We start from the raw sequence: 288,358 nt of genomic DNA on the forward strand, positions 1-288,358 counted from the left end.
CTAAAGTCTACAATCAATTCCACTGTCTTAAGAGCATTGAGCTCCAGGTTGTTGCTACGGCACCAGGACGCCAGCTGTGACACTTCCTGTCTGTAGGCAGATTCCTCCCCATCCTGGATCAGTCCAATCAGGTTGTGTCATCCGCAAACTTGAGAAGCTTGACAGAGGAGTCAGTGGAGGTGCAGTCGTTGGTGTAGAGAGAGTAGAGGAGAGGAGAGAGTACGCTGCCTTGCGGTGCTCCTATGCTGAGTGTTTGCGGGTCCGAGATGTGCTTTCCCAGCCTCACATGCTGCTTCTTGCCTGTCAGTTGATAGTTATGCAATTACTTTCCGAGGTCAGCATTCCTTTGAAAGTATAACAATGTATTTGGGTAGGATGCCTATGAAGGTATTCACAGCAATAATGTATTCATGGGCAGAACATAAATATTTAGTCTGGCTTTTCATCTCAGTGCACCATGGATAATTAAAGTGGGCACGTAGCACTGAATTGTTTTCCACAAATTGGCCCAAGAATGCTCTCCTCCACAATTGGCGAGTAGGTTAATTGGCCTCTGTAACCTTCCCCTGGTGTAGATGGGTGATAGGAGGGAATTTCTTGGGCATGTCAGAGAGAGATGGATGCAGGGAGACATATGAGATGCTGAGATTGTTCTGCGTGGTCGCTTTCTATGGTGTAAGGAAATATGAAGGATGGCATACAAACCAACCACTCCTCAATAGCAGGAACCTGCCATCAGTTAATTGACTGTTCAGTTTTTAATCTGATGTTCAGTTTTATGTCGACATAGTTATTCTACCATTGAGAATGTAGGGTAAGATCGATGGGGTTGGAGGGATGGTCAGAATAGCAGAAGGTATCTGGCAAGTAGGACATATTTGTATGTCGTAAAATAATAAAATGGAGACACAAGAGACTGCAGATGTTGAAATCCAATGAATGGAAGCACTAAATCTTCTCTGGATATAGAATTGACTACTAATTAGTTGGGTCACTTGGATAATCCATGGAAAAAAGGTGTAATTTCAACAACAGAATTAGGTGATGAAATTTGTCTTTTAGTCTTAGGTGATGAAATTTGATGAAATTTGTCATTACTCTCCCATGTGAGTGCATTTCTAGATTGAGCCTCTGGGCCTTTGAAGTTTAAACACCAACCTGAAATATAGGCAGAAAAAATAAGAAAATTATCAACTGTGTTTGCTAACATCATAGCAAATCAATCACTTTGCAAGCCTTTAACAGGAAGATCATTGCAGCATTGATTGACAAAGATATTATTTTTCATGAGCCTTTTGTTTAAATTATTCAGAGGGCGAAGGATGTATATTGGCATATAGTGCGTCTCAAACTATAATCCAGATATAATAAACATGGATATTTATTTAACTTAAAAGCATTTAAAAAAATTAGGAATTTAATCCTATTTTTAGTGAAAAATCTGGAAGTATATTCACGGGCCACAAATGCAAAATCCCTTTGTGACAGAGCCAAGGTGTCATAGGCTTCCGCATATAATTTTATGTTTAAGGATACTACATATATTTAACTCCACACAATAATTTGTGTAAAAATAATAACTACAGAAATAAAATCATGGCAGCACGGTGGCACAGCAGCATTGCTGAGTTGCAGAGACCCAGGTTCGATCCTGACTACAGGTGCTGTCTGTATGGAGCTTGTACATTCTCCCTGTGACCGTGTGGGTTTTCTCAGGGTGCTCCGGTTTTCTCTCACTCTCCAAAGACGTACTGGTTTGTGGATTAATTGGCTTCAGTAAAAATTATAAAATTGTCCCTAGTGTGTAGGGTAGTGTTAGTGTGCGGGTGATCACTGGTCAGCACGGATTCAGTGGACGAAGGGCCTCTTTCCACACTGTCTATCTAATGTCTAAAGAGTACAAATCAGCAGAGAGAATCCTACATGTTGAAGTTGTGCTTTATTTAGACAACTTGCTATTTATTTTATTGCTTGGACGTTCTTCCTGTGACTCATTCCAGCTGTTTATTCTGCAGTTGCATGATCGTAACTAATGATAAACCATAAGAAGGATTAACAGTAAACAAGGAGGAGCAGCAGAGAACAAATACAGTTGAATGAAAATGTTATTTTGGCCTGATACAGATGGTAGTCCTGGAAAGAAGATCAGAATCTAGATATACGAGAATTAGAAACAGGGAATTGCAGATGCTCAGAGTCTTTTACCCAGAGAAGAGGAATCAAGGACCCGTGGACATAGGTTCAAGGTGAGGGAAAAATATTTCATAGGAATCCGAGAGGTAACTTTTTCACACAGAGGGTGGTGGGTGTATGGAACAAACTGCCATCCCATCAACTATCCCATCGTTGAAGAAACAGTTGGACAGGTACACGGATAGGACAGGTTTGGAGGGTTATAGACAAAGTGGGACTAGGGTAGCTGGGACATTGTTGGCCGGTGTGGGTGAGTTGGGCCTGTTTCCACACTCCCTTATTCCTTTATTTAAGAAGGGAAGTAGAGAAATACAGTGAGCCTCACATCAGTAGTAGGGAAGCTATGGAGAGGATTCTTTAGAATATACACCCATTTTGAAGAGAATGGATTAATTAGGGATGGTCAACATGGCTTTGTACATGACAGGTCATGTCTTAATAACTTGATTGAGTTTTTTGAGCAAGTGATGAAGATGATCCATGAGGGAAGGACAGTGGATGTTGCCAAGCACGGAAATCACAGTCAAAACATGGGGGGGGGGACAATTTCTTGACGGCCATGCGCGCGCATGCGCACACACGCGAGGTGTTGGCCGTGGGCCCTGTGGCCGGTAACATCAGCAACTGACCTGGTTGGTGACCGACTCCGAACTCCAGCAACAGTAGCTTTGTCCGCCTCGAATCGTGGGGCTTAAATTGGCCCGTTCACGGGGCCTTTCATCGCCCGGCGGGGCTTCAACATCGGGAGCCTTGATCGCCTCGACGCAGCAATATGACCACGGGGCGGTGGAAGATCCCGTGGCCGATTTTAAGTTGTGTTGGGCCAGGTGATTCAAATTCCGCTCCGATCTTTGTTCCACCAGGACGTCTCCCTCCTCCAATTATCGCGCTCTATCCTCATGCCCGCCCCACTACCTCCGCCTCTGACCCTACCTCCCTCCTCCAATCATCGCGCTGAATCATCATGGTCGCCCCCCCTACTGCCTGCTTACCGACGTCTCTCTCGTCCAATCGGTCATCAGTCCCACCCCCACCCCAACTGTCTCGCGGAAAGCGGAGATTTTTAACATGGAAACGTAGAAACATAGAAAATAGGTGCAGGAGTAGGCCATTCGGCCCTTCGAACCTGCACCGCCATTCAATATGATCATGGGTGATCATCCAACTCAGTATCCTGTACCTGCCTTCTCTCCATACCCCCTAATCCCTTTAGCCACAAGGGCCACATCTAACTCCCTCTTAAATATAGCTAATGAACTGGCCTCAACTACATTCTGTGGCAGAGAATTCCAGAGATCCACCACTCTCTGTGTGAAAAATGTTTTTGTCATCTCGGTCCTAAAGGATTTCCCCTTTATCCTTAAACTGTGGCCCCTTGTCCTGGACTTCCCCAACATCGGGAACAATCTTCCTGCATTTAGCCTGTCCAACCCCTTAAGAATTTTGTAAGTTTCTATAAGATCCCCCCTCAATCTTCTAAATTCTAGCGAGTACATGCCGAGTCTATCCAGTCTATCTTAACATGAAAGTCCTGCCATCCCAGGAATCAGTCTGGTGAACCTTCTCTGTAGTCCTTCTATGGCAAGAATGTCTTTCCTCAGATTTGGAGACCAAACCTGTACACAATACTCCAGGTGTGGTCTTATCAATACCCTGTACAACTGCAGTAAAACCTCCCTGCTCCTATACTCAAATCCTTATGCTATGAATGCTAACATATCATTCGCTTTCTTGACTGCATGCTGCACCTGCATGCCTACTTTCAATGACTGGTGTACCATGACACCCAGGTCTCGTTGCATCTCCCCTTTTGCTAATCGGCCACCATTTAGATAATAGTCTACTTTCCTGTTTTTGCCACCAAAGTGGATAACCTCACATATATCCACATTATACTGCATCTGCCATGCATTTGCCCACTCACCCAGCCTATCCAAGTCACCTTGCATCCTCCTAGCATCCTCCTCACAGCTAACACTGCCCCCCAGCTTCGTGTCATCCACAAACTTGGAGATGTTGCATTCAATTCCCTCGTCCAAATCATTAATATATATTGTAAATAGCTGGGGTCCCAGCACTGAGCCTTGCGGTACCCCACTAGTCACTCCCTGTCATTGTGAAAAGGATCCGTTTACTCCTACTCTTTGCTTCCTGTTTGCTAGCCAGTTTTCTATCCACATCAATACTGAACCCCCAATACCGTGTGCTTTAAGTTTGTATACTAATCTCTTATGTGGGACCTTGTCGAAAGCCTTCTGAAAGTCCAGATATAACACATCCACTGGTTCTCCCTTATCCACTCTACTAGTTACATCCTCGAAAAATTTTATAAGATTCGTCAGACATGATTTACCTTTCGTAAATCCATGCTGACTTTGTCCAATGATTTCACCACTTTCCAAATGTGCTGCTATCCCATCTTTAATAACTGACTCTTGCAGTTTCCTCACTACCGACGTTAGACTAACTGGTCTGTAATTCCCCGTTTTCTCTCTCCCTCCCTATTTAAAAAGTGGGGTTACATTAGCTACCCTCCAATCCTCAGGAACTACTCCAGAATCTAAAGAGTTTTGAAAAATTATCACTAATGCATCAACTATTTCTGGGGCTACTTCCTTAAGTACTCTGGGATGCAGACTATCCGGCCCTGGAGATTTATCGGCCTTTAATCCATTCAATTTACCTAACACCACTTCCCCGCTAACCTGGATTTCACTCAGTTCCTCCATCTCATTTGACCCGCGGTCCTCTGCTATTTCCGGCAGATTATTTATGTCTTCCTTAGTGAAGACGGAACCAAATTAGTTATTCAATTGGTCTGCCATGTCCTTGTTCCCCCTGATCAATTCACCTGTTTCTGACTGCAAGGGACCTACATTTGTTTTAACTAATCTCTTTCTGTTCACATATCTATAAAAACATTTGCAGTCAGTTTTTATGTTCCCTGCCAGTTTTATTTCATAATCTATTTTCCCTTTCCTAATTAAGCCCTTTGCCCTGCTCTGCTGGTCTCTGAATGTCTCCCAGTCCTCTGGTAGGCTGTTGCGAGATTGCAAGATTGTTACCTTTGCGGTCCTTCTCCTTAACTCTCCTCCTAACTCCCTAAATTCTCCTTTCAGGACCTCTTCTCTTTTTCTACCTACGTCATTGGTACCTATATGTACCACGACCTCGGGCTCCTCTCCCTCCCATTTCAGAATATCTTGGACACGTTCAGACACATCCCAGACCCTGGCACCAGGGAGGCAAACTACCATCCGGGTCTCCTGTCTGCATCCACAGAATCGTCTGTCTGACCCCCTAACTATAGAGTCCCCTATTACTACTGCCCTCCACTTCTTTTCCTTACCCTTCTGAGCAACAGGACCGGTCTCTGTACCGGAGGCCCGGCCGCTGTTGCTACCCCCAGGTAGGCTGTCCCCCCCAACAGTACTCAAACAGGAATACTTATTGTTAAGGTGTACAGCCACCGGGGTACACTCTAGTCCCTGCCTGTGCCCCTTGCCCCTCCTAACCGTGACCCACTTGCCTGCCTCCTGTGGTCTTGGAGTGACCACCTCTCTGTAACTCCTCTCAATGACTTCCTCGCTCTCCCTGACCAAACGGAGGTAATCGAGCTGCTGCTCCAGGTTCCTAATACGGTCCCTTAGGAGCCCCATCTCGACGCACCTGGCGCAGATGTGGACGTCTGGAAGGCTATCAGATTCCTTGACCTCCCACATCTGACATCCAGAACAGTAAACTGCTCTGGCACTCATACTCCCCTCTAACCTAGGATACAATAGAAAGTACAATACAAAGTACAATACAGTACAGTACAATTTGCTACAATACAATACAATCAGCAGGGATCTGACTCACAATCAGCTGCTCCCTCTTGTCTGCTTCCACCAATCAGCGGCTTCCTCAAGCCCACTTGTTTTGAAATGCGAATGGAACGTTGGAACGTTACAGCGTTGGGTACTCCTCCCTCTGCGACCGCTCCAACGGCTCTTGGACCTCTGTAAAAAACAAGCCCCGCGCTCGAGTTTTAACCCTACCGCTCGGGTGTTGCTCCTCCCTCTGCGACCGCTCCAACGGCTCTTGGGCCTCTGTAAAAAACAAGCCCCGCGCTCGAGTTTTAACCCTACCGCTCGGGTGTTGCTCCTCCCTCTGCGACCGCTCCAACGGCTCTGGGGCCTCTGTACCAAACAGCTTTTTTTCTCACGAGTTTTAAAATCCGGATTACAAAAAATGGGGGGGATCGATCGTCCCCCACCTCTCAAAACAGGGGTGGGATGTGTCCGCCCCTGGATGTTTCCTACATGCATCTGGGAGAAATTCCTCTTCATCTCTGTCTAGAATAAGTAGCCTCTTACTTAAATATAAGATCATAAGAAACAGGAGCAGAATTAGGCCATTAAGTCAATTGAGTCTGCTCTGCCATTTGATCATGGCTGATCCATTTATTCCTCTCAACCCCATTCTCCTGCCTTCTCTCCATAACCTTTGATGCTCTAACTAATCAAGAACCTATCAATCTCTGCCTTAAAAATATTCAATAGCTTGGCCGTAGTAATTTTGGGACCAGATCCCAAAGAGAGAAAATATTCTTTCATTTCTTACATGTCAAGCCCCCCTCAGAATCGTTGTCATTCAAATCCTTAACAGAGTGGACAACAGTGGGCGGACCTTGCGCAGATTCCTGTGGCACACAACTGGTCATAGGTCTCCACACTGAACAGTAATCAGGTCCTACCATGCTCTGACACCTTCATCCGAGACATTTTTGTGTCTTGTGGATGATGCTCCGCTTGGTCCGCATTAACCAACCTAACCTCCCGGTGGCTCAGCACTTCAACTCCCCCTCCCATGCCGTATCCGACCTCTCTGTCCTGGGTCTCCTCCATGGCCAGAGCGAGCCCCACCAGAAATTGGAGGAACAGCACCTCATATTCCGCTTGGGGAGTCTGCATCCTGGTGGCATGAATATTGAATTCTCACAATTTTGTTAGCCCTTGCTGTCTCCTCCCCTTCCTATCTCTCCCTCAGCCCTTGGGCTCCTCCTCCTCCTTTTTCCTTTCTTCTCCCCCCCCCCCCCCCACACACACACATTTTTGTATTCAGTTGTCTCACTCATCCTGGATCCTATGTGATATAACCATCAAGATTAAGCTACCACATGGGACCTTATCAAAGGCCTTGCTAAAGTCCATGTAGTCATGTGACAGTCCTGCTCTAGTCAGTCCTCTTAGTCACCTCTTCAAACATTTTAATCAAATTTGTTTGGCATGATTTTCCATGCACAGTGCTTTCCTGACTATGACTAAGAAATGCGGGTAGATCCTGCCTTCTGAATTCCCTCCTGTAAATTTCCCATCACTGATGCTAGACACTGGACTCGCTAGCTTGTCTTTGCAGAGCTTCTTAAATTAAGGCACATGAAGGTCAATGAGGTATTCATTCCAACAAGCAGGTACTTTATAAGTGATTTTGCAATAATGTCCTATCAGGATCGGTATTAATAGAATTACTGTCATTTTAAGACCGTCGTCAACTTACATTAAGGCTTCCTTTCAAGATACGATTAGGATTATGAATGAAACTGGATCGGTCTGGATAACCTTGGGTTTAGCCCACTGCCTGCACTCACACCCAGGGTGACCAACCGTTTTGTTACCAAAGATTGACACAAAAAACTGGAGTAGCTCAGCAGGTCAGACAGCATCTCTGGAGAAAAGGAACAGGTGATATTTCGAGGATTTACTTCTCTCTTAGATGAGGGGCTAAACAAAGTGGCTCTCCATAAAAAAGAGGGGTCCCACCAGGAATGCCCAGGTGGCATTCGAGAGTGCTACACCATCAAAGGCTTTTAAACTATTTTTAAATATCTCTGATGGTCAGAGAAATTCTAAATAATTAAAACAGTAAAATCATTAAAAATATTTCCAAGAATGAAAATAAATACATTTAAATAGGCATACCATTAAAACCGACAATCACTCAAAACATTAAAACAAATAAAATAAAATAAAGCCAATTAACTCCTTTGTACTGATTTTTTTAATAAGTTGGCATCTGGATGCTTGACATTTCCTATGTAAAGAAGTTGGATAATTCAATGATAATTCAATAATTCAAGGATAATTCCTTTTCCTCAACCTATTTCTACTCTACTATGTACTCAATGGTGATTCCAGTGGTGGAGCAGAAGGTGAAAATAGCAGCACCTGACATTGAGATTATCTCAGACTTTTGTGTTTCGCTGAGAATGTGTGGGAGAACAAGGCAAGCTTAGTCATAACATACTGAGAGCCAGTGTTTCCAGGGGGAGTCTGTTTAAGGATCAACGTGCCCTTATTGATTGTCTGCATGGAAAAGCCTGCAGTTTTATGAGATTAAATTATGTTTGAATGAAGCTTTGCAAACTATTTTTTTGTTTTAGAAAAGCGAAACAAATTAAATAAATAAATCATATGGCAGATATTTTTCTGTGAATAATATATAAACATGGACTTTTGTATAAACAGATCTTAATGAGAAAATAATAATGCATGTGATCATTATAAATAGGTACAGAGATAGAGATATTTCACTTAATGGGACCATAGTTAATTTGATCTTGACCTTGGTTTCCCTTCGTTGTATTTTTCCCTTTATCTCTCTATTCCCCAAAGACCAGAATTCAGTCTATTCTGTTGTTGTATGTATTCAATGACTTAGCCATTTTTGGATAGAGAATTACAAAGCTTGTTGAACTTCTGGGAGAAATGTCTCCTCATCCCTCTTGCATAAGTGACCCCTTATTTAGATATCAGATGACCATGACATAGGAGCAGATTAGGCTATTCAGCCCAATGTCTGATCTGCCATTTGATCATGGCTGATCTATTTTACCCTCTCAACCCCATTCTCATGCCACAGTCCTGTATATTAGAGAAGCTGTTTAATTTGATATGAAATAAATATATACAACCCATATATACAACCAAGTCATTACAACGTCTTTTGCTTGTAATCATTATTTATAAATACCAGCTGTTGGTGATCTACCTACGCAATGATAGTGGCATATTTCTGAGTATTAGGTCATAAGGTCTTAACGGTAAATCTAAATCACATATGTAATGAACAGAGCGAGCAACTCTATTGCAAAATGTAGCTTAATTCAGGACTGAAGAATGAATGATTCCAAGCGGGTTGACTTTTAATACTGATGGGTCAAATGTAAAAGAATGAGAGGCAGACTTGCTAATAAAGGACATGGTTAACGTAGAAGTGAAGAAACATAGAAACATAGAAAATAGGTGCAGGAGTAGGCCATTCGGCCCTTCGAGCCTGCACCGCCATTCAATATGATCATGGCTGATCATCCAACTCAGTATCCTGTACCTGCCTTCTCTCCATACCCCCTGATCCCTTTAGCCACAAAGGCCACATCTAACTCCCTCTTAAATATAGCCAATGAACTGGCCTCAACTACCTTCTGTGGCAGAGAATTCCAGAGATTCACCACTCTCTGTGTGAAAAATGTTTTTCTCATCTCGGTCGTAAAAGATTTCCCCCTTATCCTTAAACTGTGACCCCTTGTTCTAGACTTCCCCAACATCGGGAATAGTCTTCCTGCATCTAGCCTGTCCAACCCCTTAAGAATTTTGTAAGTATCTATAAGATCCCCCCTCAATCTTCTAAATTCTAGCGAAAGACCTTGCCCATGAAATTCAGGAAGTAGAATCCATTTGGATAGAGCAAGAAAAGAGCATGTCAGGAAAACCCTAGTGGGAAGTTGTCGCTAGGCAGTAGTCGATAGAGTAGGGGCAATGCAGGATATAGTATCAATCAGGTAATGAGTGGTGCATGTAACAAGTATAATATTCTAATCATAGAGGACATTAACATGCATCTGACTGGTAAACTAAATTAACAATAATAGAGGATGAATTCTTGGAACATTTATAAGGTTTTATAAATTAGTATATTAAGGAACCAGCCTATGAATTATGCAATGAAAAAGCGCTAATTAGCAATCTTGTAGTTAACGCACCATTAGGAATAGGTGATCAAAAAGTGATATATTTTTAAAGAATTAAAATAAATTGTTTGAAACTGAAATCAGGCATTTGCATCCAAAACAAGCAAACAGCATAATTATGCAATATAGTAGATTGGGAAACTACATGAAAAGGAATGACAGTAAACAAGCAATGGCTGACATTTAATTTTTTTTTCACAAGTCACAATAAACAGCTGTCCTTTTAGACACTAAAATCCAACAGTAAAAGTCATCCAATTGGCTAACAAGGGACGTTAACAATAGTATTATATCAAAGGACAAGTTTGGAATGTTGCCAAAAAGGACAATAAGTCTGAGAAATATAAAAATAGTAGAATTTAACACAAGAATACAAGATTGAACTCAGGATTAGATGAAAAGTTATACTTTATAATTTACGAACCTATCTCCAATGATGTATTATTAGTAAATCATTCCATTCTTTTTTTATCTTGACATTTGGGGTTTTTTCTCTTTCTTTCTTTCTTTCTTACTCTCTATTAAAAAAAAACTAGAAGCAGAATCAATCTACAATTGACAATATCAATAATGTACGACTGATATACATGAAATGGTTTTACCATAATATGTTTGCTTCTAATAAAAAAAATTAAAAAAGAAAAGAAAAAAGAATGCAACATTGAAATGGAAAGGGAATAATGAGGACATATAACCAGAAATATAGAAGTACAGTAGATATTCTTCACATATGCAATAAAGATACAATATTGCTTCCTTAAGGAATGACACTGGATAAAATATTTTGGGGCGTAATGAAGAAGCAGAGAACTTGAGCAAATATTTGATGTCTCTCTGTAAGGAAAAAGATGCAAAAAATACCTGGAGAGCATGGAAAACACATCTGGAGAGAACGAGTGCCAGAAATAAATTAGCATTCATAAAAAATGTCTAGGAAAAAAAACTGACTGAAAGCCAATAACAAAATGGAACAGAGTCAATGTGGATTTGTGAAAGGGAAATGAAGTTTGTCAAATCTGATAGTGATTTTTGAGATTGGAACTCGCAGAAGAAGCTAGAGCTAACTGTTGGACGTGTTGCATTTGGACTATCAATAAGCTTTTGTTAAGATGGTGCAAATGGGGGTTATTAAATAGAGTAAACGCATTGCGAATGAGTAAATACATTGTCATGAATTGACAAATATACAGAGCAGGAATAAACAGACCGTTATCAGATTGGGATTGGGACTGCAGAAATCAGTGGCCTGGTTCACAATTTATAATCTCGTGATTTTGATGAGGAGATGTCTCCAAATGTGCTGACACTAAAAGTTGGGTGGCAGTGGATGTTGCAAATTGAATGGAAAGAGGAATCAGAGGGCTATGGATAAGCCAAGTGAATTGGCAAGGGCATATTAGATGGCCTACAACTTTGACAAATATTAAATCTTTCACTTCAGCAGAAAAAATAGAAAAACAGAATATATTTTAACTGTGAATGCTTGAATACTGTTAGTAACAAACAATCTATTGAAGGAACTCAGAGGATTAACCAGCATCTGTGGGTGGAAAGGAATTTCCACTCACTCATGTTGCTGAAGTCGTTGAGTTCCTCCATCAAATTGTTTGCTGCTCCAGATCTCAGCATCTGCAGTCGCTTGTGTCAGTTTATCTGGACATGTGTGCCCTTGAGCACTAATCGTTATAAGGTAATATGTATGCACAGTTTTCAATTTGGAAAGCAAATGGTATAGAGGCATAAAGTCTTACAATGTGGAAACAGGCCCTTTGGTACAGCTTGCCCACACTGGCCAACATGTCACATCTACACTAGTGCCATCTGCCTGCTATTCCTATTAAATCTTTTGCCCCTTACCTTAAACCTATGTCCTCTGATTCCCCTACTCTGGGCAAGAGACTCTGTGCACCAACCTGATCTATTCCTCTCATGATTTTATACACCTCTATAAGATCACCCCTCATCCTGCTCCACCTCTCACATTAGCTCAGGCCCTCGAATCCTGGCAACATCCTTGTAAATCCTCTCTGTACCCTTTCCAACTTGACAACATCTTTCCAATAACATGGTGCCCAAAATTGGACACAATACTCTAAATGCGGCCTCACCCAATGTCTTATACAACTGCAACATAACCTCCCAACTTCTATACTTAATGCTCTGACTGATGAAGGCCAATGTGCCAAAAGCCTTTTTGACCACCCTATCTACCTGTGATGCCACTTTCAACAAACTATGTACCTGTACTCCTAGATGCCTCTCATAAGATCATGTGATAGGAGCAGAATTAGGCCATTCATCCCATCAAGTCTACGCAATTCAATCATGGCTGATCTATCTCTCCCTCCCTCCAAACCCCATTCTCCTGCCTTCTCCCCATAACCTTTGACACCTGTACTAATCAAGAGTCTATCTATCTCTGCTGACCTCCACGGCCTTCTTTGGCAATGAATTCCACAGATTCACCACCCTCTGACTAAAGAAATTTATCTTCATCTTCCTAAAAGAATGTCCTTTAATTCTGAGCCTCTGCTTTCCAATACTGTTCAGAGCCCTACCTTTCATTGTGTAGGTTCTGCCCATGTTAGTGCTTCAGAAATGCAACATTTCTCCATTAAATTCCATCAACCATTCCTCAGCCCACATGCCCAATCGATCAAGATCCTGCTGCAATTTTTGACAACCATCTTCACTATCTACAACACCCACTTTTCAGTATTTGCTGGATGAACCAACCTAGGCATGGGAACTATAGCAAAACAACATACTGTGTCAGGACAACAACCTCTCCCTCTGGCAGCAAGATGACGGAGCTAGTTATCAACTTCACTAGGAGTATATGCCCTGATCAGTATCAATAGTGCTGGTGGAAGTGGTTGAGATCTAAGTGGGATAAGTATTACCAGTGATCTTAGTTTAGTTTAGAGATACAGCGTGGAAACAGGCTCTAGAATGTGGGTGGAAAGGAGAGCACCCGGAGAAAGCCCATGCAATCACAGGGAGAACATACACAATCCATACAGACAGCGGCCATAGTCAGGATCAAACCCTGACTGTACTGTAATGACCCTGTCCCACTTAGGAAACCTGAACGGAAACCTCTGGAGACTTTGCGGCTCACCCAAGGTTTCCGTGCGGTTCCCGGAGGTTGCAGGTGGTTGCCGGAGGTTGCAGGTAGTGGAAGCAGGTAGGGAGACTGACAAAAACCTCCGGGAACCGCACGGAAACCTTGTGTGGGGCGCAAAGTCTCCAGAGGTTTCCGTTCAGGTTTCCTAAGTGGGACAGGGGCATTAGGCAGCATCTCTATCGCTGCACCACTGTGCTGCCCTCTGCCCAGCGCCAACCACCTTGAAGAGGCAGCCAAAAAAGTATACCAACGCCGCCACTTCCTCAGAAGAGTGAAGAAGTGGAGCAGCTCTCCCAAATCTACAAGAAATTGCAGAGAGTTGTGGGTATAACTCAGTCCATCACACACACCGACGAGGGCCCAGCGTGGGGGAGAACAATGGACAATTGGGGAGGGGGGAGAGAACAAAAAGAGGAGCCGGCGTGCTTTGTAACTTTGTCAGCGCCATAGGTGGCTGCTATTTGTATATATTGGGTATGCAAGCGAAGAATTTCACTGTGCCTAGTCACATGTGACAATAAAGTATTCCATTCCATACCAGACTCCCCACCACTGACTCCATCTACATTTCACTCAGCGTCAGGAAAGCAGCCAACATTATCAAGGACTTTTCACACTTTTCCCAATCATTCCTTCTTCTCTCCCATCTGGCAAAAGATACAGAAGCTTGAAAACTGGTACAACCAGACTCAGGAACAGCTTCTTACCCTCTGTTGTCAGATTTCTGAACTGTCCTTCCATAAACTAGGGAACAGTCCAGACTCTCCAACCCACCTCATTGCGGTCAATGGACTTTTTTCTCAAGAACTGTTGCAGTGCATTCAGAAAGTATTCAGACCCCTTCGCTTTTTCCACATTTTGTTACATTACAGCCTTATTTTAAAATGGATTCAATTATTATTTTTTTTATCATCAATCTACACACAATACCCCAGAATGAAGAAGCGAAAATATATTAAAAATATATTTAATCTGAGGAATGGGGGTGCCAGGTAGCGAGAGAGCAGGGTGTAACAGCGAGAGAGAGGGGGGGCAGATGCGAGTGGGAGACAGAGGGAGAGACTGGACTGGCGGAGAGACATTCTGGGCAGCTGAGCTGCTGCGGGCACACAGACCCGCACTTCATCTGCAGCCAGGATCGAACCTGGGTCCCCGGCGCCGCAAGCGCTGCCGAACCGCCACTGGACTGTCCGCCCCCCCCCCCCCCCCAGAGTGTCCCATCCCCGGGACACCCAGGAGGGACGGGGCCAACCCAGTAGCAACTCAACAGCGCCCGCAGCGCCGGAGACCCGGGCCCGACCCCGACCATGGATGAAACGCAGGCCTGTACACATGCAGCAGCACAGCTGCCGAGAATGTTTATCGCGCGCGCCCTATGATCTGGGCATGCGCAGTCGGAATACCGAACTTGCTTATTGGTGATGTGACAACGACTGTCTAAATTTCTCAACAGCTCATTCTCACTCTAATCTACCACCCTTGGTACTTGCTGTACTCTGTTCACTAAAGACCAACCCAAGCATATTTATCAAACATGATGAGAAAGGTGGACTGCTCCCTGCCTCACAGAAACTTTATTTTAGCTCTGAGATGCCTCCTCTTCCCTCCAAAAAGCTTTTCACGGTATCTCGATACACGTAACAATAATAAACTAAGCTACTCTAAACTATACTAAACTAAACTAAAGAAGAGTAACGAGGCGAGACAGGCAGCATCTCTGGAGAGGAATGGGTGACGTTTCGGGTCGAGACCCTTCTTCAGACTAGTTAGGGAACAGGGAAATTAGAGATATGGACGATGATGTAGAGAGATAAAGAACAATGAATGAAAGATATGTAAAAAAGTAAAAATGATAAAGGAAACAGGCCAATGTTAGCTTTTTGTTGGGTGAAAACAAGAAGCTGGTGCAACTTGAGTGGGGGAGGGATGGAGAGAGAGGGATTGCCGGGGTTAATTGAAGTGAGAGAAATCAATATTCATACCACTGGGCTGTCAGCTGCCCAAGCGAAATATGAGATGCTGTTCTTCCAATTTGCATTTAGCCTCACTCTGACAATGGAGGAGACCTAGGACAGAAAGGTCAGTGTCAGAATGGGAAGGAGAATTAATGTGTTTAGCAAATGGGAGCAGGTAGGTTCAGGCAGACTGAGCGAAGAAGGGTCTGAAGAAGGTCTCGACCCAACATCACCCATTCGTTCTCTCCAAAGATGCTGCTTGTCCCGCTGAGTTACTCCAGCATTTTGTGTCTATCTTCGGTGTAAATCAGCATCAGCAGTTCCCTCCAAAACTAAACACTGGTCTATGACCCCACCACTGAGTATCTTGCCAGCAGTGACAGACCGCAAACCAACATTGGCAAGGTGACAAAAATGCTGTCAATGCCACCTGATCACAAATAATCTGTTCTCAGCAGTAATGCCCACCCCATACGTCCCACATTGATTTCTCCCTCCATGGATGCTATATCACACAAAGGGTGGTGGGTGTATGGAACAAGCTGCCAGAGGAGGTAGTTGAGACAGGGACTATCCCAACATTTAAGAAACAGTTAGACAGGTACGTGGATAGGACAGGTTTGGAGGGATATGGACCAAACACGGGTAGATGGGACTAGTGTAGCTGGGATATATTGGCCAGTGTGGGCAAGTTGGGCTGTAGGGCCTGTTTCCACACTGTATCACTCTATGACTCTATTATCTTTCTGCTTTAATTTGCTTTATTTTTTTTTTCTGTTTTCTTTGAGTTCTGTATAAGAGTTTAGCCTTTAGTTATCTGTGGAGCTGACGAAGGTATTCTAGCGTAGTCAGATACATTTATAACTGTAAAGGCACAATTTCCTGCTCTCATACAGTACTCAAAAGTTTAAATCATTTTTCTGCCAATTTCCATCCTGTTCTCACTTTCACATGATCCATACCTGACTTTTCTCATCCCCTTCGGACTCTATCTCCATCCCAGGGTACTTAAAGAAGTGGCTCTAGAAATTGTGGACACATTGGTGATCATTTTCCAATGTTCTATAGATTCAGGATCTGTTCCTTTGGATTGGAGGGTAGCTAATGTTATCCCAATTTTTAAGATAGGCAGGAGAGAGAAAACAGAGAATTATAGACCAGTTAGCCTGACATCGGTGGTGGGGAAGATGCTGGAGTCCATAAAAGATGAAATAGCAGGACATTTGGGTAGCAGTAACAGGATCGGTCCGAGTCAGCATGGATTTACGAAGGGGAAAGCATGCTTGACTAATCTTCTGGAATTTTTTGAGGATGTAACTAGGAAAATGGACAAGGGAGAGCCAGTGGATGTAGTGTACCTGGACTTTCAGAAAGCATTTGGTAAGGTCCCACATAGGAAATTAGTGAGCAAAATTAGGGCACATGGTATTGGGGGTAGAGTGCTGACATGGATAGAAAATTGGTTGGCAGACAGGAAACAAAGAGTAGGGATTAACAAGTTCAATGTGAGGTTGTCCACTTTGGTAGCAAAAACGGGAAGGCAGATTATTATCAAAATGGTGACAAGTTGGGAAAAGGGGAAGTACAATGGGATCTGGAGGTCCTTGTTCATCAGTCAATGAAAGTAAGCATGCAGGTACAACAGGCAGTGAAGAAAGCGAATGGCATGTTGGTCTTCATTACAAGAGGAGTTGAGTATAGGAGCAAAGAGGTCCTTTTGTAGTTGTACAGGGCCCTAGTGAGACCACACCTGGAGTATGGTGTGCAGTTTTGGTCCCCTAATTTGAGGAAGGACATTCTTGCTATTGAGGGAATGCAGAATAGGTTTACAAGGTTAATTCCCGGGATGGCGGGACTGACATATTATGAAAGAATGGAGCAGCTGGGCTTGTACACTCTGGAGTTTAGAAGGATGAAACATTTAAGATTATTAAGGGTTTGGACACGCTAGAGGCAGGAAACATGTTCCCAATGTTGGGGGAGTCCAGAACCAGGGGCCACACTTTAAGAATAAGGGGTAAACCATTTAGAGCGGAGATGAGGAAACACTTTTGCACACAGAGGGTTGTGAGTCTATGGAATTCTCTGCCTCAGAGGACGGTGGAGGCTGGTTCTTTGGATACTTTCAAGAGAGAGCTAGATAGGGCTCTTAAAGATAGCGGAATCAGGGGATATGGAGAGAAGGCAGGAAAGGGGGTACTGATTGTGGATGATCAGCCATGATCACATTGAATGGCGGTGCTGGCTCGAAGGGCTGAATGGCCTAATCCTATACCTATTGTCTATTGTCTATCTCAGCAGATAGGTGGTGACCTATATCCATTACAAGCAGACTCCCACATCTGAAGAAAGGTCTGACCCGAAACGTCACCTATTCTTTTCTCCAGAGTTGCTGCCTAACCTGTTGAGTTACTCCAGCATTTATCTTGACCACATGAAGGATTCTTTTCATAGAAACATAGAAACATAGAAATTAGGTGCAGGAGTAGGCCATTCGGCCCTTCGAGCCTGCACCGCCATTCAATATGATCATGGCTGATCATCCAACTCAGTATCCCGTACCTGCCTTCTCTCCATACCCTCTGATCCCCTTAGCCACAAGGGCCACATCTAACTCCCTCTTAAATATAGCCAATGAACTGGCCTCGACTACCCTCTGTGGCAGGGAGTTCCAGAGATTCACCACTCTCTGTGTGAAAACAGTTCTTCTCATCTCGGTTTTAAAGGATTTCCCCCTTATCCTTAAGCTGTGACCCCTTGTCCTGGACTTCCCCAACATCGGGAGCAATCTTCCTGCATCTAGCCTGTCCAACCCCTTAAGAATTTTGTAAGTTTCTATAAGATCCCCTCTCAATCTCCTAAATTCTAGAGAGTATAAACCAAGTCTATCCAGTCTTTCTTCATAAGACAGTCCTGACATCCCAGGAATCAGTCTGGTGAACCTTCTCTGCACTCCCTCTATGGCAATAATGTCCTTCCTCAGATTTGGAGACCAAAACTGTACGCAATACTCCAGGTGTGGTCTCACCAAGACCCTGTACAACTGCAGTAGAACCTCCCTGCTCCTATACTCAAATCCTTTTGCTATGAAAGCTAACATACCATTCGCTTTCTTCACTGCCTGCTGCACCTGCATGCCCACTTTCAATGACTGGTGTACCATGACACCCAGGTCTCGCTGCATCTCCCCTTTTCCTAGTCGGCCACCATTTAGATAATAGTCTGCTTTCCTGTTTTTGCCACCAAAATGGATAACCTCACATTTATCCACATTATACTGCATCTGCCAAACATTTGCCCACTCACCCAGCCTATCCAAGTCACCTTGCAGTCTCCTAGCATCCTCCTCACTGCTAACACTGCCCCCCAGCTTAGTGTCATCCGCAAACTTGGAGATATTGCCTTCAATTCCCTCATCCAGATCATTAATATATATTGTAAATAGCTGGGGTCCCAGCACTGAGCCTTGCGGTACCCCACTAGTCACTGCCTGCCATTGTGAAAAGGACCCGTTTACTCCTACTCTTTGCTTCCTGTTTGCCAGCCAGTTCTCTATCCACATCAATACTGAACCCCCAATGCCGTGTGCTTTAAGTTTGTAAACTAATCTCTTATGTGGGACCTTGTCGAAAGCCTTCTGGAAGTCCAGATACACCACATCCACTGGTTCTCCCCTATCCACGCTACTAGTTACATCCTCGAAAAATTCTATAAGATTCGTCAGACATGATTTACCTTTTGTAAATCCATGCTGACTTTGTCCAATGATTTCACCACTTTCCAAATGTGCTGCTATCCCATCTTTAATAACTGACTCTAGCAGTTTCCCCACTACCGATGTTAGACTAACTGGTCTGTAATTCCCCGTTTTCTCTCTCCCTCCCTTCTTAAAAAGTGGGGTTACTTTTGCTACCCGCCAATCCTCAGGAACTACTCCAGAATGTAAAGAGTTTTGAAAGATTATTACTAATGCATCCACTATTTCTGGAGCTACTTCCTTAAGTACTCTGGGATGCAGCCTATCTGGCCCTGGGGATTTATCGGCCTTTAATCCATTTAATTTACCCAACACCACTTCCCGGCTAACCTGGATTTCACTCAATTCCTCCAACTCCTTTGACCCGCGGTCCCCTTCTATTTCCGGCAGATTATTTATGTCTTCCTTAGTGAAGACGGAACCAAAGTAGTTATTCAATTGGACCGCCATATCCTTGTTCCCCATGATCAACTCACCCGTTTCTGACTGTAAGGGACCTACATTTGTTTTAACTAATCTCTTTCTTTTCACATATCTACACCTTCTGGTGTACCATGACACCCAGGTCTCGCTGCATCTCCCCTTTTCAGATGGTACACCTTCTGATTGCATCCTGAGATCTACTTTTAATGCAATTCTTTGACACATGCACACTCTTGACCTCTCTCTGCTACAACACAAACTTACTCAATTTCAAATTTGTCATGGGCTGCACTTCCATTTCATTTGCCACTTCATTTGGTACTGCTCCTGCCAACTTTCCCTTTCCCATACAGCATTAAAATTCACAAACTTTTACAGCTCTTGGCTTCCAATATTCTTCTTGATTACATAGTCCTGCCTTTCGTCTAGGACTGGTTAACCTTCCCTCCCCCACAACACTATTTCCTGTCACGTTTTCACCATCCCTTCTGATCCATTCTGATAAAGGATCCTGGACATGAAGCATTTTTCTGTTTTTCTTTCCATAGATGTGACTGACCTAACGAGTGTTTTTCTCAAGCACATCTGTTTGTTTCCTCCTATTCTGCTCATGCGCCCCTCTGCACCTAGCTAGAACAAGGTTTTGTTCCCAAATCTCACATTTTAACCCGCCAGACCCAACTTTCAATGGATCATCATGATTGAATGGATCATATAGCGGGGCATATTGGTGCAGCTGGTAGTGCTGCTGCCTCACAGTGCCAGTGCCAGGTTTCATCCTGACCTCAGGTGTGTTTGGGAAGAGTTTCCACATTCTCCCTGTAAGTGCAATAATTTCCTATGGCTTAAGCTAAGGCTTTATAAGGCACTGGTCAGATCACATTTGCAGTATTATGAGCAATTTTGGGCCCCATTTCTGAGGAAGGAGTTTAAGAAGGAACTGCAGATGCTGGAAAATCGAAGGTACACAAAAAAAAAGCTGGAGAAACTCAGCGGGTGCAGCAGCATCTATGGAGTGAAGGAAAAAGGCAACGTTTCGGGCCGAAACCCTTCTTCAGACCGAGGAAGGATGTGCTTTCACTGGAGAGGGTCCAGTTTACGAGAATGATCCCAGGAGTGAGTGGGTTAACATATGAGGTGCATTTGACAGTGCTCAGCTTCTACTCGCTGGAGTTTAGAAGGATGAGGAGACACCTCATTGAAACTTAAAAGGGCCCAACCTGAAACACTCTTCATTCCTTCCACATATGTTGCCTGGTCCACTGAATGGCCCTGGCACTTTTTTTGCTCAATTTAGCAGATTGGGCACTTAACATGTTCAGATATGGAATATAATTGAGAAACTTCAAATCAATCAGAGACAGTAATGATCTATATCGTTTCATTGATAGGACATGTAAATGGCAGATGTCATGCTAAAATTGTACAGTATCCGTATTGGAATGTGGCTTAAATAAAGTTCTGTCACTTTCTCAGCCAATTGGGAAACACTCAAGTTCTGATAAGAAGCTCTCAGGTATCAGAAGATTCTTCCCTGAGGAGTGACGTTTTGCTGCCTTTTCATTCTTCACATGAAGCAAGAGAATCATAAAATGTGTACAATATAATTGCTAAATACTCTCTGAATCCATATATTTGAAATAATATAAATTGGAGCATGAGATCAATGTAATTCATTTTATTCTTGGTATTTTGTTGCAATCTGAGCATTGTTGGCCAAGCCAGCATTTGTTATCCATTCCTAAATGACACAGAGAAAGTGATGGTGAGCTCTTTCTTTGAGTTATTTCAGTCTTTCTAGTGAAGGTGTTCACACAGTGCTGTCGGAGAGGAAGGTCTTATATTTAGACACAGCTACAATGAAGGACCAACAACATATTTCCAACTCAGGATGATAACTCAAAGGATAGACATCCCATAGAAAGATGAAATAGGTGTAGGAGTAGGCCATTCGGCCCTTCGAGCCATTCAATATGATCATGGCTGATCATCCTAAATTAGTACCCCGTTCCTGCTTTCTCCCCATATCCCTTGTTTCCGTTAGCCCTTTGAGCTGCATCTAACTCTCTCTGGAATACATCCAGTGAATTGGCCTCCACTGCCTTCTGTGGCAGAGAATTCCACAGATTCGCAACTCTCTGGGTGAAAAAGTTTTTCCTCATCTCAGCCCTAAATGGCCTACCCCTTATTCTTAAACTGTGACCTCTAGTTCTGGACTCCCCCAACATCGGGAACATTTCTCCTGCATCTAGCCTGTCCAATCCTTTAAGAATTTTATTTGTTTCTATAACACCCCCTTTCATGCTTCTAAATTCCAGTGAACACAAGCCCAGTCGATCCATTCTTTCATAATATGTCAGTCCTGCCATCCCGGGAATTAGCCTGGTGAACCTACGTTGCACTCCCTTTCCCTTGTATTCTTGGTACTGAATATGATGAGTTTGGTTAGGGGTTCTCTCAGGATTTGTTGAATCTTGGTACTGCCTAGGTGACTAACAGCAGAACAATTTGTAGATTGGTGGAGAGAACAATGGAGGTGAAATAAAAAAGCTTTTCTTCGCGATAGGAATGATTGAGGTATGGATGGCTTTGAAGACAATTAATAAAGGTAAAAATCAAGGGGTCACAATTTAAGGATAAGGGGGAAATCTTTTAGGACCGAGATGATGAAACCATTTTTCACACAGAGAGTGGTGAATCTCTAGAATTCTCTGCCACAGAAGGTAGTTGAGGCCAGTTCATTGGCTATATTTAAGAGGGAGTTAGATGTGGTCCTTGTGGCTAAAGGGATCAGGGGGTATGGAGAGAAGGCAGGTACAGGATACTGAGTTGGATGATCAGCCATGATCATATTGAATGGCGGTGCAGGCTCGAAGGGCCGAATGGCCTACTCCTGCACCTATTTTCTATGTTTCTATCTTGTAATTTTATGGGAATGTTGGATATTGGGAGGAAAGAAATTCCGCTGATGTCAGCTGTGACTTTCAAATTTAGAAGAGTTGAGAGAGGCTCAGTAATTCCTCTTCACTTTCTTTGCCACATTTCCATTCATCACTAGTTGTAAGATTGGCTACGTTCTTGAGTATGATTTGTCAAATTGCCAAATTGTGTATATTGTCGCCACTTTTTTTTTAACTGGATGTTTAAAATGTAAAACGACAGTATTTTTCTATGCTGTTGTTTGACTTTTTGAATTGAACAGTTAACTGTGGGTCAAGTCCAAAGATTATAGAGGAACTCTATAATCTTTGGTCAAGTCTATTGACACAATATCTTTCACCATCTTTATCCCATATTAGCATATATTAAAACGTAATGGTTTAAATGTAATTATTATATTCATTTAATAATTTGAAATGTGGTTTAATTGTGTTTGTAGATACAAACAATGAACAGATTCGTGATTAAATCTGAAGATGTGCAGTTTCTTGGCGTGTTTTTACGTTTTTCCGATTTCCGTTGCATTGGTCGATTTCCTGGAGTCCGTCCTGTCAGCCACATCTCTTTCCATTGTATTTCGTGCCGCTCACATGGTGGATTTTCCTTCCGTTTCTGATTCCCAATTTTCCACAGAGCACAAGAAACGGATATGGACACAAATCACAATTCTCGTCTCTCCCGAGCTGGCTTCGGTTCAACAATATTTTTGTAACAGTCGGTTTCACTAAGAAAGACTCCGGCGGTCGAACGCGAAGACGAAAATGATATAATGGCAGATAATCTCGTCTACAGACTTTGGTCAATTTTGGAAGAAAATCAGTTTCAATCTTGGTAGGTTGCTGAAAACGATAGGCGTGGTCTGAGAAACTGCTGCATTGGGTTAAGTTGGTGGCGGGGCACTAAGTCTTTTTTTAATAGTCCTAAATAATGTTTATCAAAAAATGATCCGTAAATATGTATGGTATGTTTTGTTATTTTTTTCTTTCTCTAGTTGTACCTTGAACTCTTAAATTTTCGACTGAATAGACTTCTAAACAGCTATCGACGTCTAAATTGTTTTTTGAAAGTATTTGCTGGAACTTGAAACTTTATAATGTAAATGATTTCGACCAACCTATAAATCTTTAGCGGCTTGCTTACTTTATCATCCAACATAGGCATTCGATTTTATAGCGTTGTGGGCAGAGCATTTGTTTCCATAGATTTTAAGAACTCTAACCAAAAGACAAACTTTGTTTATGTGGCTGTTATATCTGGATTGCGTTGTTCCCGTTTCTCCCAATCGTTTTAACCCCATAAAAAATGGGCAACGAGCCCCTGTGTGATAAAAGTAAGCTGCAGTTTACATCTTCACTTCGATATTGCAGAAGCCAACATTGCCGCTTCCATTCACGTAGGTGATATTCGTTGTGAAACAAACCATGAGGTCTTCAACTTCCAGATTATCAACGTTCTCCTCCAGGGATTCCTTATGGAACCGGTAAGCTAAGGGTTAATCACACAAGGGCCGTCTTTCCCGACAACAAGCGTGTGTTATCATTGTTTATCCGTGAACGTTTTCGAAAAGTTGTCCTTGAGTTTTTTTTAACCCCCCTTTGGGCCAATCCCTGTTAGGCAGGACCCAGTGAATATCCGTCTGAAGGATGAGAGAAAGGGACTCAATGGGTGCTTGAGGAAATTGCCTACCGATGGGCAAAGTGACACGAAAGTTGCCGGGAAGTTGACATTTTCTTGACGTTCCTGAAGCTAGTTGACCAAAGACATCCAAATCACAAATGTTTTAATTTGAGCACTGGCCGTGGCTGCGACACCTCTGGTAGCAATAACAAACACCATGCATAAAATATAATAATGCTATGATTCTGATTCCTTCACTACCTTTTTTTTTAAAGTTAATTTGATCTGTTGTTTCTCTGATTGAATTTTTGAAAAGATATCATGGATTGTCTGGATTTTTGCTAATCTCCCCCGAACTCAAAACATACACACACACACATATCTTCTGAATTTCTGAAAAATTATGAGCTGCTGGAAGAAAAGATCGCGCGAAAAAGCACTGCTTTAAGTGCGTTTGAAAAATCTAAGCCAGATAAATCATGCAGCGAGGTTGAAAGCGCGCAAGAAAACTCCAACCTCCCACGGTGCCCTTATCGTATGCAAGCTGGTGAAATGTTTATGTTCAAATGTTATTCTGGGTCAATTTGTCTCAGTCAGCTATTTAATTTGTGTGCTTGGTGTTATTCTTCCCTAGAGTGCACTTGAGAGGTCACATTCCATAGAGCTCTGAATTTAAAAGCAGACTTTCATTTACCATTTTTTGCACAGCAGATTTCACCCCTCTGTTAAACAATGCTAAAATAACCGTGCAGTTTTTTTCGAGTGGAGCAGTTCGAACGATTTCTACAAATGCCTAAGTGTACGGGAATTAAAAACTGAAAGATTGGCGTTGACTACACTTTTAATTCGTGGAAAGGTTTTCTCTTTAGAACAAAATGATGATGTGGCACTATAAGCATATATATTCACCCTTGAATTGCGTACATCCTTAGTTGATTGCTATTGTTCCTGGTTTTACATCCGGAAGGTGGCGCAATAGCCGCAACTAAATTGTGTGTTTGTGTGTGTGTGTGAGAGAGGGGGAGATACACAGAGAATGGGAGTTTGCACGTTGCCTTTACTTGCATGCACCAGTTAAAATAAAAATTAAAATGGTATTTTGCAGTTGTCAGGTAAAGAACGCTTGTAAATAGCCACAGAATTTCAGATATTTTTTTGCACTGCGATTCCTCCCACGCAATTACCATAGACATAGAAAATAGGTGCAGGAGGAGGCCATTCGGCCCTTCGAGCCAGCACCGCCATTCATTGTGATCATGGCTGATTGTCCCCTATCAATAACCCGTGCCCGCCTTCTCCCCATATCCCTTGACTCCACTAGCCCCTAGAGCTCTATCTAACTCTCTCTTAAGTCCATCCAGTGACCTGGCCTCCACTGCCCTCTGTGGCAGGGAATTCCATAAATTCACAACTCTCTGGGTGAAAAAGGTTAACCGACCTCTCGTACATTGACCCGAAACGCCGCCTATTCCTTCGCTCCATAGATGCTGCCTCGTCCGCTGAGTTTCTCCAGCATTCCCGTGTGAATATGGCCTTTTTGTCACAAAAACAGTCTCCCTCACCAATCAGGTTGGAGAATTCTTAGCATTGCAGAGTCCGAACCAGGAAGTGTCAGGTAGAATATTTAATGCAATTTCAAATTAGATGTAGAAAGGGATGGAGAATATGATTGGATTGAAATAGGTAAATTAAGTAGAAAGTTAAAAAAACATTTAAAAAAAAAACAATACTTAAAATGCAAAGGAGTGAGATAAATTGTTAGTGTTGCAAAAATTATTTGGATGTAAATGTACAAGTCATGATTAGTAAGTTAGTAGGTGACATTGTAGTAGGTGGTTTGGCAGACAGTGAAAGAAATCGAAGGTAGACACAAAATGCTGGAGTAACTCAGAAGTCAAACCAGGGCAGGATCTACACAGTGAATGGCGGGGGCCTGGGGAGGATTATAGAGCAGAGAATTCTGTGAGTACCCTGAAAGTCACTTCATCGGTAGATTGGTGGTAAATAAAGTTTTTGCTACAGTGGCCTTCATCAGTCAGGGTATTGAGCGTAGAAGTTGGGAAGTTGGTAAAGCACACGGCTACAAACTTAAAGCACACGGCATTGGGGGTTCAGTATTGATGTGGATAGAGAACTGGCTGGCAAACAGGAAGCAAAGAGTAGGAGTAAACGGGTCCTTTTCACAATGGCGGGCAGTGACTAGTGGGGTACCGCAAGGCTCAGTGCTGGGACCCCAGCTATTTACAATATATATTAATGATCTGGATGAGGGAATTGAAGGCAATATCTCCAAGTTTGCGGATGACACTAAGCTGGGGGGGCAGTGTTAGCTGTGAGGAGGATGCTAGGAGACTGCAAGGTGACTTGGATAGGCTGGGTGAGTGGGCAAATGTTTGGCAGATGCAGTATAATGTGGATAAATGTGAGGTTATCCATTTTGGTGGCAAAAACAGGAAAGCAGACTATTATCTAAATGGTGGCCGATTAGGAAAAGGGGAGATGCAGCGAGACCTGGGTGTCATGGTACACCAGTCATTGAAAGTAGGCATGCAGGTGCAGCAGGCAGTGAAGAAAGCGAATGGTATGTTAGCTTTCATAGCAAAAGGATTTGAGTATAGGAACAGGGAGGTTCTACTGCAGTTGTACAGGGTCTTGGTGAGACCACACCTGGAGTATTGCGTACAGTTTTAGTCTCCAAATCTGAGGAAGGACATTATTGCCATAGAGGGAGTGCAGAGAAGGTTCACCAGACTGATTCCTGGGATGTTAGGACTGTCTTATGAAGAAAGACTGGATAGACTTGGTTTATACTCTCTAGAATTTAGGAGATTGAGAGGGGATCTTATAGAAACTTACAAAATTCTTAAGGGGTTGGACAGGCTAGATGCAGGAAGATTGTTCCCGATGTTGGGGAAGTCCAGGACAAGGGGCCACAGCTTAAGGATAAGGGGGAAATCCTTTAAAACCGAGATGAGAAAAACATTTTTCACACAGAGAGTGGTGAATCTCTGGAACTCTCTTTCACAGAGGGTAATTGAGGCCAGTTCATTGGCTATATTTAAGAGGGAGTTAGATGTGGCCCTTGTGGCTAAGGGGATCAGAGGGTATGGAGAGAAGGCAGGTACGGGATACTGAGGGATGATCAGCCATGATCATATTGAATGGCGGTGCAGGCTCGAAGGGCCGAATGGCCTACTCCTGCACCTAATTTCTATATTTTCTATGTTTCTATGGAAGACATGTTACAGTTGGACAATACATTGGTGAGGTAGAATTTGGAGTTTAGTGTTGCTCACCCTACTATAGGAGTGATGCCATTAAACTTGAAAGAGTGCAGTGAAGATTTACGAGGATGTTGCCAGTATCGAGGGCCTGTGCTGAAAGGAGAGGTTTGTCAGGCTGGGACTTTATTCCTTGAAGTGCAGGAGGCTGAAGGATGATCTTACAAAGGTGTATAAAATCATGAAGGGGATAGATCAGGTGAATGCACAGTCTTTTTATCCAGATTAGGTGAACCAGGAAGCAGAGAATAAAGGTTTAAGGTGAGAGGGGAAAGGTTTAATGGGAACTTGAGGGGGGGCTATTTTCAGAGGGTAATGGGCATATGGACCGAGCTGCCGGTGGAGTTAGTTGAGGCACTTACTATAACATTTAAAATACATTAGGACACATACAAGGATAGAAAAGGCTTAGAGGTATATGGGCCAAATGTGGGAAAATGGGGGTGGTGTAGATGAGACATTATGTTCGCCACGGTCAAGTTGGGCTGAAGGCCTGTTTCTGTGCTTTATAACTCTGACTCGAAGTAGGCACTCACGTGACAGCAATGCATCACTCCCAGATGAGCTCAATGCTTTCTCAGCTTGCTTCAAAAGGGAGAACATTGATATACTGTACCTTCTTGGGCCCCACAGCCTCCGGTGACACTGTAATCTCAGTGATCTAAGATAATGTCAGAAGATCCTTCACGAGGGTGAATCCTCGGAAAGTGTCTGACTCCCATGGGTATAACTGGTGCCGGGTTCGGCGGGGCCCACGGCTGGGGCCTGGGCCGTAGCCACGGAGGAGTGCGGAGAGAACCCGGCGGCAATAGTGGAGAGGTCGGTGTGGCGGTCGATGATGGCGCCGGATGAGGACGGACATGTGGAAGTGAGGACGCCGCTGGCGCGGGAAGGAACAAAGGAGTACCCAGCGTGGTAGGACCGCCAGAAGGAAGGGGGAAGAACAATGAACAATGGAGGACCCAGCGTGGGGGGACTGCCGTGGGGAGGGGGAGGGGGACCTGTGTAACTTTATAAGTGCCTTTTATGGGTGCCTATTTGCATACCTAGGGTATGCAAGCAAAGAACTTCACTGTTCACAATAAAGTATTCAATTCAATTCACATTCTTAAAAACTGTGAGGACCAACCGGCTGGAGATTTTGTAGATGTTTTCAATCTTTCACTACTATGGTCTGAGGTCCAATGTCCCCACCTGTTTTAAAAGGACATCCATAAATATAGCATGTAATCCAAGAAAAGTAAGGTGACATGCCTCAATGACTGCTGACTGGTGGCATTGATATTCGCATTTCAACTCCTGCCGTAGTAAGGAACTGGAGGCATTACCATTTGCCATCACAACAGATCACCAGGGGATGTGATCTCGCTGGCTCTCCACTCTGCACTGGACCACTTGGACAATAGGAACATGTATGGCAGGCATGACCACAGACCATCATTCAACAACATGATGCAGATTGTTGATTTCAGGAAATGAAAGCCGAGGATCCATGAATCGGTCTTTATCGACCGGACAATTTCAAGTCCCTGGGCGTAAAAATCTGTCCTGTGCTCAGCTCATAAATGCATTCACAAATAAAGTTCATCAGTGTCTCTATTTAGAAGATTGAGGTGATTTGGTATGCCACCGAATACTTGGTGATCGTGGTGAAGAAACAGTTAGACAGGTACATGGATATGTTTAGCGGGATATGGACCAAACGCAGGCAGGAGGGACTAGTGTAGATGGGGCAATAGTGTAGATTGGTCGGCATGGGCAAGTTGCGCTGAATGGCCTGTTTCCATGCTGTATGACTCCATGACTATACTCTATTGAACCTTTACAAGTGTAAAGTGGAGATTATACTGACAGTTTGTATCACGGTCTGGTTCCATACTCATATGCCCAGGAATGAAGGAGGCTGGAGAAGGAGGATGCTTTTGCCTGGTCCATCATGGATACTGATCTCTCTGCCATCAAAGGGATCTACAGGAGGCGCTGCCTCAAAAGGCAGCTAATATCAACAACCCACACCACCCTGGCCATACTGTCATCTCACAACTACTATTGATAAAAAGGTACAGGAGCCTGAAAACCATGACCTCCAGGGTAAAGAACAATTTCCTCCCACCAACCATGAATACTGCACAGCACTTACTTATTTCAGAAATAATAATCTATTATGAACTTTGGTTTGGTTGCACTATGATCTTTGGCTTTGCACTATTATGATCTAATATTACCGGTTATTAATTTATTATATGTGACTAATTACCTAATATTACCAGTTATTAATTTATTATATAAGTGACTATTATTTGTGTGTCGACAAAAAAGCTGTAGAAACTCAGCGGGTGAAGCAGTATCTTTGGAGCGAAGGAAATAGGCGACGTTTCGGGTCGAGACCCTTCTTCAGACTGATGTGAGAGTGTGGGGGGGGGGGGGGGGGGGAGGAAGAAGAAAGGAAGAGGCGGAGACAGTGGGCTGTGGGAGAGCTGGGAAGGGGAGGGGGAAGAAGGAGAAAGCAGGGACTACCTGAAATTGGAGAAGTCAATGTTCATACCGCTGGTGTGTAAACTATCCAAGCAAAATATGAGGTGCTGCTCCTCCAATTTACGGTGGGCCTCACTCTGGGCCATGGAGGAGGCCCAGGACAGAAAAGCTACAACAAGTAAGAATTACATATAATTATTTTTACAACAAATGTTGGTCTATCTTTATTTTAATTTGTTTAATTGTTCAGATTTAAATACAACTAGACTAAGTGGGACCTGTTGTGTCCCAGCTTCACACGGGAGGGCTGGTCCCCCAACGCAATATTCCACCTCTCCACCAATTCCAATATACACACACACACTCACACTCACACACACACACACTCACACACACCCTCCACCTCAAACACACTCACTCACACACACTCACTCACTCACACACACACACACTCAAACACACACATATACACTCACACTCTCACATACACATACACTCACACACACACAGAATCACTCACACACAATATATATTACAGTAAACTTTCTTGAATCTACTCACACGGCTGAGCGCAGCCTCTCCACTATGGGGCTTCCGCAGTCAGTGGCACTTCCACAATCAGCATGACCTTTGCACTTACCGGAAATTACGCAATCAGCGTGACCTCTGCACTCACCGGAAATTACGCAATCAGCGCAACCTGTCCACTAAGTCACGAAATGAGCCGGACTTTTGGACTAAACACATGCGGACCTAATAAAGCATTTATTCCTTCCAAACACAGTCGGACCTAATAAAGCATTTATTCCTTCCAAACACAGTCGGACCTAATAAAGCAGTGCAGTTTCAAGCACAGGCAGGGCAGCAGGGCAAACAACTCATGGCATTGTCATTTCATTTCATTTCCAATTAAGCATTGCACTTTAAAGCACAGGCAGGGCAGCAGGCCAAACAACTCATGGCATTGTCATTAAGGGCTAACAAATCATTTATTGCAAATACATTGCAGACTCACAGTTCAGTTGATTCACAGCTTAGAATGACAGTCGTGGCCTCTCCCTCGCGATCTTGCAGAGTGACTGACTCACGTCCAGGCACCCGGGGTTTTACAGTCCTCCCCCCCCCCCCCCCCCCGGAAGGAGAGTTACCTCCATTGCGGTGATTGACAGGCAAGAGGACCAACCATCTGATCTCAAAGTTTTTTAAACACTTATAACTTATTTATTTTTCATCGATGGGAAAAATCCTCGGGGCTGGAGGAGGACTGTGAGTAAGATGGCCAAAAATCACAGTGATACAGGGTAGCGTTTTTTCTAAAATCAATATACAGCACAGACAGGAAGTGGTCAAGGTGAGACTTTTAATTATATAGATAAAGCAGAATAGAACTGTAAAAAAACTCCTTTTTTGCAAACTAAGTACAGGTTATCTCAGAAACTATAATCTATTATGAACTTTGCTTTGGTTGCACTATAATCTTTGGCTTTGCACTATTATGATCTGGTTACCTAGTATTACTGGTTATTAATTTATGATATGTGACTATTATTTGTGTGTTGACAAAAATGCTGGAGAAACTTGGCACACCTACATATGACAATTAAACACTCTTTTGTGGTCGAATGGGCAACATAAAATTATTATGTAGCATTTGAATGAGAAGGTTCACCAGACTGATTCCTGGGATGTCAGGACTTTCATATGAAGAAAGACTGGATAGACTCGGCTTGTTCTCGCTGGAATTTAGAAGGTTGAGGGGGGATCTTATAGAAACGTACAAAACTCTTAAGGAGTTGGACAGGCTAGATGCAGGAAGATTGTTCCCGATGTTGGGGAAGTCCAGAACAAGGGGTCACAGTTTAAGGATAAGGGTGAAGTCTTTTAGGACCGAGATGAGAAAAACATTTTTCACACAGAGAGTGGTGAATCTGTGGAATTCTCTGCCACAGAAGGTAGTTGAGGCCAGTTCATTGGCTATATTTAAGAGGGAGTTAGATGTGGCCCTTGTGGCTAAAGGGATCAGGGGGTATGGAGAGAAGGCAGGTACAGGATACTGAGTTGGATGATCAGCCATGATCATATTGAATGGCGGTGCAGGCTCGAAGGGCCGAATGGCCTACTTCTATGTTTCTATAAGGGAATCTTCATTTATAACCTTTTTATATATTAACCAAGCATGTGAAGATTGCGGAAGTTATGGCCCCTGATAGTTCATTAATTAATTTTTCTCAACAGAATAAGGTTCAACAGAGTATGAGAGAAAAAGAGAGAAATTGTATGCGGGAGGAAAATTGATTTTTTTGCAGTTCTATTCTGCTTCATCGTATTTAAATCAGAATAATGAAACTAATTAGAGTAAAGATAGACCAACATATGTTGTAAAGTGAGACTAGTAATTATAATTATCATGATTTGTGCACAAATATAGTTTAGTTTAGAGGTACAGTGCAGAAACAGGCCCTTCAGCGCACTGACCAGCGATCCCTGTACAACTAACACTATCCTACACACACAAGGGACAATGTACAATTTTACCAGGCCAATCAACCTACAAACCTGTACGTCTTTGTAGCGTGGGAGGAATCCGCAGCTTCCAGAGACAACCCACGGAGGCCAAAAGGAGATCGTACATACTCAGTATAGACTGCCCGGAGTCAGGATCAAACCCAGTCTCTGTCACTGTAAGGCAGTAACTCTACCCATGCGCCACCATGTCACCCCCTGGGCCACTGTGCCTTTGTATACAGTGCGTTCAAAAAGTATTCAGACCCCTTCACTTTTTTCCACATTTGGCAGTGATTACAGTCTCAAGTCTTCTTGGGTACAAGCTTGGCACACCTGTATTTGGGTAATTTATCCCATTCTTCTCTCAAGCTCTGTCAGGTTGGATGTGGAGCGTTGATGCACAGCTATTTTCGGGTCCCTCCAGAGATATTCAATCGGGTTCAAGTCCGGGCTCTGGCTGGGCCACTCAAGGACATTCACAGACTTGTCACGAAGCCACTCCTGTGTTGTCTTGGCTGTGTGCTTAGGGTCGTTGTCCTGTTGGAAGGTGAACCTCCGCTCCAGTCTGAGGTCCAGAATGCTCTGGAGCAGGTTTTCATCAAGGATATCTCTGTACTCCGTTCATCTTTCCTCGAACCTGACAAGTCCCTAGTTCCTGCCGCTGAAGAACATCCCCATAGCATGATCTGCCACCACCACCGTAGGTATGGTATTGGCCAGGTGATGAGCGGTGTCTGGTTTCCTCCAGACGTGACGCTTGGCATTCAGGCCAAAGAGTTCAATCTTGGTTTCATCAGACCAGAGAATCTTGTTTCTCATGGTCTGAGATTCCTTTGGGTGCTTTTTGGCAAACCCCAAGCGGGCTGTCATGTGCCTATTACTAAGGAGTGGCTTCCGTCTGACCACTCTACCATAAAGGCCTGATTGGTGGAGTGCTGCAAATATAGTTGTCCTTCTGGAAAGTTCTCCCATCTCCGCAGAGGAAGTCCAGAGCTCTGTTAGAGTGACCATCGGGTTCTTGGTGACCTCCCTGATCAAGGCCCTTCTCCCCTGATTGCTCAGTTTGGCCGGATGAGTCCTGGTGGTTTTAAAGTTCTTCCATTTAAGAATGACGAGGCCACTGTGCTCTTCAGGACCTGCAATGCTGCAGAAAGTGTTTTATACCCTTCCCCAGATCTGTGCCTCGCCACAATCCTGGTACGGAAGTGTACGGACAATTCCTTTGACTTCATGGCTTGGTATTTGCTCTGACATGCAATGTGAACTGTGGGACCTTATATAGACAGGTGTGTGTCTTTCCAAATCATGTCCGATCAATTTAATTTACCACTGGTGGACTCCAATCAAGTTGTAGAAACATCTCAAGGATAATCAATGGAACCAGGATGAACCCAAGCTCAATTTTGAGTGTCACAGCAAAGGGTCTGAATACTTATGCAAATGTGATATTTCAGTTATTTCTTTTTAATTACTTTGCAAAAATTTCTAAACACATGTTTTTGTTTTTTTATTACAGGGTATTGTATGTAGATTGATGATTAAAAAATTGAATTTAATCCATTCTAGAATAAGGCTGTAACATAACAATATATGGAACAAAAAGTGAAGGGGTCTGAATACTTTCTGAATGTACTGTACTTTGGCAATTTTGGCTTTGGACAGATATAGATATCTGAAGGCTGCTGTTTTAGTTAGCTTAGTGAAAATGACACTGATTCATTATTAAAATATATTGAATAATGTGAATTTGCGAGTTTTGTGGAATAGATATAGATACAAACTAAATAATAATAATAATAATATATCTTTTATTGTCATTGCACGTCAGTGCAACGAGATTTAGTGTGCAGCTCCACTGATGTACAAGAAAGGTAAATAAATACACTACATAAATAAGCAAGCTGAATTGATTGGCGTGACCATCTGAGGGTGACTGTCCAAAGGGAGTGGGTGGGGGGGCACTCATTAGGGCCGGTTCAGAGCCGCTATAGCTCTTGGGATAAAATCTGTTCCTGAGTCTAGAGGTTCGGGCGTAGAAGGCCTTGTAACGTCTGCCGGAGGGAAGTAGTTGAAACAGACCGTGGCAGGGGTGTGATGAGTCCTTATGGATGCTGAGGGCCTTCCTAAGGCACCGCGTGTGGTAGATGCCCTCCAAGGCTGGTAGCTCTGTCCCGATAATCCGCTGCGCTCTGTTGACGACGCGCTGAAGAGCTCTCCTCTCCGCCTCCGTGCAGCTGAGATACCACACAGAGATGCCATACGTTAGTATGCTCTCTGTGGTGCAGCGGTAGAACGTTGTCAGCAGCTGTTGGGGCAGACCAGTCTTTTTTAATGTCCTCAGGAAGAACAGTCGTTGCTGTGCCTTCTTGACCAGCGCGGCGGTGTTTGTGGACCATGTGAGGTCTTCTGAAATGTGAGTGCCCAGAAACTTAAAGCTGGACACTCTCTCCACACTTTCCCCGTAAATGGCGATTGGGGCGTATTCTCCAGAATGGGACCTCCTGAAGTCAATAATCAGCTCCTTGGTCTTGGAGGTGTTTAGTGACAAGTTGTTATTGGCGCACCAGTCCGCCAGGTTCTGCACCTCCGCTCTGTAGTTTGTTTCATCACCGTTGGTGATCAGCCCAATCACTGTTGTGTCGTCTGCAAACTTCTGCAAAATGCCACAGAATGATAGATTTTGTCAGTTCAAATACCTTTAAAAAAAATATGATCAGAATAAATGGTTGTGAATTGACCTCACTGGCACTGAAAATTAATCATTGGCCAGTAACAATGGTGAAGTGGAACGACATCATTAAATGCAAGGTACTACAATTTGCTAGACAACATACACAATACTGCTAATAGCTTTGTGAAAATGACATCTCACACCATACTTCCCTGTGTTTCTCATGGGAAGGTTGCAGTATTTGTAACACCACAGACTTGAAATGATCCGTTTAAGTGTCTTTCACATGATGGTTGTTAATGACTGGAATCACGTTTGTAGCCCAGATAATGAACAAATAACACAGTGGAGCCTTAATCCGTTGGGTTTTTGTTGAGGATTTTAACAGTCTGATTTTTTTTCCTTACTAGCTTTCTTGCTCATTGTTAATTAAAATGATTACATTCTCTCTTTATCTATACAACATTTTCGCAACAAATTCTTCCACATTAATTTACAGTTGCTTCTCAACCCACGCGCAGTTAATTTCACAATTCTTCAATTTAATTGCTTGAGGAAATGCAGTGGAGTGTCAGAGTAGGCTCTGCCAGCAATGAATTTATTTCACCTGAAGACTGAAATAATAGTTGATTTGTGACCCGAATTCTTGTGCATGCCTTTTGGTGAATATTGCAATAATAGCTTTAGTTTCAATTGTAGATTTATGATCAGTTGGCATCCCAAAAGAGAATTCCAAACTTCCATCAGCTTTTATATGTTGAAGAGTTTCTTGACTTCATCCCTGAAACCTCCTCCTTTAATTTTTAGACCAAGCCTCTTGACCTGAACATACAAATAATGGAAATTACTTTTCTTCTACGTACTATTATTTCCCCTTAATGGCTTGAACACTACCAAAATCACTCAGCCATTACATATCCAGGGAATATAATATAATTTATGTAATCTTGTCAAGCATCTAATCCTTTTGAGTCCAGATATGATTTCAGTAAATCTGTACTGTTCCCCCTTCAAGAACACTTCCTTCCAATGATATGATGCCCAGAATTGTTCAAAGCACTCTTGGTATGATCTAATCATACCAAGTTGGAGTGCATACTGTCGTGTCCTTGGGCAAGACACTTCACCCACCTTTGCCTGTGTGTGAATGTGTCTGATTGTGTGTGAGTGATTGGTGGTGGTCGGAGGGGCCGTAGGCGCAGATTGGCAGCCACGCTTCCGTCAGTCTGCCCCAGGGCAGCTGTGGCTACAGAAGTAGCTTACCACCACCGAGTGTGACTGAGGAGTGAATGAATAATGCGATGTAAAGCGCCTTGAGTATTAGAAAGGCGCTATATAAATCCCATCCATTATTATTATTATTATTATTAATCAGGACTTTAGTAATATATTTTCTACCTTGTTTGGTTCTTGACCTAATTTTTTCCCTTTGTTTTACATGAATGTGTTTGACCACAAAGCTTTAAATGAAGATCTAAGTCTCCTTAGTTACTATTACCCACTAACATCCCCACCAATGACCACCATCCTGCTGTTTACAACTTTTTAACATTTAGCGATTTCACTTTGGCTCCAAATTGGATGACTTCATCATTGCATCATACGCGGAATCTATTTGCTGCAGTTTGCCCCATTAGCTGAGGCTATTAACTTATTTCCACTAATAGTGGCACCTACATTTTAGTCATCAGCATCCTTGGATGTATGTCCTTGTATTTCATCATCTAAGTCATTAATAAATACAGTAAATAGATGAAGACCCAGCACCGATTACTGCCAAAGAACTTTCTGCTACAGCCGAAGAACTTTCAAAGCCAATATTGCTCATAAGCCACGTGAGAGTCCATAAAAACAACAGAACGTAGACCATCATCCTCGACCCCGAGGGATAGCCACAACGACTGCAGTTAATTAATCAGTCTTGTTATCTATATTACTAAAAGTCTGATCTTGACCACTTTTGGCTCACTGTGCTGCGATTTCCGAGAGAACGCCGCTACCTACGGCCGTCATTTTTGGCCACCTCGCTCAGAGCCCCCCTCCGCCTTCCGGGACCGGAGGATTTTTCCTATCGATGAAAAATCAGAGAGATATTAATGTTTTTTTTTGTATTTGCCATTTTCTCTGCTGCCCCTGCTGGAGGGAGGGGGAGGGACTATAAAACCAGGAAGTGGTGTGCCTCATTCAGTCTCTGCAAGATGGAGGAAGCCAGAGGGTCACGTCTCTCTGAGCTCTGAATAACACTGAACACATGTCTACTCAACTGTGAGTGCCCTTAATGTGGTTTGAAAATGAAAATATGGTTGGTTTGAAGTAAAAATGCACTGCAAATGGTTGTTTGGGTTGAGGTAATTGGTGGGGAGGTGGAATTGGTGGAGAGGTGGAATATTGCGTCGGGGGATCAGCCCTCCCGTGTGAACATGGGACCCAACGGGTCCCACTTAGTCTAGTATCTTTATAAATTCCTGCAAATTCACTCGGCTCAGGTGAAAATTTTTAGTATTCAGTCCTCAATTATAAACTTAGGTTATTTGCTGACAACAGGTTCTATGATAAATAATAGTTGCTTATTCATTTATGCACCAGGTGTTTTAGTCTTCCTCACTTTGCTGTTAACAATTTATCTTTAAAGTACTTAGAAATCTGTTTTTGCAAGGGCAACTCTAACCAACAGCAGATGGTATTATATGCTTATTATAGAAAATTACAGCCCAATGCTTTGTTTAATGATTTAATACATGTTAAATAATTATAATACAAATCATAGGTAAAAAAGTTATTTAGCAATTTTTAAAGATGCCTTTAAAATATTTCCACTTGATGAATTATATTTCATAGAAACATAGAAAATAGGTGCAGGAGTAGGCCATTCGGCCCTTCGAGCCTGCACCGCCATTCAATATGATCATGGCTGATCATCCAACTCAGTATCCTATACTTGCCTTCTCTCCATACCTCCTGATCCCTTTAGCCACAAGGGCCACATCTAACTTAAATATAGTCAATAAACTGGCCTCAACTACCTTTTGTGGCAGAGAATTCCAGAGATTCACCACTCTCTGTGTAAAAAATGATTTCCTCATCTCGGTCCTAAAAGACTTCATCTCGGTCCTAAAAGGTCCTAATAATATTCTTAATGGTTAATTAAATACATAAATATAAATACATGGGTCCATCTGCATGCAAACATCTACATTATAGTGTTGCTTGATTATTTAGTAGTGGAAAGAGAACCATGAACGCCTGATGACTTATCCCTACCCAAAATCAGGAACAAAATGCAAGACTGTACAGTTATTCCAGCTGCGATCGGTTAACAGGTCAAACAAGCAACAATATTATTGTGTCTTGAAAGCTCAATTTCACCCCATTTAGGCACTTATCAATGGCATTTCCAGGGAAGGGGTTTTTTTTTTGAAGATTCATAACAATTCCTTAAATATTTGAGTGCATTTCCATGAGTTGGCTACCTCGTTTGATTTAATGGTAGTATGACTACCATTTCACTTCATCCAATTAACTTTCAATATACAGAATTAAATCACCTTAACTAGTGAATATTTAGATTGACTAAAATCATGCCAACCATTTGAGAATGTCTCAAGAGTCAAGAGTCTTTAATTGTCATATGTTCCGGATTGGACAATGAAATTCTTACTTGCTGCAGCACAACAGAATATGTGAATATGTAAACATAGTACATATCAGGGGAAGAGAAAAAAAAAGAAAATGTTCAACAAATAACAAATATAGTGCAATAATAAAATAGTATTTTGCAGTTCAGAGCTTAGAGCTTATTCGTTGTTGCGTTTAATAGCCTGATGGCTGCAGGGAAGAAGCTGTTCCTAAACCTGAACGTTGCAAATTGCCAGTGAAATTGCATCCTCTGTTGACCTGTTGTGGCGGTATGCAAACTGTAGTGACACCATAACCAACCTATCAAAGCACTTCATCACCACAGACGTTAGTGCCACTGGTCCAAAGTCATTGAGGCACGTCACCTAACTCTTCCTGGGCACCGGTATTATTGATGCCCTCTTAAAGCAGGTGGGAACCTCAGACGTGAGAGGTTGAAAATGTCCACAGAAACTCCCGCCAGTTCGTCTGCGCAGGTCTTAAAAAACTCGATCGGGTATACCATCAGGTTCAGGCCCTTTCCGAGGGTTCACCCCCCTAAAGGATCTTCTGACGTCGTCCTCTGTGACTGTAATACCTTTAGGGCGAATGGGGGCTCGGGAAGCTACATTAGTGTTCTCCCTATCGAACCGTGCGTAGAACGCATTGACCTCGCCAGAGAGTGATGCTGCACTGTTGTTTGAGCTGATTTGGCCTTGTAGGAGGTGATGGCATTCAAGCCCTGACACAGTTGCCGATCATCCGCCTCATCCTCCAGCTTAGAGCAGGTGTCCCTTTTGGCCCTTTTGATGGCCTTACCAAGGTCCGATCTGGACTTCTTATAGACCTCTGCATCGCCAGACCTGAATGCCCGGGATCTGGTCTTCAGAAGAATGCGGATCTCTCATGGTTCATCCAAGGCTTCTGGTTAGGAAACACTCTGAATGTTTTTGTTGGAACACAGTCCTCCTCCTTCCTTAGAAAGTCTGTAACCACTATGTTTGGATTCTTCAAGTATATTGTAAGATGTTTCGCCTGGATTCCTCTTTCTGGTGACATGCATGGTTTCACATTTGGAAAGGTTGAACTGCATGCCCCATTGTTGTGACCACTCAACCATTGTATCGAGATCCTTTTGGAGAGCATCTTATCATCAGCTGACTTAATTGGATGGTACAGCAAACAATCATCAGCGAATAGTCTGGTCATGCTTGCGACTTTTTCATGGATGTCATTTATATAAAGCAAAAACAGATGTGGACCAAGTACTGTGCCCTGAGGTATACCACTCAAGTCCTTGAACATTGAACATTGAGTCCTTGAACATTGCGCAGTCTACAGCTTCCAAGCAGTCCTGGAGTTGTTCCTCTGCCTCCCCCGACCAGCTCTGTACAATCCTCACCTCTGGGGGTGCTTTCTTCAGTTGCTGCCTGTATGCAGGAAGAAGCAGCACCGCTGAATGGTTGGATTTTTCGAAGTGAGGGCAAGGGATAGAGCGATAGGCGTCTTTGATGGTCGTGTAGCAGTGGTCAATGATCCTCTGGTGCTGCAGGAGACATGTTGGTGGAAGTTAGGGAGCGATTTCTTCAGGTTGGCTTTGTTGAAGTCCCCGGCTATGGTGGTAAATGCCTTGGGGTAAGCCGTCTGGTTCTTGTTGACCACGGCGTGCAGCTCCTCCAGTGCCAGACGGACGTCTACCTGGGGTGGGATGTAGACCGCGGTCAGGATGATGGAGGTGAATTCCTTTGCTAGGTAGAAGGGGCGGCACTTCACCGTCAGGTGCTCCAGGTGTGGAGAGCAGGAATTACTGCCACATCTGAGCACCACGAAGAGTTGACCATGAGACAGATGCCCCCTCCTCCCCCTTTCCCAGATGCCTGCGTACGGTCCATACCGTGGATGGAGAAACCTTCAGGCTGAACTGCTGAGTGTGGGGAGCTGGGGGTGAGCCATGTCTCTGTGAAACAGAACACAGAGCATTCCATCCGCTCCTTTTGGTAAAGCAGCCTCCATCAGCTCCTTTGGTAAAGCAGCCTTGACCTTAAGTCCTCCACTTTGTTTTCTAGTGATTGTACGTTGGCTTTCCAACCATATGACAATGTCTCACTGAAAGCCTAGGGAAATAAGTACCTCCTTATAACATGTATTGTGCCCTATATCCAAAACCATAAACATCAAACATATTAGATTATGGTAACATTACACTAATGCCATTGAATGAGACATTATTCAATAAACCTCACACTGTGCATTTGCTTTTGATTAAAATTCTAATATGCTGTTTCAACATAAATATTTAATACTCCACAATTAAGTATATTCAAATGATGTGAAAATCTAATGGTAAAATATCATGATGATTTCAATAAAATATTAGAATTTAAATGCTGATTTATGTAACTAAATTCAGGAGGACATTATAAGTAAGTATCTATTTAACTATTAAAAGTCTGATCTTGTATGTCGATGTATTTGTGTGTGTTTGTTTGTGTGTAATCACATCTACGCGAACAAAAACGACGTGGTAACAGTAACATTTTTACATATTCCGGTAGACATTTATCCCGTGGAGTCCAAAATCGCATTACCTGAAAATTTCATGCTTTATTTCTCCAGTTATTACTGAAAATGTTCAAAAATCTGACAAAACTTTGAATTTAAAAACGACTGTCTTTCGCTGATGATGTCACAATGGGTCTGCTCCGCGTGCCATCTTCTATTCGCTGTGAATGACGTCACCTCTCCCCCACCCCTCCCTCCTCCCCCCCGTTATTCAAAAGACGCTGCCGGAGATGAAATCGGGCCCTGGACTGAAGACCAAAGATCATAGCTGAAGACTGCTGCGGCCCAACTCACGGTCCTTTGGTCGATGCTCGCTCGCCGTCTCGCCCCCTCGCTGCCGCACTCGGGATCCTCGTGTCAGCGCTTGGTGGGAAGGTTGTTGCCACTCTCTGCCTCTGTCGCTGCCATCTGTCTCTGCCCTCTGTCATTGCCCTCTGCCCACTGCCTCTCCCTGCTGCCCTCTGCCCTTGCCCTGTCTCTGCCCTCTGCCTCTGCCCTCTCTCTCTCTCTACCCCCCTCCATCTCCCTCTCTAGCCATGCCCGCGAGTTGGGGGCTATGCGTGAGTGGATAGGGCGGGGAATGGTGTAAAAGGAGCGAATTAATAATATTAATGTAATATCGAGGGGGGTGGTTAGTGTGTGTGGGAAGCCGCAGCCCCCCCCCCCCCCCCGCAAACGCGCGTTGGGACGGGACCCAACGGGTCCCACTTAGTCTAGTAAAATATAAAACTGAACTCCAAATTATAAAGTGAATATTCATAGAAATAACCTATCCTTGATTCTCTTGAAGAAATTACCCTAAGACAAAGAAAACATTAAGAAGTAAATTAGTACTAAACAGGTTATTACTGGCAGAAAATACAGATCCAATATTAAATACTTACATTAAAATTTCTTTCATCAATTAAAACACTTGAAAATATTTTGTAGAATGTGCATGTTCTTCAATTCAAGATAATTTCTTTGTTCAGTGCTTCTTTATATGAGATGAGTATTACTCATATGACCTAGTATTTTCAATTGAACAGTTTCTGCTTAATTGCATCAGTAAATTAAGCACACTGGGACTTCATGGAAGCTTTCAGTCCAGTGTGAATGGAGTGTAGACTCAGAATCAATAAATTATAAGCCTTTAATCCAGTATCTCACTATCTTCTCTGACTGTGTTTCAGCTACAAACTTTGGAAATACATGAGGAAAGGAAATAAGGTGATAATATGATGTACATGCATGTGTAAGGGAAACAATAAGCACTGAAGAAGGAAAAGACCGACACAAAATATTTTTTGGGGGTTAAGCAGAGATAAGAGAAAGAAGGTGCACAGATGATTTATTTTTCTTCGTATTAATTGATTAACACCTGACTATAATTTTAGTTTTATTTTTCCCAGTACTTCCTTTTGTTATAATTATTCAATGTTTGAATAATTTAAAATTAATTCCAAAGATATGAGACATTTTTCATTTATTATTTTAAAGAATAGTGATGGTGTGAATTTTGGAACACCATTTGCTGATGTTTGGCTTAACTATTCAAATATCAAGCGGGGTCTGTTGGTAGCACTCAGTTGACAGAGGGTTCAAGCCCTTCTCTTGAGACTTAATCATAAGGTGTTGGCTTTACACTGTGGAAGGAGCACTGCTTGAGGTGCTAATTAGATGTTTCAGTTTCTAAATTGGATACAAAAGAAGTTGCAGAACTATTTGGTGTAAGAGAGTTACCACCGAAGATCTTATAGCAGATAGGATCTTTGGTTACCACAATGTCCAGGTCAATATTTATCGCTCATTTAATATCACAGATATGGATTAACTGGTCATTATTGCTGACTATCTTTGGGAACAACAGATTTGCTGTTATTTCTTACAGAATATCTATGGTGCTTGCAAGGAAAATAAAAGGCAATTATATTTAGAAGTTTCCAGGAAAGTGCTTTTGTGAGCTTTACACAGTAATGGGGATAAACAGTATAAATATTTATTTTTGAACATGAAAGCTCATTTTTTTTCAATTTCATAAAATGTTGTCTACCTTCCCTCAATATTTTCATTCAAGATCTTTATCTTCAGGCAATGCATTCATTTGAAACAATGAGGCACTCAGTTAAATATTTGTTGGCTACTATTAGAGATCCATCATAGTCAACTAATTGTTTCTGCTGTTGTAAATGGTTGTAAATCAACTGCTGAAATAGTGTGAAGAGAAAGTAATGATGATCATTGTATACACACATATCTTGAAATATTCAATGAATTTTGGTGATTCATTTTTTTTGTAGACTATGATACATAGAAACATAGAAAATAGGTGCAGGAGTAGGCCATTCGGCCCTTCGAGCCTGCACTGCCATTCACTATGATCATGGCTGATCATCCAACTCAGTATCCTGTACCTGCCTTCTCTCCATACCCCCTGATCCCTTTAGCCACAAGGGCCACATCTAACTCCCTCTTAAATATAGCAAATGAACTGGCCTCAACTACCCTCTGTGGCAGAGAAGGCATAAGAAGGAGAAGGCATTCAGTGGCATAAGATGTGAGAAATAAAATAGAATATACAAGTCAGCTGCACATAATGCTGGTGCTTTTTAGGTCAGATATTTCCCCTAGGGATAGTATGGTAGATCTGAAATTCTATGTCCTTTAAATTATTTATCATAATGCCATAAAGGAAATAAAGAGACTGTCATATTTCTTTTAACCTTTATTAGATATTTCCCAGTGTGCATAAATCATCTGCCTGCAACCTGGTACAGCTTTGTTATAAACCTAGGGCACAGAAGCAAACATGCACTTAATTCATCAAGACAAAGGGTTGTTTTGTTTTGCTATCATTTATCAAACTTACAGATTTTTGGCCTTTTATTGAGAGTAGGTTTGCAGATAGCATTCATAACCAAGTCCTTTTTTATACTTTTGGTTTTTAAGAGAGTTCCTTAGTTTTCCTGACAGGAAAATTAAGACCATCTGCAAATCATTGCGCTTTACATTTTTCAGGTACAAATTGTGGGGAGAAATTTAAAAGTCTGAAAGTATTCACCAGAAAGATATAGGCATATTATTCGGGTATTCTGATTTTCAGTTCTGGTACAGAATTTCTTGGAAAAGGAGTTCTGCAAATTATGTGATTATCCTCCTTCACTCACCTGCACAAAGCATCACATCAATGAGTTTGAGTTTAATGTCATGTGTACCGAGGTACAGTGAGAGTACAATGAAAAAGCATTTTAAGCATGTGCATGTAGCAGTGGCTTGCACATGTAACCTTCTTTTGAAATATATTGTGCTGAAAAATATCATTGTCATACTTGCAAGGAAGGCAACAAATCAGTTAAATAAATGGGACAATTTAATCATCATTCTTTCCCGTGAGATCATAGAATTAAGCAGTTTAGCAAGGTAAAACCTTAGATATAAAAATATTGGAAAAGATTGAAAAGATGGAAGCAAAATGTAGTGACAACGTAGCTGAAAGTACTGTAATAAATTCCAAACATTCCGAAGCTAAGAAACCAAAATAAAAATTGAAAACGCTAGAAATACTCCTTGGGTCAGCAAGAAGCTTTGAAAAAGATATAGCGCCATATAATATGGAGTGCTACAGTATTGAACAGGCCCTTTGACCTACCAGGTCCATGCTGATGTTTGCACCCATCTACCCAAGTCTCGTTTGCCTGCATTAAAGTTACAGATTTAGGACTGTGACCTTCCACCAAAACTACTCTATGAAAGGTCCAACTACAAATATTCCCAAGCTTCTCTCTGTACAGATGCTGCCTATTCTGTTGAATATTTATAGCATGTGGCGGTTCCTGGTGGTTAGCCACGTGTGGTGCGAACCCTCGGCTCGAGGGTTCGCAACAAAAAAAAGGTCAACAAAATAGAGAGTACAGAGGAGATTTACTAGAATGTTGCCTGGGTTTCAGCAATTAAGTTACAGAGAAAGGTTGAACAAGATAGGTCTTTAATCTTTAGAGCGCAGAAGGTTAAGGGAGGACTTGATAGAGGTCTTTAAAATGATGAGAGGGATAGACAGAGTTGACGTGGATAAGCTTTTCCCATTGAGAGTAGGGAAGATTCAAACAAGAGGACATGGCTTGAGAATTAAGGGACAGAAGTTTAGGGGTAACATGAGGGGGAACTTCTTTACTCAGAGAGTGGTAGCTGTGTCGAATGAGCTTCCTGTGATGGTGGTTGAGGCAGGTTCGATTTTATCATTTAAAAATAAATTGGATAATTATATGGACGGGAAAGGAATGGAGGGTTATGGTCTGAGTGCAGGTAGATGGGACTAGGGGAGAATAAGTGTTCGGCACGGACTAGAAGGGCCGAGATGGCCTGTTTCCGTGCTGTAATTGTTATATGGTTATATGGTTATATGAGATTCAGATTCAGATTCAGATTCAATTTTAATTGCCATTGTCAGTGTACAGTACAGAGACAACGAAATGCAGTTAGCATCTCCCTGGAAGAGCGACATAGCAAATGATTTGAATAAATAATAATAAATGTCCGGGGGGGGGGGGGGTGATTGGCAGTCACCGAGGTACGTTGTTGAGTAGAGTGACAGCCGCCGGGAAGAAGCTGTTCCTGGACCTGCTGGTTCGGCAACAGAGAGACCTGTAGCGCCTCCCGGATGGTAGGAGGGTAAACAGTGCATGGTTGGGGTGAGAGCAGTCCTTGGCGATGCTGAGCGCCCTCCGCAGACAACGCTTGCTTTGGACAGACTCAATGGAGGGGAGCGAGGAACCGGTGATGCGTTGGGCAATTTTCACCACCCTCTGCAATGCCTTCCGGTCGGAGACAGAGCAGTTGCCATACCATACTGTGATGCAGTTGGTAAGGATGCTCTCGATGGTGCAGCGGTAGAGGTTCACCAGGATCTGAGGAGACAGATGGACCTTCTTCAGTCTCCTCAGGAAGAAGAGACGCTGGTGAGCCTTCTTGATCAGAGTTGAGGTATTGTGGGTCCAAGAGAGGCCACGGAGATGTTGACTCCCAGGAACCTGAAGCTAGAAACACGTTCCACCTCCGTCCCGTTAATGTGGATGGGGGTGTGCGTGCTGCCCCTGGACTTCCTGAAGTCTACAATGAGGGCAGCAAATGGAAGAATATGGACCAAGTGCAGATAGATGGAATTAGTTTAAATTGTATCGTGGGTCTGTTTCTGTTATAAGGGTTTAAAGACGTGTCTCGACCCAAAACATCACCTATTCCTTTTCTCCAGAGATGCTGCCTGACCCGCTGAGTTATGTTCCTATTTTTTTGTGTCGGCATTTTGTGTCTATGATCCTGGTCTATTCTCTCACATATGCATCAACCTCACCCTGACCCTCCCTCAGCTACTTTCACTAGGGACAATTTACTGTGGCCAATTACTCTAACAACCATTATATCAATGGGATGTGGAAGGAAACCATAATGCCAAGATCATGGGAGACCCCTCCCTCCTCAGCAACAGACTGTTCCAGCTGCTACAGTCAGGCAAACGCCTCCGTTGTCATGCTGTGAAAACTGAGAGGATGAGAAGGAGTTTCTTCCCAGAGGCCATTAGGACTGTAAACTCCTATCTCACCAGGGACTAACATTATTGTACCAATTTACTGTTGTGTGGTGTCTTTTTTAAATTGCTGTTTTTTCTTATTTTTTCCTTCCACAAATATGTAATATGTGAATATGTGATTCTGTTCCATTCTGTTTTGTAGTTTGTTTTTTTTTTTGCACAATCCGCAAGCATTGCCACTTTTCATTTCACTGCACATCTCGTATGTGTATGTGACGAATAAACTTGACTTGACTTGACATGCAAATACACAGCCCCCGAGATCAGAATCAAATCAGGTCACTGGAACTATCTGCAATTGTGCACTGATACCTGCACTATCTACAATGCAATTGTGTTGCTATCATGATGAAGGTTTGTCACATATTTTGAACCACCCAAAATTTCCAGAGTGTGCTGGTAGTCTGTCAATTTATGAAAGGAATCATGGTTTAAGGGAGTTGGTAATTAATCTCATGTTGTTACAGGTGGAAATATCCATAGCCCCAGAGTTGTGCAAACTGCGATTGCACCTGTGCTCAGCTGGAGCCAGCTGTCTGAAGTATGTTTTCTCCAGGGCACTTTTTGAACAGGCAATTGGAGTGGGGAAAGAAAGCCAGAAAGAATAACAGTTCCACTAGTAGAAGAGTGGTATTCTCACTGCATGGCTTCTGATGATAATCATGTTATTTATTAAACGTTTCAGCCAAGTATTTCAAGACAAGTGCAGTGGTTTGAAACCATGGCCAAAGAATAAAAAAGACCAGAAGGTCCATGTCACTTTGAAGGCTAACTTATGCTGTCATTTTGGTGATATTGCGTACATAAAATGCAATTTGCGGCAGCTTCCCAGGTTGTGTCCCATATAATGGATCCAACATGATATGAGTGTTTTCAAGGTGCCAATGGCCAATATTAACATTGCAAAGCATATTAGCAGCAGTGGATGGATGGAGTGAATGTGTTTGAATAGCTCTATATAAATAATGAGTTAACATCTGAATGAGCTTATAGTCATTGAAATTGAATACATCATGCAGTATCTGAATTATTATGATTTTTCAAAGTATCCATAACTTGGGATATAAAGGGTAATGGGACATTGGTCTCAAACAAATTTTAGAAAGGATGAATTATTTTAAATCCTAAAACTTTGAACGTTTTGAGAAATAAGGACTTAATTTGCTAGTTGTTGAAAAAAAAAGGAAAACAACATCTCAATATAAAGGTACACAAAATTGCTGGGGAAACTCAGCGGGTGCAGCAGCATCTATGGAGCGAAGGAAATAGGCGACGTTTCGGGCCGAAACCCTTCTCAATATAAAGGGTTTTGAACAATTAAATAGAACTTGATGTCGATCTTGCCTCATACTTAAACTCACAATTTGGGGTAATAGGAAATTACTATGGTTTCTGAAGCTAATCCAGAGGGTTTTTGAGAATTTTAACATGACAAGGTATTGCAATATGTCACAAGTTCTGTTTGTACATATGTTCTTCCACTGTTTGTGATTGGTTCACTGAAGGGAGAACAGCAGTGGTGGAACAATGTAGAATGTGCTGCTGTTGTGATGGTAGAGTTGGGATAGGTCATTGGTTTGTCTTCCTCTGACATAGTTGCCTACTGCTGCCTTCAGCAGTGTAAGCATGACCTTCCATGCAGTTTTGTGTGTATTTTAGACTCAAAGGGGAAAGTAGAACTGGTTGCAAGCTAGATGTGTTGTAGCAATTAACATACTATCTAGCCAGCAAGCAGAATGCTCTTCTCTTCACCCTTTCCTTTCAGGTACAGTTGCTCAAGAGCCACTACAGTTCCAGTATTTCAACTGACAGCTGTTTGTTTAACCAAGAGAGAAATGATTAAAGAATGATGGGGAAATAAGAGGAAGTGAGGGCAATGGAAAGTGGTGGTGGGGGGAAAGAGAGGCAAAGGGAATGATTGAGGGAGGAGGAAAGAGGAAGGGCAGGGAGCAGGGAGGTAATTTTTTGACCCACTCACAACCTTTACCCCTTTCCAGATGTGTTATGATCTTCTTACTTTCCCACCTATTTATATTAATACAATACACACAGTATTGACTCTCTCTAAATTATTAATGTAAATTGTAAATAGCTGATGCCTTAGCGATTCATTGAATCTTGTGGTTCTCCACCAATTATAATTGGTGGCCTGAAACAGACAGGTTATTCCTACCATGTATTTCCTGTCAGTTAACTAATCCTTTATTTGAACTGTATAACCTTCAAACAGCTACTTTTTTTAAACATATTTTCAAATGCCTTTTAGAAATCCAAATACACTATACTGGTGGTTCTCAATTGTATATCCCAAAAAGATTCTACTAAATTTGTCAAACACTATTTCTATCTTATGGAACCACCTTGACTCTGCCTAATCATATTATATTTTTCTATGTATCTTGTTACCACTTCCTCAGTAATGGATCCCAGCATTTACCTAATGACAGATGTTAGTCTTACTCGCCTGCAGTTCCCTATTTTCACTCCCTCCTTCTTAAATGGCAATGTTACATTTGTGGCTTTCTGATTCACTGAGCCCTTTCCAGACACAAGAGATCTTTGAAAGGTTATAAGTAATGTATCCTTAAGATCCTTGCAGCCACTTCCTTTGGAACCCAGTATTCAGGCCTTGTCCAGGCTTTAGTTGTCAGCCTGCAGTTCCATTAATTAACCCAGCACCTTCTCTACAGAATGTTTTAACTATTGTAAGTTTCTCTCTCCTGTTCTGATTTGCAATTAGTTTTGTTATATCATTGTGTCTTCTATTGATAAGCCATAATTTTCTTAACATTGCCTTTATTTCATTATGCACATTATCAATTTCCCTGTCTCAGCTTCTGCAGCATCTCTGGAGAAAAAGGATGAGGGACATTTTGAGTTGGGACACTTCGTCAGACAGAAAGTGGGGGGTGGAGTAGAGCTGGTGAGAAGAGACCAGGAAAAATCAGGGATGGCAACAAATGGCTTCAGACAGGGCGGTGTTCTGGTAGGCCCATTCTTGACAGGCCTGCAGGATTCCCTGGTTGCTAATTATTTGAACTCCCCTTCCCCATACCAACCTTTCTGTCCTGGGCCTCTTCTCTTGCCAAAGTGAGGCCACATGCAAAATGGTGCAACAGCACCTCATATTCCACTTGGGTAGCTTACAACCTAAAAGTATGAACATTGAATTCTCCAATATTAGGAACCTATCCACAAATAGCCCCCTTTTTTTCTCTTCCCACCTGACCTCGCGCCCATATCCCCTCTCCCCCCTCCTCTTCCACCTACATTAGAGACATGGAGTCATTCAGCATGGAAACAGGTCCCCTCAGCCCAACTTACCCATGCCAACCAACATAGACCATTTATACTAGACCCACCTGCCCACACTTGACCCCTATCCCTCTAAACCTTTCCTATCCATGTATTTTCAATGTTGTTATAGTAACTGCCTCAACTACCTTCTCCGGCAACTCATTCCATCTACCCACCACCGTCTGTGTGAAAATGGTGCCCCTCAGGTTCCCATTAAATCTTTCCCCTCTCACCTTAAACCTATGTCCTCTGGTTCTTGATTCCTGTACTTTGGGTAAAAGACTCTGTGCATTCACCCTATCTATTCCTCGTGATCTTACACACCTCTCATGACATCACCCCCACCACCCCCCTGGGCTGCTTGCACTCTAAGGAATGAAGTCTTAGCCTGCCTACTTCTCCCAAAAGGCTCCAGTCCTTGCTCTGGCTTCACAATGCACAACCCTTCCATCCTAATCTCACACATTTAGATTTTCATCACTGGCCTTTTCCAACCATCTACCTATCAGGAATCCTCCTCACCTGTATCCACCTATCACTTGCCAGACATTGTATACACATATTGTCCTTCCCCTCCTCTCTTCCAGATTTCTCCACCACCTCCCCCCTCTCCCTCCCCATAAACACACCACAATCAGTCTGATGAATGGTCCCAAGTTTTTCAGAAAATGTTTTTGTAAAAACTTGGATTGTTTTCTTTGGAGCATCAGAGGTTGAGGTAAGACTTGATAGAAGTATATAAAATTGCGAAAAGTCAGAACCTTTTTCCACAGTGTAGATATCAAAGGCTAAAGGGGACTAGTTTTTAAATAAGAGGTGGAAAGTTTAAAGGAGATGTGCAGGGCATGTTTTTCCACACAGAGTGGTGGGACACGCTTTCAGATAGGCACATGCAATCTGCAGTGATAGAGCACGAAAAAGCAGCAGAGATTAGTTTAATTTGGCATCATGTTCAGCAGACATTATGGGAATGAAGGACCTTTTCCTGGGCTGATCTACAACATGTCACCCCCCATTTGAAAATGGTCTCTAGTTCTGGATAATACCACCTTCCAGCATCATCTTTATCAACACCCCCCATAATCTTATGTTTCAATAAGCTCACCTTCTGTGCATCCAGATAGACCCTTTAACTTTGCCTTTTAATCATTAATCCTCATTGCGTTCTTATTGTATGCACTGTCCATTCCTCTCACATTATCAGTTATCTTCTCCTATATGGTTATTATGCAATACCATGCCATTTAGAACTTCGAACTATGTAGCACAGGAACAGGCTCTCTGGCCAACCATGATGCCAATTAAAACTGCACATCTAACTGAACATATTTTATATCCTCTATTTCTAGCCTGTGCGCATGCCTGTCTCAAAGACTCTTCAAATTTCTGTTGTATGTGATTCTATCAATTCCGCTAGCAGTGTTCCAAGCGTCTACCATGCTGTGTAAAACACACTTGCCTCGTAAATCTCATTTAAATTTCCCCTTTTCACCTTAAAGTTATCCCCTTATTTTAACGTACATTTTCACTCCACCTGAATCCTACCAACTATTACTTGTATTACAGCTCTTAAATTTACCAGGATGCTGGTCCCAGACAATTCAAATTGTCACTCCAGTCACTCTACACCTCCATCCCTCACCAGGTGGGTCTCAAAGCCCTCCGTTTCTTCCTCGACCGAAGAAGCAACCAATCCCCGTCTACTGATACTCTCTTCCACCTACCTTCCATCTGGCACTCAAATACACCTGGACCATTTCCAACATTTCCCTACCATTTCTTGACCTCACTATCTCCATCGCAGAGGATAGACTCCTGACTGACACCCACTATAAACCCACTGACTCCCATGGCTATCTGGACTACACTTCTTCCCACCCTGCTTCCTGTAAGGACTGCATCCCCTACTCCCAATTCCTCCGTCTATACTGCATCTGCACCCAGGATGAGGTGTTCCACACCAGGGCATCGGAGTTGTCCTCATTCTTCAGGGAACGGGGGTTCCCCTCCTCTACAATAGATGTGGCTCTCATCAGGGTCTCTTCTATAACCCGTGACTCTACTCTCACTCCCCATCCCCCCACTCGTAGCAAGGGCAGTCCCCCTTGTTGTCACCTTCCACCCTACCAGCCATCATGTACAACAAATAATCCTTCGTCATTTTTGCCACCGCCAACGTGACCCCACCACTTGCCACATCTCATCCCCCGTCTGCTTTTCGCAGAGACCGCTCCCTCCGTAACTCCTTGGTCAATTCGTCCCTTCCCACCAGAACCACCCCCTCTCTGGGCACTTTCTCTTGCAACCGCAAGAAATGCTACACTTGTCGCTTTACCTCCCCCCAATTGAAAGGACCCAAGCAGTCTTTCCAGGTGCGGCAGAGGTTCACCTGCACCTCCTCCAACCTCATCTATTGCATCCGCTGCTCTAGATGTCAGCTGCTCTACATCGGTGAGACCAAGCGTAGGCTTGGCGATCGCTTCGCCGAACACCTCTGCTTGGTTCGCATTAACCTACCTGATCTCCCGGTGACTCAGCACTTCAACCCCCCCTCCCATTCCGAATCCGACCTTTCTGTCCTCGGCCTCCTCCATGGCCAGAGTGAGGACCACCGTAAATTGCAGGAGCAGCACATCATACTTCACCTGGGCAGTTTGCAACCCAGCGGTATGAACATTGACTTCTCTAGTTTCAGATAGTTCTTACTTTCTCCTCCCCTTCTCAACTCTCCCTCCGCCCACTGGCTCCACCTCTTCCTTTCTTCTTTACATCCCCACGCTCACATAAGTTTGAAGAAGGGTTTCGGCCCGAAACGTTGCCTATTTCCTTCGCTCCATAGATGCTGCCTCACCCGCTGAGTTTCTCCAGCACTTTTGTCTAATTTTGTGGAATTCTCTGCCTCAGAGGGCGGTGGAGGCAGGTTCTCTGGATGCTTTCAAGAGAGAGCTAGATAGGGCTCTTAAACATAGCGGTCGGGGGATATGGGGAGAAGGCAGGAACGGGGTACTGATTGGGGATGATCAGCCATGATCACATTGAATGGCGGTGCTGGCTCGAAGGGCCAAATGGCCTACTCCTGCACCTATTGTCTATTGTCTAATTCAAATTCAGAACCGGTCCGAAACGTCGCTGGTCCATATTCTCCAGAGATGCTGCCTGACCCACTCAGTTACTCCAGAACTTTGTGTCTTTTTTTTTTTTCGAATAACTTCCTCGTTAGGGTTAGAGTTAGTGATGGCGGTGACCCCCCAAAAAACAACCCTTTCTCTCACATCATCCTTTAAGCCGCACATTCAATTCTGTCATCTATTTGATCCTCTGCCATTATGCATATGGTACAGGTAGCAATGCAGACATTATATCTTTAGTGATTCTGACCTTATTGCATCGCAGGGAATGGGGTCATTTGCGGACAATTTGTTTTACCTTGGCCTTCCAGGGATGATGGAGACCCTCAACTAACAAAGAAAGGTTGGAGGGAGGGAGTGGGCATTGATGGTGCTGCATTCGACGCGTGCGCACTGCACTGCCTTGTGGTTTTTTTCGCCTCTTTTGGCACGTGACCGGCTACCTCGAGCCGGACGGCGAGTGGAAGCGAACGCGTGCGGCGCGACGTGACGTGACGTGACCTGGCGCGCGCGCGGGCAACCGCCGGCCTGAGCGCGATGCGCGCGCGCGCACGAGCGGCCGACTGCGGGGTTGGGGGAGGAGACGTCGGGCGCGCGTGCGCGAGGTAGCGCAGCAAACTCGGTGGCTGTGGCTGTGGCGGCGGCGGCTGCAACGAGGGGAGCTTGTGATTAATCTGCTCTCGTTATTGTTTCTCTTTTCATGTTCACCCTCCCCTTCCCTCCCACACCACCACCATCACCTGGACCCTTGGCTTTTCCTTGCCGCTCTTCCTCCTTCCATCCCCCATCTCCCGCCACTGTGAAGGATGCCCGATCAAATATCCGTATCGGAGTTCATCGCCGAAACGACGGAAGATTACAACTCGCCGACCACCTCCAGCTTCACCACCAAGCTACTCAACTGTAGGAACACGGCGTCCCTGCTCGAGGAGGTAAGGTCGTGTGGCGCAGTCGAGCTCTTCGGGGTGTTGGGCTAGAGAGAGAGAGAGAGCAAGAGCAATTGGGAAGGAAGGAGGGACAAGCAAAACAAGGGGGCTGGGAGAAAGGCAGCCATCTGTCTTGCTGTGTTGCAGATGCCGCTGGCTCTACTGCAGGCACGCTGCCGTGTGTGCTTCGTTCCTCCCTGCTTTTTCTCTTGGAAGTCTGCGCATTTCATGGTTGCATAATTCAAGGTGCTGGGGGGCGAGCTTTGACCGTCGGTGATGGGGCTGGTTACATCTCTAGTAGCTGTCCAACCTTATTCCGCATCCCCTTTTAATTCCAACCACATTTCCTATTAAAACATTTTTTTTTTTGCTCTTGCGGGATATTCCATGATCCCGCTCAGTTTCTGAAGGACGTGCGCGCAGAGGAATTTATTACATGTGCCCTTTCTCCAATATTGTGTTCTTTTTTGTGTGCATGTGTCAGCAAAAGATAGACAGCACCTTTCTTCCTGTAACCCTCCCCATGTTTGGCAGAGCTTGTGAAAGACAGATTTGTAGCACTGCGTTTGTGGTGTTGTAATATTCTGGCGAAAGACTAATTTTATTATTCCAGTGTTCTGGGTATCGTCAGTCTTTCCAGACTGCCCATGTAATTTTTTTCATATTAAACTTTAAAGAGCCAATTGGATTTTCTGTCACCGAGCAATCTAAATTGTATTTTCCTTCTTTATAGTTCTTCCCATCCCTTTTTAAAAGATTTAAAGCTTTTTTAAATGGTGGTACGTGGCTGGCCTTGCGTCTTGATTGATGAAGGCTATAAAGTCTTAATTATTGCATTTCCATGATGGATTTTTCATCGCCTCTGACAACGTTTCAGGGTTGCTATTGGTGTAGAATTGGGGTGGCAACTGGGCCTAAGGCTGTACCTTTACTCAATTCATTTCTTGGTTCGCTCAGAAAATTTTAGTATCTGCAATTTATTTTGCGTTTCTTTATTTTTAAGATGTTAATTTCTTAAAATATCAAATTGCCCTTGTATCTCTAGAATCTATCATTGAGGAAGATGGGAACTAGGCTGTCAGAGGCGCTTGTGAAATGTTTTAACTGAGCGTTGACTGGATGGCATACTAGAACCCAGCACAGAACAGGCCCTTCAGCCCTCAATATCTGTCCTGAACATGCTGCTAAGGCATAATTTGAATGCTTCTGTGATTATCTTATTGGGAGATGGCATGTTATCGCCATCCTTCACTTAATTAGGCTAGGACTAAAACCGCTTGCATGGAATATAATGCCAAGAAAATAACATAATGCTATTATATGTGGATTGTGGAGCAAGATAGTTGTTGCCCTGACAATATTGTTAATATTAAACTTTGTTTTAAGTGCTTTGTTCAAATGGCCATTTTCTAGTTATGTTATTTACCTAAACAGTGAACTACACAGTGAATGGTAGGGCTCTGGGAGTGTTGTAGAGCAGAGGGATCTAGGAGTGCAGGTACATAATAAGAAGGGTCTCGACCCAAAACGTCACCCATTCCTTCTCTCCAGAGATGCTGCCTGTTCTGCTGAGTTACTCCAGCATTTTGTGTCTATCTTTGATTTCAACCAGCATCTGCAGTTCCTTCCTATACATAATTTCTTGAAGCTGGCGTCACAGGAAGATAGGGTGGTCAAACCAGTTTTTGGCCCATTGTCCTTCATCGTTATAGGAAAGATGTCAAATTGGAAAGGGTACAGAGAAGATTTACAGGAATGTTGCCAGGACTTGAGGGTCTGAGCTATAGGGAGAAGTTCTTCTTCTTCTTATCGAGTCCACACACAAGATTAGAAGTTGTTCAGCCAGAGCTGAACACATTTCTCGGCATCTGCACAATGATGTCTGTCCTGTCGCTTCTTGTGCGTGGTAGCGGATAGATTGGTGGAAACAGGGCCGCGACGTGAATGCTCTTTCCTTGACCCCTAGGGAGAAATTGAGCTGGCTGGGACTCTATTCCTTGAGCGCAGGAGGATGAATGAGGGTTGATCTTTTAGAGGTGCATAAAATCAAGAGAGGAATAGATCGGGTAGACATAAAGAGTCTCATCCTCGGAGTGTGGGGAATAGTGAACCAGAGGACAGTTTAAGGTGAAGGATGATACATTTAATAGGAACCCGAGGGGTAACTTTTTCACACAAAGGGTGGTGGGTATATGGGACAAGCTGTCAGCGGAGATAGTTGAGGCAGGGACTATTGCAATGTTTAAGAAACAGTTAGACAAGTACAGGGATAGGACAGGTTTAGAGGGATTTGGACCAAATGGAGCAGCTGGTACGTGTAGATGGGACATATTGGTCGGTGTGGGCAAGTTGGCCTGTTTCCATGCTGTATGACTATTTGCATAATGTATTGAGAAATTTGAATGCTTACATTTCATCTCATAATTCTTTATAGATGCTGAAATATATTTTGGTTGAACTTGTTAGTGCAAAAATCATTCTTGATAATACGAAGTAATTGGAAAAGTCAATGAGGACAATGCTTGATGTAATTAATATAGTTTTTGACAAGGTGACTCTTGGCAGACTGGACAAATGTCAAAAGTCTTTGGGATCTAGGAGACAGCGACAAATTTACTTAGCACCAGGAATCAAAAGTGAATTGTTTTGGTGTTATGCCGGGAAGACTGCTACCAGCGGGGTGTCAAAAAGACACGGTAGTCAAACCCTTGCTTTTTGTGGTGTTTATTAATTTACAGAAGGTACAAAAATTGACATTGGTTTACAACAAGTAAGTGAGAGTGCAAGAAAATTGCAGATGCTCAGGTCAGTTGGGCAGAAAGATGACAAATGAAATTGACTCCAGAGTTGTAATGCATTTTGGGAGATGCAACAAGGCGATGTTAATGCTGAGAATTGTGGAGAAACATGAGTATCTTGGACTGTGTATTTGTTGATGTTGAAAGGATGCAGGATTCATTGGGGTGCTTTATTACATGAGACAGAATATTATGGGCAAGGCTTTTACGATAGAATTGTGCACAACACTAGTTAGACTGCAGGTTTAAGTATTGCATCAAATTCTGATCATCACGTTGTTAGAAAATAAATTTTTGCACTGAAGAGAATGCAATGGATATTCAAGACTAAAATCTTAGCAGTGGAAAAAGTTAGATCAGCTTGGTGTTTTCTTAGAAACAGAGGAAACATAGAAAATATGTGCAGGAGTAGGCCATTTGGCCCTTCGAGCCTGCACCGCCATTCAATATGATCATGGCTGATATCCAACTCTTGTATCCCATCCCTGCCTTCTCTCCATACCCCCTGATCCTTTTAGCCACAAGGGCCACATCTAACTCCCTCTTAAATATAGCCAATGAACTGGCCTCAACTACCTTCTGTGGCAGAGAAACTGAGTAAAATTATAATACTGTAGTGTTCCATAAAATTAATACAGAATAAAAAGCAAGGGCTTATTTCCCTTAGCAGAGAGCCCATGGAGGTCAATGATAAACCCTCTTCATACAGAGGTTTATAGGGATCTAGAACTCACTATCTGAAAGGCTGGTATATAGAAAAAAGCTGGAGTAACTCAGCAGGACAGGCAGCATCTCCAGAGATGCTGCCTGTCCCGCTGAGTTACTCCAGTTTTTTGTGTCTACGGTTTAAACCAGCATCTGCAGTTCCTTCTTACACAGGCTGATATATACACATGCTTTTCATATTTAGGAAGGACTTTGATTTTTTTTGATTGATTAAAAGATAGAGCATTGAAACAGGGCCTTCAGCCTATTGAGTCTATGCTGACCATCAGTAACCAGTTCATATAAGTTCAATGTTACCCCACTTTCACATCCACTCTCTACACACTAGAGGCAATCTACGGAGGACGATTTGTCCTTGGGACATGGCAGCACCCTGACAAAACTAAATCTAGGATACTCGCTGTAAACCTATGTTTGAGGAAGGGTTTCGGCCCGAAAACGTTGCCTATTTCCTTAGCTCCATAGATGCTGCCTCACCCGCTGAGTTTCTCCAGCATTTTTGTCTACCTTTAATTTTCCGGCATCTGCAGTTCCTTCTTAAACATGAAACCTATGTCCTCTGGTTTTTGACTCCCTTACTATGGGTAAAAGTGTGTATTTACCCTATTAATTCCTCTCATGTTATATTATACATCTATAAGATCACCCCTCATCCTCTTGTGCTCCAAGGGATAAAGTCCTAGGCTACTCAATTTCTCCCTATAATTCAGGCCCTCGAGTCCTGGTAAATCTTCTCTGCGCTCCTTCCAGCTTAACAACATCTTTCCTGTAACAGGGTGACCAAAATGGAACACAATACCCTAAATGTGGCCTAACTAATGTAGTGTACAACTGTCACATGATCTCCCCACTTCTATACTCAATACTTTGACTGATGAAGGTCAATGTGCTGAAAGCCTTCTGGACCATCCTATCTACTTGTGACACCACTTTTAAGGAACTATGTACCTGCACTGGTAGATCCTCTGCTCTACCACATTCCCCAGAATCCTGTGTAAGTCCTGCTTCCCAAATTAGACTTCCCAAATTGCAACACCTCGCACTTCTCTGTATTAAATGTCATCAACCATTCCTCAGCCCAACTGAACAAGATCCTGCTGCAAATTTTGATAATGATCCCCACTATCTACATTACCACCCACTTTAGTGTCATCTGCAAACTTAATGAGGAATTTTAAATTTAGTTTAGCTATTATTGTCACATACTGAGGTACAGTGAAAGCTTTTAGTTGCTTGCTATCCAGTAAATGAAAAGACTACATGATTACCACAGAGTAGTTCACAATGTACAGATACAGGATAAATGGCTTAACATTTAGTGCAAAATAAAGTCCCTTAAAGATAGTTTACCTCCAATGAGGTCGATTGTCGGTCAGGACCGCATTCTAACTGGTGAGAGGATGGTTCAGTTGCCTGATAACATCTGGAATTATGCATTTTCAAACTTCTGTACCTCTTGCCTGATGGGAGAGGAGAAAAGAGGAAGTGTCCAGTCCATAAATGTGCTGGTGACCTTGCCGAAGCAGCATGAAGTGTAGATGAAGTCCATGGAAGGGAGGTTAGTTTGTGAGATGGTCTGGGTTACAGCCACAACTCTGCATATTCTTGCGGTCTTGGAAGGAGCAGTTATCCAACCATGCTGTGATACATACTGATGTGTTTTTTGTGTGATATATAAAATGCTTTCTGTGGCACATCTGTAGAAGTTGATGAGGGTTGTTGACGACAAACACAAAGTGCTGGAGTAACTCAGCTGGACAGGCAGCATCTCTGGAGAGAAGGAATGGAGAGAGTTGTTGAAGATGTCGAACGTCCAAAGTCTTCCAAGGAAATAGAAGCATTGATGAGCTTTTTTGACCATTGCTTCAATGTGGCTGGTCTAAGATAAATTGTCAGTGATATTTATTCCTAAGAACTTGAAACTTTCAACTGTCTCTATTTCGACATTATCAATGTATATCTGTACCAGGGTGTGTGTACTGCTTCGCTTCCTGAAGTCAATTAGTACTGAGTATAATTAGTAGCAATGAATGTTGAAATATTTAATTTCTGTATTAATGTTTTAACATGATAATCCATTAGTTTTCACCAGTGGTAGTGGGTGTACATATTGTCAGAAGGCACCATTTAGCTTTTTTAAAAATCCAGAGTATAGTAAATCTTTGCAATTCTCTATTTAAGATGGTGGTGAGGGCTCAGTTTGTTGTGTATTCAAGAATGGGGTTGATTTTTAGATATCAAATGACACGGTTAGTGCAGGAGGGTGACACAGAAGTAAAAATAAAATCAGTTGTGATCTTATTGGCTGGCAGGAGGGGAAGAATGGCATATTATTCTCTTGTGTTTGAAGAGAATATGAGAAATTAATGTTACATTTGATTGAGAAGCATCAATAGCTTTATTGCATACAGATACAAACTTCTCAAAATTCATCACTGTGTAATGTGTACATCAAATTTAAATTGGTCAAGTGTTTTGATCAACGAATTGTGATTTTCATATATCAGCCAATTTTCTGCACAATGCATTGTATACCTGGGCATAACCAATATTCTGTGTTTGGAGGAATATATGGGCAATAAGACAATGTTGGCTTGGATTATTTTGAGGTGAGACATCAGATGCGTAAAATTTAGTGTAATTAGTATGCAGCGAATGCTGAAAATTTTAATTTCTGTATCAATGTTTTGATGTGCTAAGCCATTAGGTTTGACCAGTGGTTGTGGGTGTATATACAGGGCTCTCACTTAACTTTTTTTCTCTGTTTCCATCCGGGCAACCTAGGTAGCGTTTTAGGTTGCCAAACGACAGTTTAGGTGGTCATTTAACACGGCTTGCATGAGGCGTGCGATAATGTGCTCGGACGAAGTGCGTAGTTACCAGTCGTAATTATGCTCAATGAAGCATTCGCATATTATTTCTGCTTCAAATAAAGTCACAGACTAAACATATTCACCAATCAAGACATGATGCATGCCACAATGACATGCAGCAAAATTATAATACAGTATCTAAACTCTTTTTACACGTCGCAATGAATGCAATTTCTTCCACTTCCAAACAAAAATGTGGTTGGATAATTCAGCGTATGATCAACCTCGGTGAGACCAAACGCAGCTTGGCGATCGCTTCGCACAACACCTCCACTCAGTTCGCAATAACCAACCTGATCTCCCGGTGGCTCAGCACTTCAACCCCCTCTCCCATTCCGAATCCGACCTTTCTGTCCTGGGCCTCCTCCATGGCCAGAGTGAGGCCCACCGCAAATTGGAGGAACAGCACCTCCTATTTCGCTTGGGTAGTTTACACCCCAGCGGTATGAATTCTCTATGAATTGGCTTCTCCAATTTCAGGTTTGTCCTTGCTTTGTCCTTCCTTCCCCTCCCATTCCTAGCTCTCCCACAGCCTGCTGTCTCCGCCTCTTCCTTTCTTTTTTCTGCCCCTTCCCCCGACATCAGTCTGAAGAAGGGTCTCGACCCGAAACGTCGCCTATTCCTTTGCTCCATAGATGCTGCCTCACCCGCTAATTTTCTCCAGCTTTTTTGTCTACCACCCATTCACACAAGTTCTGTTATCCCACATTCCTCACTCACTCCCTACACATTAGGGGCAATTTAAGACAAGTTAATCTACAAAGCCAATACGTCATTGGGATGTGGGAGGAACCCCACAAGCTTGCAGGGAGAATGTGCAAATTCAACACACTGCCCGAGGCCAGGATTGAACACAGATCTCTGGCGTGTTGTGCCACTATATTTTGTTTTCCAACGCACAAAATTATACATTGGTAACTTTGGTTACTAAAAAAAGAAACTATCCATTTTAAGTTTTAAATCTCCAAGTGACGCTTTGTCCCCCTTTACAGCTACTGTATGTTTTATTTCAGTTCAGGACTATGGGGCAGTACATTAGCCATAAAGTTGCCTAAAAGTGCCAGAGACCTGGAATTGATCCTGAATATGGGTCCTGTCTGTATGGAATTTGCTTCTTTTCCCATTAATCGCATGGGTTTTCTCCGGGTGATCTTGTTTCCTTCTACATTCCATAGGTGTGCAGGAACCTTTTTCAGACCCAACCCAAAACGTAATATTTTCCTTTTGTCCAGAGATTCTGTCTGCCCTTTTGAGTTACGCCAGCTTTTTGTGTCTATCTTCGGTTTAAATCAGCATCTGCAGTTTCTACCTACATACACAATACTATACGATAGAACTTTATTAATCCCAGGAGGGAAATTGTGTGTGCGTGTGTGGGAATATATATATCACACACACACACACACACACACACACACACACACACACACACACACACACACACACACACACACACACAAATATACACTGTTTTCTCATTTATAACATTGTTTACAGAGTACTATGTTTACATATTCTGTTGTGCTGCTGCAAGTAAGGTTTTCATTGTTCTAACTGGGACGTGAGAGAATAAAACACTCTTGACTTACATCGCTAATGTGTGGGATAGAACTAGTGTATGGGTGATCGGTGGTTGGCCTGGACTCGGTGGGCTGAAGGGCCTGTTTCCACGCTGTATTTTTAAATTAAACTAAAAACACTAAAACCAGAGGGAGTCTAAAGAAGGTTCTCTACCTGAAACGTCACCCAATTTCTTCTATCCAGAGATGCTGGCTGTTCCAGGGAGTTCCCCCGCACAATTAAAGCATGGAATAGTCTTCACCCTACCATAGTTATCCAACCAGACATAACTAAATTTAAGATAGCTCTTTTTTTCCCAAGAACCCTTTTTTACTTAAGTCCACGTCAAGAGTCAGGAGAATTTTAATGTCATATGTCCCACATGGGACAATTAAATCCTTGCTTTCTGCAGCACAACAGAATATGTAACATAATACAGAACAGGAGATAAATGTTCAGTGTGTCTATATACCATAGACCATATATATACACAATAAATAAACAGATAAAGTGCAATAGGCTGTTATTGACCAGGACCAGGAAGCCAAGAAGCAAGAGTTACTCCAGGGAGCTACTCCAGCTCCAGGGAGTGATTCTGCGTTGATTTGGTGACCGGACAGCAATGGTGGCCAGATCTCCCACAATGCAAAGGGAGGGAGAAAGTGCCCAGCGCCGTCCAGTTACCGTGGCAGTCGCATGTGCAAGGCGGCCAAAGATGTGCTGACCGTGGTTGTGCGCATGTGCAGGGGGAGGATGTGCAGGTCGTGGCAGTGCAAGGCGGCTGGCCGTGCCGGCGGATGAGGAGCGGACGGACAGCGGAGACCCGGACACGGATGGTGGGCGGAGACGCAGTGTGACAGAGAGAGTGATAGAGAGGGGGGCCCGCTCAGAGTTGAACGGCAGGTGTCCCGGGTGCTTGCCAAGCTGGGCAAAATAGCACGTCTTTTAGGTTGCGGGACTTTAGGTGGCCATTGGCAACCGGGCAACCGTTAATTTCGAGCCCCGCTCTACGACAATACCCAGAGGCCTACCATTTACTGTGTAGGTCCTACCCTTATTCGATGTCCCAAAATGCACACCTCACACTTCTCTATTAAATTCCATCAACCATTCCTCTGCCCACCTGGCCAATCGATCCAGATCCTGCTGCAATCTTTCTCAACCATCTTCATTATCTGCAAAACCATCATCAGCAAACTTGCTAATCTTGCCCTGTATGTTCTCATGCAAATCATTGATGTAAATGACAAGCCATAATGGGCCTAGCACTGAACCCTGTGGCACACCACTAGTCACAGGCCTCCAGTCCAAGAAGCAACCTTCCACCATCACCCTCTGCTTCCTTCCATGGAGCCACTTTGCTATCCATTCAGCTATCTGTCCTTGGATCCCATGCGTCCTAACCTTCCAGAGCAGCCTACCATGCGGAACCTTGTCGAATGCCTTACTGAAATCCATGTGCACAACATCTACAGCTCTGCCCTTATCGACTTTTTTGGTCACGTCTTCAAAAAACTCAATCAGATTTGTGAGGCACGTACAAAACCATGCTGACTATGCCTAATCAGCTCTTTCCCATCCAAATGCCTATATAACCTATCCATCAGAATACTCTAGTAACTTTCCAACTACAGATGTCGTGTACAACTGTAGACAAAAGTGGGGGGGGGGGGGAAGAAGGAAGGAGAAAGGAAGAGGAGGAGCCAGAGGGTTGAGGGAGAGCTGAGAAGGGGACAGCAAGGGCTACCGGAAATTGGAGAAGTCAATGTTCATGCCGCTAGGGTGGCATATGAGGTGCTGCTCCTCCAGTTTCCGGTGGTGCTCACGCTGGCCATGGAAGAGGCCCAGGACAGAAAGGTCTGATTCAGAATGGGAGGGGGAGTTGAAGTGCTGAGCCACAGGGAGATCAGGTTTGTTAATGCGGGCCGAGTGGAGGTGTTTGGCAAAATGATCGCCAAGCCTACGCTTGGTCTAACCGATGTAGATCAGCTGACATCTAGAGCAGCGGATGCAATAGGTGATGGAGGAGGTGCAGGTGAACCTCTGTCACACCTGGAACGGCTGCTTGGGTCCTTGAATGGAGTCGAGGGGGGAGGTAAAGGGACAAGTGTAGCATCTCTTGCAAGGGAAAGTTCCCAGGGAGGGGGTGGTGCGGGAGGGAAGAATTGACAAGGGAGTTACGGAGGGAGCGATCTTTGCGGAGAGCAGACGAGGGAGATGGGAAGATGTGGCGGGTGGTGGGGTCATGTTGGAGGTGGCGAAAATGACGGAGGACTATTTGTTGTATGTGACAGCTAGTGGGGTGAAAGGTGAGGACTAGGGTGACACTGCCCTTGTTGCGAGTGGGGGGGATGGGGAGAAGGTAAAATCGGGCCGTGTGGGCCTGGGGAACGATGAGGTTGGAGGCTTGGGAGGACAGGGAGCCGGAGTTGATGAGGTCAGTGATGGTTCTAGAGATAGTTGCCTGGTGCTCGTATGTGGGATCATGGTCCAGGGGCAAGTAGGAGGAGGTGTCCGAGAGATGGCACGAGGCCTCAGCTTTGTAGAGATCAACGCGCCAGACTACCATGGCACCTCCCAGTCTGGGTTGTTGCGGAGTGAGTCGATGGCTGTACGTTCGGGGGGGGCGAGAAGTTGGAGTGAGTCGGGAGTGGAGAGGTTGAGGCGGTTGATGTCCGGCCGGCAGTTTTGAATAAAAAGGTCTAAAGCCAGAAGATGGCCATGAGGGGGGGGGGGTCCAAGAGAAGGGGGTCCCTTGGAAACGGGGGAAGGGATCAGCAATGGAGGGGGGGGGGGGCGAGGACTCCTTCCCATGGAAGTACGCTGTGAGGCGGAGGCGATGGTAAAAAAGCTCGTGGTGAATGCGGAACTCATTGAGGTGGGGACGGAGGGGGACAAAGGTAAGGCCTCTGTTGAGGACAGACCGTTCGGTGTCAGAGAGGGGGAGGTAAGGGGAGATGGTGAACACACGGCAGGGATGGGGGTTGGGGCCGGAGGACAACAGGTGAGTGGACTGAGGCCGAGGCAATGTCTGGTGGGGAGGTTGGTGGGTGGTCAGGGAGGAGGGGGGTATGAAAACTGTAGTGTGGGTGGGGAAGAGCTGGGGTCACATGGTTTGAGGTTGCCATGGTTAGGGGGACTAGCACTAGGACACAGCGCAGTCAAACCCGGGGGAGTGGGAATCTGCAGCGTGGAAGGTTCAGGCCCGATGCTGAGTCCAGGCTGCAGGTAAGGCGATGGCTGCTGGAGGGCGGGGGAGTGGCGAGGGTCAGTGGAATCGATGGTGGGAGTACGTGGGGAGTAGAGTCCGGGTCAGCGGACGGAGCGTGGGAGGTCCCGGTGGGCTGATGGTCGGTGGGGCGGCGTGGTTCGGCCAACCCGGTGAGTAGGCCACGGTGCGGCGGCCATGTTCGGTGAGCCCCGGTGCGGTGGCCATGTTCGGTAGGTCTGGTGCAGCGACGATGTTCGATGGGCTGGGTGCGGTGGCAATGTTCGATGGGCTCGGTGCGGCGGCCATGTTCGGTAGGTCTGGTGCAGCGACGATGTTCTATGTGGCAATGTTCGATGGGACCGGTGCGGCGGCTGTACAACTGTAATAGAATGTCCCAGTTTCTATAATCAATACCCTGACTGATGGGGGTTACTGCACAGAAATCGGCCTTTACCACCCTGCTGATATGTGATGCTATTTTCAAGGAATTGTGCACCTGTACTCCTAGGTCCCTCAGCTCTGCAACACTCCCCAGGGCCATACTCTTCAATGTGAAGTTGCTACCCCAGCCTGACCCCAGCAACAGCATTTGTTATTTTGAAATCTAGTTTTTCTAAATGCAAGATATTTCAAAACTTGGAATTTGTCATTGCAATTAAAGTTTAAATGTGGCTCTTGTAATTGGCGAAGTAATTATCGTTAAAGTAGTATCCCACGCATATCTTGAAGATTAGAAATTCTGGAATGCACATAAATTTGTAGTTTCTCAAATTAAGAATCAGAGTATATCTATGGTCGTAATATTTATGTTTACGGTAACTGAATTCTGTGCATTTCTGTATGGTTATTAGATGGAGATGAGTATGCTACGATTATTTTGGGTCTAATGAGTTAATTAATTGCAGAGTGTTTGTCTGTAAGTGATATTGTATTGAGTTAGCCTGCTGCGTTGGCTGATCTTCGCATGACCACATTTGGGGAACTATAGAACGCGACAACTAGAGCATGTTGGAAATGCAGGAATGGAGAAGACCAAAGTCATTATATTCCCTCTCTGGAATAACTTACCTCAAGGCATTTTGTAAAAAGGATATTTTTAGGTTGAAATAACAAGCAATTATTGAATCCTGCTGGCAAAAATGCAGGCAATCTTGTGGCGAAATGCTGGCATTTACATCTGAATTCAAATAAGCATGTGCTTCCAAATGTGGAAATCTTGAACTTATTGACATATTCCAGCTTGTGAATTTGTCAGTGTTATCTTCTGGATTCTGCAACAGCTCATTGACATGGTCCTGCACAGGATTCGTGACCATTTTTTAATTTAGACTTTGCAGCTGCCAAGGGAGAAAAGTTAAAATAAGATATCACTTTTTTTTATTATGTTACAATGTAATTATCTGAATCCTTTTGTTTTGCTTTTACTTTCAAGCATTTGTTAACGGTTTTTAAATTACTTTGAATAATTTTTGAATGATTCAAATAGGGAAGTTCAGAAATATTTCAAAAGCTTGACACTAAAGTTAAGGACTTGGCTTGCCATCTTTCCTGTTCATATAATCTGATTACCTTGTTGGGCTGGGTCCATGGCTTTCTTCCCAAGCGGTTCCAAGTCAGGGTAAAATGTGTGACACTGGTGACCCACTCAGCAAAATCCAATCCATTAGCTACTTTTTGGGCATTAAATTGAATTACCTGGTGTAAATTCACTATTCAATAATCGGGAATTACATGCAGAGCTTTCTTTGTACTCATTGGTTTCATTGGTTTGTTTGGGGAAGTCCAGAACAAGGGGTCACAGTTTAAGGATAAGGGGGAAATCTTTTAGGACCGAGATGAGAAACATTTTTCACACAGAGAGTGGTGAATCTCTGGAATTCTCTGCCACAGAAGGTAGTTGAGGCCAGTTCATTGGCTATATTTAAGAGGGAGTTAGATGTGGCCCTTGTGGCTAAAGGGATCAGGGGGTATGGAGAGAAGGCAGGTACAGGATATTGAGTTGGATGATCAGCCATGATCATATTGAATGGCGGTGCAGGCTCGAAGGGCCGAATGGCCTACTCCTGCACCTATTTTCTATGTTTCTATGTTTCCATCTCTTGCTATTTATTAGTTTTAAAAGTTAGGGTGAATATTTTAAATCATCTTCAATTGTGATTATAGCAAATTTTGTGCTGGGTTGGGATTTCTCTGTATAGTCTATTGATGCATAATTACATTTTGTCTATTGCAAAAGCTGTTATGATTGAACTTGAAATTGGAGTTAATCAGTGATAGAAACAGAATTCAGTTGAGATGCTGCAGTTGTCCAAGGGCAAGTGTAGACTTGCTACTCATTGTATTGAGCTAAATCAGAATTATCTAATTATGTACTTTGCGATTGTTGTGACAGCATTGTGAACAATATCTGCAAAAATTAGTGCTTGGTGTAAATAAGATGCAGTACAATGGAATTAAATTACAAACATTTTTTTACTGGATTACTAGTGATGGTATAAAACAATATTGCCTTTTCTGGTTAGAGTGGAACAGAATTTGCAAGTGAGCTGTTTCCGTCTAAAGCATTTTGTTAATCTTTCTTTTGTTGAAGCTTTGTTTGAAACTGTTATAATATGGTTTAATGAATTCCAAAGTATGATCTTTATCATTTACACTTATACATATGCAATATGTATATACACATATACATTGCACTTAGGCAATTATAAATATATTTGCACATATGTTCTACGTTTAAAACCAACGTGTTTATCATTATAGCAAACACATTTAGCTGAGAAAAGTATTTCCATGAGTATGGGCAGAAGTGATGATCAAAGTTGGGTTAATGCAGACCAATTATAATTACCTTTGCCTTTCAAAGGGGATAGGGTGGTTCTAGTACTTTAAGGGAGTAAATTTGGATTAGGGAGTCGAGTAAATTGAATTTTTGATATAAACATCAGTGTCTGAGCCAGTATTTGCTTGTATATCCAATTGGCTTTGTTCTAAACATTCTAAATTAAATTGTTCACTTAAAAAATACACCCCTTAACGATTTTTTTGACTTGCTATTTGTGCAGGTACTTCCAATTTTGTTTTCATTCAGCTGACCCATTGCATGTAAGAGGACATGGGCATGCTGCTTCACTTAATTATTAGAGGTTGCTAATTTTTTTATCAGATTGTTCTCTTGATACAAGATTTAACAATACAGTGCCCTCCTTAATGTTTGGGACAGACCCATCATTTATTTAGATGCCTCTGTACTCCATAATTTGAAATTTGTAATAGAAAAAAAAATCACATGTGGTTAAAGTGCACGTTGTCAGATTTTAATAAGGGCCATTTTTATATATTTTGGTTTCACCATGTAGAAATTACATCAGTGTTAAAACATAGTCGTCGTCCCCCAAGAAGTACTTAAAAGAGCAACCACAGTTCTGGAAAAGTGTCTTGTGGACAGATTGAATTGAATTGAATACATTTTATCAGCCAAGTATGTATACATACAAGGAATTTGTCTTGGTGCTTTGCTCGCAAGTAACAACATGACATTCAGAATCAGATTTTATTCGGCAAGTATGTTTTGCAACATACGAGATAGTAGACCTATCTATCTATTTATCTATTTTTAAAACTCTGTGTGGGTGGGTGGGCGTGTATCATTTTGCCTGTGAAACGTATCTCCTCAAAAACCAGACGCCGAAACGATTTGGTACATTATTACATATTTGGTACATTATTTTCCCGACTTTTTAATTAAAATTGTTGACCAATCTGACTGCTGCCCAGCTGCTGACGTTACAATTACAGTGACATTTTTACATCTTCTTGTAGAAATTTTCCTTATGATTTCAAAAATCCCAAATTCTATAAAATTGGTCCATTATTTCCGAGATATTTACTAAAATTTATCACCAAACTGACATTTAAAAAAAATAATAAGGTTTCCCAGCTGCTGACCTCACAATGCCCTTCCTCGTGCCCCCCCCCCCCCGCCCGCTCTGGATTAATGCAGCTGCTGTCAAAGTTCATGAGCGGTTTTCCACGAGGTACGTTAGCCCACCCATCCTCAGTTCTTCAAAAGGCGCAGAAAGATCGAAAATGTTCTGCAGCAAAGATCCTACAGCTCCGCTCCTCTATAGGATCGTTGTTCTGCTCAATCGCGAGGTTAGAGGCGCTCACGCGCTGAAGCTCCTCCGTGCTGCCCTTGCAGCTTGTGAAGCCCCGCTCCTCCCATCCCCCGCACGCCCGCCCGCTCACTCAGCTGCCGGTTTCCAGAGAGACAAGCCAGTTCTCTCTCCGTTGTTCGCAGCCCATTCACTCGCCCGGCTGCCGCCTAATAAACCATGAGCTTTCTGCTGGGTTTGAGATCAAGTGTTTTTTCTCAGATGCCCAAATACTAGGCTGGTGCACCGAAGATCATGGTGAATTTTTTCATTTTTGGTGAAGTTAATAATTAACTTTGTTTTAAGCTTTTAATTAGTTGTTAGTTGTCATCTTTACTCAGCTGATGACACGAGTTGACTTCTAAGTCAAATTCAGTTCCATTAACGTTTATCTTTCTGAAGTTCTAATCTCTGATTCTCTTACAATGGGATGGTTGATAAAAAGCCATCTTATAAATCCATATCCAGTCAGTTCATTGCCGTTCTCATTTTTAATATGTAATCTTTTCAAACTTCTCATACACATATTTTATACATGTAAACATTTAGAAGTAAACATTTGGGGTTATTTATGTCCTTATTCCATGAGTCTGAAGATTATGATCACACAGCCCTCCAAGATTTGAATGTTTAGCAAGGATGTTTAAATGCAGTGCTGAGGGTTTGCTGATAATGGGGATTAAACTAAGGTTTTGTCAGGTGGATGTAAGGTTGTATGCAGGAGTATATTTGGCCTGCCTGGTGATATGAAATATTTATTCCATCTTTCTCATTGTTGTAATATATACAGTCAGTAAGATCCCATATAAATTAGTCAATAATTTGATTAATCCGATTGACTCTCCATGCTGTTTTACTATGTGGTTTTATGCAGATAGTTTAACTTTTTGCTTTGATCAATAAGCTGCAGTGCTTCGTTGTTTAATGATCAGTTAGTTATCTCGCTCGCTTTCCCAGCCTTGCTCTGAAGCCATTGTTTACATTAATTAGATTAATTATTTTTGATAAATGTATTAGTTTTTTTTAATGTCTTGTATTTTGGCCCTTTATTCATCACAATATTTTGCAACTTTTGGTTTTCAACCACTTCATTTCCTGCACATTTTGTTGTTAATGGATGGCCTGCACACTCTTTGAACTCCTTAAAATTCAAATTTCCATTTGTTCAAGCTGAAAGAGCACAGACTTGTGTGTAGACACAAAATGCTGGACTAACTCAGCGGGACAGGCAGCATCTCTGGAGAGACGGAATATATGACGTTTCGGGTCCAGAGATGTTGCCTGTCCCGCTGAGTTACTCCAGCATTTTATGCGTACCTTCGATTTAAATCAGCATCTACAGTTCTTTCCTACAGACTTATGTGTATATGGCAACTGAAGGGTGAATGCATGTTGGTTGTGAGGAATTCAGGTTTGGTTGCTTGCTTTGGCCACAAGACTACGAAGGCTACTGAATGGGAAACATACCATGAGAATAGGTGGGATAGGCTACATGAAAGGAGTGCAACTATGTTTATTGATGGCATGGTGAGTTGAAAAACAGCATAACATTTGTAAAGATTAAATGTAGACAGCATTGAGCAGATTGATTATGTTATAAAATGTGATTGCGAAGATAAATTGAAAAACTTAAACTATATATCTAGTGTTTGTTGGTTACAGTAGGAAAAGCCAATGGTGTATTGCATTTATTACATGAAAAAGGAAGCATATGTCAGGTTTAAGAAGGTGGGGATTATGAGGAATATAAAGTGAGTAGCAAATAACTCAAGCAGGCGATTAATAGGGCCAGAAGGGGCCACGAAATGTCATTGGCTAGTCGGATTAAGGAAAATCCCAAGGCTTTTTCTGTACGATTAAAAATAAGAAGGTGACTAGGGAGAAGGTAGAACCGCTGAAAGATAGAGGGCATCTATGCTTGGAGTAGGAGGATATATTTGAGGTGCTATACAAGTACTTTGCATCTGTATTCACTAAGGAGGACTTGGAGGACAGCGGGGTCAGTATGGAGAATAAAAAAATGCTACGGCAGTTTGAGATCGAGAAGATGATGGTGCTGAGGCTCTTGAAGAACATTAAGGTGGATAAGTCCCCAGGGCCTACTGCGATTTATCTCATGTTATTGAGGGAGGCAAGAGATTGCCATGTCCTTGATGAGGATCTTTGTTTCATCTCAAGTCACAGGCGACATCCTAAAGGAGTGGAGAGTGGCTATTGTTGTTCCTTTGTTTAAGAAAGGAATTAGAGATAATCTAGGGAAACTAGGCCGGTAAGACTCACAGTGGTAGGGAAACTATGAGAGAGAATTATTCAACATGGGATTTACTTTTATTTGGAAGAGAATGCGCTAATTAGGGATAGTTAGACCGGCTTTGTACGTGGTAGATTGTGTCTCACTAACTTGGTTGAGGTTTTTGAGGTGACAAAGGAGATTGAAGGTAGGATGGTGGATGTTGTATAGATGGATTTTAGTAAGGCTTTTGGTAAGGTCCTTCATGGTAGTCTGATCCAGAAGGTTAAGAAGTACGGGATTCTCAAATACTTGGTCACATTGATTCGGAATTGGCTTAGTCATAGAAGACTGAGGGTTGTGGTGGAAGGTGGATATTTTGGCTGGAGGTCAGTGACCAATGGAGTACCGCAGGGGTCTGTGCTGGGATTTCTGAGGTTTCTGATATATATGTAGATGGGCTGGTGAGTACGTTTGCTGCAACACTAAAATTGGAGGAGTTGCAGACCGCGAGGAAGGCTGTCATAAGATAGTCAGGGATATAGATCAGCTGCAGAAATGGACGGATAATGGCAGATGGAGTATAACCTTAGTAAAGTGAGGTTGAATGTAAGGAGAGGTTGTACAGTTAATGGCAAGACCCTTAACTGTATTGATGTGCAGAAGGATCTTGGAGTCCAAGTGCATAGCTTACTAAAGATGGCAAAAAAAGTAGATAGGATGGCAAAGAAGGCATATGTTCTGCCTGCTTTCATTGCTAGGGGCATGTGGATGAGAGTCAGGAAGTCATAAGGCAGCTCTATCGGACTGGTTAGGCCGCATTTAGAATATTGCGTGCAGTTCTAGTCGCTTCATTACAGGAAAGATGTGAAGCTTTGCAGAGGAAGTTGACCAGAACGCTGTTTAAATGCGAGGGTTTAACCTTCAGGGAGAGATTGGATATTGATTGTTTTTTCTGGAATATTATAGCCCTGTCCCACGGTACAAGTTCATTCCAAGAGCTCTCCCGAGTTTTTAAAAAATCACTCGTCGTAAGCACGGCAAATAAACGTAGCGGGTACGTCGGAGCTCGGGGACGTCTCTTAGCGGCTCGTAATGCTAACGGCAGGTACTCGGGAAGACTCGCTAATGGCAGGTAAGCTCGGGAAGACTCGTGAAGATTTTTCAACAAGTTGAAAAATGTCCACGAGAGCCCCGAGTACCGACGAGTGGCCATTACCGTAAATCTCCGAGTTCGAATCGGGGCAAACTCGGGAGAGCTCTTGGAATGAACTCGTACCGTGGGACAGGGCTTAGAGGTTGAGGGGAGTCTTGATTGAAGTGTGTACATTTATGAGAGGCATGGGATAGACGGTCAGAATCTTTATCCCAGGGTGGAAATGTCTAACACTAGAGGGCCTAGCTACAAGGTCAGAGGGGGAAAGTTGAATGGAGATGTGTGGGGCAAGTTTGTTTTTTACACAGGATGGTGTGGGCTTAGAATGCATTGTAAGGGGTGGTGATGGAGGCAGATACGATAGTGGTGTTTAAGAGGCTTTTGGATAGCCACATGGAAATGCAGGGAATGGAGGAATATGGATCTTGTGAAGGTAGATGAGGTTCGTTCAGCTAGGCATGTTCAGCACAAACATTGTGGGCTGAAGGGCCCATTCCTGTGCTGTACTGTTCTATGTTCTGTGTAACAAGAGTAATGTGCGCCTTTGCAACAGTTGCCTGGGATATCCCTCATTCTGCAATTCCTGTCAAGACATGCACACAAATCTGCTTCAATGCAGAAGAAGAAAAACTAACTAGTGCCTAACTAACTAACTAACTAACTAACTAACTAACTAACTAACTAATACCAACTTAGTGCATCTATAACACAGAACTACCTAAAAGGAGCCATGCAATCTTGCAACCAGAGGGTCAAGTTCAAAATTCTGTTGTCCTGCCACATCTACTCTTAAATGATAGTTGCTAATTGAATGGTCAATTATAGGAGGTTCCGTGCGCATGTTTATCTGGAAGGACCAGCTTGTGAGTGCCAAAGACAAAACTGGAACATTCACAAAAATATTCATCAAGAAATGTTCAAAAGAATATCCCATGCCACGATTACAGTGGAGTATATTTCTGCTGCTGCTCCACATTACTTCATGTGCTTTTGGTGCTATTTCAAAGTTGTTCAGCATGATATGCACTGATCCGTGAACTGAGGGAGGAGATAGTCGGCGGCGATTTCCCTTGCACACTTATCTTAAGTATACTCGATCTCCAGCAAAATTATGGAAGGTGATTTTGACCCATATAGTGCAGCGGCATTTACTTGGTAAACTGTTCAGTAATGAGTTTTACCTGGGCCTCTTGCTACCAGACCTCATTACAGCCTTGTTTCAAATACAGATCAAAGAGCTGAATTCCAGAAGTGATGGTAACTACTCTCAATATCATGCTCTGCTAATATTAAAGTTAGTAGACATCGGGGGAAAAATAAACCACAATGAATTGAGTCATACAAATGAAAATAGTTGTGGTTGTTGGAGACGACTTATCCCAGATCAAGGGCATCACTGCTTTAGGCCTTCAACATATACTTAATTGGTTGTCTATCTTGCAAAACATCAGAAGCCCGAAACGTTGCCTATTTCCTTCGCTCCATAGATGCTGCTGCACCCGCTGAGTTTCTCCAGCATTTTTGTCTACCTTTGATTTTCCAGCATTTGCAGTTCCTTCTTAAACAATCTGCAGGTGTTGCACTTCGACAGCTACATTTCTGAAAATGTGCAGAAATTTGCTTTGGATATCAGAATTGGTCAATACCATCATGAGAGAATAAAAGTGTGTCGTAGAAACCTTGGGTATTGAGATCATTCGTGAACATCAGAAGACAATGAACCAACCTGAAGTCATAAGTTAACACCACACTCATGATGGCACCATAAGAGTCATTATTATGAAATGGTGACCATGCAACTGATTTTTCTGACCTCAATTGCTACACAACCCTGCCCAATAAGCGAGTTCCGACTGCACTGTGCCTCATCCTGGCTGCGGATGAGGAGCGGGTCTATGTGCGTGCAGCTGCCGAGAATGTCTCTCTGCCGGTCCAGTCTCTTCCCCCCCCCCCCCCCATCTCCCACTCGCATCTGCTCCCTCTATCTCACTGTTACAACTCCCTCTTCTGCTACCTGGCACCCCCGTACCCCAGATTAAATATTTTTACACATAAATCATGAATAAAGATAAGAATTTATATACAGTTTATACAGTCAGCGCTTCGTTTGCTTTTTCTTTTGTAGTGAGTGACCTTTGACAAATCCCATGATTCCTTGAGTTTTTAGGAATACCGAATTCACTTAATTGTAAACTTGATATTGCGGTATACTACAAAACCTATCTTTTCTGGTTGGGTTTGGGATGGGGCAGGGGGACCACCTTTTTATTAACTTGCTTCCAGCAAAGACAAAGTGCTTTTTGAAGAAGGGTTCCAAACCAAAACATCTGCATTCATGTTCTTCAGACCTGCCTGACCCGTTGAGTTACCCCAGTACTTTGTGTCTTTCATAGTAAACCTGCAACTGCAGGTCTTTGTGTCTACGCCTTGCTTCCAATACTTGTTTTTCTTTGATTTTTTTTTTTGAGAACTTGCTATCAGCTTCCTTTTCTTCCTTTGGATTATTCTTATTGTTTCCATTGTACCAGTCATTTTGAGATAGAATAGAATAGAATGCCTTTTATGGTCATTCAAACAGCTTGGTTTGAACGCAATTGCATTTTCTAGTCTTAACAATTAAAAAAAAACCCAAGACCCACACTGTACACAAACATCCATCACAGTGAATCAATAATTTTAAAAGTAACTTGGCAGAACAAAAACAAAATTCACCACTTTAGCTTTTCATCACTTCACTTCAGAATTCAGCATTGACAAATTCTACAACCTGAAGTCCCAGAAATGTTATCTTTTAGTTTCTAAAATGTTAAAACCCCTGTCTCACGGTGCGAGTCCACCCACGAGTGATCCCGAGTTTAAAACAAATCAAACTCGTGGTAATCACGTAGAATTAACGTAGCGGGAATGTCGGAACTCGTGGACGTAACTTAGCGACTCGTAATGCTAACGGCAGGTACTTGGGAAACTCGTGAAATTCTTTCAACATGATGAAAGATTTCCACGAGTCAAATTTACTCTTGAGGTAAAAATTTTAAACTCTTAAACTCGTTGTAAGAACGTAGTAGCCCGTGAGTTTACCGTAGTGACTCGTGAGTCTACCGTGGGCACTCTTTTAACTCAGCGGTACAGGCAGCATCTCTGGAGAGAAGGGATGGGTGATGGGATGACGTTTCCAAAATTCTGCTGCGTCTTTGCTTTACTCCAGCACTGTGTGTTCACTTTTTGTCAACCAGCATCTGCCCTTTCTTGTGTATGACATTATTTGTATCCGTAGCAGGTTGATTATCGCTCCCTTCAGTTTCCCAGGGGGTCGGGACGGGACTGGAGTTGGGAGGGAAAGGTGCGGGGAGGGGGGAGGGTAGTGGGGGGAGGGGTAGTTGGGGTGACTTAGTACGGGAGACAAGTGTAGGAGAGGTGTACTGACTGTGGGCAGACACTTTGGTAGTCTTTGGTAGACGCGTGAAAAGTGACCATACTGAGGGAATTCCCACGTATATGAAGCGTGCGTTCTACACGGCTCTGCCCGACTTTTGAGAATGGATTTGGTGGTTTGTACCCACTCCCCCTCCCTGCCCACCCACTCACCAAGCCAGCCAGCCGGACCCCTCCTCGTTACAGCAGTGGAAGCGACATTTCCAAGAGAATGGGGCAGAGTGCTGGGGTAGGGCTGGGATGGGAGCAGGGCAGATGAGGCGCACCAAAGGAACAAACAAGTTGATGGCTGCAAGGGGCAGGCGGCAGAGGTCTTGTGCCCCAGCGAGGTAGACCGCTCTTCCCCCTGTTAATGCATACACAGAAAGAGAGAGATGAGAGCAGAGAATGATCCCAGCCTAACCCAAGAACCTTGTCACCCCAGACAGATTAATGACGCCTGCAGCCCAGATGTGTAACTTTTCATCCTATACCATATTTTGTAGCATAGTAAGCCACTGATTAAAATTGTAATAAGCTAAACGTGTTAAGGAAAAATGGTGGTCTTGCCAGTAACCCCCCAAATCCGTGGATGAAGAAACAAACAACATTGTTCAACAATCAGTTTCCTTGTATTTAGCTTTGAGTATCGATAAAAAAAAATCACGACCATTTGGCATTTATGTAATACCAATTAATTAATATAACTGAAAGGATACTAAATCTAAAAAGTATTAATTTTCTTGCCAATGTTATTAATTCTGAAGTACAATATTTTCACCGACGTGGGTAAATATTTTTGCATGCATTTAAGAAGGCTGATGTGAATATGTAAACCACAGGTCTATTTGAAGTTATATATTCTCCTTCAGTGGTATTGTTTTTTCACAGCAGAACTCATTTAGTTTTGGGTTTGTAAAGAATGCATTCTGGTTTGGTTTATAACTTGTTAAACCACATTCTAAACTGTCGAATTTATGAAATTAGGTTATTTACATTTTCTTGCTAGTATCTGGAGATACGGCAAGTTTTCACATGACTGCCATAGGCATTGTCAACTTTTTTAGCTGAACTAAATCAAGAATAATGAGCTGGTTTTTGCACTCAGCAAAGAAATTAAGGAACTTGTCACTTCTACTTCTTCTTCTTGCGTATGGCGTGCACAGCCTAAAGTTGTCGGACAACTTGTTCTATTTGATCTTATTTGATTGTGCACGCCCGGTTGATTGCATTTGTCGAAACAGGGCTTACCACGTGAAGGTTGCAATCTCCCACCCCGAACTTGTCACTGATGATGATAAAAAGCATACAGTGGAGATCACACTGGCTAGCTGACACACTGACTCAGGAACGAAAGAAGCTTGTTGTTGTTGAAGAAGCTGGAGGACTTTGCTCAGTCCATCATTGGTACTAACCTCCCCACCATTGAAGGGACTACAGCAAGTGCTGCATCAAGAAGGCAGCTAATATCAGAACAGCATCGGCCTAGCTACACACTTCTCGCTGCTACCCATCGAGAAGAAGGTGCGGGAACCTGAGAACGGTTGCCTCTAGGTTGAAGACCAACCTCTTCCTGTCAACCATCAGGTTCTTGAACCACCCTGCAAAAACCTAACCGCCACCCTTAACCATCTCAACCGTACAGAATTGCAATGGACACTACTGATATTCTATGCACTTTGGGCTTTGTCTAGTTTAAGTAGAATAATACCATTTATTGTTGTTGCATCTAATGTAAACATTTAATTGTCTCGCTTCATATCCAGTGTTCATAACAAATAAATACTCTTGACTTGAGAGCTTGTATTTTGTTTGCTGCTATCTGGTGTTAATTCGAGGGAGTTTTTTAAAACATAAAATGTCTTACAAAGTGAAAAGAAGAGTGGGAGACTTGCAAGTTGAAGTATTATAACAAACCTGGACTTGAACACAATTGTAAATGGGTTGATTAGTGACTTTGCAGATGATTGCTCGAGCTACGGACTGTAAGGAAGGGTATACCTTAACTACAGAAATGGGCAGAGTAATGGCAGATGTAGTTTATTCCGAGTCGGTGTGATGTGTTGCACTTTGGGAGGTCGAATGTAAAGGAGAAAGTATACGGTTAATAGCAAAACACGTAACATGATTAGTATAGAGAATGTTGCATGCATTAGAGGGTATTAGCTGAAAGGCGAGGTTGGACAAATGTGGATTGTTTTCTCCTGAGCTTCGGAGGCTGAAGGGAGAGCTGATAAAATTATGTAAAATTGAATCATGGATAGGATACAGTCAGAACCTTTTTCCCCAGGGTGGAAATGTCAAGAATAGCAGACATAGTTATACGGTGAAAGGGGCAAAGTTTAAAGGACATGTTACACAGAGGGTGGTGGGTGCCGGAAATGTGCTGCTTGGGGTGGTGGTGGAGCTAGATACGATAGTGATGTTTAATAGGCTTTTAGATAAGTATGGGTGAGCAGGGAATGGATGGAGGGTTATGGATCATGTGCACGCTGATGAGATTAGTGTGGCTTGCATCATGTTTGACACAAACATTATGGGTAGAAGGACCTGTTCCTGTGCTGTACTTTTCTGTTTTTGTTTAACCATTTTAAGTTTTTTATATTTTAATTGTTCTTAATTGTGTTTAATGTTTTTTTGTGATTTTAGTTAAATAAATATGACGTGGTTTTCAAATGTTGAGCTTTTGTCAGACATTTGGAATCTTTCAATTGCAATAACAACTTTCAAGGCTGATGGTGTAACCTTGAAGATAGACACAAAATGCTGGAGTAACTCAGTGGGAGAAGGAATGGGTTACGTTTCGGGTTTGAGATTGTTCTTCATTCATTCCTTCTCTCCAGAGATGCTGCTTGTCCCGCTTAGTTACTCCAGCATGTTGTGTATCTTTGCTGTAAACCAACAGCTGCAGTACCTTATTACACATCTGCAGTTCCTTCCCACACGGGGGTATAACCTCACTGGCTGTCAACACTATCCAGATATGAAATGTGCTAATTATTATCAGAGAGCCTGTGTAGAACTCTGAATGTTGCCAGCACATTGGGAACCTGCTTTCCTGAAGAAGACTGCCTGAGACCCTATTCAAAGAAACAGACATGCAACTGCCGAGCTCAAGTGACTCATTGGTCAGAGCAGATCTGGTTTGTAACTTTTCTCTGTCATATTTATAAGATCCAAGCTCAGTGGACTGCTTAAATTGCCATGGAATGTCCAATGTTGCTTTGTAAAATTTGGATAGAACTTGTTTTAGACAAATCTAAGAACCTGAAAAATTATTGGATGTATGAAAGAGTTCAATTACAGGTTGAACCGATTTTCTGGCACCCCCGGTTCCAGAGCCTTTCTGGATTATCTGTTTTTCAGGACCAACAGATGTCATGTGTTAGTGAGCGGGCAAAATCATCTCTGGCCCCTCTCACCCTGGCCACAAACTCTTTGAATCACTTCCCTCTGGAAGGCGACTCTGGACTATCAAAGCTGCCGCAGCCAGACATAAAAACAGTTTTTATCCACGAGTCGTTGCTCTACTCAACAGCCAAAAATCTGTAGCCTCCCTTTGATCTGGTATTTTGTTGGTTAACATGCTTGATCAATGGTGTTTTATCATGAATGTTTTATTATTATTTATGTTTAGTGTTTTCTGAGTCATTCATAACTGTTTCTGTATGTCATGTTGTTACTTGTGGGCAGAGCACCAAGGCAAATTCCTTGTATGTGAATACTTGGCCAATAAACGTACTTACTTACTTAAACAACGATACATCCCTGGCCCATGAATGGCACCCCTCCCGTGACGCTAAAGCACCATGGAGTGCCAGAAATTTTAACACAAATATAAAATATAAACTGAATGACCCATCCCCCAGATCCTACTATTTCTCCGGCAATTTAGAGCTCCAGGTTTCGCCACCACCTCCCCCTACTATGGAAGCGTCAGCTTATGAGAAGGGAGGGGGCTCCACGGTGAGCGAGTGCCTCTTGTCTTTTGCAGCGGCTTGAAGAAAGCACTGTCCCAGGGGCGACATCATGAGTCGCAACAACAGCCAGTGAAGAAGGACTTGCTGGTGCAGACCAGTGGCATCGGTGCCTAGTTTTAAAGTGACATGAAGTGCTGGCGTAACTCAGCCAACTGAATCTGTCTGAGGAAGGGTCCGGATGTCACCTATCCATGTTCTCCAGAGATCCTGAATTACTCCAACATTTTGTATCCTTTCATTGTGTGCTGGTGCACCTCGGGAGTGGGGTCGGAAGTCGGGGCTCCAAATGGCCAGGAGACAATGCGAGCCGAGGATCTGCCTGCTACATTCAACATCTATTATAAGGGGGTGGTTAAAACTAGGTATTACTGTATAGTCTTTGCGAAACTGTTGGAGAGAAGATTGAGAGCATAGTTGACTCTTTCAAGACGGGGACATGACCGGAAAGAACTCTCGCTACTCACAATGCCATCTGTGGCTGTTCAGGAAATTTCAACCGAGCTATTGTAATTTTGTCGGAATTTTTGGAGTGGGCAGACCATCAGTTGCTGGAAAATTGATGTTGAACCTGTAGTCGCTCCTGTATTGCTGCTTTGCATATTGAGTCTAGGTCCTATGATTAATATTTTTGAAATCTTGAGTCCATGTCAATTAACTCCTTTGTTTAAAATTCCTCTCTAATTATATTTGTGTGGGAGCATTGAAATTGCAAAAATCAAAACTTCATCTTGTGTGGCAATGAATGTCGTGAATTGTCTAACTTCATCCTGGACAAGCCTTCTGAAGTTTGTATGTTCGATGACAGCACACTTTCTAATCTGATTAGTTCACCAGTCAGTAACCTCTGAAGGTTGGCTACCATACTTCTTAAGATTGCACATTTCTCTATAAAGTGTGAAGTCCCCAATAGTGTAGAATAGAAATTGAGTTGGAGCACAGAGAGGGATTTAAATGACTTGACTGATCAGCTTTTGCCATCTTGTGATTAATTGTGGAAGAATTTAAATGTAGTTTCAGGCATGTATATTATAGGCTTCCACTTCAGAAATACTTTTGTTGTAATTGTGTTCATAGTCATTATATAATGATGGTACAGGAAAATGACTCATTGCATCCATTCCTAGGTAAAGTAATATTACTTGACGCGCTGTGACTTTGCAAACTTGCCGAGAAATTTAGTTGCATAAATCTTTGCTTTTCAGCGTTGTGCAGTTGAGATTTCCTCCACACCCCCACCAACAAATTGTGTTGCATTACTTGGTACATTTGATAGAGTACATCCGGGATCATGACAGCCATGTGTTACTGATACATATTTTGCATCAAGGCCATATAACAGAACAACATTCCAAGTCCAATGCTTTTTTGTCTTAATCGTAGTAAAACTCCATAAAGGTTGATTCTTTCCATTAGCTCAAGCCTATATAGTTGTTGCCATCTTGATGCCACTATCTTGTCCTGGCACCTGTTTTGGAACAGTTACGGGGTGGAGTATTTTGCCTAAGTGTGTTAACACTTTTGCAGAAGACTGTTAACAAAAAGAAATGATAGGGATTAACGGGTCACTTTCAGAATGACAGGCAGTGACTAGTGGGGCACTGCAAGGCTCGATGCTGGGACGGCAGCTATTTACAATATACATTAATGATTTAGATGAAGGGATTAAAAGTAACATGAGTGGGCAGATGTCACAAAGCTGTGTGGAAGGGTGAACTGTGAGAAGGATGCTATGAAGACGCAGGGTGACTTGGACAGGTTGGGTGAGTGGGCAGATGCATGGCAGATGCAGTTTAATGTGGATAAATGTGAAGTTATCCACTTTGGTGGCAAAATCAGGAAGGCAGATTATTACCTGAATGGTGGCAAGTTGGGGAAAATAGGAAGTACAACGAGATCTGGGGGTCCTTGTTCATCATTCACTGAAATTAAGCAGGCAGGTACAGCAGGCAGTGAAAAAAGTGAATGGCATGTTGGCCTTCATAATACGAGGAGTTGAGTATAGGAGGAAAGAGGCCCTTCTGCAGTTGTACAGGGCCCGAGTGAGACCACACCTGGAGTATTGTGCGCAGTTTTGGTCTCCAAATTTGAGGAAGGACATTCTTGCTATTGAAGGAGTGCAGAGTTGGTTAACAATGTTAATTCCAGGGATGGCATAACTGTCATATGTTGATAGAATGGAGCGGCTGGGCTTGTATACTCTGGAATTTAGAAGGACGAGAGGGGATTTTATTAAAACATTTAAGATAATTAAAGGTTTGGACATGCTAGAGGCAGGAAACATGTTCCCGATGTTGGGAGAGTCCAGAACCTGGGGCACAGTTTTAGAATAAGGGGTAAGCCATTTAGAACCGAGATGAGGAAAAACCTTTTCACACAGAGTTGTGAATCTGTGGAATTCTCTGTGTCAGAAGGCAGTGGAGGGCAATTCTCTGGAGGCTTTCAAGAGAGAGTTAGATAGAGCTCTTAAAGATAGCGGAGCCAAGGGATATAGGGAGAAGGCAGGAACGGGATATTGATTGTGGATGATCAGCCATGATCACGGTGAATGGTGGTGCTGGCTCGAATGGCCAAATAGCCTACTCCTGCGTCTATTGTCTATTGTCCATTGTCTATATCCTGATGAAATGTCCACCTGGTGCATTCTTTTGGATACATCAGAATTTCAAGACCAAGTTATCGATACTCTTTATGGTTGGACAAGAAAATGGGGTGAAATGGATTTATTCTAAATCTAAATTTTATTAGTTATTTAAGTATGACATCGGATGGAAGCTGCAAACCCAAATCTCGTTGCACTTATGTGCAATGACAATAAAAGATATTATTATTATTATTATTATTATATTATTAAGAAGGGTGGAGCAGTGGTAGAGTTGCTGCCTTACAGTGCTGGGTTTGATGCCGACTACGGGTGCTGCCTGTAGGGAGCTTTTACGTTCTCCCTGACCTGGTGTGTTTTCTCCAGGTGCTTAGGTTAGCTCCCACATTCCAAAGACTTGCAGGTTTATATCAATTAGCTTCTGAAAACTATCCCTCGTGTGTAGGAAAGAACTAGTGTATGGGTGATCGTTGGTACGCTGGAGGGCCTGTTTCCATGCTGTATCTAAACTAAAAAAAGCCAGTATAATTAAACTGAATTACTCACTCTCTGCTTTGTTTTCTTTGTGTACACAGCAAATCCCCGTTATATCAGACCATGCGGGAGGGGAATGGTGTCCATTATTACCGATTGCCCGCTATAACTGAGTAAGGGGTAAATATTAGTTTAACCCAAGGGCGGTTGGGAAGAAATGCACCCCCATGGGGGGGGGGGGGTGAACCAGGTAATTCATTGGCCAGGGAGTCTGGCGCAAACGTGGGTGCGGTGCAATGGGAGACTTGCGCTGCTATGTGGTGACTGAGGCTTGTGTTGCCACTGCGGCGTAGGAGCATTAGCACATGCTGCATCTGCATACAACACCCCAGAATCTTGATTTGCCCGCTGCAAGCCCATGCCCAATGCAATGCTGTTCCAAGTGTTTTACTGCTCGCTCTCTCCCTGCGGCTGTTGTTTCGCTGGCTTTCGTTGGCTCCACTGTCACCCGGCACCGCAAACGTACGTCTCGGTCCGCTATAACCGAAATCCGTGTTCAGAGGTCATAATAACGGGTTGACTGTGTCTAAGCATTCTATCTTCATTTTTACTATCCACCATGGGAAACACAGTTCTTTTTAATCAAAGTTTGTTGAAGGGTGATGTAGTGGAGTGTGGGCCTCTGGATGCTTTCAAGAGAGAGTTAGATAGAGCTCTTAGGGATAGCGGAGTTAAGGGATATGGGGAGAAGGCAGGAACGGGGTACTGATTGTGGATGATCAGCCATGATCATTGAATGGCGGTGCTGGCTTGAAGGGCCGAATGGCCTACTCCTGCACCTATTGTCTATATTGGAACAAATGTACATGAATGGGGTAGTGGAGTAGATAGATAAGTGATCAAGGTGGAGAGAAGGTTACAAGAAGGGATGGTGTTGACCAGGAAAAAGCAAGGAAAGGCTATGGAAAAACAAATGCAGTCACTGAGGTATAGGGAGGAATGTGGATTGGATGTGTTAAGTAAAATTCTTGACCAGTGACTGGAGAGTGGCTAAGATAATTTTTTTTGTTAAAAATGATTTGTATTTGTTGACCAGAACCTTCCAATGGATTGATAGGTATCCTCGGGTATTTTCTGTACATTTTGAGCAATTATTGGGGATTAATCATTTGTCTCACAATTTCATGTTTACAGGGTACACAAAAATCCTGGAGAAACTCAGCGGGTGCAGCAGCATCTATGGAGCGAAGGAAATAGGCGACGTTTCGGGCCGAAACCCTTCTTCAGACTGATGGGGGTGGGGGGAGAAGGAAGGAAAAAGGGAGGAGGAGGAGCCTGAGGGCGGGGGGATGGGAGGAGACAGCTCGAGGGTTAAGGAAGGGGAGGAGACAGCAAGGGTTAGCAAAACTGGGAGAATTCAATGTTCATGCCATCCGGACGCAAGCAACCCAGGCGGAATATGAGGTGCTGTTCCTCCAATTTCCGGTGTTGCTCACTCTGGCAATGGAGGAGACCCAGGACAGAGAGGTCGGATTGGGAATGGGAGGGGGAGTTGAAGTGCTGAGCAACCGGGAGTTCAGGTAGGTTATTGCAGACTGAGCGGAGGTGTTCGGCGAAACGATCGCCCAACCTCCGCTTAGTCCTCGCTGACATCTAGAGCAGCGGATGCAGTAGCTGAGGTTGGAGGAGATACAGGTGAACCTTTGTCGCACCTGGAACGACTGCTTGGGTCCTTGAATGGAGTAGAGGGGGGAGGTGAACGGACAGGTGTTGCATTTCTTGCGGTTGCAACGGAAAGTGCCCGGGGAGGGGGTGGTACGGGAGGGAAGGGAAGAATTGACAAGGGAGTTACAGAGGGAGCGGTCTTTGCAGAAGGCAGACATAGGGGGAGATGGGAAGATGTGGCGAGTGGTGGGGTCACGTTGGAAGTGGCGGAAATGGCGGAGGATTATTTGTTGTATTTGCCGGCTGGTGGGGTGAAAGGTGAGGACTAGGGGGACTCTGCCCTTGTTGCGAGTGCGGGGATGGGGAGAGAGAGCAGTGTTGCGGGGTATGGATGAGACCCTGGTGCGAGCCTCATCTATGGTGGCGGAGGGGAATCCCCGTTCCCTGAAGAACGGGGACATTTCCGATGCCCTGGTGTGGAACGTCTCATCCTGGGAGCAGATGCGGCGTAGGCGGAGGAATTGGGAGTAGGGGATGGAGTCTTTACAGGGGGCAGGGTGGGAAGACGTGTAGTCCAGATAGCCATGTGAGTCAGTTGGTTTGTAGTGTATATCGGTCAGAAGTCTGTTCCCTGCGATGGAGATGGTGAGGTCAAGGAATGGTAGGGAAGTGTCGGAAATGGTCCAGGTGTATTGGAGTGCCGGATGGAAGTTGGTGGTGAAGTGGATGAAGTCAGTCAGTTGTGTGTGTGTGTGCAGGAGGTGGCCCCAAAGCAGTCGTGTCAATGTAACGGAGGTAGAGGTCGGGGATGGGGCCCTGGTACGTATTGAACAAGGATTGTTCAACGTACCCGACAAAGAGGCAGGCGTAGCTGGGTATTGTTGTGTTTCTTTACAGCATTTTTCCATATCTACAGTATTAGGCTAGGAACCTAATACAGACAAATAATAATTTTTGTTGATGTGTACAATGACCAATGTGGGTGCGGTGAATCGAGGGGCCTATTTCTGAGCTGTATGACTGTGCAATGCTTGTTACAATCCTCTAACCAATCATTGTATAATTTGAATCATTACAGAACTATTGAAACATTGACTATGAGACAGACATTTATCCAACTGTGCCTGTTGTTTTTTGTTGTTAAAAACACCAGTCATGCTCCGTCTCGACAGAAACCATTCCTTGGCTTTTGCCCATCCGTCCAAGTTCCTTATCCCATATAACTTATTTTCCAAATTATTTGTGGGCACTCCTTCCAATGCCATTTACTAGATTCTGACAAATGAGCAGGAAACAATTCCCCTCTCTTTGGTGCATCTTTTGCCGATGATATTACTGTTTATCAATTCCAAACGTTACTAATGAGTGGACAAGTTATCATCATAGTTTTAAATACTTAAATACTTATTTTATCCAGTTTCCTGAATGTGGTTATTGTGGCAAACAATATGGCTTGTGATTCTTCATAATGGGGTCTTGTATAAACTGGCCAAATTTTGGGTTGAAACCGTGCTCTTCGATGTAACAGTTACATGGTACCTTCTAAACATTTTTCTTAGATGTATAGTTCTTAAATTCCACTTTATTTACTTGGAAGCTGCTGGATAGATTGGGTTCATAAATCCATGCAACTTTGAGATTCTTTTAATGTCTACTTTGATTAAATTGTCTTAGGCGATGTCAATCTATGCATGTCAGGAAAGTCATCATCCCAGCAAATACAGTCGAGATGGAGAGCTTGGGAGAATGGAGTAAAATCTCTACAGGAGTTAAGATGGAGCATATGACCCTCTTTTTGTTTACTTTTCACCTCGAGCCTTTGTCACCTACTCCACCTGTCTGCCAATCATTCTCCCCTTCCCCCTATATTCCTCCCCCATCTCACCTGTATCCATGTATCCATCTATCATTTGTCAGGCTTTGCCCCACCCACCTTTTCCAGTTTTCCCCCCTTGTATTCTGGTCTGAAGAAGAGCCCTGACCTGAAACGTCATCTGTTCATTCCCTCCACAGGTGCTGCCTAACCCAGTCAGTTCCTCCAGCACTTTTTTTGCACTAGATTCCAACATCAGCTGTCTGTTGTGTCTTCAAAACATTAATTTTACTGTATAATTATTGTACCTAAGTGGACTTGTACAGATGAGGTTTGAGGTCAAATGTGTAATCTAGTTCAATGTTTTATTAAGATTATATAGCCTACTGTCTGACCACAGTTCAATCAAGCTCTGACAATCTGCTAACCAGTTGTGCAGAAGTCCCAATGATTTGGCATTTGGCTCAGCAGAACCTTCCCTTTCCCTTTTTAAACTCGCCAGGCCCTTCCCTTTTTTAAACTCACCAGGCCCTCGGTTTCCATAATAAAAATCACGCAAAGTGCTGGAGTTGCACAGCGAGTCAGGCAACATCCTTGTAGAGTGTGGATAGGTGACCTTTCAGGTGAGTACCCTTCGTCAGACTCTCATGATGGGCCTGGCACTTGAGCTGTGGGCATAAGGGTACAAAGGTAAAGCTGCTGTTGAGGACTAACTATACTGCATCAGAAAGAGGGAGGTCAGAAGGGTGAAAATAATAAATGGTGGAAATGGGTTCCATACTCTCCAACTTCACTGGATTTGTGGAAAGATTGTTATACTACCATGTAACATTTTTTTAAAGTTCATTAAATTTATGTTGGGTTATAAATAGAAGAAGATACAATAGTCTAGAAAACCTGTGTGTCCCGCCTTACTAAAATTCCAAGTTTTTACTGGGGTTTTACTGAGTAAACATGCATTGTGTTCCAAATTAGATTGAAACAAGCTTGCACTTTATGGAAAATAATTGAGGTAGGGTTAATAGCTACGCAAAGTTCAATTCCATTTGCTCCTCTGCAGATAAAAAACAACTCCTACCGTGTGTTGAGATCTAAACTAGAGCTAATTAAAAAGTAAAACATATTTGTGCCATTCTTACCTGGCAGTTGCCACCATGTACTGATTATTCCATTTAGACCGTGGGCCGAGGTGCTTTTTCATTTTGTGACCCAAATCACGTATCTACCTGTATTTATAACATATTGTGTAAAAATATTTTAGAAATCATACCTGAAACTCGTCAAGACCAAAACCTGCACATATTTTTTAAATATGAGGAAAAACCTCCAATTTTCCGAGTAGTAATTGTCCAATCATTGCACGTTTGACATTGAGTCGGATGGCAATTGACCAATCACTCGCTTTGTTTCATGGTAGCTAGACAGCAAGCACTCTGGGATCATGGCTGCCTCCTAATTACATCAAAACAATTGCATGGTTTTGAAGGAATAAAGGTAATGCTGATAATTTTGTTTTACAATTGATTTATAGTTGTACAGTTATGATGTGAACTGTTAAATAAAAATGCAACATAAAAATGTAGAGCTAGGATTGGGATTCTGGTCAGGGTCAGTGTCAGTCAGTCGGTCAGGCTGTCGGTAGGCTGGTGGATGCTGCGAGGGGTTGGTCGGGTTGACGGCCAGCCGGTGAGTGCTGCGAGTGGGCGGACTGACGGAGCTGGCGCTATGGGGGTGCTGAAGGTGGCCCGGGCGGCGTGCAGAGCAGTGCTGCTCACCACCATCATCACCATGATGATCCAGAAGGGCATGCTGGCCGAGGTGGACGCGCTGAGTGGCCACACTTACGTAGCCCGCAGCCGGTCCCAGCCGTGGGCAGCTCTGGAAGGGTTCCTGTTCCTCACTGGCTGATTGTATTCAAGACATTCTTCATGTTCTGGTATCATGCTAAACTGCAAATATAGCCAATCAACATGGCCATTAGTAAATGCCTTGCATCATATTTCAAGCGACCTTCATTTAAATTTTAATGGTTGGCCAGGCTGTCAGTTTTTCTAAAACTGTTAAACTTGTTTTTACTCTGGATTACAGTTCCATTGGAATCTGTGAAACTATCTTTTGAAAGGTCTTAAATTAATCTTGAATGTACTTGTGGGTTAGTTGTCATGGTTGTATTATTGCTTGTGTACTCGCATGTAATTGATATGACTGTCATAACACTGAGTCTTTCTCTATTATATTACCTTTCAAGCAAATAAAATTTCAGCCAGCTCAATGTGTAAACGGAATAGGAAAAATTATTTTCTAAGAATGTTTTTGAAACATTTAAATTTTAATAGTAATCCATAGTAGTTTAGAGCGTGAGCCAGTGCTATGTGTGTGCTTCTATTTCTGAAGGGAAATTACTTGTGAAGGAGGTTTGGAAACAAGGATTATGCACCTTAATTCATTACAATTTGAGAACGATAACTGAAACTCTAACTTTTAATAAATGTGTTGGTATATCAATTGCTGAGTAGCCTACGTCGTGTTGACTGATGAAGGGACCGAATGTATCGCAGCCAGATTTGCTGCTGATGCAAAGATAGATGAGTTAACTTGAGATTTAACACTATTTTCTGACTGGGCACTAGGCAGCCTTGCAGAATCATATTATTTTTTTTTTGTGTTAGAGCTGGTCATTTTGTTTTTGCTGTAACTCATTCTCCTATTTTTCCCTATTAATTAGCAAAGCCAGACCTAGTTGGCCATGTCCCATTGCCCCTTATTTTGCAACTTTTACATTCATTTGTTTATGTTCTCACTCTATGAATGTCCATATTGCAACAGCAGTTAATTTTATTTTTCTGTAGTTACTTCCATTTGCATGAGGTCAGATGTCCTTATGTCCCATCCTATCAGTGATGCTCCCATTATCCAATCCAGCCTCTCTGTATTTTGAAATAAGTTTGTTTTCTCTCTCATAGCCAAAGTAATTCAGCAGGTCAGGCAGCATCTCTGGAAGACATGGATATGTGACTTTTTGGTTCAGGGCCTTCTTCAGACCTGCTGAGTTACTCCAGCGCTTTGTGTTCTGCGCAAGATTCCAGCATTTGCAATTCCTTTTGTTGACATCTTGTTTTCTTTCTCACCCAGTTCGGAGAGAGGTTCTTTGACCTGATGTATTAACCCTATATCTCTTTACACAAATGCTGTTGACCTGAGTGTTTCCAGCATTTCTGTTCTTATTTTGGCCAGGTTAGCAAATTTTGAGGAGGACACAGTAACGCAGCTAATAGAGCTTCACAACTCCATCGACCTGGAGATCATTAATTTAAAGGTAGTTTAGTTTACTACCTTTTAAATTTGGTACTTTCAATATTGCCCTTTTCAAGTTTACTTTTGAAAATACTTAAAGGCAAATTATGGAAATAATTAATTGAAAAGCTTTCATAGTATTTGTCATCTTTTTAATAAATTAGTGTTTCATTTTCAGGTAGTTTGGGTTCACCTCGCTTATTAACTTGTTATTTCATTTTGCTGCTGTGCCAGTACATATCTACTGAGTATCTTAGTCATATTTCCCTGCAATCTTTACTTTTGAGATGACCCCATTTCTGATCATGTGATTTGTTCTTCAAACTATTTATTGCATTTGGAGCTTACCTTTGTTCTTTTTAATACATCACAGTAGATCAGTGACAAAACAAATACAACATTTTGGCATTTTGTATGGATGTTTTTAAATGTTGCGCTGTTATAAATCTTATTTGATTACCATTTGAATCCCCTTTATTACAAATCCCCTTCAGAATAATAGTTGATAAGTAGCTTTCAATGTTGAATGAAAGTCAGGGTGGAAAATGACATTCTGCAATTTTTTATTATTATTAGGTGGGTATTTCATTATGTCATAGAAAAGGTGTTGAGATAAGAAACTTACTGTTTCTTCTCCATTGTTTCCTTTTATAGGCGTTAGATTTGGACAAAAATGCACTACAAAAAGTAAAGAAATCAGCAAAATCAATAAACACTTCAGGTCAAGGTACGTTTCAGTATTTATTCATTAATAAGCAAATATATATATATAAGAAATGTAATTTACATCTGTTACAGCATCTAATTATATTCATTAATCAAAGAATATTGTTAAACTGTTGGATGATCAGTATTCCCACGGTTAAATGCAGTTCACTGTAATTCACAAGGTGCTTGTTGTAAATGTTTAAAGATGATAGGAATAGTAAAAAAATGAGATTAGACCTTTTAGCATAGAGGTTCTTTGGTGTTTGTGGCCTTTGAATTCTATTTCTCATAAACCGATGTAAACATCAAAATATTGTTTTTCAATGTAGTTTTGCTGCAATATCATGGACAACTGGTCTAAGAAATTCTAGCCCATTTTTGATATGGAATTGGTGCAGTCTGTATGTTCGGGCGCAGGATGTTCCAATCAGCTATTAATGCTGCAATTTTTGGGGAGTTTAAAAAAATATACCAATTACTTTCTAACACCATCCCTCTCTTCCACGTCTCTAGTTGAAGACGTTGGCTGCCAATGTGTCCTGAAATGTACTGACTCAGCCATTGTGAGCAATGCAATATACCCCTTCAATTAATTATGGGTTCCCTAGAGTAGATTTATTGGGGGCTCATATCTCATACATTGAGAAATGCATTACAATCGGAAAAGCAGTGAATTGGCATGAACTGCAGCAGCAAATGTGTTTCTCACATGCTGCACTTGGGATGGATCGGTCTATTGTCTATTGAAACAGTTGAATGGTTCTGAAATTTAATGTCCTAGTCATTCCATAATTGACTGACACTTTAAATCCACGTGACTTCATCCAGACATGAGGAGAAGGATTCATCACTTGTAGTGTTCAGCAATCCCCCCCCCACCCCCCATTTTTTTGTTTGAGTGGAGACCTTGGTGAATGCTCATTCTAAGATTAATTGCAATCTTGTTAAGTATCTTTATTTATTCTGCAACATTTTCTTTATCTGGGAGCCCATACATATCTACCAGTCATGGGATGGAAGCTTGAATGAATTGCTGACAGTTCCTTTCCAAACTGCCAGAATTTTTCCTCGGCACTAAGTGTGGTTCAAGATTCCTGTGGGAATGCAGAAGTGCTCAACTTGTTGGCTGATCTCCAATGGCAATTTCTTGACTAGGCTTTGATTTTATACTCCACGTGGAGCCCAGCAGCAGAGCATGATTGCATTGCCATTTATCAGTAGTTGTGCTTGCAAAACTGCACTTGTGCCAGTTCTAATCTGGCCAAGCACAAAGGTAGACACTCATTTGACTGGAGGGGAATAGCTATAAAAAGAAGATATACATGATGTACATTTAAGTGAACGTTTTAATGTTTTCAGTTATGTCAATGTTTTTTAAGTGATTTTACTTGTAGTAATTGTTTGAAAGTCTCATTCTATATTTAATTTTTTTTAAACATCCAGGAGAGCTATAATCAGCAGACAAAATGTAGGAGCAAAACTTAGACAACTATCTTGTGATGAGGGTCGGGGAAGGTGGCAACAGTGTTCCAGGTTGCCCAGATAAAGGCATGACGTTGCTTGCAGGCTTGTTGTCATAATGGGGCGAGTATAAAACAGAACAGAGAATCTAGAAATACTCATAACGGGTCAGGCATCACCTGTGGAGAGAGTATCAGGATGATGATCTTTTGTCAGAACTGGGAAAATTTAATGGAGGAGTGGGGAGAAGAAGAATGCCTGTCTACGGTGGTAACCAAGAGAAAATGGATGGCACGGATAGGTGGTTAAAAAAGGACTGTTAATGGCTGTCTTGAACAGACATAAAGAAGAGATAAACAACCATTCTGGAACTGCTAGGTACATAACAGCAGTGGCTGGAAATCTGAAACAAAGGAAAAAGCTTTGGAAACCCCACAAATGAGGCACCATATGTGGAGAGAGAAAAACTGAGTTGCATTAGAACTGGTCAGAGATTGAAAAAACTGTAGCTGTTGGAAATCCAGACCAAAAGCAAAATGCCAACAGCATTTGGCATCCCTGGAGAGAGAAACAGAACTAATGCCTCACCACCTGCCCCTCACCCCAGGACCATCACTTGATCTACAGACCTCCCACCCTAGTATTTTGTTTTTACATCTGAATTGACCTGGTCTGACAAAAAACAGAAAGCCATAGCATGCCTTCAGGTAAAATGTGATATTGTTTCTTCATCTTATGCTGGACCTTGTTGGAAAAGCATGGCAGCCAAAGACAGAAGTCAGAGTGGGGTTGGATGAAGAATTAAAGTGAGTGGGAACTGGAAGTTCAGATCACTTGAATCTGAACTGTGTGCGAAGTAGTCGTTAAATCTCCATTTGATTTCTCCAGTATATAAAAGATGGCTGGCGTTCTAAGCACTGACTGCTGTATGATAAATTGGAAGAAGTACAAAGAATTACTGTTTCACCTGGGAGTGTTTTGGTCCCTTGATGAGCGTATCTTTCCGTGTCTTACTGAAGGTGAAGCAGAACTAGAGATTACCTGGTGAACATGGAAGTTGGCTGAGTGGGAAGTCAAAGCAAACAAACCCTATTCTTGCTTTGGGTGGGAAGAAAATGGAACAAATCAAGTTTGTTCCATTTTCTTCACATCTGTTCACAATTCCTCTCTTCCCACCTATTCTTGCTATAGGTGATTGTGAATTGTGAACAGATGTGCAGAAAATGGAACAAACTTGATTTGTTCCATTTTCTTTCCACCCATGGCAAGAATAGGTTTTCATTGCTTTTACTTTCCACTCGGCCAACCTACATGTTCAATATGTCATCTCTAGTTTTGCTCCATTGCTCAACATAACTGCTCCTCTCTCCTAATCTTTCAGCTTTTAAAAAAAAAAGGTAATTAATTCTTCCATCTCTTACATAGGCACTCTGCATCTTGTGTCACCTTGCGGTTGCAACTTACAATACAACAACAATACAATTTATTGTCATTTGAGCCCCAGTGAGACTCAAACGAAATTTTGTTTCCACAGCCATACAAACAAAAACAATGTCCTACAGACATACACACAATTAAGTTCACACAAACATCCATCACAGTGAACCCACTGTGATGGAAGGCAAAAAAAGTTGCAACTTAGTCCTTAGACTGTACACTTTCCCCAACAACAAGCCCTGGGTCACCAGTGACAAAGGTCCTTCTCAACCAGAAGAAGAGGGCCTTCAGGAATGGTGACAGGGAGGAGGTGAAACGGGTGCAGAAAGACTAAGACAGGGCAAGAACAACTACAGGAGGAAGCTGGAGAGGAAACTTCAGCAGAACAACATGAGGGATGAGGAGCGGGGTGAAGAGCATTACAGGCTACAAGAAGACCAGTGGTCTGCAGAGGGAAAGCAATCAGGACTGGGCCAATGCGCTAAACCTATTTTCATTTTAATAGATTTTATGTGGGGGGGGGGGGGGGCACTGCCCACCCTCCCTCCTGCTCCCCGACAGTCTCTCCCCCTCAATCCCCCTGGTCCACTTCCTCTGCCCTTTGCCAAGCCTGACCATCAAGGTTGAGCAGGTGAGGAAGGAGCTGAGCAGACTCCGCCCAGGCAAAGCTACGGGTCCCGATGGTGTCAGCCCTAGGGTACTCAAGATGTGTGCCAGCCAGTTGTGTGGAATGTGACAGCATATCTTCAACCTGAGCCTGGAGAGGATTCCTGATATGTGGAAGCCATCCTGTCTGGTTCCCGTACCAAAGAGGACTCGCAACAGCTCCTCCAACGACTACAGGCCGGTGAGGCTGGTGCTCACTCGCCTGCGACCCCTGGTTAAACCCTACCTGGACCCCCTGCAGTGCGCTTACCAAGCAAAGATGGGGTTGAGGACGCCATGATCCACCTGCTCCATCGTTCCTATGCTCACCTGGATAAGCCGGGAAGCATTGTGAAAGTCATGTTTTTTTACTTCTCCAGTGCTTTTAACATGATCCGGCCTGCACTGCTAGGCAGCAAACTGACGAAGATGCGGGTGGATGCTCCATTGGTGTCCTGGATCACCAACTACCTGACTGGACGACCACAATATGTCAGGCTACAGAAATGTGTCTCGGACATGGACCCCACAGGGGATGGTCCTCTCTCCCTTCCTATTCACCATCTACATCTCGGACTTCAGATATAACTCCGCCTCCTGCCACTTGCAGAAGTTTTCAGATGACTACAATTGTGGGCTGCATCAGTGATGGGAGGGAAGCTGAATACAGAGATGTAGTCAATGACTTTGTTGAGTGGTGTGGGCTGAATCACCTACAGCTCAACACCGACAAGACTAAGGAGTTGGTGGTGGACTTTAGGAGGAGAGGCACATCCCTGTCTCCTGTCTCTATCAATAATGTGAATGTGCAGTTTACCAGGGAGTACAGATACCTGGGAGTGCACCTGCACTGGTCCAGGAACGCTGAGGCCCTGTACAAGAAGGGACAGAGCCGCCTGTATTTTTTGAGAAAGCTCCACTCCTTCCACGTCTGCAGTGAGATGCTGCAGATGTTCTACCAATCGGTGGTAGCCAGTGCCATCTTTGTTGCGGTGTGCTGGGGCAACAGGACGAAGGTCGTGGACGCCAATAGGATCAACAAGTTCATCAGGAAGGCTGGCTCCGTCCTGGGGAAGGAGTTGGATTCTTGGGAGGTGGTCTTGGAGGGGAGAATGCTCCTCAAACTACGGAGCATCCTGGACAATGCAGCTCACCCCCTCCATGACACATTGGTCAACCTGAGGCGTACCTTCAGCAACAGAATGGGTCCACCAAGATGTAGGACAGAACGCCACAGGAGATCCTACTTCCCTGTGGCTACCAAACTTTACAACTCATCTCCCTTCTACCTTGGGGTAGACTGAGACTGCCCCCCGCCCCCCCGCACCACCTCAATCTTTGCACATCTCCAAAGTCTTTCCACTCGTCACTTTATTTTCCTGTTTCATGTACAGAAAGGACGGGTTGCACTTGAACTCGAGGGGGACCAATATCCTGGCGGGGAGATTTGCAAAGGTTACTGGGTAGATTTTAAACTAGAACGGTTGGGGGGAGGGACTCAAATAGGGAAAGCTAGTAGTCAGTGTGTGAGGCAGGAGGCAGAGAAGGGTAGCACTCGGACCCAAAATGTAGGGGAGAAAGAAGAAAAAGATAATTAACAGAGAATAAGAGGGGGTGGGTTTCTTAAATGTGTATATTTTAATGCTAGGAGCATTGTAAGAAAGGTGGATGAGCTTAGAGCCTGGATTGAATCCTGGAAGTATGATGTTGTGGCGATCAGTGAAACATGGTTGCAGGAGGGCTGTGATTGGAAACTAAATATTCCAGGATTTCGTTGCTTCAGGTGTGATATAATTGGAGGGGCAAGAGGTGGAGGTGTTGCATTGCTTGTCAGGGAAGATATTACAGCAGTGCATTGGCAGGATAGATTAGAGGGCTCGTCGAGGGAGGCTATTTGGGTGGAACTGAGAAATGGGAAAGGTGTAGCAACACTTATAGGGGTGTATTATAGACCGCCTAATGGGGAGCGAGAATTGGAAGAGTAAATATGTAAGGAGATCGCAGATATTAGTATTAAGCACAAGGTAGTGATTGTGGGAGATTTCAATTTTCCACACATAGACTGGGAAACACATTCTGTAATTGGGCTGGATGGTTTGGAGTTTGTAAAATGTGTGCAGGATAGTTTTTTGCAGCAATACATAGAGGTACCTACTAGAGAAGGGGCAGTGCTGGACCTCCTGTTAGGAAATGAGACAGGTCAGGTGGCGGAGGTATGTGTTGGGGAGCACTTCGGGTCCAGTGATCACAATACCATTAGTTTCAATATAATTATGGAGAGGGTCAGAACTGGACCTAGGGTTGAGATTTTTGATTGGAGAAAGGCTAACTTTGAGGAGATGCGGAAGGATTTAAAAGGAGTGAATTGGGACATTTTGTTTTATGGGAAGGATGTGGAAGAGAAATGGAGGACATTTAAAGGTGAAATTTTAAGAGTACAGGATCTTTATGTCCCTGTTCGGTTGAAAGGAAATAGTAAAAATTGGAAAGAGCCATGGTTTTCAAGGGAAATTGGACACTTGGTTCGGAAAAAGAGAGAGATCTACAATAATTATAGGCAGCATGGAGCAAATGAGGTGCTTGAGGAGCATAAAGAATGTAAAAAGAATCTTAAGAAAGAAATTAAAAAAGCTAAAAGAAGATATGAGGTTGCTTTGGCAAGTAAGGTGAAAGTAAATCCAAAGGGTTTCTACAGCTATATTAATAGCAAAAGGATAACGAGGGATAAAATTGGTCCATTAGAGAGTCAAAGTGGACAGCTATCTGCAGAGCCAAAAGAGATGGGGGAGATATTGAACAATTTATTTTCTTCGGTATTCACCAAGGAGAAGGATATTGAATTATGTGAGGTAAGGGAAACGAGTAGAGTAGCTATGGAAACTATGAGATTCAAAGAAGAGGAAGTACTGACACTTTTGAAAAATATAAAAGTGGATAAGTCTCCAGGTCCTGACAGGATATTCCCTAGGACATTGAGGGAAGTTAGTGTAGAAATAGCAGTGGCTATGACAGAAATATTTCAAATGTCATTAGAAACGGGAATAGTGCCGGAGGATTGACGTACTGCGCATGTTGTTCCATTGTTTAAAAAGGCTTCTAAGAGTAAACCTAGCTATTATAGACCTATTAGTTTGACGTCAGTGGTGGGCAAATTAATGCAAAGGATACTTAGAGATAATATAGATAAGCATCTGGATAAACAGGGTCTGATTAGGAACAGTCAACATGGATTTGTGCCTGGAAGGTCATGTTTGACTAATCTTTTTGAATTTTTTGAAGAGGTTACTCGGGAAATTGATGAGGGTAAAGCAGTGGATGTTGTCTGTATGGACTTCAGTAAGGCCTTTGACAAGGTTCCTCATGGAAGGTTGGTTAAGAAGGTTCAATTGTTGGGTATTAATGGTGGAGTAGCAAGATGGATTCAACAGTGGCTGAATGGGAGATGCCAGAGAGTAATGGTGGATGGCTGTTTGTCAGGTTGGAGGCCAGTGACTAGTGGGGTACCACAGGGATCTGTGTTGGGTCCACTGTTGTTTGTCATGTACATCAATGATCTGGATGATGGTGTGGTAAATTGGATTAGTAAGTATGCAGATGATACTAAGATAGGTGGTGTTGTGGATAATGAAGTAGATTTTCAAAGTCTACAGAGAGATTTAGGCCATTTGGAAGAGTGGGCTGAAAGATGGCAAATGGAGTTTAATGCTGATAAGTGTGCGGTGCTACATCTTGTCAGGACAAATCAAAATAGGACGTACATGGTAAATGGTAGTGAGTTGAGGAATGCAGTTGAACAAAGGGATCTAGGAATAACTGCACAGTTTCCTGAAGGTGGAATCTCATGTAGATAGGGTGGTAAAGAAAGCTTTTGGTGTGCTGGCTTTTGTAAATCAGAGCATTGAGTATAGAAGTTGGGATGTAATGTTAAAATTGTACAAGGCATTGGTGAGGCCAATTCTGGAGTAGGGTGTACAATTTTGGTCGCCTAATTATAGGAAGGATGTCAACAAAATAGAGAGTACAGAGGCGATTTACTAGAATGTTGCCTGGCTTTCAGCAACTAAGTTACAGAGAAAGGTTAAACAAGTTAGGTCTTTATTCTTTGGAGCGCAGAAGGTTAAGGGGGGACTTGACAGAGGCCTTTAAAATGATGAGAGGGATAGACAGAGTTGACGCGGATAAGCTTTTCCCATTGAGAGTAGGGAAGATTCAAACAAGAGGACATGACTTGAGAATTAAGGGACAGAAGTTTAAGGGTAACATGAGGGGGAACATCTTTACTCAGAGAGTGGTAGCTGTGTGGAATGAGCTTCCAGTTGAAGTGGTGGAGGCAGGTTCGATTTTATCATTTAAAAATAAATTGGATAGGTATATGGACGGGAAAGGAATGGAGGGTTATGGTCTGAGTGCAGGTAGATGGGACTAGGGGAGAATAAGTGTTCAGCACGGACTAGAAGGGCCGAGATGGCCTGTTTCCGTGCTGTAATTGTTATATAGTTATATGTATTTTGTGTTTTTTATGACTGTTGGCAAATTAATTTCCCTCCTGGGATAAATAAAGTTCTATCGTATTGTAGCTGCAGGAGATTATACAAATTATTCTTTCACCTCTTTGCTATTGAGGGAGTGCAGCGTAGGTTCACAAGGTTAATTCCTGGGATGGCAGGACTGTCATTTGCTAAGAGAATGGAGCGGCTGGGTTTGTATACTCTGGAATTTAGAAGGATGAGGGGGATCTTATTGAAACATATAAGATTATTAAGGGTTTGGACATGCTGGAGGCAGGAAACATGTTCCTGATGTTGGAGGAGTCCAAAACCAGGGGCCACAGTTTAAGAATAAAGGGTAAGCCATTTAAAACGGAGATGAGGAAACACTTCTTCACACAGAGAGTTATGAGAGTGGAATTCTCCGCCTCAGAGGGCGGTGGAGGCCAGTTCTCTGGAAATGTTCAAGAGAGAGCTAGATAGGGCTCTTGAAGATAATGGAGTCAGAGGATGTGGGGAGAAGGCAGGAACGGGGTACTGATTGTGGATGATCAGCCATGATCACATTGAATTGCGGTGCTGGCTTGAAGGGCCGTATGGCCTATAGATAGACAATAGACTACTCCTGCACCTATTGTCTATTGTCTCTTCCCGGTGCTTAGGGACCAGAATACTCCAGGTGAAGTAATTTGCTGCTCACAGTGTGGCCTCCCCTACATTGGAGAAACCAAATGCAGCTTGGGAGACTCCTTTGCTAAAATCCTACATCCTACCCAATTTCGAGTTGCCTGTCTCTTTATTCCCCAATCTACTCCCACTCTGAGCACTGACTTTGGCAACTCATCTTTCTATAGCCCGAGGCTTCAAATTCAGTTGTTTCAGACAATTTATCTTTAAAATAGTGTTAAAACTGAAAATACTAAGGTTGATCACTACATCAGCTGATGACCTTAGTGAGTCAGGGTAGGGTTGGGGAATAATCTTTTATGGAGAGCTTTCCGCACTGGCTCTGTATTTCTCCCTGCAGATACCTGGTCAGTTGAATGTTTCCAGCATTCTCCTTTACTTCAGATTCCACTGGATGCTGTGTTCTGTATTACAATAGCAGTTTGTTTTGCTTTGGTTGTTTTTTCTCTATTGCTCTTCTCGACAGATGAACAGTCATTAGTAAGCTGCTTTTGTCCAATCTATTTACGCCACTGTTATCCGTTTCCTTGTTCTCTGTCCTTTACAGACATTATTTATTCTCCCATTCCTTCCGTTTCTGTAAATGTTCCCAGTTCTGACAAAAAAAAAATCATCAGCCTGAAAAGTTAACTGTTTCTCTCTCCACAGATGCTGCCTGACTGCTGAGTATTTTCTGTTTTTTATTTCAGAGATTTACAGCATCTGCAGTTACTTGCTTTTGACAAGGTAAGTCTGCACTACTTCCGTCTGTCAGCTGCAAGTGGGGGTGCCTTTGATCCAATGGCAAGTTCTGACCCATTAAATCAAGTGACTGTGGTATTAATTTCTTTTTTCCAACATTAATACTTCTTTCCAAAACCATGAAGTCTGCATAATGGTGTGGTACAAGTTGTATTTCCTTTTACAAAGGAATGTTAACCCTATATTGCAAATGTTCAAGGGAAAGGTAAATCTACCACATAGAAATGTTTTCCTTTCAGGTGGTGTTCTTGCCATATTTTACAAATTTGGACTGTGTTCTCTGTATTGGTGTTTTTATTTGTTTCACTTCTGTTTCGTTATTGAAACGCTCTGCTTTGCAATGGTTCATGAGGCAGCTCAACACCACCTTCTCAAGGGCAATTAGGGATGGTCAATTAATTGCTGGTTCAGCCCGTGCAGCCCGCATCCCTTGAACAAATTAAAAAGTGCTTTACTTTGAGATTAGCATTTATGTTGGTGAGAGGGAATGTGTAATTTAACTCTAGACTGAATATCGCAGGTGTTTTCCATCGAGAGCTTTCCTCAATCTTCTCCTACTATCAGCAAAGTTTGAATCTTTTAATACACTAATACAAAAATGTGCCAAATAGCTTGACTGGGAAAGCTTGCAATGGTGGGGGATGTTGGCACCAGGGTCATTCAGTGATGAAGAAAGATCATTCGGTGAGGGAGGAGGTATGGTTCCAATCCTAATTGCTTTTGGAAGGCCTAATAATGGTTGCTTCTAGGACAATATTCCATATCTTGTTCTATAGTGAACTTTGCACGTAGAATGATGCACATCAGACATTATAGTCATGTCAGATGTTCATTTTCGACACAGATGTCCATGTCTAACTTCCTGGAGTGGAAAGAAGCAATGGAGAAATTCCATTCAATCCATTTTTAGTTTTTTACTGCTGATAGAAACAGCCTTTTGAAGTAAAACAGAAGAAGCCACTAGTTAGAATTGTTGAATTTGTATTCCATGCAAGAAAAACTGAAGATTACACAGTTTGAAGGATGACATTTCATCTTTTTTTACTCTTGTAAGGTACTCTAAAATCAATTTCTATTATTAACCATTTTCATTGGCTTGATTTTAGTACAAAGGCAATATATATCAAATTTATTTTGATCATTAATTTAACAAAATGAATGACACTTTCATATGGTAAGGCGTGTTTTTGAATGAGGTATCTAAGCCAAATAATGTCTGCTTTGCATTAATGTATGTATCTTGAGTGGGAAGTACCCAAAGTGGAAATGTATTCGAAGGGTGCCATTATTATGATGAGCAAAAAAAGTTACCCAAAATACTTGCTGTATCCTAAATGTTAATAGACTGTTTAACACTATATTATAAAACATATTTACCTTTGTTTGTGATAAAGGCATAGTTTTGTTTGTGTGCATTTAGAATGTGTAAGATGATTTTGCCATTTGCCTTTCCTCTTCTTTTACAGAACATGTGCAAAATGAAGAGAACTATGCACAGGCACTGGATAAATTTGGGAGTAATTTTTTAAGTCGTGATAATCCGGATCTTGGCACAGCATTTGTTAAATTTTCCACTCTCACGAAGGAGCTTTCTACATTGCTGAAGAATTTGGTAAGATATTAGGGCACATCCTTCCTTATTTTATTAGTACCTGCCTGTTGTAATGCCTACATGTTTTTTCTAAACTTCTGATCTGTTCTTGGTCTACGAAGTGAAACAATGCTATAAATTCTCGGGGGGAAATTTGATTTCCATTTTTATAGAATTAAATTCATATTTTCAAAAAGCAGGACTGCTTGTTTGAAATTGAATATGTATGAGCAAACCTAGTAATTACATTTTACTTATTCAGTATTCTGGATGAATGAAAATTTGAATTGGCTACAGGAAATATTCTGAAGACTTCCAGGCATGTAATACAATATATGATGGAATAACGAAACCTTTGCTGTGTGGGCTAAGATGTAACATTTATGTTGTAAATTCCGAGATGGGAAATAGCTACTGGTCAGAAACAGTGGATCTTGCACTAATTAGTTAATGTTTTTTGAAGTATAAAGATTATTTTACTGATATTTGAAGCACTGATTTTGAGACAAGTTTTATGAAAAAAGTGGAATGAAAGTCTCATTACACTACTTCGGAAATATTGTCCTAGTATTTCCTGCTGCGATTCACATTACCTGGGTGGCATATTTCCACCCTGATGCACATACCAAAGATGCCATTAATAGAACGTCATTAATTAGCTATTTTTGAAATACTGCTTCCAGATATTCTGTCTCATTCCTTGTTGATGCACTGTTACTTTCTGAAGGTTGATTTATGGATAGCTAATCAACCCAAGGAAAGTTCCAAAGAGATTGTTAATAGTCACAAATGGACCAAATAACATTTCAGTCTTGACTTACCCTATTTAAAGGGACATTTGCAGTCAATCTTGACATTTCAGTCGCCTGAGGTTGACTGCTCAATCTAAAACTGGTTTGGACGCAACACTGAGGTTTGACTGACCTCTGCTATTTGAACAGGTTGAAAATGCTTGTAATGGATGATTGCCTATTGGTACCGTTGCTGAATATGATCAGGGGCTTTGCAGGCATACATAAGGTGTTTCTTAGCAATTAATAAACCCTAGATTGCTATGCTCAAATCTGTCCATCTCTTGAAGCAATGCCTCTGCTGTGTCTCCCCACTATGATGATTGTCCATGCAAATATATCGACCCTCATATATAAGCTCTTGTGCTTGGACTGCTCTGATGGTCTCAAATTAACACATTCAACTTGTTAGCCATGGGATTATTTGAGGCTACTGTTGGTCTATGTTTATCTTGATGTTTGCTGCTCCATTACCATTGTGGAGATATGATCTTTAGGATAGTTGACTACCTCTACTTTTGCTTCTCCCTGAGGATGTGCCAGAGTGTGTGCAGAAATTTACCTTACAAAAAACCCTACATGATTTCCCAAAATTCAAGCTTTAAATAGACTGTGCCCATGTAATTTACACTCTACTTAAAGTTCCCAATTGTCTTTATGGTATTCATTTTACGCAATATTCTGGTTGTGGTTGACTCAGTGGAACTTCATGATCAGTGCTAGGTATAAAGCACATCTAACTCCATTCCAGAGGAGTTAAAACTTTCTATCTTTCAATCAACCTGTGCTCATGCAGTAAAATTGGGGATAAGATCTAACCCCCTTTGAGTTCTCCTTTCCCAGAAACGGCAGCTGAATGTTGCTATGATTAAGTCACTTCAGCACAACTGCTCAGTGAAGACCACAGTTAGCCTATTCAAGATTTAATGGTATTTTCAGCTTAATTCTGCAGCACCAGAGTTTGTTGCACAATTTTACTGACAAGCACAGACATTGTCCAGAGGGCGTTCACTCAAGGGCAGAGAAGGAGATTGAGGATGAAGAAGGGAATGATGATGATGATGATGATGATAGGGAAAGGGGTGAGGGCCATCATCAAGGTAAGAACCCCTCAATATCAAGAATGTAGAAATAAAGTAATTTTTAAAATCTATTTCAGAGTGCTTCTACTATACCAAAGATGTTCCTGCTTCATGGTTTGCCTCTTAAGTGAAATTATGGATTTGCTTAATATGCGAACATGGGATTTATGTTCCAAAGGGTGACTCATGCAGCAGTGATTCACAGATCGTGCAGATCTATGATAAGGGGATCAATGCCAAGATGTCATTAATTGCTAAATTCACTTTGGTTTTACCTCAATGCACAATGATCTATTCTAATGCCTGCATGAAATATGAGGTTCCATTATCATGAGCCTGATAAAAGTACAATTTTCTGTGCCTATTTAAATATTTCATGGCCAGCAGCTTCTTTAGTTAAGCATCCTTTTGAGTAATGATCAAAGTGTCTGCTTAAAAACTAGTGCAGTTAACTATCCTAAGGATTTTGCCCAAACAGAAGATCAATAATGTGAAGGAGCAATCAATGGAATTGATGTGATAGCTCTGGGAATGTAATGTTATGCTGAGGATTAATGGACAAATCCTAATTGCTTACATGGGTCAATACCTATTTCTGTGTACATTCATTTAGAAGTGGGAAGTGGATACCAGGTCCTAAAAGCCTTTAGCTATATTTCTCATTTTCTACATTTAGAACAGATAGTTTGCATCTGAGTTTACCTGAATAGCATTGAGTATTTTCCATTGACAATATATCTGACTTTACCTTTGTGAGTAATGCAATATTTTTGCTGCATATAAAATGCATATAAACTTGAGTGAAATACCTGTTTTATTTTGCATAAATTAGTGCTGTGTTCTCAATTTTTTTTTAACGGTCTACTAGAACTGGACAAATAGAAATGTGGCTCATTAACATAGATCAGCAAAGACACAGGAGACGACAGATGCTGGGATCTTGAGCAAACCATAGTGGGCTTGAGGAATTTGGCGGGTCAGGTTGGGACCCTGCAGACTGATTGGAGTAGGGGTGAGAAAGCTGGAAAAGAGGGGGTAGGGTCTTGCCCAGCAAGACAATGCCTAGTAAGTAATGGGTGAAAGGGGTTTGATTGGCAGATGGAGTAAGTGACAGGCAAGAAGAGACACAAGGTGTCTAGATTATCTACAGGCAGATAGGAGTTGGTCTTGATGTGGCACAGATATCATGGGCCGAAGTGTTGTCCACTGCTATCTTTCTGACTAAGAATTTATGTCTTCTCCAAAACGTAATTCGGGCATTACATTATACTTCAATAGCTGTGCATACAAAAATCTGAAAATACAAGTGAAATTTGACTTTGATAAGCTTTGTTGTGTTAATGTGAATAAAGAATACCACTGTTGGGCTGACAAGAGCTTTAAGAATTTCACTGCTTGAAATTGGTGCAACCAAAGGATTAAAATAATTTTATCTTATCAGGCTAATTGCATAGCTCTCATCGTGAAGGTTGGTGATTGTATTGTAAGACCTTTTCCTAAATTTGTCTTTGTCCACATGTTTTTTTTCAGTTGCAGAATCTTAGTCATAATGTCATCTTCACTTTGGATTCACTGTTGAAGGGAGACCTCAAAGATGTCAAGGGGGTAAGTGTTTGCCTCACTGAATGAAATTTCCTGTTGAAACAATTTCAAACTTCACAAAATTGGCTGTGAATCTCGTCAAAAAATGATAGCATTTTGCATATCAGTGATATTATCACCCTTTAAATGGTTATCAGACATTAAACAAAAATGTTTTTAAAATATTCTACAGTGTAATGGTATATGTACAATATTTGGCTTGTTATAAAAAGGAACTGCAGATGTTAGTTTATGACAAAGTGGGACCCGTTGGGTCCCAGCATCACAAGGGAGGGCTGGTCACCAACGCAATATTCCACCTCTCCACCAATACCAATATTGCTCGCCAGTGGAGGGGGGGGGGGGGGGGGGGGGGGGGCATGTGTCTGTTGCGCTAGTATGGGTGTTGCTGGGCGAAGATACTGGTTTCCAGAGGGCTAGTATAAACATTGTGGGCCGAATGGATTCTTGGGCTGGCATCCAATTGTTGCAACAATTTAAAAAGCCAAGCTAAGGCAAACAATTGGGCTGCAACCACCTGACAACAAAAATTCATTTTGTGAACACAAACTTGTTAAAAAGGTGAGGCAAACAATTGGGCTGCAGCCACCTTTCAACCAAAATTCATGTTGAGAACACAAACTTATTAAAAAGGCGAGGCAAACAACTGGGCTGCAGCCACCTGACAACCAAAATTCATTTTGTGAACACAAACCTTTTAAAAAGGCGAGACAAACAATTGGGCTGCAGCCACTTTACAGCTGCATCGAGGGGACTCACCGTGGAGTAGACGTGCATTCAGTGTTATTCGCAGCTCAGAGAGCCGTGACCCTCTCGCTTCCTGGGTCTGGCAGAGACTGAGTGAGGCACTGCACTTCTGTGTTTTATAGTCCCTCCCCCTACCGCCAGCGGGGCAGCAGAGAGAATGGGGAGTTTTTAAAAAACATTAATATCTCTCTGATTTTTCTTCGATGGGAAAAATCCTCTTGTCCCGGAAGGCGGAGGGGGGCTCTGAGCGAGGTGGCCAAAAATGACAGCCGTTGGTAACGGCGTTCTTTCGGAAATCGCACCACAGTGGGTCAAAAGCGGTCAAGATCAGACTTTTAGTAATATAGATATATTCACCAATAACTTGAGAAATATAGGATCAAATCTTGTGAACCTGATCACTGCGTGGAGGGGAAAAATGTAAGTCGTATGTAAAAATGTAAGCGCTATCACGTAGCGTTTTGGCGAAAATACACACAAGATGAGACTTTTATAGGTATAGAGATTATTATCACGTGTACAGACGTACAGTGCAAAGCTCTGTTTTGCATGCTATCCAAACCAGTCAAATCAGATAATACTATATATCAATACAATCATACCAAACTTGAATAGATTAGATTGACCAAAGATAGAATGCAGAATATAGTTGCTATCATTGTAGTGCATGTGGGAGGGAGGGCTGGTACTGTACCTGCATGCTTACAAAGTAAACATGCAGGCACAGCAAAGTAAGCATGCAGATAGTGCAGGCAGTGAAGAAAACAAATGGCATGTGGCCTTTATAACACGAGGAATCGAATATAGGAGCAAAGAGGTCCTTCTGCAATTGTACCGAGCCCTAGTGAGACCACACCTGGAGTATTGTGTGCAGTTTTGGTCCCCTAATTTGGGAAAGGAATGGAGGGTTATGGTCTGAGTGCAGGTAGATGGGACTAGGGGAAAGTAATTGTTCGGCACGGACTTGTAGGGCCAAGATGGAATATGTTCGAAGCAAGTTCCAGTGACGTCAGTGAGTTCGCGGAAGCAGTCACGGACTTCATCGCAACAGTAACCGACAACATCGTCCCCACGGTAAGGGTAAGCACCTTTCCGAACCAAAAACCCTGGGTAAACAGGTCTGTTCGTGTGGCCCTGAATGCTCGCACCGCTGCCTACAACTCGGGCCTGGCATCAGGAAACATGGACGTCTACAAGGCAGAGTCCTACCGACTGCGAAGGGCGGTGAAGGACGCAAAGAGAAGGTACAGAGACAAGATGGAGTTACAGATGGAGCAGCAGGACACCAGAAGCCTGTGGCAGGGGCTACGGATTGTAACCAACTACCGGAGCACCCCTCCCTCATCCGCAAGTGCCGGCACCTCCCTAGCTGATGACCTGAACTCCTTTTACGCTCGTTTCGAGAGGGGCAACACCACTCCAGGTCTGCCGACTATCGACAATACCGCCAGCGGGCTGGCTACCGAAGCTGAAGGGAGGAATGTGCACACATTCTCGCTGTCCGAGCACGACGTGAGGAGGGCTCTGACACGGGTGAACACGAGAAAAGCTGCAGGCCCCGATGGCATCTCGGGGCGAGTACTCAAGTCCTGTGCTACGCAGCTAGCTCCAGTGCTCACTACATTATTCAACCTCTCCCTGGACAAGTCCGTGGTCCCTGCCTGCTTCAAAAAATCCATAATTGTACCGGTACCAAAAAATGCCTCCCCAGCCTGTCTGAATGACTACCGTCCGGTGGCCCTTACCTCGGTAGTCATGAAATGCTTTGAGAGGCTGGTGAAGAAACACATCTGCGCCTTCCTTCCTCGGAACATGGACCCGTTGCAGTTCGCATACTGACCGAACAGATCCACGGACGATGCGGTCTCCCAGGTCTTGCACACCGCTCTCTCCCATCTGGACAGCCAGAAGGGGGGCTACGTGAGGATGCTGTTCATAGACTACAGTTCAGCCTTCAACACGATAGTCCCCACCAGACTGGCCGGGAAGCTAATGGAATTGGGGCTCAACACCTCCCTGTGTGCCTGGGTCCTGGACTTTCTCACCGCCAGGCCCCAGGTAGTTAAGATGGGAGGGAATACATCGAAGTCCCTCACCCTGAGCACAGGATCGCCCCAGGGTTACGTCCTCAGCCCCCTTTTGTACTCCCTGTACACACATGACTGTGTGGCTAGGTTCAGCTCCAACTCAATAATTAAGTTTGCTGATGACACTGTGGTGGTGGGCCTGATCTCAGACAATGACGAGAAGGCCTACCGGGAGGAGGTGGCTGGTCTAGCACTCTGGTGCCAGGATAACAGCCTCCTCTTGAACATCAAAAAAACGAAGGAGCTGATCATGGACTTTAGGAGGGCACATCATCCGAGGACGTACACTCCATTGAGGGTAAATGGGGATCCTGTGGATAGGGTGAACTGTTTTAAATATCTGGGAGTCCACATCTCCGAGGATATGACATGGGCGTCACACGCCTCAGCACTCGTGAGTAAGGCAAGGCAGCGCCTTTACCACCTCAGGCAATTGAGGAAATTCAGAGTGTCTCCGAGGATCCTCCAGTGCTTCTACGCAGCGGCGGTGGAAAGCATCTTGTCCGGGAACATTGCCATCTGGTTTGGGAATTGCTCTGCCAAGGACAAGAAGGCTCTGCAGAGAGTAGTGCATTCGGCCGAACGCACTATGGGAACTTCACTTGCTCCCCTGCAGGAACTATACATCAGGAGGTGCAACTCCAGAGCCAACAATATCATGAGAGACCCCTTCCACCGCTGCAACGGACTGTTCCAGCTGCTACGGTCAGGCAAACGCCTCCGTTGCCATGCGGTGAGAAAGGAGAGGTTGGGAAGGAGTTTCTTCCCAGAGGCCATTCGGACTGTAAACGCCTATCTTACCAGGGACTAACTCTACTGAACGTTTTTCCTTCCATTATTTATTATGTAAAAGAATATGTGTGTTATGATTGTGTTTATAGTTTGTTTGGTTGTTTGTCTTTTGCACAAAAGTCCGCGAGCATTGCCACTTTCATTTCACTGCACATCTCGTATGTGTATGTGACAAATAAACTTGACTTGACTTGATGGCCTGTTTCCGTGCTGTAATTGTTATATGGTTATATAATTTGAGGAAGGACATTCTTGCTTTGAGGGAGTGCAGCGTAGGTTTACAAGGTTAATTCCCTGAATGGCAGGACTGTCGTATGCTGAGAGAATGGAGCAGCTGGGCTTGTACACTCTGGAGTTTAGAAGGATGAGAGGGTATCTCATTGAAACATATAAGATTGTTAAGGGCTTGGACATGCTAGAGGCAGGAAACATGTTCCCGATGTTGGGGGAGTCCAGAACCAGGGGCCACAGTTTAAGAATAAGGAGTAAGCCATTTAGAACGGAGACGATGAAACACTTTTTCTCACAGAGAGTGGTGGGACTGTGGAATTATCTGCCTCGGGTGGAGGCAGGTTCTCTGGATGCTTTCAAGAGAGAGCTAGATATGGCTCTTAAAAATAGCGGAGTCAGGGGATATGGGGAGAAGGCAGGAACGGGGTACTGATTGGGGATGATCACATTGAATGGTGGTGCTGGCTCGAAGGGCCGAATGGCGTACTGCTGCAACTATTTTCTATGTTTCTATGTCTTTGGGTACTTCAAAGGCACTAAATAAATATATGATAGGAACACTAATAAGACACGAGGCTGGGTTAGAACAGATTAAAATATGACAATAAAAACATATAAATATTTTGAGGAGGAAGATTTTATCGCTTTGTGTGAAACAAATTACAATGAGTTGTATCGCATGTCCAGTACAATGTTACACTATGGTAAAATTAACATTGCTGTTCTACAAACAGCATTAGGATAATCCATGGGGCTATTTTAATGCCATAACAATGGCGTGCTGCAATTTCTAGGCCTAAAGATTTCGTTATCCAGGGTAATGGAGACTCCAGTGGAACTAACTGATCTGAGACACCAATGCACAGAAATACCAAAATGATGCTAAGGTAATGGTTTTAGTGACCTGGTGGACAGTGCTTTGTTGAAGTGGGGCCATGGAAGGCGCTGTTTCAGCTTTGGAAGCAATATCTTTATGGGATATTTTTCAACAATAGGAAGCACAAAATAGGAAGCACAAAGATAAATCAGTTGGCTACTCTGAAATGTTGCAAAATAAATTTGCACTGAAGGTGGGGATTCTGTGTTGAGAATAACAATAGTCGATCATAAAAGATAACTGGAAATAATCTTAATGGCAAAAGCTGAACATTCATAATTTTATGTACTAACATATAAACATTATTAAAATTAATTATTCTATGTACTAACATAAGAAAATAGATTATCTGAAGGGCTGGCTCTGAAGTACATCTTTAGGCGATCCATTAAATTGAAAACAGAAAATAAACACTATTCTTCTTCGTGCATTGATTTAGGTCATCTTAACTCATTCGCGTCATGTTGGAATATATTAAAATAATAGATGGAAAAAAATGAAGCAAGATCAAAGGAATTTTGTGTCATTGATCTGGCAACTAATTGAGACATTCATCATGTTACTGTATGCAAAGATAATTCTACAATGTTTAGAAGTATTAGAAAGGCAGGTCTGAATCAAAGTTTGAGTAGGAAATATACAAATTCCTGGTATATTTTCCTGTCATTTGAATACTATAAAGACTGTTTGGATGAGTTAAGATGACCTAAATATTGTTGCTCATCCATACTTAACTGGACTGCAGAAAAAATCTTTCTGGTTTCAACTGTATGTTTTTATTTTTCATGACCAGCTGTTACTGTGCTGAATATATTTGATATTTCAGTGAATTATTATTTTCTTTTTACAGGACCTGAAGAAGCCTTTTGACAAGGCATGGAAGGATTATGAAACAAAATTGTAAGTACTTCTCAAAAGAATAGAAGAAACAAAGAAATCAATTTTATAGATGACTTAAACCATAGCAAGGCAAATGTCAATGGTTACCTTACTCCCTGAATTAGCCAATAGTTACTTTATTTCCATGTCAGCTGATAATTAAAATTCAAGTCACTAAATCCAGAGTTAAAGATATCCTCAAAATGGCCATACCACATTGTTGTTAAAAAAACTATCTGATTCATTGACATTTTTGAAGGAAAAGAATTATTGCCTGATTTGGCTTATATGATTCCAGACCTGCCAATGTGGTTGACTCTTAACTGACTCTGACTCTTAACTATCCCTGTACATTTTGACCCTGACTCTTAACTATTCCTTAACATTTTCTAAGGTGTTTTTTAGAGATAGATAATAAATTATGTGACATCCACTAATTATTTAAAATACAATACATCATGTATGTAGTATCTGCCGCATCCATGAAAAAAACTAATGCAAGAGTCTCAGAAAACCACAGGTAAAAATCAAGTGAACCTTTTAATGAAAAATCATATCCGGTGGGAATTCTGTATAAATATGAATGTGAATTTCCATAGGGCGTGCAGTTTTACTGCCTATCTCTTGTTACAAAAACCTTTTCTGTTTCAATGAGGATTGTGGAGTTCTTCCACCAAGATTTAGATTTGATGAAACAGTGGGGATGTTCTTCCCATATACTCATACTCTTCTCTTTCTCTCTAATCCCCCTCATTATCTTGGTGCTTTTCAAATTTTGGACCCCTGTATATATCTAATTTGATTACGGAAGTGGCGGGAATCCGGAAATGGCGGCGCTGCCCAAGCAGCTGCAGCTCGCCTGCAGTCCGTCTGTCTTTTTTTTGTTTTCTTTTGTCCTGCTGGATGTATATTTTAGTTTGTTTTTTAGTTGTGTATGTGTGGGGGGTGGGAGAAATTTGTTTTTAGTCTCTTCGGGGGGGGGGGATGCAACCTTTTCTTGGTCGTATCCCTGTGTCCGTCTGCGCTGAGGCCTAATCGTGGAGCTGGCGGCCTCCAACTTGGACCAACCTCGAGGCTCCGGAGGCAGAGCCAGGACTTACCAACGCGAAGCTGGTCGACTTTGGGGTTGTGGTGGCGCTGCGGCGGCAGCGGTCCAACTTCCGGGCCCAATTGATGATGACATCGGGAGCTCGCAGGTCCCAGGTTGGTGATTGATTCTCGGGAGCTCCCACAACAACAGCTTCATCCGCTGGACTGGAGGGTGACAGCTTCGTTCGCCCTGGGCCGCGGTGTTTGAATCTGCCCATTCGCGGAGCTCGGATTCGGCCGCGGGCATCTCCCAGCAGGGGGCCCAACATCGGCAGCCTGGATCGACTTAATGCAGAGGGAGAACAAGGAAGGAAGAGACAAGGACTTTAAGACTTTTGCCTTCCATCACAGTGAGGAGGTGCCTGGTAGACTCACTGTGGTGGATGTTAAACTGTGTTCATTGTGTGTTCTGTTATTTTATTTTCTGTATGACTGCAAGGTATGTAATTTCGTTCAAACCGGAGTGACTGTTTTCAGTTGCCTATGCGATATTTTTCCTCTTCTCACCATTGCTTTCTCTTTCTTTGATGCTATTAAAACCTAGCCCTTTCATCAAGCTTCAGGGCATTTGTCCTGATATATTTGATCTGCAAAATTTGGAATATTATTATATTAAATGCAAATATTATTATATTAAATAATAATATGGTTACGTATTTTGCATCAATTCATGGAAAACCCTTAGCTTTATCTGTTGCCATTATTGCTGATTCTTTGTACCTGTTCCTTTTTAAAAAATATTTCTCAGCAAGGAGGCATTTAGAATGAAAATTGACCTAAAATGTAGTTCTCACCAAATTCATTTTGCATCCCACTTTAAAATTATTGAATTTGCCCATGCTCATTGGGAATCTTTATTAATCATTGCGCTATCCATTGCATTTTACAGTCCCATTTGCACTGAGGTCCTCAAATATTTTCATCTTTTAATTACTCACTGAACCTTTATCCTGTGCTCTTATTTTCCCAGAATGTCAAGAGGCAGTGTATTATTAAGCAAATTATGTCTTCCTTTCTTTGGAATTCCTATTTTCATTCTTGTCACTTAAGGAGGGACAAGGATGTGTCCTTGAACAGTAGGGAAGCACCGGGTGAGTGCTGCACCAGTGCAGTTGGGAAGCTCCCGGCGAACGCTGTACAGCCGTGCTGGAGCGGACCCAGCCGATGGCGCGGAGCTATGCTGGAACGGACCCAGCGAAGCAAGCAAGAACGAGCCCAGCAGCTGAAGTGAACAACGAGAGCGGGCCGGACAAGGACAGACGAGGATTGCCGAGATCAAGGATGGACCCGGCAGTCGACAAGAACGAAGACCTACACGGTCACGTGCAGCAGAAGCTTGGAAGCCCCCAAGACTGGAGAGTCGAAGAGGGAGCCGCTGGTTTCGACAGATGTGAGGAGTGGACTGATAGGAGAGGGATGGTCTCCCTCCAGCGCCCTCGAGGATGGCTGTAGGAGGCCTGCCGCCCGGGTCACATGGGAGGTCGGCAGAGGAGTGGGACCTGATCGCAGGCCTGTAGGCTTCTAGGTTCTGGAGGAGCTCCAGGACTTTCAACATGTGGACTGGACGTTGGACTGTTTGTGTTTTCTGTTTGTGTTTAAACGGCGCCAAAGTTGTGGCAACTGTGCATTTGTGGTTGTGTAAAAGAATTTCACCGTGCTGTGCATTGGGAGAGACAATATAGAACCAGTGAACCATTTCTTCAGAAACTGATTAATTTCAAAACCCTGTTTCTTTTAAGAAAATATGAAAAATAAATGCTAAACACTACATGTTATAGAGGTATGAATGTAGGCAATGAAAGTCAGTAATGCTCTGCTTTGTGGATGGTGCAATATCTATGTGTGATGTATTATATTTTAAAAACTTATCCAGTGTTCACTGAATCTCCAAATATTTGGAAAATCAGTGATTAGTGGTTTGTTGGGAATTTTCTTGCAGGGTTTTCTTAGAAATTAGAAGGAAAAATATCTCGCCTCTGTTTCAGTGCTAAAATAGAAAAGGAGAAACGAGAACACGCAAAGCAGCATGGAATGATTCGGACTGAAATTACAGGAGCTGAAATAGCGGAAGAAATGGAGAAGGAGCGACGGGTATTTCAGCTGCAGATGTGTGAGGTTAGAGATTATATATACTCTTGTCTCTAATACACAATATTTTAGTGACCTCTTCTGATGGGACTGGCAGGTGGGTCATTCTCTTGGGAACCACTACTTACACAGGGTCTCTATGTGCTCTTTATACATGGGCTCAAGGTTCTTGATACCATTCCCATTGCTCTCGAAAATAGCAACTGTGGGCAAGGGGTTTTTAGGAGGGATGTTGCTTTCTTCAAGGAGGTTTTGAGCACATACTTGGATATTTTCCTCATGAATTTATCATGCACAAGCATTTTCAGTTCACTATTTAATTATTGGTGAAAGTAATGTCTAGGTGACCTTCAAGGCCACTCGGGTTGCAGCCATGGGAGAATCACTGATGTTCTAAATTGCACTGAACCACATAGTCCACCACTGGGTCCATGTTGGAAAGGTAGTGTGGTTTCTGGGCAGATGGACTGCATTCTAGGGTTCAGCAAAAGATCTCCATTATATAAAAGTCTATGTATCGAATGATTAGTCACCTTTATAAAATCAATGAACTTTCACATTGAAGTGTGCGTATGTGCGGGGCTTTTCCAGAGTGTGCGCATGTGCGGGATCTCGGGCCGGAGAGACCTGTGGAATCAGCGATATTTTCCAAATACTTTGAAGTTATGTATTACAGATATGAGTTGCTTAAATAAAGTTTAAGTAAATTGCGAGTAGCGTTAAAGTTTCATTTGCATCACAACAATTTAAGCAACTCTATCTCAGAAGTTAAGCAGTGTGACATTGAGATGGAGAAACTATTGAAACCACAATGCTTGGATCTGGATCCCAACTCACCTACTGCTGCAAAGGAATGGAAGCACTGGCTTCGTACACTAAATAACTTTGATGAGTGTGGCGACAATGCACCAGACAGATTCAGGACTTTAATAAGCTCTATCTCTTACGATGTATATGATTACATAGAGGAATGTACAACTTATGATTCTGCTATTGATGTACTAAGCAGACTCTTCGTTAAGATGCCCAACGTAATATTTGCTAGACACCTCCTTGCTACTCGTAAAAACCCGATGAGTCACTTGATGAATTTTTACAAGAACTTCAAAGACTTAGTAAAGACTGTGCCTTCAAAGCAGCTACAGCTGATCAATATCAACAGGAACTTATTCAAGACTCTTTTATCAATGGTTTGGTATTGCCTTTAATACGACAGACTATTAGAAAACAAAACCTTGGATTTACAGTCAGCTTGCAATCAAGCTTACTCATTAGACTTGGCTCAGAAGAATTCAGATGCTTATGGCTCATCTAATGTGTATTCTGCTGCAACTATTACAGAAGAATCTCACCCAAGTACTAATATGGAGCAAGCTGAAACAATTTCTACTGATAAATATGCCCTTGCTGCAGCATATATAGTTATTCAAAAAGGAAGTGTTACTTTTGCGGGGGTAATATAATAGAGAGATATGTCCTGCTCGAGAGGCAATGTAATAGTTGTGGCAAGAAGGGACATTATTCAAGAGTATGCAAGTCCAAAGCAACTACTAAAAGTCTGACTGCTGCCATGTATATGAGAGAGATATGTCCTGCTCGAGAGGCAACTTGTAATAGTTGTGGCAAGAAGGGACATTATTCTAGAGTATGCAAGTCCACAGAAACTACTAAAAGTGTGACTGCTGCCATGTTTTCTGCCTTCTTTATGTGCAATTACAGCTGCATTTCCTCAGAGCTTGTCTCATGCAGCTACAACGGTATCCATCAATGGCCATACACTTAATGTACTATTTGATTCGGGGAGTTCAGAAAGTTTTATAAGTGAACAAGTTGTGTCTCGACTAAATCTAATTCCTTCAAATAGAGAAATCTCGATGGCTCTGACAACTCTCAATAATCAAATTATTGGATCTTATATTGTAGACTTTATTCTGAACAAAACTAGTTATAAATCTGTATGTCTTGGTATTTTGAAAAATTTGTGTAGCAATATAATTCTAGGTCAGGATTTTCAGAAACAGCACAGATCACTTCAAACTTTTAACATCGCCCGGGGGGTATCGCCTCAGCGCAGAAGGAGAAGAGGAGGGAAGAGACTGCAGCCCTAAGACTTTTGCCTCCATCACAGTGAGGAGATGTTGGGTGGACTCACTGTGGTGGATGTTAATATGTGTTTATTGTTGTTTTTTATTGTATTGTATTATATGTATGACTGCTTAAATTTCGTTCAGACTTCGGTCTGGATGACAATAAAAGGCTATTCTATTCTATTCTATTCTAAATAATGTATGAAGGAACTATGCCTGATCTTGTATTGTCAAAGCCACCAGTATTGTGTGGTTTTTCTGCTGCATCTGTTGAATGTCCTTCATTATTCACTAATTTATCCTCCGTGCAAGCCAATTGCTACAAAATCAAGACATTTTAGTAAAGATGACAGAAACTTTATCCACACAGAAGTAACTAATCTTTAACAAGAAGGTATCATAGCACCCAGCTCCTCCCCTTGGAGGGCACAGGTTGTCGTGGTTAAGGACCCCTTGGAGAGACATAGAAAGAGACTCTGCATTGATTACTCTCAAACTATAAACCAGTTCACGGAGCTTGATGCATATCCATTACCTCGTATAGAAGAGATTATCAATACATTAGCTAAGTATAAGATATTCTCTACTTTTAACCTAAAAAGTGCTTACTACCAAATTCATTTGAAAGAATCAGAGAAGAAATACACTGCGTTTGAAGCAAATGGGAAATTATACCACTACTGCAGAGTTCCTTTTGGTGTAACTAATGGCGTGGCTGTTTTTCAGAGAGAGATAGACAAACTTGTTGAACAGGAAAACCTTAAAGATACTTTCCCTTATCTTGATAATATAACTATTGCAGGAAAAGACCAAGCTGAACATGACAAAAATGTACAACGGTTTTTAGAAGTTGTACATTAAAAAAATCTAACATTAAATGAGGCTAAGTCAATAGCATCGGTGTCATCAATTAATATTCTTGGCTATTGGGTTGGAAATTATATAATCAAGCCTGATCCAGAAAGACTCCGCCCATTCCAAGAGATACCTGTTCCAGCAACATTAAACTCTCTATGAAGGGTTCTTGGTATGTTTGCATATTATGCTAAATGAATACCAAATTTTTCTGACAAATTTCAGCCTTTGATTAGAGCAAAATCTTTCCCCCTTGACTCTACAGCAATTGGTGCCTTTACTTCTTTAAAGAAACAATTGGAATCTGCGACATAACATGCCATCGATGAGGATCTCCCCTTTGTTGTTGAATGTGATGCCTCTGATTTAACAGTATCAGCAACATTAAATCAAGGAGGACGACCAGTGGCTTTCATGTCTCGTACTCTCCAAGGTAGTGAATTGCACTACCCATCCGTCGAAAAGGAAGCTACAGCAATTATTGAAGCAGTGAGAAAATGGAGTCATTTCCTTGCTCGCCAGCACTTCACTTTGATAACAGATCAGCGTTCAGTAGCTTTTATGCTGGATAATTGGAAACGAACGAAGATTAAATACAGTAAAATTCATGAATGGAGGATTGAATTATCTGCATATAGTTATTCAATTGAGTACCGCCTTGGTAAAGATAATGTTACCCCTGGTATTAACTCGAGTATTTTGTGCCTCTGTTCATTCTTCTGCACTCACTGATCTTCACAATGGGCTGTGTCATCCTGGAGTCACTCGTTTGTTACACTATGTTCGTTCCAAAAACTTACCTTTCTCTACAGAAGATGTGAAGATGACATGTGCTTCATGTAGAAGCTGTGCTGAATTAAAACCAAGGATCTTCTGTCCTGAAGAAGGAAGATTGATCAAAGCTACTCAACCTATGGAACGTTTGAGCATTGACTTCAAAGGGCCTTTACCATCCTCCTCTCGAAATGTTTATATACTTACCATAGTTGATGAATATTCGAGGTTTCCATTTGCTTTTCCTTGTCTAAATATGTCAGCTGCTACTGTTATCAAATGTTTAGATCAACTGTTTTCATTCTGTGGATTTCCAAGTTACATTCTGATAGGGGCACCTCATTCATGTCAAAAGATTTAAAGGACTACCTTTCTAATAGAGGAATTACAACAAGTAAAACAACACCATATCTCCATATCTCCAACACCATAAGTCTGAAGAAGGGTTTCGGCCCAAAACGTTACCTATTTCCTTCGCTCCATAGATGCTGCTGCACCCGCTGAGTTTCTCCAGCTTTTTTGTGTACCATAATCTCCTATTGGAAATGGTCAGGTTAGGAGGTATAAAGGAATAATTTGGAAAGCAGTAAAACTGGCTTTAAAGTCGAATGACATACCAGATCAGCAGTAGGAATGTGTTCTACCAGATGCATTACACTCCATCAGATCTCGACTGACAACTGCTACCAATACAGCTCCACATGAGCGGTTCTTTAACTTCAAACGGCGTTCTTCTAGTGGTACCTCTCTGCCATCATGGTTGACTAGCCCTGGGCCTGTGTTGCTTCGTCGGTATGTCCAATCAAATAAGAATGAACCTTTTGTTGATGAAGTTGAACTGACTGATGTCAACCCTTCTTATGCAACTATCACGTATCAGGATGGACGTCAGTCAACTGTCTCACTTCGTGACCTTGCATCATGTCCGTCTTCTCCATCAGCCCCATCAATCCTTGATAATATTAATCGAGAACTTCCTTCAACACTCTCATCATCCCCTATGGAAACTTCTATAAGTAATTCTAAAATTGAAAATGTAAATAACAACATGAGTGAAGTTGATGACCAAGCAATATATGTACCACCAGCTATTGAAACACCATTATCTCCTGAAGCTCCAGTGCTGCGACGGTCATCAAGACGTACTAAACCTCCTGACCGTCTCAACTTATAAATAGGAGGGGAGAATGAAGTGTGCGCATGTGCGGGGCCTTTCCAGCATGTGCGCATGTGCTGGGCCGTTCCAGAGTGTGTGCATGTGCGGGATCTCGGGCCGGCGAGGCCTGCAGAATCAGCGATATTTTCCAGACGTTTTGAGGTTATGTATTACGGATATGAGTTGCTTAAAACTTAAATAAAGTTTAAGCAAATTACGAGTAGCGTTAAAGTTTCATTTGCCTCACAACACACATCTTTTTCAATCATTCTTCCAAAGGGAGAATCGCTTAATACTCCAATCTTGATAAATGGAAAAAAACAAACAAGCAATGGTAATAAATTCTCTCGTGCATTAAGTTTAGGTTTATTATTATGGCATGTAACAAAGTAGAGTGAAAAACTTTGTTGTGCATGTTATTCAATCAGATCGGATAATACAACTCATAAATACAATCAAGTCAAACTCGCGTACAATAATAGAGCAAAGGAGAAGAAACAAAGTGCAGAATATAGTTCTCAACATTAGTACAGCATACGAACAGGCCTTTCGGCCCAAAATCTGCATAAAGGGGGCGTTGCCCCTTGGAATCCTACCTCGGGGCAATGCCCCATGGACCCCCATCTCTCTTCCTCTTTTTTTCAGCTTTTTCCTGTCTCATGCCTGTGTACCTTTTGTCTGACCAGGGCATATTACAGCCCATTTCATAGCTCTAGTACGCAGCCACAAAGGGGAGTTCTGTTTTTTCATAAGAAAGATTATTTCATGAAAGTGTCGGACGATGTCTTTGATTGATCTCAGCACTATAACAGCTTGGTTTTGATTTGAAGTTGTACACCATTTTTGGCTAGCTTATTTCATTAGCATTGAAGCTAGTGCTATCCTGTGAATGTGCTTTGTGCATTGTACAAACAAATTGTTTCACAAAAGTCACTAGGTTAATTAAAACAATATATTTTAATGTATCCTAATTAATTTTAACAACTCTAAACAAGCGCTTTATCGTTATTGTATGAATTTGTTTGTTAGACAATAATTAATTGTTAACATTGTAGTTGATGGGAGAAATTATTTGTATTCATTGTTTTTAATTGTCTTGTCTAGTATCTCATTAAAGTGAATGAAATCAAGACAAAAAAAGGAGTGGACCTACTTCAGAATCTAATCAAATATTATCATGCACAATGCAAGTAAGTTTCTGAAATTAACTATCTCTTATTTTACTGTGAACGAATCATCCAGGCTGTTAGTCATAAAAAGCTGGAGTAAGTCAGCAAGTCAGTCAGCATCTCTGGGGAAAAGAAATAGGAATATCCCTTTAATCCACAGATGCTGCCCGTAGACCTATTCCTTTTTTCCAGCTGTAGACAAAAATACTGGAGAAACTCAGCAGGTGAGGCAGCATCTATGGAGCGAATGAATTGGTGACGTTTCGGGCTGAGACCCTTCTTCAGACAGATGGGGGGGGGGGGGGGGCGTGGAGGGAAGAAGAAAGGAAGAGGTGGAGTCAGTGGGCTGTTAGAGAGCTGGGGAGGGGAAAGGGGAAGAAAGCAAGGACTACCTGAAATTGGATAAGTCCATGTTCATACCGCTGGGGTGCAAGCTACCCAAGCGAAATATGAGGTGCTGCTCCTCCAATTTACGGTGGGACTCACTCTGGCCATGGAGGAGGCCCAGGACAGAAAGGTCGGATGCGGAATGGGAGGGGGAGTTGAAGTGCTGAGCCATCGGGAGATCAGGTTAGTTATTGCGAACGGAGCGGAGGTGTTGGGCGAAGCCTACGCTTGGTCTCACCGATGTAGAGCAGCCGACACCTAGAGCAGCGGGTGCAATAGATGAGGTTGGAGGAGGTGCAGGTGAACCTCTGCCGCACGTGGAAAGACTGCTTAGGTCCTTGGATGGAGTCAAGGGGGGAGGTTAAGCGACAATTGTAACATTTCCTGCGGTTGCAAGGGAAAGTACCAGGGGAGGGGGTGGTTTGGGTGGGAAGGGACGAATTGACCAGGGAGTTACGGTGGGAGCGGTCTCTGCGGAAAGCCGAAAGGGGAGGGGATGGGAAAATGCTCTCTAGAGATGCTGTCTAACCTTCTGAGCTATTCCAGCTTTTTGCCTATCTTTGGTTTAAACAAGGTTCTTACTACACAGGCTAAGTTAGTGTTGGGTTGTCAGGTGCTGTTGAGTTGGTGCCAACTCCTGATGACTCAATAGATGAATGCACTCTTTACAAAGTATCACATTCGCCTCCTGAAGGTACTCTAAAGGCTTACTAGAATCAAAAAATGCAGGGATTGTACAATAGATCAGGTACCATTTTTGGAGTAGGAGGTAAAAAAAGCTTAACTCTTCAGGATGTTAAATTTTCATTAAAACTGGTTAACAAGTTTTAAATTGTAGAAGGGGTGAGGAATTGGAGGTGGTAAAGATGTTCTGTAATAGGATGTGGAGACTTAAGAGGTTGGATTACATCAGTGAAACACGATTGTGGAAAAGGTTGCCAAGAAGAAAGATGAGGTCAGGGCAGTGGACGATGTCTTTCTGATCTTTAGCATGGCCTATGATAAGGTCTCGCATTGAAGGCTAGTCTGTAGGGTTGGATTGCATCCAGAGGGAGTTTGCCAATTGGAGGAAAGAGTCAGAGGGTGGTTGTGGAGAGTTGTTTTCCTGATTGAAGGCCTGTGAATAGTGGTATGCCACAGAATCCACAGTTGTTTACATTAATAATTTGGACACCAATGTAGATAACATTGGTAGTATATTTTTAGATTACACCAAATTTGGAGGGATGGTGAAAAGTGCGTAAAGGACCTGCCGGCGACTGCCGGCGGCTCGGCATTCGCCACACGGTCGCCGGGGTGTTACCTGTATGATCGTGAGTAGTCTCATTCTCTCAAAGAGTCATGGCGATTGTCTGGTCGCCGCTGGATTTTGAAATGTTCAAAACTTTTCGGCGACCGTGGCCTTGTCGTAGATTCTCTTCTCCTGATGTAGATGCTGTCGTAGGTTGTTGCCAGGTGATGTAGGTTGTCATCGGTGCTGACTTCGATGAAGTCCATTGGCGATTACTTACGTCAACCGGCGACAGGTATCGGTGACTGTATTGCCTTCAGTTGTCGCCGATCGGGTCGTAGCGTGTGGACGTAGGTTGATTTCGGTTGTCGTAGCTTGTCGCCTGTCGGATTGACGTAGGTATGGTCGATGGCGGACGTCCTAATGGGTAGCCGGTTGTCGTTAGCTTAATGTCGACTAGGTGGTAGGTTGTTGTAGCTTGTCGTTGACATTGTCGTAGGGGGTCCAGTTGCCGGTTTTTCGGTGACCTGCTACGACAATGACAGTCGCCTAAGTGGGACAGGCCCTTAAGGCTATCTAAGTTTATAACACTAAATCAATCAGGTAGGTGGGCCATGCAAATAGCAAATGGAATTTGACTCTGGTAGTGTGAGGTGGTATGGGCAGGACTCCACAGTAAATGGAAGAGCCCTAGATTCTGTTGCAGAACAGAGAGATGGTAGTACAGATGCATGGTTCCCTGAAAGTGGCGAGTCAGGTGGACTGTGTAGTGAAGAAGACGCTTGCGTTCATAAGGAAGGGTATTAAGCACAAAAGTTGGGAACGGCGTAATGCAGCGAAACAAGTCAATAAAGAAACCACATTTGGAGTACTGAGTGCACTCCTAGTCATCCAGCTATAGGAAGGATGTTATTAATTTGGAAAGGGTACAGGTACAGGTTATGGGCTAACTGCAAGCAAATGGGACTAGTCCAGTATGCATACTTGGTTAGCATAGCCAAGGTGGGCTGACGGGCCTATATCCATGCTGTTCGTCTCTGACTCTATTTGGGGAAAAAAGTTATTTTTAAGAAAATTTAAGCACCATTTTCTGTCATCTTTTGAATCTATTTTGGGAAACTATTTTTCCATCGGATGTCTTTCCATCGGAATCCCAGACTGACGCCTGGTCCCTGATCCTTCCTGAAGTCTCAGTCATCGAGCAATCCACTATTATTTAATGGTTCAATTATGTCAAAATGAGGTCTTAATTTATCAACATTGCTGAATGTGTGCAAATATGCAAAAACTTGGAGATTCTATCTTGTAACAGTGAGGGACTGTCTTTGCTGGCACTTTGTCAATTTCAAGCCATTCTGCTGATCTGGCAACGTGGTATTTCCTGTTTAAGTTGGTCAGTTGATGATCCAACTCAAGATAGTTTCAAAGTAAAAGAGTCAAGTGTAAACATTTACATCTGTAAATAAATACTGTACCAGACAAGTGATAATTTCAACATTTTACTGCTGATTACTGATTTCCAAATGTTTTTTTTAAGTTTCTTTCAGGATGGCTTAAAAACAGCAGATAAACTGAAACAATACATTGAGAAACTGGCTGCTGACTTATACAATGTAAGTAATTTACAGAATTGTTTTGTTTATTGTAGAATAATAGTTAAAAGCCATGTTCTATTGAAATGATTGTATTATTGTATATATTATTATATTAGATTTACACCATCAACAGTGAATAGTTTAAATTTGGTATAATTTACCAAACTGGTGGATTGTTAATAATTTCATAGTTCGAAACTGGTATAACCTGTTAAAAAAAATAGTCTGTTTTGGTGGTCAGAAATTTAATGCATTAGGAAGACAAGAAAAATATTACTTGCGTCAAAACAAATACGGGATTAAAAATGATGGCCAATTAAAATAAAAGTATTTGCATCTCAAAAAGCTTCAAATAGGAAAAATGACCTACTGAATTCCATTGATAAAATAAAAAAATACTGGGAAAACTGAGTAAGTCAGGAAGCTTCTGTGGAACAAGAAACAGTTAATGTTTTTGGTCTGCGGTTCTTCATCAGAACTGAGAAAGAAAGAAACTTGGTAGCAGAGATGTTAGGGCAGGACGATGGATGGACTAAAGGGAATTTCTCTGGAAGAAAGGCTGGTAGGCAGAAATGACCAGTGCTACTAACAGAAAATACAATGATCTAAAGTTGGCAAATATGATATCAAGTTCTGTGGGATACCATGTACCCAGTCAGAGGCTGACTGAATGTTCAATTTTTCACCATGTATGGGGATTTGCAATGGTAACTCTTTCTTGCTGTTTTCAATTTTATTGATTCGAGTTATTATGTTTAAATGCTATTTTGTTGGTGATGAAGTGGTTACATGATTTTACACTGTTATTCTCTTTCATGCTTTGATTAAAATTGAACCAGCTCTGAAATCTAGAAATATGTTACAAATCTTGCTAAATATAAATTTCTCTGCAACATTGATGTTACCAAGATGGCTTGTAACAATTTGTTAATTACAAAATTAAAACATTCTAGCAATCGAGACTAGAGGAATTTTCATTAAATGTTTTGATGTTGTCGAAGGAACAATTATTGTAGTGTCCGTCTTTCACAGATTAAGCAAACGCAAGATGAAGAAAAGAAGCAGCTCTGCACACTCCGTGATATGCTCAAATCATCACTGCAGATTGAACTAAAAGAGGTAGGAATATTTGAAATGCATTCAATTGTGGTCAAATATTATAAACGATGTATAGTGTCCTCCATAATGTTTGGGCAAAGACCCATCCTTTATTTATTTGCCTCCACAATTTGAGATTTGTAATAGAGAAAATCACGTGTGGTTAAAGTGAACATTGTCAGATTTTATTAAGGGCCATTTTTATACATTTTAAATGAAATTACAGCTGTGTTTATACATAGCCCCCCCATTTCAGGGCACCACAATGTTTGGGACACACATTGGAGAAGTCAATGTTCAAGCCGCTGGGGTGCAGACTGCCTTGGACATTGACTTCTCCAATTTTCGGTAGCCCTTGCTGTCTCCTCCCCTTCTCAGCTCTCCCTCTGCCCTCTGGCTCCTCCTCTTCCTTTCTTCTTACCGCCTCCCCACCCTGCATCAGTCTGAAGAAGGGTTTCGGCCCGAAACGTTGCCTATTTCCTTCGCTCCATAGATGCTGCTGCACCCACTGAGTTTCTCCAGCATTTTTGTCTACCGTCGATTTTCCAGCATCTGCAGCTCCTTCTTGAACTTTAATAAGAAAGAGAGTACTGGTGAGCTTACTAATCGCAAAGGGACTGGCAGGCCAAGGAAGATCTCCACCGCTGATGACCGAATAATTTTCTCTATAATAAAGAAAAATCCACAAACACCTGTCCGACAGATCAGAAACTCTCTTCAGGAATCAGGTGTTGATTTGTCAATGACCACTGTCCGCAGAAGACTTCATGAACATAAATACAGAGGCTACACTGGTTAGCCGCAAAAAATATGATGGCCAGCTTTCAGTTTGCCAAGAAGTACTTAAAAGAGCAACCACAGTTCTGGAAAAAGGTCTTGTGGACAGATGAGAAGAAGATTAATTTACATCAGCGATGGCAAGAGCAAAGTATGGAGGAGATAAGGAACTGCCCAAGATCTAAAGCATACTATGTCATCTGTGAAACACGATGATGGGGGTGTTATGGCCTGGGCATGTGTTGCTGCTGAAGGTACTGGTTCACTTATCTTCATTGATGATACAACTGCTGATGGTTGTAGCATAATGAATTCTGAAGCATATAGACACATCCTATCTGCTCAAGTTCAAACAAAGGCCTCAAAACTCATTGGCCGGCGGTTCATTCTACAGCAAAGCAATGATCCCAAACATACCTCTAAAGGACAAAGGAGTTTTTCAAAGCTAAAAAACAGTCAATTATTGAGTGGCCAAGTCAATCACACGATCTGAACCTAATTGAGCATGCCTTTTATATGCTGAAGAGAAAACTGAAGGAGACTAGCCCCCGAAACAAGTATGCTAAAGATGGCTGCAATACAGGTCTGGCAGAGCATCACCAGAGAAGACACCCAGCAACTGGTGATGTCCATGAATCGCAGACTTCAAGCAGTCATTGCATGCAAAGTATATGCAACAAAATACTAAACATGACTACGTTCATTCACATGACATTGCTGTGTCCCAAACATTATGGTGCCCTGAAATGGGGGGACTATGTATAAACACTGCTGTAATTTCTACAGGGTGAAACCAAAATGTATAAAAATAGCCTTTATTGAAATCTGCCAATGTGCGCTTTAACTACATGTGATTTTTTTTTTTAAATTATAAATCTCAAATTGTGAAGTACAGAGGCAAAGAAATAAATGATGGGTCTTTGTCCCAAACATTATGGAGGTAATGTACCTCTATTAGATCAGCCTGTGCACCACGTTTTTAAGTCTTAGTCTGGCCAGCCTGTTGATGTAGGCCCTTGAAGACATGTTCTCTGCACCCTTTCTAGTTTCATGGCATTTTTCCTCGCAAGGTGATCAAAAGTAACAGAATTCTCCAAGTGCAGTTTAACCAGTGTCTGGTAACATTACATCTTGTCTTCTATACCTAATTTCCTGACAGATGAAGGCAAAAGTGATCTTCACCTTATTTTTCTGCAACCCATTTGTACTTGTACTCCTACATCTCTCTGCACTACAGTACTCCCAGAACCTTACTGTTCACTGTGAAGGTCCTTCCCCGGTTTGACAGCTCATACTTAATCATAATTTAACTTAATTTGCCATCCTTTGATAAACTTGCATAGCTAACCAAGGTAGCTAACGCTATCTGCCATGCCACCTATTTTGTGGTCCTATGTATACTTACTAATCATACTTTGTACATTCTCATCCAAGTCGTTCTGCAATAAATGCATGCTTGAAATATTTAGTGACTGCATGAATAGCTTTCTTGTAAGCAGGTGATGATTGATGTTACTAAAGAGTTAAGCACTTAACCACATTCGACTCGAAACGTCACCCTTTCTTTTTCTCCAGAGATGCTGCCTGTCCCACTGAGTTACTCCAGCAGTTTGTGTCTACCTAACTAACTGTCTGTCCATCTCTGTCTCATAGAATCATAGATTGATAGTGTGGAAACAGGCCCTTCAGCCCAACTTGCCCACACCGGCCAACATGTCCCAGCTATACTAGCCCCACCTGCCTGCGTTTGGTCCTTATCCCTCCAAACCTGTCCTATCCATGTACCAGTCTCTGTCCCTGTCTTTCTCTGTCTCTGTCTCTGTCTCCATCTGTGTCTATCTCTGCCTCTGCACTTTCTGTCTCTCTCTCTCTCTCTCTGTCTCTCTCTCTCGCTTACCAGTCCTCCCCCACTTTTTCATCAGAAACTCACCCTGAAATGTGGGCATTGAAGCTCCCCCTAATGCTCCAGTGTAGTGCCAAGTAACAGCCATGTTGCTGAAAGGGTTGTTGTGATACAGCATGGTGTTCCTGATGTCCCACACCAGAAGAGCTACCCTCTCCTGCCCTTTCCTTGACCTCGTCTTTACCATAGCGGCAAGTTCAGCTGAGGCTGAGTGAGGCTTCAGCCGGCTGAAGCAGCTGAAATTCACCATCAGAAGTTTCCCTCCAGGACGAACGGGTGACGGACCAGCTCCTCATCATGCTGTATGCCAGTAACATCAAGGAATTTGATCCCCGGCCAGCCATCAGCTTGTGGCCTGCAGGAGGGATGAGGGCAAGGAGGCCTGACACGGGACAAGACCCAGATGCAGCCTCGGGACCTCACCGTGACAGTGACAAGTCTGATGAGGAGCTTATCAGCTCTGTCTTTAGCTTGCTTTTCAGGAGATGGTTTAAATATCAAGCATAAAAGTTACACGTTCCCACAAAAATAATGTCTGTTCATTTAAAGATGATATCCTCCCGCCCCCCCCCCCCCCCTCCCCCCCAAAATAATTAAATAACCACTTCAGCTATTTTTATTGCCCTTCTGGGCAATCTCACTTGCCAAGTTCCATGATTGATTCAATATCGTCACCTACTTCCATGACTCATCTTCTTAGTGGGCACAGAGTAAAAGAGGTACTATGTACATTCAAAAGTATGGTATAGGTCTGGTCAGGTAATAATAATAATAATACAGTAACAAGTATGTTCCAAGAAAAAGAAAATCAAAATACACTTTCGCTCTCTTTATTTTAAATTACAAAATCCTAGAGCAGAAGGGATATATTATGTATCGATTTCCCCCCGCTTGATGTTACTGTGTCTACCTTCAAAGGTGTCAAACAGATCGATTCAATTCTTTATCAACTTGCCTTGCTGTGACTGGGCATAACAGAGATTGAAGATTCAAGAGGAAAAGACCCATGCTATAGCCATGTCATGATAATTTTCGGTCCTTCACAGAAAACATGCTTGCATCAATCTGTAGTGTGTGTGGTTAAGCACATATGTTACCATGAGCCAGGATTTATTGACACAGGTTGATCATACGCTGAATAATCCAACCACATTTTTGTTTGGAAGTGGAAAGAAATAATAGAAATTTCATTCATTGCAACGTGTAAAAAGAGTTGAGATACTGTATTATAATTTTGCTGCATGTCTTTGTGGTATGCATCATGTCTTGATAGGTGAATATGTTTATTTTGTGACTTATATGTGAATGCTTCATTGAGCATAATTCCTACTGGTAACTACACACTTCGTCCGAGCACATTATCGCACGCGTCATGCAAGCCGTCTTAAATGACCACCTAAACTGTCATTTGGCAACCCAAAAAGCTGCCTAGGTTGCCCAGCTGGTAACAGAGAAAACAATTTAAGTGAGAGCCCTGCATAGCCTCCGAATGAAAGGACATTCCCTTAGAAAGGAAATGAGGAGGAATTTCTTTAGTCTGTCGGTGCTCAATCTGTGGAATTCATTGCCACAGAAGGCTGTGGAGGCAGTCAATGGATATTTGTAAGGTGAAGATTGCTAGATTCTTGGTTAGTACGAGTGTCGGGTTATGGGGAGATGGCAGGAGAATGGGGTTGAGAGAAAAATATAGATCAGTGATGATGATTGAAGAGCGGAGTAGACTTGATGGGCCAAATTGCCTAATTCTGCTCTGAAAATTTATGAACATCCACCGCCCTGCTGAATAAACCTAATAAACCATTCTCCAAATGGGAGTAAATTCTATCTCTCCAACAGCTTCTCTATGATTGATGTGAGGCTCAGCAGTCTCTCTACTTCCCATCTTAAATACACTCCTTACACTCCAGGACCTCGTCGTTGCCTCCCAAAGATGTAAATATTTTTGTCAATGCTCCCGCAGTCTTCTCTCTTGCATCATTCAATAATCTACTATAAATCTCATTAGGCCCAAGGGATTTACCCATCTTCAAGACCCCCAACACCTCCTTAATCTCAAACTGTCCTTGCATATTTGTGTTCTCCACACTTATCTCTCTGTCCTCCATTTCCTTGTTCTTGATGAAAACAGATACAATGTACTTGTTTAGTGTGCAAAGTACTAATGGTACAGAATCATTGTATATCGTAAAAGTACTTAGAATACATTTAGAGACCATCAAAATGAGTACTGTAGGCTCCGAATCTTAAGTTGAACTCATTAGCATGGCTGCCCGCATGCCACCAAATGGTTGTGTGGAAAACCTGACAAAGTGCAAATTCCCTAATTTCCTCCTGGTTACCTCGTATTTTTAATGAGCCTCTTGAGTTCTTTCCTTCCAGTCCTCAAAGACCCTGTCTGATTCCATCTTCTTAAATATTGCATGTGCTCCCTTTTCACCTTTTTGCAAATTTACAATCTCTGGTCTTACAACCTTCCCTTTCTTTGCCATCCTTAACCCTCCTTCCCACTGGAACATGCTGGTTCTGAGCTAGATGCAGGAAAAATGTTCCCATGGTTGGGTGAGTCCAGAACCAGGGGCCACAGTCTTAGAATAAAGGGGAGGTCATTTAAAGACTGAGGTGAGAAAAAACTTTTTCACCCAGAGAGTTGTGAATTTGTGGAATTCCCTGCCACAGAGGGCAGTGGAGGCCAAATCACTGGATGGATTTAAGAGAGAGTTAGATGGAGCTCTAGGGGCTAGTGGAATCAAGGGATATGGGGAGAAGGCAGGCATGGGTTAGTGATTGGGGACGATCAGCCATGATCACAATGAATGGCGGTGCTGGCTCGAAGGGCCGAATGGCCGCCTCCTGCACCTATTTTCTATGTTTCTTAGTTTATAAACCTCCCTGCAAGGATATTGGTTTCCCTTCCAATTCAGATGCAATGTATCTCTGCCCCTGAAGTAATCCCAAGGGTCTAAAAATCTGAATCCATGCCCCCTGCAATAGCTCCTGAGCCATGTATTCACCTGTCCCATCTGTTTCTTTCTAACCTCATATGGCGCCAGGCGTAATCTTGAGATGATTATCCCCAAGGTCCTGCTTTTTAATCTTCTGCCGAACTTCCTATATTCACTTTGCCTCGCCTCATCCCTGTCCTATCTATGCCAGTTTTGCCAATGTGCACAATGATTTCTGGCTGCTCACCTTCTCCCTTGAGAATGTTCTGCAATCTGTTGGACATCCTGGACCCTGGCACCAGGGAGACCATCCTTGATTTGAGTTTGCTGCCACAGAATCTTCTGCCTGTGCCCCTAACTAATGAATGGCATATCACAATGTCTATGTCTGACTTTTGACATAGGCCAGGCCTGACACTGTAGTCTGGATAGCTGCTACTCTCCCCCAGGCAGTATCTCAACAATACTCAAACCTACGAAGAATTACCCAGAAAAAGAGACCACAACTTAACCTGCCGTTCTCTCTCTCTCTCTCTCCCCTCATTTTTGAAATTCTCTCCTCTCAAAATGGCTGCTCTCCCATTCTTTCTTCAACTTTTGAAGGTAGAAAAAATGTACATGATGATGAAAGTAAAATTATGTCATGTTAACTTTTTTATGATAGGAATTCTTTGGGTGTCTTTAGCTTGGATGTTTCTGGTTGAAAGTTTGTATGGTTTTCTTAATTCTTAAGGGGTTGGACAGGCTAGATGCAGGAAGATTGTTCCAGATGTTGGGGAAGTCCAGAACAAGGGGTCACAGTTTAAGGATAAAGGGGAAATCTTTTAGGAGAAAAACATTTTTTTACACAGAGAATGGTGAATCTCTGGAATTTCCTGCCACAGAATGTAGTTGAGGCCAGTTCATTGGCTATATTTAAGAGGGAGTTAGATGTGGCCCTTGTGGCTAAAGGGATTAGGGGGTATGGAGAGAAAGCAGGTACGGGATACTGAGTTGGATGATCAGCCATGATCATATTGAATGGCGGTGCAGGCTCGAAGGGCCGAATGGCCTACTCCTGCACCTATTTTCCATGTTTCAGCTCTATGTACTGACAAAACTGAAACAAAGGCTTTCCACTGAGGGACAGAAAAGATTATCTGATTTTTAAAACAACTGTAGGGACAACTGGAAAGAACATTTGCCACAACAATTTGGAAGGAAAGGTTATTTCAATATAAATTCGAAATAAACCAAACATTTGACAAACTTGTGTAAATGGGAGATTGTAATATATACATTTAGTTTACTGGTATCAACCACATATTTCCAGTGAATTACTTAATTCTGGAGTAGATCTTACATTTCATATTTCTATCTTCCATTCAATCAAATAAATAGATTTGCAATCTATGTCCTAACAAAGATGCATTTAAGAAACAGCTGGGCAAACAAAAGCAAATATGAAATGGGTGGATATGCGTTCATCCACATGGACGAAGATGAGACAAAGCTTATGGAGCATCAAGACTGGTGTCATTCTTTTTAGGACCTTTTCTATGATGTCAATAGTGTTCCAAAAAAATGTTTAATGCAGAAACAGCCAATTGGCACAGCTAGTATTTATGCTGTGCCTGAACACATGAAATCAGATAATGTACTTAAAATGGAAATAACATATTGCATGCAGTACTTGCGGTGCTGGCTCGAAGGGCCGAATGGCCTCCTCCTGCACCTATTTTCTATTAATCTTTAATAACAAGAAGCTTTTACAGTTTGGAAATTAAAATTGCTGACTATTCCTATATTTTTTCAAATATATATTTGTAATTCAGTAAGGCCCTTTGCTTTTGTTCATCTTGCATAGACATTGTTATGTTTGTATGTGGAAATTGGCCTTACAAAATATTTTGTTTTGAAAATGTATGGTATTTATATTAACATTATAATCTTGTTATAACTGAATTATCATTCTAATAATTAAAACAAATTATATTTTGAATGATACAGATGGAGTACATAGATTTGAAGGCGGTATTATTCTTTTTAGTTGCAATGTCAGTCAAGTTATTTTCATTTGCTTCTGATCAACATAAGTTTGCAACAGTTGAGTTTCAAAATCTAGATTTAACATTTTCATGTTTCGCTGCTGCTAAATCATTTACCATTATAAATCTGACAACTGTCTGTCGGAAGGAAAACCTCTTAACTTGTAATTTATTTCAGCTTATATTTAACTGATGCTTCACTTGCTTTAGCTAAATTTTGTTGATATTTTTACATGTACTTACCACTTTTCACCCTCCTTTAAATGCCTATGCCTTTCCTGAACAAAGTCTAGGAGAGTAAGTTCAAGTTTTAATTAAAATTTGCATGTAGGTTAAATTACCTATATCATTTTATGTTCTCCAATTTCAAATCATTGCATTAGTGTTGCTCGACATATTAAAATAGTATGAATGTTCGTGTACATGACATTGGAACTCAAAGTAATATTACAATTTGACAAATAGTTGGAAGCAAAATAATAAACCCTAGAAAAGATTTGATCTTTATTTGACACTCGTAGATGCATGTATTTAAGCAAAACTACATTCCAAATCAAGGCACGTGACGTTCTAATCTGGCAAATTAAGATTTTCATGCCATTTTTTTAACATCAAATTACGCATTAATTGAATGGTCACAAATTCTACAATGTGTTTAAGTACAATTAAAGAGTTGAAAATAAATGGACTCATGATACAATTGGAGTTTTGTATAGTTATTTCTGGAGATACCCAGTATTTGTCTTGTTCCATGCTGTGCTTGATTTGTATATTGGATTTAAACCATAATAGTTGATCAATATTGCTTGCTCCCCATTGATATGCATGTTTCAAGACTTTAATTGCAATTTGTTCATTTTAGCTACTGTCATCTTTGATTTAAATTATTTGAAAAATGAGGCATTGGTTACAACTATTACATTTAACTGTTAGTTGTAAATACAAACAAAATCTAATTAACAATCAAGACTAAAAATGACTTTTAGTTGGTTAACTGAATAATACTTAAAGCTTTATTCTTGTTGCTGTACCTTGCACCCTCATTATTCTGCATGGCAATACTTTATCATGTAACATCAGTTTTGTTCTCTTGTTTAAATTGCCATTGTGTATGCTGTTAATAGTTTACAAAACAATTGGTTTATTTTAAGGATTCTCAAAGCAGACAGTCAGGATACAGTATGCACCAACTTCAAGGCAATAAGGAATATGGTAGTGAGAAGAAGGGCTATCTCATGAAAAAAAGTGATGGGTATGTCAGCCTTTTTTTGATTAACATGTGTGGACTGTTGATTTCAAAATTAATGTGTATGTATTGCTTTATACTTACATAGGTGCATGGATTTATGTGCCATCTTACTCCATTGAAATTTCTAGCATTGAAGCTGAGCATCTGGCACAGAAAATGTGAATATTGTATTGCAAAAATTATAAACTCTACAGATCTATTGGATTCAGTTAATTCAAATTTGACTTTTTGGTACAGAACGAAACTGGTTCCTAATTTTATTTTTACTTTGGTATTGTATGCCTATTATATAATCCTATAAGCAATGTGAAATATAAATTATTTTAGCAACATCTCGTATGTTTTCTGCATCAAACATTGAGCTTTAATGTTGAAAATTTAAATAGAGTTAAACGCCACAGCTTTTTAAATAGAAAAGAAGCAGTTTTGATCTTTGGTTTTCCCCTTATAATTTTTGAAATCTGAACTGTGGTAATTGGTGAGTAGAATGCAGGAAGAATCTGAAAAATGATGCAATTAGTTGGTGGAGTCCAAGGGGAATTCTAATGAGAAGCATCGCAGCTGCATGAAGATGCGCATTGGAAAGAGGCAAAGAGAATAATAGTTCCAGAAACCATTTGAATTATGTATAATTATGGGATATCATGTTGGCCATTTTGTTTTTGGGGTTGATGGATGCTTTATTAATTAATGGTGAAATCTCTAAGAATTGTAAGGAGAAATACTGCTGATTAGAAGGACTGATATCTGAAACATTAATATTTCACTTTTCATTGACACTCACATTGATAAACACATTGATACATTCTCTAGTCTTGATTGATTTCTGGTACTTAAATCAAAAGTAGATGCAGAGTAAAGATGTATCTGTTTCTGGGTGTGGTTAATGAGATATTGTTATTAATTATACTACATGGAGTGAAACTATTTGATTTTTTTTTAACTTTAGCCTCCGAAAAGTCTGGCAGCGACGAAAATGTACAGTCAAGAATGGCTACCTAACTATATCACATGCAACTGTGAGTAACATTTTTTCATATTTTCCCACACTAAAGGATTGTGGGAACTCATCAGATATTTGGGAGCTAATTAGTTGCGTCATTAGCATATGTATTAATGAGTACTAATAAACATTTTCTGAAAATCTGAGGATCAGTGTGAACACATTACAAAGATATAAATAGAGGAGCACAATTTAATAAATGTATTTTCCTCACCAGTGATGTGATCTTAGAATTAATGAATATCAAAATATATCTGATTCATCTGGCATGCTCTGTAAAATTGTAAAGCTTAGTACATATTACATTAAAACCCACCTTAATACTACCTAGAATAGTGCTGCTTGGTTATGTTGCACATGATTAGAGGAAAACAATTGATTAAATATTTAATGCAAAGATACAAAAACGTCTAAACGCTTAAGCTGTTAAACCAGCTTAACTTGCTGCTGAATTGCTTAAAACCTGCTTGCTGAATGAACAAAGGATAAGGACAAAGGACATTTATTATCACATACACCAATTGGTGTAGTGAAATTTGTCTTGCCCTGCAGCACACAGATAAAGATAAGGCACAACATTAAAGAATTTAACAATAAACATAAAAAACATCCCCCCACAATGGTTCCCACTGTGAGGGAAGGCACGAAGTCCAGTCCCCGTCCCCTTGTCCACCCATAGTCGGGCCTATTGAGGCCTCTGCAGTTGGCGCTACGGCGGCCCGATGTTTCAGGCCCTCTCGCCGGTTGATGGTGCTCCGGTGTCGGGAGAACCCTCTCAGCGGCTTGGGACACCTGGAACGGCTGCTTCCTTACTCGAGACCGTGGCTTCCGAAGCCGACAGGCCACGCTGGACGGAGCTCCACCACTGGTGATCTCGCCGAGAGATCCCAGGCTCCCAATGTAAAGTTAAGTGCCGCCGCCTGCGGCTGACCGCTCCACGGTCCTGCAGGTCCGCGATGTTCTCCTGCGTTCTCAGCATTCCGGAGCTCCAGCGCGGCGACCCGGGCAAGGCATCGCCAGCTCCGCGATAGCGCTCCAGCGCTGTGCCGCTGCCGAAGCCGTGTTTCTGGCCGGTCCTCTCAGGAAACGCCGTTCCAGGCCCGCTGGTAGGCCGCGTGGACGGGTCGAAGATGCAGCCCGGAGAAAAGACGCATCTCCGACCAGGTAGGGACCAGGAAGAGCAATTTCCCCCTTCCCTGGGGGAGGGGGCGGGAAGAAGAAAGAAAGAGGTGGAGACAGTGGGCTTGGAGAAGTCAATGTTCATACCGCTCGGATGAAAACTACCCAAGCGAGATATGAGGTGCTGCTCCTCCAATTTGCAGTGGGACTCACTTGGGCCATGGATGAGGCCCAGGACAGAAAGGTCGGATTCCGAATGAGAGGGAGAGTTGAAGTGCTGAGCCACCGGGAGATCAGGTTGGTTAATGTGAACTGTGCGGAGGTATTGGGCAAGGCGGTCGCCAAGCCTGCGCTTGATCTCACCGATGTAGAGCAGTTGACACCTAAAGCAGCGGATGCAATAGATGAGGTTGGAGGAGGTGCTGGTGAACCTATGCCTCACCTGGAAAGACTGCTTGGGTCCTTGGATGGAGTCGAGGGGGGAAGTAAAGCGACAAGTGTCGCATTTATGAGGTTGCATGGGAAAATACCAGGGGAGAGGGTGGTTTGGGTGGGAAGGGAGGAATTGACCAGGGTGTTACGGAGGGAGCGGTCTCTGCGGAAATCCGGAAGCGGGGGAGATGGGAAGATGTGACCAATGGTGGGATCCCGTTGGAGGTGGCAAAAATATCGGAGGATTATCTGTTGTATGTGACGGCTGGTAGGGTGGAAGGTGAGGACAAGGGGGACTCCGTCCTTGTTACGAGTGGGGAGGGGATGGGGAGTGAGTGCGGGGTTACGGGGTATAGAAGAGACCCTGGTGAGAGCCCCATCCATAATCGAAGAGGGGAACCCCCGTTCCCTAAAGAATGAGGACATCTCCGATGCTCTGGTTTGGAACACTTCATCCTAGATGCAGATGCGGCGTAGACGGAGGAATTGGGAGCTGGGGATAGAGTCCTTACAGGAAGCATGGTGGGAAGAAGTGTAGTCCAAATAGCCGTGGGAGTCGGTGGGTTTGTAGTAGATGTCGGTCAGTAGTCTTATCACCTGCGATGGAGATAGTGAGGTCTAGAAACGGTAGGGAGATGTCGGAAATGGTCCAGGTGTATTTGTGTGCCGGATTGAAGTTTGTGGTGAAGTGGATGAAGTCAGTGAGTTCTGCATGGGTGCAGGAGGTAGCGCCAATGCAGTCGTCAATGTAGCAGAGGTAGAGTTCGGGGATAGGGCCACAGTACGCCTTGAACAAGGATTGATCGACGTACCCTACAAAGAGGCAGGAATAGCTAGGGCCCATGTGCGTGCCCAAAAGCACGCCTTGGATTTGAATGAAATGGGAGGAGTCAAAGGAAAAGCTGTAGAGGTTAAGGACTAGGCGGAGGAGAGTATCGGTCGACGGGGATTGGTTGGCTGTGCGGTCGAATATTTAGGCTAGATCAGATGAACATTGGTTTAGATCACCTGCAATAAAAAAAAGAAAACCAAGTTAGGTAATATTTGTGGAAAGAGAAACGCAGGTAATGCTTTCATGTGGAGACATTCATCAGAGCTGGGTAAGAGTAATAAAAAGGGTGGTTGTAATTGGATCGGACAAAGGAAAAAGATTGGTTGAGGCCAAGCCAGGTGGATTAATGGGAGCAGTTGGAGGGTGATTATGCTTCTTCGCAGGGCAGTGGCACAAGCCATGCCCATGGTTCAGACTTTACAAATAGAAAGGAAAAACTGATAAATGTACAGCAAATATGACCAGTTCTGATGCAGACAGAGAAAGCAAGTTGGCAAATTCAATAGAAAGGCTGCATTGTACACTGGAGGAAGATGAGGTGTTATTCCTCAAGACGGTCAAGGATCTCATTATAACAGTGTAGGAGGTCCTTGACAAATAGATCAGTGGGAGAATGAAAGCTTGAGATCAATCCTATATACTGAAAACAGGTGCTCAACATAGTCTGCTTATGCCTTCTCCAAATGGAATAAACAACATTTTAATTATTGAATGCAGTACACTAGATTGGACAAAATACAAATGAATTGTTGCTTCACTTGGAAGGACTGTTAGGGTCCATAGACAATGGGAAGGGAAGAGGTGAACGGAACGATGTTGCATCATCTGGGATTGCATGGAAAGATGCTATATATAACCTCGAGAGTCATTGGTAGCGATGGAGAAGCGATCAGGGAGTGAAATGCTGAAAGATGGTGATGTAACTTCATTGGAATTGATGGAAATTGCAGAGGATTATTTATTGAAAGCATAGGCTAGTAGGGTAGAAGGTGAAGGTTAGGGAAAGTCTCAATGCTTTATTGAGGAAATGAGAACAGCAAATAGATGAGATGTAGTCAAGGACTGTCCACTATGATAGAGGGGAAGTCACAGTCAGGAAGATGGACAACATTTTAGAGGCACTTGTGTGGAAAGTCTAATTATTGAAGCAAATACCAACATTATGGCAAATGTTGTAGATTTATAAAAATAATTTATTCTGGGAACACAGCTCAAATGTCTAATCAACATTTTATAAGAAATGGGAGCAGAACTAGGCCATTTGAAGATGATCCTACAAGTATGTAACAAAAATAGTGAGGACATGCTAACTGAAGAAATGTTTAATATATTGTTTAAGCACTTATAAGGTAGCAGTTAGCACACAAACATGTCCCGGCTTCCCTTTGTTCATACCTGTACCATTTTTATTCATTTATGCTGGCAAATTGATAATTGTAATAATTAACTGACTGTTTAATGCTGCATCCTATAGTCTACATTTCTGAATAATTGCTAGGCAGCGTGATGTGACTGTATGGGGGCTTGTCTCAGTAATTCTACCGTTTAGTTGAGTGGAAAAATGCATGCTTCTACCACTAGCATTTACTGAATTCATTTATGGTTTCTCAGCACATAGTAAATAAAATTATAATTAGTAGGTTCTTCAGTGGTGAAAACACCATTGTGAATATCTAAAGTTACTGAAACAAAACCTTTTGGATCTAAAACAAAATAACATTCGAGCAGTTCAAGTGAGTTTATTGTCATGTGTCCCTGTATAGGACAATGAAATTCTTGCTTTGCTTCAGCACACAGAACATAGTAGGCATTTACTACAAAACAGATCAGTGTGTCCATATACCATAATATAAATATATACACACATGAATAAATAGACTGATAAAGTGCAAATAACAGAAAATGGGTTATTAATGATCAGTTTTGTCCGAGCCAGGTTTAATAGCCTGGTGGCTGTGGGGAAATAGCTATTCCTGAACCTGGTTGTTGCAGTCTTCAGGCTCCTGTACCTTCTACCCGAAGGTAGCAGGGAGATGAGTGTGTGGCCAGGATGGTGTGGATCTTTGATGATACTGCCAGCCTTTTTGAGGCAGCGACTGCGATAAATCCCCTCGATGGAATGAAGGTCAGAGCCGATGATGGACTGGGCAATGTTTACTACTTTTTGTAGTCTTTTCCTCTCCAGGGCGCTCAAATTGCCGAACCAAGCCACGATGCAACCGGTCAGCATGCTCTCTACTGTGCACCTGTAGAAGTTAGAGAGAGTCTTCCTTGACAAACCGACTCTCCGTAATCTTCTCAGGAAGTAGAGGCGCTGATGAGCTTTCTTGATAATTGCATTAGTGTTCTCGGACCAGGAAAGATCTTCAGATCTCAAATCTCAGTTCACACTTGAGACAAATTAATGTTATGTCCAGTCATGAGCCGAAATGCCCCAAAACACAGATTCTGACTATTATTGTCTGTATTTAGCTTTATCTTTCTTTGCAGCATATGATGAGTGGAGGGGGTGGGGGGCTGGAGGCTGGATTGGGTATAATTATGTCAGAGTACAGATAGTTCTGCAATAACGCAACTTTTATCTTCCGAAGAAACTTCATATTTGAGAAAATTACATTATAAACAATGTGGAAAAAGTGGGATTTCGGGTTCGAGAGCTTCAAACTCACAATAATAAAGTTGTTATTCCTGCAGGAATTTCAAAAGTATTTCAATAACCATGGGTTTATTTTTGTTATTGCAAGCTAGAATTACTAAAAACTGTCAATTTAATAGTATCATTGCATAAGTGTCAATGGAAATGATAGCTTTTCGATTTCCCTGGCCGCTTGCAGTGAAACTTACACTGTTCTCTAAGGAGCCAATGGTGTCCGATTCAAATGTAGAAACAAGCAACTGCAGATGCTGGTTGCAAAAAAAAACTGTTGGAGTAACTAGCAGCATCACTGCAGAATGAAGATAGGTGACATTTTGTGTCAGGACCCTTCTTCAGACTGATGGTTAAGGGTGAGGGGTGAGAAAGCTGAAAGAGAAGAGTGGCAGGACAAAGTCTGGCAGATAATATGCGAATCCAGCTGAGGGAGAGTTTAATAGGCAGATGTTTAATAGGCTAGAGATGAAACGACAGAGGTGTGAGATGAAAAGGATTGAATAGTTCGAAATGTGAAGCCAGAGGAAGGAACGTAGGTGGAAAGGAAGAGGGAGGAGAGAAAAAGTTGCTAGTCCAGGTGGGGCACGGGAGAGAGGGAGGAGTGAGGAAGAAGGGGCGGGTGGGGAAAGAAGGGGGAGGGGGGTTTACCTAAACCCTCGCCCCTTCTCCCCCTTCTGATTTTGCAGGGAGGTTGCATGTGCTTGTGATGCTGCTGCAAGCAAGCTTTTAATTGTTCCTATATCTGTCTATACTTGTGCATATGACATATAGTGCATTCAGAAAGTTCAGACTCTTTACTCAGTACTTTGTTGAGGCACCTTTGGCAGCGATTACAGCCTCAAGTCTTCTTTGCAGAGCTGCCAAGTAGTTCCGTATTTTGTACGGAAATGCGATTAGAATACGGATGTAAGATTTTGTGTTGTTAAATACGGATTTTAAATACGGAGGTATTTATAAGTGGGGTGGGGTCCCAGCTGCACCCCACTAGTCGCTGCCTGCCATTCTGAAAACAAACCGTTAATTTCTTCCTGTCTGCGAACCAGTTCTCTATCCATGTCAATACAACTACCCCCAATACCATGTGCTATAATTTTGCACACTAATCTCTTGTGTGGGACCTTGTCAAAGGCTTTTTGAAAGTCCAAAAACACCACATCCACTTACTCTCCCGTATCCATTCTACTTGTTACATTCTCAAAAAATTCCAGAAATTTGGTCAAGCATGATTTCCCCCTTCATAAATCCATGCTGACTTTGACCAGTCCTGCCACTGCTTTCCAAATGCACTGCTAATATATCGTTAATAATCGAGTCTAGCAACTTCCCCACTACCGATGTAAGGCTAACTGGTCTATAATTTCCCGTTTTCTCTCTCCCTCTCTTAAAATGTGGGGTTACATTTGCTACCCTCCAGTCCACAGGAACTGATCCAGAGTCTATAGAACATGGAACATTGGAAAATGACATCATTTCTAAGTATCAGGCATTTGCAAATCTCAGCAAGACCTTGCTCTGCCACTGGAATACATGTGGAGTCCAGTGAAGGGCTGTAGAAGGGCCCCAACCTGAAACATCGCCTATCCATTTCATCCACAGATGCTTCCTGAACCACGGTGCTCCTCCAGCACTTTGTTTTTTTACTAAAAATTACAGCATCAGCTGTTCTTGGAGTCTCCTCCACTAAAGGGCATGTTCCAATGCGGGGACCTAATTTGTGAGTTTAGGAGAGTTAAAAAAGTGTCATGGTCTTGTTGTATTGCCGAAGGAGAACACCTCCTTTGACTATGTAGAGAACCTCCTAGGAATGTGTAGAAGACCTCCTTCGACCATGTAGAAGATCTCCTTTGATCTCCTTTGACCTCCTTCGACTATGTTGAAGACTAGCTTCGGGAAAATTGGACACCGAATAGTGGAGAGTGAAGACGACCACCTTCGACTACCTTCAATTACCTTCGATTGCCTTCGATTACCTACGAATAACATGCCATCTACTGCGACCTACTTCGACTTAAGATAATTTATTATCTAAATGGTGGCCGACTAGGAAAAGGGGAGATGCAGCGAGACCTGGGTGTCATGGTACACCAGTCATTGAAAGTGGGCATGCAGGTGCAGCAGGCAGTGAAGAAAGCGAATGGTATGTTAGCTTTCATAGCAAAAGGATTTGAGTATAGGAGCAAGGAGGTTCTACTGCAGTTGTACAGGGCCTTGGTGAGACCACACCTGGAGTATTGCGTACAGTTTTGGTCTCCAAATCTGAGGAAGGACATTATTGCCATAGAGGGAGTGCAGAGAAGGTTCACCAGACTGATTCCTGGGATGTCAGGACTGTCTTATGAAGAAAGACTGGATAGACTTGGTTTATACTCTCTAGAATTTAGGAGATTGAGAGGGGATCTTATAGAAACTTACAACATTCTTAAGGGGTTGGACAGGCTAGATGCAGGAAGATTGCTCCCGATGTTGGGGAAGTCCAGGACAAGGGGTCACAGCTTAAGGATAAGTGGGAAATCCTTTAAAACCGAGATGAGAAGAACTTTTTTCACACAGAGAGTGGTGAATCTCTGGAACTCTCTGCCACAGAGGGTAGTCGAGGCCAGTTCATTGGCTATATTTAAGAGGGAGTTAGATGTGGCCCTTGTGGCTAAGGGGATCAGAGGGTATGGAGAGAAGGCAGGTACGGGATACTGAGTTCGATGATCAGCCATGATCATATTGAATGGCGGTGCAGGCTCGAATGGCCTACTCCTGCACCTAATTTCTATGTTTCTATGTAAACCTACGTGTAAAAAATTATCTATTTTTTTCCATGCTGACCAATGTTTACTTGCGGACAATTTTCAGCATGCTAAAAAATACTCCTTGACAAAACTGAGGTCTCGAGTATGCGGGAACGTCTCTCGAGCATGAAGGAGAGTTACATAGAACTCCTAGGACCATGTGTCGACCATGCTGTGAGTTTGAGTCGAGCGCAAACTCTTCTAAACTCGCAAATTAGGTCCCCACAGTGGGACAGGCCCTTAATCCACACAAGCTTTATAATGATTGTTAAATTTTGATATTTTGGATTTTTGCTTGGAAAATGTTCATATTAAATTCAGCTTCAATTATTGAGATTAATAAACAATGCAAGAAAGACATGTACAAAGCAAAACTGGAAAATAAATACTTTGAAAATACTTATTATTCCCGGTGACTTCCTTTTCAGTCACATTGACTGTCATTAATTTTGAACATTTCTTGTCATCTGAATCATTTTGATATTTTATGCTTTCTAATATATTTTGTCTCTTTAGACCAACAGGCAACCAGCAAGACTAAATTTACTGACATGCCAGGTGAAGCCCACTGCAGATGAGAGAAAATGTTTTGACTTAATATCACGTACGTTTTTTCTTATTAATTGGCATGTGAGTTAAATATTAAAATTATTTGAATGTGTAGTTTTCCTCAGTTTCAACTTTTTCTACAGATTTGCAGAGATTTTTTATAAAATATATATTTCACCTGTTTGTAATAGATATTAGAATATTTTGTCAGTGTTCATGAATCTCAATTCTTTCTATGCATTGCAAGTTGTTCATAGCAAGCACAGTTTCAGCATCAGATCTTAGTAAAATATAATTACCATAAATAATGAAAATATATCTTTGTTCTAAATGAATTGCTCTAGATTTGAAAAACTCTACATTGAATACTAGAATCGAGGACATTCTCAAAGTTCTTGAAAAATGTAACGTTTTCACTGACTGATGGAAATCCCCGACTTGGACTGCTCAAACTGGGAAATGAACATGCAGAAAGACAGCCCACCTGGACTCTATGATAGGAGAATAAAAGAGGCCAAGTACAAATTGTGGGTACTGATTGTGGATGATCAGCCATGATCACATTGAATGGCGGTGCTGGCTCGAAGGGCCAAATGGCCTACCCCTGCACTTATTGTCCAAAAAAAACACCTAAAGGAACATTCAACATTCTAAACAACCCACCTCCCTGTTAAACGCCATCTGTCTTGGTGAATCGGTGAAATTCTTTGCCACAAAATATGTGGAAGCCAAGTTAGTGGATATATTTAAGGCAGAGATGGATAGATACTTGATTAGTACAAGCGTCAGAGATTATGGGGAGAAGACAGGAGAATGGGGTTAGCAGGGAGAGATAGATCAGCCATGATTGAATGGCGTGGATGATGGGCCAAATGGCCTAATTCTGCTGCTATCATTTATGATCTTGGGCTTGGCAGAATCTGTGCATCCCTGTACACATGACATGAACCACCCAGAATTTACAAAATTGGATTCGAACAACTAATCCTTGACCCTGACAGTGCCTAAGAAAGAAACTAAATGCAAATATTAAATACATTTTCTTATAAATAGATATTGTAACTTTTCCTGAATCATACTCTAGTGGTGGTAATGATTTGTGTTTTTTTGGAAAATAACTTTTTTATGTTGATCGGAATTGTTTTAACTTCTAATTATGTAAGGGAATGCTGTTTGGGTATCTCCTTATGTATAGGGATCATGTCCCATATTTAAATCTATCTCATATCTTTATACTTATAAAACTCTGATCAGGATGTGTATTTATGTTTGTGTGTGTGTTTGTGTGTTTGTTTGATGTTCATATCACCTCAAAAACACGACGCGCTAACGGTGTGATTTTTACATATTCTGATAGAGATTTACGCCATGATGTCAAAAATCGCCTCATCTGAAAATTTGATGCATTTTTTCCCCAGTTATTTATTTAAAGTTATAGAGCTGATAACGTCACAATGGCTCTGCTCCTCGCGGCCCACTGCGCACTGTATTCGACGCGCAGCCTGCTGGGCACTGTTTTCCAAATGCTGCGAGTTACATCACACCCCCCTCTGACTCGCACTCGGCCGGCCGTCCGCAGCGCCCCGCCCGCAGCCCAACCCCTCCCCACCCCCCCTCCCAGGCTCTGGATTAAAGCCGCTGAACGCACAGTAATTTGGTAGGGCTTCCGAGGTCCCGAGCGCTTATGAGGCCCGCCGCCCGCTTGCAGTCGGCCCCGCCCACTCAGTGTCCGCGCCGCCTGCTCGCCGCCCCTCTCCTCCCTCTCCCTCCCCCCCTCTCTCCCCCCCCCCTCTCTCCCCCCCTCTCTCCCCCCTCTCTCCCCCCCCTCCCTCTTCCCCCCCCCCCCCTTCCTCCCCCCCCTCTTCCCCCCCCCTCTTCCCCCCCCTCTTCCCCCCCCCTCTTCCCCCCCCTCTTCCCCCCCTCTTCCCCCCCCTCTTCCCCCCCCCTCTTCCCCCCCCTCTTCCCCCCCCCTCTTCCCCCCCCCTCTTCCCCCCCCCTCTTCCCCCCCCCTCTTCCCCCCCCCTCTTCCCCCCCCCTCTTCCCCCCCCCCTCTTCCCCCCCCCTCTTCCCCCCCCCCTCTTCCCCCCCCCTCTTCCCCCCCCTCTTCCCCCCCCTCTTCCCCCCCCCTCTTCCCCCCCCCTCTTCCCCCCCCCTCTTCCCCCCCCCTCTTCCCCCCCCCTCTTCCCCCCCCCTCTTCCCCCCCTCTTCCCCCCCTCTTCCCCCCCCCTCTTCCCCCCCCCTCTTCCCCCCCCCTCTTCCCCCCCCCTCTTCCCCCCCCCTCTTCCCCCCCCCTCTTCCCCCCCCCCTCTTCCCCCCCCCCCTCTTTCCCCCCCTCTCTTCCCCCCCCCCTCTTTCCCCCCCCCTCTTCCCCCCCCTCTTCCCCCCCCCCCTCTCCCCCCCCCTCTTCTGCCCCCCCCTCTTCTCCCCCCCCCTCTTCCCCCCCCCTCTTCCCCCCCCCCTCTTCCCCCCTCAACCTCCCCCCCCCTCAACCTCCCCCCCCCTCAACCTCCCCCCCCTCTCCTCTCCCCCCACCCCCTCCCTGCTCCCCCTCTCTCCCTCCCTCTCTGCCCCACTCTCCCTGTCTCTGCTCCTCTGTCTCTGCCCCCTCTCTCTCTGCCCTCTCTTTCTGACCGTCTCTAACCCCTTCCCCCCCCCCTTCTCTAGACGCACCTGCGAGGTGGGGTTCCCCTTGGTCTAGTGTTCTATTAAAATTCAGGACCAGGTCCTGAATTCTATGGAACCGTATTGTTAACATCCTTACAGTTCAGAAACCATCTACCTTTGAGCCAACTTTGAATTCAATTTGCAAATCTTTCCATGGAGTTTGTCTTTTTTTAACCAGACTGTGTGCTAGGTCTTGTCAAAAGCTTGTTTAAAATCCAGAGCTAGTTTTTTCATTGTTTGCACACTTGACAGTTCAAACCTTTTTAATGTTCAATGTCAGACAAGAGGATATAGATTTAAGCTGAAAGGCGCAACATTTTAAGGAGATGTGCCTGTCAAGTTTTTTTTTTAACAGAGGGTAGTGGGTGTCTGGAAATAGTTGCCAGAGGTGGCGGTGAAGGTGTTTAAGATGATTGTATATAGGCACATGGATATGCTGGGAATGGAGGGGTATGGATCAATTGGTGCGATTAGTGTAGCTTGGCACAGACACTGTGAACTGAGGGTGTGTACCTGTGCTATACTTTTCTTCATTCTATGTTCTTTATCCTGGTCTCTACATTTATATCGAAAATTAATATATTTTACTAGAAACAAAATAAGGAATCAGAGTGGCGCATTGTCGTAATGGGTAGAGCTGTTGCCCAGCAGCATTTATAATCCAGGTTCAATCCTGACCTCTGGTGTTGTTGAGTTCAATTTGCACATTCTTCCTTTGCCCGCGTGCGTTTCCTCCGGGTGCTCCAGTTTTCCTCCCATATGCCAAAGACGTGCAGGTTTGTACGTAAATTAGCATGTGTTTTAAAAAAAGGTTCTGTCTCCTTCTCTCTGTCTCTCTCTCTCCCCCTCAAACCCTCCCCATCCCTCTTTTGTATCCAACATTTCTCCCTTGTGAATCTACCCACAGCTTTCCCTCCTCCTACCAGAGATAGCCACCAGTACATAGTCACCTAGTTGAGTATCTCTTCCTGAATTACACAATAAGTTTCTTGGCATTCCTTGGGATGACTCATGATCCTTTCCAGACAAAATTCCTCCCGACGACTATCTTGCACTCCAAAATTACAGATCTAGGGTCATGTAAACCAGGAAAATAAACTACAAGAGTTTAGATTAGTTTCCTGAACATTTCATTTCACACCAGTTGGATTGTGGGGAAGATGGATCATCAGCCATGATCATCTTGAATGACGGTGCAGGCTCGAAGGGCCGAATGGCCTACTCCTGCACCTATTTTCTATGTTTCTATGAAATCTTTCAAATTCCCTCTGAGTATGATCGAATCCCTACAAATAATCTATACTATTTTTATCTGTTGCAACAATCAACCTGTGTTGAAATTTTAATTATAGTACACCGTTTAGGTTTTTTGTGTAACCAAACTCAAGGATTGAGACTATGGTGCTTGATTGCAAAGATAAATCAATAAGTAATGTTTGGTTGACATCAGGAACTGATTACTAAATCAGTGAGAGATGTTTAGGTTTATTATTGTCATGTGTACTGATGTACAGTTTTGCATGGTATCCAATCAGATCAGATAACTATTTCTAAATATAATTACATCAAACTCAAGTAGAACAAGTAGAACAAAGGGAACGACATAGACTGCAAAATATGGCTCTCGGCATTGTAGCGCAGCAGTTCTATAGACAAAGCCCTATGCCCGCGATGGGGTAGAGATGAATAGGATAGTACCCTATCTTATGGAAGGACCATTCAAAAGCCTGAAAACAGAGGCGAAGAAGCTGTTCTTACATGGTGTGCGCTTTCAGGCTTCTGTTCCTATTGCCCGATGGAAACAGATATGATCTCTTTCGAAGGTGTACATTGACATACACACAGGCACCTTGAATTTAAACTTTTTCTGTTGTAATACAATCTGTTTTCAAGTTAATATAGTTAAATCATTGAATAGAAAAATACACTTGAATATGCATTGATTTGGAAAAACTGAACTTTACTTTAGTTCATTATCATGTGCACCAAGGTACAGTGAAATGCTTTTGTTGCGTGCTAACCAGTCAGCGGAAAGACAATATATGATTACAATCGAACCATTCAAAGTGTACAGATACCTGATAAACGAAATAACATTTAGTGCAAGATTAAGCCAGTAAAGTCGGATCAAAAGTAGTTTGAAAGTCTCCAGTGAGGTAGATAATAGTTCAGGACTGCGTTCTAGTTGTGGTGGAATGGTTCAGTTGTGTGATAACAGCTGGGAATAAACTCCCTGAATCTAGAGGTGTGCGTTTCCCCACTTCTATACCTTTTGCCCATTGCGAGAGGGGAGAAGAGGAAGTGGCCAGGGTGCGACCCATCTTTGATTATGCTGATGACCTTGCCGAGGCAGCGTGAAGTATAAATGGAGTCAATGGAAGTGAGGTTGGTTTGTGTGATGGTCTGGGCTGCGTTCACAATTCTCTGCGATTACTTGCAGTCTTGGATGGATCTGTTCGCCATGCGATGATGTATTTTGATTAAATGCTTTCTCCGACGCATCTGTAGAAGTTGGTGAGAGTTGCCTAACTTCCTAAGCCATCTAAGGAATTAGAACGTTGGTGTGCTTTATTGGCCATTGCTTCCATATGGGTGGTCCAGGAGACGCTGGTGATATTCACTCCTAGGAATTTGGTTTTCAACATATTAACTTCTTCCTGAGTAAATGAACAAGATGTGTGGTACCTATCTTATCACTGTTTCATTTTAAGAATTGAGAAAACTTCACCTGCATCTCCTTTTAGAGTTTGACAGCTATTCAATAGTGTCTAGTGAATGTTAATTTTATTGTTTACTTAATAGTTTTTTGTATTATATATTTTAAGCTACTTTATTCATTTTTCCCCTTCTCTTTACACTCTCCATAGACAACCGGACCTATCATTTCCAAGCAGATGATGAGCAGGAATGTCAAGTGTAAGTTCTCCTGAGACAAAAGACATTTTAATGCATGTTTTTTTATATCCACATGAAATCGTATCATTATAATTTTACAATATTAGACAAATATATTGGAAACCGTTCTTAAAACACAGCATCATGTCATTCTCAGTGCAATATAATCCTCTTCAGCACAATCATTCATTGTTCTGGGGTACAGCTAGCAGGAAGTTACGCTACCCCATTGCATAAATGGCTTGTTTCTGCGCTGAAAATTCCTGGGAATTTCTAATAACAAAGTTAAATTTTATGATGATTTATGGAAAATATATATATTTAGTTTTAGGTAGACAAAAATGCTGGAGAAACTCAGCAGGTGAGGCAGCATCTGTGGAGCGAAGGAATAGGTGATGTTTCGGGTCGAGACCCTTCTTCAGACATTATTTACATTTAGTTTTAGATCTGATCTAAATATGAACCTTGAGAACCAGGATCCATGAAATTTCAGAATTCCATCTTCACAGATTAATTTATAAAGTGAAATATAATTGTCATTCTAAAGCATGAGTTGAAGTTCAAAACATTGTTTCATGGTGGAAGCAAGAATGAGGTGTAAATATTTCACCAACAGTCTTATGTCACTATGTGTCACTAAACATTTAAAAATATATATCCTAATGTTATCTTTTACCTCTGCACTTTTTCTTGCAGACATATCCTAATTAATATATCTTTTGTAATGGTGATTATTATGTAGAGTATGCAGCTGGGGATTGAGAAGGGCAGTTTCTAAAATGTTTAAGTTGATTCCATACAACAATTATTTATTTCCATATCGCAGTGTCAACTTAGAAAAACATGCTAATGCATTTACACAAACATGTTAAATGTAAGAGCAAGATATTAGGAAGAGTGACCAAAGATTGGTCACAAGGTGGATTTTTAAAGAACATAGTAAAATGGAAAAGGTCTGTGTAAGAGAAGGAAATATTAAATGATCTTTTAAAGCATAGGTCTAGATAGCTGAAAGTCTGCTACCAAAGGTGAAATGAAGGATGCGGTAAAGTAGAAGAGACCTTTGTTGAAAGGTCAGAGTTCATAGAAGGTAGTGAGGAGATGGGAAACATTGAAAATAAATATGCTTGTGGGACTAGAAAAGATCTGAGATGGGATTTGGTACAGTTATAAGAGAATAAAGTTATGAAAAAAGAATTGGCTTTAATGTTCAGCCTTATCAAGTCAAGTGGAACTTGACAGGGGAATAGAATACTGACAAGAGATTTGAGGTGAAACCTGTCTGAGTTTAACTCGAAGACCACTGAAGTGGTCAACTCGGAAGAAAATAAAAGAATGGGTAAATGTTGCACCATCCACTTTGCAGAACTCAAGGGAAGAATTATCCAACCTCTGTGTTGTAGGGTATCAGCTTGTGGTTGAATATGGAAGCTAAAGCAGTCCAGATTAATTTGACAAAATACCTGGGAAAGGGAATATAGTTGCTGGCTTGGTTTGGATGTGATAGTATTAAAGATGTTCTCTTATTCTTTAGTTCAACTGAAGCATTTTTACCCATTTGAGAAGAACTGTCTCATAGCACAAAAACAATGGAAGATTCATAACAGATGCTCGAGTTATTCAACTTGTTTATAAAGGCTGACCATGTATCTGCAGTAATGTTGCCATAGGAAATATGTAGGAGATTATTAGGGTCGGATCAAAGTTTTGGGAACTAGACAAGCAGTCGATCGGGATGTGGGGAGAAAAACCCTGTGAAGAACAGAACAAAGCACACAATTTAGTACTGATATTTTCATTAACATATTTCAACTACTTAATTCCAGAAATGTCATTTTGATATGTTTATGCATTTGAGATGACGTCATTTCTGATATTTTAAAATTATTTACATTTTTAAACAGATGGATATCAGTATTAACCAACAGCAAAGAGGAAGCATTAAACATGGCATTTAGAGGAGAGCAGAGCAGTGGGGAGAACAGCATCGAGGATCTAACCAAAGCCATCATTGAAGATGTGCAGCGGATGCCTGGCAATGATATCTGTTGTGACTGTGGAGCTTCAGGTCTTTACTCTTTTTATATTTTAGCAAATGTTGTTTTAATTAGTATGTTATTGGAATTGTTCTGTAATTTTCAAATGTTCACAAATCTTACCAGGTAAAATGAGTAATTGTTTGATTTCATCCAGATTGATATCCAAAACAATGTTGGCTTACAGTTCCCTTGCAATAATTTGCTTTTTGTAGCTGGCTCTTTGGTGTGAAAGACAAGCAGGATGTATTCTACCATGCCCCCCTTCTAAACAAACATTAACACCATATTTGGATGCTCAAAACTGGTACACAGTTCCTTCCTGTTGTATATGGAACACTAAAAAACGGTTGCTTTAATGCTCAATCTACAAAGCAGCTCTGTTGAACTTCTGCTCCGAAAAGATTTTGCAATCCTCCCATGGATAATATAAATGTTTACCATATTTTAAAATATTACTACAAAATTGAGTGTTTTATAACAGTTCCAGATTTTGAGAGATCCATGCTCACTGTGTAAGATCATATACTAACTTGCTGTAGTTTTTTTCACAGTGATTTAGTTGGTGGCATTGTTACCCATGAACAAGGTGATTATATGTTTAAGTGTCACTCCAGGGGCTTGAGGATATTTTGGTGTAATAAATGAGAGAATGCTGCACTGCCAAAGCAGATGGGTCTTAAAACAAGAGCTCTGTCTGTTCCTTTAGGTGAATGTAAGAGATGAAAAAGCTGTATTTTGAAAGAGCTGAAGGCCTGGCTAATATTTATCCCTCAGCCAACGTAATTAAATTGTGAATCAACTGATCATTGCCTCAGTGCTTTTTGTGGGAGATCTCAATGTCCAAATCGATGCTGGGTTATCCTCCAATAGTGATTACTTTTGAAAAGTACTTGGCTGTAAATAGCTTTCAGACATTGGGAAAATGTGCTTCATAAGTATTTTTTAACAAGGAAGTTAAATGTAGATAATTTCAATATTTCTAAAATATTCTTTGTTTACAATTGTGAATAATCTGCATTTAGTTCCAGTTTTCAATTCATGTTGTTCACTGCTAATTTTTTCCCATGCAGTTACCCTCCCCAACTGTGCTATTCTTGACAACCCCCACTGTCCCCCACAACAGTAATCACACCCTGCTGCACATCTTCTAGCTGTGAAGTTATCTGTATCCTGCCACTGTTCATTCCTCAGTGCAGCTTGTTGTGCCCCAAAATGCAGTCGAGAGCAGCTGTATTTTGTTCAGAACTGAAATAAACAATTACTTCAGTTTTAAAAGTTTTGTCCATCATCTACTTACTGCCACCTGCAGGTAATACTGGTGAAATGCAATTGTATTTCCAGTTTTTGTTGTTGTTCATAACTGCTATCTTGCATCAGAAGTATTGCTACTCTTAGTGTTACAGTCAGTTGCACTTGAACTTGATTAATAATATCTTAAATTTAATGTATTTCAAAAAATGATGTGCCGACATTTTCAAATGCTGGCGTTTTCTGCAAGTGATTTTTTTTTTCGAACTTTTTTTAAGAATTTCCCTTTTACTAATGGTATGTCTATTTAGCTCGGCTTGTCATACATGGACTCGTGTTGACGACATCGTTCTAGATTAAATGAAGCTGTTAGTTTGTTTTCCCATTCTGAGAATGCGGCCTCCATCCCAACAAACTTTGCATTGACCTGAAGAGTAGTAATGAATGGAATGGTGCACGTATCCCAGATAGATGTCCAATTCAAGACCCTAGCATTGTTCCCCCTGGGATTAACAATCGCACAACCACTTTCAGAGGTAGATCAGCTCCATAAATGTAAAATGAGGACAATCTATAATACATTTGTGACCATGAAAGCCAAATGATGGACTTTCTAGAACCATTCTGTATTCTATTATTGGAAGAATAGTAAAACCATGCAAGCCCTCTTCAGAGCCATGCTCTTTAGCTGAATTTTAAGAATACCTTGATCTGTAAAAGAAGAATTTTTAAATCATTTTTTGAAGATGTTGCATATAAAGAAAATCAATATGTAGTTAAGTGAAATAACATTGTTGACCTGGCAAAATTATTCCAAATTATTCCAAACTATTCCAAATTATTCCAAACACACAATTTAGTGTCAGGCATTCTGCCTGTATTCTGCTTGTATACTTCAGTTATAAATACCCATTTGCATATCTTCCTGAATATCTTTTTCTTTTCATTTAAAATCCTGTTATATTCCTTTGTGTCCGGTGCTTTCTCCAACATAAGAGTCATAATGCTCAATGAAATCATTGCAAAATACAAAAGAAAATGGTAACATTTATATGGAAAAGCTGTTCAAACTACAATGAAACAAGCCAAGTTATTATTGTAAATGGATATTCCATTTACAAGGATTAACCTCACCAAAAAGAGATGGTAATTATGAGTATTCCAATAAAATCAATTGATTTGCATTTAAGCTACTTTTACTTGCAGACACAAATGAAAAATGGTGTGGTGACAGTGATTGATATTGTGCAATCTCTAATTGCACTTTAAATGACAGGTCAAACTGTTGCTTCCCACCTTCCTTAATAGTAGGAATATTTTGAAATGTGTTTGGGGAGGAAATCCCCTTCCGTTTTTGGTGTGCCAGCAGTGCAGACCATCAGTTATTAAAAAGTGGAAATGGTGGGCTAAAATGAAATTTATGGTGAGCCTATCCTGATTTTGCTGGAAAATCTGTATCAGTACAGAGCCTACTGGGTTGGGACCTTATGGAAATCTGACTTTACATGAAATTTCCAATAAATCTTTGAAAAAAAAATTTCAAGACATGAATAATAACAATAAAATACTGATAATAAGCTGTATACAGGATATGTTTCAATAGTTGAATTATGGGAGTGCTAGTGTTAAATTAGTCGGTATTCCTTGTAATGAATGAATTGTAGGATGTGTATGCAGAGTGACACCATATGGGTAGCCAAAGAAAATGGTCATTTTTGACATGGAAAAAGTGAGTTACAGACAGTTCTCAGGAAAGAAACCCTACGCGATCCATGGGGACTGACTGCATTAATTTTTATTTAAATTGACAATAATAAAAGATAAACATTTTAAGATTTTGACAGCATAGATTGATATAATATAATACAGTATAAAATCTTGCTTGATTTTACTCTGTACACAGTTCTTTATGCTGAATCTTCAAGGGAGACTACGCAATTGCATACGGAATTGAGTAGAATTCACTTTTATAAACAAAATATCCTCTCTACCATTTTAAGGCGGAAAAGGAAAACAGGTTTGAATGAGTTGACTGAATTAATCATGTTCCAATGAAGGCTGACAGTAGCAAAATCCAATGCATGGGCCATGATGAGAAATCTTTAAAATAGCAGAATAATGCTAAACATATATCCAAAATTAAATTGGAGCCACTGTGGGCATCTTAAAACATTGTGACAATTATGTTAAGAATTTCCATGGATTCTCTTAATATTTGCAGAAAGAATTTGTTTTTTTGGTGAATTCCGTTGTATTTTTTGTATTTGATTTTCAGATCCAACTTGGCTGTCAACTAACCTAGGAATTTTGACATGTATAGAATGTTCAGGAATACACCGAGAAATGGGAGTACATATTTCCAGAATACAATCACTAGAACTGGATAAATTAGGAACCTCTGAACTCTTGGTGAGTTATTGAAATTATAATGTATTCTAGAAAACTTATAATAATGCTTACATTTTGCCGTGTGTGGTCTAATTTACAATATCAGACAAATTGTGGGGCATCACCAGAGTGGTTTATTCTGCATCCATGCTCACATTCCATGTGATTGAGGAAGTGGGGACATATGATGACTGGCTGATATGTTACCGCCAGAGTTCGAGAATTACCGAAGACTGGTTCCGCCAAATTGAAACGAAAAAATATTTGTTGTTGCGCATGTAAAATAATTAGATAAATGGTATTAATTAGTCTCAATCATTGCCCCAACAGGGCTCATAGCTGATCTCTTTCCTGTTCATTCATCTCTCCACCTGCAGACTGCTAGTGGATCAGCTATCACTCGTTCTCTCCACATCTCCATCAGAATGTACGTTAATTTATAACAAGGCCATTACTATCCATGGGTTTATTGCGGCCTTGCTCAAACTCTGGCTTTAGTGATATCTTCCTGTCATATGAAGCCTTGTGGCCTGACTGCATCTTCCATCTCTCACTTTGCTCTTATTATCTATCACTTACCTTGCTCTTATTATCCAGAACATATCTCGTCTAGTTATCCTATCCCTTAGTCATTACAACATGTTCCATTCTTTTTACCTCTCATTCAAGTTATTGTTTCTCCTGCCCACTCAAAGTTAAAGAAAAAGAACTCAATAAATATCTTTACTTTTTTTCTTTTTCATCCTCTGCATGAAATGGCTTCTCAATGTAAGTAATTTCAATACCCATGTCAAATCATTAACCTTTCTCTCCTGTCGGAGCACTGCCCTTTTGTTTTTGTTAATTTCTTCGGTATGAATTTCCTTTTACATATTCAACTCATCCCATGAGTTTGCCATCTTCACTTTCTCATCCCTCTGCTATTCCTCCATGTATTTATCTTTGGTCCCTCATATTTTCCATCTGTAGTGTCCTGCAGCAACATCATCCAAAAATGATTACGTTCTATATCCACACTAAACATAAGATCTCTCACTAGAATCTCCTACCAGTGGAAACATCTTCTACACATCCACTCTATCCAGGCCTTTTAATATTCAAATTGCATTGTTCCAACCCATTTAGCATGATGCAGTGCTGCCTAATATATTGGAGATGGTCTCACCAAACTTTGTGCTGTGGTTGTTCCTACCAATGTTATTGTGAACACAAACAGATTAATTTGGTGAGGACAAGGTCAAGTAAAATTACTTGTTGATATGCTCACTACTTGCTGAAGAGCCAGGATTTGGTTAGACAAGTCAATAGGATAATGCCCTGATCCAGATTTCTGGGCTTTTTCAAATTGTTCATATTGTTAGCAGCTCTAATTTATCAACTGTGGGAAGATTGTGGTAGTCAGGACAAGGCAAATGGAACTTAGGAGGAGGTTTGATCGCTCATGTTTGACCTGATTCTGTAGACTGAACTTAATGTTGAGGATCTAAGTGTTGCTCCCTCCCTGTCCAAATAGCATTGGGCCACTACATCTGGTGAGTTCATTAGTTGGTGGGAAAGGATGTGGTCTGACATACTGTGAAGTGTGATCTGAACACTTCTGAGATGTGTTTATGTTGCTGTTAAGATTTTTTTATTTTTTTTGCCAGGTTTTAATTCGGTATTTAATTTATGTTTTTAAGATATGGTTCTCTTAAAGGGCTGGACAACATTTTCAGTAAGCAATAAATGAAAATGTTTTTTAAAAATCTGAACCGAAAGCAAAGCGTTGGAAACACTCAGCTGTTCAGACAGCATCTGTAGAAAGAGAAACAATTAATATTTCAGACTGACATGCTATCTTTCCATGTGACATGCCAATTTAATATGTTTTATATTGACACACCAAGTCTTTGGAGCTCCATTGTGCTACATTTTCCCCACTTGGCAAATACAATATTTTATCTTTTTCTGATCCTTGCTTAGAAATCCATTTGCTTGTTTTGCATCAGGATTAGGATGTATTTGATTTGGGAGCTATTTTCAATGCTGACTAGGAGATATGGCTTTCTAACTCATCTAAGTCTTTAAAATGTGCTATGAACAGTTGTGGACCCAGCAGAGACATTTGTGGTGGACCATTCATTGCATTTTTTCCAGTTTGAACACTTGTCCATTATCCTTGCTCTCAAATCCCTCTGTCCAGCCATTTTTCAAGTCAAATCTGTAATTTACCTTTCTTTCCATCTCATCAGTGTGCACATTGCTTATGGTAGTATATGCCATGTACATTTGTGTGATACAAGCATAAAATGGATCTCATTGGAGTTCCCATTTGGAGTAGTATAATGACCAATCTAGTACAGTTGCTGCATTATAGCTCTAGAAGCCTAAATTCAATCCTGACCAGTGTTGTCAGTGTGGGGTTTGCTCATTTACTCTGTGACTCTGGGGTGTCTACCAGGTGTTGTAATTATCAAGTTGTACAGCAGATAAATAGGTCCTTCGGCCCAACTCATAGTCTTATTTTAACTTCAGTTCACTATCAGCTTTGATGCAAGGCCAGTGACGTGAAACATTGACTGTATTTCCATTTCTGATGTTGGCCAACCTGATTTTTTTTTTTCCAGAATTCTTCTGTATTCTATTTCAATTTCCAGCATCAGTATTATTTTGGGCAATGTTAATACCTTGGCATAAATTTGGTCACTATGTGCACTATATGTAGAACTGTAATGTTGCTTTTTACAATGTTAAATGTACAAGATAAATGCAAATTGATGTATTGTTTTTGTGTACTTTGTATTTAGGAACTCTTTGAAGTATCATAACAACAAATGTGTTATACCCTCAAAAACTCCCAATATTTCCCACTATTATGAGGCTAAATACTGCACAGAATATTACAATTAAGGAAATACAGGGTTATCTTTAACCTAGATAGCTATTTCTTTACAACTATGCATATAAACCTTAAGTGCTGTCTTTATGACCTTAACTGTGCACCTTTACATTTCAAACCACTGAGCCTATTTCCATTCAAAACTCTCAGTGATGTTTGAGGGATTAAAGAGCTGTCGAGACATGAACAAAGGCAAGAGATATAAAAGGAGAAACTTCATGTTTATGAGGCTGTGGAATTGCTTAGCTGGGAAACTATTAGCATTGAAGATTAGATCTGATGGGCAAATCAAGGGGGAAAAAGTTGAATGGATATAGGATATGGGTCACTGATACTACAATCATACAGCATGGAAACGGGCTCTTAAACCCAATTCGTGCATGCCGACTAAGTTGCTGCATCGAAGCTAGTCCCATTTGCCCGCATTTTGCCCATATCCCTCTAAACCTTTTCTTTCTATGTAACTGTCCAAGAGTCTTTTAAATGATGTTAATGTACCAGCCTCAACTAACTCCTCTGGCAGATCATTCCATAAACCCTCTCGCCACTGAGTGAAAAAAGTTGCCATCCAGGCACCTATTAAATCTTTCCCCTCTCACCTTAAACTCATGTGCACTAGTTCTTAATTCCTCTAACATGGGTAAAAGACTGCACATTCACCCTATTAATTCTCCTCATGATTTTATACACCTCTATAAGATACTGCATTCCAAGGAATAAAGTCCTAGTTTGTAAAATCTCTCCCTGTAGCTCAGGCCCTCGAGTCCTAACAACATCCGCATACAGTGGCCTCCATAATGTTTGGGACAAAGACCCATCATTTATTTATTTGCCTCTGTACTCCACAATTTGAGATTTGTAATAGAAAAAAATCACATGTGGTTAAAGTGCATGTTTTAACAATTTTGACATTTAAATCTAGTCAGATTTTAATAATGGCCATTTTTATACATTTTGGTTTCACCAACGTAGAAATTACAGCAGTCCCCCCATTTCAGGACACCATAATGTTTGGGACACAGCAATGTCATGCAAATGAAAGTAGTCATGTTTAGTATTTTGTTGCATATCCTTTGCATGCAATGACTGCTTGAAGTCTGCCATTTATGGACATCACCAGTTGCTGGGTGTCTTCTCTGGTGATGCTCTGCCAGGCCTTTATTTGCAGCCATCTTTAGCTTATACTTGTTTTGGGGCTAGTCCCCTTCAGTTTTCTCTTCAGCATACAAAAGGCATGCTAAATTGGATTCAGATCGGGTGATTGACTTGGCCACTCAAGAATTGACCAGTTTTTAGCTTTGAAAAACTCCTTTACTGCATTAGCAGTATGTTTGGGATCATTGTCTTGCTGTGGAATGAACCACCGGCCAATGTTTTGAGGCATTTGTTTGAACTTGAGCAGATAGGATGTGTCTATGCACTTCAGAATTCATTATGCTACTACCATCAGCAGTTGTATCATCAATGAAGATAAGTGAGCCAGTACCTTCAGCAGCCATACATGCCCAGGCCATAACACCCCAACCATCGTGTTTCACAGACGAGGTGGTATGCTTTGGATCTTGGTATGTTCCTTCTGTCTTCCATACTTTGCTCTTGCCATCACTCTGATATGTTCATATTTGTCTCATCTGTCCACAAGACCTTTTTCCAGAACTGTGGTTGCTCTTTTAAGTACTTCTTGGCAAACTGTAATCCGGCCATCCTATTTTGGCGGCTAACCCGTGGTTTGCATCTTGCAGTGTAGCCTCTGTATTTCTATTCATGAAGTCTTCTGTGGACAGTGGTCATTGATAAATCCACCCCTGACTCCCGAAGAGTGTTTCTGATCTGTCGGACAGGTGTTTGGGGATTTTTCTGTATTATAGAGAGAATTCTTCTGCCATCAGCTGTGGAGGTCTTCCTTGGCCCGCCAGTTCCTTTGTGATTAGTAAGCTCACCAGTGCTCTCTTTCTTCTTAATGATGTTCCAAACAGTTGATTTTGGGAAGCCTGAGGTTTGACTGATGTCTCTAACAGTTTTATTCTTGTTTCTCAGTCTCATAATGAGCTTCTTTGACTTTCATTGGCACAACCTTGGGCCTCATGTTGATAAACAGCAATAAGTTTCCAAAGGTGATGGAAAGTTTGGTGGAAAGACTAGATGCTGAGAACTATCTTCTACCTGCATAAAGGAGGCAATTTAAACACACCTGATAACTACAAACACCTGTGAAGCCATGTGTCCCAAACGTTATGGTGCCTTGAAATGGGGGGGGACTATGTATAAACACAGCTGTAATTTCTAAATGGTGAAACCAAAATATTTAAAAATACCCTTTAATAAAATCTGACTGTGCACTTTAACCACGGATTTTTTCTCTTACAAATCTCAAATTGTGGAGTACAGAGGCAAATAAATAAATGATGCGTCTTTGTCCCAAACATTATGGAGGGCACTGTAAATCTTCTCTGCAATCCTTCGAGCTTAATGACATCTTTCCTATAGCAGAGTACCCAAACCTGAACATAATACTCTAATCGCAGCTTCAACAACGTCTTGTACAACTGTAACATAGCATCCCAACTTCTATACTCATTACGTTGACTGATGAAGGCTAATGTACCAAAAGCCGCCTTTACCACCCTATCTACAGTGAATAATCTATCTATACTCCTAGCTCCCTTTGCTGTGCAACACTCCCCAGGGCCCCACCATTCACTGTGAATGTCCTGCGCTGGATTTACTTCCCAAAATGCTACACCTCACACTTATCTACATTAAACTCCCTTAGCCATTGTTCATTCCACTTGCCCTGCTGATCAAGATTCTGCTGTAATTTTTGATAACCATCTTCACTGTCTACAATTCCACCTAGTTTAGTGTCATCTGCAAACTTACTAATCATGCCTTTCACATTCCAATCTAATTCATTGCTATCGATGACAAAGCAATGGGCCCAGCACCGACCCCTGAGGCACCCCAGTAGCCATAGGCCTCTAGTCTGAAAAACATTTTTATTGATTAGCTTCAATCAGCGACAACAACGAATCAGCCTATAGGGAGGAGGTCCAGAACCTGGCAGCCTAGTGTGCCAATAATAACCTCGTCCTCAACTCCAAGAAGACGAAGGAAATCATTGTTGACTTCAGGAAGACCAGAGGTGGCAGACATACCCCCATCCACATAAACGGGACTGAGGTGGAGCGCGTCTCCAACTACAAATTCCTCGGGGTACACATCTCAGAGGATCTGTCCTGGTCCCTCCATATCGCCAAATTGATCAAAAAGGCGCAGCAGCGCCTTTACTTTCTGAGGAGGCTTAAGAAAGCTCACCAGTCCCCCCAGATCCTGTCCAACTTCTACCGCTGTACCATAGAAAGCATCCTGACCACCTGCTTCACGGTATGGTACAGCAGCTGCACCGCAGCTGACAGGAAGGCACTGCAACGGGTGGTGAAAACCGCTCAGCACATCATCAGTGCCCCGCTCCCTGCCATGGATGCCCTCCACCGAAAACGGTGTCTGAGACGGGCTGGGAAAATCATCAAGGACCCCTCTCACCCTAACCATGGACTGTTTGCCCTCCTCCCATCAGGGAGGCGGTACAGGAGCCTCAGGTCTCGCACAAGCAGGCTGAGGAACAGCTTTTTCAATAACACCATTACACTGCTGAACTCAGAGTCCCGTCGCTAGCTATCTTTAGACTCTCCCATTTATATACAGTTATTTGCCTATGTACCAGTTTTAATTCATCCACAATCCACACATTGTTAACCAGTATTTTTTATTTTTATTGTTTGCTTATTTTGTATTTTTATTTTTACTTCTACTATCTTGCACTATGACTATGACCAGACGCTAAACTGCATTTCGTTGTACCTATACTCGTATTTGTGCAATGACAATAAAGTTGAGTTGAATTGAATTGAATATACCTTTGAGAGAATAAATTGATCAAATAAATTGATACATTTGTTTTGCTTCTAGCTGGCCAAGAATGTAGGAAACACCAGTTTTAATGACATTTTGGAAGCCAGTATGCCGCACCCATCACCAAAGCCTATTCCTCATAGTGACATGTAAGTATATTTGTGAAAGATAAAGTAATTGAGAAACAATAAAAGATGATGATGGGGAGCATTCCTACTCTTTTTCGCGTTCAGTACTTTGAGTTAAAGTATGTTATTGTTTTCAAATATGTTCCTCATGCTAGGGTGTTATGCTGTTAGTTTTTCTTTTTGTACCATTTTTCTTTGTACCAACTGGTCTAATTGGTACAGTATGCAAACATTGTGCAGAAACCTCATTGTCCTCCACTTTGGTGTTTCAGCAATAAAAAAAAACTTAATGGCCAAAAACCTCTTGGACTAACTATGGCTCAGGGGCCATGCCTAATCAAATAAGGCATTTAAAACATTTTCAGAATCAATATTAACAAGTATTTAAAAAAAATCAAAGTAATATATTTTTAGGTCATATAATACTTTTGAAAAATTACAAACATTGTTGTAAGCACAAATAGTTAAAAATATATGTAATTTACCTCAGTCTTTCATCCCTACAGTCATAAAATAAATTCAAATGAATGAACTTGCAGATCCCACACCAGGTCTTACCAGATGCAAAATTTGTAAGCAGTGTTTCCAGTTCTCATGCTGGGGAATTCCAGCAAGGTCATCTGCAGCAAAATGGATGTCAAGTTATCGTTGTTTTAAAGTGATACAAACATAAGTGTAATTTTGCAATATTCCATTGCTTAGCGGATTTGACTACAGTTTCTCAGAATTGCCCATAATCTGGGATTCCAGGTCCCCAGTATGTTTTCCTATTAAAATGTACATGTCAAATTGATATGTTGTAGCTAACTTGATCTTTTCAGGATAGATTTGAAAGAGTTCAGTTATTTATATCAGTACTATTATTATTAGGTTAATTTTTGTTGCTATTTTGAGCTGCTCTTAGAACTGAAACCTATGCATATTTAAAAATATGTTTTCTTTCTGGCTAACCGTTGACGTGCAGCAAAAGAGAAATTGTATGTGGCTTTTGGGAAGCCAGTGATTTTTCTTGGTTTTTGAGGTGTAAAGAGCAGCTCTTCAACAGTTCTAAATACCATTGAAGCTGTCAAAGAGTTGAATGCGGCTACACCTAGGAAATAAGTATATAATATTTTAACTTCGATTAATTTACAGGAGTTATTCCTGGATATTTTAAGAGGTCCTGTTCAGCACCACTGATCAGCAGGAGAGACTGTCAGGTGGAGCATGTTGTGGCTTGCAACGTGTGTAAGAGTGATTGTTACATTAACATTGTGTACCAGCAGTTCAAGTCAGTGTACCCATGTGCCCACAGCTGCCTCCATCAGATTGTGTTTGCAATACATGTCATCTCGGGGATGGTTATCTTATGCAGATTCTCAGCATAAATGGTGTCAAAACCTAAGGAATAGTAATTTATCCTGGGGAGTGTTCAATAATACGGGAATCATTTTGAAGGTTCATCTGATCGTATGTCATTAATTTCACACATTGGCATAATTCTGTCTTGAAAATGTCATCATATTTCTGAGATGTGTTCAAGCAAACATATATTGTCAGTATTTTCAAGCTGGAATATATCTCCTTGATGAGAGTTTCTAAAACTTTATGGCACATACAATCGTGTGTCACTGCAATGCACTCCAGAAATTTGAATAGATACTTCCTGAACTGATTGAACTTTGCATGCTTGACTTAATTGCATGGAAGCCACATGTGGGATGTTATTAAACCCTGTACACAATTCATTCTGGAGTATCCTGGGGAGAATTAGATCAAGTTGTCCCTAAGCAGCTATTGTTCAGTATTGCAGAAGTATATTTGACAATAACACACACAGCCAGCAGCAAGGGGCTGTGTTTGGTGCCATTTTGGAGTTGCTAGTGGAATGGGGGATTGGTGATTTGGCATGGGAGGTTGATGACAAACCAAAGCGATGGGATGTAACTACAGGGATTCCAGTCTACATTCAGTTGAAGGCTGATTATTACTCTCCTTGTCACATCCACCTTTCACCATTGAGAGCCATCACATCCCCATCCCTTGCCCCAATGTATCAAATCAGGACGCTTACTAACCACCATGGCCACTATCCCGCACCCTTCCTATGTTTCTCCATGAATTTCTAAACTTGCTCGTATTCACAGGTGACGCATTTTTGCTATGATAGAATGCAATGCACTTTCATTTATGCAATTGGTAATGGTTGGCCCATAACCAAAATAGCCATTAGTGCATGTATACTACATTTTTCCAGCACACCCATTTATCTATTTCTTACCCGTGTAAGTTCCTTTCATTTTTCATTTGCCATACATCTTTCAAGTGAGTACAGTAAGGGTGCAATTTCTAAAGTATATATTGCTTCCTGAAGAGAGATGCAATCCTGGATAATATGTTACTACATGTGGCATAGTCTTGGCATGTAGATTGTAAAATAGACCTATCAAATCAAACTACTGCTGATATTTTTTCATGGGGATCCATCAAAATGACAGTTTAACAATAGAATAATGCTATATTAGCTCTAGAAGGAATGCTGCAGGTGAAATAAGAACTTGCTAACTGGCATGTGACATGAAGTATGTTGATATTACTCTATGCCTTCTTGGTACCTTGAATAATTATATTTCGATCTTTTATGTAGGTATGTTTTCAGTCTCATTGTGTTCTTTTCTGAAATCCAGAACACCATTGCACAATAAAGTGATTGTGCAGTGATATTCCAACTAAACCTGAATGGCTGATTTCATGTAGCCGGTGTTATAAACTGATGCAACTGACGTACATCGCTTAAATTGGCTTTCCTGCTTCCATCTTGATGAAAGTAACGATCTTTGCTAATTACTGGAAGTCTTTACATAAGGTTATTTGTTAGGCTCTCTTTCAAATATCAGCAAATACATTCTTGTTTGTATGCCTAGAACTTGCAAAAGTTGGTGCAACCACCATTCTGGAAAATTGCTTCCGAAATGTAATGCAATTGCTTCAACCTCTTGATAGAAACATAGAAAATAGGTGCAGGAGGAGGCCATTCAGCCCTTCGAGCCATTCATTGTGATCATGGCTGATCGTCCCCAATCAATAACCCATGCCTGCCTTCTCCCCATATCCCTTGATTCCACTAGCCCCTAGAGCTCTATCTAGCTCTCTCTTAAATCCATGCAGTGATTTGGCCTCCACTGCCCTCTGTGACAGGGAATTCCACAAATTCACAACTCTCTGGGTGAAATTTTTTTTTCTCACCTTAGTCTTTAATGGCCTCCCCTTTATTCTAAGACTGTGGCCCCCTGTTTCTGGACTCACCCAACATTGGGAACATTTTTCCTGCATCTAGCTTATCCAGTCTTATATAATTTTATATGTTTCTATAAGATTTCCCTTCATCCTTCTAAACTCCAGTGTATACAAGCCTAGTCTTTTCAATCTTTCCTCATATGACAGTCCCGCCATCCCAGGGATCAATCTTGTGAACCGACGCTGCACTGCCTCAATCACAAGGATGTCCTTCCTCAAATTAGGAGACCAAAACTGTACACAATACTCCAGAAGTGGTCTTACCAGAGCCCTATACAACTTCAGAAGAACCTCTTTACTTCTATACTGAAATCCTCTTGTTATGAAGGCCAACATTCCATTAGCTTTCTTCACTGACAGCTGTACCTGCACGCCAACTTTCAGTGACTGGTGTACAAGGACACCCAGGTGTCGCATTTATCTATATTATACTGCATCTGCCACACATCTGCCCACTCACTCAACCTGTCCAGATCACCCTGCAACCTCCTAACATCCTCTTCACAGTTCACACTGCCACCCAGCTTTGTGTTGTGTTTGATTGGAGAGAGGATTTAAAGCATAATGCATTAAGCATGGTTTGAGTGTAAAACTCTGCGTATGGCCATTGCATCAACATTTTTTTTCACAATAAACCTTTGAAGTGATCCATTGTACTCAAACCAGGGGAAATCTTGTCATTTTTTATCTAGTAGACAAACAGTCTGAGCAGATCCTCATTAGAGATATTGTCAGCTCCAAAATGCCTGCAATTGACAATTTCCCTTCAGATGCGACACAGTTAAATAGAATAGATACTGAAATAGAAAGCAGTTCTTGAGTGTTTCTTTTATCTCAAGAAAATCATGTTATTTAATTGCATCATTTTATTTTGTTGAAACAGGACTGCACGTAAAGAATACATCCATGCAAAATATGTAGATCATAAGTTTGCCAGAAGGTTATGCAACTCTTCTTCAGCTAAAGTGAATGAGTTGTTAGAATCCGTAAAATCCAGGGATTTACTTGCACTAATTCAAGTCTATGCAGAGGGAGTTGAACTTATGGAGCCATTACATGATCCTGGGCAGGTAAGAAAATTTAACATTGAATTCTTACGTAGCACCTCGTCCCGGTACATGGGCAGCTCAAACTCATTTCAGTCCTTATGAATGGTAGACATTTAGCAAGATAAACTAGAAAATAATTTGTATATTGACAAGCTAGGCTGTCGAGGTGTTCCAACTTCTCTGCCATACTTTGTATACAGGATTTAAAACTATCCTGGACAGAGTTCCATCTCAATATTCCAATGACCACCTAACCTTAACCCTGATACCAAGGATGAGTGTGCGGAGCACTCTGATTGTAACGATTACTGCCATGAAATGAAAGTCTGCACCATATTCAGAGTTAATCAGAGACCTTTTCAATACTTCACTTTGCTCTTCAAGGGAATATTTTCTTTCCCAATTTCTTTCATTTTATCTGGCTCCTTGAAATATTAAAGCAGGTTTGTGGCAATAATTGTGCAAAATAACTTAAAAAGGAATCATTGTGTGCATAACAACAGTGACCGTATTTAAAATGTATTTCACTGGCTTTTAAAATGCTTTCCTGAGATTGCGAAGGGGGACAGATGAATCCATTTTTTTCCTGTGATGCTGTTTGTAAAATAACCTGAATGCCAGAAATTAAACCTGTTCCATAAATATTCTCAGTGGAAACAGTAATGAGATCAGTTTAATCTGTGGCCCCAGGCAATGCACCTGCTCCTTTTGCTCTTCACTGAACTCATCCAAAATGATTGAGAAGAGGGAAGTGCCCAATGAAACAATGCTGCATTTTGTTCACCTTACTTACCAATGGAGTGTCAAAAAACAGGTGGAGTTTGGGGAGAGGAGGGGGGGTATGAGTGCTTTGTTTTTTAGACAAATAGTTTAAAGAATTTTCAATTGTTGGGACATGTTTCCAGAACTTTAATGTTTTCATTGTTACCCTTAAAAGCTGAGAATCATTAGTTGCAGTTCAATCCTACCATTACCTCTGATCACCTATCGATCGCAGTTGTTGCAAATATTACCTCGGTCTATACTGCATCGTAACTTGTTACTCAACTCATTTAATTGAAGAAGAGGTAAGTAAGGGAACCTCCTAGAGAGAAGTGCAGCAGCTGGAATTGAAGCTGACTCAGGGGTCAGTGGAATAACACATGGTTATTTTGAAGGTGGCCAATGAAACGTGCGTTTCAGCAGAACAGCACTTAATTTTCAGGGCACACAGTCCATTACATCGCAACCAGCATATCTGACACAAAAAAGACAACGTATGTGCAACTACAATTTGCAACTGGAAATTTCTGATCCAATTTCCAGATGGCAAAACTAAATTTTACCAACTTAGTTGTAACTAAACTAAGCTGCAACTAAATTGTTACAGTTTTCCAGCTGGGGCTGGGGTAAGGTAATTAACATGATCATGTGAATGGTAGTGAAATATATGCCTCTATATGTACACAATTCTAAGCCTGTATTTTTTAGAATTTGTTCTTCCACAGTATTTCCCATTAGCTTCCCTCCTTTTATAGAACTTTGTGAAACAGGCCCAAATAATATTGATACTTCTCCCTGCGTTATAATACTTGAAACCCCACTTGCAGAGAAACGTTCTGCGTGATCTTGGCCTGCCTTCACCTTGGTACATCTGGACTATGATCTTGCTGTCTATCCTAGTTTTGGATAATGGGTGAGGATTCTGCAGTCAGCTGTGGGCAAAGTGCAGTATGACTGCATTTAGTAATTTTAAAGCAATCTCCTTTATATACAGGGGTACAGGAGCTTCAGGAGAGACAGGGTGAGGGAAAAAGAGGAAGAGGGGTTGCATTGTTGGTTAAGGAGTCACGTTAGTGGTCAGGGCTGACATTATGGATGGTTCATCTAGTGAGGCTATGTTGGTGGAGCTGAGGAACAAGAAAGGAAGAATCAACTTGTTGGCGGTGTACTACAGACCCCTGAATAGTGGGGTCTGTAGTAGAAACACTCAAGAAGAACAAATATGCCAGGAAATTGCAGACAGCTGCAGGTCAAATAAGGTTATTGTGGTAGGGGATTTTAACTTTCCCAATATTGACTGGGAAAATCATAATGTGAAGGGTTCAAATTGGTTGCAATTCCTCAAAAGTGTTCAGGAGAGTTTTCTCAAGCAGTATGTAGAGGCCCCCACACATGAGAGGGCAACACTGGATCTAGTATTGGGAAGAGCAAGTTAATGAAGTGTTTGTGGAGGAGCCTTTTGGGACTAGTGACCACAGTTCGATAAGGTTTAAGATAGTTATGGATCGGGACGGAGGGCCCACGTGTTAAAATGCTCAACTGGGGTAAGGCCAACTTTGAGGGTATGAGAGAAGGTCTCGCTCAAGTTGACTGGAGCAGGTTTTTTGAGGTGAAAGGAATATTGGCCAAGTAGGATGATTTTAAAAGTGTGCTGACAAAAGCTCAGGATACGTACGTCCCCGTTTGAGTGAAAGGCAAAGCAGGCAAACGTAAGGAAGCTTGGCTGACGAGGGAAATTGAGGCATTGGTGAAAAACAAGAATGATGCATGGGACAGGTATAAGCAGCTGGGATCGAGTGCATCCCTGGAAGAGTTTTTAGAACTAAAGGAGTAAACTGAAAAAGGTGATCAGAAGGGCAAAAAGGGGCCAGGGGATAGCTCTGACGGGTAGCATTAAAGACAATCCCAAAAGATTTTATAAATACACAAGGGGGAAAAGGGTAACTAGAGAGAGAGTGGGACCTCAGGAATCAAAGCGGTCACCTCTGTGTGGAGGCACAGGAGGTGGGCAAGGTCCTCAATAAGTATTTCTCCTCTGTACCGAGGAGAAAGACAGTAGGACAGAAGAACTTGGGGCAATCACTGGAAATGTCTTGTGAGCAGTCAGTGTTATCATCAAATAAGTACTGAAGGTACTATCATGTATGAAGGTTGACAAATCTCCAGGGCTTGATCAGATATATCCGAGGACATTGTGGGAAACCAGAGAAGAAATTGCAGGAGCCCTGGCTGAAATTTATGAGTTGTCCTTTAATACAGGAAAGGTGCCGGAAGACTAGAGGGTGACAAATGTTGTGCCTCTTTTCAAGAAGGGCTGCAGGGAAAATGCTGGGAACTAAGGCCAGTGAGCTTAACATCTGTAGTTTGAAAGTTAATAGAGACTATTCTGAGAGATAGGTTATACGGGCATGCGCTGATTTGGGAGAGTCAGCATGGTTTTGTACGTGCGAGGTCGTGTCTCACAAATCTGATTGATTTTTTTGAAGACGTGATCAAAAAGGTCGATGAGGGCAGTGCTGTAGATGTTGTATACATAGATTTCAGTAAGTTTACGCATGGTAGGCTGCTTTGGAAGGTTAGATCGCATGGGATCAAAGGAGAGATAGCTAAATGGATAGTAAATTGGCTCCATGGAAGGAAGCAGAGGGTGATGGTGGAAGGTGGCTTTTCAGACTGGAGGCCTGTGACTAGTGGTGTGCCTTAGGGTTCGGTGCTGGGACCGTTACTGTTTGTCATTTACATCAATGATTTGGATGAGAACATACAGGGCAAGATTGGCAAGTTTGCTGATGATACAAAAGTGTGTGGTTTTGCAGATAGTAAAGATGATTGTGAAAGACTGCAGCAGGATCTGGATCGATTGGCCAGGTGGGCTGAGGAATGTTTGATGGAATTTAATACAGAGAAGTGTGAGGTGTTGTATTTTGGGAAGTCTTGCAAGGGCAGGACCGACACAGTGAATGGTAGGCCTCTGGGGAGGGTTGTAGAGCAGAGAGATCTAGGAGTGCATGTGCATGGTTCCTTGAAGGTCGAGTCGCAGGTAGACAAGGTGGTCAAAAAGGCTTTTGGCACATTGGCCTCCATCAGTCAGAGTATAGAAGTTGGGAGGTCATGTTGCAGTTGTATAAGACGTTGGTGAGACTGCATTTAGAATATTGTGTTCAGTTCTGGGCACGGAGTTTTAAAATCCGGATTACGCAAATGGGGTGGGGTGGGATCGTCCCCCACTTCTCAATACGGGGGGGATTTGCATGGCAGTAACTTGAGCTGAGTATACCATTGTAAACTACCTGCAGCAACATATTTGGTGATTTTACAAAAATATTTTTTAAATTTAAATAATTGAACAACGTCACTAATCATTGATTTCCTTAAGTGTGCCTTAACACAAAATGCCATGGCTCATGGAGGAACAGTGAGTCACTATCAGGAACTTGTGGGATTTCTATTTTGATCCATGCATGGGAGCCTGGAGCCAGTTGTCAGTGGAAGCATTTTGAAATGCACATTATTAATGTGAATCTTTATTTTCAAATAGGAGCCAGGAGAAACAGTGCTTCATTTAGCAGTACGAACTGCTGACCGGACTTCACTCCACCTGGTTGACTTTCTTGTACAGAACAGGTAGGAAATAATTCGGTAGTTAAATTCACAGCTTTCTCATAGAGGAACATTAAAAGTAAAAGCAGGAGTAATAAAATTCAATAATAATCTTAATTCTTAATTCCACTGAAGTAAAAAAATCGACCTCAGCCTTTCATGTGGCCCACCCCAAGAATCACTCATGAATCTTCCCCTTACTGCCTCATGGAAAATATATACTTATATTCTTTAAACACACCACAACTGTGTGTAATATTCCAGTTGTGAGTAGCAGCAAAGTTTGCTCTATTTCTATACACCATCCATTTTATAATAAAACATGCCACTCCATGTGCCTTCCTAAATTACCCGCTGTACCCGCATGCTAACTTTATGTACCAAAGTGGGTAACTTCAGAACCCCCCTTGTTATACCCCATCTGCAATCTTTTTGATTATTCACTTTACATTTTTTAACTGCATTTGAAGACTTTCTGTGTCATTCTCACAATGTAATTTCCCACTGTAAATCATCAGTAAATTTGGATATAATGCACTTGGTGCCTTGACCTTAGTCATTACTATGAATTGTGAATAAATGAGGTTCAAGGATTGAATGATTGATATGACATCCCACTTGTTACAGCTTGCCAAACCTGAAAATTAACTATTCATGTATTTGTTTCCTCTCAGTTAACAAATCCTCTATCCATGTTAATATATGACCTTTGCTACCATGAGCTCTTGTTCAGCAACCCTAATCCTAGCTCCAATGCATGGCATCTTATCACATATCTTTTAGAAATCCAACTCTAGCATATATAGTGGTTTCCAATATTCCAACCAACTGTTACAACCTCAATCAACAGTCAATTCTCTAAATTTGTTACACAAACTGAAACTTCAGTTTGGGCGATCCAAGTCCCCGTAGCCGACGATCGAACCCCTGTCGGGGTGATCAAACTCTCCTGCTTCTGGGCGGTTGAAACTCTCTCCACAGCATGGAGCTCCCGAGCCGGCCTCTTCTCACCAGAGACCGAGGGTTTTACGATGTTAAAGTCCATAGGCCCTGCGGTTGGAGCTTCGATCCCCGGCAAAGGGATAGCTAGCTCCGCAATGTTAAAGTTCCGCAGACCCCTCGCTGCTTGTAGCGCCGGGTCAGTCTCCTAGAAAGGCCGCCAACTCCACAATGTTAGGCCGCAGTGGGGACAGAGGTACGATACGGAAAAAAATTGCATCTCCGTCGAAGTAAGGGATTGGAGAAAAAAAGTTTCCCTCAACTCCCCCACCCCCCCCATCCCCCACATAAAACAAACCAAGGAACACTAAAACATACTTTTAACATATACTAAAAATTTAAAACAAAGGAGCAAGGACAGACAGACTGTTGGCGAGGCAGCTGCTGCTGGTGGCGCCACCCGCCCATATGTTACATTTATTTTACGACTATTTCACAAATGAAATCAAGAGAAGAATCGTATCCGAGTAAAACCAGTCTTAGACTAACAAAATAACACTGAAGCAGTCGTGTGTTTCCAACAGGCAATACAAAAAGCTACCAACAATCTATTTTGAAAACATTTGCAACTGACTTGGGAAATTATTATCATGTATTTATCTATCTATATACTTTCAAAACTCTGTGTGTGTGTGTGTGTGTGTGTGGAATTTTTACATCTTTTGGTAGAAATTTTCCTTATGATCTCAAAAATCCACTCCTCTATAAATTTGGTGAATTATTTCCCGAGATATTTACTACAATTTATCACCAAACTGACATTTTTTAAAGAATATAAAGGCTGCCCAGCTGCTAACCTCACAATGCCTTTCCTCGTAGCCCAATTTTAATATAGTTCATACCCATTTGGATAAATAAAAATAATATCCTTTTTTTTCTTGTACAGTGGCAATCTGGATAAACAGACCACAAAAGGAAACACAGTTGTACATTACTGTTGCATGTTGGATAAAGTGGAATGCTTAAAGTTGATTCTTCGGGGCAAACCAAGCTTAAATCTAGGTGAGTGTTTTTAAATGCTTGACTATCAGTAGTCACCTGGAAATGAGTCACTTCAGCATTCAGTCTACATCATGGAGAATTAAAGGTAGCTCATAGTAATATTATTATTGCAATAAGTAAAAACAAATATCTAAAACATAACAGATAAATAAAATAATATTTCTTACTCTTCCGGTCAACCTATTTCGTTCATTCTCTGTACATTTATATCTTAATTAATGAACTGCAGTGTTTATCTTTTGTATTTATTCCATCTATTTTGCAGATGTTTGGTAAAAAAAGTATTTTAATTGGGCTTAGGCACCATCTAACAGGTTTTTACACTAATTGCAAGTTCAGATATGGTAGGTTGTCAAACTGGCAGATCACAAGGATCAACAGGTCCCAGATAGTCAGGATTGAAAATGTTTCGAGCTGTATTTTTCGTTAATTATTTCTCCCTTCCTACTTTCTGTTCTCTCCTTTTGATTTATGTATTTTAGACAGCTTCAGCGTATACCATGAAGAAATAGGAAGAGCCACATAAGCATTATTTCTTACATCGTCATATTCATGTGTCAGAACTTTATTGTGGGGAATCACATCTGGTTATTCTTTCCCACGCCTCCAGTACAAAAGGTGTCTTTGAGAAATGATTATTTAACATGAATTTGTTTGTCTTTCAGCTTTTGGATGGTGGAGGGGGCGGTATTGTGGGGTCTAGTCAATAACACAGATTCCTTCTGCTTTCGGCACTTCCCGGAGCCAATGAATAGACTCGACTTTTGGGTCGGCGTCGGTGCTCCCTTGACCCAATTAATCCTTCCGGGGGGGGGGGGGGGGGTCAGTGGGCGCTTCCTGTAGCCAATGAATGGACTCGACTTTTGGGTCAGCATCGGCGCTTCCTGGAGGCAATGAATCCTTCCCGCGTGAGGGAATGGGGTAGTCGGCGTTTCCCGGAGCCTATGAATGGACTCGAGGGGGAAAATGTGAATCAGAATATGTAAAAATCTTGTGAAAGTTGGCATTTTTAAAGCTTTAATCGCAAATAACGTGTCAAATATAGGATGAAATCTTCATTGAGGCTGGTCTCTGCTAGCTGAGCCATTGTGACGTCATAATTTGAAGCTGGTGGTTTTATTTTCAAAGTCTTTTTAGGCTTTTTTAGACTTTTAATCAGTAAAGAGTCGAGAATAAGTCGAGAGATAAAGCATGAAATGTTCAGATAAGGTGCTCCCGGCCTCGTCGGGAAAAATGTGAATCGGAATATGTAAAAATGTAATCGTTACCGCGTAGTGTTTTTGCGAAGATGTAAAGACAACCACATATACACGTATACACACGTACAAGATCAGACTTTTAATAAGTATATGATATAGATAGATAGATTCTTTGAAGATAATTGGTATGTTTAATGAAAGGATGCTTTCAAAATGTTTTGCCAGTGAAAATAGGCAACTTGTGTGGGAAACGCAACCAATCCCAGTTGAAGATTTGTGGAGGAGTGAATGGGAATGAGAGGGGACAGTTGGAAATGGGTTCCCTGCAGTGATTGAGGAAACAATTTATGAAGATGCAGGATCAAATTCCTAAAATTTCAACAATAAAAACTCATCTGATTGGTATAATAATGGGCTACTTGATAATACTGTCAGGTTTTCTAGGTGCAAAGACAATGGCATAATCAGTTTGTGAGCAAAAATGGAGCACTATGAGATTAAAGTTTATTTACATTTATGAGAAAGTAACAGAATAATGGCACGACTGCCAGCAAAACCGATAAATGAAAGTGTTAGTGGAAATGGCTATCGCACTAAAGGAAATATATATTTCAGGTCTTTTGGTATGGAATGAATAAATTGAGATAATGACTAATTCAACTACTGTTATTTAGATGGTTTTTTTTTATCCGGCCCACAAATCAGTCAAATTGTGATAGACCAGGTAGATTACCACAAATTGTATATGATCTAAATTTCAGAGATAAACCAAAATAATGAATTATAGTTAATTTTAATTGTACAGTGGTAAACCTATCATCACTATTATTAATAATATTGTTTTTCTATAAAGCAGTTTTGTAAGGGGAAAAAAAAGTATCAGCAAGTTAATGTTTATTTCCAAAAATGTACTTTACATTTACACTAGCTATAATTTTATTACAGTAAACCAGAGTGGTGAGACAGCTCTTGATGTAGCGAGAAGATTGAAGCGGGCACAATGTGAAGAACTGGTAAGAAAGACGTGGGGTACTGATTTTGGATGATCAGGCATGATCATATTGAATGGCGGTGCTGGCTCAAAGGGCCGAATGGCCTACTCCTGCACCTCTTTTCTATGTTTCTAAAGTAGGTGGCAGTGTAGATAACGAAGATAGCTGAAAAAATCTGCAGCAGGATTTTGATCGGTTGGGCTGAGGAATGATTGATGAAGTTTAATACAGATTAGTTCAAGGTGTTGCATTGTGGCAAGTCTAACCAGGGCAGGACCTACACGGTCAATGGCAGGGTTCTGGGGAGTGTTGCAGAGTAGAGGGATCCAGGAGTGCAGATACATAGGTTCTTGAAAATGACGTCACAGGTACATAGGTTGGTCAAGAAGGTTTTCGTCACATTGGCCTCCATCGGTCAGAGTATTTAGTGTAGAAGTTGAGAGGTTATGTTATAGTTGTACAGGACATTGGTGAGACCATGTTGAGAGTATTGTGTCCAGTTTTGGTCACCCTGTTGTAGTTAAACTGGAAAGGGTGCAGAGAAGATTAATGAGGATGTGGCCAGGACTTGAGGGTCTGAGTTACAGGGGGAGAGTGAGCAGGCTAAGACTTTATTACTTGCAGCTCAGGAGGATGAGGGATGATCTTATTGAGGTATATGAGATCATGAGAGGAATAGATAGGGTCAATGCACAGACTTTTACCCAAAGTAGGAGAATCAAGAACCAGAGGACGTAGGTTTAAGGTGAGTGGGGAAAGCTTTAACAGAAACCTAGGGTCAACTTTTTTTTTACACAATGGGTGATAGGTATATAAAACGAGCTGCGAGAGGAGGTAGTTGAGGCAGATACAATCACAACTGTTTGAAGACAGAGGAGATTTACTAGAATGTTGCCTGGGTTTCAGCACCTAAGTTACAGAGAAAGGTTGATCAAGTTAGGTCTTTATTCTTTGGAGCGCAGAAGGTTAAGAGGGGACTTGATAGAAATCTTTAAAATTATGAGAGGGATAGACAGAGTTGACGTGGATAAGCTTTTTCCATTGAGAGTAGGGAAGATTCAAACAAGAGGACATGATTTGAGAATTAAGGGACAAAAGTTTAGGGGTAACATGATGGGGAACTTCTTTACTCAGAGAGTGGTAGCTGTGTGGAATGAGCTTCCAGTGGAAGTGGTGGAGGCAGGTTCGATTTTATCATTTAAAAATAAATTCGATGGGTATATGGACGGGAAAGGAATGGAGGGTTATGGTCTGGGTGCAGGTAGATGGGACTAGGGGAGAATAAGTGTTCGGCACGGACTAGAAGGGCCGAGAAGGCCTGTTTCCGTGCTGTGATTGTTATATGGTTATATGGACAGGTACATGGATAGGATAGGATTAGAAAGATATGCGTCAAACGCAAGCAGTTGGGACTAGTGTAGATGGGGCATGATGATTGATGGGGCACATTGGGCCGAAGGGCTTGTTTCCACACTGTATAACTGTGATTCTCTGAAGTGATTAGTTTTGTTGCATTCATTCTGGTCCATATAATTCATCGTCCTGTGCTAAATTTGTGATTTTGTGACATGAATATTAATAATATTAATATTCTTTGCCTTGTACATTGGCCATGTTATTGATATTCTTTAAAACACAGTTGCCTCCCTGCCCCATTAGTTTTCTTCAGGTTTTAAAGATCTTCAAATATGTTGCCCTGACATAATATTTGGTTATAGTTATTTACAATTGTTGCACACATATATGGTCTCAAATGAATGCAGATATGTTGCAACCAACAGACTTGTATAAATTAAAATCAGAAAAGGCTGGAAAAACTCAGGTCAGGTAGCATCTGTGGAAAGAGAAGCAGTCAATGTCTCAGACCTGGGACCCTTATTGAACCTACAATGTAATATGTCATTACACCAATGTACTGTAACATTAGTGCATTAGGACAAACCAAGGATCTGCATGGTAGGCAGCTCTGGAAGGTTTGATTGCATGGGATCCAAGGAGAGATAGCTGAATGGGTAGAAAATTGACTTCCTGGAAGAAAGCAGAGGGTGTTGGTCGACGGTTGCTTCTCTGACTGGAGGCCTGTGACTGGTGGTGTGCCTTAGGGTTTGGTGCTGGGCCTGTTACTGTTTTTCATCTACATCAATGATTTGTGTGAACATACACGGCAAGATTTGCAAGTTTTCGGATGATACAAAAGTGGGTGGTTTTGCGGATAGTGAAGGTGGTTGGGAAAGATTGCAGTAGGATCCTGATCGAATGGCCAGGTGGGCTGAAGAATGGTTGATGGAATTTAATATAGAGAAATATGAGGTGTTGCATTTTGGGAAGTCTAACATGGGTAGGATCTACACAGTGAATAGCAGGGCTCTGGGGAGTGTTGTAGAGCAGTGGGAACTAGGAGTGTTGGTGCATGGTTCCTTGAAGGTGGAGTCGCAGGTAGATAAGGTGGTCAAAAAGGCATTTGGCACATTGGTCGCCTTCAGTCAGTATTATTAAAGAAGCTGGGAGGTCATGTTACAGTTGTATAAGATGTTGGTGAGGCCGCATTTAGAGTATTGTGTTCAGTTCTGGGCACCATGTTTTGGGAAAGATGTTATCAAGCTGGAAAGGGTACAGAGAAGATTTACAAGGATGTTGCCAGGGCTAGAGGGTCTGAGCTAAAGGGAGAGGTTGAGTTGGCTGCAAATATTCCTTGGAATCTGAAGAGTAACCTGTTCACACAAAGGGTGGTGAGTGTATGGAACAAGCTGCCAGAGTAGGTAGTTGAGGCAGGGACTATCCCAACATTTAAGAAACAGTTCATAGATAGTTCAGGTTTAGAGTGATATGGACCAAACGCGGGCAGGTGGGACTAGTGTAGCTGGGACATATTGGCCGGTGTGGGCAAGTTGGGCCGAAGGGCCAGTTTCCACACTTTCACTCTATGACTCTATCTGCGCAGCTCTGTTGGGAAATATATTCACAGACATCTTTAACCTCTCCCAGTTGCATTCTGAGCTCCCCTCCTGCTTTAAGATTATCACCGTCATCCCAGTGCCTAAGAAAAGTATGATAGCACAACTATCATCCAAAGTCTCTGACATCCATAATCAAGAAGTGCTTTGAGAGACTGGTGTGTTTGCCGACTGTCTTAAATAATCTTTCCCCCCTAAATAAAGGACCTGTCCCACTTACGCAACATTTTCGGCGACTGCCGGCACCCGTCATAGGTTGCCGAAAATTTTCAACATGTACAAAATTCAGCGGAGACCAGAAAGACGCTACGACTCTTTGGGTGACTAGGAGACCTCTCATGAGTTGCGGATGTAACCAGGGGGCATGTCGCCAGGGGGTCGCCTGTATGGTCGTGAGAGGTCGCCAAGGGTCGCCTGTATGGTCGTGAGAAGTCTCCTAGTCACCCAAAGAGTCGTAGCATCTTTCTGGTCGCCACTGAATTTTCAACATGTTGAAAATTTTCGGCGATTTATGATGGGTGCCGGCAGCCGCCGAAAAGTTCACGTAAGTGGGACAGGCCCTCAAGATTAATTTTGATGTGTATCAACCTAAATTTAGAGAATGGAATACATTTGTAAATTATACCAATGATTTGTAGAAAAGGTTTCACAAAAGAGAATATCTTGATATCTAATTGATACTAATTTTTTGAAATGTGTAAACTACTTTAAATGACATGTTAATATACCACATTCCTTTTTAGGTTTGTTTTCTTCACCTAATGGACTACCAAACAACCTCAAAAAGGAATTTGGTGTATTTGTTCTTGAAATCTTGCTTTTTCTTCCTCTGGAAAAAAAATAATGATTAAAATGTTAAATATTCAAATTCACATGTTGACTAAAATCACATTACATGCATGTTTTGATGTTTGATATTTTACATTGGTTTCAGATCGGTCAAGCTGCTTTAGGAAAAGTTAATCCTCATGTTCATGTGGAATATGAATGGCAGTTACGACAAGAAGAGATTGATGAAAGTGATGATGATTTGGATGAAAAGGTAAGACATAGAATGTGCAACACGGATGTAATTATCTTTGTGTAGCAAATCTCAATTGGGCGACAAGCTGGTCAGCGATGATCTCGATCAACAATGCATATCCACCGGATTACCGTAATTCCATTTAAGCCCATTGAGAACAGGCTAATAAAGCATCACCTCGGCATATCCACATCCCCCCCCTTCGCATATCCTAATAGCTTTGTTCCAAGCATAACGATGGTAAAAGTCACATCTGCATTCACAAGGGGAGACTCTCAGAAAGCAGCCAGCCTGAATGGAGTCCTTGGACAGGTACTGAAATTGTGTACTAATCAACTTGCCACAGCCTTCACTGATATCTTCAACCTCTCATTTCAACAATCTTTCGTCCCCCATCTACTTTTAAGAAAGCCTCCATCATTTCAGTCCCCAAGAAAAGTGGCGAACTGTCTCAATGATATTTCCCAGTAGCTCTGTAATTGACTATAATGGAGTGCTTTGAAAGGTTGGTAATGGCCCACAATAGCGCCAATCTTCCAGACATTCTAGACCATTTAAGATGGCATACAAGAAAAATAGTTGAATGGGGAAAGCCATCTCCCTTGCACTGCATTCTGCCCTAGTATAATGACAATATAAACGCCCTGTGTCAGGATGTTATTCATTGACTATAACAGCCTTCAAAAACTGAATATCAAATAAGCTCATCCTTAAATCTCTGAACCGTGGCCATGAGGCCTCCATCTGCAACTGGCTTCTGGGCTACCTGATCTCAGTCAGAATTGCTTGTAACATTTCCTCCACCCTGACCCTCAACACTGGTGCCTTCAGGGTTGTGTGCTCGGTTCCTTGTTCGACTTCCAATGACAGTGTAGCCAAGTACAATGCCAACTCCATCCTTAAGTTCGTCCATGTTGTTGATCAAAACTACAGCAATGAAAAGAAGTATGGAAAAGAGATTGAGAACATGGTGTCTGAACAACAACCTAGCCATTAACATCACAAAGACATTTAATATACGATAAATCGATTGATTTCAATTGGGACTATAGTGAATTGTCATTATTTATCTAAACTGTCTGCTCCATCCACCTGAGTTGATAGAGGAGTTTGATTATATTGTCTGGGCTTGATCCAGTAAAGAAAAGTGGGTTATGAAAATTGAACCTTGGTTTCAGAATTTGGATATCTTTTTTCCACATAAAGTAATAAAATGGACATATATTTTGAGTGCCATAAAGAACACGTGTTAATATCAGAATCAGTACTCGAGAAATGCATCCAGAGAAAGCTCTTGAAATGCACTTAAGATTGTGCAAAGGCACATGATTTGCATATTATAGGTATGATAGTATATACTTCAATTTAATATTTCTAGGGGGACAGTGTTGTAATGGCTGTTAACACTTGGAATACTGTATACAGTTCTGGTGCCACATTATATGAAGGACATGATTGCACTGGAGAGGATGAAGAGGAGATTTTCCAAGATGCTGCCTGGGATGGCGTGTTTCAGTTATGAATTCAGAATGAAAAGACTATTTTCCTTTGAGTTGAGTAGGCATATGGTGAATAGTAGGAAATCTTTCATCATAACAGTAGTGTCTAAAACTAGAGGGGTGTAATTTTGGGTTAAGTGATAATAGGTTTAGAAGGGACCCAAGGTAGAATTTTTGTAACATAAAGGGTGCTTAGAATCTTGCTCAAGGGGATGATGGAGGCAGTTACTCTCACTACATTTTAAGAAGTAGCTAGATGATCACTTGTCTCTCCAAGGCATCTGGACCAATTGCTGGTCATTGTGGTTAGTAATAGATATGATGCTGGCATGGATATGATGCCAAAGAGCCTATTTCTGTGCACCATGGCTGATTAATCCTAGATTTGGAGTTCAGTTGAATTTACTCTTTATTTTTCTGTTTCATTAGACAAGTCCAATAAAAAAAGAGCGTTCTCCAAGACCTCAGAGTTTTTGCCATTCTTCCAGTCTTTCTCCACAAGATAAGCTAATGATTCCAGGACTTGGCATTGCAAGGGAAAAGCAGCGACTATCCTATGGAGCATTTAGTAATCAACTATATGGAAGTAGCACTGATTCTCCAACATCACCAGCCATTGATGCCCCTCCTCTGCCTCCCAGGAATCCAAGCAAAGGTTGGTGTTTTTTATAAAAGAGATTTTCTGGCTATTGTGTGAATAATGATTTGTATATTTAACTGTTGATTCAAATTGGATATGTTCATTCAATAATACAGAACCGGTGACTCTTATGGTGCTATTTCCCCCCATTATCATGCTATATACCTTTGCTATATTTCTAATTCTGCATTAAACATTGATTATAATTCTTCCCTTTGCTGTTTAACACAAAAACTTGAAACATTTGACAGTGGCTGAATTTCCAAATTCAAAAATGTAAAGGTAAGTAACATGTAAGAATCAAATAGGAAGTGTTAACTTTCTGTTTTGTCATAGATCATTTTTATCTTTCCAAAAATGGATTATGAACATGATAATATAATAGTAATACATTATCCGTTATTATGGTTTTTACTAAGGTTACTGTACATGTCAAGTCAGTTTTATTCGTCTAAGGTTACTGAACATGTATTGCTGTAGCAGAGTAAAAATAAAGGTTTGTTAAATGGTGCATAAAATGACGACTTTCCTATGAAACCTCAAAGGCAACTGGTGGTAATAGTATTTTCAAGGGGGAAAAAGCACTGAATTGAATGAGAATTTTGAGATATCTACCCTTATCAGACATTTTGCAGATCAGTTTGAAACGAGGGGCAATTAAAATTTTACACATGAGCTATTGTTTTCCAATTATACAACAAAATAAGGTAATCTCCAATAAATAATTGAACCTCATGCCATGTGCTAATCAGGCCTTTTGCATGACCATAGTAATTATCCATTGTTCTTTCAGCATGCAATTCTGCATCACTGTGGCATTGCATGACCTCTGTTTAAAACATTAATATCAAAATTTTAACACACAAATTACCTGATAATTTCCTCAAAATTGTCTTTTTAAAACCTTTTTTATAAAAAAGAAAGAAAAAATCGAAACATGTTAAATATTTGTAATTACAAAGTGAACCACCAGATGGAGCTTGCTTTCCGTAATTCAAACTACCATATTTCTGTGGGAATATTGGCAGTCAGGAAGAAATTGGCTTTGGGGGTAATGCTTTCTCAGAATGGTCAATTTTCCTTTAGCAATACATTTTGAGAACCAGAAGGCAGGTTGATGGTGCTCCTGCGACATTTTCATACCCTGTTGCAGTTGGTCAAGAGTGTCCTCATTTCCCATTGCCAGCATGAGTCTAATTGGATAAAACACTGGATTGGTTGCCAAATAGCTAAAACACTATGGGGGGGGGGGAAAAGAGTAATAATCACTGTGACAATGAAGGGAAGACACCATCAGTTAAATGATCACTGTTGGACCTGAGATGTCAGCTGATGGCATTTGCACTTCTGAATAAGTAGATTGAGTCTAATTTCCAGTACTGGGACGTATGTTTGTTGTACATTTTAGACAAAGTTTCACATGTCTGTAAAGTTGCCATGAAAGATGCCATAGGACAACAAAAAAAAGTGTTGGAGTCATCCCTGGTGTCCCGACTAATAACTATACATCAATTAAAATTGCCTTTAAGCTATTTGGCCAAAGTCATTTTGAACTCCGTTATCAGCTGTTTGTATAACCTTGCTGTATTTCTTGTTTGAAACGAGAACCAGCCCTTCAAAAGTACTTAATTAGAATCAAGGTGCTTTGGGTCTCCCTGATAGAGATGTGAAAGATACTATATTGATGGAAATGGTTTTGCTCTTTATGAATGTGGCTTGTCATTAGGGGAAATACTTGTATGTAGCGTACACGGAGTTGTGCGTTAAAGAATGAGGCAGACACAAAGTTTGTCCAAAATACTGGTTCTTTATTCTACATTAACTCTCCTCACTCACCAACATTGTGCGCGCGTGCGATTAACCCTTAAATACTCCCCAGGGGCACTCCTGACCAAACCGTGATCCCTATCCTTCGTCACCGGGACAGGTGACCCCCCCCCCCCAAGAGCCGAAGGTTATGTACAGTGCGTGGCCCATCACCCAGTGCCGCCACATGTAAATGTTTCTTTCTATTGAGAAAGGAGTGAGGTAAAAATCTAACATGAAATATTCTCTCCCTGTTGATTGCAAGATAGAGCTGTCCGAGTTATAGGTGGAACAATGAACCTTAACCAATTTACAATTTTTGAATTACTTTGGAATAACCTAGGTAATATATTCATTACCTATTTAAGCTAATGAAGTTGTTCCTCTTGTGCCACAAAAGCCTCTTGAGCACAACAATAACAAAATGGCACTATTGAGTGTTAAATTGCAGTATTCTAAAAATATTTAATTATATTAGTTAAAATGATAGTTTCATCTTGTGCGTTTAAATTGAATAGCATTTAAATTTGTGGTTCGGTAGTATTGTTCATTCTTTTGTAATAATTTAGTCCCAAACTAGAACTACCATTTTAAAATGCCTGTGGCCATTTATCTGTAAACTTTTACAGTTTAAGTTATGCATGTAATTTAGCTTTTCGGGAAAAGGCATGAAAGTTGATGGCACATAAAATCTCTTAGATTATGGGACAATTGCATGATCGGAGGCTTCCAGCAGGGAGTCACATTTGCAAGATGCATGGATGGGAAATTTAAAGCTAGAATGTTATAGCCCTTTCTCTCACTGGTAGTTGTTTCTTGATGAGATGTAGTATTTCTGCATTTTGATGCAAAGGAGAGATTTTTACATTTAATCACCATTCACAGCGTACTCTGCATATGCCTTATCACTTTTCAGCCAACAAGTGACTTAATGTGTATAACAGCAGATACATATCATGCCTAGGCTAAAGCATTATATATCTAAGATAAATCTATCTACTTTGAGTGCCAAGGGTGCTGGTTGAAGAATGTTTATTGGCTAATTTGTTGAGGAAATCTTAGGTTATTTTGCAACTACCAGAACCGACAGATATTTTATGTATTTCTAATTACAGAACAGCTGTACCCAAGTACTGTGCTGAATGGCCCCAAAGATAAAACGGCAAAACCTGCTGTGACACCTGAAGGGCCTGTCCCACTTTCCAGAGTTACTCACGAATGTCCTTACCGAGTTCGTAGGAGGGCGTAGAGTCCGTACATGTATCGTAGCAGCTCGTTATGCCAGCCGTACTCAGGGGCATCACTTAAGTCAGGACGTTTTTTCCAGCCTGACAAAAAAGTTCATGAGTAAAAAGATAGTCGTGAGGATCACAAAAATCTTGATTTTTTTTTTTAAGGGTCTTTCAACTCGGCAGAGGACTCGGGAAAGTGGGACAGGCCCTTAAAGCTCCAAATTGTCATTCAGAAATGAAAGCTTATTGACTAACATTTCTAATAAACCACTTAAATTTGTACGAAAATGCAATTCTTAAAATCGTTTTGTGGCCTCACTGACAAGAGCACTGAGAAAAGCCACTAGGTAGTAAAATAAACCAAAGTTGGTTTCATTGTGCAAAGGATAGGAAAGCAGAGGAGGGGAGGAAGAAAGTTATTGTTTTTAGGAAGCAATCTTTTATTTGCAACCTATTTTAATATTTAGACCGACTGATTTTTTTTTTAAATTGTGTGTAACTTTTCTTTTTATTATCCTAAATAAAACAAATTTTGAAAAATAATTTTGTACCGGTAAAGTCTGAACCGGTAGGTATGAGCTTTGCATTTATAATTATACGATCATTTGCAACTTTGAAGTGTTTGTTTTCTGTCCGTCAGTTTTACATTTGTAAATATTTTTACATTTGTGTTTGATCATCCATTATATCGTTATGCTTGCGTTCATGACTGTTCTTAACATATCATGTAGTAAGTAGTCAGCTATGTTTTTGTGCTTCTCCAGCTCCACATGGCCCAGTCCCTCCTTCAGTCCTTCCTGTAGGTCCCCAGGTTACAACTGGCAGCTCTACTCTGTCAAAGAAGAGGCCACCGCCCCCACCCCCTGGACATAAACGAACCTTGTCTGACCCACCAAGCCCGCTACCTCATGGTCCCCAAAATAAAGGTCAGATTCCTTGGGGTGAGTTTTTCTTGTTTTAAATTAGTTGAGTTGTTATCGGAAGCAGAAGATTGTGTGACTGTTCGCCAGGATTGGAATCTTTTATTAAACAGGGAAACTGGAAAAGTGAATTATTTCTCAATCATTGCATCCTTAAATTTAAATATTACTTGCAAGGAAAACAAAACATCTGAATGCATTCATACTTTTTAGTAATGAAACCATTGTATTTCTGTACTGCAATCTAAAGATTATCATCCAATTCAATGTCATTTCTCATTGTGTTATTCTGTATTCCATTTGCTCCCTATCATCATCACCACTGGCCATTGTTCAAAGTATTCTTGATTGTTGTCTTTTTTTCTGTAATGTATTTCAACATAATTTGGGACAAACCAAATGTCCTTGATTTCAAGCCAAACACTGGAAATGCCTTGCATACATTCCAGCTGGTTTTTACTATTTAGATTAGGACAGTAACATTTCAGTCGGTGCGCAAAATAAAAAATACAGCTAGCTTTTCATTTTGTTATACAGGTTGATAAAAAGTATTTTGTCTGCTTTTGAAAAAGCCCTGTGGAGCCATGGAGCTTATTAACTGATGTTTCTGTTAAAAAGCAAAGTACAATTTGTAATCCTTTTATGCATGGTCATTGGCAAGACTAGTATATTTTGCCCACTTCTAATTGGCTTCACTAGGCATCAGGGCATTGCCTTTTTGATTCACAACCTGAGGACAAGTACTCACAAAGTGTTATTTGTATTGAGTTCCAAAAATGTAATGAAAGTTTGGGGATGTATTTCCAGGTCAGGGGCAATACATTTCCAAGTTAATATGCCAAATATCTCAGGGAAGAAGCTGCAGGTGGTGATACTGCATGTGGTGATACTACATGTGGTGATGCTGCCATGCATCTTCTGCCTTCTTCCAGATGACTGAAGTTGTGGGTTGGGAGTTGCTACCTTTGGTGAGTTGGAGTGCATCATGTTGATGGCATACAATCTACTTATAATGCATGGTGGTGAAGAGGGTGAATATTTATAGTGCAGAATGGAGTACTAATTAGGCCGACTGCTTTTCCGTGGATGGTGTTGCGCTTCATTGATGGTGAGCTGCTGATTCACAGCTGTATTAATGTGGGTTCAATCCTGCCCTCCTGTGGGTTGCACCTTCTCCCTTTGGGTTTTCTCTGGGTGCTCCATTTTCTCCCCTATCCCAAAGATATGCAGAATGGGCACTTTATTTTCCCCTAATTTGTAGATGGGTTGTCAAATCTGGGAGAGGTGGGTGGGATGGGAGTGATTGTTGATGGGAATGTGCAAAGAATAAATGGGATTTGTATAGAATGGGCATGATGGATATGTGAGGACTATTGAGAAGATTATTAAGTGGATCAGCCGGAATCTTGGTGTTATAAGTCAGAACTTTTTTTCCCCCAGGGTGGAAATATCAAAGACTAGAGGGCATTGCTTTAAGGTGAGAGGAGCAAAGTTTAAAGTAGATGTGCAGGACAGGTTTTTTTTTACACGGAGGATGGTGGGTGCCTGTAACATGTTGATGGGGTGGTGGTGAGGGCAGATACAATAGTGACATTGAAGAGGCGCTTGGACAGGCACATGGACATGCAGGAATGGGGGGATACGGATCATGTGCAGGCATAGGCGGTTAGATTATCTTGGCATCATGTTCGGCACAGACAATGTTGGCTGAAGGGCCTGTTCGTGTGCTGTACTATTCTATGTTCTAAAATGGAACACGAGCAATATGGTGGTGGAGCTACTAAATTAATTGACTAATAACCTAGGAACCTGGATTAACGACCCAAAGACATTAATTCAAAATTTGTCTTGGAAGTTCAGTTGAACTGAAACGTAACAAATTGTTGAGTAAAAATGATCGAGAGGAGGAGATCAGGGAAATTTAATCTGTTTTAGAGTATATATGACCTTACAACTTCCAATGTGGTTGATTCTGTAATGGCCTAACATGTCACTCCAAAACACATCAGGATGGACATTGTTGGGTTTTGAAGCCCAGATTTTCAGAAGAGAATCAAAAATGTTCAAATGGAAGAAATTTATGCCAACCGGCTACTTCTTTGGTCCAATGTGAAAGATATTATCTATCCAGAAATCGTTGTTAAACAGGACAATAGGTGCAGGAGTAGGCCATTCGACCCTTCGAGTCAGCACCGCGATTCAATGTGATCATGGCTGATCATTCCCAATCAGTACCCCGATCCTGCCTTCTCCCCATATCCCCTGACTCCGCTATCTTTAAGAGCCCTATCTAGCTCTCTCTTGAAAGTATCCAGAGAACCACCCGAGAATTCCACAGACGCACAACCCAGTGTGAAAAAGGAACTTGAGCAATATGGTGGTGGAGCTACTGAATTAATCGACTAATAACCAAGGAACCAGGATTAATGACCCAAAGACATGAATTCAAAATTTGATGATGAGATAAAATTGGATATGAATGTGGATTAGATTTGTTTTTGGATGTTGACAAGGGGCATTGAGAATAGGCGCCGAAGCATCCTCCACGATATGCTCAACATCAGTGCTCCGCATGGATGCATTCTCAGCCCCCTTACTGGACTCCTATACTCACAAGTGTGGCCAAATCCTGCTCTAACTCCATTTAAAGTTTACAGACCATAGTGGGCTAGATTTCAAACAATGACAAGACAGATACAGGAAAGAGATGGAAAGCTTAGTAACAAGGTATCAAGACAACGACCTTTTCGTCCATGTCTGCAAATCAAAGGAGTTAGTTGCTGACTTTAAGAAACGAGTGGCGTACTCAATCCATTCAGTATTAATGGTGCCAAGGTAGAGATAGTCTCGCGCTTCAAGTTCCTCAATGTAAATATCACAACAGTTTGTCCTGGACCAACCACATTGAAGCTAAGGCCAAGACAGCACAACAATGCTTCTGAAGAAGTTTGATGTCTCCAAGGACTCGTACCAACCTCTACAGATGCACCCTAGAAAGCATCCTATCTGGATCCATCTTAGCTTGGTTTGGCAACAACTCTGCCTAAGACTGCAAGAAATTTCAGAGAATTGTAGATGTAGCCCAGTCCATCACACAAACCAGCTTCTCCCACACCGGCCCATCCCCCTCGGTTCCATCTACACTTCACGCTGCCTTGGGTAAGCTTCCAGCATAATCAAAGACTGTTTATACCCTGGTCATTCCTTCTTTTCCCCTTTCCTGGTGGACAGACGTACAAAAGTTTGAAAGCACTTACTGCCAGATCAAGAACAGCTTCTTCTCCTGTCCTGTTATTCCAATCTACCTCACGAGGACCTTACACTTTTTTATCTACACAAATTTCTCTGTAACTAATGCTATAATACTATATTCTGCATGCTGCTATTTTTATTTGCCCTGCTTATTGTACTTGGCTATGGCTTTATTGTAATCATTATAGTATAACTTGTCAGGATGGCATGCATACAATGTTTTTCACTATCTCAGTACACATGACAATAATAAGTCATACTAATACCAAATGTAGATATCATCCTGAAGGGCCCAATGCAATAAAACTCTAACTGCTTTCTATCTGACAATTCGGAAATCCAAATCATTCAGCATCTGGCTCACCAGGTATTGTTTGCTAAAATTCCCATGAACGCACCAGACCCCCCCCCCCCCCCTGTCCCACTCTCTCTTACACTTGCCAGTACTATTTATTTTCTTTCAGGTGCATAGCAAAGGTTAGTTGTTGAGGAAAGACTGTGAGATCAGCAAAATCCCAGGCTGGCAAGAGATTGTGGGCGATGAGGATGTGTAATACACCATGGATGGAGAATTTAATTTGTCACTTTGATTAGGGCTGCTTCAATACTGTGACAGTCACAAGACTCATTGGCGAGATTTGAGGTCAGAATTGCAAACAAGAATGGGTAAGGGAAGAAATATGCAAATCTGAGAAAAGGATGTTGGAGAACAGTTAGGGATGTGAAATAAAGAACTGTTTGCTTTTTTGCTTTGTAGTAAATCATTTTGGAGATATTAGCATTTATTTGGTTTTCTAATTGGGTTATATTCACAATACCATCCTGTGACAAAAAAACTGCTTGTAAAATGAGCATAATTGTTAACAACACAGGTGAAAGAATATTGGTTGTTCCCTTTTATGCTTATGTCCACAAACACGGTGAGTCTTTTGGTGACATCTCTTTCTCAATGGAATGATGTTAAGGATGGTCCCTCCCATAGGAAACCTGGACATAATTGTGTAATTATGGGTGAAACAAATATTACTGTAATCAATCTTAACAAAAGACCTTTATAAAGATGTTGCAGAACCTAAATCATGAGGTATGTCATGTGTGTACATCAGAAGTTAATTTATCTATTAATTTCACTGTTATTACTGCAAAATCAATGCTATTGATTTGCCAGCAAATTAGTTTCTACATCAAACTCACCGTTTATAAAATATTAAAACCATTTTTTAAATAACTGCTGGAAAATGTATGAAGATGCATTATAATTTGATGCGTTGCTTGTATTTCGTGTTGAAATTAATAGTGATTAATGCACAGGATGTTCATTGTTATGCTGTCATCCATTATATTTCAATTACTAATGACATTACCTGGGTTACAAAATATGCATTCACTTTGGAAATGCTGAAAATTTTGAATTAATCGATAACCTGTATTTTGTGGGGTTGTTTAGGGGTATTTTGTATGTTGGTGCTTTTTTGATACTAGGATTTGCATCCATATTTGAAGGTTTGTCAAGTAAGCTTCTGTTTTCCTGTCTACTCTCTTAGGCATAGACTCTGGTCCCCCACTGACAAATCGATCAGGAAATAAGTTTGAGGGAATGCCTCAACAATCAAAGTAAGTATATATCTTTGAAAATATTAACTGCGGGTGCTGGTTTACAAAAAAGGTACAAGTGCTGGAGTACTCCAGTGCTTTGTGTCGTTTTTGTAAGTATAGACCATTACTTTTACGCAGAGATGACTTTTAAGTGAAATTATGGGTGAATATCCGCTTGCAAATAAAAAGAGCAGTGTCTTGGGTTGAAGATATCCATCATTTATTACATGACCTTGGCAAGTACATTAAAACAAAGATTGGAGAGCTAATATCAGAAACTACATTACTTGCTGAGGTCTAATTGCTAAGATTTTAAAAGAAATAGCTGCCGAGATTGAATGCATTTGTCGTGATTGTCCAAAATTCATAAGTCTAGAAAGATTCCAGTAGACAACAAAATGGCAACTGAAAGACCCTTGTAATAAACCAAAAGCAGCAATCTGTGGACCAGTTCATTTAATGTCTGTTATTAACGAGGAAATAGCAGGGCATTTAGTAAATAACTAGATTAAGTGGGACCCGTTGGATCCCATTCTCACACGGGAGGGCTGGTCCCCCAACGCAATATTCCTCCTCTCCACCAATTCCAATATGGTGGCCAGTGGGGGGGGGGGCTTTCTGGAGCACTAGTATGGGTGCTGTGGGCTGAAGAGACTGGTTTCCAGATGGCTAATGCGGACATTGTTGGCTGAATGGATTCTTGGACTCGCAGTTCAGTCAGTCACGGCTGGTGGGCTCGCAGTTCGATCACTCACGGCTGGTGGGCTCGCCGTTCACTCACTCATGGCTGGTGGGCTCGCTGTTCAGTCACTCACGGCTGCTGGGCTCGCAGTTCGGTCACTCACGGCTGGTGGGCCCGCAGTTCACTCATGGCTGGTGGGCTCACACACACACCCTCCAACACACACACATACACCCTCCAACACACACACATACACCCTCCAACACACACACGCACACCCTCCAACACACACACGCACACCCTCCATCACGCACACCCTCCATCACGCACACCCTCCATCACGCACACCCTCCATCACGCACACCCTCCATCACGCACACCCTCCATCACGCACACCCTCCATCACGCACACCCTCCATCACGCACACCCTCCATCACGCACACCCTCCATCACACACACACACCCTCCATCACACATACACGCAAACACTCCATCACACACACACGCAAACACTCCATCACACACACACACACATACCCTCCATCTCACACACACCCTCCATCTCACACGCACCCTCCATCTCACACACACACCCTCCATCTCTCTCTCACACACACACACACACACACACGCACACGCACACACACACCCTCCATGTTACACACACACACCCTCCATCTCTCTCACACACACACACACACACACACACACACACACACACACACACACGCACACACAGCGCCGAACACTCAGGTTTATTCCTGACTACGGGTGCTGTCTGTACAGAGGTTGTACGTTCTCCCCATGACCGCGTGGGTTTTCTCCGAGATCTTCGGTTTCCTCCCACACCTCAAAGATGTCCAGGTATGTAGGTTAATTGGCTTGGTATATGTGTAAATTGTCCCTAGTGCGTGTAGGATAGTGTAAATGTGCAAGGATCGCTGGTCAGTGCGGACTCGGTGGGCCAAATGGCCTGTTTCCGCTCTTTATCTCTAAATGTAAATGGTGGGCATAAACTCTTATGTGCAAATTAATGGAATCATTGGATGATTTTGCTATTTGTTGTAAGGATATACATTGAAAGCAGTTCAGAGACAGGTCACCTTGTTCATTCCTAAAAGAGCTCTTTCTGTGAGGAAACATTGAGCAGGTTGGACCTACACTCTGTAGTTTAAAAGAATGTGAGGTAGCCCACTGAGATGAGATGGAATTTCCTGTTCCCCAAATGTGGTGACAGAGATAGATAGGATGGTGAAGACACAAGAGACAGGAGATGCTAGAATCATAAGCAAAATACAATCTGCTGGTGAAACTCAGTATGTCAGGTAACATCTGTGGTGGGGAATTGACATGCTACCTTTCGAGTTGGGACCCTTCAGTGGTCTGATGAAGGATCCCGATCCAAAATACGTCTGCTTTTCCATCCACAGATGATGCAAGACCCGCTGAGTTCCTCCAGCAGGTTGTTTTTTTTATTCTGAATGGGCGTAAATTGGAGGGACAGCACCTCATATTTCATTTGGGTAGTTTAAACCGCAGCGGTATGAACATTGACTCCTCTAACGTCAGGTAGCCCTTGCTTTCTCTCTCCATCCCCTCCCCCCTCCCAGTTCTCCCACTAGTCTTACTGTCTCTGCCGACATTCTTTCTCTGTCCTGCCCCCTCCCCTGACATCAATCTAATTAATAATCTTGGTGTATAGGGATTCCAAGAAAAAAGTGAACATAATATAAAATGTTGCATTATTTTTTAAAACGAAGTAAAGAAAAGGCCACAAAGGTCAAATGAGGATCCTATATAGGCTGTATGTAAATAGTAGGGCCCTGGAGATTGTTATAGAGCTAAGGGACCTAGGGGTACAGGTACACAGTTCCCTGAAAGTGGTGACACAGGTGGGTAGATAGACAGGATAGTGAAGACACAAGAGACAGTAGATGCAGGAATCTTGACGAATAAACAATTAACTGGAGGAACTGTGGTTTAGGCAGCATCTGGAGGGAAATGGACAGTCGACAAGTTGCTGTTCCTGAATCTGCTAGTGAGGGAATTCAATATTCTGTACCTGACAATATGGTGAGAAGAGGGTAAGAACAGGATGGCAGAAAAAGCTACAGAGGCAGTGTCATTGCGAAGTTTAAGATGCACTTATACAGCCGTGTGAAAATGAAAGCTTTAGAGGGATATGGGCCTGTTTTGATGCTATATGATCCGATGACAGAGATGGACGAATTTATAATATAGAATAAGGAAATAAAGGTGAAATTAAACATATTTTGTCTCTGTCTTCGCAGAAGACCCTAAATACCTCCCAGAACTAACAGGGGAATCAAGAATCCAGTGCAAATGATTATCTGGATATATCTGGTAGAGTAGCTTATGCAGAACTAGTAGATGTGTGTTTGGCTTTTTAGATTTGCCATAAAAAACATATCAAATGCTGTTCATTGAGATCATGTTTCATATATTAGTTTTTTCCCCTCCCCCCCTCCTTGCCCGCCCTGCTATATACTCTACTTCCATTGGCCAGGTTCTCTTGATTGGTAAGGGAGATAGAAGGGTTAGCGTTTAACAGAGTTGCCAAGTGGTACGGATCTTCCGTATTTTGTACAGAATACGGAATATTAGAATACGGATGTATGGTTTTGTGTTGTTAAATACGGAGTTTAAATAGAGAGTTCAGTTCAGTCTGAAGAAGGGTCTCGACCAGAAACGTCACCCATTCCTTGAGCGTTGTCAGTTTAACACGTGGGAATTTAAACTAAGTCGGCTACGGAGCTATGGGTTCCAAAAATAGCGCTACCGGCTGGAGCGCTATGGGTTTTAAACAGTGCTATGGGCCACACCGCTCTGGGTCACAGACTGTTCAGGAAAATTCTCGTATAACAATGAGTCTTTGGAATTCACTTTCTCAGTGGAAGTTGAGCCTTTGATTATTTTTCAGGCAGTGGTAGAATTCTGCATAAGCCCAGTGGTGAAAGGTTACCAGTGGAATTACAGTTACATTGGGATTGGCCTTGATTTTACAGAACGGTGGGTGGGCTCAAGGGGGAGAGAGGGAGAGATGGAGAGAGGGAGGGGGTGAAGAGGGAGAAGGAGAGAGGGTGGAGGGAATGAGGGAGGGAGGAAAAAAAGGAAGGAGGAGAGAGGGAGGAAGAGAGGGTGGGTGGGAGGGAAAGGAGAGGGAGGGGAGGGAGAGAGAAAGAGGGAAGGGAGAGAGAGAGTGGGAGGGAGGGCGGGAGGAAGGAGGGAGAGAGAGGAAGGAGGGAGAGAGAGGAAGGAGGGAGCGAGGGAGGCTTCCAAAATGGTTTCTACATCATCATTTGGTGTTAAAAGCAGGAAGCAGCCGTTCAAACAGCAGTATGCAAAGAGATGGCAATGAATGCATTGCCAAGTATGGTGCGTAGAAGACATGTCAATTGGTAGCAAAGTTATGCATTATTGTACTCTTACATGGATATGACTGCACATTAAAAAAAACATTTTTTCAGCAAAATGGTGTAAAAATATAGATTTCCTCAGCAAAATCCTGATTTTCAGGTACTCAAATACTGAAATGCTCTGACAAAACTTGGCAGCTCTGGTTTAATATTGTGGCCATTGTTTTTGATTTAAGATTAGAACCAATCCAATGAGCAAAGGAACAAACTATCAGTTTTGGTTTCTGTCCAAATTGCCCGCAAATATTATCCAGTTCTGATTCACAATAGGCAATACCCTTTGCCATTCTGGGCCATGCTGATCAGGTGGGAAGACTGTTGGGATGATGCTGAAAGAAACAGCATAGTCTAAGCACCAGGCAGCTCAGCAGTCAGCAGACAATACGTCCATTCATTGCGAACAAAATATTTGTGTTTGAGAAATATGCTGGAGAAACACAAAATTGGAGTTTCAAGAGATCGCATTCCTTTAAGCATGCTTTTATTTTACTCTTGAAAGCAGGATTCGTAAAAAGTTAATATTTTAACTGTTAACTGTTTTACTTACACAGTACTGGAACCACAAAAACTGCCTTAGGCCCTCGAGTGCTTCCAAAACTACCTCAAAAGGGTAAGGTTTAAGTGTGTTGCATTCAGATGTTTCATCACATGTTGTACTATTTTTCCATATTTCTTCCTACTTCCGAGCTTTTTTCACTAAATGCATTATTTTGCTATGCATTCTATCTGTATGGAATTAAAATCTAGTTACCTAAAAGTTTTGCATCTGGTATAAGCTAGCATCTCCCAGCGATGTCAAGCTTGCCAGATAGTTCAGATTTCACTTCTGTGGAAACATAGAAAATAGGTGCAGGAGTAGGCCATTCGGCCCTTCGAGCCTGCACCGCCATTCAATATGATCATGGCTGATCATCCAACTCGGTATCCTGTACCTGCCTTCTCTCCATACCCCCTGATGCCTTTAGCCACAAGGGCCACATCTAACTCCCTCTTAAATATAGCCAATGAACTGGCCTCAACTACTGTGGCAGAGAGTTCCAGAGATTCACCACTCTCTGTGTGAAAAATGTTTTTCTCATCTCAGTCCTAAAGGATTTCCCCTTTAGCCTTAAACTGTGACCCCTTGTCCTGGACTTCCCCAACATCGGGAACAATATTCCTGCATCTAGCCTGTCCTACCCCTTAAGAATTTTGTACGTTTCTCTAAGATCCCCCCTCAATCTTCTAAATTCTAGCGAGTACAAGCCGAGTCTATCCAGTCTTTCTGCATATGAAAGTCCTGACATCCCAGGAATCAGTCTGGTGAACCTTCTCTGTACTCCCTCTATGGCAAGAATGTCTTTCCTCAGATTTGGAGACCAAAATTGTACACAATACTCCAGGTGTGGTCTCACCAATACCCTGTACAACTGCAGTAGAACCTCCCTGCTCCTATACTCAAATCCTTTTGCCATGAATGCTAACATACCATACGCTTTCTTCACTGCCTGCTGTACCTGCATGCCTACTTTCAATGACTAGTGTACCATGACACCCAGGTCTCGTTGCATCTCCCCTTTTCCTAATCGGCCACCATTTAGATAATAGTCTACTTTCCTGTTTTTGCCACCAAAGTGGATAACCTCACATTTATCCACATTATACTGCATCTGCCATGCATTTGTCCACTCACCCAGCCTATCCAAGTCATCTTGCAGCGTCCTAGCACCTTCTCACAGCTAACACTGCCCCCCAGCTTCGTGTCATCCGCAAACTTGGAGATGTTGCATTCAATTCCCTCGTCCAAATCATTAATATATATTGTAAATAGCTGAGGTCCCAGCACTGAGCCTTGCGGTACCCCACTAGTCACTGCCTGCCATTGTGAAAAGGACCCGTTTACTCCTACATGAAGGGTCCATGTGCTCAAAATACATCTTCACACAAATCATACCTTATGAAATTCTACATCCGATGGAGCACCCACTTCACGCACATTATGACTCAGAAAATAAAAGTCCAAACATAAAAGCACATGCTAAATTATTTTTTTTAATGTATAAATACTTACACTTACATCAGCAAAGTTTAAAAAAAAAATTCCCACAATGTGGCTTGCACAAGTGTCCTTCCTTAACGCTGAGATCTTCCAATAAAGTATGGCCCACTAAACACCACAGCACTTGTGCAGAAACCCAGTAGATTAGTTTGCTGTCCGGAACCACATGACAGAGCGCTTCACTTCCTTATAGCCCCTGTCAATCCAAAATTCTGTTTGCACAATTATATTCAGTTATTGCCAGGTTCTCTATACTATCTGTCGCACCCTCGCTTTCTTCTCCTGGGGTGTATTATACTGTCTTCTTCTAATGCCAAAAGATCTTGCACCCCTCAGCCCTAACATGATAGTATGGCTCTTTGTCACCATCACTAACTGCTGGCAAATCTTTAGAATATTGTTCCTTTTTCCCCACAGAGTTAATCATCCATAGCCATTAGTGCCAAATGTTACCAGGTTTCAAAAGACTAATTTGATTTTCAAGCATTGCCCCTGAAATTAAGATCCAAACACTTTGTTTCATTGTAAAAACTATATAAAGAGTTTGAAGCACAAAGCAAACAGTGTCCAGCTTTCAAAACGTGATCAGTCTGAGGAAGGGTCTCAACCCGAAACGTCACACATTCCTTCTCTCCTGAGATGCTGCCTGTCCTGCTGAATTAATCCAGCATTTTGTGTCTACCTTCAAGCTTTCAAATAGTATGCAAGCAAAAGCTTTTCACTGTACCTCTCCGTACACATGACATTAATAAACCAAATCTAAGAAAGAATGACACTACTTCATATACCATCTTTAAGCCTCTCAATTTCTAACAATGAATCTCACACAACTGAATACTTCAAAATGTGGTCACTTGGTGTAGATGGCATCCTTAAGTCCCTCATATAGTTGATGATAATTGGTCCATATTTGCTGTCCCACCTCACAAAGGTGTTTGGAAACTGAGGTGGGTAGGGGAACATCTGAGTTTTGGGGCGATTGCTAGAAAAGGTCTTAAAGTGAACAAAAATGGAGACCAGAGCTCATATAAATAATAATTTAAAATCAGTTTTTTTTTGTTATTTTAAGTAAATTTCTTGAGGAACTCTGGGCCAGGAAACACCTGTAGAGGGAAATGGACAGATGATGTTTTGGGTTGAGACCCATCTTCAAGACTGTTGTTGGGGGGGGAAAAGAGGTGAGGGAAATGGGTGGGGCAAGTGATGGGCAGATGTAGGTAAGAAGAGGATGTGGAAAAACAAAAGGCTGCAGATGGTGCAATTTGATAAGAAAGGAGGGCGTCAAATTGAAATGTCGTGTCAAGGAGGATGCTGGGTTTTTTTAGGAACGTGAGTTGGGGTGGAAATTGGGATAAGGGTTGGTGATGAACAGGAGGAGATAAAGGAGTGGTAAAGAGTTAGATGACAGGCTACGGGGGCAGTGGGATGAATAGTGTGCATTGGAGAACCTGGATTCATCAGAAGGAGAGAGGTTTACCTGAAATTGGGGTATTTGATGTTCATACCTTTGGATTGTCACTACTAAGCAAATATGGGATGTGTTCTTCCAGTTTGCAGCTTGCAATGGAGAAGGACAATGACTGACAGGTCGGTATAGGAAGATGAAGGGGAATTAAAGTGGTTGCAACTGAGAGCAACTGGCCCTGCTGGAAGAATACTGTGTAAAATGAAGCATTTGCCTCGTCTACACCTGGTGTCACTGATGTAGAGGAGGCCACATCAAGAGCAACAAATACAATAGATGAATTTAGAGCAAGTGCATGTCTCACCAGGAAAGGCTGTTTATGTCCCTGAATGAAGATGAGGGAGGAGGTGCAGTGACAGGTGTAGCATAACTATGGCTGCTGGGGAAAGTGCCTTGGGAATGGGAAGGGTGTGTGGGGAATGATGAGGGAACCAAGTAGCCATTAAGAGTGATTTCTGTGAAAAGCAGAAAGGGGTGGGGAGGGGGAAGTGCAACTCGTGGTGGGATCATGTTGTAGTGTCAAGATTCCGTATGTCCAGTCTCTTGTGTCTTCAATAAAAAATCACTACTTGAGTTGACATTCACATCCTAGTTTCCCAATTCTGCCGTCATTAAATTGTGCATCTCCTCATAACAGCATTTCATATTGAGAACATTGTGAATCAGCAGGAGAATGGTTAGCTTTCTGTCATGAGATATAGAGGGACAGTAAACGCAACATTTCTCAGTTGAAAGAAAGCTGCAGTACCAGGAGAAGATGGTATAGTATATGTGAAATAAAAGTTTATGTATTTTATTAACTGATTTTCACTTTGAAGCACTGGTTTAATATTGTTTATCCTTTATTGCATTTCTGATGTTTGAAATTAAATCCATAGTTCTATATTTGATACTGTATGTTAAATAAGTTTTATTTCCTGCTTAGTTTTTTTTAATTGTTGAGAAATTCATTGCCTAACTAATCACATTGCCCATCTTTACTGCTAGTGTCCCTGAGAAAGATTGATAGTATTCATCACAGTTCAGTTGATAAATCGAGTTCAGAGACTTTCCAAAAGTTGTCGCACTCTATGGACCTGCCGCAGAAGCCACCTCCAGGGGACCTACCGCAGAAACCGCATCATGGTGACCAGTCCCAGAAGCCACATCATGGTGACCAGTCCCAGAAGCCAGCTCCAGGAGACTTACCACAGAAGCCACATGGTGACCTACCACAGAAGCCAGCTCCAGGGGACCAACCACAGAAACCACATCATGGTGACCTACCACAGAAGCCAGCTCCGGGGGACCTGCCCCAGAAGCCACATCATGGTGACCTACCACAGAAACCACATCATGGTGACCTGCCCCAGAAGCCACATCATGGTGACCTGCCCCAGAAGCCACCTCCGGGAGACCATCCCCAGAAGCCACCTCCAGGAGATCATCCACAGAAGCCACCTCCAGGAGATCATCCACAGAAGCCACACCCAGGGGACCTTCCCCAGAAGCCACCACCTGGAGAACTGCCCCAGAAGCCCAAAGATCTTCCACCAAAGCCACAGCCAGGAGAAATCCCACTAAAATCCTATGTAGAAGTCATTCAAAAGCCTCAGTCTGGGGAGGTATCTCAAAAGCTTCAGGCTGAAGAATCTTTTCCAAAAACACTGATTGGAGACACACCACAGAAACAGTCAACTGATGATACAAATGATACTTCATCCAACCTAGCCGGGACTCCCGTGCCTCTGCCACGTAAGATAAATACAGTAAGTGTACCTTTTATTCCACATATTGAATTTAATTAGAAATCCTGCATTTAGAGAGTGAGAAAAATATAAATAGGAGTCTCAATTACACACTTAAGGCTTTAAAAAAAACATACCACCTCTCTGTATAGAAAAGAATCTGTCATTTTGGTTGTGCAGAAATTTGTTGGATTCTAGTACTTTTGGAAACTTCACTGTGTTCTGCCTTCTGCCAATTAGGTCTCCCGCTAACAAGAAAAAAATGTATCTCTAGTTTGGTTAAACATTGATAATTTTCAAGTTCGCAAATGCTGAAGTAATTTAGTTGCACTGTTGCTTTTACTACCTGTTCCTCTGACTCTGATTTGGTATCAGCTAAGTCTTGAACATCTTTAGTCTTTCAAGAGAATGTTGTTAGATTGGGAATTCCAACATTCAGATTGAACAACAATGAATGAATATTTAATTCTGTAGGACAATAAGAAATATGGACAAGCGCGAGTGTTTCAGCACCTTAAGCTGCTTTACCATTCAATATGTTCATGGTGGGTCTCTCTTTCCTTATCTTAAGGATTCCCTTATTGATTAAAAGTCTGCCTCAGTTTTGAAGATGTAAATAGGTTTCATAGACACAGAGTCAAACAGCATGGGAATAGGCTATTCGATTCACCATGTCCACAATTACCAGTGGACCCCCATCTACATTAATTAAATTTCCAACATTTGACCTGCAGCCTTCAAGGGCTAGGCAATTCAAGTACTCGTCTAGACACCACCTAAAAATTGTTAGTGACTCTGATTCCAGGTACACTCCACTCTCTGGATGGAAAAGGCCCCCCTCAAATCCTTTCTATAATATCTCAAAAGGACACAGTGCTGGAGTTACTCAGCGGGTCAGGCAGCATCTCTGGAGGGCATGGAAAGGTGATGTTCGGATCGAGACTGACGAAGGATCCCGACCCGAAATGTCACCTATCCATGCTCGCCAGAGAGGTTGCCTGACCTGCTGAGTTACTCCAGTAATGTCCTTTTATGTATTAACCAGCATATGCAGTTCTTTGATGCTCTTTATCTCTTACTGGTTACCCTAAATCTATGTCATTGAGTTTTATTCACCTGATAAAAAAGCAAAGATTCCCGAATTCTACCATATCAAGACCCCTCGTCTTATTGCAGAAGGCAGACATGAGCAAAGAGCCCACTTCCAAAGTCTCAATTACGCCACAGACTGCCCAATCTGTTGTGTATTTCCAACGCTTCCTGTTTTATTTCAGAATTCCATATTCTGCAGTGTTTTGCTTTTGAATTCATTTTGTAATTTTTTATATGCCAAGTTTCTGCAAGGTGTTGCATCATAAAAGGTTCCTTCACCAATTATTTACAACTCATAGATATTAAAGAAACTAAAGAAAGGTTGTAGTTGTTAATATTATGACAGAAGAACACTCAAATTATACTCACAATCAACACGGTTTGCTTTCATAGGCGAAGAATAAAATCCGACGAGTAAAAACTATATATGACTGCCAAGCAGACAATGATGATGAACTTACCTTTATAGAGGGAGAGGTGATAGTTGTGACAGGTGAAGAGGACCTAGAGTGGTGGGTAAGTGGTTTAAATCATTTGTTTTGGAATATCTAACTGATTCTTTTTTCATTCATATCTCCAATTTGTAATTGGAGTAACTTTGAAACTATTGCTGTTTGTTGTTACACTGGCAGAAATCTCATAGCAGTTTATGGATTTTGTGCACGTGCAATTAAACATAATCCAGACAGTGTTATCCAGCTCATCTGCAGTCTTCCCTGTTGCATTATTTGCTGGATCTGGAACTTAAATTATAACACCTAATATCACTAAAAAGCTAGAACCAGCAATGGTTACCATGCAACTGCTGTACTGAATATAAAAAACCCCATCAAATTCATCGCTGTCCTTCAGGGAAGGAAATCTACCAACAACACTGGTCTGACCAACATGTACATCTGGACCCACCAATGTGATTGACTCTTACCCATATCCATGTTTCAGAAGCAATTAGCAGCAGAAATGATATGCTCTCATTACCAACAGCATCCACATTCCATGAATGAGGAAAACGATGATTCCTCGATTTGATAAGGACTATTTACAATCAAATTGGATAACATTTTCTATAATTTTATACCTTGTTCAGTAGAGTGACATTTTAAACAATGCACTAAATCATCATGGCTGCTGGGCATACTCTGTGGCTCTCCAAAACTACATTTATGTTTGGAGACTAATTCTCTGAGTAATTGTTGAAACTTTGTGGAGTTTTTTTTTAATATTCTTTATCTCAGGATGAGGACATCACTGACGAGGCCAGCATTTACTGGCTGCCCCTAACTGTTCTGTGAAGGTGGTGCTGAGCCACCTTCTTAACTCATTGTAATCCATCTGGTGAGGCCACCTATGTCAAATTAACGGTGTTCCAGGACTTAGATCAAGCAATCGTGAATAAATAGTGACATTATTACCAGTGAAATGTAACAATAAAAATAACATTACTGCACAGGATGGCGTGTAGTTTAACATATTTGTTGGGATCATGTATTGGCCAGATTGAAGGACGGTGGTGAACTAGATGAGTATTAAGGGGCTGTCTCACTTGCATGCGATTGCATGCGTTTGGCGCGACCAAACGGAAGCGGAGTTCGCGCTAAGTTCGCTCGTGATGTAATTTGCGTCATACTTACCAATCAGCTGGGCAGGAGGCGGGCCGACTGAATTTGGGCTTCGGGCGGTGACTTCATCACGCAACGCCACGCCGGGCGGTGACGTCATCATGCGCCGTCAAGATGCTGCGTACGACCGCGGGACCAGCCCCGAACAACTCGGCGCTTCTACGTGGGACCGGCCCTGCGCGGCCATACGGTGCCCGTACGCCTCAAGCGACCACGTTTGGTCGCGTCAAACGCATGCAATCGCATGCAAGTGGGACAGGCCCTTTAGTGACATTCTGGTAATGTGATTAGGTCATAAGGTCATGTGATAGGAGCAGAATTAGGTCATTCGGCCCATCAAGTCTGCTCCCCCCTTAATCATGGCTGATCTATCTCTCCCTCCTAACGCCATTCTCCTGCCTTCTGCCCATAACCCCTGAACCCGCGACAGTGACATACTGCCACTGAGACTAGTATTATTATAGTTCCATGCTCACTTTAATTATATCAATTTAAACTCCTCAGCTGCTAAAGTGAAATTTGAACTTCTATCTTCAGATCATTGGTTCAGAATCAAAACTGCCAGAATAGTACCCAGCCACAGTGCTACAATTTCCCTCCATGCAACCAAGTTTGGTAAAGAAAATATTTAAATGTTGGAAAGTGTTATAATCATATAACCATATAACAATTACAGCACGGAAACGGGCCATCTCGGCCCTACAAGTCCGTGCCGAACAATTATTTTCCCTTAGTCCCACCTGCCTGCCATACCATAACCCTCCATTCCCTTCTCATCCATATGCCTATCCAATTTATTTTTAAATGATACCATCGAACCTGCCTCCACCACTTCCACTGGAAGCTCATTCCACACCGCTACCACTCTCTGAGTAAAGAAGTTCCCCCTCATGTTACCCCTAAACTTCTGTCCCTTAATTCTGAAGTCATGTCCTCTTGTTTGAATCTTCCCTATTCTCAAAGGGAAAAGCTTGTCCACATCAACTCTGTCTATCCCTCTCATCATTTTAAAGACCTCTATCAAGTCCCCCCTTAACCTTCTGCGCTCCAGAGAATAAAGACCTAACTTATTCAACCTTTCTCTGTAACTTAGTTGTTGAAACCCAGGCAACATTCTAGTAAATCTCCTCTGTACTCTCTCTATTTTGTTGACATCCTTCCTATAATTGAGCGACCAAAATTGTACACCATACTCCAGATTTGGTCTCACCAATGCCTTGTACAATTTTAACATTACATCCCAGCTTCTATACTCAATGCTCTGATTTATAAAGGCTAGCATACCAAAAGCTTTCTTTACCACCCTATCTATATGAGATTCCACCTTCAAGGAACTATGCACGGTTATTCCCAGATCCCTCTGTTCAACTGTATTCTTCAATTCCCTACCATTTACCATGTACGTCCTATTTTGATTTGTCCTGCCAAGGTGTAGCACCTCACATTTATCAGCATTAAACTCCATCTGCCATCTTTCAGCCCATTCTTCCAAATGGCCTAAATCACTCTGTAGACTTTGGAAATCCTCTTCATTATCCACAACACCTCCTATCTTGGTATCATCTGCATACTTACTAATCCAATTTACCACACCTTCGTCCAGATCATTGATGTACATGACAAACAACAAAGGACCCAACACAGATCCCTGAGGCACCCCACTAGTCACCTGCCTCCAACCCGACAAACAGCCATCCACCATTACCCTCTGGCGTCTCCCAGTCAGCCACTGTTGAATCCATCTTGCTACTCCTGCATTTATACCCAACAGTTGAACCTTCTTAACCAACCTTCCATGAGGAACCTTGTCAAAGGCCTTACTAAAGTCCATATAGACAACATCCACTGCTTTACCCTCGTCAATTTCCCTAGTAACCTCTTCAAAAAATTCAAGAAGATTAGACAAACATGACCTTCCAGGCACAAATCCATGTTGACTGTTCCTAATCAGACCCTGTTTATCCAGATGCTTATATATATTATCTCTTAAGTATCTTTTCCATTAATTTGCCCACCACTGAAGTCCAACTAACAGGTCTATAATTGCTAGGTTTACTCTGAGAACCCTTTTTAAACAATGGAACAACATGCGCAGTACGCCAATCCTCGGGGACTATTCCCGTTTCTAATGACATTTGAAATATTTCTGTCATAGCCCCGGCTATTTCTACACTAACTTCCCTCAATGTCCTAGGGAATATCCTGTCAGGACCTGGAGACTTATCCACTTTTATATTTTTCAAAAGTGTCAGTACTTCTTTTACTTTGAAACTCATAGTATCCATAGCTACTCTACTAGTTTCCCTTACCTCACATAATTCAATATCCTTCTCCTTGGTGAATACCGAAGAAAAGAAATTGTTCAATATCTCCCCCGTCTCTTTTGGCTCTGCAGATAGCTGTCCACTCTGTCTCTCCAATGGACCAATTTTATCCCTCGTTATCCTTTTGCTATTAATATAGCTGTAGAAACCCTTTGGATTTCCTTTCACCTTACTTGCCAAAGCAACCTCATATCTTCTTTTAGCTTTTCTAATTTCTTTCTTAAGATACTTTTTACATTCCTTATACTCCTCAAGCACCTCATTTATTTCATGCTGCCTATAATTATTGTAGATCTCCCTCTTTTTCCGAACAAGATGTCCAATTTCCCTTGAAAACCAGGGCTCTTTCCAATTTTTACTGTTTCCTTTCAACCGAACAGGGACATAAAGATTCTGTACTCTTAAAATTTCCCCTTTAAATGTCCTCCATTTCTCTTCTACATCCTTCCCATAAAACAAAATGTCCCAGTTCACTCCTTTTAAATCATTTCGCATCTCATCAAAGTTAGCCTTTCTCCAATCAAAAATCTCAACCCTAGGTCCAGTTCTGACCCTCTCCATAATTATATTGAAACTAATGGTATTGTGATCACTGGACCCGAAGTACTCCCCAACGCATACCTCCGCCACCTGTCCCGTCTCATTTCCTAACAGGAGGTCCAGCACTGCCCCTCCTCTAGTAGGCACCTCTATGTATTGCTGCAAAAAACTATCCTGCACACATTTTACAAACTCCAAACCATCCAGCCCATTTACAGAATGTGTTTCCCAGTCTATGTGTGGAAAGTTGAAATCTCCCACAATCACTACCTTGTGCTTACTACTAATATCTGCTATCTCCTTACATATTTGCTCTTCCAATTCTCGCTCCCCATTTGGCGGTCTATAATACACCTCTATAAGTGTTGCTACACCTTTCCCACTTCTCAGTTCCACCCAAATAGCCTCCCTAGATGAGCCCTCCAATCTATCCTGCCAAAGCACTGCTGTAATATCTTCCCTGACAAGCAATGCAACACCTCCACCTCTTGCCCCTCCAATTCTATCACACCTGAAGCAACGAAATCCTGGAATATTTAGTTTCCAATCACAGCCCTCCTGCAACCATGTTTCACTGATCGCCACAACATCATACTTCCAGGTGTCTATCCAGACTCTAAGCTCATCCACCTTTCTTACAATGCTCCTAGCATTAAAATATGCACATTTAAGAAACCCCCCACCTCTTATTCTCTGTTTATTTCCTTTTTCTTCTTTCTCCTCTTGTGTCCGAGTGCTTCCCTTTTCTGCTTCCTGCCTCCCATTCTGTCTACTAGCTTTCTCTATTTGAGTCCCTCGCCCCAACCATTCTAGTTTAAAGTCTCCCCAGTAGCCTTATGTTATGATAAGGTCTCACTGAAGTTTTGTAATAATTCTGGGAGAAATAACTATTTGGTGAGGGAAAAATTTAATCAATCAAATAATTTTCAAAACTACATATAAAATAATGTGTATTGAACTAGTTTCACTGCTTAAGTTTCTATAGCAAGATTCAAAATACTGATAACTATCACTTTATGCAGAAAAATTGACACCAATTGGCAAAAGCTAGCCAGCCAGACACATATTTAGTTTTAATGTTTAAGAAGGAACTGCAGATGCTGAAAAATCGAAGGTAGACAAAAGTGCTGGAGAAACTCAGCGGGTGTAGCAGCATCTATGGAGCGAAGGAAATAGGCAACGTTTCGGGCCGAAACCCTTCTTCAGACTGATCTGGAACTTAAATTGCTTATTTCCTTCGTTCCATAGATGCTGCCTCACCAGCTGAGTTTCTCGACCACATATTTCGATTTTTTAGTTTAGTGATACAGGCCCTTCGACCCACTGGGTCCGCGCTGACCAGTGATCCCCGCACATTAACACTATCCTACACCCACTGGGGACAATTTTTACATTTACCAAGCCAATTAACCTACATACCTGTACGGCCTTGGAGTGTGGGATGAAACCGAAGATCTCTGAGAAAATCACTGGGAAACATCTGAATTCCGTACAGACGGATGCAACATATGTCCTGAAGGCAAAATAGAAAATTGTTTTTCGTTTGTGTGCAGCTTAATGCTGCATTTGACATTGAATTTTTGCATTTCTTATGTTGACAGATTGGTTACATCGAGGGGCAGCCGGACAGAGGTGGAGTCTTTCCAGTCTCGTTTGTGCACATCTTATCTGACTAAGCACCAATGGACTGACATCACATTCTCAATGGTGGATTCTTCCATTTGACACAGTAAAGCGGCTGCAGCTACCCTATCTATGTGCATACTTTGTACATAAATGATCAAAAATTATTTTATGCTCACCTAGTGAGGTGACTGTATAAATACTGTGTTATTTGCCTTTGCCAGTATTATAGTAGCCTTGGAACCTGGCACGCCTTACTTGGTGTACTACAGTCATCCATGGCATCTAGCACTTATTAATCTTACCTATGCTATAGATAGGATATATCTCCTGCCTGCTTATCAAATCATAAGCAGCCACTGAGTAATTTAACTATATAAGCTTTTATTCTCAATATCATCTCAGTATTCTAAACAAAATAAGAGTGGTTTTGCTGAGGATACAGCCAGGTATCAGTTTGCACTGATCCTCTTTGTTCTTCTCTTTATAACATGGATGCTGTGCATACTGTTCTTAATGTACTCATGGACGTATGTGATTTTAATTGTAAGTGGTCGGACAAAGATACGAGAATGAATGATTGGGGAATTTGTTAGTTTATTTTACCTCCGTTTGAGGCGACATGTAGAGAAATCCATACAAGGATTTATTGCCTGTTACATCTGATTAGCAATTTAATAAACTAAATTGGCCTTTCGGCAAACCTATTGAAAATTAGAGCTGAGAATTTTCAAGTTTGTTGTTAGAATTTTAGAGCAGTGCTTGCTTACCATTTTAACAGATAGGTTGTTGAAAAGAAATTGCCTCTTCAGCATCCATTCACACTTAACCTATTTATTAGATTACAAACATTTCATTGCAATTTATTAGTTGAATTTTTAACAGTAAAAATTGGAAGACTAAAGTACCTATATGATTTATATACTGATGGAATTACAGGACACCAACATAAACACATCCAGTCTTAGCTGTAGTAGAGGGAACATCAATGTCCTGCCTCAGAGATCAGTGTCCTGTAGTTAACATAACATCAAGGGGCATAGGGGAGTTCTTTAATAGTTGATGTTTATTCACATTTAACTTCAAGTGGTATATGTTGCAGGCAGCAGTTGTACACAGTGAAAGTATACAGTTATGTTTTGAATATTAAATGACATGTTTACATAATTTGGAATTGTGCATCGACGATGTACTTCATTAATTTTCCCTCCTTTCTCCTATTATCAAAGTACTTATTATACATGCAAACCATAAATTGCAGTGTTTAACTGCAAGAAGGATGTTGAAAGCCGTTCATGTTACATCTCTTGAAATGTACTTAACCTGTGAATGTAATCATTGTATGGATAATTAATCATTTGTGGATTGGGAGACAAGTGAGCGATCTTACCAGTTTTAAAATATATCTACATATTCAACTTGGCTACTTGGGCTCTGTGATAGAGAATAAATTGCATTATTTGCACAAATCTGGAACTGCTTGGGGAACAAAGTGACAGTGCATCTTGGGTTGCTTAAGGCGTTAATGACTACACACCCTCATATTCATTATTGATATTCAGTTATTCAAACTTATATTAGGGACCCAAAAATAATATAGAACTTTGAAGAAGTTTACTTGCATTTGAATCATTTCCAGGAGAAAGGGTAGGTCTTGGTGTTTCTTAGAAGTATTCAGTTAATCTCAACTCTAAACAATAACTGTTTTCTTTAAAAAGGATGTTATTTAATTCTTAAGGTACATAATTTCTGTAAGTAGACTTAGATAAAAAAGGAATAAAAACTTAAATTGCATATGATGTGTTATCTCTGAGACAAGACCTCTCGCCTGGTGCTGCATTGGTCTTGAATTATGTTAAACTGTTGCCATATTCCCATCTCCATCTTTCACAAATATTCATGCCGACAGAATGAGTGGTTGGGTTCCAATTCTTCCACCCCACCTCATCCCGCCGTTCCCAGCAGCCTGAAATTATTTGTCCTTAGTAGGTGTGAACAAGCTATTGACAGTAGATTTTGTGATGTATTCATTGCAAACACTGACACAAGATACTGGGTCAGATTGGCAGAATTTGATTTGCTCGAGCTTTTCATACAAACCATAGAAATGAATAATAGCTCAAATTTAACATGGTAAAGCATATTCAGTAATTTGAAATGACTGCAATGTGCTTAAAGCCACAATTGTATGTGGTTAATTATTCAAATGGATTTATTTCATTTAAAAACTGTTACATGTGCATTACTTATAATCGTATATGAATGATAAACTAGATTTTTCAGTAATGTATCTCTTTTATCTTGGATTAGGCTCCCTTAAAAATATATCATGTAAATCAGCTGGTACTATCAACCTACTGGATGTAAAGGTGTACAGTATGACTGCAGCTTACCATATCATGTATTTGCAGTTTTTTTTAATTATGTACAAGAATTGCTGTGGGAAGATATTTTAAAAAGCAAACTTGTTTGTGTTCAGATATAATATTGCAACATAAAATCCTGTGATATGTTCCAAATGTAGTTATTTTCTCTCATTCCTATCCAAACGATGAAGTATTTAACATGAATGCTGCTTCCTCAGTGCGTTCAATACGCAATGACAGTTGCAAAAGTCACTCACAAATATGGAAAACAGCAGTTGATATCAATGCCAATATTAAAATGATTATTTAACTAATGCTCTATCAGGAGTATTATCATAAAACTTATCAACAACATTAATTGTTTTCAGATAATGGAGGAGGGTAGAATATGCCTAGACATTTGAATGGTACTGTAGTAACAATTCCGGTTTACTTAAACATTACACGTGTTAATTGGTAGCTGGAACTACTATGGAGTCTCATAGTAGTATGATGTACAATGCATGTTGAAATTCTTGCTGACATTGAACTACCAATAATAGTAAAGTTTTACAAAGTAACTGAACTCTATAATTCTAAATCTGTGAAAAAATTAATTATTTCTTGATTTTTAAGAGCTTTGTGGTATGAGGGGAAACATAGAAACATAGCAAATAGGTGCAGGAGGAGGCCATTCGGCCCTTCGAGCCAGCACCGCCATTCATTGCGATCATGGCTGATCGTCCCCTATCAATAACCCTTGCCAGCCTTCTCCCCGTGTCCCTTGACGCCACTAGCCCCTAGAGCTCTATCTAACTCTGTCTTAAATCCATCCAGTGACTTGGCCTCCACTGCCCTCTGTGGTCTGTGGAGTATGGTCAACAAGAGAAAGGGAAATAATTAGTTCAGGTTTGTCAATAAATAGATCATTGCTTTCTCAATTTGAGTGTCCTGATCAACATTAAAAACTAAAGGAGACTTTAATCAACTTTTAAAGGATGTGATTTAATTCTTAAGGTACATCATTTCAGTAAATTCATTTAGATATGAAGGAATAAATTAAATTGAATATGACATTTTGCCAATTGACCAAATATGGATCTAATAACAAAAGCTCCCAAATATGTTGCAGCCAATTTATCTTAATTATATATTTCAAATATTAGAAAAAATCTGTTCAAATGACTTAGATAGTAAAATATTAAAATGAAAAATCAACACGTATTGTTTATGGTTAACGTGAGCACTCAGCCATGCTTTGGGATTACAGAACAGTATGTGCTCGGAAATATTCTATTCAACATTTTTAACGTGCCGAAAACAGCAGGCCTACCATTTCCTGATGCATGTTTAGTGGATAAGAGCCTCAATCAAATTAATAAAATCAATCTGATTTGATAAAATGTTACGCCCTTTGTTATCAATGGTTGACACAAAATGCTGGAGGTAAGTCAGCAGGTCAGGCAGCATCTCTGGAGAAAATGGATGGGTGATGTTTTTGGTCGAGACCCTTCTTCATTTGTTATCAATGTTATTGTTATTATAGTGGCAGATTATTATATCGTTCAAGAGATCGCTCTGTTATCTCTCTAGCCACTTAGGAGACAGCATGGCATCAGGAGAAAGTCGTATTGTTACGCATGTGAGCTCTTCACGAGACTTTCAAAGCTTCTCGAAAGATAAATCTTCAAGCCAATCTTTTGATTAATAGTTTCTTTATTGTTGAAGAAAAACAAAAAGATATTCATCCAACCTTCTTCTTAGACTCGTACACTTTAATCTTCGTCAAACTCCGGCATATCGATTTTAAACATTAGAAAACTCCTCATGTCTCGGCAAAGCTCCACATGGTCAAAGGTTATCCCTCCTACCATGTAGGGCTCCAAAACTAAACTAAAAAGTTACAGCTTTTGCGCAAGAATCTCAGCAGCAAACATGCCTCCGACTACGTAATAAATCCCACCCACATCATTACGGGCAGACTAAATTTAAAGGCAAATGGCCATAATTAATGACACACAAAATAAAGCCAAATGGCCACTACAGTTATCCTATGCAACCTCTTGCTAAACCACATCTAAATACATCTTAAATGCTAAAGTATACTCCAGCTCATTTAAATTCCTTCTCATTTTCAAACAGTAGAATATAGTTAAAGGCTACTATAAGTTTGGCACCTGTTTTTTTTTTTTTTGATTTTTTGTTGTTTATTTTATTAGAAGTTAATACAGTACAAAACAGTACAGTGGAACCTAATTTTAGGTGCCAACTATGTCATACCGTAATCCATTCTATGTACAACCTCTAGTTTTATGTTTTGAGAAGGAAGTAAGCAAGACAAGAAAAAGAAAACAATAGAAAGGGGAAAAAGAGGAAAAATAGATGGTAGAGAATAGAAAAACGTGAAGTGTGTATATAAAAAAAAAGAAAAAGTTGAAAATAGAAATAGGAGAGAAGGCCCCTTAAAAGATAAATTTTCAAATCTGTATTCGGAGATGTAGATCTATCCGCGGCATGAACTGAAATCAGCAATCTTTACGGTACCGCTGCATCACATGATTCCAAAAAGTCGATGAAAGGAGACCAACTCCTTAAGGATTGGTCATATTTATCTATTAGTCGGAGTCTCATTTCTTCAAGGCGTGCTATGTCCATCATATTCCTAATCCACATTTTAACAGTTGGTATGGTTGTATTTTTCCAAAATTTAAGTATCAATTTCTTTCCAATTATTAACCCATAATTAAAAAAAAGTTTTGGTCTTTATTTAAATTGATATCTTCTACTATTATTCCAAATATAATCCATTCCGTTTTAGGTTCTATTGTGGACTTGAAAAGCTTTGTAAATATATCAAATATATCGCTCCAAAATTTATTCAACTTTGTACATCCTACAAATGAATGTGTTATATTAGCGTTTTGAAACAAACATTTATCGCATCTGGGAGAGACGTTTGGATAAAATTTATTCAACCTCGTTTTTGAATAATATAGTCTATGTAATAATTTGAATTGAATTAAATTATGTCTTGCATTAATAGAACAATTATGTGTGTTCATCAGATACTTTTCCCATCTATCCTTCGAGATCTTTATCATTAGCTCATGTTCCCAATCTTCTCTTAGTGCTTCTGTTGAGGGTAATTCTCTATTTAATATATTATTATAAAAGTATGATATTAGTTTTTGTGAATCAGCCTTAATATTCATTGCTTCTTCGAAAGGGTCTAAAAATAGTTTGAAATCTATGTATATATTTCTTCATAAAGTCACATATCTGTATATATTTAAAATATTGATTATCCTTCAGTTTAAATTTAAATTTTAAATGTTGAAATGATAACAGTTTACCCAATTCATACATATCCCCTACTTTCCTAATCCCCAGTCTATCCCATTGTTGATATGTTTTGTCGATGAGAGATGGTTTGAATGCGGGGTTGTTCAATAGTGGGGTTAGTACTGATAGATTATTTAATTTCAAGGATACTTTTATTTGTTTCCAAATTCTTATTGTATTGTGAATAATTGGGTTCTTCTTGTATTATACTATTCAATTTTATCGGTGAGAGCAAGATCGTTCCTATATCGTGCGGATAGCACTCCTCTTTCTCCATTCTTATCCACTCCAACTGCTGAGTGGAACTATCCAACCAGTACATTATGTTCTTAATATGCACTGCCCAGTAGTAATACATAAAGTTAGGTAATGATAAACCCCCAACTTCTTTAGGTTTACACAAATGCTTTCGTTGAATTCTGTGTGCTCTGTAATCCCATATAGTGATAGTAGAATCTAGTTTTTTGAAAAAGTATTTTGGAATATATATTGGGATCGCTTGAAACAAATATTGTGGTAAGAAAGTCATTTTTATAACGTTAATTCTACCTATCAATGAGAGCGGGAGCGTTTTCCAAAATTTAATCATATCATTCAGTTTATTTAATAGTGGCATAAAATTGGCACTAAATAATGATTTGTGTCTTCTCGTAATTTGAATACCCAGATACTTGAATTTTTCTGTTGCAATTTTGAAGGGGAATTTTAGTAAGTGTCTCGAATCCTGTGGTTTTAAAGACATAATTTCGCTTTTATTCCAATTTATTCTATATCCTGAAAAAGAGCCGAATTCCTCAATTAATGTTAATAATGTGGGTATACTCGTTTGTGTATTAGTAATATATAAAAGGATATCATCAGCGTATAATGACATTTTATTCTTTTGAGTCCTTAGTGTTATATCCGTGAATATTCGGGTGATTTCTAATCCTTTCGGCCAGCGGTTCTATCATAAGGGCAAATAGCAATGGTGATAGGCACAACCTTGCCTATTACCCCTTGATAAGTAAAATTTTGGAGATAGCATATTGTTAGTTAATATTCTTGCCGTAGGTCTATCGTAAAGTAGTTTAACCCATCTAATAAAATTCTCTCCCGTATTAAATTTTTGGAGTACCTTGTATAAATACTGCCATTCTACCTGATCAAATGCCTTCTCTGCATCCAGCGTAACAACTGAAATATCTTCATTGTCCTCATTGTGAGAGTACATTATATTGAAAAGCCTTCTCAAATTATTAAATGATTGTCTTTTGGGTATAAATCCCGTTTGATCCGTATTTATTAAATTGTTAATATAATTATTTAGTCTTCTAGCTAGAATCTTTGCTAAAATTTTTCTGATCCGTATTTAGAAGTGAAATAGCTCTATAAGAACCCGGTTCATCCAAATCTTTATATTTTTTTGGTATAAGCGTTATTGTTGCTTCTGCTAGGGTTTCTGGTAGTTTATTTTCGGTATAAGCCTGCTTGTATAAATTGAATAATCTTGGTACAATTGACTCCTGAAATCTTTTATAAAATCCATTACTAAAACCATCTGGTCCTGGGGTCTTCCCATTTTTCAGTGAGTATTTGTTTTATTTCTTCACTAGTAATCCGTGCTCCTGTTTATGTGCAACAAACTATTGATAAAATGGGTAAAGATGGCCATGCTATGCCAACTTAAGCAGGCCGTAAGATGGCAGTGTCTTTTGTGCTTTTAATTAAGCTGCTATTCTTGTATTTCAAGCTGGATCAATTTAAATTATGAAACTGAGCTCAAAATGACATTTTAAATCTTGATTCACTGGATTTGCCTTAAACAAATACTTTTTTTACCATTCATTTTTTGTATGTACGTCATGGGGCAAATGTCCTGTTCCTCACTTTAGCACTGTGTTATCAGCATAGATGGAATTGAACCATCGATAAATTACTGACAAGACAATTATAGCTGGTCTGGGAACCAAGTCTTTTCTACAACAGAGTGCACTAATGTTTTTTTACATTGCTAGATTTATTTATTTTTAATTGGAGGTCTGCTTTAAACCCATAAACATTTTCTAATCCTTGTTTTAATACAAGCACATTTACGCAATGCTTTCTTTTTCTTCCCAGCCAAACAAAGTGTACTGTTTTTCATCTAAAATGTTTTAAAATGTGGAATGTTTCAGAAGTGTGAACCCCTTCATCTACCCCAAGATTGTTTTTGTCTTTGGAATTTGATTTATTGTTGGCATTCACATCAGGGTAAGGAACTGGATAAGTGTACATTGTAGGCACATTACTGCATTCTAACATGCCATAGATACAACATTTTGGTTATGCCTGTCTCATAGCTATGCAGATCCAAGAGATAAATCTCTGCTCAATTTAAAGACCTTGTATATAAACTACAATTATCATTGTGAAGCATAAATGTTGAAACATAAAAGCTTGATTCATTCTGGACATAATCTAATAAATTCCAATTGTGTTTCAATGTGGTTTGAGGATTTTAGTTATACATCCTATACGAAATATAGGATTTCGTATCAATATGCATGAATTGATATTTATTTCCTAAATGAGAATATAACATCGCGATCTTTAAAAAGCAGACATTATCATCAAAGACCTCTGTATCAATTAATAAGTACCATTGCTGTTTGGAATTAAGACATCCATATTGGTATTCCACAAAATAATTCTAGATTAATAAGAGAAGTGTGGGGTAAAAAAACAGTTAACATTGTATCATGATGTATCATCTTAGTTCCTGTGTTTCTCTTGCTTCTCCCCTTATAATACTGGCTTTTCACAAAAAAAAGCCGAACGTTAAAGATCTGTCCATCTCTGGTGACAAACAATTTTCAGAACTAACATCTGCCTGTTAATTTTCTGATATTTATTCTTCTGGGTAAGAGAGGTACTCAAAATTTGAACGTGAACTTCTGATCATTTTGTTGCAATAATGGTTACATAACTATGTTGTATGAATCTATAATTTCCATTGAGTGCTTCTGATATGGTGGGCTCTTTGCTTTTGTTTCGGGTCGAGACCCTTCTTCAGATTGAAAGTCATGGGAAAGGGAAGCGTGACTTTTTTGCATATCTTTCATTGTTCTATATCTCTCTACATTGTCTATATCTCTTGTTTAGGAAAGAACTGCAGATGCTGGCAAATCAAAGGTAGATAAAAATGCTGGTGAAACTCAGCTGGTGAGGCAGCATTTATGGAGCGAAGGAAATAGGCAACGTTTCGGGTCGAGACCCATCTTACTAGGCACGGAAATCGATATCAAACATGGGGGGGGACCGGGGACACAATTTCTTGGCGGCCGCGCGCGCATGCACACACTCACGCACACTCGTGCGAGGCTTCGGAGACGTCAGCCATGGGCCCTGTAGACTGTAATTAGTGATGAGTGCCAGCAGTCGCCGAAAAAATCGCGTAAGTGGGACAGGCCCTTTAATTTCCCATCGAGTCTTCAGCGCCCACTAGTCGAGATGCAGGTGCTTTGTGATGAAAGCATTGAAGCTTTTCCCTAAGTTGGATTTCCGTCTGAAATGTAGCAAACTGCATTGATCGTGATTGACTCCAGGTGGCTATTTTATTTGAAGAGTTAAAATGTAATGGCAAGTATTATAAATGGCACAAACCAACAAACCAATGAAGAAACCATCATTGTTGGTATAATGTTTAGTAGCACTCATCACCTGTTTATCCTCTGGTTTAGTTGTGAACAGGTGTGTTGTCTTGTGGATCACTGAAAGAAATTACCTGTTAAATTTAATGTAATTACTAACAATCGAGAATAGCTTTTATAAAGCACGAATTGCTACATTATTATATGCATACCATTCAGATTCTGGAAAGTTAGTTTGCCACCTGTGTCGTGGAATCATACAGAGAAAAATCATGGGTGACGGCCCCAGAGACCCGGGTTCAATCCTGACTTCGGGTGCCATCTTGGAGTTTGCCCATTCTCCCTCTGACCATGTAGGTTTCCTGTTCGAACAAGGGTCCTGACCCAAAACGTCACCCATCCTTTAACTCCAGAGAATCTGCCTGACCATCTGAGTAACTGCAGCACTTTGTGTCTATCTTAATGTTTGGAATTTTAAATAATCCTAACGTCAGACGGGAGCTCAGCCCCCAGGCCTACAGCCAGCGCGAAGAAGCAGCGCTAAATCCAGCTCAACTCTGCCAGTCTCGCCGGGTTAACCTACAGCTCTGCTTGGACTGACGGGACACCAATCCGGAGCGTTGGAGTAAGTCCAGGTAGGGCTGGTGGGTTAACAGGCAGAGTTGAGCTGGATTTAGCGCTGCTTCTCTATGCTGGCTGGGGGCATCGCTCCCGTCGTCTCTGGCAACCCCCGGGCGTGGGGGGGGTGTGGTCCAGTGGTGGTTCGGCAGCTATTGCAGCGCCGGGATCGATCCTGGCTGCGGATGAGGCGTATGTCTGTGTCCAGGGCTGCCGAGAGTATTTTTCGCCTGTGACCTATGACCTGGGCATGTCATTCAAGCTCCGCTCTATGATCTTTGCTCCACGGATGTCTCCCTCCTCCACTCACCGTGTAAAAATCCTCAGTCCCATCCCCCTACTTCCGCTTCTGACCGACACCTCCCTCCTCCAATCATCGCGCTGAATCATCATAGTCCCCCCCCCCCCCCCCCCCCCCCATTGCCTGCTGACTGACGTCTCTATCGTCCAAACAGCACCCTCGATCATCAGTCTCACCCCCTCTATTCTGGACTTTATAAACTCCACCATCAATAGTGTCACCTCCCTCAAACAGGTGACCATATTCCCGAATCAGAAGCCATGGATGAACAGCGAGGTCAGGCTACTGCTGAAAGCACGGGACACCGCTTTCAGGTCAGGCGATGCTCGAGCCTACAGCTCATCCAGGGCTAACCTGAAGAGGGGCATCAAGAAGGCCAAGCACTGCCATAAGCTCAGGATTGAGGAGCACTTCAACAACAACTCCGACCCCCGACGCATGTGGCAAGGCATCCAGGCCATCACGGACTATAGACCAACCAACACCACCCCCACATCCAGCGACGCCTCCTTCCTTGAGGAGCTTAATCACTTCTATGGCCGCTTCGACAGGGACAATCTAGAGACAGCCATCAAGGCTGTGCTCCCTGCCGATCACCAACCCCTCACACTCACCCCCTACTTGTAACTTGTCAGTTTCTTTGTTGAACTAAATTAAGGCGCATGCTGCAATCAAAAGCGCTTGAACCACTCAGTAGGACTAATGCACGTAAGGCTGCTGGCCCTGACAGCATCCCCGGGCGCGTGCTCAGGGCCTGTGCTGCGCAGCTGACAGACGTCTGGACTGACATCTTCAACCTGTCACTTGCCCAAGCAGTTGTCCCCACGTGCCTTAAAACCACCTCCATCGTGCCAGTGCGGCAAGCCTCAACGACTTCCGCCCAGTTGCACTTACCCCCATCATCACCAAGTGCTTCGAGAGGCTGGTCCTGGCACACCTCAAAATCTGCCTACCCCCCGCACTGGATCCCTATCAGTTTGCCTACCGCAAGAACAGGAGTACGGAGGATACCATCTCAACGGCACTTCACTCCGCCCTCTCCCACCTCGACAACAGAGACACTTACGTAAGAATGATGTTCATCGATTACAGCTCAGCATTCAACACCATTATACCATCTAAATTGATCACCAAACTCGGTAACCTGGGCATCGATCCCTCCCTCTGCAACTGGATACTGGACTTTCTAACCAACAGACCACAGTCTGTTAGGTTAGACAAGCACACCTCTTCAACCCTCACCCTGAACACCGGCGTTCCACAGCGCTGTGTGCTGAGCCCCCTCCTCTACTCCCTCTTCACCTATGACTGCACACCTGTACATGGTACTAACACCATCATCAAGTATGCAGATGATACAACGGTGATTGGCCTCATCAGCAACAACGATGAGTCGGCCTGCAGGGAGGAGGTCCAGCACTTAGCAGCATGGTGCGCTGACAACAACCTGGCCCTTAACTCCAAGAAGACCAAGGAGCTCATTGTAGGCTTCAGGAAGTCCAGGGGCGGCACGCACACCCCCATCCACATTAACGGGACGGAGGTGGAACGTGTTTCTAGCTTCAGGTTCCTGGGTGTTAACATCTCAGATGACCTCTCTTGGACCCACAATACCTCAACACTGGTCAAGAAGGCTCATCAGCGTCTCTTCTTCCTGAGGAGACTGAAGAAGGTCCATCTGTCTCCTCAGATCCTGGTGAACTTCTACCGCTGCACCATCGAGAGCATCCTTACCAACTGCATCACAGTATGGTATGGCAACTGCTCTGTCTCCGACCGGAAGGCATGGCAGAGGGTGGTGAAAATTGCCCAACGCATCACCGGTTCCTCGCTGCCCTCCATTGAGTCTGTCCAAAGCAAGCGTTGTCTGCGGAGGGCGCTCAGCATCGCCAAGGACTGCTCTCACCCCAACCATGGACTGTTTACCCTCCTACCATCCGGGAGGCGCTACAGGTCTCTCCGTTGCAGGTCCAGGAACAGCTTCTTCCCGGCGGCTGTCACTCTACTCAACAACGTACCTCGGTGACTGCCAATCACCCCACCCCCCACACCCCCCCCGGACACTCCTCCCACATTAAAAACACTATGTCTGTATATATGCTAATGTAAATATTTATTCAAATCATATGCTATGTCGCCCTTCCAGGGAGATGCTAAATGCATTTCGTTGTCTCTGTACTGTACACGGACAATGACAATTAAAGTTGAATCTGAATCTGAATCTGAAAGCGGAGATTTCACAGAGTTTTAAAATCCGGATGCCCACCTCTAAAAACGGGGGGGGGGGGGGGGGGGGGAACGTGTTAAGACTGAGGATGAGAGGGGGGGGGGGGGAGGGTGGGGACAGTGGGCTGAGGGAGAGCTGTGAAGGGGAGGAGAAAGTAGGGACTACCTGAAATTAGGGAAGTCAATGTTCATACCACTGGGGTGTAAACTGCCGAAGCATAATATGAGGTGCTGCTCCTCCAATTTACGGTGGTCCTCACTCTGGCCATGGAGGAGACAGGACAGAAAGGTCGGATTTGGAATGGGAGAGGAAGTTGAAGTGCTGAGTCACCGGGAGATCAGGTTGGTTAATGCGAACCGAGCGGAGGTGTTGGGCGAAGTGATCGCCAAGCCTACGCTTGATCTCACCGATGTAGAGCAGCTGACACCTAGAGGAGCGGATGCAATAGATGAGTTTGGAGGAGATGCAGGTGAACCTCTGCCGCACCTGGAAAGACTGCTTAGGTCCTTGAATGGAATCGAGGGTGGAGGTAAAGCGACAAGTGTAGCATTTCCTGCGGTTGCAAGGGAAAGTGCCTATATCTCTTGTGACCTTCCGTCTGAAGAAGGGTCTTGACTCTAAACATCAACCATTCCTTCTCTCCAGAGATGCTGCCCATCCTGCTGAGTTACTCCAGCTTTTTGCGTCATCATAGGAATAGTGTATCCCTGGAGGAGAAAGGAGAATACTTAAGAAGGAAGTCACGGGGGTAAAAAGGGCATGAGATAGACCTGGTAGATAATATTAAGGAGAACCCAGAGAGATTTTATAAATATATTAAGGGAAAGATTAGAGAATAGGGTTCCTCAGAAACCAAAGTGGTCATCATGTGTGGAGACAAGGCATGAGCAAGGTCCTCACTGAATATTTCTCCTTTGTTTTTACTGTGGAGAAAGATGTGAAGACGAAGGAAAGTTAATGGAGAAGTCTTGAGGGTAGACTGTATTTCTGCCGAGGAGCTGCTGAATGTGCTAAGCCATACGATGGTAGATAAATCTCCCGAGCCTGATCAGATATATTCAAGGACACTGGCAAGCTGGAAAAAAATGTAGGATTCCTGGCTGAGATGTATGAATTTGACAGCGGTGAACTGCTGGAAGACTGGAGGGTGACTAATGTGCCTCTATTTTGAGAATGGCTGCAGAGAAAATGTATGCAGATGTTGCCAGAATTCAAGGCCTCGAGCTACAGGGAAAGGATAGGCAGGTTAGGACTTTATTCCTTGGAGAACAGAAGGGTGAGGCGTGATCTTATAGAGGTATATACAATCATGGAGCTGGATAGATAGGATGAAGGCACAGTCTTTTTCCCAGCGTAGGAAACGAGCTAAAGGGCACAGGTGAAAGGGAAAAGATTTAAGAGGAACCTGAGGGGCAACTTCTTCATGCAGAGGATGAAGGGTATATGGAACAAGCTGCCAAAGATACTGCAATGAGCAATGGGTTAAAGGCAATAACTGGAGAGGTTGGGGGGAGGGTGTTTGAGGGATTTATGGTGTAGGTTTCTTGGACCTGACCATAAATAAATGATGTCTCAGCTATTTGTACAAATCATTTGTCATCTAATGAATTGGATTAACTTTATAAATGTGTCACATCCTAGGAAGAGGCTATTCAGCCCATTGTGTTTGTGCCAGCTCCTTGAAAGAGCTACTGAATTAATCCTATTTATGTCCCCTCTCTCCATAGCCCTGCTAACTCAAAGTACATTTAGAGCAGAAGGGAGTGATCTTTAGTTTTTTCTTCATAATGCCCATGTTTTTATTTCCAATTAAAGTAATGTTATGAGTAAACTCTTATGAAGACGGCACCTTTTATCCATGCCTACATTCAAAGGTAAGTGTTGACTGAAGACGACTTTGCCTGTTAATGAAGAGTTTGTTAAAAGTAGAGATTGAATGTGACATTACTAAGAGGACCTTTATCGCTGGTTAGTTTCAGACACAACTTGTTACCTGCGTTGAATACAGATTAAACTGGCAGCCCCACAGTGCAGAAAGATAGACCCAAAATGCTGAAGTAACTCAGCGGGAAGTCAAATGCGTTGGGGAGCCAATGAAACTTGTTCAGGTTACATTAAGAGGGGAACGTATCTTAGAGTTTGTGTAGTCTGAAAAAGAGGGCAGAAGACTGCACAAGTTAAGGTGGAGATATGGTCTCTTGCCAGTGAGGTTGTTGTCAATGTGAGGGGAAGCCATTTTGTGGACCATTTTGGTAAAAGAGTCAAATTATAAAATGGGAAGAAGTCCAGGCAATTGCTAAAAATTAAAGAATTACTTAATTGCCGTGGAAATGTAAATTTGCACTTCTTGAAAAGGCAACATTTGTACAGATTCCCCATGTGCACCTTCAGAATATTTAACATGTTATAATGGGATATAAATATGCTTCATACTCATTGCACATTTTCCAGCACAGTTTTGAATAAAATCAAGAGTCCCACAAAAAGCAGTATTTTATATTCATATGGATAATAAAAGCATATTGGATTATATTTAACTCCGAAGAAGGTAAGATTCCAATATAAAATTAACATTAGTATGTAATATTTTCCCTGTTAATCTACAGGAGCGATTTTACAACCCCAGTGTCGTTAACCCCATAAAATAAACCCAATAAATGTGCCTCCTTTTTTTAAACAGTATGACTAATAATCTTTAAATTATGGAATTTATACCACCAAGCTTTTCAAATTCAGAAGAAATAGCATACTACTACTATACTGTTCTGATGTATCAATAGACAATAGACAGGTGCAGGAGTAGGCCATTCGACCCTTCGAGCCAGCACCGCCATTCAATGTGATCATCCCCAATCCGTACTCCGTTCGTGCCTTCTCTCCATATCCCCTGACTCCGCTATCTTTAAGAGCCCTATCTAGCTCTCTTGAAAATATTCAGAGAACCGGCCTGAGGCCGAGAATTCCACGGACTCACAACTCTCTGTGAGAAAAAGTGTTTCCTCGTCTCTGTTCTAAATGGCTTACCCCTTATTCTTAAACTGTGGCCCCTGGTTCTGGACTCCCCCAACATCGGGAACATGTTTCTGGCCTCTAGCGTGTCCAAACCCTTAACAATCTTATATGTTTCAATAACATATCCTCTCATCCTTCTAAACTCCATAGTGTACAACCCCAGACGCTCCATGCTCTCAGCATATGACAATCCCACCATCCTACGTAAACCTACGCTACACTCCCTCAAAAGCAAGAATGTTCTTCCTCAAATTAGGGGACCAAAACTGCACACAATACTCCAGGTGTGGTCTCACTAGGGCCCTGTACAACTGCAGAAGGACCTCTTCACTCCCATACTCGACTCCTCTTGTTACAAAGGCCAACATGCCTTTCTTCACTGCCTGCTGTACCTGCATGCTTACTTTCATAGACTGATGAACATGGACCCCCAGATCCCGTTGTATTTCCCCTTTTCCCAACTTGACTCCATTTAGATATCTGGAACATGCAGACAGACAAGCCTTCAGCAACCTGCATGGATACCCATGTCTTGTTTTCTTTTACAATCTAGTCTAAGCCAAAACCAACAATATCCATAAGTGACTTTCATAAACCTCTCGGCAGCACACTAATCAAATAAACCTTGCAGTGGTGGGTACTTAATTTTTAATCAAATTTTGAACCAGAAGAAATGCAGCTATAAAACAGGATCCAGGCTTGTAAATATAGTTCAATAAAGTATAATTGTGTGTATGAGATTTCCTGGGGATATCCAACTTCATTAATTTGTGGCACCAAAAATTATATTTTGAACCTGCGATTTAAAGCATTAGTATATTTATTTGGACATGTCAGACCGGTTGCATCGTAGCTTGGTTCGGCAACTTGAGCGTCCTGGAGAGGAAGAGACTACAAAAAGTAGTAAACACTGCCCAGTCCATCATCGGTCTGACCTCCCTTCCATCGAGGGGATTTATCGAAGTCGCTGCCTCAAAAAGGCTGGCAATATCATCAAAGACCCACACCATCCTGGCCACGCACTCATCTCCCTGCTACCTTCAGGTAGAAGGTACAGGAGCCTGAAGACTGCAACGACCAGGTTCAGGAATAGCTACTTCCCCACAGCCATCAGGCTATTAAACCTGGCTTGGACAAAACTCTGAACATTAATAACCCATTATCTGTTATTTGCACTTTATCAGTTTATTTATTCATATGTTTTGTAGTAAATGCCTACTATGTTCTGTTGTGCTGAAGCAAAGCAAGAATGTCATTGTCCTATCAGGGACACAAGACAATAAACTCACTTAAAGTTGTACTTATACTTAAAACAGGACATTTCAAAACACACAACTTTCTCTTTGTCATCCTTGCAGTGAACCAAGGACTCTTTATTAGAATTAGAATTAGAATTACCTTTATTGTCATTCTGAACGAAATTTCGTGCCTGCAGTCATACATACAATAATACAATAATAAACAACAATAAACACAAATTAACATCCACCACAGTGAGTCCTCCAAGCACCTCCTCACTGTGATGGAGGCAAAAATCTTAGGGCTGCAGTCTCTTCCCTCCTCTTCTCCCTCTGCGCTGAGGCGATACCCCACCGGGCGATGGTACAAACAGTCCCGCGGCTCACCGAACCCCGCAAACGGGCCCTCCAGTCCAGCGGACGCAGCCGTACCTCCCTCGGGCTGGGCCGCTCCGACGGGAGCGCCGTACCTCCCTCGGGCTGGGCCGCACCGACAGGAGCGCCGTTCCACCCTCGGGCTGGGCCGCTCCGACGGGAGCGCCACAGCCCCTCACGGGAGAGTCTCAGCCCCGCGCCAGGCCGCCCTCACGGGAGCGTCTCAGCCCCTCATGGGAACACCGTTCCAGCCCCGAGCCGGGCCGCCCTCACGGGAGCGAGCCCAGGGCAAGTCCTGACTGGCTCTGCCTCCGGAGTCTCGATGTCGCCAGCTCCGCCATTAGGCCTCAGCGCAGACGGAGGCAGAGAAGGGAGATACGACAAAAAAGTCGCATTCCCCCGAAGGGAGAGACAGCAAGCCCTGTTTCAACCCCCCCCCCCCCCACATAAACACAACCTAAAAACCAAAAACTTAACTAGACGAAACGAAAAAAAACAACACAAAAAAGTAAAAACAAACGGACTGCAGGCGAGCCGCTGCTGCCAGGGCAGCGCCGCCACTTATGCCATTTACACCTGAGGAAGCCCAGGAATGCTAATCCTGACATTTTCAGTTGAGTAGAAATGTTTTTTGTTTTTGTTCATTAATTTATTGAACTGGCCTTGTAGAAGTCCCAAAAACTATTGAAGGTGTACAATTCATCGATACATTATAAACAAGCTGCCAATTAGTAGCTGTTATTTAACATATTAAGTTTCCTTACCTGTGAACCCTGCTCCATGCGGAGTTCAGAAGACGATAGCTGGTATCGAATATTTAATACACTGTTATTTCCATTATACCTCCAATACGCACAGTCTTGCCATTAACACATTTGTTATCACTACCTTTGTACTCCACTGCATGTGAAGTTCAGAGGATGCCAGCTGGTATCATTGTTAATATATTCATTGTCCTTACCTTGACAGAAGCCACCTGCCGGTAAATTTGCGAGTAACCCATTCACTGTCTTTAAATCCCGTTACATGCAGAACGGAGAAGTTGCAATCCAGTGTCAGGTATTCACATATTAAGCACCTTTACATTTGTACTCGGTTGCGTGCAGAACCAAGAAGTTGTGACTTTTGTATAATGTAAGAGTAATTAACAATACAATACAATTCAATACAATACAATTCAATTTATTGTCATTTGGACCCCTTGAGGTCCAAACGAAATGTCGTTTCTGCAGCCATACATTACAAACAAATAGACCCAAGACACAACATAATTTACATAAACATCCATCACATCGCTGTGATGGAAGGCCAAAAAAACTTCCATCCACCTCACCTTTGTACTTGTTTAAGAAAGAACTGCAGATTCGCCACCTCTAATGGGATCCCATCACTGTCCACATCTTCCCATCTCCTCCCCTTACTGCTTTCTGCAGAGACCGTTCCCTCCGTAACTCCCTGGTCAATTTGTCCCTTCCCACCCAAACCGCCCTCTCCCCTGGTACTTTCCCTTGCAACCGCAGGAAATGCTACGCTTGTCGCTTTACCTTCCCCCTTGACTCCATCCAAGGACCCAAGCAGTCTTTCCAGGTGAGGCAGAGGTTCACCTGCACCTCCTCCAACCTCATCTACTGCATCCGCTCTTCCAGGTGTCAACTTATCTACATCGTTGAGATCAAGCACAGGCTTGGTGATCATTTCGCCCAACACCGCCGCTCAGTTCGCAATAACCAACCTGATCTTCCCGGTGGCTCAGCACTTCAACTCCCCCTCCCATTCCAAATCTGACCTTTCTGTCCTGGGCCTCCTCCATTGCCAGAGTGAGGCCCAGTGCAAATTGGAGGAACAGCACCTCATATTTCGCTTGGGTAGTTTACACCCGAGTAGTATGAACATGGACTTCCCCAATTTCAGGTAGTCCTTACTTTCTCCCTCCTTCCCCTCCCCTTCCCAGCTCTCGCACAAGCCTACTGTCTCTGCCTCTTCCTTTCTTTTTCCTGCCCCCACCCCCTCATCGGTCTGAAGAAGGGTCTCGACTCGAAACATTGCCTATTCCTTCTCTCCATAGATGCTGCCTCATCCGCTGAGTTTCTCCAGCATTTTTGTCTACCTTCACCTTTGTACTTCATCATTTATCATCTTTTTGGTTTATAAATGTCCTGCTGTACCCACTTAACTTTGGCGTTGTGATCACACCTTTGACTGAGACACTTTTCTCCTTGTGCAAGTAAAACTCATTGCTGATGGTTAATCATAAGAGTCCCTGAGTCTTATTAAAGGTTTGACTTTGTCATCCTGAACAGTTCACTTCCACGCATGCGCGCCAGCATCGTACGCAGTGACGCAAGTTGCTTGCATTTTGGCCGGGACACCGTTTGTTAGGCTGCAGCCATTTTTATGTAAGTTAGGGTGAGGTACGATGTTCGAAGTTAGTTAGTAAATGACTATTTAATTACTTACTCCATTGTTGTTATTGCTCTGTGCAATATATAACAATTATGATCTGCAGATGTGCTTGACTGACAGTGTTGAGTTGTGGTCTGTACTAATGGTGGGATGCTTGGAAGGAACTATTGTTCAGATGCCAATCCGGATTGGGCAATTGTTGAGCCAGGGGGGATATTGAGCTTGCGGGACAGTTGGCTGGTGGTCTGCTGCTGTTGGATTTGGCTAAATCAGCCATTCCAGGGTTCCAGATGTTTCGGATATGAAGCAGGATAGCCTTGATTGCTTGCACATGTTCAGCAGATTGAACTGATGCCAGGTCGTGTTCAGTGGCCCACTGGAAGGCTCTTGTGATTAATGCATGGTGTGCAACTTTAGCTCAGTCTGACAATTGTAATTTGCATCAGTTTCTTTTATTTTAAGAGTTCCCATTGAATATTTAGTGAAGGTACACAAAAATGCTGGATAAACTCAGCGGGTGCAGCAGCATCTATGGATCGAAGGAAATAGGCAACATTTCGGGCCGAAACCCGTCTGAAGAAGGGTTTTGGCACGAAACGTTGCCTATTTCCTTCGCTCCATAGATGCTGCTGCACCCGCTGAGTTTCTCCAGCATTTTTGTGTACCTTCAATTTTCCAGCATCTGCAGTTCCTTCTTGAATATTTAGTGACGGTTCGGGTGCCATTGATTATGACCAGTTCAAAAACTTGGAATCAATTAAATTACATTTTTGAATCAATTAAATTGATATTGACCGATATTAATCCTTTCTAAACATCGATGAATTAGTTGCATTTCAATTGATTGAGTCAGATGCAGATTTTGGGCAGGTATGTGAAGCAGAACTGTGAACTTTAACAAATCTGTGTTTAATTCCTCCAATGTTCCACTATCATCCAGTGACAAAGAAAAGGAAGGTAACGTGCCTTAATAACTACTCTCCAGTAGCTCTGACTGAGCTTTATGAAGTGCTTTGAGAGTCTGGTTATAGCACACATTAACTCCAGCCTCCCAGGCAGCTTCACTGCAAAAGACCTATTGCTACTCTATGGATGTCAGAGGTTATGGTGCGAAGGCAGGAGAATGGAGTTAGGAGAGAGAGATAGATCAGCTATGATTGAATGGCGGAGTAGACTAGATGAGTCCAAAGGCCTAATTCTACAATCACATGATCTTATGAGCCATGTCCACAGCTGACACCATCTCCCTGGTCTGAACTCATCCTTGGAACATGAGGATGACAAAGTCACCTAGGTCAGACTCACTGCACTGGGCTAGATCTCGAACAATGATGAGATGGAGTGCAGAAAGGAGATAGAGAGCTTTAGACGCACAATGCCAAGACACAACTTCTCCCTCAATGTCAGCAAAGCAAAGGAGCTGGTCATCGACTTCAGGAAGCAGGATGGAGCACATCCCAGTCTGGATCAATGTTGCTGAAGTGGAGATGATCGAGAGCTTAAACTTTCTCTGTGTAATATCACCAACAATTCAGCCTGGTCCAACCATATTGATGCCAGGGCAAATAAACAAACCAACATATCTAGTTCCTCAGAAGACCAAGAGTACTCGGTATGCCTCCAATGATTATTTCCTATTTCTACACATGCAGCATAGAAAAAGCATCATATTTGGATGTTTCAAGGGTCGATTGTGTCTTCACTAAGGAAGACAAAAACAACCTAGGGTGACGGAGGAACTGAAGGAAATTCACATTCGGCAGGAAATGGTGTTGGGTGGACTGTTGCGACTGAAGGCGGATTAATCCCCAGTGCCCGATGGTCTGCATCCCAGAGTACTTAAGGAAGTAGCTCTAAACCTTGTGGACGCATTGGTGATCATTTTCCAATGTTCTATGGATTCAGGATCAGTTCCTGTTGATTGGAGGGTAGCTAATGTTTTCAAGAGAGCAAACAGGGTATTAAACCAGTTAGCCTGACATCGGTGGTGGGGAAGATGCTGGAGTCAATTATAAAAGATCAAATAGCGGCACACTTGGATAGCAGTAACAGGATCGGTCCGAGTCAGCATGGATTTACGAAGGGGAAATCATGCTTGACTAATCTGGAATTTTTTGATGATGTAACTAGGAAAATGGACAAGGGAGAGCCAGTGGATGTGATGTACCTGGACTTTCAGAAAGCATTTGATAGGGTCCCACATAGGAGATTAGTGGGAAAAATTAGACCACATGGTATTGGGGGTAGGGTACTGACATGGATAGAAAATTGGTTGGCAGACAGGAAACAAAGAGTAGGGATTAATGAGTCCCTTTCAGAATGGCAGGCAGTGACTAGTGGGCTCAGTGTTGGGACAGAAGTTATTTACAATATACATCAATGATTTAGAGGAAGGGATTTAAAATAACATTAGCAAATTTATAGATGATACAAAGCTGGGTGGCAGTGTGAACTGTGAGGAGGATGCCATGAGGATGCAGGGTGACTTGGACAGATTGGGTGAATGGGCAGATGCAGTTTAATGTGGATAAATGTGAGGTTATCCACTTTGGTGGTAAAAACAGGAAGGCAGATTATTATCTGAATGGTGTCAAATTAGGAATAGGGGAAGTACAACGAGATCTGGGTGACCTTGTTCATCAGTCTCTGAAATTAAACATGCAGGTACAGCAGGCAGGCAAGAAAGCGAATGGCATGTTGGCCTTCATAACATGAGTTGAGTATAGGACCAAAGAGATCCTCCTGCAGTTGTATATGGCCCTAGTGAGACCACACCTGGAGTACTGTGTGCAGTTTTGGTCTCCAAATTTGAGGAAGGACATTCTTGCTATTGAGGGAGTGCAGCGTAGGTTCATGAGGTTAATTCCTGGGAAGGCGGGACTGTCATATATTGAAAGAATTGAGCGACTGGGCTTGTATACACTGGAATTTAGAAGGATGAGAGGGTATCTTATTGAAATGTATAAGATTATTAAGGGATTGGACACACTATGTTCCCGATGTTGGGGAGTCTAGAACCAGGGGCCACAGTTTAAGAATAAGAGGTAGGCCACTTAGAACGGAGATGAGAAAAAAAGATTTCACCCAGAGAGTTGCGAATCTGTGGAATTCTCTGCCTCAAAAGGCAGTGGAGGCCAATTCTCTGGATGCTTTCAAGAGAGAGTTAGATACAGCTCTTAAAGATAGTGGAGTCAAGGGATATGGGGAGAAAGCAGGAACAGGGTGTACTGATTGTGGATGATCAGCCATGATCACTGTGAATGGCGGTGCTGGCTCGAAGATCTGAATGGCCTACTCCTACATCTATTGTCTATTGAGACCTTTCTGCAGACCTCCTTCAGTCAGTGTCTGAAGAAAGATCTCAGGGTTATTTCAGGAAGAAAGGGGCAGCACGGTGGCGCAGTGGTAGAGTTCTGTCCAGGGGCGCAGTCCTGTGTGGTATGGCTGCCCAGCCTGCAGCTGTCTGTTTTTTTACTTTTTAAAAAATTTTTAGTGAGTTATAGTGTTTTGTTTCTGGAGCTCTAGTCTTTTTTATGTGGGGGGTAGTGGGGGGAGGGGGGGGGAATGTGGAAACTTATTTTCAGGGTCCCTACCTGGTCGGAGAGGCGGCTTTTCTCCGGGCAGCACCTTCGGCCCGTCCTCGCGGCCTACCAGCGGGCCTGGAGCAGCGTTTCCTGAGGGAATTGGCCAGAACCTCGGCTTCGGCGGCGGCACAGCGTTGGAGCGCTATCGTGGAGCGGGCGATGCCTTGCCCGGGTCGCCGCGCTGATACTCCGGTGAGCTGAAGACAAAGAATATGTGTGTTATGATTGTGTTTATAGTTTGTTTGGTTGTTTGTCTTTTGCACAAAGGTCCGCGAGCATTGCCACTTTCATTTCACTGCACATCTCGTATGTGTATGTGACAAATAAACTTGACTTGACTTGACTTAACAGAAGTGGGAGAAGTTGTAAAGTTTGATAGCCACAGGGAAGAAGGATCTCCTGTGGAGTTCTTTCCTTGTCTTGGTGGAACCAGTCTGTTGCTGAATGTATTCCTTGAGTTAACCGGTGTGTCATGGAGGGGGTGAGCTGTATTGTCCAGGATGCTCTGCAGTTTGAGGAGCATTCTCCCCTCCAAGACCATCTCCCATGAATCCAGGACGGAGCCAGCCTTCCTGATGAGTTTGTTAATCCTATTGTCATCCACAGCCTTCCCCCTGCTGCCCCAGCACATGGCAACAAGGAAGATGGCACTGGCTGCCACCGATTGGTAGAACATCTGCAGCATCTTACTGCAGATGTTGAAGGAGCGGAGCTTTCTCAAAAAGTACAGCCGGCTCTGTCCCTTCTTGTACAGGGCCTCAGCGTCCCTGGATCAGTCCAGTTTACTGTCCAGATATACTCCAAGGTATTTGTACTCCCTGGTAAACTGCACATCCACACCATTGATGGAGACAGAGGACAGGGGTCTTCCTCTCCTAAAGTCCACCACAGACTCCTCCGTCTTGTCAGTGTTGAGCTGCAGGTGATTCAGCCCACACCATTCAACAAAGTCGTTGAATACATCTCTGTATTCAGCTTCCCTCCCCTCATTGATGCAGCCCACAATTGTAGAGTCATCTGAAAACTTCTGCAGGCGGCAGGAGGCGGAGTTATATCTGAAATCAGAGGTGTAGATGGTAAACAGGAAGCGAGAGAGGACCGTCCCCTGTGGGGGTCCTGTGTTGCTCGCCACCATGTCCGAGACAGTTCTGTAGCCTGACATACTGTGGTCGTCCAGTCATCTTCGTCAGTTTGCTGCCGAGCAGTGCAGGCTGGATCGTGTTAAAAGCACTGGAGAAGTAAACAAACATGACTCTCACAATGCTTCCTGGCTTAACCAGGTGAGAGCACAGGAACGATGGAGCAGGCGGATGATGGCATCCTCAACCCCCATCTTTGTTTGGTAAGCGAACTGCAGGGGGCCCAGGTAGAGTTTAACCAGGGGTTGCTCGTGAGTGAGCACCAACCTCTCCAGGGACCTTGTGATGTGTGAAGTCAGTGCCATCGGTCGAGTCACACAGGTAGAAATGAGGAGGTGGATGGAATTATGAATGGCTGGGATTAAAAGGTTTGTAATGGTAATCAAGAAACTACCAGATTAATGTTATCAAAACTCCAGTATAATTCACAAAAGCCATCTGGGGAAGAAAGATTGCTGCTGCTTTCTTGCTGGCCCTTAACTATTCAGTGAAATGGCCTGAATCCATGAAGTATGAAAGTACAGAGTAGAAATGAAGAACTGCAGATGCTGGCTTACAAATAAGACACAAAGTAATGAGCACAACGGGTCAGGCAGCATAGAAACAAAGAAACTAGGTGCAGGAGTAGGCCATTCGGCCCTTCGAGCCTGCACCGCCATTCAATATGATCATGGCTGATCATCCAACTCAATATCCTGTACCTGCCTTCTCTCCATACCCCCTGATCCCTTTAGCCACAAGGGCCACATCTAACTCCCTCTTAAATATAGCCAATGAACTGGCCTCAACTACCTTCTGTGGCAGAGAATTCCAGAGATTCACCACTCTCTGTGAAAAATATTTTTCTCATCTCGGTCCTAAAAGATTTCCCCCTTTATCCTTAAACTGTGACCCCTTGTCCTGGATTTCCCCAACATCGGGAACAATCTTCCTGCATCTAGCCTGTCCAACCCCTTAAGAATTGTGTACGTTTCTATAAGATCCCTCCTCAATCTTCTAAATACTAGCACGTTCTAGCATCTCTGCAGAACGTGGAAAGGCGACATTTCCGATCTGGACCTTTCTTCATGATTTCACTGGCAGCGCAACAGCAGTTCAATGATGAAGCTCGTCGCTGCCACCTTGAGGGCAATAAAAGATGGCCAAACAATGATTGAAGCCAGAGTCATTCATAGCTGTGAAAAAAATTAAATGAATGCTGCAGAGAGACCTAAATGTGTTGGTTTTGTTCTGCATAGTAACGTATCTTCACATGTAATGTAATATTTTTTATGACCAGCTATATTTGCATTGTCCCTGTTGTTATTTATGATTTTAAGATGTCACTACCCGTTGATGTGAGGAATACATTTGCCTGCCCAGTACTGTGAGGAAACTTTTCTAAAGTTTACAATTAATCATGTTACGATTAAAAAATGTTAAAAATAAGTTAAAACTCTACAGAAAGAACTCGATAACAATTAATAATTATTATGTTTATTTCCAATAACTTAATTTAAAAAAGAAATACATTTCTTGCAAAGTTATCTTGCTTAAAACTGTTCCCCTCTGTTGAAATGAATGCTGTCATTGAACCCAGCTATCAGGTCCAACCCAGCACCAGTCCAGTTGCCAAGTTTTCCATGTATCCTGATGGGATCCTGCAGGTGATGATCTCTGCCACAGCACTCCACAAGGATTCCAGCGTTGGAGTGCAGCAGGAAATGCATATGGCCCTTTGAAGTAATGCAGATATTGTGTTGTGCACCATAAGTTTACTAATTGTTGCAATGATCGCTAACCATTTTAACTCCCCTTCCCATTCCCACACCAACCTTTCTGTTCTGGGCTTCCTCCACTATTCCCTGAGTGATGCCACGTGCAAATTGCAAGAATAACACCTCATATTCCACTTGGGTAGCTTATAACTCAATGGTATGAACATTGAATTCTCCAAGTTTAGGTTACAAATCACCCACAGCCACCTCCCCTGCTTTTTCCACCCTCTCTGTATGACCCACTTGGATGTGCATCTCTTTCTCCTACCAACTGACCCCACTTACCACTCCACCCCCCCCCCCCCCCCCCCCCCCCCCCCCCCCCGCCCCTTTCCAACTACTTCCCTATTTCCCTTCCTCTGGCTTCTCTCCTTGTCAACCTTTTGTCTTTTTTTCTTCACTAGCCTTTGCCCACACATTCACAAATGAATCCCCACCCCACCTGTATCCACCTATCACTTGCCAGGCCTTGACTCCTCCCCACCTCTTTTCTCAGCTTTCGACCCCCTACAAAATTAACGTGAAGAAAGATCCTGATGAGAAACATCGCCTGTCAACATCTTCCCGAGAAGCTGCCTGACCTGCTGTTACTCCAGCGGTTTGTGTCTTCATTAATATAAGGCAGAAAAAATGTGATTTAAACATTTGTGGGGGGGGGGGGGGGACTCCACTCAACGGCCACCGTCCGCGGCACCACAGAGCACCTCTTGACTCCACACAGCAGCTTTCCCGACTCCACACAGCGGCTTCCCTGACTCCACACAGCGGCTTTCCCGACTCCACTCTTGCAGACTCAATTAGCACGGCTTGTTTACTCAGCACCGCCTCCGGGGATTTATTCTCCAGCGGGTGCCGGAAGGGGTGTTACCTTCATGGTGACTGACAGGCGAGAAGACCAATCTGCTGATCTCACCATTTCTTAAACCTTCATAACTTTTCTCATATTTCCCCGATCGGAACAAAACTTGGTGTCTTGAGTAGAGGAGAACGCGAAAAAATCCTAGCAATATAGGGTGGCATTTTTGCACAAATTTAATTACAACGCAGGAAGTGGTCAAGATGAGAGTTTTAGTAATAGTATATAGACATAGATAGATAGATATGCCACTTTCTATTCTATATGCCACTTACAATCAGAAGAGTAGGTCCATCACTCTGCAATTCATGAGACATCGGTTGGACCATCTTGGAGTAAATCTCTCCTGGATCAGTTGTGATTGGTGTTTCATGGATTCTCTTCAATGCAGAACCATTGAGACCACTAAGTCAATATGCTGGAAATTGACGGCACAGACTTTTATCTACAATTCAATGAAACAACCCATTATGTATGTAACATCAGTGTCTTTCTTCAATCAAGCTTCAAGAACTGTGAACTCCAGTTTACAATTTAAATCATATTTCATTTTCATATGGAGAAGAAGGCCATTGTGTCTATGCTGGATCTCAGAGCGATCCCATCTATCCCATTCCCTCACTAGTTCCCCTGTAACCTACCCTATCTCATATGTGCATCCACCCTACCCTAATTCTCCACCGACACACTAGCGACTTTAAATTTTTTTATTTTATATAGAGATCCAGTGAAATGCTTTATGTTGCGTGCTATTCAGTCAGCAGAAAGACTGTACATAAATACAATCGAGCTGTGTACAGATGCAGGGTAAATGGGAATAATGTTTAGTGCAGTAAAGTCCAGTAAAGTTCATTTAAAGATAGTCTGCGGGTCTCCAATGAGGTAGAGGGTATGTCAGGAACGTCCTCTAGTTGTGTATGGGATGGATCAGTTTCCTGATTACGGCTATAGGAGACGTAACCCTGAATCTGAAGGTGTGCGTTTTCACACTTCTGTACCGATGGGAGAGGGGAGAAGAGGGAGTGACCCAGGGAAGACACGTCCGTGATTATGCTGCCGGCATATGTTACTATTCAACATGGAGACCTCATGGGAGCTCAGACACGGAGATCACGTGACAGAATCAATGAGAACAGCTGACTGTCGCGCACTGCTACCAAGTTAGGGTTCCAGCAAATTTAATGTAATTCAAGTCAAGAATCATCTGTGTTTAATTGTCGTATGTGCTGTAAATGGAATAATGAAATTCTTACTTACTTGCACATTAATGCAAGAACATTATAAATACAGTGGCTTGCAAAAGTATTCATACCCTTTGAACTTTTCCACATTTTGTCACGTTACAACCACAAACGTAAATGGGATTATTGGGATTTTATGTGATAGACCAACACAAAGTGGCGCATAATTGTGAAGTGGAAGGAAAATGATAAAGGAAAATGTTCAATGGGTATGAAAACTTTTGCAAGCCACTATATATATATATATATATATATATATATATATATATAATAATCAATGATGCAATAAATGATCAGAAATATAGACCGTGATAGTGCAAAGTGAAGTACATAGTTCAACCTAAACATTGTCCATAGTAGATTGTTGCTTACATAAGGTTGTGGTTCAGATCGCAGTGTGGTTCAATGACAGGTAGAGCAATCAGTAGCGAGATCACCACTGTCTACTTCAGCCTTGCCAACTCTGCATTGTCTCAAACTGCTGACTGAATTGTGTCAGAACAGCCATGTTATATTAGGACCCTTTCCTTGTGCAGGCATCACGTTGAACTGGACAAGGAAGCTTCTTGGTGACTAGAAGCCCTACAGCAAGTACCTCTTGAAACATTTTTAGTGGGATGATACAGTAGTAGGACTGCTGCCCCACAGCTCTAATGACCCAGGTTCAATCTTGATCTTCAGTGCTGTCTGTGAGGAGTTTGCATGTTCTCCCTGTGCCTGCATGGATTTCTTGCAAGCGCTCTGGTATCCTCCCACAGCCCAAAGACATGCAGGTTGGTAGGTTAATCGACCACTGAGTGCGTAGGGGAGTGGTAGAGTGTGGGGGAAGTTGATGGGAGTGTGGGGAGAATAAAATAGGTTAGGATAGGATTAGTAAAAATGGGGGGTTAATGGTTGACATGATGGACTTAGGACAAAGGGCTTGTTTCTCCATTTCTGCAATGGACCAAAGTGGCCATGAGTACATGCCGTATTGTCCTAATCCTGGTCAAGGTCGAGGATGATGGTCTACGTTCTGTTGTTTTTATGGACTCTCAGGTGGCTTATGTTCAATCCTGGCTTTGAAAGTTGTTCGACATTCAGGACAAGTAATTCCAGATGGCAGATCGGGCTTTGGTTGTTGCTGCCTCTCTTTCCGTTTTCTTCTCTTTTCTTCTAATTCTGCGCATCTCTTGGCTTCGAAGGTCGCTGTTCCTTCTTGGATGATGGTTCGCCTGAGTCTCCTGCCCTTGGCATTGGTTTCCCAATTGTCGATGTCAATTTCACATTTCTTCACGCTGGCTTTTAAGGCGTCTTTGAATCTCTTCTTTTGTCCGCCTCGTTTCCGTTTGCCTTCTTTAAGCTGGGAGTAGAAGGTTTGCTTTGGTAGACACTCGTCTTCCATCCGAACAACATGACCGACCCATCTTAGTTGGTTCTTGATGACGAAGGCTTCGATGCTAGATGTTTTTGCTTCATTCAGCATGCTGACGTTGGTTCTTCTGTCTTCCCAACTGATATTTAAGCTTCTTCGAAGACATCGTTGATGGAACTCTTCAAGTATTTTCAGATGGCGACGGTATGTTGTCCAGGTTTCTGATGCATACAGGAACGTTGGAATCACCACGGCCTTGTACACTAACATTTTGGTGTCTGTTTGGATGTTACGATTTTGGAAGACTCATGTTCGAAGACGTCCAAAAGCTGTTCCAGCACACTAAGACGATGTTGGATCTCGTCATCAAGGTCGACATTGGAGGAGAGGTGGCTTCCAAGGTACAGAAAGTGATCCACATTTTCCAGGGTTGTTTCACCAAGTTGAATCAACGGTTCTTTCCGATTTGTCTCAGTTGGTGATGATTGGTAGATAACCAGGGTCTTCGTGGAGTTGATGGTAAGTCTAAGTTTCGTGTATGCCCTGTTGAAGGCAGTCAGGATCTGTCGCAGATGATTTTCTGAGAGAGCTGCAACACAGTTGTCGCCTGCGTATTGGAACTCGATGAGGGAGCTCATAGATGTCTTAGTTTGGGACTTGAGACGGGCAAGATTCAAAAGTCTGCCATCTGTCTGAAGATGATTTTGATTCCTGGGGGTAGGTCGTCCTGGATGATGTGGATGGTTGTCGCAATGAAGATGATGAACAGTGTTGGGGCAATCATGCATCCCCGTTTCACTCCTGATCTAACTTGAAACGGCTCACAGTTGCTGTTGCTGGCCATGACTGTGACAAGCATGTCATCATGGAGGAGTCTCAGGATTCAAATGTACTTTTCAGGACATCTATAGGTGGATAGGACGTCCCGTAAGAGTTCCCTTGATACCGAGTCGAAGGCCTTAGTGAGGTCGATGAATGCCATGTACAAAGGTTGAAGTTGTTCACGACATTTTTCTTGTAGTTGACGCATTGTGACTGTTCCATGCATGTCGGCTGTTCCACGTGATGGCCTAAAACCAGCCTGTGTCTCCGGAAGGATCTTCTCAGCTAAAGGCTTGAGTCGGTTGTTCATGATGCGGGCGAGGACCTTGCCTGCTGTTGCTAATAGGGAAATTCCACGATAGTTTCCGCACTCAGATCGATCGCCTTTCCTTTTGTAGATGGTAACAATTGCTGAGTCTCTAAAGTCTCCTGGTACGTCTTCATTTATCCAGATCTTGATGAGAAGTTGATGCAGTTGGTAATGGAGCAGGTTACCTCCAATTTTGTCGACCTCGGCTGGTTTCTGTCGAGTCCAGCTGCCTTGTTGTTTTTCAAGGTTTTGATGGCTTCCTTGACTTCTTCAAGCGATGGTAATCTGCTTAGGGAGTCGTCTACAGGCTGCTTTGGGATTTTGTTGATCACATTCCTGTCAAATGAGGAGGTTTAATTTAGAAGATCTTCAAAGTGCTCCCTATTGTCCTAATAAGCAGTAGTTTACACTGTGTGTGTGTGTGTGTGTGGGGGGAAACAGAAACATAGAAAAATGTGTAGGAGTCGGCCATTCAGCTCTTCGAGCCAGCTGATCCTCTAAATCAGGACCTCTTGCTGTTTTTTCCCCATATCCCTTGATTCCTTTAGCCCAAAGAGCTAAATCTAACTCTCTCATGAAAACATCCAGAGAATTGGCCTCCACTGCCTTCTGTGGCAGAGAATTCCACAGATTCACAACTCTCTGGGTGAAAACGTTTTTCTTCATCTCAGTCCTAAATGGCCTACCCCTTATACTTAAACTGTGACCCCTGGTTCTGGACACCCCCAACATCGGGAACATTTTCCCTGTATCAGCCTGTCCAATCCTTTAAAAATTTCTATTTTTTTTATAAGTAATTCTCATCCTCCTAAATTCCAGTGAATACAAGCCTAGACGACCCATTCTTTCATCATATGTCAGTCTCGCCATCCCGGGAATTAACCTGGTGAACCTACGCTGCACTCCCTCAATAGCAATAATATCCTTCCTCAAATTAGGAGACTAAAATTGCACACAACAGGGCCCTGTACCACTGTAGTAGGACCTCCTTGCTCCTAAACTCAAATCCTCTTGCAATGAAGGCCAACATGCCATTAGCTTTCTTCACCACCTGCTGTGCCCTGCCACCCAGCTTTGAGCCATCTGCAAACTTGGAGATGTCACATTTAATTCCCTTGTCTAAATCGTTAATATATATTGTAAATAACTGGGGTCCCAGCATTGAGCCTTGCGGCACCCCACTGGTCACTGCCTGCCATTCTGAAAAGGACCCAGTAATTCCTACTCTTTGCTTCCTGTCTGCCAACCAGTTCTCTATCCATGTCAATACCCGATCCCTAATACCATGTGCCATACATAGAAACGTCAGACCTTGTAGAGTGAGTTGAGTGGGATGTGAGCTACCAACTGCTGAATTTGTGTAAAATTGTATGTAAAATGCTCATTTGGCAAGGTCATGGCATTCTGCTACAAAATGATTCCTGCTCATCCCCTGACACCTCTTTGTGCTTCTGTTCCCATTGATATTCCGTCATTATCGACAGCCTCAATTCCCAAGTAAATTAAACTATTCAGGAATAATATAAAAATGCTTGCAGAGGATTCGGTTCATGGGAATGTGTGGGCCAATAGCCTCAAGAGATGTAAAGGACGCAGTAGAATAGCGTTGGTAAATAAATGCCAGAGAAGAATGTTTCCCATTAAAATACAAAGTTGGATGAGCAAGGCTAGAAAAACTCAAGACTAACAATGAGGCTTGGAAACAGTTGTAGCGACACCTGGTGGTGGCTTTGGGTAGTCAAACCCTCGGATTGGCTGTACCGGTCACGTGGGTGCGGGGGGCGATATTCGCCCGCTTTTTACCCAGTTGTATCAGTCTAGTGGAAGTAACTTGTGGAAGTAACATCGTGGAAGTAACATTGCGTTTTTGGCTGTCTTACCAACCAGAGTTTATTTGTTGTTTTACCGTTACAAAATAAAGCAATTTGAATTCACTCACTGTCTCGACTCGCCAAACTGGTGACCCCGACACGTCCACTCGTATATTGGACATCAAGAATGCAAGCTGCCGCCGTTCCCGACGCTCAGCAGAATGCCGTTGGCCTCAAGCTGCCCGTGTTCTGGGCCGCACAGCCACAGGTTTGGTTCGCCCATGTCGAAGCGTAATTTCATCTCCGCAACATCGTGGTTGATGACACCAAGTATTTTCACGTCGTCTGCGCGCTCACACAGGAGACGACTTCGCGGCTATTGCCGTTCCTACAGAACCGCCGGTGCTCGCAAAATACAAAGGACTCAAAGCCCTCTTTCTCCGCACGTTCAGGCTCAGCCGCCGAAATCGCGCCGCCCGCCTCTTACACATGGACGGGTTGGGCAATCGCAAGCCATCCACGCTGAGGGCCAAAATGCTCGCCCTGATGGATAGCCACCGCTTGTGTCTGCTCTTCGAACAGGCGTTCTGACGACATCCGCCTCATGCTCGCCGGTGCCGATTTCACTTACCCCATGCAGCTCGCCGTGAGGGCTGAAGAACTCTGGCTCACGAAGCAGCAAGATGGCGGCTCCATCAACCGGGTCTCCAGCGAGCCAGTCGCCTCGCCCACTGCTTCCATCGCAGAGCTACAGCCACGCACCAGGGACTGGGGAAAGCGCAAATGGTGCTTCTACCGTCTTCGCTAGGGTGCTGAGGCTCGACGCTGCCGTCAACCCTACTCGTTCCAGGGAAATGCCTCGGCCGATCATCTGTAGAGGTGATTGCGATCGGCCCGAACAATTGCGTCTACGTCCGTGACCATCCCTCCGGCAGACGGTTTCTTGTTGAATCCGGGGCTATTGTGAGCATCCTCCTGCCGACCGGACATGACACCCGTGCTGGTAAGCGGGACTCTGTGCTCACGGCCGTGAATAGAAGTACCATTCGCACTTACGGCACGTGGACCCTCTCTCTGACTATCGACTCCCGCCCGTATGAGTGGACTTTCATCGTGGCCGACGTCGCACAACCGCTCCTAGGTGCCGACTTCCTGCGGGCTTTCTCCCTCCTAGTCGATGTGCGGGGTGGACGCATGATTCCGGCGTCGGCTCTCGGCCCCGCGGCCTCCGCCTCCACCCAGCCCACAGCTCAGCGCCGTCGCTGAGGTCGATGGCCCCTATGCCACCCTCCTCACTGATTTCTCTGAGTTCCTCACTCCCCGCTTCAGCACGGCGGCCCCCAAGCACGGGGTCATCCATCACATCCATCACATCCCCACCGGTGGGCCCGGGCGCGCCGTCTTCCACCGGACAAGCTACACATCGCCAGGGAGGATCCCTGTTGCACATGGTCCCCAAAGCATCTGGGGGGTGAAGACCATGTGGGGACTATCGCCGTCTGAACGCCATGACAACTGCGGAGCGCTACCCGGTGCCCCACATCCAGGACTTTGCCGCCCACCGCGAGGGTGCCACCTTCTTTTCAAAGTCGACCTCGTCCGTGGTTATAACCAAATCCCGGTCCACCCGGACAACGTTCCCAAGACCGCGACCATCACCCCGTTCAGGTTGTTCGAATGGCTGCGTATGCCATTTGGATTGAAGAATGCTGCGCAGGCGTTCCAGAGGCTCATGGACAGGGTCAGGAGGCGTCTGCCTTTCGTCTTTATCGACCTCAACGACATCTTGGTCACAAGCCGCACCCGGCACGAGCACATCGAACACCTGCAGACACTCTTCCAGCGCCTCCTTGACCACGGCCGCATCAACCCCGCTAAGTGCCAGTTCGGCCTCAGCTCCATCTCCTTTGTGGAGCACAGCGTCACACCTCAAGACGCCGCCCCTTTACCCTCGAAGGTGGAGGCCATTTGGCAGTTTCCCCGTCCACGCACGGTAAAGGTGTTGCAGGAATTTGTCGGCATGGTAGACTTTTACCATCGTTTCGTGCCGGCAGCGGCCAACATCATGCATCCCCTTTTCCAGTGCCTCGCGGGCAAGTAGCGGGAGCTCGAGTATGGACACGGCGTTCGAGGGAGCCAGAGCGGCCCTGGCCAATGCAACCATGTTGGTCCACCCGTGAGCCTCAGCCTCAACGGCCCTCACTGTGGATGCCTCCGACACGGCTGTGGGCGGAGTACTGGAGCAGCTCATTGACAGCCGCTGGCAGTCGCTGGCCTTTTTCAGCCATCAGCTACGAGCCCCCGAGCACAACTACAGCGCCTTCGTTGTACCTAGCCATCAGGCATTTCCGCTACTTTCTAGAGGTCCACCCTTTCACTGCCTTCACTGACCACAAACACCTCACCTTTGCCTTGGGTAAGGTCTCAGACCCGTGGTACCGCCCGCCAGCAGCGACACCTCGCTTGTATCTCCGAGTTCACCACGAACGTGCAACACGTCGCAGGCAAGCAGAACACAGTCACTGATGCCCTGTCCAGCCCCGCCCTTCTTTCTGTCTCGGCCGTAGACCACGGCGTGGACTTCGAAGAGCTGGCTGTGGCGCAGCGCGCAGATACTGGGATGGCGGACTACCGCACAGCGGTTTCTGGCCTCTGGTTGGCTGATGTCCCGTGTGGATCCTCGGACACGATGGTCCACTGCGATGTCTCCACGGGTCGATCTCGCCCCATCGTCCCCATACGTTGGCACCGCCGGTACTTTGACTCCATCCAGATCTGGCCCACCCGTCCGTACGGGCGACCTCTGCACTGGTGGCGGACAAGTTTGTTTGGCACGTTCTCCGCAAGCAGGTGGTGGCCTGGGCCCGTGCCTGCCTTCCCTGTCAGACCTCCAAGGTCCAGCGGCACGTGCGGCCTCCGGTGCAGGATTTCGGCATCCCTGCGGACCGTTTCCTGCATATTCACGTTGACCTGGTGGGCCCGTTGCCGACATCCCGCGGCTCCACTCATTTACTCACCGTCGTGGATCGATTCACGAGGTGGCCGGAGGCTATCCCGCTCTCGAACACCCCCACCGCATCTTGTGCCCGCGCCCTGGCAGTCAATTGGATTGCCCAGTTTGGGGTCCCATCGGATATCTCGACCGACCGGGAGGCCCAATTCACTTCCTCTTTACGGTTTTCCCTCGCTCAGCTATATGGGACGCGGTTACATCACACCACCGCCTACCACCCACAGGCCAACTGGCTCGCTGAGCGTTTTCACCGCCACCTCGTCGGCATTGAAGGCCCGGCTCACGGGTCCGGCCTGGGTGGACCAGTTGCCGTGGGTGATGCTCGGGATCCGCACCGCCCCCAAGGAGGACTTGGCTGCTTCCTCCGCCGAGCTCGTGTACAGCTCGGCCCTGCGGGTGCCTGGGGACTTTCTCCCTGCCGTCTGCGGGCGGATAGACTCTGCCCCGGCGTTGCTGACGACCCACCGGGAGTGGGTTAGCGGGCTGACTCCAGTTCCCACTTCATGGCACAGTTTGCCGGCGGTGCATGTGCCATCGGCTCTGCAACATTGTATGTTTGTTTTTGTTCGCAGGGACGCTCACAGATCCTCCTTGCAGCGCGTCTACGAGGGGCCGTTCCGCGTGTGGCGATCTGGAGTCGCCACCTTCACCTTGCACGTGGGGGGCCGGGAGGAGATCATCTCCGTCGGCCGACTCAAGCCTCAAGGTGGTCCGCAGCTCCGACGTAGAGGTCGTCCGCTGGCCGATCCTGCTGCACCTGTTGTGCGTGCTCCCCCCGACCTGGTTGTTCCCGTTTCTCCCGCCCCGTTCCGGTCTCTTGGCCCTATTCGGCCTGTCCCACTTGTTACGCCCGCCCGCCCCGCCTCCGCTCACCATGCGTTCTGGTCGCCGTGTCCGGGTCCCTGCTCGGTTCAGTACCTCCGGTTCTGGGGGGGGGGGGGGGGGGGGGGTCCGGTAGCGACACCTGGTGGTGGCTTTGGTTAGTCAACCCTCGGATTGGCTGCACCGGTCACGTGGGTGCAGGGGTGATTTTCGCGCGCTTTTTACCGAGTTGTTGCAGTCTAGTGCGACACTTGTGGAAGTAACATCGCGTTTTTGGCCGTCTTACCAACCAGAGTTTATTCGTTGTTTTACCATTACAAAATAAAACAATTTGAATTCACTCACTGTCTCGACTCGCCACACAGTAAACAAAAAGGAGAATTCCATGTTCATGCCTTGATGGGAAGACCCGAAGCGGAACATAGCCTGTGTATGTATTTCCCTCCATGCTGTCTGCCTCCAGTAGTTTGTTTGTTGACTAACAATGAGGGCTGCGATGTTTTCTAGCTTCACTACGGCCAATTCCGTTTACAATTGCCAGCGTGGCCTGAATGCTGAACAAGGAGCGCTCCTGCTGACAATGAGCTAGACTGTGCAGAGTAACACTGACAAAATCATCAGCTTTATCCTTGATTAGCAAGAAAACATTGATAGCAAATTGCAATTTCTGCCAACACAGTAATCTGGAAGTTGCTGGGAGCAGTTGTCTGCCAAGCAGCGGGGTGTGTGCTGAATCTGGACTTCTCATAGAGCCCAGCGTGGGAGACAGAACTTAGGCTAATTGGCCTACATTAGCATGATGATGTTGCCAGTGAATTCTGTAGCTGGTCTGTGCAGGGATTTCATTCATCTTGAAGGAAGTGAATGGCTACATGCAGTTTACCTGAGGTGGGGATTTAATTTCTGGAATGTTTGAGTTTTAAGACACATCCAAATCTTCCCAAAAATCTAATGGATTGTTAATTTAGATAGTTGGAAATGCTTTACTTTTTTTCAAAGTCATTTACTGCTTGGATTTTTTATAGCTCCCTGTATTATGTTTTAGAATGCTGCTGTTACATAGATTTAAGAGTGTGAGTTCTGGCTAGATCTGGTATTGGTTTTGATTTCTTATTGTCTTGCAAAGGGAAAATAAACAGAGTACAGAATATAATATTACAGCTAGAGAAAATGCAGTTAAAAAAACTACGAGGGCCACAATGAGGTAGATATGGAGATCAAGAATACATCCATAGCTTGTGAGTGGTTCATTCAGTAGCCTGAGAACAGTGGGGAGGAAACTGTTCCCGAAGCCAGTGGTTGAAACTTTTGTATCTTCTGCCTGATGGAGCGGGGAGAAGAGAGAATCGTCGGGGTGTAAATGGTCCGTGATTATGTTGGTTGCTTTAAACCCCTGTCCTACGGTACGAGTTCATTCCAAGAGTTCTCCCGGGTTTGACTTGATTCGAACTCGGAGATTTACGGTAATGGCCGCTCGTCGGTACTCGGGGCTCTCGTGGACATTTTTCAACATGTGAAAAATCTTCACGAGTCTTCCCGAGTACCTGCCGTTAGCGCTAAGAGACGTCCCCGAGCTCCGACGTACCCGCTACGTTCATTCTCCGTGCTTACCACGAGTTTGATTTTTTTTAAACTCTGGAGAGCTCTTGGAATGAACTCGTACCGTGGGACAGGGCTTTTACCGAGACAGTATGAATTGAGGATGGAGTTGATGGGTGGGAGTCTGGTACGTGTGATGGACTGGGCTGCATCCATAACTCTCTGCAGTTTCTTGCCATCTTGGGCAGAGCAGTTGCCAAACCAAGCTATGATGCACCTGGAGAGGATGCTCTCTATGCTGCATCTGTAGAGATTGTTGGAGTCGTCGGACACATGCCAAACTTATTTTCACTTTCTGAGGAAGAAGAAGCATTTTGTACTTTCTTGGCTATAAAGTCATTGTGGAGAATAACTTTGAACTATCAATATTTTCCTTATTTAAGTGTCTCACCGCCCTGTGCACATGCCAATGAACTCAGTTTGACTCGCATCTTATTTGGTGCGCAGGGCTAACCTCCAAACCTACAATAGGATGCTCCTTAAGATCAATTTTATTGCAGAACAAAAGAATCCTCCATAAGTTCCCACTTAAGCAAATCCTTATGATCCTTATTTTTTACCATGTCTTGTGGTACTTGCCCCAAAATATACCCTGGGGTGCTCCATCTTGATATGTGATAGGTTGTGAGATGTTGTAGAGTTGAAGGACAATTATCTGGTTGTGTTGTGTATGTGTGTTCACTGTCTTTAAAAACTGGTATTATTCTGTGTATAGAAACATAGAAACATTTATGGAATTCCCTGCCACAGAGGGCAGTGGAGGTAAAATCATTGGATGGATTTAAGAGAGATAGAGTTCAAGGGGCTAGTGGAATCAAGGGATATGGGGAGAAGGCAGGCACAGGTTATTGATAGGGGACGATCAGCCATGATCGCAATGAATGGTGGTGCTGGCTCGAAGGGCCGAACGGCCTCCTCCTGCACCTATTTTCTATGTTTCTAAAATGAATATGTGGCGTTTCGAGTCAAAACCTCTTCAGACGGAAAGTAGAGGTGGAGGGGGGGGGGGGGGGGGGGGGGGGGGGGGGGGAAAGGTTGGCAAAAACAGACGGACATTACACATACGCAACACAACCAGATAATTGTCCTTCAACTCGGCAACAACCTACCACACACCAAGATAAAGCACCACAGGGTATACAGGCCGGCAACAGATGACCTCAGGAAGAGTGGAGCCCATAATGGCTCAATGTTGGCTGGCAAGGTGTGATAACAAGAGGAATACCCTGACGTGAACAGTGGAACTGGTAGGACGACCAGGGTAGGGGAGATGGGGGAGAGTGTGGAGGGGAGGTTATGCAGGAATGGCTTGAAATTAGAGAAATAAAAGTTCATACCACTAGTTTGTAAGCTGCCCAAGCAAAACATGAGGTGTTGTTCTTCCAGTTTGTGTGTGGCCTCACTCTTACAGTGGAGAATGCTCAGGACAGAAAGGTCAGTATGGGAAGGGGAGTTAAATATAGAAAATAGGTGCAGGAGTAGGCCATTCGGCCCTTCGAGCCTGCACCGCCATTCAATATGATCATGGCTGATCATCCAACTCAGTATCCTGTACCTGCCTTCTCTCCATACCCCCTGATCTCTTTAGCCACAAGGGCCACATCTAACTCTCTCTTAAATATAGGCAATGAACTGGCCTCAACTACATTCTGTGGCAGAGACTTCCACAGATTCACCACTCTCTGTGGGGGAAAAAAAATTCTCATCTCGGTCCTAAAAGACTTCCCCCTTATCCTTAAACTGTGACCCCTTGTTCTGGACTTCCCCGACATCGGGAACAATCTACTTGCATCTAGCCTGTCCAATCCTTTAAGAATTTTGTAAGTTTCTATAAGATCCCCCCTCAATCTTCTAAATTCCAGCGAGTACAAGCCGAGTCTATCCAGTCTTTCTTCATATGAAAGTCCTGCCATCCCAGGAATCAGTCTGGTGAACCTTCTCTGTACTCCCTCTATGGCAAGAATGTCTTTCCTCAGATTTGGAGACCAAAACTGTACGCAATACTCCAGATGTGGTCTCACCAAGACCCTGTACAACTGCAGTAGAACCTCCCTGCTCCTATACTCAAATCCTTTTGCTATGAATGCGAACATACCATTTGCTTTCTTCACTGCCTGCTGCACCTGCATGCCTACTTTCAATGACTGGTGTACCATGACACCCAGGTCTCGTTGCATCTCCCCTTTTCCTAATCGGCCACCAATGTTTGGAAATCGGGAGATCGCATAGACTAAGGCGGACTGAGCGTAAGTGTTCAGCGATGTGGTTACCAACTCTACGCTTGGTCTCGCTGATATAAACGTGCCCACCAAGATTGAAGGATACAGTAGATGAGGTTAGAGGAGCAAGTGAACCTCTGCCTCACCTGAAAGAACTGCTGGGGTCCCTGGATAAAGTTAAGGGAGGAGGAATAAGGGCAGGCGTTGCATCTCCTGTGGTTGCAGAGGAAAATCCCTGGGGAGGGAGTGGTGTAGGTGGGAAGGGACGAGTTACAAGTAAACCTCTGCCTCACCTGAAATTATTTTATGAGTCCTGGACTATTGGGTACCAGCAGTAATACAGTGAGGAGAAACTACAAACATTGACAACGTCATGTTTTACCTTGGAAGATTTTTTTAGGGTCTTTACCTTTTCTCATCAGTTTCCAATGGATGTTGGAGGCCATGTTTACATCGCCCCTACATCTAGGGTCTGGACAATATCAACATAGAGGATGAGAACCAGATGATTTAAGATCAATGGCAAAAGAAACCAAGATGACATACGTGTTCAACACAGATTTGGGTTTCACATGTTTGTGTCCTGAGCAGATATAACTCACGTACAAACAGGAATTGGATAAATGCTTAAGGGGGAAAAATCATTGCAAACGGAATAGAGCAAGGGAATGGAACAGATATGTTTGATCGTGCAGAGTTGAAGCCGGCTGAGATGGGCTGGAAGGTCGTCTTCCGTGCTGTAACAATTCTATTATATGCAATATTTATTGCCATATTTAATCTTTGAGAATATATCCAAAGGAAAGTGCTCTTTTAGGATAGGCAGGAAATATATCCAGAGAATGCCCCTTCAATGGTATCTGCTTTTTCTTCTCTGCAATGCTGCATTACGCCTTTAAATAACGGCTGCAAACTACAAGCTATTTCCCACCTGACTGACAACCTTCTCCCTTGGGCCAACCATATCTTGTCTGGGAACTTGCTATGAATAACAAATGAGGCTGATCTCAGGAAATTCCATTTGATTGGCCTCGCTCAATTTCACTGATTTGAGATCTAATCGCTTCAGGGCTAGAATCAGAAGCATTCCCCTTGTGTATGTGAATACAAATCCACAGCAATCCCAGCTCCCAAACTATCCCGGCTTTCTGACGGAAAGCAGGATGTGAGGACTCGAGATAACATTTGCATGGTGGAGGCTCGTAGATCGCATTCTTGAACCATTACTCTGGAAGGCAAAGGCTGTGATATTTGTCGAGGGCTATTCTTTTCCCAGATGAATCCTTGTAAGAGTCTTTCCACTGTCATGGGTGGAGTTTGGCTTCCACTTTCCCAACGTATCCATCACCTTTCATGCTGCCGAAGGTTCTGCAAAAACATCGCACAACTCCTCACAAATTCCCTCGCTGTATCTGTGAGTTGACAGTGTGATGAGTTACATCAGACTGAGTAGATTAATCCTGATAACCAAAATGTAAGTTTCCTTCAATGTTTTATCCTTTTGATGATAAATTTAATGACAGTTAAATCAGTCTTTTAGTTTTGTTCCCACATAAGTACATATCTCCCCCTCAGTTAATCTGCTTACAACAGTCTCCAGTGATAAGGAGTTTGGAATCTGAAAAGAGCAGCTAGGAATCATAAATTTATGAGGTGAAAAGCGATTTGTTTGTAAAACCATCAGAGATGAGGAATAAATAGTGGGGAAAGTTGAAGACAAACTCCACCCGTGACGGTGGAAAGCTTCTTACAAGGAATCATCGAGGAAAAGGTTTGGAATATGATAGGCCTAGGCATTTGGATGCATAATGTTTTCATTTCATTTCAAAAAGGCAGCCAGCATCATTAAAGACCCACACCTCCCTGACCACACACTCATTTCACCACTGCCATTGGGAAGAAGGCGCAGGAGTCTGAAAACTGTAACGTCCTGGTTCAGGAACCACTTCTTCCCTACAGCCTCAAATATGCTCTGAACTACATCGACTAATATTGTTATTATTGCACTATTATTGTTTGTTTTTTATGTGTACGTATCCGTGTGTGTATATACTGATTTTTTTCTTCTCATTTATTATATTGTTTACAGTGCACTATGTTTACATATTCTGTTCTGCTGCTGCAAGTAAAAATGTCATTGTTCTATCTGGGACACACAACGATAAAACACTCTTGACCTCTTAATGTAAACAAGCACCAGACACAGTGTATGATTTAAATACAATCAGCACTGAAACTTAACAGCATTAAGCAATAAGGACGATAGGTTGTCAGTACATCCCAGCTGCTCAGACTAGCAGTGCTGGAAACGAGTATTAGTATGTGTTATAGTGGGGTGGAGTTAGTGATGATGGCTTATGTGTGATTGGTTCACATGCATCATCAATCTGCACTTAACATTGCACGAAAGTATTTTTTTGTTGTAGTGAATGCATTTGTGAGCATCGAGGGTGGCCACCTTGTCACGGTGGAGAACCTTGCGTGTGCCTAAGATCATGAGAGCTAAATGGCCTGGAGCTGTGCTTCATGGTGTTCAGGGTCACCCATAGTAGGCAGGTCGAGGGAGAGGTTCCTGACAAAGTGCGGCCTTGGTGACACAGGCAGTGATGGTGACTGGCCAGCAGGTGGAGCACCACAAGGGCTGAGAAGGCCGACGAAGTGAGAGACTCTGTGTTTAAATGTCATATGTACAGAAAAACAGCAGAATTAAATTCAATGTGATCATGGCTGATCATCCCCAATCAGTACCCCGTTCCTGCCGTCTCCCCATATCCCCTGACTCCGCTATTTTTAAGAGCCATATCTAGCTCTCTCTTGAAAGCATCCAGAGAACCTGCCTTCACCGCCCTCTGAGGCAGAGAATTCCACAGACTCACCACTCTCTGTGAGAAAAAGTGTTTCCTTGTCTCCGTTCTGAATGGTTAACTTATTCTTAAACTGTGGCCCCGGTTCTGGACTCCCCCAACATCGGGAACATGTTTCCTGCCTCTAGCGTGTCCAAGCCCTTAACATCCCTTCCATGGTTGGGAGGTCAGTAGCTAGCTGTGACAGATCTTTTGTAAACACTTATGTTCCTGGGCATTCGAGTTGCCGAACCAGGCTATGATGCAACCAGTCAATATGCTCACTACTGTAAAGCAGTAAAATCTCTTTGCCACATGTTCGCGGGTGGTTGCCGGGGAGTCGCTTTCATGGTCGTGAGGAGTTCCCGCATTCTGGGAACTAGTTGCGGCCACATTATGGTCGCCGAGAATTTTTCAACATGTAGAAAAATTAGCGGCGACTATAATGAAGCCGCCGTGGAGAGTAGCGAGAATTCTCGAGCCGTAGGTGGGTGGCAAGGACTTCCTAATGGGTTGCCAGGAGGTCAAAGGTTCTCTTAAGTTCTCGTAGGTTGTAGCTGGTGCTGACCGGTGAATTTCATTGGCTCATCGGGGAAAAAAACGTAAGCCGTAGTTTTCAGAACCAAGGATAACCGACCGGTAATGTTAAATGTCCGCCGAGCTTCACAGCCGTGTATCTCTGGCTTCTTAAACGTTGTCTGGGTTCTTAATAGTTGTCTCCACGCCTTCTCCCTCCTTCTCTTCCCCCCCCCCCTCTTTTAAAGGACTTACCGTACACTGTGCTAGCCATCTAATTACAGCGCCAACCTTCCTGTTCATCGCGGTGTGTGTCTGTATCACCTTGGCTTTGCACTGTGTGAATTTCAGACATCACTCCCCCCGCTTGCCCTGCCCTTTGCTGTGTGTGTGTGTGTCTCCCTCTCTCTCTCTCTCTCTGTGTCTCTGTGTGTGTGTGTCTGTGTGTGTGTGTCTGTGTATCTCGTTGCACTCTGACAGTCGCCGTTCCAGTTGCCAGTGTGTCAGGTGACTGCCAGCAATTTGACAGTCCCCGACAGATGCCTGATGGATCGCCTAAGTGGGACAGGCCCATAATGCATCTTGCATGACGTGCTGAGATACAAATGCAACACGTGATCTTATAAGACAGTTAGAAGATGATCTAGTTCTTAATAGTGTGCTGCGATGTCAATGTGCAGGGCTGTTTGGATGTGGGATTGTTACCTCAAAATCAACGGCACAATGCACTGCTGAACATCTATTGCCCTCCAGGCCAAGGGTGGGGGGAGAATGGCAGAGAGGGTGGGTGATGATTCGTCACCCATCCTCTCGATCGATTGACCTCCCACATACATCATCTCCTGACTTAGCAACATTTAAGAAACAGTTAGACATGGATAGGACAGGCTTGGAGGGATAGGGACCAAACACAGGCAGGTGGGACTAGTAAAGCTGGGACATGTTGGTCGGTGGGTCAAGTTGGGCCAAAGGGCCTGTTTCTACACCGTATGACTATATGACTATCATTACCCATATTCCCAACCGTTATAATAATAATAATAAATTTTATTTTTGGGCGCCTTTCAGAAATCTCAAGGGCACCTTACAGAGATTAACAAGAATAATAAAACATATAATCGGAATAAAATAAATAATAAAGACATCACAGAAACACAAATTAAAAACAGAATTCAGTCCAAAAACAAAAAAATCAAAAACACAATGTGAAGAGAGAGCAGCGGCAGCTAAAGCGCGCCAGCGTCCGCTCTCCCTTCACGGCAGCCATCTTGGACACAGACTAACAGGTTTACTTACAGACAAAAAAAACGCGGCTTCCGAAGCCGACAAAGCCAGCACCCAGGCTCCCGATGTTAAAGTTGGCGCCGCCCGCTCCGCTCCGCAGACCCGCAGCCCGGAGGTGTTGATCTCGGCGGTCACAGCTCACTGGAGCTCCAGCGCGTCAATCCAGCGCGGTGACCCAGGCAAGGCATCGCCCGCTCCGCTCCACGATAGCGCTCCAGCGCTGCGCCGCCACCGAAGCCGAAGTGCTGAGCGGTCTCCGCCAGGAAACGGCGCTCCAAGCCCGCTGGTAGGCCGCGAGGATGGGTCGACGGGCAGCCCGGAGAAAAAGCTGCCTCACCGACCAGGTAGGGACCTAGAAGTAGAATTGCCCCCTACCCCCCACATTAAAAAGTCCATTTCACCAACGGACGAAACACAGGACTTACTCAAAACTTCAAAAAAAAAACAAATTAAACATTAGCAGCCGTTCCCCGAGATGGCTCCTCCTCCTGTGTGGAGTTGTGGAGTACGTGCCATTGGAGCCAGGTCTGTCTCTGTCAAGGACTATGTGGTGGCAGACCATACACCCGTCTCTCCAAGATGTTATACACAGGTGTCCACTGGGAGGGACACAGAGAGGACCCACCAGGAAGACAATCATACTGAACTTCGAATGAGCAGCAATGATGTTGAATTAGTCCAGTAATTCAACTAGGCACCTTTGGACATTAATGTCCCAAACATATCTAGCTGGAGTTCTGTGTGTTCAGTATTACCATGCCTTATGCAACTCTTCTTCGCACAATGCCTGGAAAATAAGGAAAGATTATTCTGGGAGTGTCTACCACAGCTCCAGTCTGGGTCCCTCTATGGGGACAGTTCAGATCGTCTCCATATCATCTCCTTCTCAACTCTACAACAATACCAACTCTCCCCTTCTCCCTCTTGTCCCCCACCCTGCAAGCCCTGGATCTGATCTCCCCCTTTCCCCCACACAACCAGATTCTGATAATCTTCTGCCTCCTGGTTTTTGTTTTAAATATACCTTGATACTGCTCAATATCTATTGCACGTCTCTTCAGTTGAGTTTGAGGTAACAATCCCCTGACTCTGTTATTTTTAAGAGCCCAATCTAGCTCTCTCTTGAAAGCATCCAGAGAACGTCACGCAAGAGACATAAGAGTGCAGGAAAATAGGAGCAGATATCATCTCACTGGTCCCTCAAGCATTCATTCGTCCCTCCATTCAGTACCATCCTGGCTGATCTTCTATAGGCTTCAGCTTCTCCTCTGGGCCAGTTCCCAGAGCCTTCAAACATCTTGATCTTCCAAACATTTTTACACTTCTGAACATTTGGTCCCCAGAACTGCCTGGGGTAAATATTCCTGAGATGCAGTATCCTCTGAGAAAGAATTACCATGCACTTCTGTTTAAAATTGCTGGCTCCTTCTCTTGACGGTATGTCCCCTTGTCCGTGGCCTTCCCTTTGTGAAAATATCTCAATACATAACCTGCTATGCCCCTTCATATTTTTCAACAAAATCACCTTTGGTTTTTTTTAATTCCTAGGAATACAGATCCAACCAGTCTGGCCTCTCTCGGTAGGACAACCGCCTCATCCCAACAATTAGCCTGGTGGACTTCCTTAGGGCTGTCTCCAATGCCACTACATCGTATCTTAAGTAAGGGGAACAAAATAGTGAGTAGTACTTTAGGTGTGGCCTTACCAACATTTGCTTGAGGATTGAATACAAGTTGGTCCCTATTATTTTCTCATAGCAAATTCTCTGCGTTGGTTGGGCAGTTTTTAAAGATAGACATAGCTTGTAGAAAAAGAAACATTCTCTATTGACAGCATTTCCAAACAGCTTATTATGGTCAAATGTTGCCAAGGTCCCTGGAATATATTTGTTGCCTGATTTCTCTAAATAATGTAGGGCAAAAATCGTTGTTAATTCAGTGGTTCTGAACTTAAAGGAAGGTAACTTTGAGGGTATGAGACGTGAATTGGCCAAGATTGACTGGCAATTAATTCTAAAAGGGTTGACGGTGGATATGCAATGGAAGACATTTAAAGACTGCATGGATGAACTACAAAAATTGTTCATCCCAGTTTGGCAAAAGAATAAATCAGGGAAGGTAGTGCATCCGTGGATAACAAGGGAAATCAGGGATAGTATCAAAGCGAAGGATGATGCGTACAAATTAGCCAGAAAAAGCAGCATACCGGAGGACTGGGAGAAATTCATAGACCAGCAGAGAAGGACAAAGGGCTTAATTAGGAAAGGAAAAATAGATTATGAAAGAAAACTGGCAGGGAACATAAAAACTGACTGCAAAAGTTTTTATAGATATGTGAAAAGAAAGAGATTAGTTAAAACAAATGTAGGTCCCTTGCAGTCAGAAACGGGTGAGTTGATCATGGGGAACAAGGATATGGCGGACCAATTGAATAACTACTTTGGTTCCGTCTTCACTAAGGAAGACATAAATAATCTGCCGGAAATAGCAGGGGACCGCGGGTCAAAGGAGTTGGAGGAATTGAGTGAAATCCAGGTTAGCCGGGAAGTGGTGTTGGGTAAATTAAATGGATTAAAGGCCGATAAATCCCCAGGGCCAGATAGGCTGATTCCCAGAGTACTTAAGGAAGTAGCTCCAGAAATAGTGGATGCATTAGTAATAATCTTTCAAAACTCTTTAGATTCTGGAGTAGTTCCTGAGGATTGGCGGGTAGCAAACGTAACCCCACTTTTTAAGAAGGGAGGGAGAGAGAAAACGGGGAATTACAGACCAGTTAGTCTAACATCGGTAGTGGGGAAACTGCTAGAGTCAGTTATTAAAGATGGGATAGCAGCACATTTGGAAAGTGGTGAAATCATTGGACAAAGTCAGCATGGATTTACAAAAGGTAAATCATGTCTGACGAATCTTATAGAATTTTTCGAGGATGTAACTAGTAGCATGGATAGGGGAGAACCAGTGGATGTGGTGTATCTGGACTTCCAGAAGGCTTTCGACAAGGTCCCACATAAGAGATTAGTTTACAAACTTAAAGCACACGGCATTGGGGGTTCAGTATTGATGTGGATAGAGAACTGGCTGGCATACAGGAAGCAAAGAGTAGGAGTAAACGGGTCCTTTTCACAATGGCAGGCAGTGACTAGTGGGGTACCGCAAGGCTCAGTGCTGGGACCCCAGCTATTTACAATATATATTAATGATCTGGATGAGGGAATTGAAGGCAATATCTCCAAGTTTGCGGATGACACTAAGCTGGGGGGCAGTGTTAGCTGTGAGGAGGATGCTAGGAGACTGCAAGGTGACTTGGATAGGCTGGGTGAGTGGGCAAATGTTTGGCAGATGCAGTATAATGTGGATAAATGTGAGGTTATCCATTTTGGTGGCAAAAACGGGAAAGCAGACTATTATCTAAATGGTGGCCGACTAGGAAAAGGGGAGATGCAGCGAGACCTGGGTGTCATGGTACACCAGTCATTGAAAGTGGGCATGCAGGTGCAGCAGGCAGTGAAGAAAGCGAATGGTATGTTAGCTTTCATAGCAAAAGGATTTGAGTATAGGAGCAGGGAGGTTCTACTTCAGTTGTACAGGGTCTTGGTGAGACCACACCTGGAGTATTGCGTACAGTTTTGGTCTCCAAATCAGAGGAAGGACATTGTTGCCATAGAGGGAGTGCAGAGAAGGTTCACCAGACTGATTCCTGGGATGTCAGGACTGTCTTATGAAGAAAGACTGGATAGACTTGGTTTATACTCTCTAGAATTTAGGAGATTGAGAGGGGATCTTATAGAAACTTACAAAATTCTTAAGGGGTTGGACAGGCTAGATGCAGGAAGATTGCTCCCGATGTTGGGGAAGTCCAGGACAAGGGGTCACAGCTTAAGGATAAGGGGGAAATCCTTTAAAACCGAGATGAGAAGAACTTTTTTCACACAGAGAGTGGTGAATCTCTGGAACTCCCTGCCACAGAGGGTAGTCGAGGCCAGTTCATTGGCTATATTTAAGAGGGAGTTAGATGTGGCCCTTGTGGCTAAGGGGATCAGAGGGTATGGAGAGAAGGCAGGTACGGGATACTGAGTTGGATGATCAGCCATGATCATATTGAATGGCGGTGCAGGTTCGAAGGGCCGAATGGCCTACTCCTGCACCTAATTTCTATGTTTCTATGTTTCTATAAGTAATGACTAAAAATAAATATCTGGGTAGATGGAAACTTCATTGCTCTTTTTATAGAGTTGTTTTCTTTTTAGCAATTTAGTTCAAATTGTTTTACTCTTTAAATTGCTTCTCATTGTAATAGATATCCTGAAAATACATAATGATGTAAAATATTCATAACTGTCACACATTTTGTAATAGCCCCTGGTATATGGATGGATCTCGGGAGAGTATGTAAATTCAAACCTAGTTTATATGGATGTGAAAAGGTTACATTTAGTTGGGGTGAGAATTGTAGATTGTCAGCGAGTTCCTCCATAACATGCACTTAGCTGTAAAAATGTTCATCATATTCATTCAAATACATACAATATAATGTTCTCTCTTCCCTTTGCCCCCCCATGTAAAATCTTTTTGTCATGGTGTAAATTAGATTATAACCACACTCTTGAATTCAACTTTAATTCAAATTCAATGGCGACAAAGGTCAAAATGTGAAATGACAAAATAGGAACTGCAGCGTGTTGCTATAACGCCATCACATCTCTTCCTTCTCGTACAACAACACACCATTAAAGGGAAGCCAACCGTTATGTTCTGCAAAGCTCTTCCTGTTTATATGAGGTTTAACAATGATGTAGTAGATTATGGCAAAGGCTGAATTAGCAGCGCGGACATATGTGGGACGTATTTATAAATGTGGTGAGGTTACAATGGACTGTGAACGGCTAGCAAGTGTCAAATGTATTTGCTTGCCTATCTTCAGTTTTGTTTGCATTTATTCTGCAGTACAAACAGATTTTCTTGATCTCCTTTCAGGCTCTTTCAAATGGCAAGTTCTCTGCCATCCCAGATCACTCCACACCTAACCCCATCCCCACCACTGTTGCACAAAACCTTCCCTTTATCGTGTATCTCATTGACCAGGATTTGCATTCCCTTAGAGTAATGGTGGGAGTCTCCTCCTTCCCTGCAGCCACTGTCTTTTCCATGGCAACTACAGTGTGTACGGCTGCAATGTGGCAGCCAGGGGAATGTCCCGCTGAATTACTCCAGCTTTGTGAGTCTAATGCAGCCATGTTTACAGGTACCACAATTGACTGTAAACCAATGTCTAGGATAATGTACTTATAAGTTCTGAAGAGTAAAATACTGTTTTCACTTCCAAGATATATAGCTTGAAAATCTCTCTCCATTGATAATGTAATAAATAGACAATAGACAATAGGTGCAGGAGTAGGCCATTTGGCCTTTTGAGCCAACACCGCCATTCAATGTGATCATGGCTGATCATCCCCAATCAGTACCCCGTTCCTGCCTTCTCCCCATATCCCCTGACTGTTATTTTTAAGAGCCCTATCTAGCTCTCTCTTAAAAGCATCCAGAGAACCTGCCTCCACCACCCTCTGATGCAGAGAATTCCACAGACTCACCACTCTCTGTGAGAAAAAGTTTATCCTCGTCTCCGTTTTAAATTGCTTACTCCTTATTCTTAAACTGTGGCCCCTGGTTCTGGACTCCCCCAACATCGGGAACATGTTTCCTGCGTCTAGCGTGTCCAAGCCCTGAACAATAAAATGGAGGACTTGGAAAGATTACCCAATTGTGGATAACAAATGAGGCCATGTGGTAGAATTTAGGAATAAGAAAGGAAATCACTTTGCGGGGATTATCTATAGGTCTCCCACAGTCAGCAGGGATTAGAGGAACTGAAACATATAGCAGACAACAGGGGTCAAGGAAATCTCTTGAGGAATACAGTGTGTAATGTGTTAGATAGAACTCTAGGGGCTGGAGGAATCAAGGGATATGGGGAGAAGGCAGGCACGGGTTATTGATTGGGGACGATCAGCCATGATCACAGTGAATGGCGGTGCTGGCTCAAAGGGCCGAATGGCCTCCTCCTGCACCTATTTTCTATGTTTCTAATTTAAGGTAGGGGTTAGTAGGACATAAGGGGGAGATAAAATAGTCTTGTCATGTTAGATTAAGGAGAATCCCAAGACATTCTGTAAGTAAATCTTGAGCAAGATGGCAACCAGGAAAAGAGTGGGTCCCTCAAATGGGTCATCTATGTGTGAAACGAGGCAATGTGGGCGTCCCAAATGATTACTTCTCTCATCAGAATTCACAAGGAGGAGGAAATGGAAGAAGGTGCGTTCAGGGAAGGTAATGGATAATCTGGAATAGGTCAGCATTAAATAGGTGTTCAATGGTATGGGATGAATAAGGGTTGATAAATCCAGAGGCCGCAATGAGCTCTATCAAAGGTTTTAATATGGGAAGCAAAGGAAGAGATAATTGGCGACTTGATGGATATGTCCAGATCTTTGTTAACCACAGGTGAGGAGCCAGAATACTGGAAGATAGCTAATGTTGTTATTTTCTTTAAGAAAAACAGCAAGGATAAGCCACTCAACTACAGACCAATGAGCCTTATGCCGGTGGGAAGTAATTGTAGAAAATCTTAAATGGCAGGATTTATCGTCATTCGTAAAGGCTGGGACTGATCAAAGATAGTCAGTGTGTGTGGAGGGAATTATGCCTCACTAATGTGATTGGGTTGAGGAGGTAACTAAGAAGACTGATGAAGACATGGCAGTAGTTGATATTGTCTATAAGTAGTTATTGACAATGTCCCACATGGTAGGCTGGCCCTGAAAGTTCTTCTTCTTCTTCTTGTGTATGGCGTGCACAGCCTAAAGTTGTAGGACAACTGGTTCTATTTGATCTTAGTTGATTGTGCATGCCAGGTTGATTGCATTCGTCGAAACAGGGCGGACCACGTGAAGGTTGCAATCTCTCACCCCTCCTGAAAGTTAAGGCACATGTAATCCATGATGAACTTGCTAATTACATTCAAAATTGGGTTCCAGATATAGGGTGGTGTTAGAAGGAGGTTTATCTGATTGGAAGTCCAGTGGCGTACCATAGCGATACATTTGACCCCTGTGATTTATATTAATGACTTAGTCATGAATGTAGGAGTTGTAATTAGTAACCTTGTGAATGAAAAGTTGACAATGTTGGGGATAATGAGGAAGGCTGTCTAAGCCTACAGCAGGATATAGATCAGATGAAAGGTTGAACAGAATGTTGGCAGATAGAATGTAATCCTGACAAGTGTGAGGTAATGTAGTCTGAGAGGTCAAATTGTAGTAGAATATATACAGTAGATGGTAGGACACTAAAAGATGATGTTGAGCAGAGAGAGTTTGGGTTTCCTGTTGAGAGTTTGGGTTTCTAGTCCATAGTTTTGTGAGAGTGGCTATCCGGTAGATAGATTGGTAAAGAAGGCACATGGAATGGAACACTTTATTGTCATGAACTTCATCAACTTCACCACTAATTTTCATCCTGCACTCAAATTTGGACCATCTCCGACACCTCCCTTCCCTTTCTTGATCTCACAGTCTCCATCACAGGTAATAGACTATTGACTGACGTCCATTACAAACCCACTGACTCCCACACCTATCTCGACTACACTTCTTCCCACCCTGCTTGCTGTAAAGACTCCATCCCCAACTCCAAAATCCTCCGTCTACGCCGCATCTGCGCCCAAGATGAGGTGTTCCATACTAGAACATCCGAGATATCCTCATTCATTAGGGAGCTGGGGTTCCCCTCTCCCATCATAGATGAGGTCCTCACTCGTGTCTCCTTGGTACCCCACAGCTCCACCCTTACTCCCCCTCCCCCTAGTCACAACAGAGACAGAGTTCCCCTAGTCCTTACCTTCCACCCCATCAGCCGTCGCATACAACACATAATCCTACGAAATTTCCATCATCTCCAACGGGATCCCATCACTAGCCACATTTCCCATCTCCACCCCTTTCCGCCTTCCGCAGAGACCGTTCCCTCCGCAACTCCCTGGTTAACTCATCCCTTCACATCCAAACCACCCCCCTCCTCAGGTACCTGCCCCTGGAACCGCAGAAGATGCAACACCTGTCGCTATACCTCCTCCCTCCACTCTGTCCAGGGACCCAGACAGTCCTTTCAGGTTAGGCAGAGGTTCACTTCCACCTCCTCCAACCTCATCTACTGTATCCATTGTTCAAGATGTGGACTCGTATACATTGGCGAGACCAAACGCAGACTGGGCGTTCGTTTCGAGGAACACCTTCGCTCAGCCCGACTGAACCAACCTGATCTCCCGGTTACTGAAAACTTTAATTCTCCTTCCCATTCCTACACAGACCTTTCCATCCTCAGTCTCCTCCATTGTCAGAGTGAGGATAAACGCAAATTGGAGGAACAGCATCTCATATTTCACTTGGGCAGCTGACAGCCCAGTGGTATGAATGTTAATTTATCTCACTTCAGGTTGCCCCTGCATTCCCTCTCATTCCCCCCCCCCCCCCAATCCAAGTCGCACTAGCTTCTAATCTTCACCTCACAAACAACCTGTTTTCTTTATTATCGTTACTTTTTGGCAAATCTTTTCATTCATTGTTCTTTATCTCTCCACATCACCATCTATATCTCTCGTTTCCTTTATCCCTAACCAGTCTGAAGAAGGGTCTTGACCCGAAACGTCACCCATTCCTTCTCTGCAGAGATGCTGCCTGTCCCGTTGAGCTACTCCAGCTTTTTGTGTCTATTCTCACTTTATTGTCACATGTGATTAGATACTGTGGAATTCTTCGCTGCATACCCAATATATACAAATAGCAGCCACTTACGGCGCTGACAAAGTTACAAAGCACGCCGGCTCCTCATTTTGATCTCCCCTCCCCACAGCGGTTCCCGCACTTCGGGTCTCCATATGCTTGCCTTCATAGATTGGGGCGTAGAGTATAAAATCTGGGACATCATCTTCCAACTTTGAGTATTATATTGAGAGGTTGAGATGAGGCAGAGAGTCAGAATGTTTTCCCTGTCGGGCATGGGTTTGAGGTAAGAGGAAGTAGTTTAAAGAGATTTGAAGGGAAAGTATTTTCACAGATAGAACTTGTTGCCAGAAAAGTTGGTGGAATCCGATTCAATCAGTTTGTTTAAGAGACATTTAGACAGGCACTAAAATGAGAAAGGTATAGAAGAGAATGAACCTTAAGGGCCTGTCCCACTGTACGAGGTAATTCAAGAGTTTCCCCTCGGAGAATTACGGTAATAGCCGCTCGTAGGTACTCTGGGCTCTCATGTTGAAAATACTTCACGAGCTTACCGCGTTTCCCGAGTACCTGCCGTTAGCGTTACGAGCCGCTAAGAGACGTCCTGAGCTCCGACGTACCCACTACGTATATTCTACGTACTTACCACGAGTTTGATTTTTTTTTAAACTCGAGAGAGCGCTTGGGTAAACTCATACAGTGGGACAGGCTCTTAATACAAGCAAATTGGGATTATTGTAGATGTGCGCGAAGTTTGGCGTGAACATGGTGGGCTGAATGGTCCATTTCTGTGTTGTACAATATTGACTCTAATGGCAAATGAATATGCAAATCAAGCTTTAAGCTCAAATGAAGCCTGAAGTCGCAGCCTGAAGCCGCGGTCTGCAGAGCTCCAGCTGGTGCGGCGTCTACAGCCCGGGATCTCACGTTGGGGACCCGGGGGAAGAAGAAGCCATCACTGCCGGCCCGCGGCCGACTTCTACCGTGGGTCCGGCATGGACTTACCATCACCCCTGGAGGGGAGCTTCGACCGCCGGCCCTGCAGTCTACGGTGCTTCTGGCTGCGGCGGGGACTTTAATTCTTGACCGCCGGCCTGCGGCCTACACCAACTTAAAGCCGCGGTCTCCGGTGAGGAAGAGCCGATCCTGGACTGACTCTGGACTCTGGTCCTGACCACGGGGGGGAAATGGAGGAGGACTGGCCAAATTTTGTGCCTTCCACCACAGTGATGAATGCTGTGGTGGATGTTTGTGTTACAGTTTTATTGTGGTTGTGTGTTCTTTATTATTGTATCGCTGCAGACAACCCAAATTTCCACCAGCCTGGCTGTGTGGCAATAAATTATATCTATCTATCTATCTATCTATCTATCTATCTATCTATCTATCTATCTAAATAAAACATATTTTAAAATTCAAATAATTAAAAGGGATTATCATAAATTATAAAATATTTTTCTTTGTTTCCAGATTGTGAGAGGATCTGTCAGAATTTTTCTGTGCAGAACATTAGGATCTAATACTATTAGTGAATGGAACTGGGAACTTACTGAGCCAGATTATAGGAAGTCATTAAAATCATGTCAATAGAGAAATGTAGGGTGAACAATTCCTTCAGCTGCTTTTCCTTTTTCAGACACCATTGTTTATAGAATGTCAGATTTAGGTTTTGCATTGGCAACCAGGAAATTACAGGTTTTTTACTTGCCAGACATACAACAGTGAATCTTATACAGCTGCATGTAGGTAGCATAGCTTCAATTATAAGCCATCAGAGAAAGTCCATTGATTGCTATCCATTGACATATCCTTTGAGACCCTTTTCCAACATCTAAAAATATATGGAGTTAATGGGACTAAAACATTAACTTAAACATTAATTTCAATGTTCAGGAGAAATACTGGCAGATCCATATTAAAGTGCCAGTACTTCCCCAGATAGGGAGTTTGAGATTCCTCAGCCAAACTTGAAATCCCAAGTTTTCTGACATGTAAAAACAAGGAACTACAGATGCTGGTTTACAAAAAAATCCCCACAAAGTGCTGGAGTAACTCAGATGGTCAGGCATCATCTCTGGAGAACAGGGATGGATGACGTTACAGGTCACAACCCTTCTTCAGTCTAAAGAAGGGTTCCGACCAGAAACTATATCTAGCCATGTTCTCTCGAGATGTTACTGGACCTGCTGAGTTACTCCAGTACTTTGTGTTCTTCTGACAGGTGTTTGCTGTGGGGTTGCCATCTACGTTCTACCATTGGACTTCATGAGCAAAAACTACCTTTAATTCCTCAGCACTAATGATGGGGAGTAAAAAAACCCAAACTGCTGGTGGCCAAGAAGGAACTGCAGATGCTGGAAAATCGAAGGTACACACAAATGCTGGAGAAACTCAGCGGGTGCAGCAGCATCTATGGAGCAAAGGAAATAGGCAACGTTTCGGGCCAAAACCCTTCTTCAGAAAACATAGAAAACTGCTGGTGGCAGCAGTGAAGGAAAATGATGTTTTGTGTCAGGACCAATCTTCAGACTAATAGTGGGGAATTTGCCCATTGGGTCCATTTAAAACAGTCACAGGAACGCAGGAAAGCAATTAATCATTTTATACACATAGAAAACATAGAAAAACAGGTGCAGGAGTAGGCCATTCAGCCCTTCGAGCCAGCACCACCATTCAATATGATGATGACTGATCATCTAAAATCAGTACCCCGTTCCTGCTTTTTCCCCATATCCCTTGATTCCTTTAGCCCTAAGAGCTAAATCTAATTCTCTCTTGAAAACATCCAGTGAATTGGCCCCCACTCCCTTCTGCAGCACCTGACACTTAACTGTAGATATTCATAATTGAAACAACAACATTCTTACAGTTGTTCTTTGTCAGAAGTATCGACCCAGGTGCTTACCTTAGTTTGCCCTCTTGTCCCCAGAAATCAGCAGAAATCTCAAAGGAAGATGATACAAAGATTTCTTCCATCCCCTTGTTGGAGTTTGAACTCATAGGAACCCTCAAGAAATTTCAGAAGTGTGAACTCCCAAGAGCAAAGACACCTGAACTGACGCCCCCAAAGGGCCAAATAACACTACAATCTGTTAAGATTATTAAACACCAGAGTAAGTTAAGGAGATAGCAGGTAACAGGTGATCACGATACTGAATTCCGAACCAGAATGCCTGCCCAATTGCACTCAGCAAACTTTACATGGAAACACAATGATACAGCTGCATAGAAACAACATTTCATGATCATATCGGCACCTTACCCGTTGAGCCCACATGTCCATGTTCATGTGCCTGGTCCTTAATGGAAGGAACATGCTGCAAATCTCTAATCTCAGCTGTTTTGCTACTTTCAGACTGGACGAATTTCCTTAGCTTCCATTCTGCTACTAAATCACTGCAATAATATCTGTGTTAATAATATTAATTGTGGATTTCAATAAACACATGCAAAATATGACTTGAAAGTTCCTGTTATTGGGGAAAAAAACAATCATAAGGTGTTTGAGAGAATGGGTCATAACATATTGAACTGTGTGTCCACAAACCATGCAGTTGATAATGTAATCTGTAATCCTTGAATTCAAAAATGCAGCTATACTAAATATATTGGGGTATATTTTAAGAAAAAAGAACAAGATCCATTTTCAGAAAAATCCTTCCTTGAGTGACAAATTAAAGGTTTGACTCTCCTTGTTGCTGATAAAGTGGGATTGGAGACATTATCTGCCAGTGAAAATAGGTATTATGTTGGAAATCCATAGATTTATGAACTTCAGTGTGCTATGCCAATCTTTAGAGAAACAACACGAATACTGACCCGTCATCCCACAAAGTCCATGCCGACCAGCGATCACCCCATACACTAGAACCATCCTACACACTTGGGACAATTTACAATTTTTACCGAGGCGTTTTAACCACATACCTGTATGCCTTTGGAGTGGATGAGGAAAGCAGAGAACCCGGATAAAACCCATGCAGCTCACAGGGAGAACATCCAAACTCCGTACAGAGAGCACCCATAGTCTGGATTGAACCTGGGTCTCTGGCGCGGTAAGGTAGTAACTCTATCGCTGCGCCACCGTGCAGGCCCATTTTGAATGATTCCCCATTTTATTATTATTCCCAGTCCCGTCCCCTCAACGAGCGATTGCGGGGGAGGGGGGGGGGGGGCCTTCGGCGTCGCACACATACTAACCACCACACACACACACACACACACACACACACACACACACACACACACACACACACACACACACACACACACACACACACACACACACACACACACACACACACACACACACACACACACACACACTAACCCCCACTAACCCCCCCCCATATTATATTAATATTATTCATTCGCTCCTTTTACCCCATCCCCCTCCATATCCACTCACGCATAGCCCCCAACTGCGCAGGCGCGGCTAGAGAAGGGAGGGGTAGAGAGGGAGGGAGTGAGGGAGGGGGGTAGTGATTGAGGGGTGTGGGGACATGTAGCATCACAGGGGAGCCTCCCTACCAGGCATCGGGGCCCGAGCGAGACTGCAGGCGGGCGTCGAGCCGAGGACCTCAAGTGAGATGGTGGGCGATCGTCGACCTAAGGAAGGCTGTGGGCGGACGTGAACTCACGGGAGGCAGGCGTTGAGCAGGGACCACTCTCCATGCAGCGGAGGGCCGGCCGATCATGGCTTCCGCGAGGGGAAGCCCACTCACCAGCATGACAGACAATCAGGTGGAGGAGATGGAGAGGAGGTCGTCCCCCGTGACGGCCAGAGATCGCCAGGTGGGATCGGGATCACCAGCGAGGAAAAGGCGTCATGATTCCACGAGTCCCTGCGATCGACGGAGGAATCGCAGGTCTCCATAGACGGCCTCTCCCAGAGGGAGTAATGGCCGCCACGGTCACCTTCCCATAACGCTGCCCTGCACCCTCACCCGCGCCCGCATGGTAAAGACCGCCGCCGCCATGTTCTAGAACTTCAAGGAGCCCAGCGAAGCGAGCAGCATGACTGAGCAGCAGTTTAAAAACGCTAAGTGACAAATTTAATGGTGAAATTTAAGAAGCCAAGAAGTACAGAAGATACAACAGGGGTGACGTCACTCACAGCACGAGCAGAGGCAGGCAGTCAGATCCATTGTGACGTCATCAGCGACACCATCTGGTTTATTTTCTAAATTATTTGAGATTTGTGAACATTCTCATAAATAACTCGAGAAATAATGCATGAAATGTTCAGATAAGGCGATATTTTACATCATGGCGTAAATCTCTATCGGAATATGTAAATAATTCACCGTTAGCGCGTCGTGTTTTCGAGGAGATGTGAAACATCACACAAATAAAAACACATCCAAGATCAGAGTTTTATGTATAGAGATATAATAACATATTTTTATATTATTCCGACACTTTGCACTCCTTTTGAAAGTAATCTTTTTAGGGAATTACATTTTCTGCCTTCTGGTTTCAATGAATCCCTTTATTAATACGTTCGTTTCAATAAATAATTAAAGTGAAGGACAAGCTAGTTTTCAAGTAGGATATTAGGCACCATTTTGCCTCTGTTGTCAAAAGGGGAAATCTAGTCAAAGTTATTGCCAAAGACAATTGGTTGATTCCTTGCTGTACAGCATATAAATGCATATGATTATATCCACTAAGTACATTGTGTTCTTCAATTTGCTATGTGGACAATTTAATGATTGTTTTAAAGGATAATCAATTATGTATTAGCAATATCCTCAGAATGGACAGGCCCGTTTACAATCACGATTTATGTTAATTTGGTTCACGCACATTTTACTGATAAGCAACTGTTCGTAACTCACTGATGATCGCTTTACCAAGTCACTAATACCCATAATAATCTGCCAATGAATCAGTGGAAAACTGAAAATTGAACAAAATCACCTTAAAAAGAATTCTGATGAACATCATGTGTGGGAAGGAACTGCAGCTGCTGGTTTAAACTGAAGATAAGCCGAAAAAGCTCGAGTAACTAAGCGAGTCTTCAAACGTCTGAAGAAGGGTCTCAACCTGAAATGTCACCCATTCCTTCTCTCCAGAGATGCTGCCTGACTTACTGAATTACTCCAGTTTTTTGAGTCTGGTAAACATCATGGTCTTTTTGTTAAAAAAAGTAATGGATTGATTTAGGTCTGAATGATAAAACCTAGAGCTTAGATCCATTCTGACCCCTTATGGGTAACATGAAAGGGAACTTCTTTACTCAGAGAGTGGTGGCTGTGTGGAATGAGCTTCCAGTGAAGGTGGTGGAGGCAGGTTCGTTTTTATCATTTAAAAATAAATTGGATAGTTATATGGACGGGAAAGGAATGGAGGGTTATGGTCTGAGCGCAGGTGTATGGGACTAGGGGAGAATACGTGTTCGGCACGGACTAGAAGGGTCGAGATGGCCTGTTTCCGTGCTGTAATGGTTATATGGTTATATGGTTATATATGGTTATATGGTTATATGGTTATATGGTTATGAAAGATGGAAATAGTGAGCTTGAGTGGGTGGGATCACACTGACAAAGCTGAGAACTATTTGCAACAGAATTGAGCAAGGAATGCGGTTCTAACACGTCTATGCTGGCTTATTATTTTCCAAGTGATATCAATCAAAGTCACGTTTGGCCCATTACTTTCTTAGGAGAGAGTATTCTCTAGTGTTTAGTCTGTTTAAAAAAATCATAAACCTCCTCAGATTAAGATTCAGATTCAATTTTATTGTCATTGCACTTTTCTGTGCAACAAAATGGTTTAGCCTGCTAGAATAAATAATAAAACACACACTCAACACAGTTTAACATCCACCACAGTAAGTCCACCAGGCACCTCCTCACTGTGATGGAAGGCAAAACGTCCCAAAGTCCTTGTCTCTTCCCTCCTTGCTCTCCCTCTGCGCTGAGGCGATCCAGGCCTCCGATGTTGTAACCCTGCCGGGTGATGGTAAGCAAGTCCCGCGGCTGAATCCGAGCTCCGCAAACTCCTATTTACTGTTCCTCACTCCCACGATGATGATTGAGTTTTCACTGAATTGCCTTACACTAGCAAACATGTATATATCTGTGGGTTTCAGTTTAGCTTTCCCTAATGTTAATAATTGCTGGAACCATGCATGGATATTTGGTTCAAATCCCTGTATTTTCCTTTGAAAAATCACAGTCGAATGCTGATTGTGATTGTGAATAAACTCTTGGAATCTCAAGAAATAGCCTTTCATTCTCCTCGTTCCAATTTGAAGATTTATGAAGACCGCCTTGACCACAGCCCTACTTAGTTTAGTTTAGAGACACAGCATGGAAACAGGGCCTTCAGTCCATCGAGTCTGCGCTGACCAACGATCACCTTTACACTAGTTTTATGCCCCTGTCCCACTTAGGAAACCTGAACGGAAACCTCTGGGGACTTTGCGCCCCACCCAAGGTTTCCGTGCGGTTCCCGGAGATTGCAGGTGGTTGCCGGAGGTTGCAGGTAGTGGAAGCAGGTAGGGAGACTGACAAAAACCTCCGGGAACCGCACGGAAACCTTGGGTGGGGCGCAAAGTCTCCAGAGGTTTCCGTTCAGGTTTCCTAAGTGGGACAGTGGCATTACCCTACACATTAGGGACAATTTTTTACAGAAGCCAATTAACCTTCAAACCTGCATGTTTAGGGAGTGTGGGCATAAACCGGAGCACCTGGAGGAGACCCACGCAGTCACAGGGAGAAGATGTCCAGGACAAGCTGAACAACGGATGTTGGCAAGTCTATCACTTTGTTCCTTCACCCCACTCCATACGGGGTCTAATGGCAGAGCTCAAACTTGCTGGGATGTTCCAGCTGGAAGTCCTTTCAAATAATAAAAGCAAAATTGTAAAATTGAAAGCTTAAAATATATTTTTGTAATTGCAGATGCTGGTGTGCAAAAACAAAGACACAAACCGCTGGAGTAACTCAGTGGGTCAGGCAAAATCCTTGGAGAACATGGGTAGGTGAAGTTTCCGATCGGGCCACTTCTTCAGACTCAAAAATGTAACATTAAAGGATAATAAGACAGTGCAGTCATGTTTACGGAAAGATTAAATTATGTGCATTTAGATAGGAATTTCAATAGTCTGCTAATCTCCTTGCCCCACTCTTCTGCATAGCTCTTCCTAAAGGCAACAGCACAGACAACCTACCCAGAGACTGAATATATTAGATGGGATATATTAACAACGGTGGTATTTAAACAACCTTACCATTCTTGTAAGCCAGTCAGCTGTCGCTCATGGGAGGTCTAAGTGGCACCAACTGTTGAACCGAGGGGTGTGGAAATTTATGAATCAATGGGTCAACTTTCTGGGACATTTGTGCTCAGATGGTTGTCATGTTTCTATATATCTATGGTCGGATATTATTCGCCAGCTCAAAGGAAATTTGGATTACAACTTGATAGTTCTTCTTACAGTAATTCAATACTGTATCCTCCTTCAGTCATTACAAGCATATTGTGGACAGGTGTTCTGCCATGGGAGCATCTTGGTGGTGAGGCTTGGGGAACAATCTTATCCATATTCTCACCCAAAACCACAATGGTCTCGACATAGAACATTTAACAGTCTTTTTGGTTTCATGCTGTTTTTTTAATATATGATCTGCATTTGGTTTAGTCATATTTTGTACATTTCAACAACAACTGTAGCGTGCGATACACAATAAAGGCAGTCAATATTTCCATAAAATTCATAAAAGAACAAACTATTGCAAAAGTTGCTAAGCGGAGCGAGGCTACACATATCTCTGGTCCAATATTCTCAGAATTATTTATTTCCACAACATTCAGAATTTCCTACATAAACAACTTAGGAAATTGTAAAAATAAAAATATGTATATATTTTTATATATAAATTAAAAATACATTACTTTTTAAATATAGTTGCATTTTAGATTTTTTTTGGAATAGGGTAATACATTTGATGAATTGGTTTATCTGGTTTTCCCAGTGGATATTTCTTTGAGGATGTGATGTCATATCACGTTTGATGTTGTATCCCTCATGATTAAAAAAATAATTACTAGATTTCTGATAGTTATACTGTGGAAACTGAATTTGCGATTCATTTTGAACAGAGGAATTAAACAGATCAAGATGATTACTGTCTCCAGGGCTGCACACGGGCACAGCAGTTGAGTTGCTGCCTTACAGGGCCCGAAACCCGAGTTTGACCCTGACCACAAGCGTTGTCTGTACGAAGTTTGTACGTTCTCCCTTTAACTGTGTGGGTTTTCTGCGGGTGTTCTGGTTTCCTCCCACATTCCAAAGACCTGCTGGTTTGTAGGTTAATTAGCATAAATTGTCCATAGTGTGCAGGACAGAGCGGGAGGTCAAGTGCCGGCATGGACTCGATGGGCCGAAGGGCCTGTTTCCACGCTGTATATTAGCAGAAACACTTAACCTGGTGGGAAATGCTGAAATTAAACCCACTTCCACAGTAAACCACAAAGTAGAATTTGTTGAACAATCTACTAAAAAGCTGCTGCCATTAACATTCTGAACCCAAATCTCTTTTCTTATTTGTGGATATACCACATCGGTTCCAAATCCTTTAGTCTCCATTACAGATTCTGACAAATAGCTGGCCTATTTATATTTCTCACCGCAGCTGAACATGTCCAAGGAATTCTTCAGCGACTGAAAACTCAAGTTGCATGGAAGCAGGTGCTGGATTGTGTTTGAGATTGAGAGTTCACTCATCATAATATGTAACTGTGATTTATTCCTGTACGTCTTACTACAAACCAGTCTGTAATTCTGCTTGCAATTCCAGGCAAGTGTGATAGGAAGTAAATGTGGTAGCGCCTAGAATCGGGGGCTGGGGCAGGAGACAAGCATGGTAATGAGGCAATAACCCATGCATGTTGATTCTGATACAGGCAACATGCCAACATGTCTTCTAATGATTGCAGTGAAATGAGTGCATGAGTGTGCTGTTGAGTGGCAGCATGCTTTAACAAGCAGACTCAAAAATGCAAGAGGCCAGCATCATTTAAAATTAACCATGCTAACACCAGCCTGTGCCTCTTAGAGTCATGGGACAACATACAACATGGAAACAGGTTATTCGGCCCAAGTCGTCAATGCCACCCAAGATGCTATATCTAAGCTGGTCTTATTTTCCCACGTTTATCTGTCCAAGTGTCTTTTAAATGTTGTTATGGTATCTGCCTCAACTAAGGTACACAAAAATGCTGGAGAAACTTAGCGGGTGCAGCAGCATCTATGGAGCGAAGGAAATAGGCAACGTTTCGGGCCGAAACGTTGCCTATTTCCTTCGCTCCATAGATGCTGCTGCACCCGCTGAGTTTCTCCAGAATTTTTGTGTACCTTTGATTTTCCAGCATCTGCAGTTCCTTCTTAAACAATCTGCCTCAACTACCTCTTCTGACAGGTAGACACAAAATGCTGGATAACTCAGCGGGACAGGCAGCATCTCTGGAGGGAAGGAATGGGTGACGTTTCGGGTCAAGACCCTTCCTCAGATCTTCGGGCAGGTAAAATGTAAAGTGCCTTATGATTGCAGCTGGTTTTGAAAGTTACTGTGAACCCTGTGGACAAAGATGTAATAACACAAAAAGATAAAATTCCATGCTTCAAGATGTTTCAGAGCTGCCTTGGAGACCTTAATGGAGGAAGTAGAAAGGAAATGAGATATGTAAGAGAACCATCAGATAACATGCAGATGGCAGTGGAGCAGATAGTCAATGTCTCACATGGAGTTTGAATGGCCTCATGCATGGTTGAAGTCAGTGAGTGCATTTAAAAAAAAAAAAATTTTAATTAAAATTTTTTTTAAAATTAGAAGTAAGTACAATACAGTGGGACAAAAATTATGTTAACATATTACATTCTCTGTGCATTTAACTACCAAGCTTGTGCTCCACAATGTTACGCTTCCCTCCTCTTTCCTGCGCCTGGATATAGGACCTCCTCACGAACCGCCCACAAACAGTCAAAATGGGCCCCCACTGCTCCCCCACCCTCACACACAGCACGGGTTCTCCACAGGGCTGTGTGCTGAGTACGCTCTGTACACTTACGACTGCACTCCCATCCACTCCACAAACTCCATTATTAAATTTGCGGATGACACCACGGTGGTCGGACTCATATCAGGAGGAGAGGAGGCAGCGTACAGAGACGGGGTCCTGAAGCTGTCAGAGTGGTGTCCTGCGAATAACCTGGCACTCAACATCAGCGAAACAAAGGAAATGGTCATCGACTACAGAAGGCACAGAGTGGACCCTGCCTCACTCTACATCAACGGGGACTGTGTCGAGAGAGTTTCCACCTTCAAGTTCCAGGGAACACACATCGCGGAGAACCACTCCTGGTCTGCCAATACTTCAGCGGTGATTAAATAGACCCAGCAGCGATTGCACTTCCTGAGAGTGCTAAGGAAGAACAGTGTAGAGGAGAAGCTGCTGGTGGCCTTCTACAGCTCCACCATCGTGAGTGTGCTGGCGTATTGTACCACGGTGTGGTTTGCCGGCTGCTCAGCAGCAGACAGGAGAGCCCTGCAGAGAGTGATCAAAACTGCCCAGAAAATCATCGGCTGCCCTCTGCCTTCCCTGGAAGACATCTCCAGCTCTCGGTGCCTCTGTAGAGCCAGGAAAATAATCAAAGACCCCTCCCATCCTGGACAGTTCCTGTTCAACCTCCTGCCCTCTGGTAGGTGGTACAGGTGCGTCAAAAACCGGACAAACAGACTCAAGAACAATTTCTTTCCCTGGGCCATCAGAACTCTAAATTCCTCAAATATCCACACAACATGAGAGATGCTGCCATCCATTCCACTATAAAACAGACCACTCAGCTAATATTTCTTCTTGTTTAATTCTTTTAAAGTATTTATTGCAATTTAAAGTGTAATATTCTCCCAGTGTAATGTTCTACCCAGGTGTGATAATTATAATTTATTATAATTTATTTAGATTTATTATAATCTATTTTAAGCAGTTAAATAATGTATTGAATGTATTGGATGTGTTTTTATCTTGTTTAACTTGTTTTGATTGCACTGATCAGTAGCTCTCCTAGTTTTGTTGTATTTCTAAGTACAACGACAATAAAGGCCTATTATTATTATTATTATTATTAATATTAATTATTATTTTTCTGTTATTAAGCTCCACAATGTACCACGCCCAACATTCACCAACAAGCCATCTCTTGCTCATCTCACCCTCATACAGTCAGCAACGTTGCAAACCTCCCCCACCCACATTCACAGCTCGCACCATCCAACCCATGAAAACACATCATCTTATCAGTTTGCATGACATTCACAAGCATATTTTCCTTCTTCTTGCAAGCAATGTGACACATAAACAAATTTGACAGGGGTTATTTGATGGGGGGCTGGTGTGGCTACATTCTGTTATTTCAATGGAAACAAACAGTGGTCCCCTACAGTGGAACACAGACTGCCAAAGCCACAGCCCATGGAAGGACTGTGGTAAAAGCCGATGATGACCTGATTATACTTTTCCTTCACACATCACATTTCTCCCCCACCATTTCTACTTCAAATTAACTTACAGACAGCCTGCAACAATCCTCAGAAGCCCACTTACTCTCTGTACCCACTACTATCTGTCAATAAGGTCAGCTGTCTCTGAAAGAAAATACAATTGTGGACAGCAATCACAAGATATTGAAAGTATCACTAGCTCCAGCCTGGATGGAAGCTCGTGGCCACTATCTCCTCATCAGCCATCAGCAATGCAGTCCTCCTCCTGCTCTGAGACTGTTATTGAAACTGAACTTGGTGGACCATCGTAACAATGTCCTTAGTGACATACAGGAAGCCCACATTTTATTCCTCATTGAAAATTTATCTTTGAATTCACTGAATATATAGTATAAGGTTTCAGGGCCCACCACAGCACAGAATCTGCCTTGTTGAAGGTACATAACAACCTGCTTCTCGCCATTGATTCCGGCGACTGTGCAATCCTACTCCTTCTCGACCTCCACACAGCATTTAATACAGTGGACCACACCATCCTAATTGACCGTCTCCAGTACGGGGTTGGTATTGATGGCACTGGCCTGAGCTGGTTCATCTCCTACCACAAAGATAGGAGTTTCTCTACAAACATAAGGAACTCTTTCTCCTCCCCAGCTAGCCTTTGCGGGGTTCCACAAGGCTCCATCCTAGGCCCCATTCTCTTCTCCCTGTATATGCTCCCATTAGGCCAAGTCATTCAAAGGCACGGCATTTCCTTCCACTGCTATGCAGACGATACACATCTCCCCCTGAAGCCCAACAACCGATCAAATCTACTCAGCCTTATCCACTGCCTCGAGGATATAAAGTGTTGGATGGCCCAGAACTTCCTCCAACTAAACGAGAGTAAGTCTGAGGTCATCCTACTCGGCCCCTCAGACTCCATCAAAATGATAGCAGGCAGCCTTGGAAGCCTTATCCCCTTTACTCAAACCTCACGTCAAAAACCTTGGCATGATATTTGACTCTGCATTGAAGTTTGACAAACAAGTCAATGCTGTGGTAAAAGCTAGCCTCGCACGATAGCTAAAATCAAACCATTCCTCCAATTTGATGACCTTGAAAAGATCATCCACTCATTTATCTCCTCCCGCCTTGATTACTGAAACTCCCTTTACACTGGCATCAGCCAATCTTCCCTGTCCCGCCTGCAATTAGTCCAAAACGCCGCAGCGAGACTTCTGACGGGCACCCGAAAAAGAGACCACATCACCCCGATCCTGGCCTCTCTCCACTGGCTCCCAGTACGGTACAGAATCAATTTCAAGCTGCTCCTTTATGTATACAAAGCCCTTAACGGGCTTGCCCCCACTTGTATCAAAAATCTGCTCACCCACCATTCTACCTCCAGGTCCCTCAGGTCGGCCGACTTGGGGCTACAGACCATCCCGCAGTCCAGGTATAAACTCAGGGGCGATCGCGCTTTTGCGGTTGCAGCACCTAGATTGTGGAACAGCATCCCCCTTCCCATCAAAACTGCCCCCTTCATCCACTCTTACTCCTAGTCCTCTGAGGTAGTGCTGTATGTATGTATTTATGTATGTATTGTTAGATCTATGTATCACTGTATGTAGCTCGTTAGTACCTGCACTGATGTAAATTTTTAAATGTGCTATAGAAATAAAATTGACTTGACTTGATTGTTGAGAACTCTTCAGTCTCTTGCCCCCACCCTCACCCCCTTTCTTCTTCCAGCAGCTCATTCTCTCAGCCACGCTCTTTTGAAAAGGGAATGTATACTAATGCACATGTGTGCATGAGCAACTGGTTTGTGAACAAGCCTTGGAATTAGAACAAAGTTACTCTGCACCTGTCACCCAACTCCCCATGGATGTTGTGTTCAAGAAGGAACTGCAGATGCCGGAAAATCGAAGGGACACAAAAATGCTGGAGAAACTCAGCGGGTGCAGCAGCATCTATGGAGCATAGGCAACGTTTCGGGCCGAAACCCTTCTTCAGACTGAAGCGTTGCCTATTTCCTTCGCTCCATAGATGCTGCTGCACCCGCTGAGTTTCTCCAGTATTTTTGTGTACCTTCCCACGGATGTTATCATTTCAAAGCAATACAATACACGCCCGCTGGTAGGCCACGAGGATGGGTCGACGGGCAGCCCGGAGAAAAAGCTGCCTCACCGACCAGGTAGGGACCTAGAAGTAAGATTACCTCCTTCCCCCCCACAATAAGAAGTCCATTTCTCCTACAAACGAAAAACAAGACTTACTAAAAAACTGGGGAAAAAATGGATTAAACGGACGGCTGCTGGTTAGCAGCCATTCCCCAAGATGGCTCCTCCTCCCCATCATCCCCATCATCCCAGGAATGAGTAGGCAATTTGCCTTTTCAAACCTGCTCTGCAATTTATGGAGTTCATGGCTGATCTTGCATTCCAATGGTATTTTCTCTTGCTTTCCTTAATACTTGGAAGCTTCTCAGTCTCTGTATAAACTCAGCAACTGAACCACAGCAGGCCAGTTTAAAGTTTTCCTAAAATTCACCATCTTCTGCATGAATAAATTTCCACACAGCTTAATCCTAAAAAGCTCGCCCCTTATTCCATTAACCACTGGTGCACGACTGCTGAACCAGGGGAAACATCCAAACTAATCAGTTTTGTAAGTTTCAATGGAAATTCCATACACTACAAGCTTAGTCCACTCAATCTCTCCTCAGATGGCAACCCTGCCATCCCTGGAACCAATCTTCTCAATCTTCATTGCACTTCCTCTGTGGCAAGTGTTCACATTTGCATTGTTCCAGGTGTCATCTCACCCTGATGGTCAACCCTATGTTGCTTTTATAACAGTGCAGGAATAGAAGAGCTTTACTACAATTATATTGAGATTATGGTGGGATGATGCCAGGGCCCAATATAATTGCAGTAAAACTCTTCTATTCCTGCACTGATATAAAATCAACATTGGGTTGATTTTACAAGTGCAGGAATAAAGGAGTTTTATCTTTCACTCTCAATCCCATTCTTCTGCCTTCTTCTCCCCAAGAATTATGGTTGAGAAGGAAAGATAGACCAGCCATGATTGAATGGCGTAGACTCGATGGGCCGAATGGCCTAATTCTGCCCCCATGATTTATGAAGTTACAATTTCTCTTCCTTATCCATTATTGTAACCATATGTTGCTGTTTAGTGATTTCTGTGCAGACACACCCAAGTCCTTAAAGCATCAACTTAAGCCAACCTCTCATTATTTAATAATACTCTGTTTATTTTGTTTTTGTGAATGTGGTTGTGTTGCTAAAGTCATCAGAATCAAACCCCTATATGAACATCCTATATTCCATAATACACCAATCCAAGGGATCTCGGGTATCTTGTGTGAAAATATAGGAGCATACAAACTAGAAGTCAATTCCCACAGCAGAAAGGCTTCTGGAACACTGAAGTGCAAAGACGTACAGGAAGGCAACTGGAGGAAGCAGGCATATCATTCCATCCGAAGTGACAAAGAATGGGCACGGCTAAGAACTGGATATCCAGTGATGATGAGGCCCACATCGAATCATCACCAAACCTGGCATAAGGCAACTGTGCCTCAGCACACACCACATCTCAGACAAGGTCATAGAGGTGACGCAGGTCCTTTATCAGAGAATTTGGTGCCATCTCATGAAAATCATTGAGGAGAATTGCTTGTCTGAAGCACATATGGAAATGTTGGGGAATTCACGACTAATCCTGCATAGCAACAGGCCTCAGAAGAAGGACTTCCAGTTTGGACCAGGTCTGAAAGGGTAATCCATATGCCAATGTTAAGTGTGACTGGGAAGATATTTTGGATTTTTATACTCTGTTCATTTTAATTTTCATTATTGAGATGGGGATGTAACACATGTACTTTATTCAATATTGAGTTTATTTGCTTAAGCTAGGGTGCAGTCTGATTCACCTCTGCCTCATTACAGATGTTGGACATAGTTCTCAATGTGTTACAACGTTGAGAACTATATTCTGCACTCTGTATCTTTCCCTTTGCTCTTTCTGTTGTATTTGGGTTTGACTTGATTGTATTTTTGTAGTATTATCTGATCTTTTTTGGATGGCATGCAAAACAATGCTTGTCACTGTACCTCAGTACATGTGACAATAATAAACCTAAACACCTTTAAGAATTGTAGCGTGTGACCAAATGCCCTTTGTATGTGTTATAAATGTTTCAGTGCAGAACTAGGGGAGAGCTGGTCTGTCTGAATGGAAGTAAGCCAAAGAAGGGATAATGTCCCTCAGTGTAAATGTTTCTTCTGCTTAATAAAGTGCCTTCAGTGTTAATTTGAATCATTGACTGCTTTCCAATATCTTAGGAAGAGCTATTGAGACAAATTGTTACATCAATGATAATTTCTCCATCATTTGGGCAGAAATAGGGTTTTTGAAATGATCTTAACACAATGTTCAATTCCATTCACAACTCGTCGGCTTATGAAGCAGTCCCTTGACAACAAGTAGGTAGAGACTAAGAATTGGCTGTTAACTCCTGAAGTACACATGTGCCAGGCAGTGACCATCCCCAATAAGGCAGAGTCTTAGTATTTCCCTTTAACTACCAACAGTGTTAGCAAAATCCTGCCACTGTCTCTGCTGAAGAGGGTAAATATTCAGCGCCGTGCATCTTTAGGAGGGAAAGCACCAGTTCTGTGACCTGGGTGACCTGCAAAAGGGAGAACACAATGTCCACTAGTATGCTTGATGTCCTTCACATGGCACAATGAGAAACATGGTGATTAATTCACACTTGAAATAATGTTTCTATGGTTTTGTTTTTTTTTAATTTTTTTTAAGTATCTCTCTCTTTAATTGGGCTGCATATTGAATTCATAGAACCTTTCACAAAGGACTCTCATCCTGCAAACCTTTCCGGTCACCCAGGAATAACCTGGTGTCAATCATATTGATTCAAGTAAATGTGTCCAAGTAGTTTCATCTTTTCCCTGGAGATCAATTTCATCGCTCAGTGACAATAAAACCCTCAAACAAATGGAACTGCACAACTCCCACCACTTTTTCCTGAACTTTTATTATCCCTCATTAACCTTATTCCGGTCATTAACTTAGCTTCTGCACTCGGTCAAGTGGGGGTAGTTTTTGTACAGTCATTATATTTTTATTCATTTATTTATTTTATTAGAAGCAATTGTACAAGAATAAAGCAATCGGCATGAAAGTTATACAGTTTTCGTACAGTTTCATTTTTTACATTTTATAAATCGATGCATAAATCAAGAAAAAGAGAGAAAAAGGGAAAGAATGAAGAAAAAGAAGAAAAATACAAAAGAGAGAAGAAAAGACCCTTGAACTACCAAAGAGGTGCGAGAAGAAAAAAGAGAAATGAGAAAAAAGAAAATGGAGATATGCCTCACTGTCCTCCTCCCCCCCCCCCCCCCCCCCCCCCCCCCCCCATCCCAAGCATCGGTTTTAAATTTGTGTTCAACCATTCTGTTGTTGAAGAAATTCATTGAAATTAGACCATGTTTTGGAGAATTCGTCTACTTTATCATTGGCCCAGTAATTTGTCCAGTAATTGTAGATGCAACCGTTTCATTGAAATATATTTGGCCTGCTTGTGCTTTTCACTTTACTGCAATCTGATACTAGTTTGCGGCTCCATTGGATTTTATTGGGTTTTACATTTAAATAAATGGAGTTAAATAAATAATTTTTAATGCTTATAAAGCTTTTTTAACTAAGTCCTATCAAACTAAACTAGAATTGCATGGTTGTGTGTGTAAAAGCAAAATAATAATCATAATTTTGAAGAAGGGCTTCGGCCCGAAACGTTGCCTATTTTCTTCGCTCCATAGATGATGATCAGCCATGATCATATTGAATGGCGGTGCAGGCTCGAAGGGCCGAATGGCCTACTCCTGCACCTATTTTCTATGTTTCTATGTTTCTATGATGCCTCACCCGCTGAGTTTCTCCAGCATTTTTGTCTACCTTCGATTTTCCAGCATCTGCAGTTCCTTCTTAAACATAATAATAATAATAAGCCTTTATTGTCATTGTACTTAGAAATATAACAAAATTAGGATTTGTTTTTTGGAATATACACAGCTGTCATCATCACTATTGTGAACTCTCTAGGCAAATGACAGGCATTACTTCCAGGTGAGGAGAGCAATGGGTGTACATGATCTTGCTGTTTGTACACCAGTCATTCTGTACATAGATGCAAAGACCACCTCCTCTGTTCTTACCAGAGTCACCGTTTCTGTCTTGGCGATGGGTGGTCAGTTGTACTGCAGCATCCGGGATCAGCGGGTGTAGCCAGGTTTCTGTTATGATCATCACACAGCGTCCGTGAGCATAAGTGTGTGCAGCAACTTGTAGTTCCAGTTCATCTGTTTTGTGGACGATGGATCTGGCGTTGGTGAGGAAGATGCTCGGTAACGGAAGTTTGAGTGGCTGTATCCTTAGCCTAGCAAGTAGCCCCGGCCGGCATCCTCACTTCTGCTTCTGCTCCCTTCGCCGTCTACGCCGCCTCCCGGTCCCCACAACAATCCAGGAAGAGCCCGGTGGACTCGCTATGTCCTGCGCTATGTTACGGGATCGCTGGAAATCGCTTGTTACGTCGGTGCAACATCTTAATCCAACGGTTAGCAACTCAGCGTGGTTATAGACATATTTATCTTCATAGCACATTCTAGCACACTAGACACTAGACACTATACACTACACACAACGTAAATACAAACAATATGCACCTAATCAGAGAGCTAAGAGCCGCTGCGCAATCAAAAAGATCAATCAATGCATCCACAAGCTCACGTTACATGAAAATCTATTGCAATTAATCTTTTCTACTTTTATACCTAATTGCCTAATTATTAAACAACAGCATAATAGACAATAGACAACAGGTGCAGGAGTAGGCTATTCAGCCCTTTGAGCCAGCACCGCCATTCAATGTGATCATGGCTGATCATCCCCAATCAGTACCTCGTTCCTGCCTTCTCCCCATATCCCCTGACTCCGCTATCTTTAAGAGCCCTATCTAGCGCTCTCATGAAAGTATCCAAAGAACCTGCCTCCACCGCCCTCTGAGGCAGAAAATTTCACAGACTCACAACTCTCTGTGTGAAAAAGTGTTTCCTCATCTCCATTCTAAATGGCTTACCCCTTATTCTTAAACTGTGGCCCCTGGTTCTGGACTCCCCCAACATCGGGAACATGTTTCCTGCCTCTAGCGTGTCCAAACCCTTAACAATCTTATATGTTTCAATAAGATCCCCTCTCATGCTTCTAAACTCCAGTGTGTACAAGCCCAGCCGCTCCATTCTCTCAGCATATGACAGTCCCGCCATCCCGGGAATTAACCTTGTAAATCTACGCTGCACTCCCTCAATAGCAAGAATGTCCTTCCTCAAATTAGGGGACCAAAACTGCACACAATATTCCAGGTGTGGTCTCACTAGGGCTCTGTACAACTGCAGAAGGACCTCTTTGCTCCTATATTCAACTCCTCTTGTTATAAAGGCCAACATGCCATTCGCTTTCTTGCCTGCCTGCTCTACCTGCATGTTTACTTTCATAGACTGAATGAACAAGGACCGCCAGATCCCGTTGTACTTCCCCTTTTCCCAACTTGACGCCATTTAGATAGTAATCTGCCTTCCCGTTTTTGCTACGAAAGTGGATAACCTCACATTTATCCACATTAAACTGCATCTGCCATGCATCTGCCCACTCACCCAACCTGTCCAAGTCGCCCTGAATTCTCATTGCATTCTCCTCACAGTTCACACTGCCACCCAACTATGTGTCATCTGCAATTTTGCTAATGTTCCTTTGAATCCCTTCATCTAAATCATTGATGTATATTGTAAATAGCTGCGGTCCCAGCACCAAACCTTGCGGTACCCCACTAGTCACTGCCTGTCATTCTGAAAGGGACCCGTTAATCCCTACCCTTTGTTTCCTGATTGCCAACCAATTTTCTATCCATGTCAGCACTCTACCCCCAATACCATGTGCCCTAATTTTCCCCACTAATCCCCTATGTGGGACCTTATCAAATAAGTCATGCAATAAAAATATAGCAATGAAATGAATCCTTGGATACAGTAGAGCAGTGATTATATTACTGGATCCAGAGGCCTCTGAAAATAGTTTCTCAGAATATGAGTGTTCATTCCACAACTGCAGTTTAAAGATTTTAATTCAGTTTTACAGTAAACGCTAAGAAATACTAAACACTTGTTAAAAAAAACTATCCACGGAGTTCTTGAATTGTCATTGGGTTAATTGCTGTTCTTTTATCTTCCCTATTTTTGTATAGATTGGACTTCAGTCCCACACCAATGTGGTCAAGTGAATGTCTCCTGAACTAGCCAGTGAAACATTTTACCAATTCAAAGCGAACCTGCACTCTCCTCTCAGGGCAACTCGGGACAAGTAGTAATTAACAGTGTTGTCAGTATTGGTTTCAACATGAGAATTTTAACAAAAACATTTCTCCATTGCTATTTCTATCGTTATTTTGAAAAGAACAAAGAAATATACTACTTCCACAGGGAACATTAGTTTTATTTTCTGTGTGTTTACACAATGGTTTTCCCTAAGTATAGACTAGGAAATGAACATGAGGCTAAAATGGAAGGTGGTTATCTGGAGACAGATATTTTGGAATGGAGAACAGGTCTACATAGTCACAGAGCACCAAGAAGCCTGGTTGTTTGTTCACAATAACATTATTGTAATAAACTCATCGCGTTCGCGGCGCTTGGATTCAGCCGCGGGACTGATTTAGTTACCATCACCCGGCGGGGTCACCATCTGAAGCCTGGATCGATCGCCTCAGCGCAGAGGGAGAACAAGGAGGGAAGAGACAGAGACTTTAAGACTTTTGCCTTCCATCACAGTGAGGAGGTGCCTGGTGAACTCACTGTGGTGGATGTTACATTTGTGTTTATTGTGTGTTTTTGATATGTATTATTATATGTATGACTGTAAAATTTCCGTTGAGACCGAAAGGTCTGAATGACAATAAAGGATAATTCAATTCAATTCTATAGGTGTTAAATATTTCAATTAACTGAACTTTGAGGGGTCTGAATAGATTATATTGAAAGGACCTACTTCTATTAGCGGAAGGTTCATAGACCAGGCAAATAAATGTAAAAAAACTTGTAGAATGATTAAAGAGTTGAGGAAAATATTTTCACCTGGAGGGTGATAGGTGTCTGCTTAAAAGGGTAGTGGAGGTAGAAATGTTCATCACCTGAATAAGGAATTTGATTGTGCTCTTGAAGAACTGTGTCCTGTGGACGGTGGGATAAAATCAACAGAGCCTCCACCGTTGTCTGTGAGTAGAGAATTGCAAAGATTCACTAGACTCTGGTGTAAATAAATTATTCTGTATTTCTCTCCTGAATTTGAGGCCGTGATTCTTGTTTCAAGACACCCAACCAGGGGGGAACATCAACTCATATCCACTCTCCCAGTTCTTTAAGAACTTTGCAAGAACATTTGTTTTTGTACAGTGCTGACTTTATGAACCAAATGTACTCTCCTGTGCTGTGGATTTTGTATAATTCTATGAAACAAAGACTTTATAAAAATAAATTCTTGGTAACAGAACTGGAGATTTATTTGTAGTGTTGCCAATCATTTCTCTTTCAAGAGAAGTGTGGAGAAGATTTATAAGGATGTTAACAACTCGAGGGCCTGACGTCTAGGGAAAGGTTGGACAGGTTTGGGCTTTATTCCTTGGAACGCAGGGTGGGTTTATAGAACGAGCTGCTAGAGGAGCTAATTGAGGCTGACACTATAACAGCATTTAAAAGATACTTGGACAGATACATGGATAGGATGAGGGCCAAGTGCGGGCAAATGGGACTAGCTAAGATGGGCATGTTGCTCAGTGTGGAAGAGCTGGCTCTGGGGCATGTTTCCATGACTATGACTAGAGGAATAGGTCTGTTCATTTTAGGAAGTTTGAAGATAGAAACAGCTATTTGTACCCAAGTAATCCATGTAGTCTCCATTCAAGCAAATAATCATTATCACATTTGATCTTAATGTTTCTTTTTCACCATCATATTATCAAATTTTACTTTATTCACGTATAGAAACATAGAAACATAGAAAATAGGTGCAGGAGTAGGCCATTCGGTCCTTCGAGCCTGCACCGCCATTCAATATGATCATGGCTGATCATCCAACTCAGTATCCTGTACCTGCCTTCTCTCCATACCCCCTGATCCCTTTAGCCACAAGGGCCACATCTAACTCCCTCTTAAATATATCTAATCTGATGTTGAATTATCACTGAGATAATAATCTGCCCCCTTGTTTTTGCTTCTGAATAACTACATCCACTCGCCCCTTCATCCATTGTACTTGTCACATCCTCAAAATAATTCTGAAGATTATTCAAGCATGATTTCCCCTTCCATAAATCCATGTTGACTTGGACTAATCCTTTTACTGCTATCCAAATGCCCCATTATTACCTCTTTAATAATTGACTCCAGCATCTTTCCCACCACCGAAGTCAGGCTAACTGGTCTGTAATTCCCCATTTTCTCTCTCGCTCCTTTCTTGAAATGTGGGATAACATTAGCTATCCTCCAATCCACAGGAACTGGTGAAGCTCTTGCCTCACTCCAAGCAGTCGATGGGGCGTTCTCCCCTGTGAACCCGCCGGTGGGTCTCCAGATGGCTCGGGCTCTTCCAGGCCTTGCCGCATGCATAACGCTTCTCCTTGTTGTGCCCCGTCATGTGGTCCTCCACCGAAGCTCAGCCCCTCGAAGCTCAGCCCGCACACCAAGCAGATTGGGGGGGGGGGGGGGGGGGCTCACCGGAATCCTGGTCACCCTCAATGGCCGCTCACGTCCCCGTCTCTCCGTCCACAGCAACGGCTCCTAAACCGACAATCAATAACAAGCTGAAAATTGCTATGTGGACATTTTAGGTCTTACTTCCTGTTAATTCAACCTTGAATTGAACTCACCAGCTTCACAAGAAACTGTCGAGTTCAGTTGTGGCATGTAAAGACATCTTCTCTTTCTCTCTATTACATTTAATTATGTCATGAATAAATACACAAAGGAGAAAATAATATTATGGTATGCCCCAAGGTTCAGGAAAGAGAGGGTAAAGAAGAAGCATTTGGGTTTTTAAACACCAGAATCATCTGAGTGGGCACAATGCCCTGCTTCTGTGTTTGCACACTCGTTATTATTTAAATATAATCCTGCATTCGGGACACATTCATTATAGCTGACTTTATAATCTCCTTAAATTTAAGACTTTCATGCTATTTATATTTCCCATTACCAGACACGATCCCACTAAATCTCTCCAATATTAAGTTTCTTAAGGTACACAAAAATGCTGGAGAAACTCAGCGGGTGCAGCAGCATCTATGGAGCGAAGGAAACAGGCAACGTTTCGGGCCGAAACCCTTCTTCAGAATATTAAGTTTCTTAATATTAGTCCAATATGTTGCAGTGTCAAAGATGAAGGTGAGATACCATAGGTGATATTACCAAAAGCTCCAGAGGGTATTGCACATAGTGTTAAATCCATGGTGTATGTACTGGCATTGTGCATTTTCACTTTCTCTTCCTTTGTACAGATCTTATTGCTTTTAGGATAGGTGCAGGCTCAGTCAGTTAACCTCTGCCCGTCAATCCCAATCTACTTTATGGCACAATAAAAAATTATGTGGCACCACATGAAACATATATCGTAATAAATTTATGAAGGTCAGGAACTTGCTCAACACTATTCATAAATTTTGTTTTAGATGTGGCTAAGAGGAATAGCTGAGAAAACAATCATTTATAACATAGTCCACTCAATAAAGTAAGAGGTTAAATAGGGGGAAACAGAATGATGTGGAAACTTGTGAGGCCAAGAGGAAGTGGAGAAGCAACGTGAGGCCAATGCATTTGTAGTTTGCCTTTGGATGGAGAGGAATCTCAATATTCACATCATTTATAGAAACATAGAAACATAGAGTGCAGGTGTAGGCCATTCGGCCCTTCGAGCCTGCACCGCCATTCAATATGATCATGGCTGATCATCCAACTCAGTATGCCATACCTGCCTTCTCTCCATCCCTTTAGCCACAAGGGCCACATCTAACTCCCTCCTAAATATTGCCAATGAACTGGCCTCAATTACCTTCTGTGGCAGAGAATTCCACAGATTTACCACTCTGTGTAAAAAATGATTTTCTCATCTCGGTCCTAAAAGACATCTATCCTTAAACTGTGACCTCTTGTTCTGGACTTCCCCAACATCGGGAACAATCTTCCTCCATCTAGCCAGTCCAACCCCTTAAGAATTTTGTAAGTTTCTATAAGAACCCCCCTCAATCTTCTAAATTCTAGCGAGTACAAGCCGAGTCTATCCAGTCTTTCTTCATATGAAAGTCCTGCCATCCCAGGAATCAGTCTGGTGAACCTTCTCTGTACTCCCTCTATGGCAAGAATGTCTTTCCTCAAATTAGGAGACCAGTACAACTGCAGTAGAATTTGTTACAGGTTCCAAAACATTGAGCATTACAGCACAGGAATGGGCCTTTCAGCCTTGTGTCAAACATGATGCCAAGTTAAATTTATCATCTGCCTGTGCAAGATCCATGTCCCTCAATTCCCTGAACTTCCATGTGCCTATACAAAAGCCTCCTAAACACCACTGTTGTATCTGCCTCCACCATCACCCCAGGCAATGTGTTCCAGACCCCACCACTCTCTATGTAAAAATACTTGCCCAGCACTTCTTCATTATACTTCCCCCCCCCTCACTTTATAGCTATGCTCTCCAGAGTTGGATACTTCTCACCCTGGAAAACTGTTCTGACTGTCTATGCTATCTATGCATACCATAGGCTGTCTTAGCGACCCAATCAACTTGTACTGCCAGCTTTGGTGAGCTATGAACTTGGACTCCAAGTTCCATCTGCACAGCAATACCATGAAGAGTCTTGCCATCAACTGCATACTCTCACTTTACATTCAACTTCAGCAAAGTGCAACACCTCACATGGGTTAAACTCCATCTGCCATTTCTCTGCCTATACAGTATCTGAAGCTGGTCTCTACCCCCACTGTATCATCTGACAGCCTTCCTCACTGTATGCAACTCTTCCCATTTAGTGACATCAGAAAACTTACTCACCAATTCATCTGCATTTACATATAGATAATTTATATATATCACGGACAACAGAAGTTCCAGCACAGGTCCCTGCAGTACTCCTCTGGGCATAGATCCCTAGCCAAAATATACACCTTCCACTACTATAAAAAAAGCTAGTTCTGAATCCATATGACCAAGACATCCATATGACCCGTACATCTTAAGGGGCTGTCCCACTTGGGCGACCTAATCTGTGAGTCCAGAAGAGTGTCTTCGACCTTCAAGCTTGAGGGCACTCGCCTGGAAAGCCTCGAGCTGGATCGACCATCCGCGTTGAAACCGTGAGCTGGATCAACCGACCGTACACACACACACACACACACACACACACACACACACACACACACACACACACACACACACACACACACACACACACACACACACACACACACACACACACACACACACACACACACACACACACAAATATCGCAAAGGCGGGGGCCAGATTAGGTCGCCCCAGTGGGTCAGCCCCTTTAGTCTTCTGGGTCAGCCTATCATGAGGGACCTTATCAAGAGCATAACTAGGATCCATATATACAACATCCACTGCCCTATCTTCATCAATCGCCTTTGTCACTTCCTCAAAAAACTCAATCATGTTTGTGAGACACGACCTGCCAAATACAAAGTCGTGCTGGATATCCCTAATTAGCCCATTCTCTTCCAAATCTCTATCTCAAATAATTCTCTCCAATTGTTTTCCTACCACTGATGTGAGGCTCACTGGCCTATAATTTATTTGATTCACTCTGCTTCCTTTCTTAAACAAAGGAACCACATTGACCAACTTCCAATCCTCTAGGATTTCACCTGTGGCTAGAGAAACATAGAAAATAGGTGCAGGAGGAGGCCATTCGGCCCTTTGAGCCAGCACCACCATTCATTGTGATCATGGCTGATCATCCACAATCAGTAACCCGTGCCTGCCTTCTCCCCATATCCCTTGATTCCACAAGCTCCAAGGGCTCTATCTAACTCTCTTTTAAATCCATCCATTGAATTGGCCTCCACTGCCTTCTGTGGCAGAGAATTCCACAAATTCACAACTCTCTAGGTGAAAAGGTTGAACTTCTCAGTTTTAAATGGCCACCCCTTTATTCTTAGACTGTGGCCCCTGGTTCTGGACTCCCCCATCATTGGGAATATTTTAGCTTGTCCAGTCCTTTTATAATTTTATATGTTTCTGTAAGATCCCCTCTCATCATAAATTCCAGTGAAGACAAGCCCAGTCTTTCCAATATTTCCTCATATGACAGTCCCGCCATCCCGGGGATTAACCTCGTGAACCTACGCTGCACTCCCTCAATAGCAAGGATGTCCTTCCTCAAATTAGGAGACCAAAACTGCACACAATACTCCAGGTGTGGTCTCACTAGGGCCTTGTACAACTGCAGAAGGACCTCTTTACTTCTATACTCAAATCCTCTTGTTATGATGCTATTAGCTTTCTTCACTGCAAAGACCCTTGTTAAGGCCCCAACAATCCCCTCACTTGCCTCTCTCAATAACCTGAGAAAGATCCCATCTTTCTGGGAACCTATCCACCATAATGCTCTTTAAGCCCCAAAGCACCATCTTCTTCTCAATCTCTAACTGTCCAAGCATATTTGTATTCAACATTTCCAAAAGACGAGCAGATGTACAGTTAAAAGTAAATAGTCAAAATTTGATATCAGAGTTGTAAAGTCACTAGAGGGGGGGGGGGGGGGGGGGGGAGGGGGGGGGGGGGGAGGGGAGGGGAGGGGAGGAGAGGAGACAGTTTTAAGAAGTTTAATAAAGTTAGCGGGCATTTTACCTTCCGGCGGATCTTCTAGGTCCTGAAAACCAACGATCCTACAAGATCTTTGCTGAAAACTTCAATGAGCCAATCCAAATGGCTGGTCAGCGAAGGAGATGGCTTTCGACTGCCTGTAAGTAAATAGCAACCCCACTCCACCGGCTTCGACCAAACGGCAACCTATTTTTAGTCGAAGCCGGTTTTGAATTTGTTGAAATAATCGCAGGAACATAGAAGAATCCTCAACTACGCGGAAACCACTTTCGACCATTAGGGGGAGTGACCAAAACCTCCGGGAACCTTACGGAAACCTTGGGTTGGGTGCACGGTCAGGTTTCCTAAGTGGGACAGGGGCTTAACAGATAATTTCTTTACTTCTGCACAAAGAAAGTGAAGCAATGAAGTTGTATTTGTGTGATTGATGTAAACTGATCTCATCACAGAAAGCTACTCTGTGATATTTCAAACTTAAGAACTCCTCCAACACTGTGAGGTGGACCAATCTAATCTTTTGACACTGAGAAGGGTCTTGATCCAAATTGTCGACCATTCCTTCTATCCAGAGATGCTGCCCGTCCCACTGAGTTACTCCAACATTTTTTGTCTACCTTCGACAATGAAAATCTTTTCTTACACTTGTGGATTGTTAGTCCCCAAGTATTATTTTTTGCTGTAGGTTTTCTAAATGTCAAATGTCTTGGTTTTCATTTTTTCTTCCTGTTTATTTTCTTTATTGCAGTCTAATATTTAATTTCCTCTTTATTTCTGTTTCCATAAACCAAATCAATTTGAACTCACCCACTATAATTCACTCTCTATCCCCCCTCCCCCACCCAAGTCGCACAAGCTTCTAGTTTTCACCTTACAAACAGCTAACAATGGCCTGTTTCCTTTCTCATCGTTACCTTTTTGCATATCTTTTATTCATTGTTCTTTATCTTTCAACATCATCGTCTATATTTCTCGTTTCCCTTATCCCTAACCAGTCTGAAGAAGGGTCTCGACCCGAAACGTCACCCATTCCTTTTCTCCAGAGATGCTGCCTTTCCCGCTGAGTTACTCCAGCTTTTTGTGTCTTTCTTCGGTTGAAACCAAAGATACTAAAGGTTTAAACCAGCATCTGCAGTTCATTCCAACACTATTATTTAATCCTCCACCCCAGTCTATATGCTATTTATTAATTTTAACCTGATTGTTTACAAATGGCATGTTATTGTATGGTATGCGAATGGTACGCGATTGTCTACAAATGGTATTGTCTACAAATGGTATGCGAATGGTATGTTAGCATTCATAGCAAAAGGATTTGAGTATAGGAGCAGAGAGGTTCTACTGCAGTTGTACAGGGTCTTGGTGAGACCACACCTGGAGTATTGCGTACAATTTTGGTCTCCAAATCTGAGGAAATACATTCTTGCCATAGAGGGAGTACAGAGAAGGTTCACCAGACTGATTCCTGGGATGTCAGGACTTTCATATGAAGAAAGACTGGGTAGACTCGGCTTGTACTCGCTAGAATTTAGGAGATTGAGAGGGGATCTTATAAAAACTTACAAAATTCTTAAGGGGTTGGACAGGCTAGATGCAGGAAGATTGTTCCCGATGTTGGGGGAGTCCAGGACAAGGGGTCACAGTTTAAGGATAAAGGGGAAATCCTTTAGGACCGAGATGAGAAAAACATTTTTCACACAGAGAGTGGTGAATCTCTGGAACTCTCTGCCGCAGAAGGTAGTTGAGGCCAGTTCATTCGCTATATTTAAGAGGGAGTTAGATGTGGCCCTTGTGGCTAAAGGGATCAGGGGGTATGGAGAGAAGGCAGGTACAGGATACTGAGTTGGATGATCAGCCATGATCATATTGAATGGTGGTGCAGGCTCGAAGGGCCGAATGGCCTACTACTGCACCTATTTTATATGTTTCTATGTAAACATACCCTGTCCATTCAGGTACGAGATACCCTATTTCTGCACCATATTATTGTCAAGGCAGAAATACTTTGATAAATAGTGTGGCTGAAATCCATGTAACAGTACAATGCCCCTGTGATGGCAAACTATAGGCAACATCTTGTTAAGCAAATAAAATTAATTTGGCACTTAATTTTAACAAGGCAGAATGGGGAAAGATTTGTAGCAACCAGGTTATTGTCAGGTCAGTGGAAAACAAATGAGTTTGCTATTTCCCATTTCTTCACAAATTAATGATTCATTTTGTTGAGCATTGGTAAAAGTCATTCAGAAAATATGCTTGCATATCCAAGACATGAAATAAAAAAGAGAAAACATAAAATTATTTAGTGTAGGGTCCCTAATGAAGTG

The 288,358-nt window shown here is 42.5% G+C and overlaps 1 protein-coding gene across 5 annotated transcripts; it reads left to right on the top strand.

Annotated features, from left to right (window-relative positions):
- Positions 1-22,949: 22,949 nt before the first annotated feature.
- On the top strand, positions 22,950-207,649 carry asap1 (ArfGAP with SH3 domain, ankyrin repeat and PH domain 1). 5 transcript variants are annotated; one of them, XM_033018987.1, is made up of 31 exons: positions 22,951-23,237; positions 23,774-23,886; positions 53,926-54,052; positions 90,642-90,714; positions 101,620-101,765; positions 105,148-105,222; positions 110,804-110,853; positions 113,907-114,036; positions 119,986-120,071; positions 123,206-123,281; positions 124,296-124,382; positions 132,299-132,307; positions 133,162-133,262; positions 134,209-134,278; positions 142,592-142,679; positions 148,156-148,204; positions 150,088-150,251; positions 153,746-153,879; positions 160,706-160,797; positions 164,936-165,122; positions 169,402-169,487; positions 171,349-171,464; positions 173,609-173,676; positions 177,544-177,651; positions 179,562-179,787; positions 183,575-183,751; positions 188,527-188,596; positions 193,250-193,308; positions 197,189-197,949; positions 199,414-199,536; positions 205,105-207,649. In XM_033018987.1, exons 2-31 carry the CDS (start codon positions 23,828-23,830, stop codon positions 205,177-205,179), a joined length of 3,672 nt encoding a protein of 1,223 aa, XP_032874878.1. In that variant the 5' UTR covers positions 22,951-23,237; positions 23,774-23,827; the 3' UTR covers positions 205,180-207,649. The 5 variants fall into 5 exon arrangements, with proteins under 5 accessions (XP_032874881.1, XP_032874878.1, XP_032874877.1 ...); XM_033018988.1 differs by lacking the exon at positions 22,951-23,237 and adding an exon at positions 23,350-23,367; XM_033018990.1 differs by lacking the exon at positions 23,774-23,886 and having other exon boundaries at positions 22,950-23,237; positions 183,575-183,736.
- Positions 207,650-288,358: the final 80,709 nt, after the last annotated feature.

The sequence above is a fragment of the Amblyraja radiata genome, chromosome 4 (assembly GCF_010909765.2).
Source record: "Amblyraja radiata isolate CabotCenter1 chromosome 4, sAmbRad1.1.pri, whole genome shotgun sequence".
Taxonomy (NCBI): Eukaryota; Metazoa; Chordata; class Chondrichthyes; order Rajiformes; family Rajidae; genus Amblyraja; species Amblyraja radiata.

What these genes read in the sequence shown, in the direction of transcription:
- asap1 (XM_033018986.1), top strand. Translation starts at nt 23,176, where the DNA reads ATGGCAGATAATCTCGTCTACAGACTTTGGTCAATTTTGGAAGAAAAT. An exon ending in CTACATTGCTGAAGAATTTG is followed by an intron (nt 101,766 to 105,147) that starts GTAAGATATTAG and finishes GTTTTTTTTCAG; the next exon opens with TTGCAGAATCTTAGTCATAA. An exon ending in TCCAAAACTACCTCAAAAGG is followed by an intron (nt 193,309 to 197,188) that starts GTAAGGTTTAAG and finishes CTTTACTGCTAG; the next exon opens with TGTCCCTGAGAAAGATTGAT.